We start from the raw sequence: 243,793 nt of genomic DNA, 5'->3' as shown, positions 1-243,793 counted from the left end.
TGTCTGTCTCAACCTCACCTGTCGAGCAGTGACCACATGTACTGTTTTCTTTTGGTTGCCATGATAGTTTGTGTCTTCCAGTTTGGATTGTCAGTTTGTGGTCACTGAGCCTGTACTTGGTTAGGATCTGTCTCTGCTTTCTATCTCTGACAGTAGAGAGATATTCTGCTAATTCATAATCTGTTAATATGTTTGTTTTCCTTCATATACATGTTCTAAACATATAATACTGTTCTGATTGAGAGTTTGGTGCTGTGGATGGGTTTTGCATCTGACTGTATTTACGTTTGCTACAGTCGTGTGTTAGATTGAAATGATGGGCCTGAGGCGCCCCCGTGCGGCCATTAGAGAGTATTATTTGACCTCAGTCATTATCTCACTGCATGCTCTGAGTATGTGTCTGTTAATTTTACAGTCATATTACTTTATTTTTATATCATACTAATATATTTATTGTTGTTTATTTGTACATTTCAGGGAAACCACAACACAACACATCCTGTACATTGTTCATGTGTGGAATCAATAAAGAAGAATAACCTTTAATATAAACTTATTTCACATGAAAAGGTAACTGCTTTCAAGCCTTTTCAGCCTGCTATAACTACCCACTCAAAGAGAATTTTTTAGTACTTGCCTTATAGCTTTATAAACCGATGGCAGGGATGTCACGAACCAGTAACTCATTAATGTTTTAGAGCAAAATTGATGTGACACAACGGATGAACACCAGCCACTGCCATCAGTGAATGTCATCTTATTTGCAGATGGATTAATAGCACCAACCAGGCAGATATCGGTCCTCTGTGCCCACCGGGACACACAACACTGTGAGGCTCGCCCTTACATCTGTGAGAAATGTGGCAAAGCCTTCAAGACCAGTTTCATCCTGAAGACCCACCAGCGCCAACACGGCGACGATCGGCCGTACGCGTGCGGCCTGTGCCAGAAGGCCTTCAGGTGGCCAGCTGGTCTCAGACATCACTACCTGTCGCACACCAAGCAGCAGCCTTTCTGCTGCCGTCACTGCTCCTACAGAGCCAAACAGAAGTTCCAGGTGGTGAAGCATTTACAGAGGCACCACCCAGAGGTGTCAGTGGAGGAAGGGGTGGTGAGGGACTCTGAGGCAGGAAGCCTGACCCTGAAGGAGGCCCTGGAGGGGACGCTGGATGAGAGGGCAACCGGAATGGAGGAGGAGGAGGAGGAGGAAGGGACTGTTAAAGAGGAAGATAGTGATACAAAACAATAAAGAGATGACACAGTAGATGCAGTGGTCAGTCAGTGCCAAAAGGAAGCTAACATAGATTTTATTGTGCTGTAAAAAGTCTGAAAAAGAGTGAAGAAATTAACTTCAACAATAAATGAGTTTTTGATGAATTTTACTTCATTCAGAAAATGTATTGCACCGTATTTACAGACTTTAACATGAACATTTACATTAACAACATAACCTCCTCAAATTTGTACATCAGTCATTAGAAATTACTCAGGTAGGCACATAATTGTAGAACAAAATGATATAAAGCTATGAGTACTGTATAACAGTCGGTTAATAATACTGATATTTGGCAATGTGACCCTAAAACTGTGGAGCATACACTTTCACTTTCACTTTTCTGACCTGCTGATGCTATTTTAAATTAGTGGGGAATGTTCAATATATCTTTTTCCACTACCCTACTTAAAAAAGATAAAAGTATTAGTGCATGCTGAGCTCATCCTTCATCACAGGACCACCTCTGGTTTATGTCCTCAGATTTCTTTATGTGCGCTCTGAGATGCTGATGTTGACAAAGAGGGAGGAGGGAGGGATCGCCGTTCCGTCTCTAGACAGCAGGTGTATGTGACGATATCCTGGAAAAGGAAAGGAGAGGAATTGGGATTAGATAAAGTGAACCCATAGTTATCCTGCATTTGATGTTTTCAGTGCAGTGCTTTCTCTCACCTGGTTGGATGCATGTGAACGGAAGAGTGAACTGTCCCATGAAGTCGTTCCTGGACGCCTTGTCGTAGTCCTCCACCACAAAGCGAACCAGGGCCAGCTCAGGAGCGTGGATGATGAAATTTAAAGTTTCGTTCCACACGGGGTTAAAACCTGCAGGTAGAGGGCAGCAGAGGAGTGAGGACGACCAACTGGGATGTGACTTTTACTTATTTTCCAAACTTCTTTTTTACTTATTTCCAAACTTCTTTTTTACTTATTTCCAAACTTCTGTTTTAGATTTTATTTGTGCAACGTTTTCTTGACATCCTGGCCCTTATATCGTCAAACTGTCTATGTAAATGAATGCATGTATTACTTTTCAAGACACTCTCACCATTGTTGTTAATGTGACTGGTCTCTTCTTTGGTCTGGTCCTGGGGCACTCCATAGATCTCCACTCTGACCAGCGGGTCGACAATAGAGCCTTCTTTCTGATTCACTTTTGGAAGCTGCTGCCCGCTGATCACCTGACACACACAAACATATTTACATATTAGATACAGAAACTCACTGTGATTGCACAGAAGAACACAATGCAATTTGTCTCATTAAGACACTGCAAGCTTTTTTCTGCAAACGCTGACAGTAGCAGCTACCCACTGCACCCACCAACCAGCTAGACTTTCATGCATTTCCGAACCTGTATGGATAAGCGCCGTGGTTTGTGGCCCTGCCGCTCCTCTGGTTTCTCTGGACTGAACCGAGTGTTTCCGTCTCTCATGAAGTCGGGTTTGAGGATGAAGCCACAGCGTCCATTCTGTCTAAACAGCCCGTCGTTCAGATCCATCTCTAGACCCGCTGTCTGGAAGTTCAAAGCCACTTTGGGAGGAGGAAAGGAAATAATGTAATTAGGTGTGATCCTTTTCTGTCTTTACTGAGGCAGGCTGTATCACATGATTTCCCAGACTAAGAGTCTCTATCTAGCTGTTATAGTTCATGTGAGAAGTCCAGCAGAGTTGTTTTTCATCCAAAATTCAATTAAATTTTTCAGTTGGAAGATTATATTTTATGTTTTAGTTATATGATAGAAGTGCTACTCATATATGGCCAGTTAAACTGAAACCTTAGAGTAAAGTTGTCTTTATGTAACACAGGGCATTCATTTAAAAAAAATAAAAGCGTAATTATCTAAATCTAATCTTAAAGGGGTTAAACATCTCAAACTCTGCAATTTAGACTGGAAACAGGAGACGTGAGTGATTTTAGAGGAAACCTTTGGTCTAACCAGCAGAAGGCGACCTCCTCTCACCTATCTGACAGCCCACGCTCCAAATCTCCTGAGGGTTGTAGTTAGAGGAGTCTGTCCTGAGACCACTGGGGTAGATCCTGCTCAGCTGCCTGCTGTTGTACTGCACAAAATCTGCCCCTGAAGAGAAGAAATGTTTCTATAGTCCACATGACTATGACTATGACTCAGACAGTTATAAATGATTGCATTTTATATAAAAAGGAAATATTAACATCCACCTATTCTTTTATATTTTTTCCTTTAAAATGACACCTCATGGTACCTGCTTCCTTAGAGAGCTTCTTAGCCTTGGATTCAGAGAATGAGGACATCTCGTAGCATTTGCCTTGTGATCGAGCGTGCTCAAAGCCGTGGAAGTGTACACTCTTACAGTAAACCACCAGGTCTGACAGCTCCCTGGACAGTTTAGACTTCTTCTGCTATAGAATAGAAAATGAAATGCAAAATTAGTCAACAAACAAATCATATTCCCATCAGCCTATAACATTAAGAATGTCTCTAAACAAATGTAGTCCTCCTCCATGGCCTCCCGGAACCTTTCCCAGACCCGAACCTTTGCTTCCGCGACCGCCCGCGCTGCAGCACGCTGGGCCTGCCGGTACCCGTCAGCTGCCTCAGATGTCCCCCAAGCCAACCAGGCTCGATAGGACTCCTTCTTCAGCTTGACAGCATCCCTTACTTTCGGTGTCCACCACCGAGTTTGGGGATTGCCGCCACGGCAGGCACCGGAGACCTTACGGCCACAGCTTCGAACGACCGTGTCAACAATGGAAGCGGAGAACAAAGTCCATTCGGACTCAATGTCCCCAGCCTCCCTCGGTATCTGGTCAAAGCTCTCCCGGAGGTGGGAGTTGAAGACCTCCCCGACAGAGGGTTCCACGAGACGTTCCCAGCAGACCCTCACAATACGTTTAGGTCTGCCAAGTCTGTCCAGCTTCCTCCCCTGCCAGCGGATCCAACTCACCACCAGGTGGTGATCAGTTGACAGCTCAGCCCCTCTCTTCACCCGAGTGTCCAAGACATACGGCCTGAGATCAGATGGCACGACCACAAAGTCGATCATTGACCTCCGGCCTAGGGTGTCCTGGTGCCACGTGCACTGATGGACACCCTTATGCTTGAACATGGTGTTCGTTATGGACAAACTGTGACTAGCACAGAAGTCCAACAACAGAACACCGCTTGGGTTCAGATCGGGGAGGCCGTTCCTCCCAATCACACCCCTCCAGGTAACACTGTCACCACCCACGTGAGCGTTGAAGTCCCCCAGTAGAACGATGGAGTCCCCAGTTGGAGTACTCTCCAGTACTCCTCCCAGGGACTCCAAGAAGGCCGGGTACTCTGCACTGCTGTTTGGCCTGTAGGCCGAAATGACAGTGAGAGACCTATCCCCGACCCAAAGGCGCAGGGAAACGACCCTCTCGTTCACCGGGGAAAACTCCAACACATGGCGGCTGAGCTGGGGAGCTATGAACAAGCCCACACCAGCTCGCCGCCTCTTACCGTGGGCAACTCCAGAGTAGAAGAGAGTCCAGCCCCTCTCAAGGAGTTGGGTTCCAGAGCCCAGACTGTGCGTGGAGGCGAGCCCAACTATCTCTAGTCGGTAGCGATCAACCTCCCGCACTAGCTCAGGCGCCCCCCCAGTGAGGTGACATTCCATGTCCCCATGGCTAGAGTCACCGTCCGGGGATTGGGTCGCCGGGGCACCCGCCGAGGACAGCAACCCAAATCACACCGCACCTGCCCCTTCTGGACCCTCCTGCGGGTGGTGGGCCTACTGGAGGGCGGGCCCACGTCGCTCTTTCGGGCTGTGCCCGGCTGGGTCCCGTGGGCAAAGACCCGGCCACCAGGTGCTCGCCTGCAAGCCCCAGCCCCGGGCCTGGCTCCAGGGTGGGGCCCCGGTGACGCCATTCCGGGCAACATGAACGTCCTTGATGTGGTCTCTATCATAAGGGGCTTTAGAACCGCTCTTAGTCTGACCTGTCACCTAGGACCTGTTTGCCTTGGGAGACCCTACCAGGGACATTAAGCCCCGGACAACATAGCTCCTAGGATCATTCAGGTGCTCAAACCCCTCCACCACGGTAAGGTGTCGCTTCAAGGAGGACTACCAGTCGGCCTCGAGGAAATTCTGGCAAACCACCCGGCGCCTCAGGACGGGGAAGCAGCCCTCCACCAACACTGTTTACGGTGGAGGTGGGGAGCTGTTGACCTCGACTGGGGATATTGTCGGGCGATGGAAGGAATACTTCGAGGATCTCCTCAATCCCACTGACATGCCTTCCATAGAGGAAGCAGAGGCTGGGGACTTGGAGGTTGATTCATGCATCACCCAAGCTGAAGTCACTGAGGTAGTTCGGAAGCTGCCCAGTGGCAAAGCACCGGGGGTGGATGAGATCCACCCTGAGTACCTCAAGTCTCCGGATGTTGTGGGGCTGTCTTGGCTGACACGTCTCTGCAACATCGCGTGGCAGTTGGGGACAGTGCCTCTGGACTGGCAGATTGGGGTGGTGGTCTCTCTATTCAAAAAGGGGGACCGGAGGGTGTGTTCCAACTATCGGGGGATCACACTCCTCAGCCTCCCTGGTTAAGTCTACTCCAGGGTACTGGAGAGGAGAATTCGGCCGATAGTCGAACCTCGGATTCAGGGCTAACAATGCGGTTTTTGTCCTGGCCGTGGAACACTGGACCAGCTCTATACCCTCTGCAGGGTGCTCGAGGGTTCAAGGGAGTTTGCCCAACCAGTCCACATGTGGTTTGTGGACTTGGAGAAGGCATTCGACCCTCGTGGCATTCTGTGGGAGGTGCTTCGGGAGTACGGGGTCGGGGCCCTCTGCTAAGGGCTGTACGGCCCCTGTACGACCGGAGCAGGAGTCTGGTTCGTATTGTCGGCAGTAAGTCGGACCTTTTTCCAGTGCATGTTGGACTCCGGCAGGGCTGCCCTTTGTCACCGGTTCTGTTCATTATTTTTATGGACAGAATTTCTAGGCGCAGTCATGGGCCGGAGGGGATCTGGTTCGGTAACCACAGGATTTCATCCCTGCTTTTTGCGGACGATGTTGTCTTGTTGGCTCCTTCGAGCCAGGACCTCCAGCATGTCCTGGGGCGGTTTGCAGCCGAGTGTGAAGCAGCTGGGATGAGAATCAGCACCTCCAAGTCCGAGGCCATGGTTCTCGACCGGAAAAAGGTGGCTTGCTCCCTCCTGGTTGGGGGAGAGTTCCTGCCTCAAGTGGAGGAGTTCAAGTATCTTGGGGTCTTGTTCACGAGTGAGGGAAGGATGGAGCGTGAGATTGACAGGCGGATCGGTGCAGCGGCCACAGTAATGCGGTCGTTGTATCGGTCTGTCGTGGTGAAGAGAGAGCTGAGCCGTAAGGCGAGGCTCTCGATTTACCGGTCAATCTACGTTCCTACCCTCACCTATGGTCACGAACTTTGGGTCGTGACCGAAAGAATAAGATCCCGGATACAAGCGGCCGAAATGAGTTTCCTTCGCAGGGCGGCGGGGCGCTCCCTTAGAGATAGGGTGAGGAGCTCCGCCACACGGGAGGAGCTCGGAGTAGAGCCGCTGCTCCTCCACAGCGAGAGGAGCCAGCTGAGGTGGCTCGGGCATCTGTATCGTATGCCCCCTGGACGCCTCCCTCGGGAGGTGTTCCAGGCATGCCCCACCGGGGGGAGGAGACCCCGAGGAAGACCCAGGACACACTGGAGTGACTATGTCACCCAGCTGGCCTGGGAACGCCTTGGGATCCTCCTGGAGGAGCTGGAGGAAGTGTCCGGGGAGAGGGAAGTCTGGGTGTCCCTGCCCCCGCGACCCGGCCCCGGATAAGCGGAAGAAAATGGATGGATGGATGGGATGGATCTAAACAAATGTTGCAACATAAAGCAACAGTCAGTTTGAACTCTTCTGTGGTTTTGCAGAAACGTATTTGGCTTAACATTTATTCTGGTGATTGAAGATTAGCTGTTTCCTTTTAAATTTAGGACAAATTACTGGTCGATTATTACTTTACTCTTTATGTTGTAATTTCATGTTAGCAGTGGTCAAATTACTGGAAGTATTATTTAATTACTGTCTCTTACTTAGATGATCAGGATTCCTTCTCATATTTCTCATCAACCCTAATTTAATCATCAAGCCGCAGATGCTTCCAGTTAATTGCCCCAGCAGGGCGATGCTGTAGCTGCACTGGCCGGTTAGTTTATTTAAGTCAGGGATGCTGGAAGTCTGACAGTTTGAGGTCAGACTATATGATGACGTCGTAGTAAATGTGTGACATTTAAAACATCATGTTTTTTGTATTAATTTCAATGGCCAGGATAACTTATATCTCATAGTTATTAACAAGGAACGGCAACATACTATAGTTCAAAGCAGCCACAACAACTGCAGTCGACAACAGCAAGGAGATGAAGAGTGAGGGAAATTCCCCAGACTCCATTATAAAATCTCTCAATTTTGTGAGTTGTTGAGTTGGGGGAAACTTTATAAACTTTGTATGACTCTTTCTGTGACACATTCTTAGTTATTTGGGCCTTCTTGTAAATTCAGCAAATGTTACACATTAAGTTATCGCTTTTCTTGTGTAAAAAGCGACGTTTTTGTAGAGGAGAGGAGCATATATAACACAGATCTGCCTGTCAGTGTTCACAGAGACTACAGTCTGCAGTGTAGTTCATTGAAAATGATACGTTCTTGGTAAACTTGCAGAGTTAAATGTCTTTATATCGTGGTTTGTTTTTCCATAAGTGGAGGAAAATCACACTGGAGGCTGATTTCTTTCTCACTTCACTATCTGTCTTTTACATATCCCTGTTTCCTGTTTCTTCCCATTATCTTTACTCCAGTCTCGCCTCGTTGTCTCTTAAGTCTCAACCCAGTTTCCTGTCTCCATCCACTCCTGTCTTCATTATCACTTCTGACGCCTCTGTCTTCTGTTTTCCTTCACTCCCCACTGTAAGGAAAACTTATAAGAGGGCTCTGTTGGATTAAAGTATCGAGTTCGTCTCACCTTTGCGTTGTGGTTCGAACACTCAGCGGGTGGGTTTCCTGCAGACACACTCTCAGCCTCATCGTTGGGCATTTCTTCATCATCACTGACTTCATCCGTCAGGGTTTCATCCGGACACACTTCTAGGCCGCCAATCTTCTTGGCCTTCAGCAATATTTTCCCCTTCAGTTCCTGTGATGAACACCAACACAGACACGCACTGGTTGGAGTGATATGTGTAATAACTGCCTCAAATTCCTCTGTAGTGCTTTTCTGTTATTTTGAAAGTTCAAAAGATATCCATTAATGTTATTTCAAAAGGTATTTGTTGTCCTCAGTACCCAGACTACTCACTCAGGTGCTCTATCATCCTGCACTTTGCCATCTTCAAACTAAATGCACCGATGCACCACTATTTAATTGGCAAAATCCTCAATGGAATTCCACATAGCATTTATCTGCCATTACTTCACGTTAGCATTGATTGTCCTAAGTGCTCTAATGGGAAAGAGTTTGGAAGTTACACTATTGCTTTTAGTAGAAGTGGAAGATGGATGACAAGAGATGCACGAACCTCGAAATGCCTCTGAATTGTTAATGACATCGAAGCTTCACCAACATCACAAAGGATATTGTCTTAAAACATTGAATCACTAACTAACAAAAGTCATCACACAAGAAGTTACTGAATTTATAGCATTTATGTTCCTTTGTAGAGGAAGTTGAGAGGAAAAATTAATCCTAGGGTGCCTCGCCGGAACAAATCCCAAACTCAGATTGTAACCTGTGGAGAAGGAAGCTGTTGAGGGATCGTCCCGTCCAGCGGGGTGGTCAGCAGTGTGTTCCCCAAGATTTGACTCAGGTGTCGGGCCATGACGGTCTGCTGCTCCACACCGCAGTGATTCTCAAGAGATAGGATGACGGGGAAGTCTGATGTCTGTCGAAAACAGGAAAGAGATGACACAATACTATTAAAATTATTTTAAGAAAAGGGGCTTTTACAGCGTAACAAAGATCCTTTTAGTCATTTCAATTGGGAAATGTTAAATATTATGCCTTTGAGCATACGTTTTCACAATCTTTCAAAACATTTTCGTCATGATATCTTTCTGGAGTTGAGTAGGAAAGTTTCAGTGGGATTATAAAGAGAAGTGGAGACACGTGAGAGTTTCCTGGTTGTCGTCCATGTAGGTCAGTCAGCAGGGGTATGTTTGATTCCAGGGGCAGGAAGGTTACCAGCTGCTCCATCTGGGCCCACTCTCTGCTGCTCTCAAGGGTTTTGGTTTGCTTAAAACCAAAATATACTTTATTTAGGCACCTTTAGTGGTGTGTAGCCATGAAGAGGAGACATGCATTTAAACAAGATCAGTCCTGATTTTGTAACACTGTTGAGAAAAGTCCTATATAAATAAAGTTCTGTATCTGTGTCTCTGTGAATGAATTGTTTAGTTTGTGGTATTCACAGCCATGAAAAATATCAACAGTAACATCTTTTTTTATAAACAGTGTCCACGTTATTACGTAGATTCCCTAATCAACAGTTTTTATAGGGATGCTTTCCTCAAGAAATGTAACTGTTGCTGGCGTTTGAATTTGATATTAAAACCAGGTCAGGCTGCATGGCTGGATACCAGTAGGAGATATTGATGAAATATGTGTTCAGTGTAATTTGAGAGAACCAAACCTTCAACAGCGAATACTTGTGCTCACCTTGAAGGCGTACTCTTTCAGCGTTGAGACGACGTCTCTGAAAAGAATCTTGGAAGTCAAAGTGTGACCGTGATACACGATGGGTTCACCGTCGCTGCCTTCCCAGCAGTCCACCTCCACACAGCGACAGCCTCTCTTCAGGGCCCTACACACACACACACACACACACACACAAATGTAAGTAATCACCATTGTTTTGTTCACATTTCAGTCTATGAATACTTCATTTATTTATTGGATTTTGTTGGTCTAAAAGAAGATTTCGACAAACTTTTATGAATGAACCCTCTGTGTCTCTCACCTCATGATACAATTATTCACAAGTTATTCTCAGCTTTTCATTCAATTTAAAAAGAAGAAAACTCCCTTTCACTTCTGAATGCTTTTATTGTACTGAGTACTGAGAATAAAGTGTGTTGTGTGTTGCACATGAAGGTGCCCTCACTGGATGTATGCCTCCAGGCTGCTGTGTCCTCGCAGCTGGTCCTCCAGCAGGTAGGTGTTGTGTGAGGAGGAGATGAAGTAGTGGCTGAGCGGTTGGCTCATGTCCTGGTGGAGCTCTCGATGCTCAGGTTTAAAGATGGAGCCCTCCTGTGAGCAGAGGTACATCTGGAAGCCATCGAAGGACATGGCGCCTTGCTTCTTGGCTGCACAGACGGTACGATACAGATGGTGTTGGAACAAATGTACAGTCCAGGTTTAATCGGCCGTAGATACTTTGATAATCATGCATACAATGAATTTCCAATAAATGTACCATGGCTCTAAATAAAAGGCTATTGGCTCAAGCATTCACATGTCTTTGCTGATTTGCTCTAATAAAAATAACTAGAGTGGAAAGATTAGATTAGATTATGTGTTGTATTTGGTGTGAGTGTTCAATCAGAAAGACCAACAGGTTTTAAGCCTACATGATGGCAGTTGGTTGGTTGGTTGGTTGGTTGGTTAGTTGGTCAGTCCACCATTTTTACCAGACTGAGATATCTCAACAACTTTTGCCATAAAACTTCCTACAGATATTCATGGTCCCAAGAGAAAGAATCCTCAAGACTTGGATTATCCCCCAAATCTTCCTCTAACATCACCAAGACATGAAAGAGTGAAATATCCTTGCAATATACACAATACAATACAAAAACTCCCTTCAGATTTTCAAATTTCCTTGAGGGTAAAACTGTAATAACTTAGTAAATACTTAAATTTATGACCAAATATCTGTAAAACAGATTCACATTAGCCTCAGCTGAACTGTGCTTAGCACAAATATTAAACGCCTTAAAGTAGAAAAAAAAAATTCAACTAATTTAGGGTGCTAGATTAAAATATAAAAATATATAATATATATACATAGTTGATGTATACTATAAAAACAATAAGATAGAAAACAATATCATGGCAAAGTGCTGTCTCTGAGAAACACTGAGATGTATATCTACGATCAATATTTAATATAGGAGCACCTTCTGCACATTTTTATTACTAGATAAAACATGTGCTGCTGTATTTCAGGGCAGTTATGTAACTGGGCAACTCGTCTTGAGGTCCAGCCTGTGTGACTGAGGCAGGTCACAGCCATGTTTACCTGATTCGGAGGGCTCGTAGCGGTCGATCAGCTCGGGAGCGTGCTGAACACTCTGCTCTCCCTCCCGCTGCTCTATCTTCAGGAAGTTCTCCAGCTCCTCCAACGTCAACTTCTCTCCATCTCCAGAGTAATCCTGGAACACCTTCCACACCTCATCCCTCTGTGTCAGCATTTTATAGAAGAGGACGAACTCCTCGATTTCCAAAGAGCCGCTGTCTGACTTGTCAGCCATCTGTGGAAATAATGGAGATTTAGCCTTTTACTACGTAGTTCACACTTTGTAAAAAAAAAAAAAAAAACAGTTGCCGTCCAATTTTTTTCCATCAGAAAACAGAATGAGCTCACCGTGAAGAGGTGCAGAGCGTGTTCCTCGTTCATGTCTACGTTCATCATCTTCAGCAGTTTCCTCACCTCTTTGAAAGTCATCTTCCCATCTTTGTTTTTGTCAGCTTTCTGAAACCAGTCCCAGACCCACCTGAGGAGAAGCTGAGGAAAAACTCCAGCTCAGAAGTGAAAATCATATCATAAAGAGCTTCAATTTCCCATCAGGAATTACAAAATTACTCTCAAAATCAGCTGTTTGCACTTTGGCACTTTGTTGAGAGAAGACAGGATGGAAAAAGGATACTGGTCTAGCCTCTCCTTCTCGTCCATGGTTTGAGTCTTGTGAATCAGCTTGCGGACTCCCTGGATCCAGGCCCGGGCTTCTTCTGGCGAGTCTGCCACGAGGTCCAGGTTGCCTTGGCGACCATGAAACACCAAGGTGAAGCAGAGGTCGGCGGGGAACTCCTCGGCGATGCTCAGCAGGACCTCCGACTGGTGGCCCTCACGCACGGCCTCCAGCTCGCTGATGGAGACTGAAACATGATCGGAGTGTGGTAAGATAAAAGTTCATTTTTGGGCTTGATCTTGAAACACTGTTGTGAATCTATAAGGCCATTTATGCTGGACTAAACCACAGCTGGATTAAAGTATTTTGAAACAATTTGATAAAACGCAACTTCATTTAGGAATATGTAGATTATAACATGAGCGAAAATAATTAACATCATTTTGCTTGATATTTTACCCCCCTGTAGTGGCAGGAGTTCATAAATTATTTCAGAATCCATTAAGTAATGTGTAACCAATTGATCTGGAGTGCACTTGTGGTTTTTGGGCACCATGGATGGCCCCATGTTTCAAGGAATGTGAGCCCTATATAGTGTGAGTTATTTGAGATTGACTGGGAAAATCATACAGATAAAACAACAGCTATTATGTCCGTACAATCATTCTGTACTCACATGTGGAGTGGCCTCTCCCTGCCCATCTGGACTTGTACCAGATGGTCTGGCCATCTTCCAGGAGGCGGAAATGCCGCTGCTTCTTCCATGAGCGGGACTTGACTTTCCTCAGAGTCGATCCTGCCATCATCACCTTGACATGGGGATCATCTTGGATACCTGCACAGAGACATGTTACAAGGTGAGAGGATTCAGCTACCTCCAATGATTCTGCTGTTACTGATTCACTGAACTTCTGTGAGATCATAAACCTTCAAACAACGTGCAAAATCATCACAGTCTGAGAAAATAACATTCACTCACGTGAGCCTTCAGGTTCCATTGTTATTCCTGTATCATTCCAAGGAAATATGCTGCTAAGAAGAAGCAGATGTGAGCAGATGTCTTCTTTTTCCCTGTTTCCAAAGAAAACACATTTTGTGAAAGCTCTATATATCCACTCAACCGATCCATAAATACAAATAGTGACAGCATTACATTTATCTTCAACTGTCTGCAGAGGCAACACCCTGATCCAGTTTGTTACAGTAACAGAAAGCTTCCGTTTTCTTTTTGTTTGGCATTAATGACAAGCCGGTTCACTGGAGCAACTGTACCTTACTGTAGTGAAACTACAAATGAGTTGTTAAGGAAGGAAATTATTAGTTCCCATTGTCTAGACATGACTTCCCCACTGATTCATTAAAACAAAGCAATTAATACGAGGTTTCTTCTTCCCTGTAATAAGTTTTTAAAAAATCTGCCAGTGGAATAAGTAAAATTTTCTAAAAACAACTTCCTATATCTGACTGAAATGGTCATTCCAGGTGAAAGTGTCTTAAATTTAGTGTAATGAGTGTGCAGCCATTTTGTTGTGCCTCACAACTGTGCTGCCTGATGGTGAAGCAAATCTTTGATGTTATCTGGGCTCAGATCCCCGTGTTGGCAAGCATCTGCTCTGCTGAACTATCCCTGAGCAGAATGTTGAATCCTACCAGCTCCAGTTCTGCTGAACCCGACTTCTGAAACATGAAACTCCGGCAAACAAAACACACAATTCCCTTTAAAGATCATTTAAGTTGTAAAAATAGATGCTGACACAATCTGCACGAATGTGGTGGACTACACACACTAACTGTGACGGTATTTTCAGAATGAGTCAGCGTTTAAATCTTTATGCACCCACACACCATCAATCTTTACTCATTCATTATCTGCGACAAAGCAGACTGAAAGGCTCGTGCACGGCAACTCCTGCAGTGCATGTGCTGACTCTGAAAAATCTGCACTGTCAGCAGTCTGTGCTCGCCCCTTTAATTTGATTTATTCTCATGTGATTGTTTTGCAATCACTCTCAGATTATAAAATTCTGGATTGTTGTGAAATGAAAACCGCGACAAAAACTTGGCATCAACAAAAGGGAGATTTCATGTGTATTTCTTTTAGCCACGCTGGCGTCAGTGTGTCTGTTAGTCAGTCAGTCAGTCAGTCAGTCCTCTGCTTTGGTATATACTGATACTGATACTGATGTTCATGGTTCCCAGAGGATGTATCATAATGACGTGACTTTTCATCTAGCTAAAGCGCCTCCTGAATACCCAGTCTCCTCTGATTGGTCAGCTCACACACGCCTGAGCCAGCTTTTGCCAGCCTTTATGAAACACTGAAGGAAAGGAAAAGAGTGGAAAAGCATAATAAGTCTCTTTTAATATATGGAAGTGGTCCACGTTATTTGACAATAAGTGCCAATATATTGTCATTTCTCTTCAACGATACATCAGTATGACAGTATGAGAGAACTGATGTGTTCTTTGAGCATTAAAGCATGTAAACCTATAACCTACCAAACTCTGCACGTGTCATTCTACACAGTGAAGCTCAAACCCTCAACAAAAGGATTAACATGTTTTTGACAGAACGTGGGCTTTAACATCTCCATAAAGTGTTGGAACTACTCTGTGTCTACTGAGTCATACGAGACCGTCGCTTTATAAAACATGTTGAGTCATTTTCTACAGCACAAAAACATGAATTTCAACATTATCCTGACGCCCTCGTCATTAACAACTGAGACCCAAGCAGAACAAGGCAAATGCACAGCAGGCTCTCTGCTTATCTGTGAAAACTGATAATCTCCGGCTATCTCTGGCGTCCACTGATAAATGTGGATCAAACGCTTCCTGAAAGAGAAGGCTTTCTAACGTCGGTGTATCTGTTATCCTGTCTGACAGCCATCCTTTCCTGTCCTGAAACAACAAGAACAAATCTTGGGTTCTTGGCGTTTTACAACCCTCCGTGCCAGCCTCCTCTGAAAGTCTATGAGAAAATTAGACAGAGCTCTCACCACAGTATGACTGACAGGATGCGAGGAATGCATTCACAGTTGCTTCACAGTTTAATATCACACTCCACCACTGAAAAAAACAGACTGACCATGAAAGTGAGGCTTATTTTCCACAGCTATTTGCTCCATAAACTAATGTGCCCTTTTATGTTTAGTGCTTTCCCGGTCGAGCCACGTCAAAGACATTTTCTTAGTTTCCATCCAGATTCTGCTGTTGAAAGTTTGACACACCCTCCTTCGTTCCTCAGACTTTTTAAGCTGCAATTAGGTCACGCTGTGTTTTATTTTTGGGGGCCATGCTGAACTGTTTTGGATAGGCACATGATGAGTCACGCAAGGCTATTTCTTTCTTCAGGGAGTTAACTGACCACACACACACAGACACACAAACACACAAAGACATGACTAATAGGGGTAAAGGGAATAAACGAGTCAGTTATGAAAACTAACAGCTTCTACTTTTTTATCTCATGTGCTTCTGGTCTGGTTTGAATCAGTTTGATTCCTCAAAACTGTACAGTGTGCCGTGGTATTTACTGATGAATCCCTGCACACAATTATTCAAAGAATCCAACAAACAAGTGAACAGACAGTGCCCGTCCAATAAAAATCCATATATAACTCTTAATCCTGGCAGGGAGGGGGGCTGTGCACAGTAAATTAGAACCAGAGGCAGTAATATGAGACAGACAGCATCACTTCAGCAAAGCCGTCAGCCAAAGAGAGACCAAAACACTCTCAAAACTACAATATGCATGTTTCTTTCATAGAGAAAAAGAGTTATACTTACCAAAAAGCAGGGGTATAATGAGTCAGCGCTCCAGAGGGGGGTACAGCTCTCCCAGGGAGGGCCTCAGACACTGAGGGGTAGGAGGACCGTGGATGGCCGATGAGAGAGAGGGCTCATGGAGGTGTTAACGTCACGCTGAGATCCAAATTCAAGGAGAGTCCAGGGACTGTTAGCTGAGCTCAGGGCTTTAAAAGACTGGGAGTATGCGAAGGGGAAATCTGGCTCAGCCTCGTCTTCCCTCCCCTCTCTCTCCACTCTGAGAAACCTGATTCCCTAGTCTCTGCTGCCGCACGCTGGTACGCTCAGCTCCCACCCTCCTCATCCTCCTCCTCCTCCTTCTTTACAACCCCCCCTCCTCTCCACCAGCGCCAGCCTTCCTTCCTTTCCTGCCACTCCCTCACTCTGCTGTCCGCAGACCTCTCGCTGCCTCTGGTGAAGGCCGGTCCCCCTCAGTCTGCCTTGCTCTGTCTTCATCCTCTGTGTGACTGTGGATGCTCCGCAGAGTGACTCTCTTGTTTCTGGTCGAGCACTGATAACGACTAACACAATGCTGGGAAAAGACCTGCTGTTTTGGGGAAAGAAGCCAAATCATAAAACAATGAGGAGTGCATGTCTTGCATGAAAAAAAAATCAAGCTCTGCAGAATTAATCACAGGTCATCCAAGGACTCCTACTTTTTGATAACTCTTCTCCTTTTACTTAATAGCTAAATCTGATATCTGATAACATTGCAACAGTATGAGAAAATGCTGATAAAGGACTGTGCTGTACTTTAGACCTTGGCAGCGTTCCACATGCTGCAGAGCAGAGCCTTGATTGGCAGACGATGCTTTAGATGCAGTTTTTATAACAATGTCCATCTTAATTTATACATCCACTGTCCAACAAGCATGTTAAAATGCAGTGATCATACTTTGAACCTCTTTCATTCAAAGAATCATTTAAAACATTGACTTTTTAGCATTTTAATTACATAAACCTTTGGTGTTTATTCAGTTATTACATATGAAGTTAAGGGGGACTCCAAAATATAATGTGTATTATACATAAAAGTAGTGCTTTTAGAGTGGTTATTCTGTCTCCTTGCATTAAATGTGGCCCTTTACATCTAATGGATTTATAAATAAATGAAATAAATATTTTTTTGAGTGTTTTTGAACATGCAAACAAACACTCTGTGATCATTATTAGCCTAAAGTGTGGAGGAAAAAACATCACATTCCCCATTTTCAACCCACTCACTCTAATGTACTCTTCCATTTAAAAGGTTCACTGGACCTGTAATGACTTTAGCTGCTGAGGCTCATTCCTCATAAAAGGTAAACAGAGAAAAACACACAATGCATTCTTAGGGAACGTCTACCTTGGGGATAAGATTTTCTCACAAATGGAAGGGCTCGAGCGAAGGTGTGTCCACCATACATGATGTCCATCTCGGTCGTGGAGGATAATGGAGCCTACGGGGGCAACAATCTGTTAATGTTCCGGTAAAAGGAAGCGATGGCTCATCAGTGAAGAGGTCGTTAGATGGAGCACTCAGCGAGCACAGGTGATCTCTGATCTGATCATCTGATAGACAGATGATAAACTTCAGAGCCTCGACTGAAATATCCCACAATTAAAAAATTAACTTGAAAAAGCTGGATGCTTTTGTTGAGCCCAGACTTACCTGTACATATTGAGCTAAAACAGCTCATTGATTGGTTAGTTGACAGAAATTAATTGGCAACTATTTAGATTAATCATGTCGATCAGTTAATCAACACTAAAAGGTAAATATTCCCAGCTTTAGTTTTAAGGGTTTGCTACTTTTCTATTTTTAAAAAAAAAATTTTATGCTGTAATGTAACTTAGTACAAACTCAAGTACAGTTTTGAGGTACTTGTACTTGAGCATTTCCATTTCCTGGAACTTTATACTTCCACTCCACAACATCTCAGAGGTAAACTGTTTGTTAATTTTACAGGGACAATACATATATTGTATGAGATAAAGATAAAAGCTCGTTTTCACCTACAGTCCTGCAACAGTTGCCACCACTGACTCAAAGTTTACAAATCAGTCAACATAATGCAGATTTGTTATGTTCTGCAAAATGAGTCATTTTACTTTTGGTACTTGAAGTAGTTTAAGGTACTGATGCTTTTGTTCTTTTAAATGCAGGAATTTGGATTGTGTACATGTGTGTGTCTCCTCTGACAGTGCAAAGACCTGAACTATGGGTCAACTGAAGGAGTGTGAATGGCCGTTTGTACATTCTGTTCTTACACCGTTTACATTTTCAATCACCTTACTTTTGCAATATCTGCACAATTAACCTTACAGTTGAATCTTTTTATCTAACAATATGTATGTTGGTTACTGTAAATGTTTTGAAACATACACATTTTTATATGCAGGAAACTCTGTAAAGCTCCAATGGATAACCTTTCCTGCTGCTGGCTCCACAAGACAATAAGCCAAATATGTCCTTCAAAACCAATGTCACACCTCTTTTCCAGTGAATAAGACCGCAGCCGTTCCTCCTACTACATGTCAAGGGGACTACTAAAATCCTAAGTTGGGTGGAAAAGTGTTTATTTATTAAATATCTTGAACAAGACATTTCACTCTGGCCAAAACAAAACCAAACAGAGATACACCCACTGTATTACTCAATTGCTGTTCACAGAAGCTTAACAAAAGAGACACACCCAGTCATGTAGAAGATTAAAAAGTCTTATTTGAAACACGAGAAAGCCAAAAAAAAAAACACAGCTCCTACTTTGAAGTGGAATGTTACAGACAGATACAGCGGTGACAGGAAAGACCAGAGCTGAACGATAGATTGGAAGAGCTGATATTGGCAAACAGATACCGGTTTATCATTGATACTGTATATCAGTACTGATATGTTGACAGAGAGAAATTGCAGTGCATTGAACGTTTACGGGCTGCATTTTTAATGTACAGTTAGACATTTTTTTCTGATTTCAAGTTGGTTGTATTTTCACGTCGGTATGAATTTCAGTGTACTGTTATTGTTTTGATAGTCAAGTTTAACTGTAAAACATCCTCCAGACATATCTTTATCACTCTAAAACAAAACTGAGGTTGAAATTTGGTTTTTTGGCCAAACATGTTCACGTCAAAAACAAATACCACCCAGTATCTCATTATTGGATTTAAATGATTCTCAAATATCGATATCAGTCATGGCTTTGATCAGTCTGGCCCTTAAAACGTAGATTTGAAGTTGTGATATTGACCTTGTGACATACTGCTGTAAATTAATCCATCTATCCAAAAGCAAAACAACATCCTCCTCTATCATGTCCTTCACTTTGCAGGCAGTCTTAGCACCACTTTTGGCAAAATACAAAATCTCGACAGTGATGATAGAGTCCCTCTTTGTCAGCTGTTTTGTCCCGATCACTGCGGAGCCAGCGGGATGCCTCTTGCGTCGGTGACTTGTCCCTCCTGCAGGTTCTTGACCAGCTGTGCGAGCCAGCGTTTGGTGGTGGTGTCGTCTTTCAGTACCTGGGCGAAGGTGCTGTCTTTCAGCTGGTCGGGCAGACACTGACGTAGGGCTTCTCTGGCCCTGAGGAAGGAATCACACGTGTTACAAACCAATGAGCTTTTCTGTCAACATTATATTACTATAAAACAGATACTCATGTTGGTGACTCTAAATGTTTGATATCTGTTCTTGTTCTTATTTATTTATACTGGGTTTTTTTTTTATCTTATTGCTTTTATTGTTTTTAAATCATACATGCTCTTATCCTTTACTTTCATTTTATCAGCCAACGCTTGTAACTTTGAGAAGAAAAGTGCTACATAAATAAAATTTCTTTTTTATATTATCATGAATGGCAGCGAGAGGTAAACCTCTTAGGAAAGCCTGTACTTCTCTGCCTGTATCAAGATGACAAACACGTGTGGAAAACTCATGCAGAGGAGAGGAGAGATACAGGTTATTTATGGATGTTCTGTCTGCTAATTATCAAAGGCTGATCCAATTTTTAAGCACCACCTCGCTTCCTGATATCCATAATTTATATCACTTAAAGGGATAATCGCTCTAATGAGCTATAAATTACCTATCAGGCTCAGTCTATATTTGTATGCTTGTATGCTACATATAGTTTTTACTGTTTTAACTGGACCCAAACTTGTATATGCAAATTTCTTTAATTCTAATACTATGAATTTTGCACACTATCTGGACACTGTACAACTCTTTTATTTAAAGAGCCACACTGTGAACACTGTTTTTATTGTTATCATTCTTGTTGTTGTACTTTTATACTTCATTTTCAATATTATTTTCCTATTAATGCTCCTTGAGTGAACTGAACTGCTTTTATCTTTCTTTTTCTAGTACTTTTATTTCTATGCAACAACAAACTAAAGCAGATTCTTTGTATGGGAAAGAATATGGCAATAACCACGATTCTAATCCTGGTTCAGTCAAACATATAGGGCTTTTCTCACAGGAGACCGTTGGTGGATTCATCCACAAGATGTGGAAACAGACAACTTTTCCAACCTCAAGCATTATTATTGTTGGCGCTACTGTCACAAATACCACCAGATCGCTTTCCATTTTTCCATAGCAACTACCAACAACACAGAATGAAAACTCAAAATGTGAGTTTCTTCATTTATTTAATCTATAATGGAGCCATAAAGAAAAGAGAAATGAAGCGAGGCTTTCAGCCAGACTGGATCTCCTGTCAGCCTTCATTTTCCCCAAGAGGCTTCATGCCCCATGGCAGACATAATGCATAATGAAAGCGAGGTTTAAAGATCCAATCTAAACACCTATGGTGTCATTATACTATAGCCTCTACATCGTGCAGTCAACAAAAAACGTGTCTACTGCTAGATTAACTTGATGCAGACTCTACTGGTCAACATTAATATCCAGCTGCTGATCATCTAACCTTATATTTAACTGCATACACTCTCTCACCTTCCTCATCTGAATATCCCTGATAGAGCCGTTACTCTCTACTTTTTTCAACCTGTAAAACCTCAGGTTTTCTTTATTCTGACCTCACAATGTGCTGCTGATTACCTAAAGGTGAATGTGTGAGGAGAGTGACTGCTGAGCTGAGCAGACGGATCCAGACACTTCTCATTGTATGAACAATGTAGTTACTATATTACGTTCTAATCCTTCCCTCATGTATTAAATATGTGACTTTTGCTGTATAAAGTGGAGTTCCTGCAATGTTCTCCCGGAGATTAATGCTAGATTTCATAAAAATCTAGTACTTTCATCTGACTTGAGCATGGATGGGTTTTATTTCAGGCAAAGTGGTGTTACCTCTACCAGGGGAAATGTTATAAAATGTTAATGAAAATGGCAACAGTCCAGCACAAGTCTCTAGAGCTCAGAGCTGTATTTTAAAATGGCTTTCTTGGACTCTACCAGCAGCCAAAAAGTGCAAAAGTGTTTTATAATGATATAAGAGGAGAAAAGAAGCAGCATCTATAAGGCTGTAACCACTCGATTGGAAAGTCATTATTAGAATGGCAATAAATTAATTTTCTGATCATTGACTAATTGCTGCAGTTAGTGTGCAAACACTTAGGTCTGACCACATACTGAGAAGCCACTTAAACTGACACCAGTCAACACACTGTATTTATGTCATGGCTCCTCCTGGTGGCAAGTGCTGATCATTAAATTCTTCTCTAACAAGTTAAAAGTTTCCAGGGTTACGAGGGAGCTCAACCAACAGCCAAAGTTAAAACAGGTGTAGTGTATCTGTGCAACAAAGCTCTACCTGAGATTATCTGAGAGGCGAAGGTAGCAGCGAACAACATGCTTCAAGAGGCGAGCTGATGGTTCTTTAGAGAGCTGGAGCACCATTTTGCCCTGCAAAGAAAAAGATGAAGATGATATTGTGACAGAGGATCTTAACTTCTATTCGATGTCACACTGCGCAGAGACACAAGTACGGTAACTTCAGATGTTTCTCTGGGGACACTTACAAGGATCATGGCCACGTGGGAGAAACGTTCATATGTCTGACATATATAAGCCAGGCCTGTGTCGTCCAACAGGATCTTCTGCAGTATGAATGTAGCGACCTGTTAAACAAAGTGAAGTCAGGAATGGTGAGTGTTACCTGGAGTTACAACCCTGAAAGGCACCCAAACAATTAGTTTATATATTTTACCTAGAAATAAAGAGTAGAAAACAAGTCCATTTAAACAGAACCACAGCAGTGATGCAGGCTCATAAATCTTAGTGAAAAGCAGGATTGGAGAAATGACTGTTATGACTAATTTGTAACAGATGGGAAGATTAGGCATTTAACAGTCAAGTTCGAGACGATGTCTGTCAGAGAACTCTTTTTTGAAAACAGCAGGAACAGTTAAGTACCGTCTTGGAGAGCTCACTCCCTGACTCCATGATGCGGAGACACAGCGGGATGATTTCAGTGGTGAGGAGGAAGTTAATCACTTCTTGCTCATCTGTTTTCACCAAGGCACCTGCAGCAAACAAAGAGAGACAGCTGCATGAGAAAGATAAAGACACATTTTTGTGGAAATTGCCCTCAATCAAAAAATAAAACACCTAAGGCTGGGGTAAAGGTTACCTATTACTCCGAGGCTGGTGAGTCGCAGGTACTCAAACGGACGGGTTTTGCTCACAGTGTGCAGAAAAGGGTAAAGGAAGAGAGGGATGTGCGCAGCAAGAAAAGCTGACCTGATAAGGAAAAAAGAAGTACAAACACTTTAATCAAAGTGACCGGACTTACTGTATATACACAGTAAATATCAGACATGAGCTCTGAGGTCACCTTTATGAATTTTACTGACGGTTCAGATAAAAACACATCCCTACATTAACATTACAAGCCATGAAAAACAGGGACTAAAGCCCTTTTTGTCGGATGAAAGACATATTCATAAAAACACACATTTAAAAAAGGAAATTAGTCACGTATCATGTCTGGTTTAGAAGTGAATTCTGGGGCATTGCCTTTAACATTTGTAAAAGACATATACTGTCACATGAAACACACAAATCCTCTCTTGCCAGTGACTTTTTGACAGTGATTTGTGTTATGGATTACTGAACCAATTAATGAGATTTCAACAAATTGAGAGTCTTTTGGTGCATTGGATAGCTGAAGCTTTCTCTTCATTATGCTGAACTCCACATTACCTTGTCTCTGGATGTGAGGCAACACACTGCAGAAGTGCCAGGGCATTACACACTCTGTTGGACTGGTGAGCTGTAAGCGTAGGTGGGTTTATAGACGGATAGATGTTCACTATTTCCTAGAAAGAGAAAGAAAACATATGTTTGGAAAAATACAGTTACACCTAACATCAAAGCCACACAACAGCAGAAAAAACGAACAGATACAGACCTGCAACAGCGCCGCAATGGTGCCACAGGAGTGCCAGAGCATTGGTGCCAGGTCTGGCACGGACTCGCGTTTCTTGCTTAGCTCCAGCAAAGCATTTTCTCTGGTCTCTGGACTGGACAACTCGTTGATCCATTGGTAAATCTTCTCCCGGTCCACCTGGGCCAGGGCTGTGACGTTAGTTACAGCCTGTGAGAGTAAGTGAAAATAATCAACAGATTATCACCATGCAATTAAACCTTAGAGGTGATTATTTGTTATTTTACTTATCATAACAATATAACACACATATTTTATGTATGTTACCATTAGACACAGCCACAATATAGCTTCACATGATTGACATGAAGGCGTTATGTAGAAGCAAACAGCTTTATCCTATACACTGATCAAAGCCAGAGCTTAAAACTGAATTCTGGGCTCTGGTGAATATCCCTGGATGCCACATGCCAGGCTGAATATGTGGAAATATGAATAAAATAATGGAGAATGCCTCTAGAATATATGATATATGAATATTTAATTAAATGTGTTCGGTTTAAATATTTTGTTGGAACATGATAAACATGTGTATTATACTGTCACATGATGCTGAATGAGCAGGTTTTAACAATCTTACAGCAATTTAAGGGGAAACAAAGGAGGAAATGTACGTGAACACGGTTGTTACCGTACAGTGCGCTATTAGATACTCACCGCTCCCGTCGCCAGCATCCTCTGAAGCTCTTTGTGGTCCCAATGCGTTTAAAAAAAATACTATATCAGTTGAAGTTTGAAAGTTAACGACAGTGGCAAACTAACGTGGCTGCAATGAAACAAAGTTGGGGTAACTAGCACACAGTAATACGGGCAGCTAGCCCAAGCTAGCTGCTAAATATCCCGACAAATGGAACCCAGTACGCGCGTAAATCAACATTACAAGCAACATAACTTCTTATAAACCTTGAGATAGCCGGATAATATTCACATTTTTGTGTATCGATAACTCGAGAACTCAAAACTAAACGCTACAAATAAAATAGTTAATCCAGTAGCGAATTTTTGTTAGCAGGGGATGCAGCCTACATACAAATAATCAAAGTATCGCGAGAGGAGGATCGCACGTACTCTCGGTTATCACTTCCGTTGTAAATTTTCACATTCCCGCCATCATCGCGCAGTGTTGCGAGGCGTCGTGTGCGGGTCCACTGTCAACAACATACGTACTGGGGAGCAGGTGAATGCCGGCAAAACAGTCTTTCTATCCTCGGAGGACCTACGAAAACGATATTGTGATTTGAAAGTTTCAAGGCGAGCACATATCATCGACAGGTGAGGAACTGCGACGCCGAAACCACACTGTGACACTGTTTTCATCACCATATTACAATCAGCCAAATTAGCCAGTTAGCTAGCTCCCGCTAGCCTGCTAGCCGACCTGCTAATGTCGGCCTCCTCCATCCATTCAGCGTCTGTAGATGAGAGGACGGCATCCCAGACATTCAGCTTGGCTGTAGTGTCAACCCGGATGGCTTTTCGTAACTTCGATGGCTTTGCGCATTTTGTGACTGTTGGTCTTGTCAGAATAACGTTAAGAAGTGAGGAGCGGTGGTCTTTAATGTGTCGTGCACCCGCGCCTGTCTTAGCCGCTGCGATACAGATTGGCTGTTGGGCTAGTTTGATGGCTAATGCAAACCAGGCTTCATTGGCTCCTAATGTACCCGCTAGCCAGCTAACAGTAGTGGCGTGAGTTTTTTTCCCCACTTTGCCAAGAATTGCTCCTGTTTTCTGCGAGCGTGTCGTCTGTCGTGGTGCAGTACAACGTTTAAAACGTGCCGGGGCTGTTCAGTTGTGATGCTGTGCTGCTTGGTGTTCATTCGGAGTTTGTTGTGACTTTCAACAAGCGCTCAGTAGTGAAGCGTTGGCCACAGCGGGCTAGCTTCACTGCGTTTCATGTTGAGTTACATAAACTAAGCAAAGTCAAAGAGTTTTCTGATTTTAAGTTGCAATATCGGCGGTGGATGAGTTATTTTAAGTCATTACAGCTGATCTCTCCACGGAGCAATAGCATTAATGATGGTTATTTGGTGGCACTGATACGATTAAAGCATGACATTTATAATCTTCACCATGTAGACTAGACATTGAGTGCGGGTTTTAAATGCCACACCGTGGTTGTACTAACAGCTGATTTAATTTCCCTCTTGTTTAGGATTTGTCTGATCACAGGTCCCAGCCTCCAAAGTGCACCAACTGGATAGTAAGCCATGGCAACCATAGTGCCCAAACTCTCCAGCGGTGGCGCTGTTAAGATCCGCCTGATCGGCATGGACCAGGGTACCACCAAGTGGAGAGAGGGAACTTTTGAGATTCTGGAAAAGGACAACAAAGTCAACCTCTGTCTCAGATTCAACTGTGGCGGAGCTGCCAAAACTTTCCAGGTACGGTTCACTTTGTTTCTATTTATTCACTAAGGGCTCAAATCCTAAAGTATGTTGGGTTTTATTTTTTGTTTTTTTTATTTGAGAACTGACACTCAAATTGTTGGAGACATTTGTCTGATCAGAGCAGTCTTTAGTGTTTCTCCCCTCTTTATTTTAATGTCAAAAACCCCAAGGAAAGCTGATAGATAACTCATTTTCTTGCGTGTGAGTGGGAAGCTTAAGAAACAACAAACAGAATCCAGCTCATGGGGTACCAGGCTACTGTGCATGCCAGCTCATTAATGTTATTAGTAACACATGTGCTTTTCCTATTATTGCTTCCTATTATAACTCAAATGTCTATACAGCTGTAATCAAAAGAATATTGCAACGCCTGCCAACCGCCTGCTGTTGCACGGTTCCTGCTCTGTCTCAGGTAATTTATTGGCTAACAGTCCTTTGAATCAAATGACTGGCTGGCTTGAGTCTAGTGTATTGTTTATAAAGCTAGTAAATGTTTGAGCATCTTGAACAGGAGCCAGTCACAAAATTACAGTACACAGTCAGACCTTCTGAATGAGCTGTAGGTGTCATATTTGCTAAAGAACAGGGCGGTGCGAGGGCACCCTAATGCAACCAGAAACCAACATGCTTGCTCACAAGCTCATGGGTTGTGTCTAAGGACTGTAACAAAATATTCATGTTTATTTTACCATATTTTAGTGTAAATATGAGCATCTGGATGATACTAAGCAAATAGTTTAACTGTGGAGAGGTGGATTCTGCTCCTGCAGGATTGACTTGAAATCTTTCTGTTGACATGCTGACAACCGCCATCCTCTGCAAGCGGCAAGCTGCAAAGTTTTTCATGCCACCTTTAAGTCTTTAGAGCATGCAGGAGTGAGACGGATGGTGAATAATTTCAAATGGCACATAAAATGTAATTGCGCTGATGTGGGTTCAAGTCTCGGATCAGGATCAGGTCCGGACATGAGTCGGATCCGTTTAACATGATGCTCTCGGGCGAATTTTCCTCTGCTTGTTCTGTCATAAACAAATAAAACTGTATTTGATTGAATGTTGAATTAATAACGTTACTTGCAGTATGCATTTATGGTTATTTATAGAGAGAAAAAAGCATATTGTATTGTCTTGCAGCTGAACCAGAACTTGAAGTCTATCAGCCAGAGTATAAACCGGATCCAACTGACTTTGAAGGACAGCAGTGCCATCACTCTGGATAAGATGCCCCCGACTCTGATCCAGAGGACTAAAGAATACCTGGAGAAGCTGAAGCAGGCAAAGACAAGTACGGGTAATTACAGCACTGCTTGTTCTGAGAGCTCCCAAAACTTTGTTGATTCACGGCACGTTTAAGTGAATGAGGATAACCAAAGCAACACAAGTCTTAATTGTAATGTTGACAGTTACATTTTAACTGTATTTTGGTTTATCCACTGATGTTTTTGCAGAATATAAAGTTATTATTTTTGGTTACAGCTATGCTTCAGCAACATTTCTCGAGGTAATGTTAAATTGGTAAAGTTTGGGGCAGAATTTCTCAGGCTTTACGTGCAGCAAACATTGATACATTTAAGACACCCATGTCTTAAATTCCAGCCGATATATTTCGATGTTGAGTGTTGTTGTGTTTTGGTTACGTTTATTAATGTGTTTGGTTCATTTCAAGTGAAAATGGCTAGTGAATTTCAAGTCAAACTGACTGAGCTAGACACCGTCCTGCTACAAGACACATGAGCTACAGACTTAGAAAAACAGCTCAGATTATCTTTCCTGCTATAGTCTCCTTCTTATCTAACTCACAAACAGGAACATACGCTTTGTCCTGAACCTCAGTTTGCTGAATGAGCGACAAAAATAAACATTCACAGAGGAAAAGTTCATTGCTCATGTCAGTTTGCTGGCTCGATGGCTAATTAGCTGTTGAGCTGTAAATGTCACTTGGGTCTGATTAGATGCTGCGTGGTCCTTACTCTTCAACACCACTAACATTATGCTGTCTGCCCATGACATGTAGGCTACAGTGCAAGTTTGTTGTCAGTCCCTCAAGTCGCCAAAGAGGAAAACTATTTTTCTGAGTAGACCTTTTTTCTTCCCTAATAATAAAAAACTATTAACAGTCTGTTTTCAAGCAACATGTTGACATTATTTTTCACTAGAAAAAGGGACGACTTAATGTGACTTCAGTTGGACTTTATCGTAGCCTCAGATAAAGAATGGCAGAATTAGAAAATATAAATCCTGTTGTACTTCATTCAGATTTATTTCTGCACTGTTTTCTGATGTTGCAAGTTTGTCCTGTTCCCTCTACACTTGGTACCACTGATGGAATATGTAACTAGGTACATTTACTCAAGCACTGTACTTAAGTACAATTTTGAGGTGCTTCGACTTTACTTGAGTATTTCCATTTTCTGATACTTTACACTTCCACTACATTTTGGAGTCAAATGTTGTACGTTTTTACTCCCTACTTTAATTTAATAGCTTTAGTCACTAGTTGCTTTTCACATTACGTGCTGCATCAGAGCCATAAATTTAGATTTAATTCAATCAGGTTTTGTTTTTAACAAAAACGCTGATTCCAGTAGTCAGAAAAATGCTGAATATGAAATCTGATAATTGGCCGTGCTGATAATCAATTGACCCATAATATACAGTATATACATGGATGTAAATATGTGTAGGATTTACTTTTGATACTGAAGTACATTTAATATCAGATACTTTGAGACTTTTAGGTACTATTCATATGAGTGACTTTAACTTTTACCAAAGTAATATTTTAACACGATATCTTTACTTTCACTCAAGTATGACTTTTGGGTACTTAATACACTGCTTGCACTGTACGGTTGCTTTTATTTTGATACAGAACACGACATGGTCTAAAGATCACTGTGCATTGAACCTCTCAGCAGATCGATCACAAATTTGTCAAAACAGGCCTTTGATTTCTGACTTTAAATTGAGTAAATAATGATACAACTGGACCTCATGCTTATCACAATTTCCCTGAATCCTAAGGCTTGGTTTTAACATCCTGCATAATTAAATAATACTCCCGTCCCACCCACACAGTACAATGAACAACCTGTCAGAATGAAATGAGCATATGGGGCTAATGTCACTTGTGGCGTTTTGTGAGAAGGGGATTCATAACATCTTTTCAGTCACATACTTTGTCTTGACTTCCTATTCTTCTTCTTTCTAATTTTGCAGTTTTAAAATCATCCCATGGAAGTGCAAACTTCAGTGTGCTTGGGAACCGCTCTGTGAAAAATGAGACCAGTCCATCAGGGGAGAGACAGGTGAGCAAGAACACACATTTTTTTTACATGAAAATATTTAGACGAAGCGTACACTTACATTTGACTCAATTATCCAGACTCCTAACATCTTCCAGACAACACCGAGGCGGCAGAGTGCAGAAGGTCGGGAGGACACGACACCGAGGAAGCCTCTGGGCAGCCCGAGTAGAGCTGCCTCCACTCCCACTCGCACCGGACTCTCTGAGAATAGGTAGGACGGAAATTCATGTTGCTGGTGCTATGTGAACTATATCATGTAACAGTTTGATCATTTTTAAACACAACCTGAGGTAATTAAACTTGGCAACTATTAATAAAGATATCAGCCTTCAAAATTCAAAAAGTCAATCTTGTGTTCTCTTTTTGAGTTATTATACAGATAAAAATGGCAAAAAAGAACAAAACAGAGACTGTTCAGCTTTCTCAAAGTGAAAGTCCATAGTGTGTGTAGGCAGTCTGGCAAGATAAGTTTAAAAATCCTTTATTCGTGAATGGATACGCCTTCTACAAGAATTCTTTGTTCTTTGTTTATACTGACAAAAATAGCAAGTCCTTGTAACTTTGTCACACCCGTCATTCTTAGGTGTTAGATTTTTGTCTTTCAGTTTAAGGCTTGTGACGTGAATTTTTCTGTCTTTTCTTCTGGAGCGGGAAGAGAAAAAGACTCCTTAACTCCGAAAGTGACCTAACTGAGGACTACCCCAAGGAAAATGACTCCTCAAGGTAAAAGCAACACGCCTCACTTCCCAGACTAGACTGTTGTGGTCTGGATACACATGGAAAGACCTGACTTCTGTTGCCTTTTGTTTGACTATAAGTATTGGGCAGTTACCAGAATGTTGATATATGCTGTTATGTAAGTTGTATCATTTATATGTGTGATGGCCCTAAGATCAATAATCGAAGTGCAATCAATGTTTTTAAATTCTCTTAATTCTGTTACAGTCAGATAACATGACAAAAAATATGTATTTACATTTTCTCAGCAACAACAAAGCCACTTCAGATCCATCCAGGAAGTTTCCATTGAGCTGTAAAGATAAGATGAAGCAGGGAGAGGAGAACAGGAGCTCGGGTAAACTTCTACATCCTAAACTCAACAATACCATCTGTAATACCTCTGGTTATATGTTCAGATGCTTAGCAGAGTTCATCCTGCATGTTAAATTTACAAATGTACGGTTTAAGAACATGTTTGAGGCGATAGATAGAAACATAAACCTGCATACTTTCCTCCCATTACCTTCAGCTCCACTGGCCTCAACTCCCCTTCAGCCAACGTCATTCTACGGCAGCCGATCTGTGACTAAAGACTACAGCCAGAGTCACTCTTTCCTGGACAGGTGAGTTTCTTTTAGTGGTGCAGAGTTAAATGCGAATGGGTCAGCACACATCTGTAGGGCTGCAACTAACAGATACTTTTTTTATTATAGATTTTTCTGTGAACTGTTTTCACGTTTAATCGATTAATAATTTAGTCTATAAAAAAAGGACAAATGCTCTTCACAATATCCCAGATTGCTTCTTTTGTCCAACCAACAGTCCATATCCAAACATTTTTCATTTACATACATACATACACATACATTTATCATAAACTTCAAATAATAGTTGTAAATTCTGACATTTATGAAGCTGGAACAAGCAAATATTTGACATTTTTACTTGACACAATCAATAAATTATCAAAATAGTGGGCAATTAATTCCTTTTCGGTCGACTGTTTGATTAATCATTGCAGCTCTACTCATCCGGTCTCCATATGAAGATACTTGAGCAATACAGTGAAACATACTTTTGGTGTCATTTTTACACGTCTACTTTATGATCTACGATTTTGGCTTTGAATTACAGAAGAGATTAGTAGTTTTCAAGATTGAATTTTAAATGCACTTAAATCTAGTTGTGAAGTTAAAGAATGTAATTACGGTGAGAGCAGTGATTTGACATTTGTATAATCTGTACTAGGCCATCCAGTACAGCACAGAGCACCTCAGTCAAGAGAAGCCTCATGCTGCCTAATCACTCCACTCCCTTCAAGAAGGTCCGTCCCACTCTGGACTACGGTGGCTGGAACAAGCAGCGGCCCTCCACTCTGGCCCAGCCTCAGCCGCCACTGCAAGGGTAAGAATAAGCCACTTAATCTGAAGAGAGACTGGATTGCATTTATATTGAATGTTGTGAACCCAAATGGAAATACAAAGGAAATCAGAAAGAGCTTTTTCAGCGAGAAAAACAAAGGTTTCCAAGAGGCAGTTTTGCTTTTCTGATTTCACACAAACATTTGTAACATTGTGAAAGTCACGTCTGTGTAACTCCTGGAAAAGGGACTTTCTGTTACCAAATTCAAGGTCTTATATGACTCTTCCTCCTTTTTTTTCCTTAAACCATTCATTTTGTATCTTTCAGATTTTCTAACCTTGGCAACACTTGCTACATGAATGCCATCCTGCAGTCCCTGTTCAGCCTCCCCTCCTTCTCCAATGACATGCTGAAGCAGGGCATCTCGTGGAAGAAAGTGCCCATCAATGCACTGCTCAGGTACCACATCAGGCTCTGTACACAGGGCTAGATTTAAAGACTTTCTTGTTCAACCCCTTTTTCAAATTCCGCTTAAAAGCTGCAAAGAGAAATGTTTTAAAGCATTTTAAATAACTCTGTGATATCTTGACTGCCTGCAGGCGTTTTGCTCACCTTATGGCAAAGAAGGATGTGGGCTGTCCAGAGACAAAAAAGGACCTCTTGAGGAAAGTGAAGAGTGCAATCTCCTCCACAGCCGAGCGTTTCTCTGGAAACATGCAGAACGTAAGTTCTCCCTATAGAATCAACAGTTCAGTTTCAGGTAATGGTACCTGAAAAGTACCTTATTCAGATTTTGTTCAGTCGTTACAGATGGATGTCATGCCATAAACTGTAAAGTATTTGTTTGTGAAGCCCTTACCTGCTTTAGCTCAGATATGTTTACATTGTCACCTATCTGCACATAACACTCCTCGTATTCAATAATTGTGCAAACAAACCATAAAAGTCCATGCGTGTCACAATGTTTACCAGGATGCTCACGAGTTCCTGAGTCAGTGCTTGGACCAGTTAAAGGATGACGTGGAGGAAATGAACAAGAGCCTGACGAATGAAGCTGCGGCATCCTCGTCATCCTCTGTGGTGGGTGAGAACGGCCAGGAAGCAACGTCGTCTGCAACCAAGACGGAGCCTGGTGAAGAGGTGGACACCTCCCGCATCTACACCTGCCCCGTGGCGGTCAACATGGAGTTTGAGGTGCAGCACACTATCATCTGCAAAGGGTGAGGCCTTTTTCCTGCTGGATCCTCTGAGTTTATCCTTGCAGTGTGTCTTTTGTAATGCCAAAACTGTTAGTTGCTCTGGGGGGAAATAAATTGTGTGCTAAACCTTTATTTTGCTCTGCAGCTGTGGCGAGGTGGTGACCAAGCGAGAGCAGTTCAATGACTTGTCCATCGACCTACCACGCAGAAAGAAAACGCTCCCACTTCGCTCTATTCAGGATTCTCTGGATCTCTTCTTCAGGGTGAGTCTTTTCATAGAATTGATTCTATGAATGATTAATCTTTAACCACTTTCCCAGCTGGTTATATTTATTTTAAAAGTAACTAAAGGTGTCCTACATGAAACAACCATGTGCTAGATATATTATTACATATTCCAAAAGTTAATAAGTAACTTTTTCCTTTTGCAGATGGAGGAAATTGAGTACTCGTGTGAAAAGTGCAACGGGAAAGCAGCAACTGTTATGCATAAATTCAGCAAACTGCCCAGGTATGTCTACATAGAAAACTTAGAGTTGGAGAGACAATGTTACAACTAATCGATTGAATTAAATTGACAGATTAATCCAAAATGAAAATAATTGTTAGTTGCAGCCCCTTAGAGAGGGAAATGCACAATGAGAAGATGTCATGCTCATCATCAAATACTTGAAATTGTAGATACTTTTCGAGTTGAGCAGAAGTTCACTGCATTTCAAAGATGTTAAGTAGCCGTTCGGCCACAATTAGAGTCCTAGCTGTTACTTTCTCTAATCGTCTGTTGGTCATAAGAATAAAATAATGTCTTGATAAACAGAGGGCAATTATTTATTGATTTCTTATGTATTTTTCTCCCTGCAGAGTCCTCATCCTTCACCTGAAACGGTACAGCTTTAACGCTCAGCTGTCTCTGAACAGCAAGCTGGGCCAGCAGGTGGTGATCCCCCGATACCTGACCCTGCTGTCCCACTGCACCGAATCCACACGGCCTCCTGTTAATCTCGGCTGGAGCTCCCAGGCCTCCATGTAAGACTTCCTAAACATTCTCAAATAAAACGTGTGAAAATTAACTTTGAACATTTCACAGTCTGGGTAATTACAACCTGAGCGATTGATTGAGTCAGTTGGGTTTAAGTAAAGCTTTGCAATTAATCTGGATACATTAGATCTGGTCCCGCTGGCTGAGAGAGGATGTTTAATGAACCGACAGCAACAATTAGGACTCTAAATGTTTTCTTTGTTGCTCTCAAAGGTCCAGAACACTTAAAACGTCACAGTTGGTCAACTCCTCCACAGCACCTCTCCGGTAAGTACTGCAAGACTTTTAAATTATGAACAGAAAAAAGAAGGAAATGGTTAATTTAAGCTGGACACAACAAGCTCTAAAGCACAATTCTGTTGTCAGCCTCGTTGATAAAAGTGTGTGTGTAATCTGTCACATACTGCTTGACTAAATAGGATTTAAAGTGTTTGCAGACTTGGCTTTTTAGCTTTTCATTGTAAATCTAATCCCTGAACTGTGTCTGTGTAGAAGGATTGGAGGGAAAGTGGCCAACTCCACCTGCACCTCAATCCTTGTGGACTCTGACTGTGAAGAAGAAACTAACAGAAAGGTGAGCGCGAGCCGCAAGCGACGCCTCAGCAGCTGTCTGCCTGATGACGACGACCGACCGGAAGAGGTGAGTTTTCTGACGGACCTGAACAATTAAAATGTAGCCTCCTTTTCTCGTCTCTGTTGCTGTTTTGACACTGTTTTCTATGTGTTTCAGCGGAGAGCAGCAATAGATTCAGCAGATTTCGGTGGCATAAATGATGACGAAATGTTGGAGGCCGTGCTGGAGATGAGTCGGCAAGAGGCCGGGCTGTCGGCTCCGCCCCCCATGGAGGATGAGCCAACCAGCAGCCCTGACACAGGCTTTGGAGACACAGATGCCCATGACCTGGCCTATCACACAGATTTACTGGAAACAGACACCAAGCAGCCTGCAGGTAGTCCAACATCATAATGTTTTATTGGAGTTCACCTCACTAGTATTTACATATTTGTTAATTGATGTGTTTATTTGTTGATCTTGTGTAGATGTTCTGGATTCCCTGGACTTAACCATGGATGAGAACAAAGAGAATCAGACTCCAGAGGGTGTGCAGCAGCAGGGAGAACTGGACTGGGTCCAGCAGTACAGTCTGGATCAGGAGAGGGAAGAACAGGAGCTACAGCAGGCTCTGGCCCAGAGCCTCCAGGAGCATGTAAGATTAAAGACCACGTGACTTCTCAGGGCTTTTCCTTAAGAATGGAACGATGGTGCTGTATCTACATCCTGTATTGTTGCACTGTAATGCTAAAGAACAGTTGCGTGTATCAAATATGTAGACAACTTCAAGACGTCTAACACCCAGCAGTGACAGCCTGAGTGAAAATGCAATGTTGAAAATTTGCAAACTAAATCTCAGTAATGTATTTACCTTTCCTCCACTTCACCCCATGTAGGAGGCCCAAGAGATGAGAGAGGATGATGATCTGAAGAGGGCCACGGAGCTCAGTTTGCAAGGTAAGAACCAAGTTTGTTGAGTAGCTGGATCACTGGCCCTGATAATCACATGTTGAGCATCTTTTGGCAATAGTCAGCTGATGGCTGTTTGAGCATGTTAAAGAAGTGGAGGAGGCACAGCACATCACTTGTCTCACAAGTTCACTGCAGGTTCTTCTAATTTTTCAAATTGTCGTCAAACAAAAGACCCCGCACTGACGACACAAAGTTCAGGGCAAAACCTTTGAGCGCCAGATGCAATTTCTATCAGACATTAAATCAATAAACTGTGGAATCACTGTGCTGCAGTAGTACCTGACCAGTATCAATGTCTGCTCGTCACCCAACAGAGTTCAACAACTCTCTGCCCGAGCTGCTGTGTTCAGATGATGATTCTGGAAACGAAGACGTGCTGGACATGGAGTACACTGAAGCAGAGGCTGAGAACCTGAAGAGGAACGCTGAGGTACTCAACATCCTGCAGTTACACAACTAGTGTAGTCTGATAATCTTAAAGAAGTCTGCCTCAACTTTTTTACTAAACATTTCTAGCTGTTCTAATGATAAGAAGTATACATTAAACAACACTGAACCCCTTTGATTCATAGTAACCTTGTAAACGTTGTAATCCACAGAGCGGAGACCTGGCCAACTCTTTTAGACTCATCAGTGTCGTCAGTCACATCGGGAGCAGCTCCTCCTCTGGTGAGCTCACACTTGTTTGTTAGGAGTTGATTTACATCTACTCTCTTTTGCATGAAAGAGTGGATGCCTGCACATAAAACCTGAGCACAGTGCTTGTATGCAAGGATGATGTTGGAGTGTAACACAGTAACTTGACATGTTGTGTCTGTATTGCCTGACCTGATATTTACACCAGGGTGCAACTTATCCTCAGTAGTCTGAGTTTTCCAAAATGTCTCTGTAGTCTTCGTCAACAATACATCAAACACCAGAGAAGAAATAGTCATTTCTTGACGAGCTATTATTTACTTTCCACTCAAGGCCATTACATCAGCGACGTGTACGACATGAAGAAGCAGTCGTGGCTGACCTACAATGACCTGGACGTGTCGCGCACACAGGAAGCCGCCGTCCAGCGAGATCGTGACCGCAGTGGTTACATCTTCTTCTACATGCACAAGTGAGTGAGGAGAATAACTGGATACTGTCTTCAATTAGTCTTTGTTATCATAATGAAACAGCTGGATCCTGACCAGCCTCTTCGATGAAGCATGTCTGGGTGTTCCTGTTAGATACAGAAACGGCCCTGAGGCTCTATTTGTTTCTCATGTTGTCAGAATGTTTGAGCACTTGCGTGAATGCTTCTGTAATGAAACATATTTCATGATTTCAGTGAGAAGTTCCTGTTGGAGGGCATTACACGATGGTCTGTAAGACTCCTGTCTATGTTGTGTGTCTTTAGGGATGTGTTCGAGCAGCTGTCTGAAATGGAGAGATCTGGAGCCAGCGCCACTTCAGAGGCAGGGAGGAACGTCCTGCAGCCGCTCTGAGTGCTACATCTTTGGACACATCCACAGCTGAACCCTGCTAGATGGAGTTCTCCTCAGAACAGCCTTGAGTACTACTGATTGCCGTCCTTTTTTTGGTCGTCTTCAGGCACTTCTTTTCCTCTACAACTGACTAAATGGCCTGCTAAACTAGCACCTGTGAATGCCAACGCAGGTGCTAAACTGTCTAGACTCTTGAAATACCAGAAATGCAGTTAAAATGTTCAGTGGATCAAAGTTTGCCTCCATGTTTTTGGGGCTGGAGTTTTTCTTTGCTATGATTTTATCAAACAACTGTTTTCGTTTTTGTTTTGTTTTTCCTTCTTTGTTTGTTTCTTGATACACTTCTTTAAACTTTAATGCCGTTCATTCAGACTTTCACTTAAGAGCAACTATCGCACCAGATGCTGCTGGTGCTTCATGGATTGTATGTTCTGCAGACCCTTTATTTCCCATATAAAACTAAATAAAGATATATTCTATGTTGGAGTATAAGCTATAATAGAGTTAGAGGGTTGTTGTATTTAGCGGGTACATTTGGTGCAATATTTATGTTCTGGCACAAACTGGCCAAATCAAATCAGCTTTCTATCACTGAGTGTGTGTGTGTGTGTGTGTGTGTGTGTGTGTGTGTGTGTGTGTGTGTGTGTGTGTGTGTGTGTGTGTGTGTGTGTGTGTGTGTGTGTGTGTGTGTGTGTGTGTGTGTGTGTGTGTGTGTGTGTGTGTGTGTGTGTGTGTGTGTGTGTGTGTGTGTGTGTGTGTGTGTGTGTGTGTGTGTGTGTGTGTGTGTGTGTGTTTGCCCACTTGCTTTCTGTGCTTGATTTATGGCCTAATTTGTGTGTGTGTGGGGTTGTCTCCATATTATAGATTTGAGAAAAATCCGTAAGCTTAATAACAACACAGCCTGTTTTTACTGAGCTTTTCTCAGTAAAGCCCACTTTATTATTTTGGAGTTTTTGACCTTGTGCCTCCCGAGAAAACTTTTTATAAATATGTAAAAAAGCTTTACTTTGACAGTTGCACAACCTTGTTGTTTTTGGATATGTTTGTCAACAATGTGTAAGTCAGATTTTCATTATAAAAAGCCAAGATTTTCTATTTATTGCAGCATAGGGGTTGATTTTATCTTAATTAACCCATTAAGATACGCCACGGCAAATAGAAGTCATTACAACTAGATCACCAGGGAAGCTAGCTATAGCGTAATGTCTCTTATTTCACCATCTGTAAGGCCAGTATACAGTACTTAACACTTTAGACCTCTGCTAATGCTGTTCCACTAGTTCCTATCAGGCGTGCTTGCTTATAGAACGGGAAAAGAGGAAGTATTTTGTTATTCTAGAAACTGGTTGTACAGGTCTTGTTTGTTACACTGTAAAAAATAAAAAGAAGTCACATTTCAGTACACCACATTTAACGAGTAACATTGAAACATGTTGTCTGCTGGACATAATCAGACCATGCAACACATGAAAATCTACATAACATAGCATTAAAGAAAGATCAGTATGGACTGAATATATTCTTGATACCCAGTCCTTTATAGTTGGGTTTTTAGGAGGAGACTCCAGGAGGTACAGTATTGTTACACCATAGTAAAACCTGACTATGACAACAGACAAACACAAATTTGTTCTTGTATTTTCTGTCTGCCTTGAATTTCTGAAACATTGCGCTTTCCTGAACATCCTGTCCCAGATGCAGTGTAAAGAGGGTGAAATGTATTTGTGAAGTAAAAATGAACAGCTTTTTCTACCCTTCATACACGACTGACTCTTCCTAAAGCAGATTTTAATAAAATATTACAGTGAAAGTGCACAGACTTTTTTATTTGTTGTTTAAAACTCTTTAACAAACACTCGCATCCAGTGTTTGAAAAAGGAAATCCGCAATCAAACAGCTGCACATTGTGATCGTGGAGAAGACACCGACAGCATCCAGTGTACATTTATTCATGAATGAGGGAATTAATAAAATAATGTTTTATTCAAATAGCAGTTCAACTGGTTACAGGCCTGTGAACAACAAAATCAAGCACCATAGTGCATGTAGTGCAAGTGTGAAGCTACAGGTGATGTTGCTGTCACCTGTCCTGAGTACACCTCTTCATCAGCGGCTCCAGATGTCTTCCTGTGAGTCTGTTGTACTCACTGAGGATGTATTTTTCCCTCTGCAGCATCTGGAAACAAGTTTAAAACAAACATTTTTAAACATCGTCCCCTGTGATGATTTACAGTAGAGCTGCGATGATGAACTGTTAACTATTACCGAAATTTCAAAGAAACACACTCTCTCAACTCCCACCAGTGTTATCTCCTCATGCTTTTTTGTTGAACAGTTCCCATTACTTTGGATCACCCACAGACCTGCTATGAACACTTTCTACCCTAGCTACTTATTTAAATACCAAGGAATAAGTGATTTCTTTGGATTATCAAGAGTAACGGGGAGAGTGTTCCACACACCTTAACTGAATTCGGGTTCATGTTTTACTTTGTTATTAGATTGAACTGACTCTTTGAATGTGTTGTGAAACATGAAATCTTCATACAAACCTCGGTCCACTCTTCCTCTGTCTCATGTCTGTAGCCCAACAGGTGACAGATCCCGTGTGCAGTGACGGCCTGAAACGTGAAGCAAAGGAGGAACAATTAACTGGAGCCCAACTAATATATCTGATGGCCTATTTTATAAACATCAGTATTCGTGTGTGTGTTGTCAGATATGTGCCGAAAAAGAAAACTGTTAGATTATCATGCAGAAGAAGATGCCCGAGTAGTTTATTAGTGAATTCCAAGTGAAGTTTCAGCGGACTGATGACATTTTAGGCAAGAAAGTATACTGCTAAACTATAGTTTAGTGTTTGATATCCACATTTAAGGCAGCACTGCAAAAATGTGTGTATATTGGCCGATATAGCCCGTTGATATCAAGCTTTTTACTCCCCAATATAGGAAAATATCTACAAATATAGTGAAAATGTCAGGAGGTGGAACTCAATGAACACTGTTGAGCGACCAGATAATTACCAGCCTGCATCTGTGAGAGGTGCCACAATATTTGGTTGATCTGAGATAATTATGAAACATGATGAACAGGGTGCAGTCTACTCACAGTGAGGGCCCCATGCAGGTCCAATGAGTCCTCCTGACACTGCTTCATCACAAACTCTACCCCCAAGAAAATGTCCCCCAGGTTCAGCTCATCTCTGTAGAGGGGGCATGGCAGCTTACCAGGTCTCAGGTCCTAAAAACACACAAGCATCATTTCAATTATGACCATTTAAAGAAGTCAAAACGATAAAAACGAATAGAGAGTTATCGGTGACCTTCTCCAGTGTTTATGGACGCAGGTGGCTGGCATGCAGTCATATTTACCTCATAGAAGGGAAACGAGAGGACATCCGTAGGCACATTTTTCTTCCTGTATATGCTGTTAATCTGCTGGATCCTGTGGTTGTCCACGCAGATGATGCCCAGGTCAAATTTCTGGACGCCCAGGATGTGTCTCAGCGTGTCAACATCCCTGCGCAGCCTGGCGCGGCGGAGAGGCACCACCTTTTGGAGGTTCCGCAGTACTACTCCCATTGTAAAAATCGGCGAAAAAAGAGAAAACGGCTATTAAAAAAATCTTGCGACATAGGTGAAAGTCAAAACTAACCCACTTCCGACGACGGGTCGTTACAGTTATCCTGTGGCGGTGAATGTTTACGACAACGGTTGGTCAGTTTTCCGTTGGTCGTGAGTGACGTTCAGCCATTCCGGGCAGGCGGCATACAAGGTGACGCGTCCCGGCAGTATCAGCAGATAGTTCCCCCGAAACCGACTGTTAAAGCTTCCTCATGGTTGTGTGGATATGACAATATAATTGAGAAAACTAAAACATATTATGTCGTTTATGGAAAGTGGTCGCTTGCCCGTTTAACAGCAATTCAAAAGGTAAAAAAAAAAAAAAAAAAGGTCGCGGCGTTAGCAACCGCGGAACGAACTTTAGCATCGAGGGCGGACCAAAAGAATGGTCGGACCGGAACCGGATGTGGGGAAATGTGTTTAGTTTGTGTTTGAACTAAACGAACACATTAATCAGCACAGTAGACACAAACTGTGAGAGGTGAGACCCTTCGTGTCAGAGTCGCGTATTTTTCCACCTTTCCTGAGGAGTTTCTTTCTCTTGCATCGATAAAACAACTTTAAAAGCGATAAAAACAAACTTTGCTAAGCTAATTTTTACAATGTTGTGCTGTTAGCTTATGCTAACGGACGAGCAGGACATTTTTGTTCGTCCCTGTCTTCGTAATGTTCAGTTGTCTTTCTACGTGATCGGATGTTACACCGAATAACTTCAGAGTTGTGTTCAGTGTTACGGACATCTGCTGTTTGATGCCTGGATGAAGAAATAATCAGTGAATCTAAACATCCGCTAATATTTGCGCCATGAATCCGTCCAATCCGTTTGGCAGTCCACAAGGTGGAGCTTTCCAAGCTCCAAGCAACACTATGAAGACTGGTTTGTTTCAGTCATTTGGACAGCAGAGTTCAAGCAACCAGCCCCAAAATATGGGGTTTTATCAACCATCAGCGTTTGGACAGCCCCCACCTCAGGGAGGTACCATCTTTGGACAGACCCCTGCCTTCGGACAGTCGTCTTCACAGCCCCCCTCGCTGCCTGCAGCAAACCAGGCGCCAGCATTTGGACAGCCATCATTAGCAATGAGTAGCTCAGGCTTTGGTGGTACCACTGCACCAGCTTTTGGACAGACTACTGCACCGAACCCGAGTTCAGTCTTTGGGCAGACACCTGCATTCGGGCAGCCTTCTGCATTTGGGCAGGCTCCAGGATTTAGCCAGCAGCCTCAGGGGTTTGGCAAACAGCCACCAGCGTATGGTCAACAGCCTTCCGGGTTTGGAAACTCTCAGATGTCTACTGCCTCCACCGCTGCCTTAGGGCAGCCTCAGCCACTGGGTTTTGGACAGTCTGTGTTTGGACAGCCGACATCTACCACTGCCACCACCAGTGTATTCGGCACAGGTCAGAGTGTGACCCAGCAGAGCAGAGGCTTCGGATCAACCAAGTTCAGTTTCAAGCCAGCCAATGAGGCACTGTTCAAACCCATCTTCAGTGCTAGCCCTGAGCCGGCTAACCCTCAAACTACTTCAATGTCCAGCTCACCTTTTGGGAGCAGTGGTGCCCAGACGAGTACCAGCACCATGAGTAGCGGCACCGCCACCACGACCGGATTCTCTTTATTGACTGGGGCTAAATCTGGACAGCTGGGCTTCAGCTTCTCCCAGCCGGCTGCAGCCCCCTCTATCTCTGCTCAAAACAACCCGCTTACAACCGGCAGTAGCAGCGGCCCCTCCAACACTCAGCTGCAGTTCACCTTTTCACAACCAGCCGCCCCTTCCAGCTCCAACGCTCAGGCAGCCACCACCCAGCCCACCACCCCATCATCTTTCAGCTTCTCAGACAAAGGCACCCAGCCACAGGCAACACCCCTGTTTGGAGGAGCAAATTTTGGTCAACATTCAGCTTTTGGAGATGTCAAACCTAAAACAGAAACAAGCACAGATGATAAAGGGAGCAACCTTGAGGGTCTGGGGGAGACAAATGTTTTTGCACGATTAGGCAAAGGCACTAAGCGCAAGGACGACCCAGCTGTCCCCACCACTGGTCCAGAGAAGCCTGCCACAGAGGAGGAGGCTCCAGCAGATGCAGAGTCACCAAGACATCCCCCAAAGAGGCCCCTAATGAGGTCCCGCGCCCCACTAGGAGGCTTATTCGGTCGGGCACTGAGTGATCTTCGTCGAGATGGTCCTAACCCAGCGAGGCGTGAGGCCGTGAAGGAGAATCAGCAGCAAGCAGCAACATGGGAGGAGACGGAGCGGGAGGACGTCAAAGCAAAGGGTGACAACCTACCTGCTACACCACCCACGGCGCAAACACTGACCAGGGACATGCCAGAAAAAGCTGAAGAATTAGGTGAGACATACCAAGGTTTATGTATGAATTTCTGAAACCTTTTTATTGCACTATGAAAAGCAACTGCATGTTAAAAATCACTCTTAAATGTGCCCGAATGAATTGTCAAATTAACCTTTTATTGGTGGTTTGAGTGAACATTTGTTAATGACATAATTGCGTTACTTGTAGAATTACTCCATACTGTTGGTGAAGCTAGTTTCAAGTCCTCCTCACCAGACATTACATTTATTACTTGTGATTATATTTATGAATCAAAGATGAATATAAAAACCAATTTGTTGGGGGGGCAGCACAAAATATGCAATGGATCCATTTCGTTCCCTTCTACTTTTTTAAGTAAAGCAGAATAGATTTTGGTTTTGATAAAGTACAGAAACCCACTGAATTTCAAGTACATCTCTTTGATTCGTAGATTGCATTATCGGAATAAAATCATCTGGGTGTCTTGTCTGTTTACCCGTCATTGCTCTCCAGATGCAGCAAAACCTCCAGACCAGAACCTTGAAACCCCACCCCCTGTGAAACGTGGCGTACGCAGGGAGAGCTCGGAGAGTCTGAGCGGCATGTCTCCGACCGACTGCACCGTCATCCAATGCAGGAATCTTCCTCCAGCCCTCAACAAGAAGGACATCATTGAGAAGCACTTTGGTCGTTTCGGCAGAGTCCGAAAGGTCTTCTGCCGGCCTGCCAAGAACATGGCCATAGTACACTTTGACGACCATGTGAGTTCACTGTATGTTACTTAGCCCCATTAAAGTAAGTTCACCACACTATTTTGAGTAGCTGTTAATGACCACCGATCTGGTCATCAACTAGCTTTGTTTTGTCGGCACACTTCTTTCTTCTTCTTGGGTTTCCTTTCTTAGACTTTGCAGGTTTAGTCTGTAGCATCACTTCCCATTTCAGCTGAGCTCAGTTTAAAGCCAGGGATAACTCTATATCTTAGCTAGCTAACCCACTAATCCTGGTTTGTGAGACAGGCCAAAGATGATGATGTGAAGTTTTCAGTAAAATAATAATAATTGTATTTTGATTCCTGCTATTGTTAACTGTTTTTCTCTTTCAGGCATCAGCGGCTCGGGCGAAGAAGAAAGGCAAAGTCCTGCAACGAAACGAACTCCTTCTGTTGTGGCAGAGAAAGAAGCAGAGTAAATCCAACATGTTTTTTTAAAAAGCTCAATTAATATAGAAATAATTTCTACTGTTTGCTAGTGAGTCTAGAGCAGTTATTTTCATATTACCTTTGATTCTTTGCAGCGTGTTACTATATTGATTCCAACTTATTGATGATTTCTGAAATTATGACATGTTTTTTTGTGCGTTAGGTCCAGGTGACAAAGCGAGCAGACCTGCAGCAGGAACAGAGGAGGCAGAGGCAGAAAATCAGGAGGACACTGAGTCTAAGGCCTCTTCCTCCCCACTCAGACGACCTGGTCTCAGAGCTCCAGCAGTCGGCAGCATGGCCACCTTCAGCCGCAGGTAACACCAGCACCTGAATCAGTCTTTGCCGTTATTCCAGTGTTTTAGATTTAACTTTAGATTTAGCCTTTATCTAAAAAAGAAAAGTTTCTTCAGTGCTATGACAGTCTTACATGTGTCTTTTTATGTGTCAGTTCTCCAGTGAAGAAGTCATCATTGGCCAAGTCTCTGCAGTTTGACACAGAACCTCAGAAAGAGAGCAGCTCAGAGGCCCAGAGCTCAGAGCGCCCAGTCCCCTCCTCCCTCCTCCACCTCATTGGCCAGGTGGCTGAGACCGCTGAGGACAAGTACCGCCTCCTGGAGCAGCGAGACAAGGTCCTGCGTCAAGGTTAGGCCACCCCACCCACCAATCTATCACATTAACATGACTAAAAACATTTGTCGTTAGATCATCATTAGGGATTTTAACGTTGTGCATGATACGTCTGCACAGGTCGGCCCAAGAGGACGGACCTGGACCTGTCTAAGGTGTTTGTGGGTACGTGTCCTGACATGTGTCCAGAGAAGGAGAGGTTCATGAGGGAAACACGGAAACAGCTGAGCATATTCGAGGTCATCCTGGATACTGAGATGGTAATGTCTTTAAATCTTATCTTCTACTTTCAGACTGAAGAATATAGGTGTTTGGGTTTTTTTCATCTTAAACGGCACCATGAGATGTTACATCATGTCTCTGGTTTCTTTCAGACACTTTTTTTATTTAATCTGAGTTTGAATTTTGCAACATAAGGAGGGCTAAGTGAAGAAAGACAGAAAGAAACTTTTTTTTTTTTCATTATTTATTTGGATTTATTGGTTATTTTGGTGCATCTGCACTCGAATATAACTGGAATAAGATCACATTTGATCACTTCCTGTCCCGGACTAGGTGGATCACACAGCAGCCATCAAAGAGTACAGTCGCTCATCAGCCGACCAAGAGGAGCCCCTGCCCCACGACTTGCGCCCCCTGCCTGTGCTCAGCATGACAATGGACTATCTGGTGACTCGGATCATGGACCAGGGTCATGACAACTACCGGGACTGGTATGACTTCGTCTGGAACAGAACCCGCGGAATCCGCAAGGTGAGCTTCCTATACCATTATCTGAAATGCCTTCAATCCTGCCTGAAAAGCTGCACTGTGTATTGGTGAGCATGTGTTGTAGACTGATTTAAAACCCCAGCCCTTCCTTTATCGTACCAACAGGACATCATCCAGCAGCACCTGTGCTGTCCAGACACGGTGACGCTGATTGAGAAGTGCACACGCTTCCACGTGCACTGTGCTCACCACCTTTGTGAGGAGCGTGTCTCATCGTTCGACGCCAAGATCAACAACGAGAACATGACAAAGTGCCTGCAGAGTCTCAAAGAAATGTACCAGGACCTGGCCATGGAGCAGATCTTCTGCCCCCGGGAGGCAGAGTTTCGCCAGTACAACGTGCTGCTGAAACTCAATGACGGAGACATCCTGCGGTCAGTCCACTCACACACAAATGATTAATTAAACATGTGTTGCTCAAATATGTTTTTGCACTTTGAAATGATTTTATACATCTTTAGTTGTGACTAAAGAAAAAACACGTCCTCACACATCATGTCCACACAGTGAGGTGCAGCAGTTCCGTGACGAGGTGCGCAATTCCCCTGAGGTGAAGTTCGCCGTGCAAGCGTTCGCTGCGGTCAACAGCAACAACTTTGTGCGCTTCTTCAAGCTGGTGAAAGGAGCTTCTTACCTCGCCAGCTGCCTCCTGCACAGATACTTCAATCAGGTTAGAAACCGTTTCCTTTATGAATGGATGAGACTGAGGAAACCTGGAATTTCCCCCTAATTTTGGATGTGTTCCTGGACTTCCTGGAGAAGAGAGATCATGAATGAGAAAATGTCCAGGAATCGATCCAGGAAATAGAGTTACCAACCATAGAGGAGGAGATTCAAATAAATAGCAATAGACAGAAGAGTTAGATAAGAGTTTTTGGTTTAAAGACAAATGAAACTTTGCTTGTGTAACATGGGTAATAAATCATTTTTGAAAATGTTGCATGATAGAGGAGGCCCAGACAGACATCTGTGTGTGTGTGTGCCTATGCAGGTCAGAGCCAAGGCCCTGAAGACCTTGAACCTGGCTCACACCGTGGGTCCTCGATCAACTGCGTTTCCACTGGAGGACATCGTTCGGATGTTAATGTTCCGCAACGCTGCAGAGGCATCTGACTTCACCCAGCAGTACGGCCTCAATGTCAACGATGAGTGAGTGTCTACTCTTAGTCTGATAGACGTAATAAAATATTTTCATAGAAGGTCAAATAATGGCAGTTTTGCCATGTTCCTGTGAGATGTAAGTTGTTTTTTTTAGCTAACGTGTAACAAAGAAATGACGGCCGACCAGGAGCAAAGACGTAACCTCCTTGGTGGGGTTAACAATCACTGAGTCACTGGTGTTGATCAAATTGTGTATAAATGTCCAACAAAACATTGTTGTTGTTCACAGTATGGTCGAGCTGAGTCGGATCACCTACCAGGAGCCAGACCCGCCTCTGTCCCAGAAGAAGTCGGAGGTCATCCTGGCAAAGAAAACGTTGCTGATTGGAGAGGTGGTGAACGGCGGACCCCTCCCCACCCCCCCACAGCACACCACTGTCTGCAGCTTCGACTTCCAGAACAAGTATCGAGGAGAAGGCCTTCTGGCTGAGCCCGCTCCGAGCCAGTTCAAAGGTATTCACTCCATTTCTACATTTAAACTAACCAGAACAGCATGTTTTTCGTTTGTTTTTTTCTTTTCATTGGCAGCCGGATGATTTACAAAAGACAATTACAGATACTTCAAGTCAGAAAACAAAGTATTTAAATAAACAAACATCCAGGTTCAAACCAGTTTCCAAGGGTAGATTCATAATCAAGAAAGGCATCTCTATTATCCAAGCGAGTCCATCTGACCAATTTTTTTAATACAAGGCATAAACAACTGTAGAAAAACTCTTATCATATCTATAAGAATGACTGAAATGTCTCTTTGTTGTCTCTAGCTATTGCTGCCAAGGTGGAGGTTATGCCACCACCCAGCGTGGTGACACAGGTCATGCCAACTGTGCCAGATGAGACCGGAGAGACCATTGAACCGTATCACAGCCCGGCCCGACCAGCAGACACTCAGCAGCTGTTTCAGCCGATACCTCAACCTCAGCCTGTCAAACCTCCGTCACCTCCACCCAAACCGGTGTACAGCAACGAGGTGAGCAAGATCTCTCAGAGCAAATTAGATGGCCCACTTGGAGCACTGAAGTGTTCGGTCTTTATTAATTACAGCTCATTAAACCCTGGACTGTGGGCCCTTTTGTTTTTCCCGTCTGCAGGACGTTATGGCCGTACTGGACTGTGTGATTGCAGAGGTGGTTGAAGCAGGAGTGATGGAGGTAGCCCACGCTGGCACCAGCTACGCCACAACAGCTCTTGCGTAAGTGTTTCTTGTGCACGATACGATGAAGTTGTGATTTATGTCACTTCCTTACAGTTATCATTAAGATATTTGATTACAGTGTGTAGAAGCAGTGGTGATCTGAACACCACCCCCCCCCCCCCCTCGATGTTTTAAACTACGATGACTAACTTTCTGTGTTTTTGCCTTTGTTTCTGCAGGGAGAGCAGTGTGCAGGCGGAGTCCCTGGTGACTGAGGTGGTGGGACAGATGCTGCAGGAGATGTCTTCCACTGAGATCAAGCTGGAACAGGAGCGTGTAGCCGAAGAGAAACGCAAGCTTGAAGAAGCCAGGTTAGTTCATTGACCGTTAAAGACCTGATAACCTGTTGATTACAGCCCACCGTATTTTATCATAACACTCAGCTTGGTTAAGAAAGAGGAAAATCATCCTCCACCTTGACCCAAAACACAGGATACAAAATAATCTGGTAGCTCTGCTTGTTGTCTACATTTTAATTATTGGTTACAAAAAACGGTCTTCCATTTACAAAAAGCACAAAAATGTGAAATCCATATTTGCCCCGACTCACCTACATTTCCTTCTCCATGTGTGTCGGTGTCAGGAGGAGGCAGGAGCACGAGGCCTTCCTGGTTCAGTTCAGCTTCTCTCTCTGCAGCGAGATCATCCAGGAAGTTTTGGACGAGAGCGTCAAGGAGACGGCCGCCTCTGAGATCCAGTAAGACTTCAGAACTGAACCAAATGCTAATGTGGTTTGATGTTAAGTTACATTGTTAACAACTCTCATTAGAATGATGATGAAGTGCTTGAGTTAAAGAGGAATGTCCTTTCTCAGGCTGGCAGTGAACGAGAAAGCAGACTGTGTGGCTAAATGCACAGAGCAGGTCTGTACCAGTCTAGTTGAGGAGACGTTGAACACAGACATCGCTCTGTTGGTTGAAGACATCCTTGACGATGAGCTGCAACGCATCCACAAGTACATCAACAGGTAAGAAACGGAGAACATGTGCAACATCAGAGACATATATTCAGACCATCATGTGACTCTAAACTCTGCGATGAAACCCATTAATTATACTGAGACACCAGTGTACCAGTTTAAATATCCTTTTCACAGCGGCTGCAGCTATCAGCTATCATTTAAATTTAATGCTTTTTAAGACATTTTCGAGATGATTTTAGCCAAATTGAGTATAATGGATATGTTGCCTTTGTATTAAACAAGCATTTTAGGTTTGTATAAAGGTAAGTGGAATATAGAGCTGCAACAATTAATTGATTAGTTAACTCCAGCTTCTTAAATGTGAATATTGTCTGGTTTCTATCCTCCTCTAGGACAGTAAACTGAATATCTTTGGGTTGTGGACAAAACGAGACATTTGTGGACGTTATCTTGTGCTTTGGGAAACACTCGTCAAAGTTTTTCACCATTTTATAAACTAAACAACTACTCGATTAATCTTTAGGAATGTGGTTATTAGCGTGAGTACAACAGGTACCTAAGAGTTTATAGTAAAAAGACAGTGTTATCAACTTTCACACAGCAGAGCTTGACTCATTTTGACAAAAAGAAATTAAAAGATGTAAAAATGAATTTAGATGAGACCTCATAAACAGTTTGATGACTTCAAGGACTAAAATTTATAAAACTGAATTAAGACTTTATCTGTCATTCCTCCTCTGGACCACCAGGTGGCGTAATGTGGTGGCGGTGCGCCGGCAGCTGAAGCGACAGATGAGAGGTTTCCCTGCAGCTCCTTGCTGTGTGGACCCTCGATTCAAACTGAAGGCTCTGGCTCCCAGCGCCCCAGCACAGCCCTCCATAGCAGATCTGGCCCGTGGTCTGGTCAACCTGGGGAACGCCGGCACCTTGGCCCTCTCCAGCACCCGGTGTGTTCCTCTCGTTTTTGCTCTCACCTCTCGCCTTTAAAACCTCCCCACAGCTTTCCAGGTTCTGAGGCTATTATTGGAAAACTATTGTTTATTGTTCATCACTATATTTGTCATTATTTCCTTTATTATATAGATTACAGATTGTTTGGTTAGACTTTTGCAGCATGTCATCTATGACTAAATCTCTTTTGTCCCTTTACTGCTCCAGTAACATGTTTTTATATTTTGTTCAGGTTGTTGAAAATGAGACGAGAAGTGATCCACCAGCTGAGAGTCCACTACTTCTACCAGCGGCTGCTCGAGTAAGTCATGAGTATGTTCCTGCAGTCGGTGATCAATGATACAAAGCAGCACCTTGACCTCTTTTTGTTCTTTCTCTCAGTGAGACGGTGTGGGCCCCACTCGACCTGCCGGCACTGGTGACGGAAAACCTCTCCAGCCCACCTGACAGAATCTTCTGGAAAGCAGTTCTCCTCTTACCGAGCGAAGACGACAGTGTTTCCAGCCTGGCAGACAGGTAAGCAAAACAAAAGGGCGAAGACAGGTGGATGTTTGAGTTCCTCTATGATTTAGTTGAATGTCTTCTCCTCGAAGGCTCCCAGTGTTCTCTGACTGTGTCCTCTCCTGTGTGTTGTCTTCAGGATCCTGTCTGACTGGCTGGAGGTGAAGCTGGGTGGTGGTAAGGGCTCAGAGGAGAGCGAAGGGCAGCCTGATGGGACACTGCAGACGCTCTGTGTCACCAACACACTCCAGGAAAAAGAACGACAGATTCACAAAGTCCACATCAGTGTCAAGGTGAGATCAGACGGCAGCAAATGCATAAAAAGAAGATACAACTCTGTATGTTTCTGAGACAAATGGGTAGAACTCGACCAGTTCTCAATTTTTGGGGTTGATCCAGGGATTTAATCATTTGGTTTATCTGCCGATATGCACACATTTGAATGGTTCAACAGCAAATCATATGTGGACAAAAGTAAATAAAGTTATGTTAAGTCACTGCTATTCATCTGCTTCACTATATATCTTTATCCGGTAGTTATTGTTATTTAGATAATGATTTTATAATGGGATCTTCTGTCCCTCAGGCGTCCCGTGGCCCTCTGACTGAAGATGGCCTGTCCAAAATGGAGGAGCTCTGTGAGCTCCACGGGACCGGAGCTCTGATCACGCTGCTCCCCGCTGCTCCCATCGTCGACCCCGAGCAGGACGAGCAGGACGTTCCTCTGCTGTCGGCTCTGCTGCAGCTCAAACAGCTGCAGCAGGCCAGCAGCTGGCACTGCCCGCTACCTCTGGTCATTCTGGTGCCAGGGCCCGACGGTGGTGCCGGTGTTACACAGAAACTTGAAGAAGGTAATTCATGACAGCTGTAATTACATTATTATTTTTCTTGTTAGTATAAATCATAGGATATTAAGCAAGTCAGCAAAGTTAATCTGGATGAAATGTGTAAACCCTGAACTGTTCCTCTCACGGTGTCCCTCAGCCCTGATGCTGCCCACTCTGGTGAAGGAAGGCCTGATATCAGAGTACACGTTCCTCTTCATACCAGAGACCACAAGTGACCTCCAGGGATCCAACCAGGTACTGATCATACACACAGAACCACGACTGAAAAACACAAGAGCAAGCAAACATATTCCAACAAAATATCCAGAAATATGGAAAATATAGTACATTTTAAGAGCATTTTTGTTGAACTTTGACGCTGTTCGAGCAACCTGCGATAAGGTTGCGATAAGTAGACTCTTCCGCATTTTGAGGGGTCGTACACCAAATCACCAATCACTGATACAAATTGTTTGATAGCTTTGACATTTTCTTCTCTTCTTCATGGCTGATAAACCTTATCTAATGTCTCTCCTCACTGTCTCCTTGTGTCTCTAGCTGAGTCAGGCTCTGCGTTGGCTGCTGGCTCGCGGTCCACCACCCTTCCCCCTCTCCTGTCAGACCCTAGTGCAGCTCATAGAGGCCGCTCTGAGTCGTGAGTTCAGTCCCAGAGTTTACGCCCACCGCCAGGAGCGGGCCGCTGCATGTCTTCCTCCTGAGGACCCTGCGCCTGTCATCCAGCTGTACAACGCTGTCCTTGCTCACATTGCTGACAAAGTGTCGTCTCAGGAGCTCAGCAGACTCTCGTGGCCACCAGGCGAGTTCTGCCTGCCTGATACCCGTGACTTTGTCCCTCATCAGGGCTGGAACTCGGTTCAACACCTTGCCTGGCTGCGCAAAGCAATCCTCAGCCTGCAGCTGCCACTGTGGGAGCAGCTTTCTTCCACAGGTCAGTGACTGAGATTCAGTTTTGTTTTGTTTTTTCAAAGGGAGTTTTCATTTATGGTCCCCTGACATACAGGTGTGAAAAGAGACCATGTATTATTCTTCCCTCTCCCTCCTCACCTCCTGTATTTTCACTCCCTTTATCTCCAGACTCATGGAAAGAACTCTGCTCCTCCATCTTTCGCTACGCCGCTCAGATCCCCGTCTCACGCCGCAGTCAGCCTCTCCTAATGTCACGGCTGGAAAACCTTCTGCAAAGGGTCCGGTTAAAGAGTCACCGTACTCGAGTCCCTGGATCGAAGGTAACCACGGGCACCTTGGACGACGAAGACGAGATCATGAGTCTGGCATTCAGTCGGATTCCCTGGGACGACGTGCTGGTGATTTGCATCGACCACAAGCTGAAGGACTGGCAGATCCCTGAACCACCTGTCTGTGAAGGTGAAGGTTGCTTACAATGATTTACAATAAGAACTAGTGCACATTTTCTATGTGAACCTGATGATGTATGTATTACAAAACGGAATAATTTGTTGGTTTTGTTGTTTAAGATGCTGTGACAGAGGACGGGGAGATCCTGGTTTACTTCCCCACAGAGTCGTTGAAGGGTTTTGAGCCACCTGAGGGGTGGACCCAGGCCATCAGGCAAACCCACAGAGAGAAGCAGCAGGAGAAGGAAGGGTAAGAAACTCCAAAGCTCTGAATGAAAGACATTAATAAAGGCGCTCACAGTTTTCAAAGAACAAGTCATCACATTGCCACTACCGTGCAGCTAAACAGTGACTCTCCCTCCTCCATCCTCAGGGCGAGTGCAGCAGCCTGTGCTGCGCCCACCAGTCTGTCCCTGAGGCAGAGGTTGTTCCACAGTCTCCTGGAGCCGCTCGAGGCCCCGACAGCCCCGCTGGACATCACACACACTCCCACAGCTCAAGAGCTGCTGGCCCACAGGGTCCTCCAGAGCTTAGAGGAGGAGAAGGCTGAGAGCAAAAGGTAAAGCTACAGCTCTGCTGTTAAAGCTCGTCGTTGCATCTAGAATTCATGTTCATAGAGAGAGGAGGTGTTTATGAATCTAAAATCAATAACATCAGTGAAAACCTGATAAAAAGATCAAGTCTTTGGTTGCACAGTTTCAAGCGATTTTAACTATTAACCATAACTTTTTTAATCATTTATTCAGTGTAGGGATGTCACGATATTTATTCTAAATTAAAAAAATCAACAAAAATATTCACGATATGTGTGTGTCTGCTGTTACAGGAGCATGGAGCAGCTTCAGCGCTGGCTGGACGGTGACCCTGTGGACCACTTGTCCACACCACTCTTCATTCCATCCTCCACTCTGTTGTCCATGCCCACAACAATAGCTCATGCACCCACAGCCAAGACGAGGGATGCAGCTCTCCCTCAGGTATGATGTGTCCCCTCACCTCCGTCACCGCTTCTAGGACGAGTTATGTTACTGTAATGAGTTGCAGATACCATGCATTTTCATTGTTTTGCTTTCCAGGAGCTGGAGCCCGATGATCTGTTGGACAGAGCAGACTGGCCTCGAGCCACGCCCGTATCTATGGCATGGAGGCTGAAGGAGCTGGAGCGACAGATTTTGGCGAGTCAAGAGGAAGAACTGGCCTGCAGGCTGAAGCTGAGTGGTCTGCTGAGCATTGTGGATGACTGATGAACTAATGGAAGAAAACTTTTTAACAACCGACTCTGAAAACTGAGGACAAACGGACTGTCTTTCAATCAAACCATGACTTTTTCATCTTTTAGTTTGTCGATCCACTGATGGCAAACGTGTGTGTGCGTGTGTGTGTGTGTGTGTGTGTGTGTTATAATAAATAGTGTCTAACATTTGTGTTTGTTTTTGAACAAACCTGATGAAATGTGTTAAAATCTGTAGAAGCTGCTTGTCTTGTCTGCCTTTAACACATTGAATAAATTGGATTGTATTTGTTTAATCAGATACCAACTATAGAATAATTCCTGTGTTTGAACCTGTTTTTGTACTGTTATGAAATTGTATATTAGCTACATTTTGAATAAAAGTATTATTTTCTATGTAAACCTCCCATTAAGTCCATTTGTTATTCAGTAGTTAAGTCACTGGTCATCATAATCAGGTCTTGAGCATGAGTAGTATTTATCATAAGAGCGCTCTGGACCCGCCTCTTTCTCTGGCCAACTGGACCAAGTGGACAGTAGAGGTGCAATACGACCTATACTCCCTTCAAATCACTAGAATTCCCATGAAAATGGCATGAATTAGCAAGTGTTGCATTAGAAACCTTAAGGAAAAATATATAAGTGATCAGGCAAACTGAATATGAATGAGTGTTATATATTAAATCATTAGATTATTACTCATGCATTAATGTAAAAGCAGGATTTTACTGTTGTTGAGGTGGAACTCATTTGATTTTGATTATTACAAATTAAGCTGCTGATAACACCCAAAGCGGCAACTTCACAATGCTTGTTTGGTCCACAGGATAGTCAAAAATCTAAATTATCAAAATAATTAAAAGAAAAGCAGCAAGACTTCATCTTTGTGAAGCTGGAACCATGAAATGTAGCTCCAACACCATCATCATGTTTGCAGATGACACAACTTTTTATACGTACATCTTATTTTTCTGCTTCTACCCAGTTGAAATGTTTTGTGTTTCATGAAGCTGATTGCAGAATTCGTTTTTGCACATTGCAGCTTAACAATAAACTCAACAGGTGACATAATAGTGAGACATAATAAATAATAATAATAATTTAAAAAATGAAAAAATACGTAAGGCTGTTCCCGTGTGTCTGCTGCAGGGTGTTTTTGTGCAAAGATCAGAAGAAGCTTTTTTCATGAGAATTTATTATGTATCACTATTGGACTGGTCAAGTATTCGCAGATGGAGCTTCTAAGGAGGTAGAGTGGGTCATCCGCTAATCGGCAGGTCGTTGGTTCAGCTCCTAGCTCCTCTGGACTGCTGTACCGCTCCTGATGAGCTCAGTTCACTGCGAGGACTCTCAGTCTTACTCAACCCGCAATTATGAAAAAGGGAAACAAGGAGCCAAATGTCAAAGTGACATTTCTGTCTGCTTTCATAATTCAAAGGGAGGCAACCTTTTCCTTTTGCAAGCTGGATGTGTAGCAATGTTTTGGTAATATCAATAGAAAAGGGCACAGATTCTGATAACACCATGTTTCCCTGGTACTGTAAAAAGAGGATGCTGTTTGTGTTGTGAAATGTGATGTTTGTTATTTAGACTGTGCAATCTCTGGACCTCTGCAGTGACGGAGGCGCTGATGCATTTCCAGAAGATCCGATTAGTACTTTTACTTAAGTAAGTCAGAGTACTTCCTCCACCACTGTCTCTCTGCACTGTGGCTTCCTATAAAAAGCAGATCCAACACTGCTGTCTGTCGATCTGCACTCCAGAGCTCAGTAAGTTCACTAGCAGCTTTCTGTGTGTGTGTGTGTGTCTGTGTGTGTGTGTGTGTGTGTTTGAGCGTGTGTGTGTGCAGGCTCACGCAGTTAAATCTGCATTTTCGTAAAAAATATGGTCTTTTTTATCTCATATTGAAATGGTGTTTGTTTGCATTTTTCATTTCAGGGTTTGGATCTGATCTGAAACGCCAAAATGTTCAGCTGTTACACAGGTTATGCGGACCCATGCTATACTTCAGGCTGGGACACATGCTATACTTCAGGCTGGGACCCATGCTACACTGCAGCCCCGGACCCATGCTATACTGCAGCCTGGGACCCATGCGGAGGGTTCGACTATGGGCCTAGTTGGAGCTTTTGCCTGCCGTGTTAGGATCCTGAGCAGTAAGGGTAAGATCCAGTTGATTTATTGATAAATATAAAGTGCAAATCTTTATCGCACCAAGGTAAATACTGTACAGAAGTCCACTGACAATCGCTAACAGTAACATTTTATTGGTACAGTTACAGACTATTAACAAATCACGTTCTGGGAGTTAATTTGAAAAAATCTTTCTAATCCTCCAGCAGCTCCTGCAGCCACGACTCAGACGAGATGACCACGTCTTGATAAGAAGAGAAACAAGACAAGTTGCCACCTGGAAACCTTCATCCTGCTTCGTTTCATAGAATAAATCAATTTGTTCTCCCAGATATTAAAGCATGTATTTCGTGTAACACACTGTAAGCTTTTCATCCATAAAGCAAGTCATCTCTACAATTCCCTGTCTCTTATTGTCTTTTTTTTTTTTTTTTTAATCATAAACAAAATCAGAAATACTTTATTGATCACTAAAGGGAAACTGGGTTATGTTTTGGTGCTCCATCTAGAATAGACATGTAACAGTATTGCGTAGATTATAAGAAAATATAAACTAGAGAGGATAGTAACCATAAATATATAAAGAATATAAATAAAATCTAAAATGTGTATGCATTATACCGACATATAACTATATGTATATATAATTTATCCAAAATTCAGTCTACACATTATTAATGGGATAAATTACTATTTTAGCTTTTTAAGTTGACTATTTTATTAATATCTACATATGTTGACAGAGGACCATACAGTAGGAACATACAGTCAGTTGCCAGTTTGTTTGATCCAAACTAACACAAGAGTTCTGCAATAAGTCCTCATTGCATGAAGGTTATAATGTTCAGTTTTAAAAAAAAAACCTTAATTAATAGACTTATTGACATGTCTTTGGAGACATGTCAGTAAGTCGTGGAGTATTACTGTCAGATACTTTTCCCCCTCTGTTCCATAGGAAAGGAGGCTCACATTTAATGATATCAGCCTGAAAATCACAGGACTTATCTGTTGTGGGGAAAGAAGTCAGGAGTATGAATTTGAAAGATGTGTGAGCCTCCTTTCCTACTGAACAGAGGGGGAACAGTATCTGACAGTAATATTACAAGCTGTCAGGATGCGTTCCCCCTGCTGTAATGGTCTTGCAACCTTCGGCCACTTTTCGATACTCGATTTCGATACTCTCTATTAATAGGCCACCATGCCAATCTTTAAATAATAATAATGGAAGATTTGTGTGATTTATTATAAGCTCTGAACTTTTAATTTTTTAAGTTAGACCTGTTGAGAAATTAATTGCTGACTGTATACTGTAAGTCCCACCTGTGGTGATGTGGACATTTGCCTGTGCTGTGCAGAGTATAGCCTAAAATAATTGTAAATTATTGTCATAATATTTATACCATGGATATTATTTGAAATTGAGGCTTGTAAGTCCCACAGCATGGTATGTGGTAAGTGGGCATTTGTTGTTTTCAGGGACCTGTGCCCGTCTCGTCATCCCTGCGCTGTCATATGTACTTTGCGTTCCAGCACCTTATGATTTACAAACTAAGCACTGCTCTCAACCCAACAACAGCTGTCGTTATGATTGATTAATTGAACCTATGTGGAAGACTTGACTTGAAATGTGAGCCTTGACTCCAAAAGACTTGAATAAACTCATCAAAGTCTTGACTTGAGATCCAAGGTTTGACCCCTGAAAGATAAACTTGACACTTGACTCAGAAGCTTGATTGAGACTCAAAGTTTGACATTTGAGATCATCTGAGATCAAAGGCTTAGCTGAACTCCTTTAAAGGTGCAATTTGTAAGAATTGTCATTCAAAACATTGAAAAATAAATACAATTATTGACAGAGTGTTAAGAAATAAGAGTTTAACCATATGTCAAAGACATCTAAGACATCGAACCTCAAGAGGTGATAGTCTGATACCAAACAACACCAACACTCCCCCGGTACACACCTAAAGCGGCAAACTTTGGGGCTCAGGGCCACTGACCAGGCTGCCCTTTTTGACGTGCTGAGAGTGAGAACCAGCTGGTTTCTGAACTTTGATAAATACAAAGAAGAAGAAGAAATAGAAGGTTCTGCATTTTATGAGTGTTACAACACAGGTATCGACACAATCGTACTCCCACACTGTGGTCTCTCCGGCAGAAATGTAGAGAAACAGTGAAAAGTCAAGGTGGCTTCCTATAAAAGCAGAGCCAGTTCACTGCTGTGTCAGTGGATCTGCACTCCGGCACTCAGTAAGTTGAGTAGGAGCTCTCTGGCATAAAATTTGTGTGTATCGCTATGTTGATCAGCTTGTATTTCCTTGATTAACCGTTCTGCATTATTCTGTCATCGTGTTTTTATCAGTAAGACATATCCAACTGATGTCTTAATGTGAGACCTGGCTTTATGATGCTATCTTTTCTACAGTGGACTGCAGTTGCTTTCTTTCTACACAATTTATCATTTTATGTTAAACAACTGCTTCAATCTGCATTTGTGTAAAAATATGTTTTTATTTTTCCTCATGTTAACGTGCTGTTTGTTCGTTTGCTTCTTTCATTTCAGGGTTCGGATCTGATCTGAAGTTCTACAATGTTCGGCTTTAACATCAGTACCTCAGGTTTGTTCTCATCACTTTGTCAAACCTGCTTCACTGAATTTTAAGGAACAAATTGATGTCAAATTTTTACAAAGAAAAAGACAATTGATGAGCCCCATCCCCTTTGTTTCCAGGAGGATACCCAGGAGGAAACCCATGTGAACCAGGATGTGAACCAGGACCTTGCCAACCCCAACCCGACCTTCCAGGGTCCTTTGGTCTTTCCATTTCTCTGCCCTTTTTGTCAGGCCTTACTCAGCCCTCAGCTCCATGCTTCCCTCAGCCCTCTCTTCCATGCCTTCCATTCGGAGGGATGGGAGCGCCTGTTTGGGGGGGTTGCCGACCGTGTTAGGATCCTGACCAGTAAGGGTAAGATCCAGTTGATTTATTGAAAATGTAAAATGCAAATCGTTGAGTCTTTTTTTTTCGGCACCAAAGTAAATACAGCCCAACAGTCCAGTTACATTTAAGCTTTATTAATTTCCCTTGTGCAATAAATCAAAGTAGTAAACTCAGTTGTCAGTTTAGATACACCTTAGGTAAACAGCTACAACTATTACACTGTAAAACATTATTAATGGACTAATCGACATGTCTTTAGTAAATTAAATGATGATATTTGTCTCTGCTGTCGTCCTCCAGCAACTCCTGCAGCGGCGCCTCTGATGAGATGAAGGAAAAGAAACAAGACCAGTTGCCACCTGGAAGCCTTCATCCTGCTTCCTTTAATAAAAATAATCATTTTGATGAAACGGACATAATTGTTCCCTTGTGATTAACAACATTAAACTGCTTTCTGTTCATCATAAAAAAGTCATTGCCCTGTCTCTTTATTGTCATCTAAATAAATATATATATATATATATATCCGTATCAGAAATATTTGATTAAGCCCCGAATGGAATCTGGGTTACAATAGAGTTGCTCCTTCCAGAAAAGAAATGTCACAGTATAATGAAATTATAAGAAAATATAACATTTGAGAACATAATAAATAAGAGTATGCACAAATAGAAATTTGGTCGAGGGGTTGAATCAGGCCTGTGGCCCCTTTGCTGCATGTCATCCTCTCTCTCTTCCGGCTTTCCTGTCAACTCTTCAAGCTGTCGTGGCAAATAAAGGCACTACAAAGCCTAACAAACTATTTAAAAAAGAAAAAAAAAGTGGCCTTCCTTTGGCTTGCTGAGTGTCTGGAGCGTAACTAATCAATCTATTCTTGTTCTGGGAGATAAAGGCTGTCCTATGCAAGAAATTGAAGGTTTAAAGATCTCGCACAATAGTGCGTAATGTTCTGGCTGTCCTGTGCCTTTTCCTGAGGTTTCTTCTATCCACTGAGGTGACAAAATAACATCAATACCCATAAAATGCACTTCACTGCATTATATGTTCAGCCATACTTTTTGCAACATGCAGTACACAAAATAGTGGCGTTAGAGATATGATTATTCCATAACAAACACAATGGGGCAAAATTATGGACAATATACAGTGCATAAAATAATGGGGCAGTTATCTGTATGGATAAATACATGTTTGTATGTGAGCTGTGGTTATGATGGATTGTTGGTATTAATAAAAATAATGAGAGGATGAATATTTCATGTGTACTGTGGTGAAGGGATGGGGCAGTGGAATAAGTAAATGCTATTCATTAACGACTTTGCAAAATAAAATATATATAAAATTTAATAAAACAGAAACAGCATCATTCAAGTTGTTCCCTGATTGAATTTACAGTCCTGTTAAGGAGCTAAGTTCATTGCGAGGATTACAGTGTTACTCAACCTGCAAATATGAAAAAGGGGAACTAATATAAATGTGACATTTCTGTCTCCTTTCAACATTCAGAGGGGGTAAACTTTCCCTTTTTCACTCTGGATATGTAGCAATGTTATGGTCATTTCAATAGAAAGAGGAGAGAGGCTTATAACACAGTTTTTCCCTGGTACTGTCAAAAGTCAATGTTTATTGTGAAATGTGATGTTTAATATTAAGACTGTGCAATTTCCATCTCTCTGTTTTAGACTGACACCCAACAACAGGTGACACTGTGATAGATTATAACTATGTGCAGGGTACCTCACAGGTCAGAGGCACTTCCAGAAGGCTCCTTAAAAATCTCTTGTGATAATCTGCTGCTATCCGAGACATCCAGTTAATGATTGCGTGGTTTATAAAGTGCGTGAAAACATCGATGTCCGTGTTGCCTTATACCCCAGGTCCTTCCTTACCATCTACATGTAGTGTTATCTTAACTGGATGTGTCTTCAGTGAATGTACTTTACTTTGGTTTGTGCTCAGCCAAATATAAAACATGGAAATTAAACAACTGAAAAAGAATTAAACTTTAAATAAACTTTAAATATGTTTGAGAATATTCCCAAAGACTTTATCACAAACGTTACTGCCAAAGGCCTGACTTCAGACTTGACTCCTTAAAGACTTGACTAAACCTGACTAATTGAAGACTTGACTTGAGACTCGAGGCTTGACTCTTTGAAGACTTGACTTGCCGTTCAAGACTTGACTCCTTGATGATTTGCCATGAGACTCTTCTTCCAAAGGCCTGAGTTCAGAAGTGAGTCCATAAAATCTTTGATTTGACAGTTGAGACTTTATTGTCAAAGGCTTTCACTGGAGACTTTACTCCCAAGGGCTTGAATTCAGAGTTAAATACATAAAATCTTGATTTGATGTTTGAGACTATTTCCAAAGGCTTCACCTAAATCTTTACTTCCAATGGCCTGATTTTAGACTTGACTCCTTAAAGACTTATTTATTATTTGAGACTTTCACTCCCAAAGACTTGACTTGAGACTTGACTCCCGAAAGACTTGACTAAACTTGAGACTTGACTCATCGAAGACATGATTTGAGACTCATGGCTTGAGTCTTTAAAGACTTGCCTTGACATTTGATACTTGATTCCCAAAGACTTCACATGAGACTGTACCCCCTCAGAGACTTGACCTCTTGACTTGAGACTTGAAGCTTGACCCCATGAAGACGTGAATTGACTCCCCTATGTTCCTGACTCCCAGAGAGCCTCACTGCCAATCAATATGTTATCCATTTTTTTGATTTGTGAAAACAGCAGAGCATCACAAAGCCAATTAGAAGATACACCTTCAAAAGAAAAGTTGTTTTTCAACTCTGTAAATGGGTTCGAAAGTTTGAAAATTACAAAGAAGAAGAAAAGAAGAAGAAGAAATTAAAGGTTCTGCATATTAACAACTGTGTTACAACACAGGTATGAACACATTTATACTCCTACACTGAGTTCTCAATAGTTCAAGTAACTGATATTAAAGTTTAAGTCAGTGACTCTGATGTTCATGTTGCCAATTGTTTAACATTGTTTAACTAAGTACTTTACATGCTGTTTTACACATTAATTATGTTTGATTTACATCATATTGACACATTGTAAAGAAAAGTCTTTAAGAGACCTTAAACCTTAACCTTAAAGACTTTGGATTAATCATGTAACAAGAATGCAAAGCCTTCACCTGTTCCCAGCTGCTGAAATCTGCAGGATTGTTTTGTTTGTATAAAACAAGCTTTATGAACGCATCATAATCAGGAGATATGATTAATCCATAACAAACACAAAAAAATTCCATAAAAGTCACCGAGTAGATTTCTTTGGTATCACAAAACTTTCATTATTATTTAATAATTATATTATATATAAAGAGCAACCAATTATAATTAAATGATGGACAATATACAGTGCATAAAATAATGGGGCAGTTATCTGTATGGATAAATACATGTTTGTATGTGAGCTGTGGTTATGATGGATTGTTGGTATTAATAAAAATAATGAGAGGATGAATATTTCATGTGTACTGTGGTGAAGGGATGGGGCAATGGAATAAGTAAATGCTATTCATTAATGACTTTGCAAAATAAAATATATATAAATTTTAATAAAACAGGAACAGCATCATTCAAGTTGTTCCCTGATTAAATTTACAGTCTTGTTAAGGAGCTAAGTTCGTTGCGAGGATTACAGTGTTACTCAATCTGCAAATATGAAAAAGGGGAACAAATATAAATGTGACATTTCTGTCTCCTTTCACCATTCGGAGGGGGTAAACTTTCCCTTTTTCACTCTGGATATGTAGCAATGTTATGATCATTTCAATAGAAAAGAGGAGAGAGGCTTATAACACAGTTTGTCCCCGGTACTGTGAAAAGAGGATGCAATGTTTATTGTGAAATGTGATGTTTAATATTAAGACTGTGTAATTTCCATCTCTCTGTTTTAGACTGACACCCAACAACAGGTGACACTGTGATAGATTATAACTATGTGCACGGTACCTCACAGGTCAGAGGCACTTCCAGAAGGCTCCTTAAAAATCTCTTGTGATAATCTGCTACTATCCGAGACATCCAGTTAATGATCGCATGGTTTATAAGTGCGTCAAAACATCCATGTGCGTGTTGCCTGGTCCTTCCTTACCATCTACATGTAGTGTTATCTTAACTGGATGTGTCTTCAGTGAATGTACTTTACTTTGGTTTGTGCTCAGCCAAATATAAAACATGGAAATTAAACAATTGAAAAATAATTAAACTTTAAATAAACTTCTGATCTGAGTACTTCCTCCTCCACTGCCTCTCTGTCCCGTGGCTTCCTATAAAAGCAGAGCCAGTTCACTGCTGTCTGTTCATCGGTACTCCAGCATTTCACAGTAAGAAACTTTCTGAGCTTGATTACCACAAAATATCTGCATGTGTCTATCACTTTGTGCGAAGTGATTGATCGATCGTCTTGTATTTCCTATGTTAACTGTATTCATTATTCATGTCTTTATCAGACAAAAATTGGTGACGTGGTTTCATTATACTTCATGATATATTTATCACAAATATTTTTTTTCTCATATTAAGATGGTGTTTGTTGTTTGCTTCTGTCATTTCAGCGTTTGGATCTCTTCTGAACTTCCAAAATGCACCCAGGTAAAGAACTCACGTGTTGTAACTGTACTATTATTATGTTAGGAGCCAACTGACATCATGTCTTTACAAAGAAACAAACAATGTTGATTCCCACTCCTTTTGTTTGACCAGGAATGCCCAGAGCAATGCCACAGGTATGCCCTCCAGGTCCATACTATCCTAAACCCAATGGTACATACCAGCCCCAAATTGCTATATGCCCACCTCACCCAGGTCCGTACCCTACTCCTCCTTCATCTGGTCCATGTCCAATGGGACCAATGTGGCAATAAGGGTAAGACTCAGTTGAGTCATTGATGAATATAAAGTGCAAACTCAGTCAGTTGTCAGCTAAAACTAATGCAGTCTACTACAAGAGTCCAGCATTAAATCCTCCCTTCATGAAGGTTATAATGTTAAGTTTTTGTTGAAACCTAATTAACCAACTAATTGACATGTTTTTAGTAAATGAAATGTCAATGTTTGTCTCTGCTGTCGTCCTCCAGCAGCTCTTGCAGCTCTGATGAGATGAACATGTCCGAATGAGAGGAGAAACAAGACCAGTTTCCACCTGGAAACCTTCATCCTGCTTCCCTTAATGATAGTAATCAGTTTATTTGACCACCTGTATTTTGAAGCATGTGTTTCATGTGACCCTCTGTATGCTTTTGAATTAGCCACTGATCAAAATGGTTCCTTTGTGAATAACAGCATTAAACTGTTTTCTGTTCATCATCAATGCAAGTCATCTCTTTATTTTTATTTTCTTGCCTTACTGGCTAAATGTGTCTAATAATTAAATATTAAATCATTCATAAAGCAAAACTGATTTGCTGGTTCTAGCTTCGCAAGAGTGACAGTCTGTCTGGTTTTGACAGTTTTTCTCTTTTATATCATTGTAAATTGAACATCTTGGGGTATTTGACTTCTTGTTCAACTCAACTAAAAAGCAAAACACAGCTTGAGCCAGGAAAGAAAGAGCAGACTACCAAGGCCTCTTATCTAGTTCATCTTTGACTACTGACTTGAATACTGAATATGGCGCCACCTGGTGTGAGATCATAGATAGCAGGGGGAAATAAGGTGATCGTTAACAAATGTGCATGACAAGTCACGCAGAACTTCTGCATGTAATGAAAGCAACAACATAATAATTTGATAAATAGTAGCAGTAGTAGTTGTCAAGATTCAGTTTTAGGTACAACTGTGTGTCATCAGCATAACGATGATAACATGATAACATACATTTTATTTGCAGAATATCGTACAAACCAAAGTGCAGTGGAACAACTAATGAGCCCTCAGGGAGCCCACATATAATGTCCACCTTCCTGGATGTATAATTCCCAAGAAAATAGTGTATTATGGCAACTCTATTGTCACGATTTACTTGTCAGTCCTGTTCAGTACCCGAAGAAGAAGAAGAAGAAGAAATAAACATGTCCCTTATATACAGTACGTCATCAGTTGAGGTTGATGGTGTTTACGTTACGGACATTTCCAACATGGCGTCTTCTGCTGTGCTGATTTCTCTTGTGTTACTGTGGCAGTTTCTCGCTATCAATCAAATCAAAGAACACTGCTTCGTAACAGGGTGCTAACGTTAGCAGTTTTTGATTTAATTACTTTATTGATAGTGAAGTTGTGAATGAAATTGTGAGCTTCATCTCACTGCCACCATCTTCTTTATGAGGATCTTAAAGGGTTGTTCCATTTCACAGGGGGAGATTTCAATCATAACCCCTTGTTACTCTTTTCTTTGGGGCAAGGGGTAAGAATTGGAACTGGGATCGAGCCTTGATTTCTCATTCGAGACTCGACTCCTGAAATACGTGACTAAACTTGAGACTTGACTCACTGAAGACAAGGGACTTAAGGCTTGAGTCCTAAAAGACTTTTGAGACTTTCCTCCCTGAAGAATTGTTTTCATACTTTGATCCCAAAGGTCTGACTTCCGACTTGACTCCTTAAGGAACCGGCTTGATATTTGAGACTTGACTCCCGAAAGATAAGACTGAACTTGAGACTTGACTCACCAAAGACTGGACTTGAGACTCGAGGCCTGAGTCCTCAAAGACTGGGCTTGTCATTTGAGACTTGACTTTCTAAAGTTTTGCCCCTATGAAGATGTGACTTGACTCACCTGCTTTCATTACTCCCAGATGTCCTCGCTGACTATTATTGTTGTATCAAGTCTGTGACCACTACAAAATGTTAAAGGATGGTTCAGTTTTCTTGATTTGTGAACACAGGACAGCATCAGACAGCCAATTAGAAGATACACCTTCAAAAGTTTTGGTTTCTTGGTTACTCTTGGTTTTAATAATTAGACTTTTGTATTTTAACTCTCTTAATGGTTTTTGAAGTTTGAGAAATATGAAGAAGAAGAAGAAGAAGAAGAAGAAGAAGATCTATAAGGTTCTGCATTTTGAGAGTGTTACAACACAGGTATCGACACACTCATACTCCCACACTGTACTCCCACCAGCAGCAAATACACTTGAGAAACAGTGAAAGATCATCAGAGTTCAAGTCAGAGTCAGGACTCACAACAGTTCAAGTAAATGATACAAGTTCAAGTCAGTGGCACGGACACTGATGTTCACATCCCCAATTGCTTTAATTTATTGATATTTAGGCGTATAAGTACTGTACCTGCTGTTTATACACACGTAATGAGTGTGTAGAAAAGGGTAAAAGAGTTGGGTGACCCGCAGGCAAAGATCGAAGGAGACTTATTACATTCTCCCAAATGGGAGGAGAAACAAGACCAGTTTCCACCTGGAAACCTTCATCCTGCTTCCTTTAACGAAAATAACCAGTTGATTTGATCACCTAAATTTGAAAGCATGTGTCTATTGTGACTGTACACTTATCAGCCATTTCCAGCTAACAGAGTTATGTGACATTTACCACATTATTAATGTCTATTTTATATTTCCGATTAATTTAATGTTATTTTAATAACAAGTTTTCTAAGTGACCCCAAACTCAGCAGTTCTATTCGCAAAATAGTTACCTCACAATATCACAGCTATCTCTACATTTACATACATTTTTGTATGTGAGTTGTGGCTACGATGGATTGTCGGTATTAATGACGATATGTCTAGTGCGATGAAGGGATGGGACAATAGAATGGGTAAACTTTTTTTTGACTATGCAAATAAGGAAATGTAATAAAACAAAAAACGAATTTCATATTTAGACTAGATTAGATTAGATTAGACTGGGCTTGACATTTGAGACTTGACTTTCTCAAGACTTGACTACCCTACTTTCATTACTCCCAGACATCTTAGTCGCCTATTATTATGTTATCAAGCCTGTGACCACTACAACATGTTAAAGGATGGTTCACTTTTCTTGATTTGAGAACACAGGACAGCATCACACAGCCTCTTGATTTTAATAGTTAGACTTTTGGATTTGAACTCTCTTAATTGTTTCTGAAGTTTGAGAAATACGAAGAAGAAGAAGAAGAAGAAGAAGAAGAAGAAATAAAAAAAGTTCTGCATTTTGAGAGTGTTACCACACAGGTATCGACACACTCATACTCCCACACTGTACTCCCACCAGCAGCAAATACACTTGAGAAACACTGAAAGATCATCAGAGTTCAAGTCAGTCAGGACTCACAACAGTTCAAGTCAATGATACAAGTTCAAGTCAATGACACTGACACTTATGTTCACATCCCCAATTGCTTTAATTTATTGATATTCAAGCATATAGTAGTGAATCTGCTTTTCTTACTAACAGCACCTTCAAGTTTTAGCGTGTTTTGGTTGTATGAAAAATGCAAATTTTGATACATCATCACAGGCTGAGAGAAATGAAGAGATGTTTGAAAAAGTATTTTGGATGTTTTTCAATAAACAAAAAGTAACAAAAGTATTGAAATGTCAATCAAAAGTTATGATAGTCATGATTACACTAATATAGACTTTAGCTTGCTTACAGAGGAATAAGGTTTTGAAATGTTTGGACACAACCGAGGCAAATAACACTTTTGGTTCATAGACTGTCAGAAAATGAATTGGCTATTTTAACTATTTTGATAATCATTTGTCATTCTTACATATACTTCATAAACAAAAACAAAATCTTACATGACAAATGATTATCAAAATAGTCCAGCTTAACACATGTAAAGAATAGCTGCTGTTCCTTAAAATATATACATTATATATATACATAAGGCTTGAGTCCTATTATATATATATATATAGTACTCCATGTGTTGTCCGACCAATTGTGCAAACCTGAAAAAAAAAATATATATATAAATACATACACATATATATATATATGTATGTATTTATATATATATATTTTTTTTCAGGTTTGCACAATTGGTTGGACAACACATGGAGTACTTTTGCTTTTAATACTTTAAGTACATTTTCCTGATAATACTTAAATACACGTTCAATGCAGGAGTTTGACTTGTAACAGAGTATTTTTACAGAGTGGTACCAGTACTTTTACATAAGTAAAGGATCTGAGTACTTCCTCCTCTACTGCCTGTCCGCCCTGTGGCTTCCTATAAAAGCAGAGCCAGTTCACTGCTGTGTCAGTGAATCTGCACTCCAGCACTCAGTAAGTTCACTAGTAGCTCTCTGGGCATAATTATATGATGTAATTGCAAAATGTAATACTTCTGACCTGCATTGCCTGTTTTCTAATATTTAACAAATACGCTGTCTTTTCCACAGTGGACTGAAGATGCTTTCTTTCTACACAATATAGCATTTTATGTTATACAATGGCTTTAATCTGCATTTGTGTAAAAAATATGTTCTTTTTTTTCTCATATTAAATGGGTGTTGTTTGCATCTTTTAATTTCAGCGTTTGGATCTGATCTGAAATTCAAAAATGTTCGGCTACGGCGCTAACTCAGGTAAAGAAGTCAAATGCAGTAACATCTTTTTGTTACTTTTCACTTTTACTAAAACTCCGTCCTCGTCCTTTTTCTCAAACGGTCTTCACTGAATTTTAAATTTACATCAAGTTTATACACAGAAAAAGAGAAAATGATGACCCTCCTCCCTTTTGTTTGACTAGGTAACCAAGGAATGCCCAGATACCCTGGAGCATACCCAGTAGCACCAATGCATGGGGCACCAATGCCAGGAGCACCAATGCCAGGAGCACCAATGCCAGGAGCACCAATGCAAGGGGCACCAATGCCAGGAGCACCAATGCCAGGAGCACCAATGCAAGGAGGAATGCCTGGAAGAATGCCTGCAGGAATGCCTGGAGGAATGGCTGGAGGAATGGCTGGAGGACCAGTGCCTCGGAGGTTTTGATATCACTCGGGTCCTGAGCAGTAAAGGTAAGATCCAGTTGATTTATTGATAAATGTACAATGTAAATCATTGAATGTTTATTGTACCAAAGTTAATACTGAGCGTCGGTCCACTACTAATGCAGTCTAGTACAAGAGCCCTGCTATAAATCCTCCCTTAATGAAGGTCATAATGTTCAGTTTTCGGTGAAATTTATTCAATAGACTAAGTGACATGTTTTTAGTGAATTAAAATTCAATATTTGTCTCTGCTGTCGTTCTCCAGCAGCTCCTGCAGCAGCGCCTCTGAACAGATGAAGATGTCTGAATGGGAGGAGAAACAATACCATCTTCCTCCGGACACCTTCATCCTGCTTCCTTTAATGAAAATAATCAGTTAATTTAACCTCCTACCTTTCAAATTATGTTTTTTGTGCAACATACTATGCTTTTGATGAATTAGACTCTGATTATAAATGTTCCCTTGTGATTAACAACAATAAACTGCTTTTTGCTCATCATTAAAGCAACAGTGCCTTGTCTCTTTATTCTCTTTTTTATTTGATCATATTGGCAATAAGTTTAATAATCAGTTAAACATTTAAATTATTCATTCAACAAAATTGATTTGCTGTTTCAGCTTCTTTAGATTGACAGTTTGGTGTTCCTCTGTTTTATATCAACGTCGATTGAACATATTTGTACTTTTTGTTGTAACAAACCAGAAATGTCCTGACATCATCTTGGACTCTAAACTTGCAATGGGCATTTTCTCTGACATTTCATAGCCTTGACAGCTACTCAGTTGATCAAAAAAGTGACTGATTAACTGTTGATAAAGTAATAATAATGTTTTTAAATTATATCATATTCTTAGAACATATAATCTACATTTGTTCTTGGGAACTTAACACATAGCAAAAAACTCAACTGAGCCAGGGAGGAAAAGTAGACTACCAAGACCTCTCGTCTGGCTGTTTCAAAATTCAGTCTATTTTTGACTTCTGACCTGAATGTACTGAATATAGCGCCCCCTGGTGAGGTGATCTGGTGAGGTCATAGATATCAGGAGAGGTCAGACGATGTTAACAAGTGGGCATAATAAGACATGTAGAACTCATTTATGTAATGCAAATAACTACATAACGTGTTGATTAATAACTGTAATGTGATTATTGAATTTAGAAGAAGCACTGCAACAGTAACAGTACATTAACAGTGCTGCGTTATGGATAAATGTAATATTATCACACCTATCTCCACAGGTTAGGTATAAATGTGTGTCATCAGCGTAACTAAATAAACAGCAGGCAACAGTGTTTACCCCTAAAACCGTCTGAAAAGAAACGTAAGAGGCTGATGCATCATTCAGCAAAATAGGACCTGCTGAGATGTGCATCCAGCTGTTTTTTCAGCATAGATGAGAGTTAGATTTACGAAATTCTCAATGTGGAGTCAAAACATCCCAGAATCTGAGCTGGTCACAGTGTTTCACATTAAAGAGCCTGAAAAGATATTTAAGAGGTGAGAACTGACACTGTCACTGGTTCCTGGAAGAACAACCCCCCAGCGACACAAAGACCATTAAAGAAACTTGTTGTAGAAATGGTTTTGCCCCAGATAGATAGTGATGAGGTTGAAAATGTGCAAAAAGTCTTGCTCAAAGATTTTGCTTATGACTTGCACACGTGTAACTTACTCCCACCTCTGTCCAGGTCACTAAAAGTAATTTTATTTTCGAATGGTGGTTTGACAAAAAAAAAAAAATAATTATCACAGAATTTCAATACAATCAAACTAATGAATGAATAAAATCAATGAAGCCACTTGATTACACAAAAAGTCCCACTTAACATAAAAAACATCTATTTTTCTCAAAATGCAGATTTAAGCAGTATTTAACCCCAAAATGCCATATTTTGTAGAGAGATGCCATGTGGCACCAGATAAACAACAATTTTGGACTGGACTAAGTTGTACCATATAGGTTGACATTGTGTGGTTTTGTTTTCTGTCAAAATTAATCATTGATACCATCCACTCTAAGAGATGTGTCTTTTACACTTAGATTTTTGAAAATGTCCCGGCACCATCTACTGGTGTTATTGACACTGCGACTGTGCCAGTATCACAGCCAGACCCCACCCCTTTCCTCACATCCAACTGGGATTTTCCCTGTTTTGTTTCAATCTACACAAAAGTTAAGAAAAGCCAACACAGCCACCCAAACATCTCTGTTTACACTTCATTTATTACACAAGTATTTCATTCAAGGCCGTGTGATTTTCTATGTTTTGGACCAAGAACCTTTTTTAGGTCATATGTGATTCTTGAGTTGAGGATGAAGATTTCCAGGTTGTTAACTTGTTAACTTGTCCTCGTTCTTCTTCGTCGAGGAGTCTTCATCTACTCAGAGTCACTGGTGCAGGGGCTGCTGGAGGACTACAGAGAATATGAACATGTAAGAAAAAACAGTCGGTCAGTTATGACTAGGGCTGGTCAAGCGATTACACATACCAATATTTGCTGTAAGAAGCATTTAAAAGTATTTTAATGCAAATGGTTTTTGGTAGATGAGGGAATCACTGAATAGATAGATGTTAAGTAGGTGATATTTCAGGCTTAAAATACTCGGATGCATGTAAATTCCTTGCTGCTCCTATTAACAGTTCCATCTGGTGGTTATTTTTGACATTTTAATGATATTTCCTAGTTTTCCGGGACATTTCCTGACAATGTTGATAAGCTACACTGTTCATCAAATATTTTATGACAGATTTTAAGTATTTTGCATAGAACTGAAACTAATGATTATTGTATGTGCTATTGATAGTTTGGTTTGAAATAAATCAGAAAATATCCACAGTAACACAATAACTTTGCTACTCTGTTTTCAGCCAAAAGTCCAAACATTGAAACTGTTAACATTTAATTAAATTATTCAAATAAATAAAAGGAAAGGCTGCAAATCTTCACATTTTTAAAATTGGAATTATGAGAACTTAATTAAAAGATGATTAAATGTCTGCTAAAATTTGTATCGTTTCTCTGAATTCTGAACAAAATCCACTTTCCGTTGTCAATGAATTCAACACTGTTGAATCTTACCCCGCTGCACTCCCTCCCCTTCTTGTGACAATCGACATGCTTGTGGCCAAGCTTGTGCCTGTGCTTGTGTTTCGGTTTATCTTCCTGTTTAAATTCACCAGCAGGTCCACTGCCACCATGCTGGTCATGGCCACTGAGCTGTCCACTGCCACCAGTCTCTTCACTGCCTCCAATCTGTCCACTGCCACCAGTCTGTTTGCTGCCACCAGCCTGTCCGCTGCCACCAGCCTGTCCGCTGCCACCAGTCTGTCCACTGCCACCAGCCTGTCCGCTGCCCCCAGTCTGTCCACGGCCATTAGTCTGTCCACTGCCACTAAAGTGTCCACAACCACCATAGTGTCCACAGCCACCATAGTGTCTACAGCCACCAAAGTGGCCAATGCCACCGAAGTATCTACTGCCAACAGTCGGTCCACTGCCACCAAACTGTCCACTACCACCAAACTGTCCACTACCACCAAAGTGTCCACCACCGCCAAAGTATCCACCGCCAACAGTCGGTCCACCCCCACCAAACTGTCCACTGCGACCAAACTGTCCACTACCACCAAACTGTCCACTGCCACCAAAGTATCCACTGCCAACAGTCGGTCCACTACCACCAAACTGTCCACTGCCACCAAACTGTCCGCTGCCACCAGTGTGTTCAATACCACCAAACTGTCCACTACCACCAAACTGTCCACTGCCACCAGTCTGTCCACTGCCACCAAAGTGACCACCTCCACCAAACTGTCCACTGCCACAAGTCTGTCCACCATCACCAATCTGTCCACTACCATCAATCTGTCCACTGCCACCAGTCTGTCCACCACCACCAATCTGTCCACTACCACCAAACTGTCCACTACCACCAAACTGTCCACTGCCACCAAACTGTCCACTACCACCAAACCAAGGACCGAAGTTCCATCCATTCCACCAACTAGGTCCTGGTCCATACCATCCAAAAGATGGGGCTACAGCAGGACAGCAAACAGGTGGACAACAGGACTGTGTAGAGGAGTTTTTGCATTGTTCCATCCATGGTGGACATTGAGGATATCTTCCTTGCACTGGCTGAGGATAACAGCCAAAGGGATACCGGTATCCTGGTTAAACAAAAGAGATGAGGCTCACATTTTTCTTTTTTAGTTGGTAGTAAACATGATATACATTGTTGCTAATTAAAATTCAATAAAGACAGTTTGCATAGTGTTTTAGTATAAGTGACAAAGATGTAAAATTAACAAAAGACAGGGTCAACAAGTACCTGTAGGTTCTTTACCTGTGTTAGTGATGCTATAGTCAAACTTTGGAGGATTTCCAATCATATCTGAACTCTGAAATGAAAGAAGCCCACTTAATTACACAAAAATCCTGTTTTTACACGAGAAAATAAATAACTTTTTAAATTTTTTTTATTGAGTTAAGCAGTTTTCAAAACCAAAATGCTAAATTATGGAGAAAGAAAGCATTTGCAGTCCAGACAGTGTATTTTGTTAAATGTAGAAAAACAGTTAGTGAACTTACTGAGTGCTGGAGTGCAGATCCACTGACACAGCAGTGAACTGGTTCTGCTTTTATAGGAAGCGACGGGGCGGACAGGCAGTGGAGGAGGAAGCACTCAGATTCGTTACTTGAGTAAAAGTATTAATACTGCTCTGTGAAAATACTCTGTTACAAGCTAAAGTCCTACATTGAAAACATGTCCATAACCAGTCAAATCTACTTAAATTATTAAAATTAAAAGTACACCGTGCAGACATAGTGCAAATCACTGTCATAATTACCCAGAGCCCAAAGTGACACCTTCACAATGCTTGTTTCATACAACCACCCGTCCAGACCTCAAAATGATTTAACACTTATAATGATAGTTAAAGTAACTGAAAAGAAAAACAGCAAATCTTTACATCTGTGAAGGTGGAATCATGAAAAATGACAAACAGCAATTAAAATGGTTTAATAGTCCTTTTTTGTCAATTAACTAATTGGTAAATGATCATAATATCAGGTGTGAAATGTACAGTATGTGTTTGTAAATAAAATAATCATTTTAAAAGATGCCAGTTGCACAGATACTTCCCACAGCCTGCGGTGATGTATTCAAAAAGCTTGTTTTATACTCCCAAAACACTCTAATGGTCGACGATATTCAGTTTCAAAACCTAGTTAAACATCAATGAAAGAAATTTCAACAATAGGAGACTGTTTCACACTCGCTCACTAGTCTGTGGTAGTAAAGTTCAAGTCTTTGGGAGTTAAGTCTCAGGTTTGGTCAGGTCTGTAGGAAGTCACATCTCGATGTCAAGTCAGTTCTTCAAGGAGTCAAGTCATTGAAGTCAGGTCCTTGGGATTGAAGTTTCATGTCAACTTTTTAGGGTAAAGTCTCAAAATTTGAGGCTAAAGTCTCAAATGTCAAGTCATCAAGGAGTCAAGTCAAACGTCAAGTCTTTAGGAAATCAATTTTCACGGATCTCAAGTCAAGTGAAGTTTTTGGCAATAAAGTCTCTAAAGCCAAATCAAGTTGTCAAGAATACAAGTCTGAAGTCAGGCCTTTGGGAGTCAAGTCTCAAATGTCAAGCCAAGTCTTAAAGGTCTCAGGCTTTGGGTCTTCAGTGAAGTCTTCAGTGGGTCGAGTCTAAGTGTCAAGTCAAGTTTTTAAGAGGTCAAGTCTGAAGTCAGGCCTTTGGAGGTGAAGATAGGCGACAGAAGTTACACAGTCTCAATATTAAACATCACATTTCACAACACACACTGCATCCCCTTTTTACAGTACCAGGGAAACATGAAGCTACTGGGTGGGTAAACTTTTTCTATTGAAATGACCATAACATTGCTACACATCCAGACGTACAGAAATGTCACGTTAATATTTGTTCCCCTTTTTCATATTTGCAGGTTGAGTCACACTGAGACTCCTCACAGGGAACTGAGCTCCAACTGGCATTATGATTTAATTATGAAATAATTTTTTGTTTTATTCAAAATACTGCTTTATTCAAAACAGTATGCAATGTTTCAAGATATGACTTTATTGATCCCTCTCCGTGGAATTTCATCGAGACTGATCATATCTGGCAGTGAAGTGCATTAAATGGGTATTGACAGTATGGTGTTGGCAACAGACCGATCAAGCACCAAAAAAGACAGACACATGGTGAAAGAGCTGAATCGCTGAAGACAACAGCAACAATCTTTCCATAACACATTTATACAAGAGGTCCAGGGAGTGATTCACAGAGCACCTTTAAGAGAAATTCTAATAAAAAACACTTCTTCATAATTGCATAATAACCCCCCGGACGCAGGGATACTCCTAATGTTTTATTTATTTAGTATGTTTTCATTATTGTTGAGCTCATTGCTAAGCTGCAATGTGCAAAATATTAGTGTGCCATCAGCATTACAGTCAAAAGTGCTGAATCTCAGTTCAAAAACTTTAGAAAAATTGTAATTACAAAAAGCATTTGTTGATGACGGTCATTTAATGCTTCCTGTTCTACTTCTCCAGTGTGAAGAAGAGCAGTGTGCTGTGACCTGTTTGTTACCGGTGTTGTAAAAAGTACCCAAAAGTTATAAAAAAAAGTATGATGTTAAAATCTTACTTTTGTGGGGAAAAAAAGTCACACATATGAATAGTACTTGAGTAAAAGTCCTAAAGTATATGATACAGTATTAAATGAGTATCAAGAGCAGCTTTTTGGGTATAAATACATTTATTAGATACTTATTTATCAAAAATACAAGTAAAATCAAAATTCAAGTCCGACTGCCGATAAAATGTATTCATTTGTAATGTGATAATCTGGCTTTGATTATCAAAGAAAGCAAATACCGTGTCAAATAAAGTACAAAAACCTCAGAATTGTACTTAAGTAAAGTACTTAAGTAAATTTACTTGGTTATATTTCATCACTGCATGTCACACGCTGCCACCGTGCTCCCCAAGGCAGGCAAGTAATTCCTGTGCTGCATTGGGCTGCTCCTCCACATATAAGGTGATCCTCAGAAAAGGAAGATTCAACCTCTGGATACTCCTACACAAAATGTACAAAAAGAAAGATTAGAGGAAAATACAACAAATGCTTCCATACAAGGAAAATGATGTGACTCAGATGATATGGCCTTTACAATCACCAGATCTCAGCCATGTTGAATGTCCTTAGGAGAGTTTGTACACTTGTGATAGTCATTGTTGCTTATTGACAATCATTCTTGTTCCTTATTGTCATCGCCAGCTAAAGCCACCATGGCTGAAGACATAAACACAAGAGCACCACCTGGAGAAAATGCAAGACATCACAGTACTTATAGGCAGGCGACTTGCAATATGTGGTACATGTGGTTCACTCTGAGTGACAACCCGTTACATTGATTGCAACAGTGTGTGTCTTATTTTTGGTGTGAATTAAGGTCTTGGTTTGTACAAAGATTTAGGTTTTTGCTCTTGGTTTGATGTTGCACCATTAATTTGCATGTATAAATTGAAAAATATAATAAACTCATTTGTGTATTTTTTTCCACAAACTTGATATAATGGTAATTTTCAAACTATGTTAAACAATCTTTAGAATAGATGCTTTTTGTCTTTAGCTCATATAGAACTACTTAGATTGTCTTTACCAGCTACATTTATTTCATTTTATTTACTTAAGACACATAAGATTATATAAAATCAGATCATTAGAAGATAAGAGATGTGTCAGGAGAGGTCAAGAAGCGACCTGGCTTATACAACAGACCTCCCCTCCCTTGCAGTAAATAAAAAATAAAAATTAATATAACAATTTATAACAACAAAAACACACACAATAAACAGACAGTCATTCCATAAACACGTAGAAATACATAAATAATTAATTAGAATGAAATCAAACTGCTTGATTTTGAATAAAAGTGTCATTTTTTACACAAATCTCCCATTTAACCCAGTTATTATTCAGCAGTTTACAGGCACTGGATCATCATAATCAATGAGCACATGTGTAGTGTTTGTCCTAATCGCGCTCTGATTGGAGGACCTCACGGCAGACCCGCCTCTTTCTCCGCCCAGCTGGTTTGTGATTGGACAGCCGGGTCTCTGCTCATGTCTCTCCATGTGGAGAACGACTCGGACGGCACCGCGAGGTCTGCTGGGAAATGCAGTGTGAGCCGCCGCCGAACGATGAACCTTCTCTCCTTAAAGAACTACAATTCCCATGATAAGGGCAAAAGAGGCGGAGACACTAGAGTGGCTGAAAAGAAAAATATCGATATGGTTCAGCGGAGGATTCAACGCTGTAGCTGTCAATTACAGATATGACTGAGGGGACGTGAGTATTTTGTTTTATTTAAAGGTCAATGTCGCCAAAACTACAACTTATTATGTAGTTTAAACGATGGTGGTCATTTCGTTTCCGTCTGAAGTTTGAGTCAACATGTATGCTAGCTATGACCGTTAGAGTCAGGTTCACTCTGTCAGGTGGGGGAAAGTTTCTGTCTGTCAGTAACGTTGATCAAATTCACTGCATATGTTAAATTCAGTAGTGAAATGTAACTAAGTATATTTATACATATATACTTTAATTACTTCGATCAAATATTGTCATTAAAAAACATATTATGCAGCTGCAGGTCCCAGTTACTTTGAAATAGATGCAAAATTTACATTAACACTCGTGCAACTGATAAAAAATTCAAAAAGTTACTCAGACCACATTTAGTGCAAAAAATGTTCCATGTCAAAATCTGCCATAAAAATACTTTATATTAATATTATTTTCAACTTTCACTGGGTTACATTTTTCATCAACATCAGTCCTGATTATAACAACCAGATATTAATTCATTTACAGGATCATAACTCTTTAAATAGTTTGTTTACATGATGCCACTGTTTTTTTATAGTGACTTCGAGGAAACAGTGACAGTGTGATAAACAACAGTTTTAGCTGTCTGTCTGTAATATACACAGTGTATAGACATATTATATGAGCTGAGGTTGAAATTTAAAAGAAAAACAAACAACGAACACCAAAATGTGTACAATATGCATTAAATCTACATATACTATACAATAATAGATAAGTTCAAGAATCCAGTAGTACAGACAGATGATCTGACATTAACATACTTGCTGTATCTGCCAGGCACCTGCGGAGGCGAGGGGGCCCTTACAAGAGCGATCCGGCCACAGACCTGAGCCGCTGGAGACTGACGAATGACGAGGGCAGGCAGACGTGGCGCTATGTGGAGGATCAGGACGCCCCAGACAGAGAGCAGACAATGCTGGAAGCTCATTCTCTAGGACTGGACACAGTACGCTTTAAATCTTTAACTTTAAGTGTTTTTTGTTCTTCATGAAAGTGAAATTAGGCTCTTCGGTCTCTCCATATCACATGTGATATACTTATTCTTTACATTTCATTGTGGGAGTTGACTGTGTGATTCTCTTTGGACAGTTTGACAAGCATAACTTATTCCTTTGTACAAAAAACTGTAGCAGATAGAATACAAACCATGAACTGTTTCGATTAATGGTAAACAAACTGGCTGGTAGACTCCTGAAGTGTGTAACATCTGTCCGGTGTTCATTTCTAATCATCATCCTTCTCCACAGAGTAAGTTTGTGTCTGGATCCCCGGCTGCTCACACGGCTGTAGATGCAGCTCTGAAAGGGATGCACTTCTACAGCCACCTGCAGGCCGAGGACGGTCACTTTGCTGGAGACTACGGCGGACCTCTCTTCCTGCTCCCAGGTGAAGCGAGTTCATCCATCTCCATGTAATCTGCAGCATCTATCTTTGTCCTTCCCTGTCAGAGATTAGCAGTCAAAACTGAGGATTTCGTGACACCAGCGTTCTTGTGCATGTGTTTCTATATTTTAATGTCACTGTGTTGCTGTCCATTTCTGTGCTTCAGGTCTCCTGATCACATGTCATGTGGCTAAGATTCCTCTGGCCGAGGCCTGGAAGAAGGAGATGGTGAGGTACCTGCGCTCCGTTCAGCTGCCAGATGGAGGCTGGGGTCTGTAAGTCAGCAGCACATGCTTTTTTTGTCTTTTGATATCCCCTCATGCTGTGATTTCATGTTTTTATACTCCTGAGTTGGGACACTGTAACAGGTAGGTAGTAGATGTACAGTTTGCCTGGAATCGTTTCAGCTAAGATTACCCCCAAAACTGGAAAAATGTCTGTACTGTTGACCGCTGTACAAGCATCATTTTTTCATGGTGTTTCAGAAAATTAGAGGGTCATAATATTTTTTGATGATTATATAAAAAATACAGAACAAAACATACAGCTTCAGACTGGCTGTAATACTGATTATGGCAGCATCATGGATGTGTTTTGTTTTTCACCAGACACATTGAAGACAAGTCGACCGTCTTTGGCACAGCGCTGAGTTACACCTCATTAAGGATTCTGGGAGTCGAGCCTGATGACCCAGATATGGTTCGAGCCAGAAACAACCTGCACAGCAAAGGTGAGAAGGTTGAAATGATCCATAAACATGTAACATCACTTAAAATCTGTAGTCGATCACAATTATTGATTATCTTCAAAAACAGATTATATTAAAGGGGAATATGTTGCTGCTTTGTGTTTACTAAAGGCACATTTCCTTTAATTAAATGTGAGGAATAGCCCATGTTTTTAGTAATAACCATGTTAATTAATAGTGGTAATAGCTTCAGACTAAAGCTGTCTGTGTTTTGTTTATGTTGTACAGGCGGAGCTGTGGGGATTCCCTCGTGGGGTAAATTCTGGTTGGCCATTTTAAATGTCTACAGTTGGGAGGGAATGAACACGCTGCTGCCAGAGATGTGGTAAGCTGGACCCTCTAACATCACAGTATCTTCTGGTCCACCCTCAGTCATGCTTTAACTGCATCATAAAAGCTTCAGGGTATCAACTGAGGTTAGAGAAAAAGCAGTTATGTTGACCCACTACAAAAGTAGGATTACTTTTAAAGTCTTATGTCTGGGTGACGATGAAATGGTACTCTGATATTTTGTAACTCCTCTAGGTGGTGCTATTGTCTTTGTTTCTTCAGCCATGGTGGATATTGCTGCCAATGCTGAACAGGAAAAGAAGAAGTTGTTCATTCACTGAATGTTGTAACCTCCTAAAAAAGTTGCAGACCTGCAGGGAAACAAAACATCCATGTGTGCAGATAGCAGGCTTTATATATAATATATTAGAGATGATATGACACAAAATAACAACCATTATCGCAAAACTATTTATTATGCACACAAAGTGTAGTCCTGAGGTGAAACTTTCACCCAACAACCTTTTCCTTTTGTGCACTGTATCCGTCCTGCACTTGCACTCAACTGGAGTTAGATGTGCACACAATCCACCTTCTTATCTCATTGATACTAATTATACTGTTCCTCTCTGTCTTCCTTGCAAACTGCTGCTGCCACGATTATAAATTATCCTTTTTTATTATCCTGAAATATTTTTATCAGTGTGAACATTTTTTCTTCTGTGTCAGTTCAGAGCTGATGTTTGTAATTGTCTCTGTTCCAGGCTTTTCCCCACCTGGATGCCAGCCCACCCCTCCACCCTGTGGTGTCACTGTCGTCAGGTCTACCTCCCCATGAGTTACTGTTATGCTGTCAGACTGGCTGCAGAGGAGGACTCCCTAATCCTCAGCCTCAGAGAGGTGCTGGAACCACATCGCCTCACCAGGGGGCGCCATACTCACTACATAAAGACAGATTTGTAGATTTATTGTGCAAGAGTTTCTTCCTTTAGTCATAATACTTCTTCAACTCTAAAGATTTTTGTATTGGAGCAACTTTCTGCTGCTGTGTATGAATGCAGCAAGTTTGGAAAATGTGGGGGTTTTGAAAGTCATCATCGGTAAAATAAGGAAAAGGAAAACTGGAATATATCATTATCAACATCACAGACTGACACTATACAGGTGCTTAACAAATTAAAGGAAAAACCAACATGCTGTGGCTTCGTAAGGAGCTTGGAACCATGAACAGCTTCAGTGCTTTGTATTTGCATAGATTGAAGTCTGAACTCTGGACAAGAGCTCTGGTTTCTCCAAAATCTCCCAAAGTTTTTAAACTTAGTTGAAATCTGTTGATTGTGAAGGCCATAGCATTTGATTCACATAATTTTCTTACTCAGCATGCCACTCTGTGATCCCCCCTTTCCTTGTATATCAGTGTAGGAGTGTACAGGGTGGAATTTTCCTTTTCTGTGATCCACCTTTAAACTATGCAGGGGGAGCGGCACAATGTAGCAGCTTGTCTTTTATTTTGACACTGAAAAAAGATGTGAACCATCTTTTCTTTCGATCTAAAATAAACAGGACCAATGAATTATGACGAATTGTGATTATACATATGCATCATAAGTGTTGCTCTTTGTTTTTTAGGAGCTTTATGTCCAGGACTATTCCACCATTAACTGGCCTGCTCAGAGGAACAATGTGGCAGCATGTGACATGTACACACCTCACAGCACGCTGCTCTCTGTCGCCTACAGTAAGTATGCACAGAGGTGGCAAAAGTACACACATTCTACACACATTCAAGTAAAAGTAATAAAGTACAGGCACTGAAATGTACTCAAAGTATAAAAGTAAAAAGTATCCCTCTGAAGGACATTTCTGTGCAAAGCTAACTGAAGCCCACGTCATATTGATATAATTCAAGATAGTTGATTGTTGAGTCTCATTCCCAGGATGTCAAATAGCCACAGTTTAGGTTGTTGGGAAGGCGGCGTGCAATGACCCAAAATTTATCGATAATTCCCCTCAAATGAATTCAAACTAAAGTTACGAGTGTGTTTGAAAATGTAAGGATGGGAAAGTTCAGATATTTGTGTTAAATATAGGGAGGAAAGTACATTAACAAAGTTTTTGTAGTTTATTACTTCCCACCTCTGAGTGTTTACAACACACTGTGCACTATGTTAATAAACCTACAGAGCCTACAGAAGCATGTAGCGGTAGAACAGGCAGCAGCTACAGACTGGTAACAATTAATGTAACAAACAGTTTGTAACGGTGATTCAACACTTTTGACCGTAAAGCTGATGACACACAAATGTTTTGCTGATTGAAGGTTAGCAATGAACTCAAAAGTTAAGTGTGAGGTAATAAATGAAAAAACAAACACTTTCCTTGACTACAAGATGTTGTTATGCAATGATAAGAAGAAGTGAAGTAGGGTTTTCCCCTAAAGCTGCTCTGTGAATCACTCCTGACCTTGTGACTCTGTTCCTGTTGCCCTGCAGTGGTGTTAAATGTGTACGAAGCCCACCACAGCACCACGCTGAGAGGAAAGGCTGTCAAAGAGCTGTATGAACACATCCAGGCTGACGACAGCTTCACTAAATGTATCAGCATTGGACCGGTAATATTTAAACAGATATCAAAAATAAAGAGTACAGATTGAATTAAGTATGAGATACATCCTATTCAAACCGACTCTGTAAAAGACATAGAGGATGTGAACATGAGGTGTTTGGCCTTTCTCCTCAGATCTCCAAGACTATCAACATGCTGGTTCGCTGGTATGTGGACGGTCCCTCCTCACCGATCTTTCAGAAGCATGTGTCCAGGATCCCGGACTACCTCTGGTCAGTCAGCTGGTCTCTCAGAAATAATCAACAAAACAAACTTCTGTTGCATCACTGGTCGTATTTAGGTTGGCTGGATATTCTGATATATGATGTGTCGTGCTTAAAAGTGTTTATTCAGCAGTTATAAATCCTTCAATGACATTTGCAAGTGTTACATAACTGATAACCTAACAGTAGGTTCTTTGTTTTCCAGGTTGGGATTAGATGGCATGAAAATGCAGGTGAGAATTTGTTGACTGCTCCCTTTGTACTCTGAGTGACAATGCACAGTGGTGTCTGACCCTAAATGCTCTTGTTTAAGAAGAAGCTCAGGGTAGAAACGTTGCTTTTTTTACAGTAAAAGGAGTCGGATAAGGTTAAAAAAAACAGATGGATGCACTGAAAACTACCTTAAAACTAAATAAACTTTTGCACTTGCTGATTCCAGACCTTTGAGTGTCAGTCTATGCATTGACCTCAGCTTTAATTCACAATCTGAGTGTCTGACCACTTTTTGTTGTGCACAGGGGACCAATGGATCTCAGCTCTGGGATACTTGCTTTGCTGTACAGGCTTTCCTTGAGGTAATGCAAAAATGTCCACTTATGTTTTCAGTGTTGATAATATAAATCAGCAACAATCATATATTATACAGATGTAGGACTCATAATCCTAATATGAAGGTATCATGTAGCTGATTATAACAAGTTGTTGGTTGGGGTCTTTCAGGCAGGAGCCCAGGATAACCCCAGACTAGCCCAGTGCCTCAAAGATGCCCATCAGTTTCTCACCATCACACAGGTACCACCAGCTGCATGTTATTTAGTATTTAGCTTCAGTACTACATCAAAACAGTGTAATATAGGCTGCTTTCGTGAAAGGGAATTCTTGTGTCTGACTAGTTTTTCCACTTTAACAGATACCTGAGAATCCTCCTGAGTACCAGAAGTACTACAGACAGATGAACAAGGTGCAACCTCTATTACACAAGAGCCACTTTTGAACACACAAAAGAAAATTTCTTAGCCGGTTGGCCTGCATGTGTTCGTGCATGCATTTTTTTTACGCCTGCGTTTTGTTTCTTGTCAGGGAGGCTTCCCCTTCAGTACCCGTGACTGTGGCTGGATCGTGGCTGACTGCACAGCTGAGGGCCTGAAGTCAGTGATGCTGCTGCAGGAGCTCTGTCCCTCCATCGACCAGTCCGTCACCTCAGAGCGCCTGTATGATGCTGTCAATGTGGTGAGATAAATGTGGCGAATGGAAGATTAATTGACCTTTTTTGAAGCTTCATACTTGCATGACTTAAAGTTTGTTTTGGTCATGAAGCTTCAGAGGTTATATTTTGATAACAAATAGAGGTCTAAAGGAATAGTTCGACACTTTGGGAATTTTCTTCTCAAGAATTAGACATGAAGATTGATATCACTGTTTTATCTGCTTATGAAGCGACAGCCATATACAAGTTAGCTTAGCTTAGTGCAAAGACTGAAAACAGGAGGAAACAGCTGTTGGAAAAATCATTGAAGTTTCGTAGTCCACAAAACATTTCTGGAGCAAAACAGCGTTGCAGCATCTCTTAAACAACTGAAGCAGATAGAGTTTTGTTTCAAACAGTAAAAAAACAGCCAAAAAAGAAACATAAAATAGCTTCATACAGCTCGTCTGATGTAATCGAAGTCTGTAAAAGCCCCAAGATCCCAAATTGAGTATTTACACCCTCTTTTAAAGGATAAGTACCGTTTTTTACAACCTGGACCTTATTTCTGGCAAAACATATGGTCATTTACTCACCCAGATAACTTTGGTGTCATTCGGCGTCGTTCGGACGAAATTAGATCCAGTGTAGCGGCGATATATCCATATAATGGGAGAGACGGGGCAGCGACACACAGCCTCTATATAACGCATTATCTGCCACGAAACTAGTTCATTTCATCAATATTTTGTTATGAAATGCTAGCGCTATTAGCCTCTGAGTCCGGGCTCGTCTATTGTCAACATCCGGGGTCTGTAGGCTGATCTACTACCTCTGACCTGGAAGATGTCGTCTCTGAGCTGCGCGCGCACCCGCGACAGCGCGGCTTGTTTACCTGTAGCTGCTACTGCTAGTTTGACCCCGGATGTTGATAACGGACGAGCCCGGACTCAGAGGGGAATAGCGCTAGCATTTCATAACAAAATATTGATGAAATTAACTAGTTTCGTGGCAGATAATGCGTTATATAGAGGCTGTGTGTCGCTGCCCCGTCTCTCCCATTATATGGATATATCGCCGCTACACTGGATCTAATTTCGTCCGAACGACGCCGAATGACACCAAAGTTATCTGGGTGAGTAAATGACCATATGTTTTGCCAGAAATAAGGTCCAGGTTGTAAAAAACGGTACTTATCCTTTAAGCCCAAAACTTCACTGTAGATTTTAAGATAAAAGCGTTAGCACACACCCCGTCTGTGGCTGGTGCACGAGATCGACTGTGTGAGGTGTAAATCATGTTTTTTCAAATCAATTTGGGATCTCAGGGCTTCTGGAGACTTGGAGTACGCCTAACAAATTTTTCTATCTCTTCCTTGTAGCTGCTGAGCATGAAAAACCCTGATGGTGGATTTGCCACATATGAAACTAAGAGAGGAGGGAAACTCTTGGAGCTGCTAAACCCGTCCGAAGTGTTCGGTAGGTCTTTTGCCAACACCAGTGTGTCATTGCCCAGTTTAAGTACGTCACTGCCAGATGTGTTCAGTCTTGATCGTGGAGTATCACGGAGCTGTCCATTTCGTAACTACAGCATCATGCAAGTTGTTGCTTGACTTAACCTTCAGGCGTGTGAAAGAGCCCAGTTCACTGTGGGGACCTCCAGTGTTACTCAACCGGCAGATATGAAAAAGGGAAACAAGGAGACAAATATAAATGTGACATTTCCATTCCCTTTTACAACATCTGGAAAATGTTGCAATATTAAGGTCTTTTTAATTGAAAAGGGCAAAGAGCCTAATAACACGAGTTGCCGTGTTAAAAAGAGGATGTAGTACATGTTGTGAAATGTGATGTTGATTAGTTACACTGTTTGCCCTCCGTCTCTCTCCTTCTGTCTCTGTTCAGGTGACATCATGATAGATTATACCTATGTGGAGTGCACCTCAGCAGTGATGCAGGCTCTGAGGCACTTCCAGAAGGTTTACCCTCAACACCGTGCTGAGGAGATAAGGTATACTACACACAGACATACACACTCACACTTTACGCGCCGTAAATTTACATAATTTGGTGTGTTAATGGATGGTTGGTTTTGGAAACGGTCCAGCAGACCGCCTCAGTTTGCAGCCACAACAAAACTGCAGTGTGATCCTTTGGGAAAAACTCCCTCCTGTAAGAATTTCCTGTGTTGCCACCCAGCTGTACAGGTTAAAGTCAGTAGACGGCACACATATCAGACTTCTACACAACACCAGATAAAAAAAAAATAGGTCCGATAAATGAAGAATAACTTACAAACTCCTCTCTCCAACTCTTTCTGTCTTCGTCTTCCTGCAACAACTCACCACGTGAGATTTCAGAGCGAGACTTCTCCTTGAGCAAGACTTGTGTTTTTGGTTAAAGAAAGGATCTTATATTTTTACAAAACGGTTTATCTCCATTGGAATATTTTCCATAATGCTGTCAGATACTTGGAACAACAACCTCAGCCTGTCAGTGAAAAAAACAAGACTTTTAATGGATGTAACTGATGGTCAGAGTTGCCCCAAAGGATTACGTTGCCATGTCATGTCAGGGCTGAGTCGATGTGCTGGACCGATTCCAAAACATTCGGTATGCTTGAATCATTTACACACAAAAACATGTAAATATACGACCCAGGTTTGAAAATATAAAAAATCCCCTTTATCACTGAAACATGCATAACTTATGACAAAGCTTTTTCAAACTAAAGTGGCTTTAACGCATTTATTTAGATCAATTGTTGCCATTCTGTTTGTGTTCAATGACTTTTATCTGACATTTTTTAGGGAAGACAGATTCACCAAAAAAAATTAAAAAATAAATAATCTCTCAGTTCTTGTTGAAGTTCAGGGGGAATATTTGAATAAGTCATAAGTGAAGGTTGTTGAATTATTTTTCAGCTGCACTCTAAAAGAAGGACTGGAGTACTGCAGGAAGGTGCAGAGGCCTGATGGATCCTGGGAAGGGTGAGACTACAGTTGCTATTGTACCACCTGATATCCTGCCTCATGGACGGGTCGTGCGTAATAAGAACTAATCACTTTGTGCTCGTGCTCAGGTCCTGGGGAGTGTGCTTCACATATGGAGTATGGTTTGGCCTTGAAGCCTTCGCTTGTATGGGTCACGTCTACAAGGATGAGTAAGAGTTTCAAACGCTGATCGCTGAAATTTCACACTAAAGCATGAACATCATTTTTGACCCATGACAAGCACACCAAGCCACACAGGACTTTCATGAACTCCCAGCCTACAGACTCAATTACGCTGCTATGCCTCTGTTACCAGGGATGTGTGTGTGGAGGTGCAGAAAGCTTGTCAGTTCCTGTTGGACCGGCAGATGTCAGACGGAGGCTGGGGGGAGGACTTTGAGTCGTGCGAGCAGCGGTGTTACGTCCAGAGCGACACATCTCAGATCCACAACACCTGCTGGGCTTTGTTAGGCCTCATGGCTGTCAGGTGAAGCAATGCTTAACATTTATCTATCATAGCTGTTTTATTTATTCATTATTTATTTTAATATGCCTTTATGGTTTAATTACCTGACTGTTCTGGTAGTTGACAGTCAGATTGAATCTAAACAAACAAGTTTTGCCAAATCCAAATAAAATCAGTTATTCAGATTGAATCAAAGCTCTTGTCGTTGTGTTCAGGCATCCAGATGAACGGGCCATTGAAAGAGGAGCACGTCTGCTGATTGACAAGCAGCTGCCCAACGGAGACTGGCCACAGGTGACTCTCTCCCTTGCTATCAGTCATATACTCGAACTAAAGCCTGGCTTACTGCACCATCAATACAGATAACAACATAACAGGTTAATCCAATGACAATATGACATATAGCGTGTGGGAATTAAACATTTTTCAGATTCAGAAGTTAATGTTTGGCTAAGAAAATGACAGGGTGATTCTCTTCGGGGTCGTGATTAACAACTGTCATCAGGTCTGCACATGCGCTGTAAATAAGTGAAGACAATCTGAAGGTCTACAGGGAACACTGTGGGTCTTCTCTTCATGCTGCATGTATTAATATATGCATTAGAGAGAAGCAGCAACTCTAAAACTAACAGGGATAACTTCCCTTACAAATGTGAGCTTTAATATGTGATTTTCCTCCCTCCCCAGGAGAATATTGCTGGTGTGTTCAACAAGAGCTGTGCCATCAGCTACACCTCCTACAGAAACGTCTTTCCAGTCTGGGCCCTCGGCCGCTTCTCAAGTCTTTACCCCAGCAGTCCGCTGGCTGGGAAGGTGAAGCTGTGACGACCTTATTAAGGTCACAGCTCTTCAGACTGCCGGAGTGAATGAATCAAAACGTCTACGCCTTAAGCAAACAAACAACAGCCGCAGATAATGTAACGCGTTTCATTTTTTGAATAACTTTCCATGTGGACATTCCAGGACCGCTCGTCCATCAGAGCTACTCCTTAAAGATCTGTTGTGATAATCTGCTGCTATCGAAGACGCCCAGTTAATGTGGGATGGTTCAGAAAGTGTATAAAAGCATTCATGTCCGTGTTGCCTTATATTCGTGCTCCTTCCTTACCATTTCCAGTTAGAATAAAGAATTTTTCTCTATGTGTCTTCAATGAATTTACTTTATATTGGCTTGTGTACATAAGGAAATTAAATCATTTTATTGAGAATAGAGTAGCTGAAGACGAAATGCTGATCAGTCAGGAGGTTTAGTTGTACTGATCAGACTAAAAGTTATTTCTTGTGCGACAATGTGAAATATTGGCCGTGTTAGCTACCTCTGAAACACCGGGTCCGTGAGCAGTGATGTCACATGTTGTTTCAACCTTTATCAGAGTGACAGTTGGCAGAGCAGACACGTTTTTCAGCACCACCTCTCCCTGCACGTACGATAGCAAGCAGCAACAAGTGTTTGTGTTAGTTTTTACAGTTGCTAGGGGGAAAGAAGCAGCGTGGAGAGGAGGTCTCTCATCCTGTGATGTTACTATGTCGGTCTATATCAAACATTTTCCCTTGGAGGGCCAAAACTCAAACACTATAGTGAGCCACAGGCCAGAAACATGCACATGTTGTATTGTTAAGATGCAAGATGCTGCAAGGATCCCACATTCCTTTCATTGACAAAGTGTCACTCTGTGTCATGCAGTGCTCAGATTATGAAAAATTCAGAATTATAAGTCATTCTACATATTTAAAGAGCTTTTTACCTCACAACAAACAGCATAAACAGCTATTTATATTATAATTTTGTATGTTTTTTTTTTTTTTTTTTTATGCCTCTGAGCTGGAGACAGTCGTGGCCGGAGGCTTTATGTTCTCAGGTTGTCTTGTGAACCACATTGACAGAATTTCTGTTCACTTGGACTCAAGGATGAACTGATCAGATTTTGGTGGCCATAAGTCAAAGTCATTGTGTCCTCATGGGACCCCATTCTTGTGAATGCGATATCTCAGAAACGCCGTGAGGGAACTCCACCTCTTTGGTCATAACTCGAGAATTCAAGCAATAACATTTGACACACAAAAGTCTGACAGGATAAAATGGTGACATTAAGACATTCTGCAAAAAATGTTCTGGCCATTATTTGGGCATGTGACTCCCTCAAGAATTGACACTACGGCTGCACATTACTGGAAAAAACTGACTTTGCAACATTTTGCAATATTTTTCGCTGGAATTACAAAAATATTAAGTACACACTTGTATTAAAAGTGACTGGACTGGAAGCAGGGAGGATTCAACCTTGCAACCTTTCGGTCATTAATCTACTTCTGTCACCTTTAGGAATGTTTCCAATGTGTTACCTCTGCAAAGGCAAAAATATGTGGATTGTCACAGTTTGTACTGAATGTGAGGCCGGGCTCTCTACCTGTGTTTTGGCCCTTTGACCAGGAATGAGAAGAGTAGTCAGTGTGTCAGTCAGTCAAGTGTTTTCGTGGGAATGTTTCACTGATGTAAAGATAAATGTGGTAGTTCGTGAATGTTAGCGATGTACGAAGAACATTCAACTGTCGTCAAACATCATGGGAGGGTCGAGTCAACACAAGAATGTTTATTTGTGTAGCTGAGGTGCAGGAACAGCTGACTGCAAACGCACATCGTGGGCTCACAAGATAGTATAGGACACAACTGTGAAACTGGTTTTGATTGTTCAGAGTCTTAAGCATGACCAGATGCTGATAAGTAAACCTGTTTTATACTGTCCTCCCTCGCCCTTTGGCACAGAAGGAGGGTGGGGGCTGGAAAGTGAACTCACCCACAACAAGAAGGAAACCCTGTAAGTTTCCATTTCACAAAAACAAACAAAGATTGTTTTTCACCTAAGTTGTTCTTCGTACATCGCTAACATTCACGAACTACCACATTTGAGACTTGAGCTCCTCAGAACTTGACTTGGGACTTAACTCCCACAAGCTTGATTTGAGAATTGAGACATGAATCCCTGAAGACTGGACTTCAGACCTGACACGACTTGATTTGACATCTGAGACTTGACTCCATCAAGACTTGTCTTAAGCCAAGACTTGACTCCCTAAAGACTTGACCTAACGCAGGACTTGAATCCTTTAAGACTTGATAATTGAGTCTTAACTCCCAAAATAGTTGACTAAACCCAATCCTTGAATCTCTAAAGACTTGACTTGAGACACGAGGCTTGATTCCTTCAAAACTTTACTTGATATCTGAGACTTGACTTCCTAAAGATTTGACCAAACCAAAGACTTGAATCCTGAAAGACCTAACTTAAGACTCTCGCTTGAGTCCCGAAAGCCTCGACAATTATGAGTTACCTCCCCAAAGACTTGACTTGAGACTTGACTTAAGAAACAAGAGCAGAGACAACACGCCTTAAGAGACACGTCTTTTAAAACCACATAGCTTTAATATTTATCTATAAGCTTTTGTTATTATGGAAATGAATCACTGTTAAAACATTCGAAGGGAATCCGTACAAGGCTTTTCTAATCGTCAACAATCAGATAGCTGAAAAACTCACAAATAAGCGACTTGTGCGTGTAGACTTGCTCGACAACAGACGGTTCACAATGAAGGTTTCAAACAAAGAGGCATGTCAGTCACGCTGTGCAGAGGTGAAAATAAACACTGAATCTAGAGTTACATGAAGCACAGCTCACATAGCGCAGATATTTCCCCCGATTAGCTGCTTTAGGTTCAGGTGTGGCTTAATATAAAAGGAGCAGCAGGTGAAAGCTGCATCAGTGGATTTTCTCTTCCAGGTAAGTTCACCTCTAATACTACATTGTTGTACATATCACACCTTGAATTGCCTTACACTTGTATTTTCCTAATCCTAAGTGTTTTGTAAAGATGTTTTTCAGGTGTATAATAATAATAATAATAATAATAATAATAATAATAATCATTTGAATGGACAATTATGAAGTTCAAACTGATGTTTATAAACCTTTACAATATATTGTTTACAAAGCCCGTTAACAGTAGAATAATTATTAAAAGTTTAATTGAGAATGTATTAAGTGATGGTTATTATAAAGTGTTACCATTTAGTCTTATTTGCTCAAGTGAGTTTGTTCTTTCTTCAATTTCAGGATTTTCGAAATGTCTGACGACGGTAAACAACACAAACTTGGTTTTGGTTCATCCTCACTTCGTTCTTTCAAATATATTGAACATCTATTACATACTTGACACTCGCAGTTGCTAATTATTGAATTATGACAAATTACAGAACGTCGTTGTCGTAAAGGCGAGGGCCATGGACATGGACATAAACATAAACATGGACATAAACATAAACATGGACATGGACATAAACATGGACATGGACATGGACATGGTGGCTGCCATGGACAAGGACATGGACCGAAACATGGACCTGGGTGCAAGAATAAACACAGGCACAGGGCTGGGCACAGGCATCGCAAGTGTCACAAGAAGGATAAGGACTGTCACGGGGTAAGAGCCGATAGTGTTCAGTTCATTCACAAGAGAAACAATAAGCATAAATGTTTGTGCAGTCCAAACAAATGAAAACTGGTCACAGAAATACTCTGCCATCGATGTTAAAGGTTAGTTATTCAGGGGGGAGAGCAGTGAATACAAATGCAGTTCAACACAGTCACAGACATGTAGGATTTCTTCATGCACGTCTAAAAGCAACTTTGTTACATACATTTTGTTGAGTTGTGCACTTACATCAAATATTTTCCACAATGTACAAGCCGAGAGAAATCTGGAGGAGTGAACCAGTGACGCTCTCTGTACTCTGATCAAAAACTAAAAGTTGATTAAGAAGGGTCACAATCACTCTGTCTCTTTTGTCAAGGATTGAATCATAGTCTGTCATCGCTGATTGACTTTTTCTGTTTGTTTTCATCCGGCTTGTAGTCCTCGAGCAGCTCCTGCTCATCCAGCAGCTCCAGCTCGTCATCTAGCAGTGACTCTGACTAGATGACGACTCCTTGCCAGGATGTTCATCCTCCTACACCAGAATCTCACATCACCTACAGCAGTTCTTTGTGACTCAATAAGCCTGTATATTCTTGGTCCTAAACATGTAAACTCCAGACTTTTCACTGATTGTATGTTCTTGAATTAAACACTAATCAAATAAATAAATGAAGTGAAAACATCGGCTGGCTGTATTTGCTTTTCATGACTTGTATTGAAGTCATTGAAGATTGAAACAACACAGTAACAAACAGTGTTGGTGTTGATTCTGCCACCAGATGGCACTGAAGTAAGACATTTTTCAGGCTCTGCTGAGGTGTGGCTTCCTATAAAAGCAGAGACAGTTCACTGTTGTGCCTGTCGATCTCTACTCCAGCACTCAGTAAGTTCACGAGTAGCTATCTGGGCTTATCAACCATAAAATATGTGTGTCTTCGTGTGTGTACTGATAGATCAATCATGTTGTGTTTCCTTTGTTGACTCTATTGCATTTCTGTCACCACCTCTGTATTTATCTCAAGATCTACTGCTTCTGACCTGTGCTACCTGTTTTCTGACATTCATAACACACACTTTTGTTACAGTAGTACAGTTTTCCTCAGTTGACTGCAGATGCTGTCGAAAAGTTGTTTTTTTTGCACGTTTAAAGAGGATTTGTGAGCAAATTCAGTGGCTTCTCTCATTTCAGGGTTTGGATCTGAAATTCTGAAATGTTCGGGAATAACGGAGGTAAATAAATCAGTTACTAGTTATTAAGTTATCACATTATAATATGAGAAGCTAATTGTTATTACAAGATCTTTGTCACATTCTAACGAGGTTTTTGCATTTTTGTGTCATGCAAACATTTTCACATCATAACAAGAAACCTTTCCTGCTTTACCGTGCTATGCTATAAACATTTCATGTTTTAACATGATAACTTATTTTTATAACATTAATGTCTCGAATCATAACGTGATAACCTGTTTTAACAATACACGTTTTGGTATAACAATGTAGTATTTATCTTGTTACAGCATGAAACATTTCACACATGTTAACTTATTGTTGATGTATAAAATGTCTCCATTATCACATGATACATTGTTTTAACAATAACAATTTACTATTTATCTTGTTATAACGTGATACATTTAAAGTGATAACGTGATAAATAATTGTTTGTACATACAATCTTTTAGGTTATAATGTCATAACTTATTGTAGAAACATGAAACTAAATAATAACATTACGATACAGAGTATATTGTTATAACAAGAACATTTTCTTGTTATAACAATATAAGTTATCACATAATAATGTGAAACAACATTGACAAGATTGATAGCATATTGTTAAAACAAGAAAAGTTTCTTGATTTGAGTTTTTATTTCATAATAAATCTTACTAACATCTTGTAACAACCAAAAAATATCTTGTTATGAGGTGTTACTGATCCATTTCTGTTTTTTCTGGCACGGCAGCAATACGCTTTTTCACTGTAACTAAAAGCCCATTCCCCGCTTTTATGTCCTGATTTAACTTAAAGGAGCAAGAGTTGACATCAAGTGTATAAACAATAAAAAAGGAAATGATGAGCCCCTTTTGTTTGACCAGGAAACCAGTATCCCTCTGGCTGTCATCCTCAACCAGGAGGATACCCTCAATATCCACCTGCCCCACCCCAACCCTGCCCTCCTCCACCCTGTGGTCCCGCCTATCCTCCACCCCCACCTTGTGGAGGGGGTGGAGGCCATGCTCATGGACCAGGGCCTGGTTATGGGCATGGACCTAGCTACGGTCCTGGGTACGGGCATGGACACGGACACGATCACGGACATGACCATGGGCACGGACATGGACATGGACATGATCATGGACATGGACATGATCATGGACATGGTCATGGGCACGGACATGATCATGGACATGGGCATGGCCATCACGGACATGGGCATGGTCATCATGGACATGGACATGGGCACGGACATGATCATGGACACGGGCATGGCCATCATGGACACGGGCATGGTCATCGTGGCCACAGGCACAGGCATGGTCACATGCATGGCCATTGTCATAAGAAAGGCAGGCAGTGTCACGGGGTAAGATCCAGTTGAATTATCAATAAATGTAAAGTCAAATCTTAGAGTCTCTATTGCACCAAAGTAAATAACGTAAAGCAGTCCACTGATATTTAGTAAAAGTTACATTTAAGCCATATTACATTATTAAATGCAGCAGCCACATCAGACAAAGATAAACACATCAGTATCACCTTATAACGTTAAAAGGTTATTGGTAATTCTTTTTACAATTTAACAAGAATTTTCACCTCATTTAAAGAAAAAACATCAGAATATACCAAGAAACTTCTCTCGTTAAACCTCTGTTTTTATACTGTTAAATCTTAATGTTATAACATGATAACTTTTTTTGTTGTTGTTTTGTTATTCTTCTGTAAAAAAAACACAGAGAAGGAAACATAATACTTGTTTATCATTTGTCAGCTGTACAGACATGACTCCTAATGAACATGATGTTGCTTTGTGTGTGCTGAATATGTGAATAGCCAGTTGTTCGCTGACATGATGCAATAACTACATTTTGTTTCTGCTGTAGTCCTCCAGCAGCTCCTGCAGCAGCAGCAGCGACTCTGACTAGATGAAGATGTCTGGATGGGAAGAGAAACAAGTCAAGACGCCACATGGAAACCAGCTGTTTTTTATATGAATTTGCAATTTAATTCAAAGTCTGTGTTTTAAAGCTTCTTTGCTGTTGTTTTGTTTTTTACATTTCTCTAACTTTGGGCCATTAAATGCAAAATAAAAGTCATGTGTGGCTGTCACACACTATATTACCTCGTATGAAATGTTAGGTCAATACATTTTTAACACACAGCCCGTCTGTCTGACTCTGCTGACATCATTCAATGCATGACATATTATTTGATTTATTAGACGCTAATCATAATCTTGTGATTATAAAAACAAATAATCTCTACAACGCCTTGCCTCTTTATTTTCCTCTTCATTCGACCTCAGTCATTTCTTACACAGTACACACAGTTATATTGTCTTTATTTACCCAGGGAGTGTTTCAGTAAGACCTTTGTTCAGCTCACACACCCCGACACTCCCCAGTAGTGTACATTTTTTTTTAATACAGATTTTATAAACTGTGAAACTTTCATCAATGCTATTTTTGGTCTTGTTCCTATTTTGCATTGATTACAAAAGCTTCTCTTTTTAGGGCCAAAGTACGACAGAGTGTTCTGCTGCATTTTCGTCCAAGTGTAAACTGGAATGAGAGCTGAGTAAACTGTAACCAGCTGGTTCTTCTGCACCGCCTTCTATGGACTGAAACTATTAAACATGTCGGTCCAACCCCAGTCAGTCGAGTTTTGTGTTCGACAGCTGATAAAAAATGAAGTGCAGTGTGCGGTACAATTCATTTAATTCTCTGTTCTTTGTTTGGATCCACAGAGTCGTCTCTAGTCTTCCTTAGTTCACACTAAAACAACAACAACAGTAAAAACACGTTAACAACAGTTTAAAGTCCAAAATTATCAATAAAACAAGAAAAGGGAAAATTAAACAAAATGTAATGTTTAGAAAGTAAATAGTGATGGAATCAAGTACTTAGGTACAGTTCTAGTACAATAAAATATTTCCATATGTTGCTTTATATTTCTGGAGGCAGATATTGTACTTTTACTCCATTATATGTATTTGATAACTTTAGTTACTTGTTACTTTGCAGATTGCATGAATAAAAATGAAAATTAAAGGCGCACTATGTAGTTTTGGAGAAGACATTTCAATCAGAAGAGAAAGATCTTCGTTGACTGATTTTTTTTCTGCCTGAACAAACTAAACAAACAAACAATTTGTTTTCATGACTGAATAAACTGAATAAACAAACTGACATTATAGGACAACACAACTTCAAATGTACTTTGTGTATATGTGGCGGACCCTGCCACCTTCCTAGCTTCAAACAGTGTAGATTTAGCAATTTGTTAAAAAAAATTTTTTTATTTTTTTGACCTCATGAATTTTAATCTGTCTCATTACACTGTAACATTAAATCATTTAGTTTACAGCCTGTTTAGGAGTGTTCTGTCTGATAAGGGCCGCCCACGTATTAATAATTTCATAAGTGCTGATTAGAGATCTGTGCAGAGAGTCAACTTATCAAGTAATAAAAGAATCAAAAATATATTCTTTTTATTTTCAACATTTCAGTAATAAGACTGCAAATAACCAAAACATCTACCAAAGGATAAGTTGTAAAGCAGATTTTTAAACAGAAAAGTTGTCAAACGTTTTTGTGTGGGTGTGTGTGTGTTGATATCATAGGCTGGTCCCTCATTCATGTTGACTGTATGTTAACGATTATACACACACACACCTATTTGTGTCACATAGCAACAATGTTCTGATGGGAGTTGAGGAGGTTCTGCCCCCCGATCATGTGAAGTGGACTGCACATAAAAAGGATCAGCAGGCGACAGCAGCTGCGTCTGCGGATCTGCTCTCCAGCACACGGTAAGTTCGCCTTTTACACCTTTCTGCTAAAGACTCGCTCTAAAATATGAAATCATATTAAATGTGTGTTCATTTGATTAAAGTGCCTTTTTTCCCTCTTTCAGGATCTGTAGTTTCATCTGAAGTTTTAAAGATGTACGGACACAACCAAGGTAAATAACACAACCGCTTTCAATCATTTTATTTCAGTTTTTTTCTACTTTAAGGTCCCATTGAGATACAAAACCTCCTTCATGGAGTTTAAGTGAGCAGATTGTTTTAAGAATAAGGGACATTTAAAAGACCTTTAAAGGTGTTTTCAAAGAGTGCTTCTAAGATTGTAAAATATGATTAATGTGCATTAAGTACTTGATTTTATTTCTCTTTTCTCCTCATGTTTAGGAAACCAGTACCCTCCTGGTTACCCTCAACATCCTCAGCAGATGCCAGGAGGATACCCTAACTGTCCTCCAGGCACCGTCCCACCACCCAACTACCCTCCTCAGCCCCACGGGTACGGACCTGGACCTGGTTGTGGCCCAGGATACGGACCTGGCCATGGACACGGACCTGGCCATGGACACGGACCTGGACACGGACAATGCCATGGACAGGGCCATGGACACGGGCACGGGCACGGACACGGACCTGGACACGGACAATGCCACGGACAGGGCCATGGACATGGGCACGAACATGGGCACAAGCACAAGCACAAGCATGGTCACAAGCATGGAAAGTGCCATAAGAAAGGGAAGAACAGTCACGGGGTGAGAGTCGCTCATTTTCTCCAAAGTTTTGTTTTATTGGCTCCAGAAATGTATATATATATATATTTGTTGAGTCTTTAATTCATCTGTTTTTTTATGTTGGTTTTGGCAGTGTTGGTCCTCCATATAGTTTTAGCATTTTGTTTGTTCTGTAGATGATTGAATTTAATATTTGACGTGTTCGTGTTGTGTTTATTCTTGGTTTAGTCCTCCAGCAGCTCCTGCAGCAGCGACTCTGACTAGATGAAGACTCCTCAAGACCTCAAGCTGGCACCTGGAAAACTCTATCCTCTATCCTAACATGTATTATAATCAATATAGTTCTGCCTAAATGTTTCTTCTTCACGTGTACTCTTAGAAACGTATTTGTTTAAAAATGTATAAATGTTTGAAAATGATCCTAAATCAGCCGTGTCATAATGTAGAATAAGCTTTTCTTAACATTTCATGACGTTGGTGTACAGTAAGAGACATTATTGCATCCATAATTGTGTTTGTGAGAAAACATTTAAAAAGCTTTCTGTGCATGTTAAATGCTAATAAATTAACAGTTCAACGTCTTGTGTCCAGGCTCCTGAAAACACTTGTTACTTTGGCTCTAATGTAACCAGGCGTGTTCTTTATTTGCCCAGGGAAGGTCGCCTGAGCACATTTGCTCCGCCACACCTCGGTCGCAGCGGTGCATCACACCCTAATCTTATTTTGATAGCCTGTGTAATCAAACATGTTCACATTCATATCCAACCTTTTCCATAACAAGTTCACTATAGTCTTTGAGGGTCACTGTTTCTTGTTTCAATAAGCAGACCTCCATCAGGTTGTTGGCTCCTGATTGCAGCTGAAGAGGACAGAGTGCAGGAGTTTTTTGTTCTGATTTTGTCTGTCCGTGAAATTAAAACAGAACTATCAAGGTCATTTTTTATGAATTTATTAATACTGACATTGATTTTTCACTATCATTTTTGGTGCATTTAAAATAATTTTGATTTATTTATTGCATCATTTTTTAAAATCTATTTTCTTATTTTTGATATTGGCAGTTTTGGTCCCCCATATCGTCTCCAAACGATGTAATAGAGCAAGTTAAAGTAGACACATCAATAAATATTGAAAAAAAATACCAAACTTAAAGGAGCTTGTTTGACCTTGTTGCATTTAGCAAACATGGAGGGTTGGGTAATCAGAAAATAAGAATAAATATTTTTGAAAATTCATTCTACTCTTTCATCTGGAATATTAAACATACATTTTACATGATTAATTTACCAGTTTTTATCAGATTAAAATGTCATTTTCTTGTTTTGGGACAAGTGATACTGTACTGGGTACTGGGCTGACATATCATACAGGAACCATATAAAATTATAAACAAACATATGTAAAAATGTTATGCAGATGAACAACCACGATGATTTTAGACAAGAAAATGTTTCATTTAACTTTGTTAGTGGGACATGTTTTTTGCAGAAGTCTTAAGAATCTTAATATTTGAAATAGATAGGCTTTAAACAGATACATAAAATTGTATCTTAGAAATAGCAATTTCACTTTGGTTAATAATATATACTATAAAGCAATGATATTTATTGTTAATTTTATTGTAAAAAAAATATATGCATATAAAATAATATAAAAATAATATATACTATATAAAATAACATTAAAAACATAATATTCTACAGAATATGATGCAATAAAACTGTATACCATATTAACAAAATATAGTATACTATAGTACAGTGTAATATGGAAAGTCAGTGGTGAACATAATTTAAAATATAGTTGCCTTCAGCAATATAACATTACACATTAGTGTGTAGCATGAATACATTATATCGTAACACAAAATAGATAATAATATTGTATGATTAATATCAAAATTATAAGTAAGTGGACAGAAATACAAATAAATGTTGTGTTATTGTAAGTACACCTGGGTGCAGTACCGCTTCTCTCCGTAGGCGGCAGTGTGGCACAAACACAGCGCGAACTGACTCTCCTTCATTGGTGCGTACGCCCACCGAGACGTCGCCGCTTTGACCAATCAGAGACAGCTCGGTGCTCCTTCCAGGAAGTAAACTACAGGGGAAAGAGCAGGAGAAGCAGCTCTACCTGAAAGTCAAATAAAATAATGTCTTTAACCGTTTTAACGTCTGCGTTCAGGTATGTGGAGGCCGACGGTGTTTCTGCCGAGCCTGTAAACTATAATTACGTGTTTGTCGTGCTGACGCTCCCGTGTTTGCTGCCATTATGTAGCTTGTTATAAAATGTCAGACATGCTAATATCAAGTTCAGATAAGCCACTAGGATGCTAGCTGCTGTATCTATGCATGTATGTATGCATTAAAGGGATTTTGGGGTCAAATGGTGTTGATTTAAACTTGACTTAACCTGAGGTAATTCATTCTGTGTCTGTCAAATACAATGTGTCCAGATGCTTTGAGTCCAGCTTGTGTAGTATAATTTAAAAAGTAATGTTTACCACTGTTTTTCTTTATTTTACCTCCAGACTGAGGTCCATCTGCAGACTGCAGCGAATCCAGGGCCACATGGTGAGCAAACCCTCCCGTGTCCTTCCTTACATAATGTACCGTACTGTAGTTTAGTGAGGATTGCCGAGACGAAATAATATAATTTCTTATAGCTGATAAAATTGTACAACAAAACTTTATGTTTTTGTTTACTGACATGCCTTTTTTTGTACGAGACTCTTGTGTTAATCCTGAATCAGTTGACAGGCACATTACAACAAATACTTGCAGGAGATTTAAAAGTGGAGCAGTATCCCTCTCCAAGGATGGACATACATGCAATAGAGATATTACAAATATTTTATGACAGAAAAAAGTCAAATAAACTGTTTTTCTCCAGTCTAGTTTATTGCAGTTTATTACAAAATTGTCCTGTTGTCTGTATTTTGGATCAGATGTCGAGTCAGGTGGAACCAGAGGTTCTTCTGGAGAAAGTGGGAAATGCAGGTGTGATAACTATCAACCGACCCAAAGTGCTGAATGCTCTCAACCTGACCATGATCAGGCAGATCTACCCTCAGCTCAAGGTATGTGGAAATCTTGCTTCATGTAAAACATCAACCTGGGCAAATGTCAAGGCCTCCACTGTGTCAAGTGTCATTTATTACAGCTGTGTGTTACGTAAATGGCTGCAAGTATCCTACTTAGTTTGACACCTTCAAGGACATTATGCTAATAAAAGTGGGACAGATTTGCTGATAAACTGACAAATAGTTGTTAACAGTCATACTTGTACACACTGTTGTATTACACTTGCAGTATGAAGCAGTTTAGGGAATATATCCCTGATATATCCTGAAAACAATCATTGATCATTACATTTGATGTATTTGGATATCAGAAGACACACACTTTTATATTATTGTTCTGCTGGAATGTGAAGGACACAACTGTTGTATCATGTGTGGTTTTAAATGCCCAAACATTCACTGTGTTCCTCTCGCTTGTTCAGTTTGCCTGCAAGACTTTAGTCCTCTGAAGGGTTGCAGTTAATGATTAATTTCATGATTAATTGTCAAGTCTGAAAAATGCTCATCACAATTTCCCCAGAGCTCAAAGTGACGTCTTCAAATTTCTTCCTTTGTCCAACCAACAGTCCAAAACCCCCAAACTCTTCATTTACTGTCCAACATGACAAAGAAAGCAGCAAATCCTCATATTTAAGCAGCTGGAACCAGCAAATGTTTGACATTTTTGCTTTAAAAATAACTGAAATTATTAATTATTAATTAATTATTATTATTATTATTAATAATTATTTTTCTTTTGTGAACAATTAATTGATTAATTGTGGCAACTCTAGTCCTCTGAAGGCCACATTTTCACAGACCTTTCGCTTCAAATGAGGAAGGTCGCCCAGTGTAACACAGGTTCGGACGAGGGTGTGTTCAAGGTCTCTTTATAAAGTTTTGATGTTTTGAATAGTTGTGTTTCTTGAATGACTAAACTTTACCAAAAAGTAGTCCAAAAATGTATCTCAGCTCAGTGAGACATTACATTAACATGAGATGTGTTTTTGATGATGGTTTTCTTTTCTTGTGATTCCAGAAATGGGAAAATGACAAAGAGACTGATGTTGTGATCATCAAAGGAGCAGGTGGCAAAGCCTTTTGTGCAGGTGGAGACATCAGAGGTGAGCAGCAGCCTTGCAGGTTCAATCACTGGAGTCTGTGTAGCCTCAGTTTGTGCCTCTCATGTGGAAGCATTCTGCTCACAGTCAGTTTCTCTGAAGGATAATTAACCGGTGATAAAAGTTATGTACAATAACGCAGATTTCCTTTCAAAACCGATACGAGGAAAACTTGGGCTGGTATCTCCAACACCAATACGAAACCAATACTTTGTACAAAATGTGTCCACCAATACCCCTACACTCTCTCTTTATATATATCTGCCAGTACCAAAGGCGATTGAAGTCTGTCGTGCTCTAGCAGCGTCTTTCCTCTCCTATTCCTCAGACTGCCGCTGCATAACCTCATCATGTTCTGTACTTTTATTAACTCTCAGCTGCTTAATGCGGTTTGTAGTGTTGCCACAGAACCTCTTAGTCCTCCCACACGTTATATACAGCATCGGTGCAGCTCTGAGAACCGAAACAGCCATTATCAATGTCCACTCTGTCTGCACATTTTACGTACAGACATTATTCGCATATGACTATGTCAAACGGTCATAGTAGTTCCTATTAGCTGAGTATTATTCGAACTAGTTCTTAGTGATATTGTAGTTACTTTGTACTGTGTCTGTGCTGATGATGAAATAGAGTTTACATCTCGATCTTTTAATGTGAGAATCGATCCTGGGATTAGGGAATTACATAATAAGGATCGAAAATCAGGAAACTGTATTCTCGTAAAGTTACAGAAAAAAAGAAGTAATTAGATTACAGATACATTCAGAATAAAAGCGAATTACTATGTACCTCACAGATTTTTTTCTAGTCTTTATTAACATGCTTGATACTGAGTTAATTGAAAAGTAACATTACTGACTACATTTTTAACAAGTAACAAGTTTAATTAGTAATGTAGTAGTAGTAGTAACGTGTGACTGAAACATGTTGCTTCTTTCCTGTTTTTTGCTCTCAGCGGTCACAGATGCAGGGAAAGTCGGAGACTCTCTTGCAGAGGATTTCTTCCGTGAGGAATACGTTCTCAACAACGCTATCGGTAAGTTTTATGAATACAGTTACTTTAAAAAGACAACCAGGCCGATGTTTAAGCAGTTTGGGTGTTTAACGTCAATTTTTTCTAATTTTTACACATTTCTTAAATCTTTTCAGGAGCGTGCAGGAAACCATATATCGCCCTTATTGATGGAATAACAATGGGAGGGGTGAGTACATTTAATTTTAATGTATTGAAGTCTCTTTCTGGATATATGCATATTATGAGGCATTGAAAAGGCTTCATTTTACTCCTGTTTTGTTTTCTTTGGGAGTTAAAAACCTCTTCTCTCTTTCTGTGAGGTGTGATATTCAGATATTCCTGTAGGTGTCAGTAGTGAGCTATCTGCCACTGTTACCTGCTGCCAGTGGCAAGGTGGCCTCTGATTGGATGAAATGTAAAGTGACAAAGCATTGTTGCTTCCACTGGCTTTTCCCTCCAGGTGTCATGGATGGTTAGAATTTGAATCGGTCCCACAATGAGCGTCATGATGAGGCTTAATTCAGACAGAGCTGCACAAATACTCATTTATCAGGACTGACTTTGAACACAGACGTCTGTAATTTATTCATATTTTTTAACTTAATCAGTCAGAGAAGATGTTCTGCGTTCGGATGAGTCAGTTCTTTTTTTCCATGTCGTGACCTTGACAGTGATTTTTTACCCGTGAGGTGTCAACCGAGGTCGCTCACAGCCACCGCCGGCATGTACTCCGTCGTTAGTCATCACATCTGTCTGTGTGTGTGTCAGTGTGTGTGTCCCTGTGGTGCAGAGATGTGTGAAGACCCAACAAGCCCTTTTGCACAACATTGAACATCACTGTTCAAATACCGACCATTAGGGAGCAGTATACTCTCTGGTGCTGCTGACATCTCTGCAGGAGTATTTTTACGGCAGAACGTGGCACAAATCAATATGTTGAAGACGTGTGTCTGTCTGTTGTCTGTTGTGAAGAGAGGGTGAGGATTACCCAGAGCTAAGTTCACATGTATGTTTTTGTACTCTTGGTTTGCTGCTGCTTTTTATACTTCATGCAAATGTGGAGTTATTTTGGACGGGGTGTCGAGTCTTTGAAGCCGGTGCACTGTCACCCAGATCAAAGCTACTATAATTGGATTTGAACAGGAAGAGAGTTGTTTCATTCATGATTTTCTTGCACTCCGACTGTTCAGTTCTTTAAGGTGGAGGGGATCAGGAATAATGTGACATGAGATGACCTGGAAAAAAATGAAATGAAAGCAGTTTGCTCCCATATTGTTTTGTGTCTTGCTGACATCGAGGACAAAGAAGAACAGGGAGAACAAAACATAGAGAAGTCAGGTTTTAGTGATGCACTATTAAAGCTGGAAACAAAATGGAAACCAACAATTCTACATTTTACTACCCCTCTCATACTGGCCAAAAAAACACACTTACACCTGCTAACATCTGGCTTTTGTGTGCAGTGTGAATGTAAATTATCAAGATTTACTCTCAGGTCCACTGACCCTGCAGTAGTCATGGCTATTTGTCGCCTGAACAGACACCTGGATGAACACACACATTTTTTGCTCTCTTTTTCAGCCCGATGCTATGACGTTTGTTGAAGTTGAGGCTGCTGGCTTGTTAATATCTTTCCATCCGTCTCTTGTCAGGCAGCATTTTACACAGTATTCAGTCGGCGCTGAGTTTGTTAAATCATCATGGTTAAATCATCTGCTGCTTTATACTGTTCCCTGTTGTTCTGGCACATCTTTTTCTGGTAAAAGTGCTATAAGAGGATGAATGTCAAGAAGACAGATCGAGGTATTTCTATATCCATGAGTATAACCCTGATCAGTGAGGCCATGGACGTATTAGTTGCGTCCATGGTGACAGTTCTGTTTTGCTGCCAACGTGTTTTTGTCCCGTAAGCAGCTCCACCTGATCACATTCCCATCACGACACTTTTACACCTTGTGTTAACATGCAATTTTCCTCAGAAATGCATTGACTGTAAAAAACAGGTGTCTAAAACAAAAATCAATCAAAATAAGTTTCAATTTTGATCATCAAGAACCTCAAGACACCAGAATAAAGTGACGTTTTTGAATTTGTAAACATAATTGATAGTTGTCAGAGCATAAAAACAATGATCTGTTGAACTTTACAAATCCAGATGTGACAGTCTAAACATGACAAAGCCGTTTAAATCAAATTCAATTGCGGATTTGGAGAATCGTGACACCTCTAATTTGATCCCATGTGATTATATGTAAATACTGATTAGTGCAGCTTTAAAGACATTTTATTTCGTCACCTTCAAAGCAGTCTGACGTGCGAGTGTTTAATGATCAATAGTCCACAACCACGACCGGGTTAAACTTTGGACTCGCTGGCAGTAGAGGCACTGCTGTGTTGGAAGTGTTCAGCAGTACAGAAAAATGAGAGCAAACACGAAAAACGCAGCCTTTTCTCGTTAGTATTTTCATTGTAGTAAACACTTCACACTGGGGAATTCAGAAAATCGTCTTGTTTGCTTGTTTTTTTCCACTGATGTTTAGACAGCCGCGACGATAACGACACCCCCACTCTTCCTTTCCAAGGGAGACGGATGCTGTAATTTATGTGTCAGAACAAAACTGCAGAAAAACAATGCAGGGTAATGGATGTGATGTGTGCACCATGTGCTGTGCCGCGAGTCACTTCCGCTCTTCGTCCCAGAGGACAACATTCAAAGCTGCGATGTTTGTCGGGTCATCTGCGCTGCTTATCACCGCTGATCTGATCTTTTTGTACTTGTAATTTTTTCGATAGATTTATGGCTGAAATACACTCTGTTATCTGTCACATCAGCACAGTGAGGACACTAATGTTGACACAAACCATCCTCAGGGTGTTTGCTGTTTGATGTGTGTGGCGGCTTGAAAACAGGCTCGTTCTATATATGGAAAAGTCCGAGAGCTACCAGAGCCCCTGTTCCTGGATCTGCTCCGAGCTCAGGGCAGAACTCCCACATCGGAGCAACTATTCTAGCGTTAGTGATAACAAACCACCAGGGAGGAAAGGCATGTCATTAGCAGGTCAAAGAACACACACAAACACACACACACACGCACACACACGCAGATACTGTCTGTTTGCCTCTCTTACATCAGTCGGATCTCATCTCACGCACATCATTCATTGCCGTCCAAGTTTAAAATCCCTAGAATTAAGGTCTGGGAATGCTGAAGAGTTTTTAATCCGTGTCTGTTGTGCTCCGCTCTTCGGCAGATTCTGCCTCTCTTTCTCTTCAGCGCTATCCTCAAACATTTACACAGTCACACACAGTAGCCTCCTCACATTCATAACATTATGTTTTTAAGTCTGTTTGCAGTGAGGGTGGAGCAGCGGCTGCCGCTCAGCTGATGGGTATTCGTCCAGAGCTGTATGACTGTAATCTCTGTCCCTCTGGAGAACAGAGCTCTTGTTTGCTAATGTTCACAACATCAATCTAATGAGAAGACGTGAGTGAGAGCCAAACTGAGCTCAGGGCAGATTTTGATCCCTGCATTAACGCTCTCATCTTTCAGAGTCTTTGCAGCGCTTGTTTTGAAAGTGAATACTTTGTGCAAGAGTGATGTGGAAAGTAGTGTCATTTTCTCTTTAAGTGTTTGTAACCATTATCCATCACTTGTGTCTCTTCACACCACTGGAAGGCTTCTGCGTCGTCCCAGTCGAGTCACCAGGATAAACTGTTGGCACGTTGCATTTCTGCAAATCAAGTATATGTTATCTTAACATTTCTACAATACGTGCCATATCAGGTTCACAGTACACCACACGCTGTAACGTTTTCTAGTCGAGTTTCTGGCAACAAAACCGAATAAATCCCGATATTTTTAACGAGATGTCTGGAGTTTGTGCCCCAGAAAAAGCATATTTGTGACAAGAATTAAGGACAATTTGCAGCTGGAAATCAGATATTTTTAATGAGACGCGGGGACATCTTTCAGTTGTGTTTTTGGCAACAAAGACAAATATTTTTGACAAAAAGTTGGGACAATTTGAAACCGGAAACCGGATATGTTTAACGAGACACCCTGACATTTTCCAGCTGAGTTCTTGGCAACAAAAAGGAATATTTGGTGACAGGAATTGGGACAATTTGCAGCCGTGTTTGTGGCGACAGAACCATGTAAACCAAGCATTTTTTGTGCCTTAACCTATAGACCATAAGCACAGCAGTGTCACAACATAAAAAATAAAGATTCAACATGTCTGTGGTTTGCAGGCTTGTAAATTACCAACATTAATTCTGGCTCATTGGGTTGATTGTACCCAGATGAGTTTAAACACCCATACACAGTGGTACTAATCATTTCTGATCTTGCAAAACTGGATTTTTCCTGCATATCTAAAAGCTCATCAGGGAGAGGTACTTGGAGAGCAGAGCTGGTGCAGTGGGAGAGTAATGCCATTACTCTACGTCAGTTTAATGGATTTCACCCCACCTGTTCTATCAATATTTGCTTTATATCCAGTAAACTAAATATCGTAATGAGGCCTCCGTGAAGCCCTCCGTCTTCTTCTCAGCCACTGTAAACTTTCCCAGCCAGGTTGTAAATTCTGCAGCCTTTTCTGTTTGTAAGCAGACGCTATAAACACGCTCGTCTGCACACTTTTGCACATTTCCATTGTTTACAGCAGCGTGTGGAGACTTGCTCTTATATGGTGCTCGATGGTGCCACGCCAGCACGTAACAATGTTCCAGTACTTTTATGGTGAAACTCGGGTAATGAGAGATTAAACGACCCCTCATTCCTCCGGGCGCATCCAATGATCGCTGAATGGTCCAGTTTATGCTGTTATGCTGTCGTTGTCTTTCTCTCGTTGTTTTTCAGGTTGTGTTATTTATACATATTGGAGGAAATGTCTGCTAAAATGTGCAAGGTTCATTTATCTTATCTTTCAAGTGCTCTCCATTTTACATGACTCATTCAGTTTCTAATAATAGATGAAGACAAGAGGAACTCATAGAAACTGTCCAGTATTAATTAACTAGATTATAAAACAAATAGTGGTGTCAAAAAATGCAGTTTATTGGAATTTATTTTAATTCTATCATCGATTATACGTCAGGATGTCTCTGGGAAAGATCTTAAAATCACAAAAAAGCAGGGGTACTTTTGAATAGGCCTATGCACAGCAGACATTAGCAGGTAAATTACAGGTATTACTAATGAAACTAATGATAGCTTTGTTGTATTCAAGTGTCTCAGTGTGACAGCGAGCCGTGCACAATACCAGGACCTTCAAACTGAAGCAGCTAAATGGAATTCAGCCATCATTAGCTTTTAGCTTTAGCTTCCCAAACAGTGCGAAATCTCATGTATTTCTTAAATATGTAATGTTTCAGAAAGGTTTTTAGATAAAGGAGAAATGTATACAGAACTTGATTTACAGTTTAAAGTCTTTGTGATTTTAGTCAAAGAGCGATTCATTTGTTTGCTTCCAAAACAAACTCGACAGCTTTTAAGGAAAATGTATCCAGAAGCTCGTCTATATCTGTCATCCCTCTCTTCTTTAAACATTTAGCTGTAATCTCTGCTTTCTAAAAATAAAAGCGTCCACACCGCCCCGCCCTCTCTGTTATTAAAGACATGTCTGATCCACGGACTCACCTCTTTAGTTGATCTGGTGACTTTAACTCACGAAGAAGCCGCTAAAAACAGAAATGTTTAATTAACTGTCTTTTTTATTAGCAGCATCTAAATACATTTAAACAAACTGGGTGAAGTTGATAATAAGTGCTTACAATAGAGGAATCTATAGTGTTTGTATATAGGGAATAGTTAAATAGCAACGAAAGAGTGACTTAAACATAGATTGTGAAATAGATATGCAGCTGGAAAAAATGCTAGAATAAGGTAAATCAATTCTTTTTATAGAGGGCTGCTTAAATACAAAAAGAAGGAAATTATACAAAAAGTACTTCAATAAAACTCTTTAAAATCAAGAAAAAGATCAATTTTGTTTTTGTGAGAAGCATGAAGAGACTACAACAACCATTTTGTTACACAATCCTGGTTGTTTAATGATAAATAAACTGAATCTTGTGTCTTGAAAATGATGACATTTCATTTGTTTTAGTGTTGCACAGATTTCTCCTAGTTCGACATTAAATCAGTGAAGAACAAACATCATTATTTTTCATTAGACAGCCCTGATTCCACAAAAGTTGGGATGCTTTGCAAATGTTAATAACATATTATACATACGGTAATAATAAATGATTCAAAATGATACCAAATTACATTTTTCTTATCAAAAAAATGTAACATTTCTTGGGGAGGACCCCTTCACCCTCTCACAAATACATGCACCTAAATCTCCCACAAACCCAAAGGAAACTGTGCTGTGGGGTTAATTTCAAAAATAGCAATTTACTAAAACTAAACTTATCTAATCTTGTTAAAACAAAACGCGATCATTTGCAATTTTACGAAGCTTTCCTGAGCCCATGTAGTAATCTCCTTGATACAGTCATGTGTTTTACAAAGATGTGAACCTCGCCTCATCCTTTCTTGTGAACGACTGAGCCAACTATCACCTGTTACCACTTCACCTGTTTCAAACAGGTGTTTTTGGCGCGTTCCACAACTTCCCCGTCCTTTGTTGGCCTTGTTTCAACTCGTTTGAACTGTGCTACCGCCATCAAATTCAGAAAAACAGAATCGTTGCTGGGTTGTTGTGATAAAAATGAATAACTCCCCTCTTTCCATCGTCTAACACGAGCCTGATTTGTGAGAAGCTGAACTCTGTCTTCACTCTCTGTCTCAGTTCTGACGTGTTGCCAAGGCACAGTCATCATATCCTTCATGTCCTGAGCTAACAGAAGTCCCAGTCTGTCTCTTTGTTTGCCTCTTAAGTTTCTCGTATTTGGGATCCGGCTCTTTCCAAAGAGCAGCTCTACTCTTGGCAGAAGTCTGTTTAGTCTCCAGTGATCAGATATTTTTAAATCCTGATCATTTGTCACACAGCCTGAAGGAAAACCACTGCTCTCTGGCTCTGAACTCCCTGAGAGGAACGTCACTACTACAGTAGTCTGTTGGCAGCGATGCATGCTTTACTGTAAATATGTGTACAACGTTTTTTCTGTTTTGAGAAAGGTCTGCATCATGTCTACATTACAACAATACCCACATTTGTTCTTCATATCTTTCATATCAGTTGAGCTGTTTTATCGTTTCTTGCGTCCTACTTTCATCCGTCCCGCTGATTAAGTCTGCTGCCGCCACAATAAAGTTTAGTCTCGGCTCATAAGGGGCAATAAGATATTTGTTTTACTGCTCCATACAAAATGACGTAAGTGTGTTATTCTGCATGTGTTCTGAGGTTGATAAGGACGTTAATCAGTACCAGTGGATCGGTGAGAACACCAACAGGTGCTTCGGTTTCAAGCTTGCAGTACTTACTTTCCAGCCTTTATCTTTCTAATAAAGTTTAACCCTGCATTCACACGCTCCACTGATGGTCCCATTTCCAGTGTTGGGAAGTCATTTATTCCAACTTTGGTGTGCTAATGAACTTTTAAGTCGTAATATGGAAACAACATGGAAGAAGATGTGTATTTTATTGCTCAGATAATAGTTGTTGGAAGCGGTAGAGTTTTATATAACAAAGTGGTTTTGTCCCAGACTTGTTGCTGCACCAGATGGTTTGTTTCACAGGACAATCTGAACAGGCGCCGCCATAAACTGTTTGGAAAAGGGCAGCACAAGGCTCGAGACTAACGTGTCACATCTGTTTGGGACAAACAGAGATCTTCATTGGATGCTTCTGGGATTAAAGGGGTTTTTGGATGTACTTTTGGATGTCTATTGATCACTTAGCCAATGCTAGAGCACGTCTTTTCATGCTGTTACTATATTTACTATCACTGGCTGGCGACACAGTAAACTCCGTATCGAAGCGGGATGCATCCTATTTGTTCCCTGATAAAACAACATTGTGAGCAACAAATCTGTGATGAAACATGAGGAGAGCATGTTGGCTGTCAGCGTCCTGCGGTGTGTGCACAAACAGCTTACAGAGTTAATAGCTTACAGCTAATAGAGCCAACGGAGCTAACAGTTAATTGAGTTAAACACACAGCAGGACTGAGAGCTTCTGTTCGGAGGAACATCAAGCATTAAGCACTGAACTACAGTTTAATGTTAATGTTAAATACTGCAGTACTGAAGTACTTCAGTTGAGTCGGCCTACAGTTTGGAGGTAAAAGTACTTACTTTTAATTTTAGACAACAACAAAGTGCAGAAATACATTCATTTAGCACAGTTAACAACAGTAGGAGACCTGTACCACCAAAGCCTTCACAAAGTGTTTGTTTTTATTGTAATACTTATTCTGAACTTCTTAAACCTTGCCCCTGACGAATGATAAAATAAAACAAGCTAATCTCACAGTTTCTTTTTGTCACAAATAAGAATTAATAGTGAATTAATTTATGTACATGACTGTCCTTCATCCAGACAACAAGAGACGAGAGGACGTGAAGGATCAGGGATGTTTCACTTCATGTTCGACTGTAACATCCTGCAGATGAGACGATGACAAAATGTAGGATTAATCAATAAGAGACACGTGTGTAATGTCGGTGTCATCAAAATAAAATAATTTCACAAGCAGGATTGATACTTTGCTCGGCTCCAGATTAAAAACGGAGGATAAATTCTGACCTGTGTGTAATCAGATTACTTCACTGACCTTCAGTATTGTGGAAGATGTGTCATTAATTAAGTCATCATTCACTCACAGGGGAATGTGTTGCAGCTAGGAGCAGGGTCATTTACTGGTCAGAGAAAAATCCAATATGTCAGACTGACTGGAGGTGATTAACGACTGGCGGAGGTCATCAGGTAAATCCCTGAGGGTTCCCATCCACCTCAACTGGAGGCTGGTGATTCATTCGTTGTAATCACTTCACGTGTCTGGTTTGTGTCAAGAAGCCTCGTAGATTTCTTCTTTCTTCATTCTCTGGGAAACTTTTACAAATAGTGAATCTTCTTGGTTTAAAACTCGTTCTTTACAGTGACCTTCTGCACCATTCGAGGTGTTTTTTGTCTCTTTATGATTGTGGTCTATGAGGAAAGTGCTTTTTTCGTTATCTTGCCATAATAAATATGAAGCTACAGACAGTAGATGATTAGCTTAGCATGAAGTTTGGAAACAGGGGAAACAGCTGGCAGCTACAGGTGTGGTTCAGGTGTGACGACAAGCGAGAGAAGCAACTGTTTCGAAAACAACAATGGCGGCTCTTGACCCTCATGCAACTGCGTTTTTTTTATTTTTTTTAATTTAATTTGAAAGACAGTGGCATCATGTAAACAAACTGGTATTTAAAGGGTTAAAATCCTGAAAATTTATGAATATTTGGTCGTTATTTTCAGGACTGATGTTGGTAAAAAATGTAACCCAGTGAAAGTTGAAAGTAATATTAATATGAAGTATTTTGATGGCGGCTTTTGACATTGAACATGTTTTGTACTAAATGTGGTCTGAGTACAAACAAAATGTTTTATTTTTTATCAGTTGCATGAGGGTTAATGAGGTTAGCATGACATAGTAAACTGGTGCATTCGTAGATCACATAACACTAAGTGTGTGATTACTGTATTAATGAACAAATGGTCACACATCAGTCCTCAGTCACCACATTCAGCCGGAGAGATGTGATTTAAGTGTCGCTCGCTAACGAGACGTTTTCACCCCAACAACCATCGTTAAAGTTTTAATAATCCTTTAAAGTTGTGTGTTTTATAAGTGAACTACATGTCAGGCAGTACAATACACCTGTCCGTGTGTCTACATTGTTTTATGCATATGAGTCGAGGATGTTGTTTCCATGGTAACCTTACACACACACACACACACACACACACACACGTAGAGTCCTAACTTTGCTCGAGATGTCCTCTGGCTAACACTGCTCATTAGCCTTCACCTCTCTGCCTGCTGGGAACCACCGGCGTAAATCACTCACACACACACACACACACACACACACACACACACACACACACACACACACACACACACACACACACACACACACACTCTTGCAGGACTGGCCTGGTTTACTTTTTTTTTTTGCAGTCAGCGTTTCTTTTTGAACTTCAGCTCAGCTCCTCTCTGTAGAGGTGACAGTTATTAATGGTTTCTCTGTGCCTGTTGTCCCCCCCTCTGTGTATTCTCTCTTCATCATAGCATTGATTTATTTATTTAGTTTGCTTTCTTCTCCTCCACCTGCAGGGCGTAGGTCTGTCAGTCCACGGACGCTTCAGAGTGGCCACGGAGAAGACGCTGTTCGCCATGCCGGAGACTGCCATCGGTAAGAGTGTCCAGCTGTACTGGTTTCCTCCATGGTGGAGGAGGAGGAGGGACACTGGCTGGCCCACATTAGTGTGAGCTGGTATCTTAGACCATTAATTATGTAGGAGCTTTGATTTCAGTTGCAGCTGGATCCGATTCATATGCATTCATAGACGCGAGGTCTGTCTGCACAGGAAGCTGGGAAAGAAATGAACAGAAGGACAGATGTGATGTGATGTGATGGGATAGAATGGGAACTGCTGACATGACCAGTGTGGTAACATGGAAAACAACGTCATGCCTGAGGAGGTAAAATATCTTGATTTTAAAATGGTGAAGATTTGAGGTCCAAAAATTAAGAATTGGTAAAAGAGCATGAGGGTAATGTCAGAATAATCATCAATCAAACAACACAAAATAAACAAGTTAGCAGTTGTAATTCATGTCCCCTCGCTGGACATCACATTTCCTGTTCAAATAAAAACTAACAAGAAGCTCGCAGTTTTAAGTCCACTAACAGATGTTCAGTTCAGATCTCAATCCCGCAAGAGAAAATCCTTTTTGCAGCAGGGTGTAAGCATGAAAGCAAGCAGAAAACACATTAAATACACTTTAAGACAATTAAAGTGTCGTATTATAAAGCAGAATAAAACAAACCATGTTTGACAAAAGCAGCTTCGCCGACACTAAAATAAAATGGCAAGTCGTGCAGAGACCCGAGAGACAAATTATAATTGAATTAAGAGCGCTTGTTACACATGCGACAAACTGAAGCTAGAAAACTGTTGCTGCTCATTTTTGTAAACCTGTTTCTCACTGGATGAGAAGATAGTTTGGATTTGATTTGGCAGACTTAGTTTTCCCTGTGATTTGTCCCTCTATTTTAACATACATAAAAAACAGTATAATTAAGACACTAACGCATATAATTCACATTTAAAATAGCTTGATAATTCAGTTAATTGGACTTCCATCCAGTTGATGTTCCCACAGCGGCCCATAACACAGGAGGGAATATCCTTTGTTGGTTTTCCAGTCCAGAAAAGTGACCCTTGATCATTATTGAACCGCAGCAGTACCTGCAGTCAGCTCAGTGGTTATTTAAATAGATTTAAACTGTGATTTGTCAGTTCGGCTGAAATAACACAAGACTGACCTTTACATCTATTTTGAAGCTTGAGGAATAGCTTTGTTAAAGCAACACGCCTGTTAATTCAAACTCGACACAGGCATTACTTTGCACTTTAAACAGGAAGCAAACCCAAACCCTGCCAACGAAATTACATCTGTTTGTAAAGAGGACTTTCTACAACAAGACAGAAAGCAAGAAGGAAAGGAAGAAAGGAAGAGAGGAAGAATAAGAGGAAGAAAGGAGGAGAGGAAGCAAGAACTTATCCTTTGATGGATTTGTAGAATAACACCATGACTGATGTCGTTTCATGGATGTGTTGTTTCACAGATTATCTAAATAACGCATCTCCTTTCACGTTAAAGGGGAGTGATAAGATGAAGTTGGTAGCAAGTTTTAAATGTTCAAAATGACGATCATTAATGTTGATGTTGTGTTAGCGTACTACTTTTCCTCACCAGCACCAAAACATGAAGTGCAGCTGAGGCTGATGTTGACATCTTTAGTTGTGTTTATATTTAGAAATAACAGTAAACAGTTTCTGATCTGATGATGCTGCAGATGAAATGTTACTGGAATTTACTCCTGTGGGAAACATGAATATCTCAACTTAATCTCACGGCAATCAATCCAAAAGCTGGCGAGACATTTCGCTGTTAAATCGAAAATTCGGAGTGTGTGTCCAAGTCATTTTTCATCAAAGTCCACAGTAAGTAGGACTCACTCTCTGGGGACCACAAATTTAACGGCAGCCCAATATCTGCATGGATGTCACAGTCCAGGCCAAAGGGCTGAATCGACCGAGTGACTTCGTCGTCCCCGGAGCTGCTACTGTGGCTAAAAATATCAAGCAGGCATGTGAACTTTATTCCTCAGTAGGAAACTTTGTGTCTTGTGGTTCAGAAGACATTTTTATTAACTTTCAGTGTCATCTTGATGTAATCATAATGAGGTTTTTGTCCAAATTAATAAAACCTGACAAAATAACAAACAAAACAACAAACAAAATGTATTATTTAAGGTGTATTGCACCAAAATAAGTTTTCTGATATGGATTAATATAATTATGATGATTTATTAGTGTTGTATTGCCTTAAACCTTGGCCCTGGCCTTCTGATGTACTGGTTATCCTCTGAGAAGCTGCATATTTCCCACAGGATCACTTATTTTAAAACGTATCATACAGAGGGGCGAGATGGGATTAGTGTTTCATGTGGGTTTTAATTACCATACAGTTGATTTACATAATGTGATGGCACCAGAATTGATGATGCTTCACGAGGAGCTCGTCTCAGTGTTTTCCCGTCTGAGCCAGCTCCTCCAGTGTGAATGGCTGCTGGCAGGGCGCTAAGCTATAGTTTGCTCTTTAGCTAATTGACTCTCGCAGACAGATGGCCTTCTCCTGAGGCGCTGAGCAGATTAGTAACAAATCTCCAACAACTAACGAATTACAGCTGACGTTATGGCATAAAAGAGCTTGTTGTCACTCAAATCCAGATGGTTTATCACAGTTACATAGTTGTATATTAAAGTTAAATGTGTTTTCTTCTTGTTCCTACAGTTGAGTGTTTGTGTACATTTTCTCTGAGCTCAGTGGAAATCTGACATGTCAGACAAAAATGTATTACCTGCTATCGAACTATCAAGTAGGACTGCAACTCATGATTAGTTTCATTATGGATTTAACTCATTTAACTCAAATGAAAAAAGAGAGTCCAAAGTGACGTCTTCAGATCGCTTCCTTTGTCCAAACTACAGTCCAAATCCTAAAGACTCTTTATTTTCTGTCATAAACGACAAAAAGAAGCAGCAAATCCTCACATTTAAGAAGCTGGAACAAGAAACTTTTTATTATTTTTCCATGTCATCCTCTCAGAGTGGCGTAAACATATAAATACACAAAAAATAAATACGCATAAGTACAAAGAAAAGAGAGAGACTCGAGGAGGCTTCCCCTCGTTTGCCCTCGTACTCACCCTCCAGCTGCTCTTCTGATTGCCTTGAATGTTTCTCCTTTAGCGTTGTTTACAGATGCAGTTGATGGTTCTGAGACATTATGAAAGGAAGATATCCATTTATAGATGTGGGACCTTCTTGGCTGCAGTTAAGCCACAAAAACAATCCTCCTCTGATGGTTTAGCAGATTAAACGAAGAATCGTCATTCTGCAATAATGTGTTTTGGAAGACACAAGATCCAAACCACAGTGATATCAGATAACATTTAAAAGAAAACGTGTACATACATATCAGGAGTCTTTTGGAAAGCAAATTGGGCGAACGAAGGAAGGGTCATCACGTCACTGTACGGTTTATATCTACGTCTAATGATTTCTGATGTAGAAATGCCTCCACTAAATGAAAGAACACACTTCAGAGAGTAGGTTCAGGGGCAGATCTGACCAAATATCACCGATGAGAGTGGAGGAACAGGAGCCTTTCCCAAACGAACAGGGACGGACAACGTGTCGATTAAAAGAAAAAAACAGTGGTGAACCTCTTATTTTCTGGAGGTATGTCTTCATCAGAGGTCATACGACGAAAATATGTTTGGTTTTAGCGTGCTTCTCCATGCATCTCCCATAGGCTTCAATACATCTGTCACCACATTCTGGCACCAAAGCTTCACTGACGTAGTGACCCTTCCTTATTTTAAGTTTTCTTGGCGTAAACTAGGAAACGTTTGCTTCCAAAAATATCTGAAACGATTAATTGATCATCAAAATAGTTGGCAATACATTTTCTTTTTTAATCGACTAATTGATGGTTGCAGCTCTGGTTCATGACCAGAAAGAGTCGGGCAGCCGACGTCTTTCCTCAGTCAGTGTATTTATTTTATAAAGATCGTTAATGGATACTGACCTGATCCATTATTATTATTGTTATCATTATATCTGGGCTGGAATCAAGCAGGTACTTTGTGCAGACAGTTGATCTGTTGTTTCTGCAGCTTCGATGTTTCCCTGTTCATCCTCTGGTAAATTGACTGTGCGCACTCACTCACCTCATACTCGCAAACTTCCAAGGACACTCACGTCATCCTCTATTCGATACACAAACATCAGGTTTATTCTGGAGGCTCCATCATAAATCTCCAGCTGATGTTTTACTGTGGGGTCAAACCTGACTCGTATGTCTGCAGCAGCACGACGATGAAGATTATGTTGTCAGCGTTGAGGGGAGTGAGTGAAGCAGAAGGAAAAGGGCTGAGCCTCTCGACTGTTGTGTGGGATTTTGTTTAAAGGCGAGGCCACGAGGAAGAGTGGGAGGAAATGGGACGGCAATTAGATTCCCCCGGCTGATGATTGGCTATAAGACGAGATTGATGTTCTGGACAGTGTGTGTGTCTATCAGGGTGTGTCTGCATGCTTTCTTTCCTCTATTCCACGGACGTACACCCTTGTGTTGTCCCGTAGTTGCTTTTAAAATCGGTTCTGTTTAGTCTCATTATTAACCCTCATAAATAAAAGAAGAACCTCTCAGCGTATTTAAAACTCTGCAGGCACTTTGGCACGAAGGCAGGAGATCTCGGTTAATCCTCTTCGGAGTTGCTGTGATCTCACTTTGTCACTATTGTTTCCTCTAAAGCCACTCTCTGCTCCATTATCAGCACGCCGTCCTCTACAATCAGAAACTTGGACTTCACACTGGCCCATTTCCATGAGGGCACAGCGTTTTCACAGAGTTTGCAGCTGCTCTGAGAGTCCCACATGCTTATTTTAGCCTCGATCCTGCGGTTCAATCATCTCGAGAGCCTCTCTCCTGCGCTGAGTTTACTGTAACTACAATCACATTGTGGAACTGGATTTTTTCCACTGAGCTATGCCAATATTACAGCTTCATGCGCTGAAAAGTCTGGAATACAGTGAAATTGATAGATATAGATAAAAAGATTGTGCATGTGAGCTCGGAGAAATCAAATTGGTACATCAAGTCAGGTGACCTCATGTAAATACAGGCCGCCCTGAGCAGGAGCCTCATTTATAAAAAATGACCTTAGGATGAAGCTCATTTCAGAGTGCTTATGTTCGATTCTTAAAAGATGGTGTGCATACAGTAAAAGACCTCGCTAAAGCAGGTTCTGATCTGTGTTTACACGACAACAATGGTTTTTATATAAAACAGGAAACTTTTCCTGTGTTTGGCTGTTCGTTCACACAACATTAGCGTTTCCAGAGTGTAATCTTTGGAAAACGCCACTTTTACCGTTGTTTAAACTGGTTATTGGCAGTTTATTGCATCATTAGTTTATTGCCATTGCACAGCAGCAACACAACACAATGGCAAACCGGACGACCAGTACTCACCGCTTTCACTACGTCTCTCCAGCTCCTGAACTATCCCGGACGAGCCCCCAAATATGTTACGTCCCCGCCAGGCTAGGGGATGAAGGGAGTAACACAGTAGAACAAGAGAAACAATAAAGCCGGGTGTAAAGGAGGGAAAGAAACAAATGTAACGTTAACTCAAAAATAGCTTTATTTAAGCCCGCAAAAGAGAACACTAGTTAAGCACGCTGTCTGCCGTAGGTCAAGCTCTCTCCACGTCACGGTCGCCGCCCCCAGCCCACTGGCATCCGCGGCCACTTATAGTGGTTCACCTAAGTGGCAAGCAGCCTCAGGTGTGGCGCTCCACACACCGGCGAGGAGGACGGGGGGGGAGGATGAGGGTGTCACCTGAATGGGCGAGAAGAAAAACACAAAACACACCCACAGCCCCGGGGCTGTAACAGCCATTTTCACAGGTACGACACAGAACAGGTACGTTGGAATTCCTTGTGTGTTATTCAGCTTCAAATTAAGATAAAAGACATTTAAAAGAGCAACAGTTTCAAGTACATTAAACTTTTTGGAGGATGAGATCACGACGATGGTTGAGGAGGTTGAAGCCAGGCGACACATATTATTCAGTGAACTGAAAGCCAAAAGCTGAAGTCTAAACTTTTCATAGAGATAAGATCATTTCCACGTCAGAGTAAAGTTGTATAAATAACTACTTATACATGCTTTTCTGCTTAAGTCTTTCTTGAGATTAAAACTGACAGTAAGTCTGTTTTATAAATAAGGCAGAAGTGAAAAAGCTTGTGTCGGTGTGCAGGACCTTAAAGGTACCATTTCATTTAGCATCTTAAATTAAGTCAGTTCTATCTGCATGTTATATAACATCAGTCGGTATGATTTAGTTTTGTAATGCAGCGTTGACGTCATTAATAAGAAACTAGCTTTATAAAGCGTGATGTAATAGGCCTGAAGTTTGAGGCTTGCAGGTGCGCCCTCATTACATCACAACAACATCCTCCACATGTTTCAGAAGTGTGAACAGATCCTCATATGGAAGCTGTTCTCACAGTGTGGCATCCTCCGATTTCAATGTTAACAGGGTGCAAATAATTTCCATAAATGTTCTCCTTTAGTTTGTGGGTTGGAAAGCCAGATGAGGATCGCTGCATCAGTTATTTCCACTGGTTGGGGCGGGTCGAGGCACAGGTGGGTGTAGGAGCGAAGCTAATCGATGACAAGTGGAAGGAAACAGCTGTGGACGCCATGTATCACAGATACATCCCCAGTAGTGAAAAAAGTTAATTAGGTATGGACCTTTTGTAATGGTTGGAAAATGGAAAAATCAGTATTCTTGTCTTAACAAAAAATGTGATTGGTCGGTGGTCCTGAGGGATGTCCAAAATTTTAAATCCCGATATTGCTGGTCAATAGTCGATATTGTGAAAAATATCGCATATGAGGGCAAATATCTCGATATTGGATATCCGATCGTGTGTATTCATTTGATGTCTGAATGATCGGGAAAATGAATTCCTGGCTGGCTCGGAGAATTCATGTGAACGCGATCAAGTCAGAACAACAACTTGGAGTTTTCTGTTTGTCGCTTTCGCCGACTCTGATATCATATAATCAGAAACACGGTAGACAAAAATAAATGTTTGGTTGATGTTTAGAAACTTTAGAAATCTAGGATAAAATACAATCAAAGCTAACTTGTTGTTGATATACAAACATAGTGGATCCTGGGCTACTTCACAGGGCATCCACTGTCATGTTACTCCTCATTATTATTATTGTTTTCCTGCATTTTACAAATCCTCTCATAATGGATGAATGGACTAATGGAAAAGGGCTCGTCCTTTGTCCCTCTCTTCATCATGTGATCAGGGCTTCCCTCGCCCTTTAGGGGACCCTGGCTATAATTTATTAACGGCCTCCCTTCCACCACTCCCCCACCATCACCACTTCCAACGGCACTATAATTCAGTAATCATGCTGCACAGACGAGGCTAAAGACGAGTGGGCGAGCTCATGAGGAAATGTGCACAATTATCAGACTCATCACTGAAGCAGTAAGACTTGATTAGATATGTAAAGATTGTTCCAGGGAAGATTTAGGGGAAAGATTTGAGTGTTCAGCCTTGAAGAAAAACGATGAATTGATCCTCTAAAAAGTTTTATTTGGGAATCTAAACTATTCAAAACATCAATGAGCCACACTTTTGCTGCTGCTGTAAATTCTCACTAGAGCACCAAATGTGTATTCATCCGCAGCTGAAAGTAGTCCCTAACAAGAGACCTGTCTGCACCACATCTTTACGGAGACCTGTCTGCACCACATCTTTATGGAGACCTGTCTCCACCACATCTTTATGGAGACCTGTCTCCCCCTCTATCTTTACATAGACCTGTCTGCATCACTTTTTAACAGAGACCTGTCTCCACCACATAATTACAGAGACCTGTCTCCACCACAACTTTACAGAGACCTGTCTGCACCACATCTTTACGGAGACCTGTCTGCACGACATCTTTACGGAGACCTGTCTCCCCTGCATCTTTATGGAGACCTGTCTGCACCACATCTTTACAGAAACCTGTCTCCCCCTCTATCTTTACATAGACCTGTCTACATCACATCTTTATGGAGACCTGTCTCCTCCACATCTTCAAGGAGACCTGTCTCCACCACAACTTTACAGAGACCTGTCTCCACCACATCTTCAAGGAGACCTGTCTCCACCACAACTTTACAGAGACCTGTCTCCGCCACATCTTTAAAGAGACCTATCTCCACCACAGCTTTACATAGACCTGTCTGCATCACATTTTTACAGAGACCCGTCTCCACCACATCTTTACAGAGACCTGTCTCCGACATTTTAATAAATGCATTACGTGTATATATGTATTTAAGTATCTTTATGTGTTCTATAACTGTGTAGCATGAAGGAGTTATACACTCCATGGTGTGTTTCTAAACTTCATGACTACACACACTTCTATCACTCTCCTCTCTCACTGACACACTAACACACTCACACACTCGTTACCCCCCGTACACTCGCGCGTTAACGTTAACCCCTTCTGTGGCGGGATTAACAGATTTAACCCGGCCCTCCTACCGTTCTGAACAACAGCCATAATCTGCCGCATTTATGATATTACATTTTCAGCCGTGATTCAGGTCAACTCATCTAATCCGTCTCTCTTCCCTCTCTCGCCTCATGTCACGATACAAAAGCTGTCACAAAACCAACTGTGACCGCTGGAATCTCATTTGCTGTCAGAAACATTGAAATCAGATGGAAACATTATTGAAAACAGAGAATTAATTCTGTACAGATTAAAGCTGTGGATTGTGATGAAAGCTTTTATGATCGTAAATGCTCCCTAAGCCGCATGTTTACCTTTTCATAGTGTTCCAGCAATCAATTGTTTCGTTAGTGGTTGTTAATGGTGCAATTCTGATTCACACTCAGGAAAACAATGCTACAATAAGCTGCTCGAAATAGGTATCGATCAGTATTGGTCGGTCTATAATCAATTTGATGTTTTATTTTGACAGGTTGAACGGTGACAGATGGTTCAGTTGCTTCATGAAGAGCATGTGTATTGAAACAGTACAAGAACATTTTGTGTTTTGTTTTGACAGGTCTTTTCCCTGACGTGGGTGGAGGTTATTTTCTGCCGAGGCTGCGGGGGAAGTTAGGACTGTTTCTGGCCTTGACAGGTTTCCGTCTGAGGGGTCGTGACGTTCAGAGAGCTGGAGTGGCCACTCACTTTGTAGAGTCAAAGAAGGTAATGGGAGAAGAAGCGCACAAAAAATGTACTCTGTTATATGTAATTGTTTTATTTTGATGGGTTACGAATGAAAAATGCTTTTATCTGAAACAGAAAACCTATTTCATACAGGACTGCAGACAATCAACCTGGAACTTTTCAATATATTGCTTTCAATTCATTATCTAAACCACTTTACAGCCCATGCACTGTGTGAGCGTGAGTGATGATGCAGGACGGGAGCATGGCGGGAGGGGGGATTGAGGTTGAAGCTCCACTGGAGAGCCGGATGCTGAGTCACCGGGCGTCTCACTCTTGTTTCAGAGTGCCAACCTACACCGGCTGGTCCAGAGGCAGGTTGTGTTTGTCTTGCTGTTGGCGTCAGGTCAGAACAGTGGGCGGCACAGTTTGTTTTAAGACTGTAACCTTGATTCTGAGGACAGACGAGCAGCGGGGCGGATAAAGTTTATTTGTACAAATTTTACAGCAGAGTTTGACCAAATAACAAGGCTGGAAAAATGTCTCACCTGATTGGAAATGAAGGAAAGGTCTTATTGAAAAGACAGGAAATGACAGGAAAAGATCACGTCTTGGCTGAAAATACCTTTTTTTTCCACCACAAACACAACTGGAATATGTCCCTATGTCTTGTTGTAACACCATCTTGAACACTAGTGTCTGGCTTGGCAGCCGCCAGCTGTCACGCCTCCACCATCCCACCTACATCCCGACATGAAAGTCAGCTCATACACATGTGATGTGAACATGATATGACACATACATTTGAACGTGTCAGTGGTTTGCAGAAACATAAAACGCCAACATTTTGTTCTGGGCATCATAAGCGCTGCCTGATTAGTCGAGCCTGCACACGAACGAGGAAGGAATCGGCCGATCCAGAGCAGCCAGTTCCTCAAAAATATATTGTTTCAGTGGTGAGTTTTAATGCCGAGCCTTCTGCTTCAATAGATCGCGGACCTGGAGAAGGAGCTGGTGGACTTGAAGTCTCCTTCTGCTGAAGACGTCTCCAAAGTGCTGGATTCCTTCCAGAACCAGGTTACAATCTTTACACATGCAAACAGCAAGACAGAGGCCTTCTCACACGTATTCGGATATTTTGCTAAATGGTCATTTTTCTCTGCTTTTGGCCTCTCAACACACACGAACAGCGTTTAAGGTCCTTAAGATGGAGGGTTTTTAATGTGCAGATTTTTCCAAACTCCAAACTTTCCAAAAGTGTTTGGGAGACGATGACATCAGTGCATTAATTCATGCATTCATTGTTGGGAAAGGTATACTGTGGTATGAAAACGGACAGTTAGCATACTGTGTATATTTGCTTATCTACAATATCGAATTCTGCTTTATAAGTGTTATTTAAGGGTCATTGCACCTGATAATAATTGTCTAATACCTTGGATATGCATTCTCATGTGTACACAAGATGTTTTGTGAAACGAAGGTTGTGTGGACAGAAAGAGGAAAGAAAATGTCCATTTACAGGAAGTATCTGTATACGTGTGGACAAGGCCTAAAGTTGAACCTACAGCATACAAAACAACTTCAGTAATCAGCGAGCTGCCCTTCAGACGTCTGTGTTGATGATTCTGGTTCTGTCCACAGAGCAGTCTGGACTCTGAGAAGCCTTTTGTCTTGGAAAAACACATATCTGATATTGACAGGTAGGCCTCGGACATTTTCCAATTCTTCCTCTTGTCTGTTATTCTGTAGTTCATTACTGTCAACAAATGCCGTGAAAAGACGGTGTGTTTGTCGTTGTGATGAACACCTTCAATAGCTGATGAGTACTTTTATCTAAAGCAGCTGAGCTCTGTGGTTTCAGCAGGCGTCAGACAGGAGTTCAGCAGATAGTTTGTTTGTTTTCATCTATTTTTAGCCGTGGATTTGGGGCTCATTGATGTTTTTTTAATAGTTTTTGGACAAACAGTGGAGCTCAGTGGTACAGAGTTATAATACATATCAGGCTTTTGAAGTAAAATTCATCGTTTGTTTTGTTGCCATAAGAGAAATATAGAATATCAGCAGCTAAGAAACAGAAGCAAATAAGAGGGAAGTGAGTCCATGTTGAACTTTCTCTCCCCTCAGGCTGTTCAGCTCCAGCAGTGTGGAGGGCATCGTGCAGAATCTGAAGGCCGACGGCTCAGACTTCGCCAACAAACAGGCTGAGGTTTGATAATTTAACAATAATTTGTTTATTCTCCAAGTAATCGGCCGATCTACCAGTTCCCCCTGTGCTCCACCATCAGATAAATCCCACTGACTGGAGTGGAGCCAGGGCATAATTTGGATTTAGCAGTATATGTCAGTAATTAGTAGTTACCCCAGTTTAAGCACTTAATGGGGTTAGTCTTAGTGTTGTATCTCGTTGGCCGGACCAGAATCCCTACTGTGAGATTTCAGAGCTGTTTGTAGTCTCACATGTTTTCTTTTATGTTTCCAAAATTGAATTTTCAGGTCGTTTCCACCCAAAACGAAGGCGTATAACCTCTAACCTACAGAGTTCAAAATGTCTTTCTGGTTCACCAACAAACACGTAAACACTTTCAGGATCCTGAATAATCAGAATTAAAGCCAGTGGGTGGTCGACTCAGGCATCAAATATTTATTACACATCCACTTCCTCAGTTACTAAACCACGGACTCTCTGTCCGCTCCTTCACATCAAACATTCATAGAGTCTTTGTCCTTTAGTTACACGATCACCTGGATTTTTCCATATTTTCCATCATTTTCTTTTTGTAAAAGTAAATTAAGGCGTCCGTCACCATCTTGTCAAAGTCTCTTGTGTGCAAAGGCTCAATCCAAATGTCTGGACTTCACCACTGTTGAAGACTCGCAGACTTTGTGGGCGCATTCACGCAATATCTGTAAGTGCTGAGAGCCGCTCAGACCCACAACCCATCCAGTCCAAGAGGGTCATCAAGCGGACTTTCTGCAGACTTCCAGAGAGTTCACTTTGGGTGCAGACTCCACCAGACTTCACCGGTTTAATTACCCACAATTCATTGCCATATGGATGTGACATACTTTTTCCATTAATCCATTAATTGAATCATGTGGACCAGAAATAATATCCAACCACGTTATGACACAGAAATTTAGGCTTTAGAGGTAATAAATTATATGTTATTATTGAAGTTGACTTTAAGCAGCTTATATCGCCTTCTGCAGTGTTGACATTTGGATTCAGCCTTAACCTCGCTGTGTCTCCTCTTCCAGACTCTGTCAAAGATGTCGCCCACATCCCTGAAGATCACCTACAAGCAGCTGAAGGAAGGCGCGACTCTGAGCCTGGCAGACGTGTTGGTGATGGAGTATCGACTGAGCCAGGCCTGCATGGTAAAATAACCAACAGACGTACCACCTGCAGAGAAATTATCAACATCTGGCAGCTTCATTTCAGTGCATTTATTCTTGTAGTCATTCATATTTGGATTCTCTTAATCCATCTGGCTGGTTTAGTTTAGTGTACTTTGATATGTTAGAAATGTTTTCTTACGGGATTGTTTCTGTTGTTTTGCAGAGAGGCTGCGACTTCTATGAGGGCGTAAGAGCCGGTAAGTCACCGCACAACATGGAGACAAAAGTGGAATATGGTGGATGAGAAATTAGAGGAGCAGCAAGTAAATCTTAAACTACTATAATTTCGTCTTTGCTTGACATCTTCTCACTCATATTTCTTTCTCTTTGTCCTGATTTTCTGTGGCTTTCCAGTGCTGGTCGACAAGGACCAGAGTCCGAAGTGGAGCCCGTCCACTCTGGAGGGGGTTTCTGATCAGATGGTGGAGCAGTGCTTCTCCTCACTGGGAGCCAAAGATCTGACTCTCTGAAGTCCGACAGCTCCTCGCCTTCAAACACACACACACCGAAAAGCCTTCACCGAGCTGCATGTCCTCACATCCCTTTATGGTATGTGAGAGGACTGCGGCACTGAGGATGAGAGAAAGTGTTATTTTATGGCAAACATAGGTCATTTCCTTCATAGTTCGATGACATTTTACAGGAGACATCCAGGCTGCTCCTCTGCAGCCGAGGAGGAGAATCTGATTCATGCTCACGGCCAGAAATCTAAAATAGTAACAGAAGAAGTAGCTAACAGACGCAGTGTGTCACACATGAGAAATGTTTAGCGTAAACTTGCTCTGCAGTGCAGCGGAGTCATTTTTGACTCTGCTGCTGTGAATTTCAGGAATCTGCAGCATTAACACGAGGACATGAGGAGGAGAATGAGCTCACCGCTGAGTGCTTTATTACATTTCCTGTTGGTGTTTGGTGATGTGACATTGATCGGGATCATTTGTATTTCTGCTGTGTGGTCACTTGTTCTAATTCAGATCATGTATCGTCTCAATTTCTTCATTTCTGTAGTTTGTGTTTCTCTGAAATCTGAAAGTGAAATCTGTAATTTTAGGTAGAAATGTTAATAATCTCCGACACTCCCAAGAAATGTGACAGATTTAACAATGTCTCCGTGTTTTGAGTGCATTTACATGACTGTTACTTTCTTTGCATTTTAGAAAACAAACGTGTTTTCAGCAGTTTGAAATGTGTGCGGTATCGTTGGACTCAAATCACCTCCCCAAAAATCAATATCTGCATTATTAATGAGACAAACAGTCGGATTAGACATCCATGCTGGAGCAGAGAGCAATAAAGAGAGCTGACACTAAATGTTGTGTGTGTTCTTGTGAAGAAGCTGCTCGTGTATAAAAAAGATCTTCGGTTATTGAGGGCAGGAACTTTTATGACTTGCTTATAAAGTGTCCTTGTAAAAACGGGAACAGGCCTTTTATGAAGGAGCCTTTGTTATCATGAAAGCACCAAACTGCCGCTGAGATATGAAGTCTGGAAAGTAAATATTTTAATTGCATGTTGGGTTGTGAGCAGGTCTGTTCTACCTGCAGTACTCGCAGGACATCTACACTAGTATGTTACAAATGATTGACCAAGCAAATGATCACAAACGCATGATTTATTTTGATTTTTGTAGCTATCTGAGACAGTGATTCTCAACCCGGGGTGTTTGGAAAGACTGACGAGAAGCAGAGAAGTCTGTAGATAACAAGTAAATGAAAAATGGTTGAAAAGGTTTGCGACTACAAGGAGTAATCTCAGTTTAATCCTGATGCCTCCATGTGACCTACATAAACAAACAAGACCATCAGTGAGAATTTTGGCTATTTTATATACTTATTATAATTATTCTTAATGACTGTCATTGGGTCAGATTTCCCAAAAAATCTAAACATTACTAGAGAATGACGATAACGTCAACCTTAGCTCAACAAAATTGCTATTACACAATTACTATACAGGTTTTCTATAAACTGATCAATGTAAAGTCAGAGTTAAGATAGTTTGTAACTAAAGTCGACCTGTAAAAACAATAAATTGTTGAAATAGTAAAGATAAATGCTTGACATTCATCGTTTTAAGGGATTAAGAAACATTTGAAATACTGTAGTTAGCTATTTACACTAAAATGAAAAGTTTAAAATCCATTCAAACATAAAACATGACAGCTGGTATCAATGAAGGGTAACTGTACGTCATTGAGCAGGACTGTTCATCAGGAACATCTGATCTACAGGATGAAACACCTTCACTTTGTCTCTTTTTAGTGTTTTCTCTTCCTGCCTCACATCCACAGCCTGACTCAATCTCGTTTCATCAGCAGCCTTGTATAAACTGTGCGTCCTATTCATCAAGCAGCTCCGGCGCTGCAGTCTGAGGCTCTCTCAGCCTTCAGACAGGATCAACTCCCACGTACTGTAGGCAGTAAACACTGAGAACACAGTCTGAGTGTTTCTCTCCACGTCACTGATAAAAACCTTTATGGCCTCCATTTATTCCTCAAACACACGCTGGCCAGCAGTCGACTCTAAAGGCCTTTTGTTTGTCGTTTATGATGCTGAACGTTTACCCTCTCGTACAGGACGCAGCACATCCTCCTGTCGTGTTTGACGGGTATTTAAAATAAATATTGTTGAGTCTGTATGAGCCGATAACGTGTCGACGAGCACCTGAGTGTACTTCAGTGAAACAAAGAGGCTGCTCTGAGAAAATAATGATCAACTGATGTAATGGCATCATCAGTTTTTACACATACTGTATGTACAGTTCACAAGTTAAATGGATATCGTACTAAAGGAATATGACACCATGTTAAGTTATTTCATGATGAAATATTCTCAGGCCAACATGTATTGTCTTTTAAAAGCTGCTTTTCAGAGGTTATTTTTCAGTAATTTAAAAACTATAAGTCGATCGGAGAAAATGAATCACCAACTATTTTAATAATAAGCGTTTAATCATTTTAGTCGTTTTTCAAACAAAGATATCAAACTTTTGTTGGTTCCAGCTTCTTAAATGTGAGGATTTGCTGATTTTCTCTGTCATTAATGACAGTAAATAAAGAGTTTGGATATTTTTCATAATTTTTACACGATTAATGGAGTAATCGTGAAAATAATCGTTAGTTGAAGTCCAACTTTACAATAAAGTCAACTGCACCAGAATAAAACACTGATACAAAACTCGTCTGCTGCCAATTACCTGTCGTAGGTAGATGATTACTGATCAGCTGCTTGATTCACTCAAAAAAAATATTTTCCTAAAACATTGACTTAATACGGAAGCGTATTGCATTAACTTGAGTAATTTTTTTTTGGTTTGTTTTTCTGAGTAATTTTTTTTTTGGTTTGTTTTTCTGAGTAATTTTTTTTTTTTTTTTTTTTCGGAGTAATTTTTTTGGGTTTGTTTTTCTGAGTAATTTTTTTTTTTGGTTTGTTTTTCTGAGTAATTTTTTTTTTTTTTTTTTTTCTGAGTAATTTTTTTTGGGTTTGTTTTTCTGAGTAATTTTTTTTTTGGTTTGTTTTTCTGAGTAATTTTTTTTTTTTTTTTTTTTCGGAGTAATTTTTTTTGGGTTTGTTTTTCTGAGTAATTTTTTTTTTGGTTTGTTTTTCGGAGTAATTTTTTTTTTTTAATTTTTTTTTTTTTTCTGTTTTTCTGAGTAATTTTTTCTCTGAATTATCGCGATACTTCGAACTCCCGCGAGAACCTCCAACCTGCCATATCTGTCCAACTGATTCTGGAGAAACATTGCTATGTCTAGCAGATCTGAATGGGCTTTCCTTCTGGACAACCGCAAAGTCCTCAGGTGCCTGCATAAAGTTGACAAACTAATGGTAATACCATCTATATGACTTAAAGACAGGACTATCTCCCAGTGTCTTAAACCCAGATCAAAGTAAAACTTGATTAAACTAAACAAGTCGGTCATGTTTGTTTCCATTATCGAGCTTTCAATAAAGGAATGAATGCGTCTATTGTTTCAAATGCTCTCTAAACTCAGAAAAAAAAATATTCAGAAAATCAGAAAAATATTACTCCGTAACTTGTATGTATTTCAATCTCACATAATTTTTTTTTTTATGTTAATTCAACATAAAGTTTATCATTTAATGCAAAGTATTTTTATCATGTTGAGTCAATGTGAATAAATTGGAAAATTGCCTAAATTAAGTTTTCAAGTATTATATGTTAAAGAAATGCATTACATGTGGATGAAAAATTATTGTAATAGATGGATGAAGTCTTTAAGTTTTAGGGATTTAAAAAAAAAAAAATTCAAATTTTGATGATTATTTTCAAGCAACAATTTAAAATTTTGATGATTTTTCCAAGGACTCGATGCTTTTCCTTGATGTACTTGACAATAAACTGAACATCTGTTGGTTGATTAAAACAAGCTATACCTGTCTGTGGTTGTTCAAGAGACGTTTTTTTACTTTTTTCTGAGATTTTATTGACAAAACTAGTAAATAAAACCCTGATTCCAAAAAGGTGGGACGCTGTGCAAAACTTACAGAAAACTGAGTGTGATAATTTGCCAATCTTTTTTGACATATACTCAATTTAAAACACTATAAAGACAATATATTTAATGTTTTTATCCCATCAACTTGTTTGGTTTCAAGGACAAGTTGGAGCAGGAGCCAGTTCAACACTGTTGTTACTTTCCAAATGATTTTCTTCCGTTTGCATTAGTTTTACACAGCGTCCTCAACTGTTTGTGGAATCAGGGTTGTAATAGACAGTTTGATTGATAATGAAAACGACTATTAGTTTTTTACCAAAGGGCAATATAACACCTCGGGGAATCTATCCTTTTATTTAATGATCACAGAGAAAGTTTTGGATGAGTCCGGCCAGTGCAGCAGCATCTCTCATCTCTGTCCAAACACCTGCTGGTTTCATATAATTTAAAATGGGTGACCTTTAAAAACTCCATAAGGAAGCATTGGCAGCCTTTCAGTGGAAGACACAGATGTTTGAATGAGGACGTCACGCTGGATCAGATTTTTAACTCTTAAGGTCGTCTGAAGAAGTCAAATCTTTCCTTTTAGACGACCACACGACCTGAAGTTTAAAAACTGAATGCGTTGTGAGTTGGTGAACACAGATGACACCACAGTTTGTAAAGAATGAAACCTTTCTCAGTGATTAGACATCAGCGTTATGGCAACATCTTTAATGTATGGCCCAAAAATAAGAAATATAGATTTCCATCACCCGGTTTTATATGTCATTGAAATCAACACGTAAAATAAAATCATCCTCCAGCAACTGCAAAGAAAATGTGCACCTTTAATTGCATGAACTGGTCAAACTATCACATTCTTGTCTCACTGCCGTCAGTTCTTTCTTGTGCTATTCAAACAGGCCCTTCAAGGTTTCTGAATCCCAACATTCACAGAAAAACAGTTTTTCAGTCCAACAGTGACATTTATCATTTCATCTGAAGCAAAAACAAACGGCGTCAGATTAAGAATTAGGAGTACGGCGTCAGCGCTCTAATCTTCAGGGGGTGTCGACAACATGTTTGGAGGGAAAGAGATTAGTGCAACTTGTGTTTTGATTTTTTTTTTTAGTGTGATGCTTTTAATAGCACACAGAGTATTTCAACCTCACCTAAACACTGCAGCTTGTAAACAGAGGCTTTGAAACACCATTAAAAAGGCGCAATATGTAAGAATTATCTGTCGTAATCATACTCCAAACAAACAGGGGGCAGCACAACACCAGAGTAACCGCTAACAGCTGCTAACTGTAGCTGCCGTTAGCTTGTAAGCTCAGTTAATGGTGCTGCTAGCGGTCGTATTAGCTGACTTTGCCCGAACTGGGAGCTCGGAGAACCGGGGGAGTTTTGATGTTGTTTACTGCCAGACCATATCTGGGGGCTAGCTGGTTAGCATGCTAACTTCAACATAACGTCAAAACTGTTAGTTCTTCACATTCTGTTGATAATTGAAGTTCATTTTTGAATGTTTTCAACTAAAAGTCTTACATATTGCACCTTTAAAAGAAATTTGTCCCTCACAATTCACTGCCATACATACTTTTTTTCTGAAATAAGGTCCCATGGTGGTTCACTCGAAGTAGCATGACTTCATCTGTCTACACCTTCCAGGTTAACATCAGATGATTCGTCAGAGAGTCAGGAAGGAAGTCGGCCAGCGTGACTAAATGTAACGTGACAATCACATTACCTCGTCCGTCAACACTTAAGATTTTCATTGGCAATGGTGGTTTTTAACAATGAAGACAACAACTCCCACGATCCCACACTACTTCACATGTCAAACATTTTATGGTGCGTTCCATTGCGCTCGCAACTCGGAAAAAAACGACCCCCGGCACGGAAAAGTTCAATCGAGTCCAAGTCGGAGGCTCGGGCAGGATCCATGGAGCAGTACGGCAACAGAACAATTACTTTTCTACATCTTCAGCAATTTTTACTTTATAAAGTGTTTGTTTTTGAAACATGCAGCAAATACAACTTTAGAGTGGCCATTTCATTCAGTTGATCTGCGCTCAGTACAAGTACTCCTGTCCTCAACTGTGAAATCAGCTGCTGTGAAGTTCGCAGACTCGCCATCCGAACATGTGTTTGCAGCGAGCGTCCATGAAAAATAACCGAAAATACTGACCTGAAAATTACGATTTCCTACTCGCAATGGAACGCACCATTACATCTTTTGCTTTTCTTGTTTTGTTTGAGGGACCACCTAGTGGCAGACATTACATATTGTGCGTTTAACAAGGACTTTTTCATTTACTACATCCGTACTGGTTTGACGACCCAATACAATGGACAGTTTTAAATCCATACTGAAACAGTACCACTGTTACAAGAGAAGACCTGGGGAGAAGGCAAGTGGAGGGAATACCCTGCCACTGTTTTATATGGCTTATCAGCATGTTTTAAGTATTCTTACTGTTACTGGTTCCTGCTGTTATGTTTTTAATTCATTAAATGCAACACTATTAAAAGCTATAGTCACTGCAAATAGTTGTGTGGCAGTTAAAGTGTCCTCATCATCAGTAGAGACAAAGCTAGCGATGTGAATTTGGGGTAAATCCCAGTGACATCAGTTAAGACGATACACTACACTCCTTCCACTGTCCAGTGAGCAAATACCAGATCTGTATAATGTCGCCCCTCATATGAATCATCACCAGTATAAAACAAGTCACCTAAACTGTGTTGGGCCCATAGTAACATTCATTAAGGACTTTGGCAGGTTGTGAACCTCTATTCCAAATATATCTACTCTGTCTCCTGGTATGTATCATTGGAGCAGCACCACACGAGTTCAAGAAGTCAAACATACACAGGATTAAAATGTCATGGGTTTACAGGTTTGCATATTTATGCTGTTGTCCTCTGTCGGGCAGATGGCAGTATTTCTCAGTCAGGCGTTGTACAATGACACAATTTTGACACAAAAAAAAAACTAGGCCTACGACATTTTTAACCAGAACCAAGTGTTTTTTTTTTAACAACAGTTCTGTTGACGGGATAAATCCTTTTTGAAAAGTGTGTCAATCCGTTCTCATGCCCTGCTCTCTGGGAGAGACCAGCAAGTCCCCTGTGATGTGGCCAAACAGTCGCCAGAATGAAATGTTGCCATTTTACATTTCTGTTAATCACGGATATGTTTCAAGTTTGTACGATTCATACAGGAATCGACATTTTCGACAACACGTGTCATATCACCTTCACATTAGATGTATATGAGCTGACTTTTATGTCAGGGGGTGGACAGGATGGTCGTGGCGTGACAGCTGGGTGTTGCCAAGTTAGTGACCACTCTTCCCGGAAAAATGTCAACATTTGTAAGCGTGAAACCACTGAATATTTTTAACGAGACGTCGAGACATATTCCTACTCTGTTTGTGGCAACAAAACAAGATATTTTGATAAGATGTCGAGACGTCTGCCAAGCCTGAGACCACTGGTCAAGATGGCGTTTTCACATTTTTAAGCGTGAAACCACTGGATATTTTTAAGGAGACGCCGGATCATTTTCCAGCCGTGTTAGTGGCAACAAGACTGGATATTTTTGATAAGATGTCCATACAGCTGCCAAGCCAGACACTACTGTTCGAGATGGCGTTCTCACATTTGTAAACGTGAAACCACTGGATATTTTTAAAGGAGACATCTGGACATTTTCCAGTCATGTTAGCGACAACAAAACCGAACAATTTTGACCAGACATCAAGACAGCTGCCAAGCGAGAGACCACTGTTCATCACAGCATTTGCACATTTAAAAGCGTGAAACCACTGGATATTTTTAAAGAAGACGTCAGGACATTTTCCAGCCTTGTTAGTGGCCACAGAACCGGGTTTTTTTTTACGATGTCAGGACATTTTCTTGCAGTGTCTGTGGCAACAAAGACTGTTTGACACTCCCTTTCAACATTTGTAAGCATGAAACCACTGGATATTTTTAATGAGACATCGAGACAAATTCCTACTGTGTTTCTGGCAACAAAACAGGACATTTTTGATGGGATGTTGGGGCGTTTTTTATTGGCATATTTTACCAAATATTTTTGACAAGATGTCGAGCCAGCTGCCAAGTGAGAAACCACTGTCCGACAAGTGTTTCCAGGACTGTAAGTGTGAAACCACTCGATCTTTTCCTGATCCTGAAGTGTTTTTTTGGACTTAACCTAATTAGACTATAAACCTAATGAGACTATAATTGAACCTGAAGAAACATAAAGTTGCAACATAAAGGAAATTTTTAACATATCCGTGGTTTGCAGAAAAACGTACACTGTCAACATTTATTCTGGCGACTGGTTTGGATCTGGGTTCTGATGAAGTTACCAAACTGCGACTTGTGTGTTTAAATATCCTGGAGCGCAGGAAAAAGATCATTTGTCATTTCCTGGACCCGTTTTAAGGACCCTGCCTGCTGGATGGAGGGCTGCGGTCGAGGCTGCCTAATGGCAGTGAGATAAGCAGAGCTGGGGAAGATGCTCGTCATTGCGGCTCAGCCACAGGATCTCCAGGGAGGCCATTAAGGGAGAACTTCAGCCCGAGGAGCCTTTTGTCAGACCAGAAGGAGCCGGACAGCTGGGTGTGTTTCTGACCTGATGACACTAGTGTGAGCCTTCACCAAAAGAAGGGATCTATTAATATCTTCCTCCGTACGAGGAAAGAATCTTGGCCCTGGGACAGCATCAATGGATCGGGTAGACTTTCACTGGCAGGACCGTTATGATTCCCGGCAATATCTGATAGGATTTCTTGCTTTGCGTAACAAGTCCAGCCACAGAGAGCCAACACCTACTGGAAGAGGGGACAAATAAGGTCTGAGAAAGATGATATCCAACTGAAGACTTTCTGCTTCAGCAAGGCTCCGGCTTTGATGCAGATAATCACAGAAACGTGGACGGGATCAGGGTGCTTTGGTTGCTTTGGAGGAGGGTTTTTAGGCTCAATCCAAGTATAATCCAATCCAAAAGTAGGTCAAAACTGAATTACTGACAGCTCATTCATATTCCCGCTCACAGCACGTAGATGCTTGAAGGATTCTGAATGAAGGTGTTTGAGACTTTCAGCCTTGTTTAATCACATGTAGAAGTGTCAAGGTCAAGGCAGTCTCAGCTCCCGGGCTTTCTGCTGCGACACCCCCTTCCCGTGTCATGGCACGTCACATTCGATGTAGGGGATGTCGCTGTAGCGGCGGTCTACCTCCACCCACTGCTGCACGGCCCGGACCACGATCTCCTCAGAGAGCTTCTGGGCGTACTCCAGCAGCACCGGGTTGACCTGCGGGGAGTTCTCCGGCGAGCCCATCTCTGACTGAACCAAGTAGGCTTTCTCGCCTCTCGCTCCCTTGACTTTACCTTCCATCTTCTCCGTAGAGTTCGCATTTTGGCCTGTAGGGTCGCTCTTCTTGGATTTAACACACCCCATGCTCTGGAGGATGAATGTGCAGTGACAGCGAGAGTCTTTGGTTAGATTTCTAACTTTTCATTCTGATTCCAGAGATGATCGGTCAGTCGACCCAGAAGCAGCTCTTTGCTTCCCCCTCGACTTCTTTCTGCGCTCCTGTCATCCACTCCCACTCTCATCCATGTCTGGGTGCCAACATGTGCGACGATCAGTATTACAGAGGCGAGGGTGGTGATTTAGAGGGCGCTCGGGGGCGACCAGCTAGGAGGCCCATCCCTGTGCGGGTCTTGCGGCGTTGAATCGGTCAGTCCGGCTTCCTCGCCGACCAGAACTCATCTTTTCCTCAACTGTGGAGAGAAAGATAGAGGGAGGATTTCAGTGATTTATTCATCATCAGAGGCTGCCTACAAATACCAGATGGCGGGAACGAGGAAAAGGATTTTTCACAGCGACCGTGCCGAGCGCTTGACCCGGGTCAAGGCCTCACCTCTGACTCTGCAGGGTCATCTTTAAACACGCTCTGCTCCTCTGCACATCAAATGTGTTACTCATCCACCCCTCCCGCCTCTCCCTCCGAGTGTTTTATGACTCAATCCCTCGGCCTATTTTGTATTGCATGACACAGGGACGTCTGTCTCTAGCTTGAGTGCGCTGATGCTGTTTTGTTGTAAGCCTGTGTCTCCCATCTGTTCCACTAACCGAGCCTTCGCAGCCTGATTCACAGTGACAGCTCCTCTTCTCGGACTACAGGCCTCGGCACACAGCAAACATGTGCTTCATTCAGAAAGCTGCACAACACCAGGCCATGAATGATTTATGCGGAGAAGGGGAGTCTCCCTGTGAGTAAAAACAACATTTGGAGGAGCATGCAGGAGTCTGAGCAGTCACCACATCTGATTTCTGTGTTAATGAGCTTAAATGATTGTGTTGATGTGCACCAAACTGTGAGAGCATCCATTAGCTGACAAACAAACACATGGGATTGAGATTAAATCTTGATAATTATTGTGAGAAGCTTTTGTGCAAACCTGCTCTGAGCAACATGAGATTAACATGTCAACAGAAGGATCAACATACTTTCATCAGAGTGTGGAAAAAGCGTCAGGTTTCTCTCCATGCCACCAAAAACCAGCCCGGCGTCAGGAGGAATAAACCCAAGGTCGTTCAAGTAAATAATAATCCGGACATCATGTGGTGTCGCGCCGGATCCTCTGCTCTCTCCAACAGCATCCGAGCGATGTGAACTTGACTCCTGATGCGTGTAAAGAAACAAAATTATCTCCCAAGTTGCTGCCGCCGCCGCTGCTGCTGGTTTCAGTGTCTGCAGGATGAAGGAGCTCCGCACCTGATGTTAAATCATCTCTGAGAGGAAACAAGAGTCTGCCCGAGCAGACTGCTGATTCAATGCTGCCGTCACGTCGGCCAACACCGAGTGAAGCTGCTCAGCAGGGAGCACATCAGAGGTCTGGACTGACTTCAGAGCGACGACGCTCCACGGCAATTACCGAGCTGCAGCGGTGCTCAGAGGAGAGAGAGTCCGGCCGCTGCGCACTGACGGCGGCGCTGCGGGCTGCTGCAACACCGCCATCTGGTGGCGACACTCAGACACTGCACCAGAAAATCATCAGACTGATCCATGAAGAAAATGAGATTGTTGATTGTTTTATCTTCATGTGTTTGTGTCTGTTTATTTTGTGGCTTTCATTATGTTTTAATTAAAGAGGAGCTGGAAATATTGATGCTTTTAAACATAAACTGGCTTTTATGCTGTGTCATAATTTTTATAGTTTTAATGTTTACTTATTTTAATTTATTTTATTATTCTTTTTACTATATTTTATATAGATTTTAGTTTGTTTATTTATTTATTTATTGTTCTTATTATTCATTTTCTTATATTTTATGAACCTCTAAAATAAAATTTTACATGCAATATTTTATTTTATCATTATTTTTATTGCTTGTTTTCATCTTTTATTATTTTAACTATTCATTTTGTTACAGTTGATGCGCATTTATACTCTAAACCTGTTTTATGTTTTATTTCTCAATCACTTTGTAAAGCACTTTAAATTGCATTTTGATTTGTATGAAAGGTGCTGTATAAATAAAGTTTGATTGATTTGTACATTTAAAAAAAGGGAGAAAATGATTTTTGACTTGAGACTCGTGACTTGAGATATAACGACTCCAATGACTTGTCATGTTTCCAGTTTACTTTTATTAAGTCTGTCTGTATTGAGAAGAAATTAAGAAAAGATCATGTTTTTTCTTGTTTTTTTTTCTTTTATATACATTTATTTAACTGAGTATCAATATTTTGCATACAGATTCAACTTTTCTGAGCTGGTTTGATAAATTGGCCAATAATATCTTAATTAGACAGATACTGATACCTCGTCTTTTCTCTTTATAGAGCAGATACTGCAGGTAGTCATATGACTCACAGTGTCAAAAATGAAATATTATGCAGCAGAACTGCCTCTGTGACTGTTTTATTAAACATGAGCATTTATCTCCTAATATGAGTTGGTTATTAGCAGAAAACAACATTTATCACACGATTGTGTGCGAGGTGCACGTAGGCAGTAAGCCAGTATAAGCAGCTAAGTAAAAGTTAAACCATCTTATGAAACAGTTTTCTGTGTTTTTGTTTCTGTAGGGGCAGAAGGGGGCTCGTCACAGAGCCGGCCCAAGGCTTTATGGGGCCCTGAGCAGAATTTGATTTGGGGCCCCCAGCTAAACACACCACCTACCTCAGCACCACCAATATTAACTATATATTGTCCACACTCCATCATTTGTCCATTTTACATCTCACACAACCATTATCATGACTTACTGGTGAGCTGGAAACAGAATAAACCAGCAGATGATGAATTTACTGTAAATGAGTATTTTAATATGAAATGTGCAAAAGTGTAGAAACTACAAATAAATTGTTTCTTACATGAAAATGATGTAAAATGGAAGTAAAATGCAAATGTAAAAAAATCATATCCAACAATATGAAATATATTGAATAGAAACTTAAATAAAGACATTAAAATTAACTGGGTGGAATGGAAATGATTAAACCAGTAGTATGAACAACATGTGTCGTTTCTCTTTTGTATAATTACCAACTGATGTAACATCACACACAAATATATATTTATCAACCTGTCATGTGACACTTCAAGAGCTCAGCCGCCCCTGGTTCCTCTATAAGCCTGATGACCTCTTGACCTCTGATATTTTGTTTTAATCATCTGATTTTATTTATGTGCAAATAAAATTAAAAAAACAAAACAAAGTAAGGCAGACCAAGTAGATTTACTCGAGTAAATTTACTTAATTTCTTAATTTGAGGTGACTGTTCTTTACTTGAGCATTTTCCATTTCCTGCTGCTTTAGTTTCTAGTTATTTGCAGATTGCGTCACAGATAAAGAAGCAAATATTTGAATTAATTTATTTTATTGGCAACTGGATCAGATCAGATACAGAAGTAATATTTTAACATGACATCTGTACTTTTACTCAAGTTTATGACTTTTATACAACTCTTCCATTAACAAATCACCACATTCATTCAGGTCCTGGTGTGAGTGACGTGAAGCCGCCACACGATGGCACCATCTTCTCATGAGCTACAACCAGGTTTCACCAACAGGAGATCTGAAGTCCTGGATTAAGGAATTTTCTTTACCTTTCCTATTTATTTATTTATTTATTTTTTATTCTTGTGCGCAAAACAATGTATTTCAAGTTTTTGGTTGATATGAGCCTTTAATCAGAAGGAAACACAGACTTGACTTGTACAGGATAAAACCTTTATTTCTTATTTTTCCTCACAGATGAAATTCATTACAATCAGGCAGACAGAGTTACATCACTTTACAGTACCTGCCATCAAAGAACAGTAATGTTTGATTGTCTTATCGAGCGCGCAGTTAAAAGAAATTATATAAAAACAGTTTTTTTTAAAGCGCATTCTTTTAAAAACTAATGTATTCACACACATCTCCAACCGTACAAGACCTCGCCTGTATTGATCTCTTTCCTAATGTTCAGTAAACAGGCTGCTTTCTTTTGATTTGGCTCATATAACTTGAGGATCATCAGCATGTTACGTGTAACAGACGGTCCGCTGTGCGCCACTGCGCTCGTTGCGCAATGACTGTAAGAAAAGTGAATTTGTCCATCTGTGGACGCGCTCAGCACACGCTCACAGCCTCCATCCCTGTATGGTTTGACAACGAAAAAAAGTTTTCATGTCAGTCGGTTAAAATTCATTGTTGCCTGTCCAGCCAATCATAGTTTTTGACGACACAAAAGAGGCTAAAGTTGGAGTATAAAAAGGTGCGCGCTAATAAAGTATGATGCCTGTCAGTGTGGGACTTTAATCCAAACCCAGTCCAGCCGCGCGTCACGTCCAGCACAAACCAACGGATCTCTTTTTTTAAAAACCAAACTTTCACACCTTAGAGACAATGCATCCGTCTCAGATTGTGCTCTATCTTAGCTTGCTGATTGTTTTGGGTCCAGTAGTTTTGAGCGACCAAGAGACGCAACCGCAGCAGCAGCAGCAACAGCAGCAGCAACCCTCCGCCACCAGCCCAGAGGACACGGAGCAGTGCGCAACCTGCGAAGTCCGGCAGCAGATTAAAACCATGCGATTAAACGCCATAAAGTCTCAGATTCTGAGCAAACTGCGAATGAAGGAGGCTCCGAATATCAGCCGGGACATCGTGAAGCAGCTCCTGCCCAAAGCGCCGCCGCTGCAGCAGCTTCTCGACCAGTACGACGTGCTGGGAGACGACAACAGGGATGTGGTTATGGAGGAGGACGATGAGCACGCCATCACGGAGACGATTATGATGATGGCCACTGAACGTGAGTTTTTATTTCGCTTTGTTTGACTGGTAAAGTGGAGGCGCGCAGACGTCTCCAAAATGGGTTTTTACGCACGGAGCAGAGCGCACGGAGGGACGCTATAAACAGGCTTTATTCTGACAACATGTAGCCTCACCAGGTTTTAATGTTATCAGTAGTCGATGTAGGAACATTATAGAGATTTAAAACAGTATATCAGTGGTGTATTTTGTCAGACTGTGGTGATTACGCACACGGATTGTGAGGTCTCGTGTCAGGGATTTTTATTTCACGCTGTAAATTTCAATCGCACATGTTCAGTAGTTTTCTCTCTCTCCTCTCTCTCTCTCTCTCTCTCTCTCTCTCTCTCTCCAGCCGAGTCAGTCGTCCAGGTGGATGGGGAGCCGAGGTGCTGCTTTTTCTCCTTCACTCAAAAGATTCAAGCCAATCGAATCGTGCGGGCGCAGCTCTGGGTGCATTTGCGCGCGACGGACGAGGCGACCACGGTGTTCCTGCAGATCTCCCGCCTGATGCCGGTCACAGACGGGAACGGGCACATACACATCCGCTCCCTGAAGATCGACGTGAACGCCGGGGTCGGCTCTTGGCAAAGTATAGACGTCAAACAAGTGTTGAGCGTGTGGCTGCGGCAGCCGGAGACCAACTGGGGCATCCAGATTAACGCCTTCGATTCGAGGGGGAATGACTTGGCCGTGACCTCCGCAGAGCCCGGAGAGGACGGACTGGTGAGCTGAGACTTTATTTACATTAAAGTGAACATACGAGAAGTGATAAGAAGCAGTTTATCTCATCAGTAAACGTACAGGAGTGCACTGTGATGAGTATAGTTGGAGCATCCTGCAAGAACATGATTCCTTAAAGTCCAGGTCTTATAAGAAAAACATGTTTGAGTCTGTTTCTGAGGCTTTAACTTCAGCTTGTAGTACAGAGAGGCTTTGCAGAGTCAGCAGGCGGTTAAACATTCCTGCATTTCACTGCTGGAGAAGCGAATCAAGACTTAAGACTTTCTGAAAGCAGTTAATCAACACAGACTCCATGTAGGCGCACACCTGCATTTGGACAAACGCCCAGTCCACAATAACCTCAAATCTTATTGCTGGATTACATAAAAGTTCACCTGCCCCACATTCCTTAAAGTATTCTGTGTGACTGTGCAAATCAGAGTAATTGCCTGCACACACACACACACACACACACACACACCCACACACACACACACACACACTCGCTGCTATCAATGACAAACACTTATCGCACGGCTCAGATGCTGGCACCGGGCTCTGGGGCAATTAGAATACCGAGACGGCGGTGGTTAACCAACCGTCACATGATTCAATTTCTTCAAAACTCAAAAGTTTCATAATATTATCGAGCCGTGTTTGAAAACCGGCTGCCAGAGGTCGAAAAGATGTAGGCTTGGTTGTGTCGTCCAAACCAAAGAATTCACGCACGTTCTGTCATTGCAGCAACCGTTCATGGAGGTGAAGATCTCAGAGGGGCCCAAGCGTGTCCGGAGAGACTCGGGCCTGGACTGTGACGAGAACTCTCCAGAGTCCCGGTGCTGCCGCTACCCGCTCACGGTGGACTTCGAAGACTTTGGTTGGGACTGGATTATTGCCCCAAAGCGCTACAAGGCCAACTATTGCTCCGGGGAGTGCGAGTACATGCACTTGCAGAAGTACCCGCACACCCACCTGGTGAACAAAGCCAACCCCAGAGGGTCCGCGGGCCCCTGCTGTACCCCCACCAAGATGTCGCCCATCAACATGCTCTACTTTAACCGAAAGGAGCAGATCATCTACGGCAAGATCCCCTCCATGGTGGTAGACCGTTGTGGATGCTCTTGAGTCGGGAGTGAGATCTCGGCGAGGTCGGGCGGCTCGGTCCGGCCTCCAGTTTTCAGACTTTTTGACACAACCGATCCACCAGTTCCAGTGCTTCTCCTGCAGCAACACAGTGCAATAGAACCAGAGTAGAGACCACAATCAGCCCGACCTTCCCGCAGGGCAGCGCTGCTTTCACATCCGGCACAGCTCTCACCTTTTCTTTCTTCCTGTGAAATCTTAGTCAGATCTCAAAGTCAGATGGATGCAGGAACACACACACACACAAACACACACACACAAACACACACGCCGGACCTTGGGAGTGAATGTAGATAGAAATTATTATCCAAAAACTTTTCTCGTCCTTCGTCGTCTCGGTGTTCTGCGCTCTGTCCATTTATACAAAACATGCCGACAGATTATACTCGTACGCCATCTCCGATCGTAGCCGACATGCAAGCTATTACACTTTTTCGCTAAGCTATATGTTTGTGATAATCATTTTTTCGAGTTATGTTTTTAAGAGTGAAACCAGGAATCCTCATGGACTTTTTGAAAGGGCTTGGAAAAACACAGCTGGGGACTCTTGAGAGTGGTACTTCACACTGGTAGAACATGTTTTAGGACACGTAGGAGTCGATGAAACGATGAAAACCGGCTGCACGGCAAACCCTAAATCCTAGCCAGAAATTACTACATCAACCAATTTGGAAAATCCTTCCTGTATCAGATGAAACCTTAACATCTTATTTAGTTTTTCGATCAACGATATCGAGAACTTGGGTTCAGGTTTTCGACGTGCCGGTCGATCGTGTTCCACCAGGGTGAAGTAGCACCACTTTAGGTCTTGACAGGTCTTCATATACTCTCGCCATACATCCATACAACATACCCGACGGAGGAGCGTCCTCGCTCAGTCACAATCATCACTATCCAACAAAAAAAAAAACAGCCTGACCTGCCCGATACACTTGAATTATTCTGATTGTAAATTCACATTACTGGACAGAAGGACTTGAACTGAAGGCACAATGAATGCAGCCTACAAATGAAAAAAAAAAGTGTGTTTAAGACAGAGGAAACGGATTGTCGAGATGTATGAATGTTGAGATCATGCTTAAGACTCTGTCTTACAAACAACACAGTTTGCACTATGGCACACCAATAGAAAGAATTGGTTGCTACAAAAAGTTGTAAAAACTGATTTTGATATGTTTGCTAATTTGTATTGTATACATATGCCATTGTTTCCATTAGGAGTTGCCTTTCTAAACCACTGTTGGTAAATGTATAAAAAACCACAATCTAGCAAGATAAAAAGATGTAATACAGCAACTCTATATACTTGTTTTAACAAATAAAGTTTCTAGCTTGTTTGTTGAGTTCTGTTTCTTTGAGTAGTTTGTTCCTGCGTTACATTCAGACTGTATTTCTGATCAAGGATGCACTTTTTTTTAGGTTTGAGGCATTGAAAGCAAACTTGGGTTCATAAGAAAAATTGGTATAAAACTAGAATACTGGGTTCTGAATCCTTAATGTAGTGAATAATCCAAAAAGAAAAACAAAGAACAGCACTCCCATCAAACTATTCAAAGGTCCACCTTGTAAGAAAGTTGGTTTTTGAGCCTCATTCCTAACACATCAAATACTGATGCTTCGGGTGGCGACCTACGATCCCAAAGCATCAAAAGTTGGGAAAGAGAGTTAGAAAAAATCAACTCTCACATGGACGTTTTGGGCAAGACGCCCTTCTTCAGCATGTATTCTGGCAATTTCATGATCAATCTCCACAGGTGAGGTAATTACAGATAACCACAATCAGCATAACTGGTCCCGAGACGTCCGTGTGGCAAAATATTGAAGAGGTTAATGGTTTTAATTGTCAGAGTCAGACTCGGACTTAATTCCAGGAATATCTCAGGACATCTTCTTGCATTGAATTTGTGTCTCATCACAATATGAAATCAACACCTGCAACACCTTTTCAAAGAGGCCACTGCAACTATAAAACACCTTACTGAAAAGACCAAGGCTTCATTTCTTGAGTGGCTTCAGAGTAGTGTTGTCAGAAACATCAAATATCTATACAAAGATTCTGAGTCGACACACTTTGCAAGAAAAATCTACAAAAGTGTGATATTAAATATCTACTAGTCTTTCTGCTGTTTCTCTGCTACGAGCCAAGAAAAGAAAAGTTATATTTTTCCCAATGGCTTTGAAAATGGTCAGGAATATTGACATTTTTCAAGGCATCCAGAGATTCATTCTGCAGACTGGAACAAATCCAGAGCTGATGTTTAAGCATCACAACCTGAAGCTGACCATCGCAGCCCCATTTCAGTCTCTCAATCTGTGAGTGTGTGGAGGAAGGCAATGACAACACACACTCTCTCCGTCTACCTGAGTACACCTGCACAATCACATCACCATAAGCCCGTTTTTATCGTGATCGTACTTCGACTTCCCTGACTCTGCTTCTTTCCCAGCGAAGGGATGTTGAAAGTATTGCAGTCTAATGAGAGGATGTGAACTCTGGTGCGCTCTGACAGCATGACCTATCCGACTGACGGCCTCATTGAGGCTTGACTTCCGCCCAGTAGAGGGCGAATTGAGCACTGCCCCCGAGAGCCACTTCCTTTCCTGCTGAGAGCTGGAAAGCTGCCACGACGATCGGCCGCAGCAGAGAGCAGACCTCGGGTAGAGTGGATCCACAGAAGTGCCTTTCCCTCGGGGGGGAAGCTTTTTTGGATTCTACCCTGCTCTGTTCTCTGGTGACGGGTGATTAAGTGTCTGGAAATATCTGTTAACAAGGAAAAGTAAAGGTTAAGTACCAAATTCAATATGAGGTCAGAATCAATTTATATTCTTCAATCTCCATCCTCATATGTGCTCCTACAACGGTGCTGTTTCCATCTGCAGTTTGACATGGGCACGAACTTTTTATGAGTCTAATACTCTCCAACAGTTTCCAGACGTTTACTTTCACATTATTACTCATGACGCACGTCTTAAAAATTAGCAATTGAAGAGCACGAAAAATATCACTGCTCCCAGGTATCGTGTATAAATGTCAGTAAAATGTGTTTTCTTAACTTTCCAGCACCAAAGTTTCCATTTTACACAACTTTATATTACATGTTACGAATGTATATAAATCCCCAGTAATAGTTTGAGGGAATTTCTGCTTCTTTAGGTAGGAGTCATGACAGATACGCGGAGAAAGCACCAAAATGAAACATGAACTTGATGAGCATTGTTCCATCAGCCTTGCACCAGTATGAGCTGTTCTGACCCGGAGAGGTTTATCGTGCCCAGGTGCATCATTTCATTTGGTCCTGTCCTGCGCTAATTGCTGCTGTTTGCGAACAGGAGCTGGAAACGTTTTCGACTGAGCATCGCTGCATCTGTCAAAGAGTCGGACCCTGGAGGACTGTATCCGCCAGCGACATTCCACCTCTGACAGGTGAGGAAGTGAGAGTGAGAACGGGAAGAAGGATGTGAGGGGGTAAAGGAGTAGTCCAAGGCAGCTGGAGACCCCGTTATTGGACAGGTTTCCTGTTGTGTAAAGTTAATAGAATCTGAATGGATAGAATCTGCATTTCTCTTCAGGTCCTCATTAATGAATGGTCACTAAATCATCCGTGATAAAGCTGATTAATAACATGAAAATTGATTCTGGCTATTTGATACTAAGGGGAAGTAAATCACATTTTTTGACTTGTATATCACATCATCTTACAATAGTTCTGGTTTTATTTTATTATAGAGTTATGTTGCTTAAAGTATAAAAAAATAAACATTTATAAAACTCTGCTACAACATCTCTTTCTAGAAAGTATACACAAACCGTACTTTTAACATTCATCATTGAGATTTATTCTCTCCAAGAATAAATGAGCGGTTATCCAGAGTAACCAGGACATTATTTGTTGTAAGGTTTTGAAATATCTTTTGAAGGATTGTGTCCAAACTGAACTGCAGATATCTTTTTTTAAGACCAAGTCTTTAAAAAGATGCAATATGTAAGATTGGACACCACGCGTCAATGATGTAAAAGCAGAGACCCCCTCTTACGAATGTTAAAACGCTGTGTCTGACAGCGGCGTCTCGCTTGGAAGTTGTCTCGATGTCTCATCAAAATTGTTCAGTTTTGTTGCCACAAACATGGAAGGAGTCTCTCCCGATGTCCCGTCATAAAACTTGGCTGGAAATTGTGCTGATATCTAATTAAAAACATCCAGTGGTTTCACGCTTACAAATGTTGAAAGGCGGTCTTGAACGGTGGCCTCTCGCTTTGCAGCCGTCTCGCTTAGCTGTCTCATATACATATAATCTGAATGTGATGAGACACATATTGTAGAAATGTTGATATGATAAATATGAAAACGTATAAATTTAGCAAGTGGTTCTTGAAAAAGCCAAACAATCGGCCTGTTAAGAACATGCACATTTCGGGCGCTGCACTACTACCGTAACCTGACGCGGCATATGGTTTGTTACAAGGAACCATCTGGACAGTTGGCCTTAGATACTGTTTGGAAAAGAGCAGGCCTTTTCAAAAGATACTTGTCAGGTGATCATACAAACCATCTGTCTATTAGCATTACTATCACGAGCTGACTTTAACCAATCAGATCAATGAACCATGTGACAAAGGAGATCACAACCAGAGCACTCTTGTCGAAGCCAGTTGAGAGAAGAGCTAAAAACATCTTTTACACCCAAAAAAATCAATCATTAATGTTCTGTCTCTTTCCAGTTCCACTCATCCACAAGTCACCGTTGTTGTTTTTAAACCAACAGTTGCAAACATTCAGACGTCAACAAGTCGAACCACAGAGGTTTCTCCATAAGCGTGTATCTAGCAAATCCTTGCAAGGCAAGCAGATCAGTTGTCAACATGTTAAAGGCTTATAGGCTGATACTCTTATCTTGGTGGATAACCAAAGTCATCACAATTTATCCTCTGGGAACCAGAAACTTCTGTACCAAACTTCATGGCAATCCAGCCAATAGTTCACTCGACATTTGACCCAAACCTTAAAATGTCAATCTCATGGAGATCCTAGACGAAAGGTAAGGAGACCGACTGACCGAACTTCCTCGCTATCTAATGCATATAAATCTACATATTTCTGTAAGTAAGCAGAATACAAGAAACACCAGACCCATGTTTATTTTAAGATGGTGTAATGGGTCTCTAGGGAAGGTTAACGTCTGCAGGTCAAGGCACCTGACAAATGATAGCAGCTTTTCAAGAGAGCCATCACCTCTAGAGGCCTTTCGAGGAATGTGGGATTTATAGATGGAGAGGAGTTGAACTTGAAAACTTACCACAGTAAAATCATGTGTAAACTGTCCAGAGACTAAAGCAATAATTGTCTTCCACTCTACTTTTCCAATATCCTATAGCAGTCACTGTATATATGTAATTTGTCTTTAAAGTGACTCGCAGATCTCCCCCACATCTGGAGGAAGGAGGGGGATGCCCTGTCCTGGATGTGGTGAAGGGACAACGGGTGGGGAGTGAAAAGGGGTTTGCCACGTGCATCCAAAAAACATCTGGACCCTTAAACAGATGTGCGAACCATACCATCTGGAGAAGTGTTTCTGCTGACAGATCGCTCAGTGGCAAAAGGTCTTCCTCGACGAGAACACGGTTCAAGAGTGATGACAGATCAAGTTGTCAAACCACGACAGGCCTGAAACAAATGTGCGCACAGGTTTGGATGATAACATGAAATAAATCTCAGCAATGCTTACGGCAATGATGTACTGGAATTATTTTACTGGTGTGGACACAAAGGAAAACTGCCACCTGTTTCCTTGGGTTGTGACGACCATTTCAATCAGATCAGGCCTCAAAACTTTAGCTTCAACTCCTAGAAATCATGGATGATCTCACACTCCAGACCTCTGTATCACTGCCCACCACTCAGATATGTTCAGGTATTTAAAAAAGGTCAGGGGTTTTGACTGTAGCGACCCTTTCGGTTTCCCTCATGGGACCTTATTTCAGAAAGACTTTGTATGGTTGTGAATGAAGAGAGACAAATATTTTTTTTATCTATCCTGTTTGAATTGTGTCATGATTCACACATATGATGTTTGTCAAGTTAAAAGAGCATTTTCCAAGTCAATAAAGTCTCTGAAATGAAATATCAGACTGTGAAAATACGTCATTATAAAGACGACGCAGCCAACAGTCTCGTTAGTGACGTCGTCTCGTTGAACGCTCACCAAAACCAGTAACTTAAACATTGTAGAGCTGCTCCTGTATATTAGCAGCTCACAGAACTGACCAACTCTCCTTTCACACAACTGCAGTCGTCAATATGAGCAGATTTATTGTGATTTTCATCTTTTTTAGCACCTTTTCTGAGCTGAGTTGGTGTTGATGCCGTATGTTGAGAGAGATGATGTAGTTCACTGAGCGGTTTAGCTTTATTTATGACAAACTGAGACTTTCCTGACTTGGAAAATGATCCTTTAAATTGACAAACATCATATGTGTGATTTAAACAGGATCAAAAAGATGATTCATCTCTCTTCATTCACTATCAAACAACGTTATTTTCAGAAATAAGGTCCCATGGGCTCCACCGGAAGGGCCGAGACAACTACCTACCCCATCAGAGCTTCGTAGGTGGGATTGAGAATGAGGATGTCACCTTACAACACCACAGATATCACACGTTTGCAACTTCACATCGAAAAGATGTAGTATGGGGATTGTTTGTTAATTGGGAAGACGTTGCAGAAACATCGACCAAATCATTGGTTATTATTGGTTCCTTATGGGCTGCTCATGTTTCTGAAGCGTGGGGTATCGTGAGGTTTTGAAGATAGTATAATATTGATTGAAACAAGAGTCCTTTTTCATTTAAACTGATAATTTTTCCTCAAAGTGCATTACATTATCATTACATTATAGACTGTTGGGAGATCATTAGATCCAGAATTATAGTTTAGAAGGCAACCATGTTGACGGACACCAGCTTTAAAGTAAATTTGTTGAGTCATTTGTTAAAAACGCAACAGAAAAACACAATTTTGAGGGCATGATGTTCAAGATGCACATTGTAATCACTTAAACAACCAGCAGAGGATGATCACCTCTGGCCAGATTGACAGGTTGTTTGCGAAAGTCCCTGTTGGGTCTACGGAAAGCAATGAAAAGCAATAAAATCAGCCAGTCTGGGACACGATAAGGGCCAGATGGCCAGCTGCTGAATGCTACCTGTCTTCACTTCTCGAGTGATTTATCCTTTCCGTCTGCACTCCGCTTGCTTTTTCACTTAGGGATGAGGAATCACTATTCCTACCCCAAAACTGACAGTCACCTCTGGGAAGCTATCGTATGATTAATGACTTTGTAAAGCTACTGGAAGTCTGGAGACGGGACAAATTTGGTGTTCACTCCAGATATGTTTACAAAATTCCTCACTGTCAGTGTTTGTTTGCGAGGAGGGGTTTGGTGACGAGCGAAAAATGTGGCCCGAAGCCATCCAAGGTCCAAGACAGCGAAGCATTGTCTCTCCGGGGACGGAGGGTTGACAGTGATGAAGAATAGATGTTCCTCCGAGGAGACCGAGGGAGGGCAGATTATGGAAACCTCCTGTCTCCCGATGATACGCCTATGCTCTTAACACAGACGGATGCAGAGTAGTATCAGGTATGTGTCAAGAGGCCTGGATAGATTTTGACATCTCAGAAATAACATTTATGGTACATTTTTACAGATTACTGTGCACAATTAATTTTACAAGAAGCTCAGTTGAGTGACATTCATGCAGCAAGCAGGACTTTCTGGAGACTGTCTGAGCGCAGCCTTGAAATTTATCGATATGGAAGGAAATCCAACTTTTAAGAAATGTTCAAAAATGTTTGTAGCATGTTTATGTTGAAAAATTGAGTTTTTATTTCTAGGTTTTATTTTCTTGAAGCCTGAAAGCATCGCATGACCTAAAAAGGGGCTTTTACGCAGATATTCCTTGAAAGCAGATATTCCTCGAGTGGTTTCTCCGACGCTAACTGAAAGTTCCTCTTTTCTTTAATTACCTAAAATTTACCCCTCAGAGAAGCACGTCTCGGATTATAATTTCAAACCTTGCTGTGGGAATTGTTGACAAGTGATTAAAAATTAAAAAGAGCAGACTTGATGGCCCCGTTGTGGATGCCCTTGACCCATGAAATTGAATGTAGTGTGGCTGTAAATTCTCCAACAGTTGAGAACCTGTGGCTTTTTAACACCCATCACATTAGTGTGAGCCTGAAGCCCATAAAAAGTACTAAGTGGCTCTTCTGTGGTTGGCAGAAAAGTGCACAGTCACAGCAAGGCACCACCACCAATTACCAGCTGAAAAACAAAAACTTAGATGCAGCAAAGATTTTATAGTTGGTCCCATATGGACCACGGTGTGGTTAACGGCTTTAAGACGCTTGATTAAGTCCTTCTGTGAAGTTGAGTGTTGATGGTGAGCGTTGGGGTCTGGTGACAGATTTGTTTGCAATCCGATTCAAATATCCTTTAACAGCTGTTTTATTTAAGAGGAATTTACATATTTTAATTTTATATTAAGATAATTTAAATATCTTTAGTTGACGTGACGAACTCTGAATAATCACCCAAGTCTATGCTGCTTCTTAGCCGCTATAACGATATATATCGTATATATTGCACCGTCCTCTGAAACATGTAGCCTTTCTGAAAACATCAGCAAACACAACGACACAACTTGTGATCTCAAAAGATTTGCACTTACTGTACAAGACTGGACCTTTCATATGGACTCATCTGGTGAACTCTGTGAACACGACCCCATACAAGTGCAGCGTGTCTTTGCAGCTGATGAAAACCAAATCAGGTAATAAGGAAAGTGAACAGTGGACTTGATTCATCAGATGTCCAGAGATGTGTCTCCAAATGAATGCTAACGTTGCTCCATGTCTACTGAATGTGTAGATCGCTTGCTGACGCATGAGCTGATAAACTTAAAGAAATTGATAATACAGCATTCCAGTCTCAGTTTGTGAGTCTGGGGTTTGTTTATTTCTGCCAACATGTAGTCAAAAAGAAACTAATAATGATGTTTTAAGGTTTATGTTTAGATATCAAACAGCTAACTCGTAATGTTACGCTAAATACCTGTCAGAAAGTTAGCTACCTCTAGCTAAAGAAGAGCCTGTACCTTACATTAGGATCCATCAACGTTTCTGTCAGTTGCTGATGGGATTGTTACACCGTACCGAAAATAACAATACTTGCCTACAATATAGAGATATTGTACTTTAGGTCCAAGACAGCACAAATACATCTTCCAGACATAAGCCCAACGAATACAAGTTACATTGGAGAGACGTAGAATGGCCAGAGTCTTTCCGATTCGCAAACGCTCCCCATATTACGTTTTTCCTACGTAACTAGCGCCTCTCTGCAAGACCTGTATGTGTTATTGGGGGTATTGTATTTCCATTTTACGCAACTTTATACTTTAGTTACCAGTCACATTTCAGACTACAGTTTTCCAGATCATGCAGCAGAAAAAAATTATTTTGTTTGTTTTTTTGCATTCTGCACCACACTGGTGGGTCGAGGCCAGGATGTGCTTCAGACTACGTAGAGAGGCCTGTGTTGCAAACTGGCATCCTTCTCGGCTGAGCAGAAACGTTAGCGACATTAGCTAGGTAGCCTCTTATCCGTGACTATACATACGCTTCCATCTGCACGGTGACACAGTTAGCGGGTCTAGTTTGGTGGAAAAAAAATGGCATGCTCACAAAACGGACTGTGGATCATCTGAAGTAACGGCACCATGTATTTTTTGGCGCTTTGAGCTCCGACACTTCCTTTATATTTGAGCAAAAGCAGACGTCTCCTCAGCCCACATCTCCAAAACTCAGTGACTCAAACCAGAAAAGTCTAACTCAAGGAAATGAATGAATTTTTGATTTTGAGCCGAACTGTCCCTTTACAGGAGATCTTGCTTAGCAATTATTAGTTATTTTGAACCATGACCTGAAGATGTTTTTAAACTGGTGATATGATATATTGAGTTGATCATGCATTCTCAGAGGAGCATAAAAATCCTTCTGTTAATGTATTTTCACATTTCTAAAGATTAACAGGTGTTGCTTGTACCCAGCACTGGGCAAGGGACTCTATGTGACTATTTCTCATTTTCCAGTTTCCAAAATTAGAGCGGGAAAGGGGTTAAATATAGTTCATGTCATTTTATTTTGGATTTGATGACTCTGTTAAAGAGCACTTTTACTTCTGGGTTGTTAAAGTGGTGTACAGTTGCCCTGGCTGCTGAATACAACCTGAGAAGCAGTAGCTCTGCACATTAGAGCAGTAATAGGAGAACGGATAACTATCTAGATGACGCTATATGTGACATGAGTATTCTTGTATCGAGCTTGGGATGTTCAACATTTTGCATCCGTTCCAAAACTTCTCTCCCCCCCCGCCCCCTGTTCGCCTTGGGTTAATCATCTGTAAATACCTCAATTCGGTTGCAGAAAATGTCAAAAAGAGTGAAACAGGTGGTTTAAAAGACAGCTGGCAGAACGAACCGTCGCTGACCTTTTAAACAGTGTGGTCACATGGTCAAAAGATGATCATCAGTTAATCCTCCCCAATTACTCTGATATGCCCCTTGGGTGCCGAAGGCAGCACGTACAGAGTAGATTCTGCTGCCGCACGCATTTCTGGACACAAGCAACCGCGGAGCACATATCCAACAGTGAGAAGTTTCAAACAAGAGTCCCTGCAGGAGCGAGGGGCAGAAAGCTGAGGGGAGAAGGGTGAAAGGAGGGACGGGGGTCCTCACTGGCATTTATCCCCTTCCCAGAGGCACTTTGCAGAGCGTTGGCCCTGCAGCAATGCCGAAGCCATCTGTGGGTTCTCTCAGCAGAGGCCACGTAAAACAAGACATGTGCTGTGGTTTGACCTTTCACAGTCCTAACTATAATATTATCATAAGATGAACGATCAGATTGCACTTTTCCCTGCGGTGGGATTCAGTGTCCATATGAAAAGGCGATGAGTGAAAACCTCGGGTGGCTATATGTATTCCTGTTGCAGTGTGGTGAAATCACAGTCAGTGTTTCTGCAACGACAAAACTGTATTTTCGCCAATTAAATCCCTGTTTGAGGCACCGTTACATAAATCCTGTTGAAGATGATTAATAAATTATATGAATGATTTTAAAAAAAATCATACTTTTAGATTTTAACGTCTGCCAGTCCTCTCTTCTGTTTTTTTTTTTTAAATTATAGAGCAAAGTCTAATTCAGTTTATTTCCCTGCAGGAAACCACAAGCAGCCCCGAACACGAGAACGATGGCGTAACAGACTAATGTCTTTAGGAAGTGGCAGCGCTACAAGTTAGCGCAGTGTCAAGGATTTGCTAAACTTTGTGGTTGAAATTACAGTGCAAATCTCTGAAGCATTTAATGCAGCCAGGGATAATATACAACTATCTGTCAATACTAAAGGCCGAGCAGCTGGCACTAATTGAGGGAAAAGAATTATGGGTAGCTGCTGGCACCGTGTACATCTCTGGCTCGGAGCAATATCCATTCCAATGGTGCCACAATGAGGCCTTCGGGTAGTAAGATACCTTTGGACGGAAATCAAGTCGGGGAGTCGGATGTCACTCTGCAGGTTGAACGCTGCTGTTGTTAATCCAGTTGCTTTAAATATATTATTCTAACAGTAAATGTGTGTGTTGTAAACTAGACAGAAGAGGATACAGTTTAACTTTGCATGCAAATGGAAATTGTAATTACGTGTCGTTGATTTTGTGTTGCAAACGTTCCTGGTACGACACAAAGATTTTTCATTTTCCTGGCTCATTTTATTGAGTTTATTGAGGTGGTTATATTTCCACCCGTGTCTGTTTGTTGGTTGGTTTGTAGGCAGGATTACACAAAAACGACTTAACAGATTTCCACGAAACTTGGATAGAGGACGGGTCTCGGCCCAGAATAGACCCGGCTATCTTCTGTTACGGATCCGGATAAAGGGACAGATCCAGGATTTTTTTTCTCACTTTCTTTAACATTGGCATTTTTCGACATTTGTGTTGTAAAGCATGGATGTTGATGAAAAAAAATAGGTGTATTTAGGTGGCTGGTTTCTATGAGTACGAAAGGGGACTGTTGGGCCTTGGCGGAGGTATGCTCTCTACTGTGTGGCATTATCGTTGACACTGGATTTACCATGTTTGTACCGTGTGACTGACTCATTATCTTTTCTCGAGACCTACGACATCTGCATTTGTCAAAATGTAATAGTTTATTTTGAAGAAGTAGGAGAATTTTCTCAAAACAAAGAAAATCAACACATTTAGAAACACAAGGTTTTCACTGAACTGAAAGGGTATGAAAAATTGTAATCTGAAAATTAATTAAACTGAAAGACCAAAGTAATGGAGTAAAACGGAAATGTTTTGCCTCTGAGATGCAGTGGAGTAGAGTATAAAGTTGCATAAAATGGAAATACTCAAGTAAAATACCTCAAATATGTACTTAAGCTATGTCCCACTTCTGAATCTTTTGCTGAAAATACTGTCCATATTTGTATGAACAGTGATTTATTATTAAAGATTCATAAAACGAGAACAAAATGTGGAAAAATATCTTTATTTTTATGTTTTTGTTTGTAACGAAGTTGAAAATCATTAGATCAAAAAAGAAGCATGTCAGGTAGCTTCCATTGAGAGCAACCAGTTGCTTTTCAACAAGACAGATATTGCACTGCCTATATTTTTCTATAAAGTATCTACTTCTTTAAGCTCTAAAGGCCTCAGCTTCAGCAGAGCTTCTGCCTCCTCGTCCGTAGAAGGGACGTCAGATAAGTGTTGGAGAAACGGTCGTCCGTGGATGCAGGTCCGGCCGTTCTCACCGAGCTGCTGTTCCATCCTGAGCAGGGTTTCCTCCACGTCTTCCCGAGATAAATTTGTGGGCAACTGACGGGCGAGTCGTACGGCTTCCCCCTGCAACAGAAATTCAGATATTTAATATTACAAACAAACAAAGATAAAGATAGAGTAATGTCATTTTTAAACATGGAATTTGTAAGAAATGGACAGAATTCAAATGCTGTAGGGGGCAGCATAACCGCTAACTGCTGCTCAATATACTCTTTGATGTAGCGATCTTTGGCTGGAGTGACTATCGCTGCTTTTAGCAAGTAGCTCAGTTAGCCATGGAGCTAAATGGCCCTTATTAGCAGACAGGAAACCGCCCACACTGCAACCTCAGATCCCGGGGGGCAGCGTCCGAGATCGACGAGGGTCAGCTTGACGACAGGGGATGCAGTAAGGAGGCGATTTACAGCTGCTCTAACCAGAGCATAGGGTCAGAATATTTCCACATCTGACTCTGTGAATTGAGGATTTATTTCACCAAACCAAAAGTGACTGTGAGAAAACAATTTTAGTTTATGTCAGTTTGAATTAAGTGTGTTTTATGATGAGTTAATGATGCAATTAAGCTTGAGAAACTTGATTTCAGACGGTGTGTGGTTGTATTTTCTGTTTAGAAGAGAAACTGGTGTAAAAACATTTCCTTTCTTATGATTTTGTGAGTTAATTTTGTTGATTTATTAAACTCTTAATTAATCTTCCAGCTGAAACTATAAGGGGTATCACACTATCACCTCTTGTGGTACAAAGTGGTATCACGAGACAGGACGGGTTAGCTTTTAGCTGGTCAGCGTGCTAACTTCAGTAGATATCTCTGCAACAGAGTACAAAGCGCTGCTGAATCTTCACATTCTGTTCAGCTCATGTTTTGAATTCTTTACACTGAAATTCTGGACACATTTTACAAATTAACCCCTTTAATCTCTTCGTAGCATCTCTCACTTGTAGGTAGTTTGTCACTTTAAGTGGCCGGCACTCTTTCACGGTCGTGGCCTTCCTGTGCAGAACTGCAGCGAGGATCTCCCTGAGGTCCTCCACGCCGAGGAAAGGCACGTAGTCTGCCATTGCCGTCACTTCCAGATGTCTCTCGGCTGACGTGAGGCCTGGCCAAAACAAGCAGAAAACAAGGATTAATATACTCCAGACGCTACTACTATCTCCAGGAAAGAATAATAAATAAATATTGTGGTTTACGGCCGGACTCATGACCAAGTCAAACAAGCGAAGGGCCAAATGGAGTGTTAAATGACTAATAGAAGCCCCAGCAGACTGGAAGGAAGTTGTCTTGTAGGGTGGAAGAATGATAGCTTCTCATTTCGTGAGGAAATACTGCAAATCATGCACAATTTATATTTCTGATACACGACTTTGGATGCAAAATGAAAACAAAAAAACAAAACAAAAAAAAACCTGGAGAAGTAGAGACAGTTATAAAATTTCATACATATTTCTGTGCTGGTTGTGTTGTCTGTGTAAGACTGCATAAAATATAAATGATGTAGAGAGCAACAACTGACAGGAAAAAATGTCCTTATTGTAATAGCAGAATATTTAACTCCTTACACATATTTGTTTGTGTTTTTTCCAATGTTGAAATCTATGACTCTGTAGTATCACGCTATAAAACAAACAGTGTATCACATGTTAAACAATCCTAACAAAAACAGAAGATCTGCAGCACAGATTGTGCAATGAAACCATCTCGTATGTGCCGCTAACTTCAGTCCCATGCACACCCACCGAGGCTGGCAGTGCCAAATGAAAATTCCTCGAATTTCTTAAAGGGCAACCATTCTCATCACCTGCACACTGGGGTACGAACCCACTGTGAGACCACTCTGTCGGGCAGAGAGCCAATGTCAACTGAGGTGAACCGTTCCAGCAACAAAAACAACCGACACTCACAGCACACGTTATACCCTTTGCAAACCAACGGGGAAAATAATGTCACGATAACGACGAAGAAGCTGGAAAAAGCACAAGTTCAATAGTAGGTTTATCTTTGGATTGTGTTTATGATTTGTATTCACTTCATTTATTATATGTTAAACTACACTGATATATACTGTGATCAGAAAAATCAGTCAATCTATGAGCGATCAATATCAGAACCACAAGTGTGATCTCCCTAAAAAAAACCTGCTTTGTCCATTTATTTGCATTTACATCTTATACGAGCTGCACTTTACTCACCAACTTAGTAAAATTTCATGTCACAATTATCCCGGCCAAAATAATTACGATTCACAAAATTATCCAGATAATCATCAAATACGTTTTAAATGCTTCAAATGGCCCTAAAACAAACTGGGCGACAAAATTAATATCACATTTATTTTTGACCAAATAGGCCTGACTTCAGTATTGATATCTTGGTGCTTTGGCAAAATATTAACACAATATTAACAAGATTTCTGATCAATAATCATCAGTAATGTGGATATAATGACTAAACAGGTAAAGGAGAGGAATAGAAGAAGTAGAAGAGTTTAGAAAATTACATCGCTTTACTGTAATACAGCCTGAAATATGTGCTTAGGTTCAAAGATAACTCGTCACAGACTCCATGTGTGAATAAAGGTCCTGTGGCTGTGTACCTATACTGAGTGATTAAAGGATAATTCCACCAATTTTGCACATTAAAGTGTGTTTACAGGTCTTAGTACTACTGCATATGTGAAAAAAGTAGTACAAAGCTTTTTGTGGCTCCAGAGGAAGCTGCATGTAATCTGATAAATTACCTCCATTGATGTCACTCTGTTGCCAAGTTGCATTGTGGGTAATGTAGGCACCAAGTTATATAAAGCAGACCACTGGCATTGCACTCCTTTAACACTGTTGGACTCATGGACAGTTGAAAAACAAATCAAAATCGATACAGCAGAACCAGAGATATCACCGTTTTATTCCAATGCACTTCCTTTTCAAAACCTGTTGCCTACATTACCCACAATGCAACTTTTCACACATGCAGTAGTATTCCCCAAGACCTGTAAACAAACACAGTCATGTTATAACTTGTCATAACATGTTAAAGGTATAATTAAAGTTGTCATGATCCATTTATAAGAAGGAAACATTTTTAAATAAATAATAAAAAAAAATAAAAAATACTAGATTGTTTGAACCTTTATCTCTTATCTCTTAAGATATACAATTTTTCTATTTCCTCATGCAGTCAACAAATTTCTTGAGGAACGGGAATATTTTGTTTTATCCACAACTAATCCGATACAAAGAAATAATTGCCTGTAATCCAGTTAGTCGTGACTGTATGTTTGACATTTCTAAGTGACTGGTGAACTATGACATTAATGATTGCAAACAGCTCGAACATTTTGTTAACTAAAACTAGACAATCCATGAGACCTTTAAACAGCGTGACTCTAAAAATAAGAAAGGCTTGTTCTCTGATAGTTGTAGACCTGCTACGTCGTACTATGGCGCCTATGTTTACGTCCCTGTTAGCACTATTTTGCTACAGTACGACTGCGTTACAGCCTGAAATTTTATTCCCAATGTACCTGGAGTGAGATGGATTTTAAAGCCATTAGCAACAAGCCTGGGATCGGAGAAGAAGGCCCCTCCGTCCAGCTCAGGACTTTGTTTCTCCATGTTGCACAAAGCCTCAGTATATTCAGCCCCCCCTAGACTTCTAGAAAAGAGAGACAATGAGATGTTTAAAATACAACATTAGTATATTTATATTTTCGGACATTAGATAAGCTTCTCAAACATATATGTGCTGTGTGTAAAGAAATTGGATGAGTGTGCAGTTTTTCCACAAAGAAAACAAATGTCATTTTTCTGGTGAGAGGTGAGTGATACGTTACCCATCTGTTAACTGTATAGGGTTCTGCAGACTCACTGCTGGAAGTATATTATTCTCTAGGAGTCTCTTAAACAGCAAGGCTTCCTCCACTCGAAATGGGTTTAACAACATGAGCCTCTGACCACATAAAATGACCCAGGCGCTCTGAGAGGCCAGCCGGTTTACAAGACGGAGGCCCCGTGGCACTGCGCTGCTCTGGGATGAAAGGCGCTGGAGCTGCAGCCGAAGGGAAGGCACGCTGCAGGGGAGGGGCAGCGAGGGCTTCGGTGCCGTCGCGGTGCTCCTGCTCTTCTTCTGGGGCTGTGCGGAGAAGAGCTGGTCCAGCAGCTTCTGGTTGGACAGCGGGGCTTTGCGTTTCTGGCCCTGTGCGTGGACCCTCGGTGAGATCATGCTCGTCTCTGCGGGGCCTTCAGCAGAGGCCAGCTTGGTCCTTTGGTCGTGGTGTTCCAGGTGTTTTTTTGCCTTCTCCTCATACCTGCAGAGCACAACCAAGACTTTTAGAGTCACAGTGCCAGTAGTGACAGGTAAAATATCGCTGTGGGCTAGTAAATGTAGAAATTCACTTGCCCGACCAGGCAAGTGGTAAAAAATTCAACACTGGAGCCCGACCGATATATCAGTTGGCTAATCACAGATGTATCGGTATCGTTGCCACATCTAATACAGAAAAAGATGCACGGGATAATTTCTAGTTATTAAATTCCCATTGATGTTGACCATTTTAGTGCACAGATGTCATTTTAAACGATAAAAATATCCTGCCTCCATTACATAAGTGTTTGCTAAACACATTTGAGGGATCATTGCCAAAAATCTTTGCATATCGGCCGATATGTCAATATAAGAATTTGTTTTACTCTCTTAATATCGGCATCAGCTCCAAAAATAAAAAATCGGTCAGGCTCTATTAAACACATGTTGCTGAGGAGTGAACCATCTCGCCTCTTATTGGATACAGAAAATAGCACAAGTTCGTTCTAAAAAAATTTGACTTGCAAGAATTTTATTGCTTTGCATCTTTAATACACAGTCTCCTAGTTCTGATTCATTTACTTATATAAAGATTAAAATGACATTTAACTTTTAATCCACTTCAGGCAAGTCCTGAAGGATGTGCCAGTTTTTTGGCCGCCTGATTATTATTATTATTTCACCATCAATGTACACAATTAAAGAAGAAAGAAGTTTAGGTGAAAAAATAACCCTGATGATGTCACCAGGGTTATTTTGGGTTCGGTTTGAACATTGAACAACGGCACTGAAATAACTATATTTTAAAACATATTTAAGATTTGCCTCACACTCAAATTAGCCATTAAACTGCTGTTGAAACGACATTTGTAACCTGTTGATAACCTCCTTTAATGTTTGTGTAGCTCAGCTGCTAAGCTGCCATCTGCTGTTGTCTACTTAAACATATTACAGTTTGTTCTAAAATAAGAGTTTAGACTCTGAGTACAACCTTGGTCCCACTGTACATGCAGAGGACATGTTGGGAGTTGGAGATATATATAGAAATATACAGGGTGCCTTCCTCAGCAAAACAGTTATTTGCCAACTCATGTTTCCATAGATCTTCATATGTTAAGCATTAGGGCTTACACTTCAGCACCCCATTATTCAAATAACCTGCTCTGTGAACTTGTGTAAGTGAAATTCCTAGAAGTTGGTGTGCCACTTAACAGTGGCGCTGAAAGGAGCCAAGTCCTCGCCACGTCTTATTTCATGTTTCATGACGGCAGGGCCAGATGTCTTTTTCCATACACTCGTCCATACCTTATATAAGGCCCCAACTACTGCTGATACACAGTTTCCAACTTTGCAATTACTTTAAATTGGTATGCAGTAATCTAACATAATTGGGTTGAAGTGCCTTCAGTGCAGTATAACGGAGTTATTCCATGATGCTACTGGCTGAGCTCTGACGTGTCCGTGTGCATCTGGACCACTTTAGGTACTAATGACTACGTGACATGATTTACCTCACTTCTTATTTCACAATTGGTTCTGACGCAATGAAAATGACTTAAAAGTTACTCATGGCCTGTGTGTGTTGTGCTCTCTGACCTGTTAATATCACTGTTTTATAAATGATTGTCATGTGTTTCGATCTCAGAATTGAATCAGAATCAAACATCTTGAGTCTTTAGGATGACGCACCATTTTTTCCCTTGTTTGTTTGTTTTTTTTTTTAAATAACTCCATCCCCGTCTTACCTTCATTAATGTAAATCCTTTGACTGTAGGGGGGGGAGCAGGGGTCAAACACAAACACTCATTACCTCCATCTGTACCTGCGCCAAATCTGGTCCTGACTAGCCAACTATGTGTCACTCCTCATGCCACTTGTTGAAGTAAGTGTGTAGGTGAGACTTTAAATGGTCAAAGGGACTCGTGTGAACCTGGAAACATTTAGAGATTACATTTTTGTTGGGATTTCTAATCAGAGATCCGGAAATATAGACTGTATATAAAGATTAAGTCATGTCAGTTAGTGTCTCTTAAACTTTGTCATAGTTTCATTATGAACATGATTCCCACAACTTCTTAAACATCTAATTCAAGGACTTTCCATGCCTAATTCCCTCAAATTCAAGGACCCAAATAATGAAAACCTATGAAAAACCTATTAACTAATGTTAAATAAAAGAAATATCAAAAAAACTATAAACTGTCTATAAATTTAAAATCTTTCAATGACCCACGTACTGTTTATTTATGTCTTCTTTCAAAAAGACTTAATTTTTCACAAACTTTCAAGCAGGGTAGTATTTTGTATTTAATTGTCTTGACAGATATTGTGATTGTGATATGATTCACCACAGTTGGGAAAGATATTTAAATAACGATTAAAATCATGATGATGTGACATTTGTTGGGGTCTGAACCAAACAAACATGTTTTCTTACATCTGGAGAACAAGATTTGTGGACCAGGCCATCTCTGCAGCGCTGCAGTACTTCATCATAAAGCTGTCTGTCACACGTTTTACTTTACAAACAAGGACCCACTGGGACCTTGTATGATTGGACTACTGAATGTATGGGAAATAAATAAAAATGTCAGTGGGTTTAATATTAAATACATGTTGAATAAAATCTTCCACATGTGTGAGACATGTGCGTTCTCTGGATAGATGGCATTCTCTGGAAATGAGAGGACATTTCGACATCAGTGATACCTGTTGCACTGCGGGAAAACTCATCTACCTAAACCCCTATTAGACACAGTTGTCTGGAAATTAGAAACACAGCTCATATCAACAAAATTTCCAGACGAGGCCTTTCACATGCGACTGACAGGTCAGACTTTCCCCCCTCTCTCTGCCCTGCAAAAAACAAGACGTGGAAACAACTGCTTGGAAAGGTGAAGGTCTGGAAACTCACTTCTTACGGTCTTCCTCCCTCAGATTTTTCCACCTCTCGTGGACGGCGTCGCTGATATCCTGCAGGCTGGCTGTGGGTTTCTCCCTCAGGACCTCGGCTCTGGCCTCCTTCTCGAACAGGGCGGCGGGAGACAGCGGTGCCCTCATGGCTCGGTTGCTGATCAGGTCGTAGGCCGTCAGAGCAGCACGCTTCTCCGTGATGGCGTTGAGCATCTTTTTGTTTGAGCTGCTCGGACTCTTGACTTCATCTGAGTCAGGTTGATTGTTCTTTGAAGGTTGGTGGATTCTGACGGGCTGAAGGGGTTCTCCTGATACGGGGTCGGTCAAAGCCGTCCCCCGGCTCCAGTCCTCAGCTGATAACTGGTCTTTGGTTGTCTCTGCACCTGAAGCAGTATCGTCCTCGAGTCTCTCGGGAGACTTGTTTGCTGAACCCGTTTCTGCTGTCTGGTCATCATAGAGAGAAAAGTTAGACTCGAGTCCTGCTGGGATCTGGTTGACAATCCAGTCCTCTGCTATAGAAGAAGAGCTGCTGTTTGGGGTCTCAGGGTCCAGTGCAGCATCAGTTCTTACGGCTGTGTCACCATGTTTAGGTGCATCTTTGAGGAGGTTACCATTGTGGTTGCTGAGATCAACATCCGTCTCTAAAATGTCTTCACTGTCCAGTCGGGAAGCGTCAGTCTGTAAAGAACTAGACGGCGAGGGAGACTTCTCATGGACGAGCTGCTTCTCAGCTGGAGGGTCATCACGAGGCCGATAGCCATAGAGAGAAACTAGAAATGCCTCTACTGCGGTCAGGACGGCCTCCTAAATGTCAAAAAAACTTGACGTTAAACAGAATTTAATTTCGAGTCACATCTGTCCAGGCTCGGGTTGTATAGCTACCTTGTCCTGAAGAAGAACCTGGGTCTTGTCTGGCGTCAGGTTGACGTCGACTGAAGAGGGTGGCACTGTAACTTTGAGCATGAGGATGGGATAACGGTTTTGGGCTGAGTCATCCGGATACTGAGCGGTGTAGTGTTGACGCAACAACTGACATAAAATGAAATTTAAAAAATGTCATTAGATACAAAACAAGTACTTCTTGTATAATCTTTGCTGTTTGGAGTTATTTAAAGTGACTCTACCTTCATTATATCTTTATGGTGGACGGGTCTGTTGTTGATGAATATAAATGTTTTGTCAGGATTTGATGAGCTTGTCGAGGAGTGATCTGCTCCAGGTTTTGGAAAAAAGCCCTCTAAAACAATCTGAAATAAAACAAAACAAAATAAATTATACATTAAGGTAAAATCACACTACATAACAAGCAACAGTCGTAATTAGGGATGAATGATATGGATCCTTTTCAGCCAATGACGATGAGATAACTGTTCATAACTGGAGCCTGACCGATATTTGGATTGGCAGATATCAGCAAATCACAGATATACTGTATCAGTATCGGTGGATATGATGTCAATTTCAGCTCATATGAAAACTTTTTAAAAAACACAAAGCAGGAAAAGATGCTTGTGGTGATTTATATTTATTCCATTTCCAGTGTTGTTGCCACTGATGTCATTTTAAACAATAAATCTTTGTGTTTCTCCGTTTGACCTATATGGGATCTAAACAAAAAAACTAAATCAGCCTCTCTTCCCGACCGGTCAGCTTTCAAATCAGTAATGTCGTTCCGTACCCGTGTACACTTGTGTGTATGCACACTAGTTGGTTTGGGGTCCGCCAATATAGACATAGAAGAGGAAGCAAACACTTGCATCATCAACACATATTATAGCGGTCAACTTCAATATTTTGGTAAAGTTGCTGTCACACCTGATGCGAACCGCACCCGAGTATACATGAACCGTACTCGAGACCCCCTTTTCAAGGACTCGGGCACTAATCAAACAAACTGGAATTTGGGGTCACTCATATCCGGGTCCAGGTTCCCTGATGTGAAAGCATCCTACAGTTCCCATTAACGGGTCAATAAATCCAGCCTGATATGTGCCATGCATCCTGAGTCGTCATAATGGACTGAATTTGGCAGTGAGGTTCCTGAAATGAGACCTTCATGCTTGTGCAAACATTTTTTCAAACTGACATGCTCAGCAGCTGGCTGATATTACATAAACTTTACGATCATTACATTTTCAATTAGGATGGCACGGTTGATCCACTCCACTGACAGCTGCACAGCTGGGAACAGAGCCATTCGTTCTGGTTGTGCACAAACAGGCACCGGTCACAGCAAACTAACTGTACATACACAGTGTAATGAGGAGGATCAGTGAACAACTCCTTTACACGTTTGATGTCTTAATATTAAACTTATTTTCATTGTAAATTGTGAAACAATCAAGAAAGACAGTGAGACGTTTGAGTTTGTGTTTCGATATGCAGCCTCCACCGTGAGCACGCCCAACCGGCTGGTTAAAATGTGCATCATACATGATGACCTTTCACCCAGAATCCCGCCAGAGGCAGTTCTCATGAGCTGAAATTGATGACTCGACATAAAACTGAACAATTGCACTTAAAACTGTAAGCTTGTAAGAAATTATGGAAAGCTATTAATGTCCTACAGATTGCAAGCGGAATAGCTCCGCTTTTCTTTTCTTTTTTTCCCACATGGCCTCGGGCTCGTTATTAGCAGCAACGCACGCCAATGAAGTTAATAAATGAACTGCGGTTTCAGGTCGGGGCACATATGCTTCTCTCTATTTCTGCTCATTAGGGTCACTTTATGAGAGCACGAATGGCACCTCTGGCCCCAAAGGGCCGCAGCTATTTGTAGTCACGCTGCCAAAAACGAGTGTCACATTTTGTTCTGCAGAGGAATAGCTCTCACAACTCTCCCCGAGCGAGGCCCCGGTGAAATTGTCAACCTGGTTCCCTTGATCACTAAGCTTTGGTCTTGGGGACAAAGAGGAGAAAAGTTCCCTTTCATTGCTACAGGGAGTCAGAGGAAAAGGTGAAAGGTTGTTCTCATAAGTGGGCACCAAAGTGCTGCAGCAAAATAACAACAACAAAGAGGAAAATGAGAGAGAAACGGGGTGAAAAGGGCTGCTCCATATCTGTCAGACTAAATTAGTTGGGAGCCTGGCAGCAGGTACGAGCCACATGACACCTACCGTGACCAAGCAGAAAGTTACCGCTCGACAGTAATTCAATTACGATCAGCACCGCAAAGCTTAGCTAACAAAAAGCACTCACTCTTCATCAGGAAAGAACTCAAGAGAAAAGGGCAAGAGAAATAGTTGGCCAGCCACCAACTGACCACATTCGCTGGCTTCAGACCAGGCGTTCATGATGAGGTGATTAGCTCACGGTCAAGTATAACGTGCATGCTCTCATTTGCTCTGCAGAAAGGATCCATCTTAACTTGGCATTTAATGCAACACTGACAGCTCAAATTAGACCTAAAGAAAACACATCAAACTGCGTCACTGAGTCGTCGTCATGTAGTTCTGAGTGCAAGTCAACGTTTTCAAGCATGTTGTCTGAGTCCTTATTTTTCATGAGGCGTCACAAAATGACGAAGAGAAAAGAGATTGTTCAGAAACATTCCTGAGACGAAAGATAAATCATTATTTCAAACCACATGTCACATTAGGGCTGAAAGATATGCAAAAAATATCATTTTGGCAGACTTTGCGACAGCGATATGACTAACGTCTTTAGTGGAAATGGTAATTTTAGCATTTCATTTTCACTGAAAAAAAGAAGAGTTAAATTGTTGAATCTGTACCAAACAAGAGGAGTCTGTTCCCTGACATCTGGAGAATGAGACCTGAGGTCAGGGAACATCTGTATTAGAGCCAAACTGGTACGATCAGCTGATATTGGCAGAGATACATCAGTATCGGCATACATGCTCTCCAATATGTGGCGATATGAAAAACTTTGTTTTTTGAGATTATAACACAGAAAAAGATGCTTGGATTATTATCAATATTATATCATTTCAGTCAACAAAGTTTAAAATATCTCTGTTACATATTTCTGTCGCAAGTGTCTGATGAACACATTTGAGGGATCATTGCAAAAAATGTAAAAATTAGTACACTGGCTGGTAAATATTAGTATCTGAATTTTTTTTACTTCCTAATGTTGGTATCAGCCCCAAAACTGCAGTATAGGTCGAGCTCTACTCTTTCTATTTCTAATATATGTTGTGACATACCATGAGACGGCTAGGAGGCGGTTCCTCCACTAATCAGAAGGTCGGTGGCTCAATCTGGGGCCAGATTGTACGTCAAAGTGTCCTTGGGCAAGATACTGAACACCAAATTTCATGTGATGGCTGCTCCTTTGGTGCAAGTGTGTTTGTGAATGGGCGAGTATAAAAATATTGTGGGGCGCTTTGAATAGGAAGTGCTGTATCGTGCCTGATCAGAAGAACAAAAGAAGAAAAACGCGATGTAAATCCAGCCCAATTCAGTGATTTACATGCTGCATTTGGCCACACAGCGATTTCGACAATAATTTAATATAATTGTAATTTTTAAAGATATTTTCGGGGCACATTTGTGCCTTTATTGGACCGTGAAAGTTAAGGATGCAGACAGGAAATGGGAAGCGAGAGAGAACGGGGTATGACATGCGAGAAAGGTTGACAGCTGGAGTTGAATCAATGAGGTTACATTGCATGTGCTTGTTAGCATTGGGCTAACAAGGGGCTCTGTGATTTCGCTAATATTTTGATTAACTGTTCAGCACTATTTGATTTGAATCTGTTCCGATAATGAGACTAAATTAAATGCTGCTTCAGGATGGACTGTGTGACAACGAGCTTTATTAAGGCTGCACGTGTGTGATCAACTGCCAGAATGGCTCCATAATGAAGGGCAGAGGGACATGAGAGCCACAGTTTGAGAGCACAGAGTGCAAGGTGTGTGCACGAGGCGGGAGGTGTAGCTGTGCCAGCTCAGCCGTGATATGTGGCCGCGATGTTCATCCGTCAGAGTGCACTGCGCTCCACGCGGTCTCTGCATCATTTAAGATGTTCAAAGGTGACTTTGTCCAGCTGATTAACGGTCCATGTGGAACAATAAAAATAACAGCTGATCATGAAACCAGAAGCCTGATACATACAGTATGTGAAATTATGTATCTACTCATGCACACACATGCTTTCTGCCCTCAGTGCATGAAAACCCAAAGAAATCCGTAACAAACAAACTCTAAAAGTCATGATTTTGCAGAATTGCTCCATTTCTCTCTCACTCTGCATTTTTCCCCTTAACTAACCTCTGGTTGCTCCTGGTGATGGTGGCAGGGGAGCAGGTTGGCAACGGCGCTGGGCCCCAGCGTAGCAATGAGGGCACTTCTGTGATCGGCCACCTTGGCCTTCTGCCAAACCACCACCTGCAACAATATGACACCAGTCAACTTCCATGAGTCCACATCAGGCGAATCGCACTGCATAAACACCTGTCAAGATAGAAACTGGGCCACGGAGCCGCCAGAGTAACTGGAGGTCTTACATTTTGTTTCTGCGAAGAGATTCAAACTGCAGATGTAAAATGTGCACTACGTAGTTGTGGGCAAGAAATTTTAAATCAGAAGAGAAAGATCTGCAATGAATGATTTTTTGTGCCTAAACAAACTAAACACTCTCTTATCGTTTTACTTCAAACTTACATTCCTCTGAGAACAGCTTGTTTATTCAGACATGGAAAATATTAATATTTCTGAGTTTGAATTTCTTCTCCAAAAACTGCATAGTGCCCCTTTAATGTTTACAACTTATGCTTTAGATATAAAAACATGGAAGAGTGGTTGGTGCCAAAGTTAAATGAATGGTTATACACTCTTTACCATTATTTTAGATCTGCTCTGCAACAACTTGTCGTGAAAAAAGAAATAAAAATAATATCAAATTTTAGGGACTTTGCAATGACAACACTGATCCAAAAACATTTAGTTTCTACTTTCATGTTTTATGTTTTTATGCTGCATTCAGTAACTTAACTCATGATTATGTTCCTAATAATTAATCTACATCATTTTGGGATCACGTCAGATCAGAAAACATTTTAGGAACAAAATATGTTGACACCCGTGTGTGGGCTTGTAGTTTGTGTCCACCGGTGAATATATCTCCCGGGTGTTGATTTCTAAAAGCATGCACTCCGTTGCAGGGCATGTCTCTGCTATTAAATACGCAATTTGGCACATGTAAACGGATCACTCCTGTAAACAGTTCCTGAAGAAGCTGTGAAACACGACACAGGCCAAATAGCAGAGTTGGAGATAAAGGATAGGGGCAACTGAGTGCTGATTGTACAAAATAGGGTTCACTACCCTCCCCTGACAACCTCCATTTCTATGAAAGTTATATGGCGTTCGAGTGGCCCCTCCGTGACCCACAGCACCTATACACTTCTGTGTACAAACTGGCTGCAGCCTGTAACTGAATCTGGGGTTAAGTCCGCAGCTGTGTTCAGCAACTTACTCAGGCGTCATAATCAGCCAAATCACAGTTCACAGTCAGCCATATTTGTGTTTGGGGCACCTGACAGTTAGCTGTGGTGGGAACGAGCATTGAGGGATGGAAATGTCTAATTGCTGAATAAGTCCCACGGCTGATTAATCTAATGTTATGTAATGGAACAATCTGAAATAACTGCCGTTTTTATTGTGCAGCCGAGGAGACGGCTGATAAAAAGTAAGCAAACATAACGGGCCTAAAAAAACTGCTAAAAAACACAATTAGTGGGTTTTTTGTTATTTAAACCAAAAACATGCAACTTCAGTGTGACTCAGACGAAAACTGATGACTGATGATAAATCCTTTCAAAATAAAGTCAGTGAATCTGGACCTTGTTGAATATGATGCATTGCTTTGCTATGTGTGTTAATTATATTTAATTAAGATGACAACATCAACAATCAAGTCGCTATTTGACTGTTTCCATTTGCTAATGGACATTTACAGCTATTCAGACACTGTAACTGCAAAATAGTCCCATTATTTAAAGATGGAAGTAAAACATAACTATTATTACTGATAATTATCACTAATAATTTATATGTAGAGTGACTGTGAGTAGTTGTAATGATAATGCACACATGTTAAAGGCTCTTATTTGGCCACGAGTCAAACATTTAATTTGTTTAAGACAACATATTGTGGATTTAGGGTCACCTATCAGCTGTGTAGTTTCAAAGTACAGACTGATTTTTCTGATGGATGTGTGCGATTAGTCGACAAGTCAATTAAATGTTGCTACCCTTGCTAGTCTGCAGAAAAAAAACTAGTCTGCAAACTTTTTCAGGTTTTGTTTTCACCTGTTTTTATTTGTTTGTTTGTTTGTCAGCAGGATGACACAAAAACTACAGAACAGATTTCCATGAAACTTGGATGGAGGATGTGTCTCGGCCCAGAATAGACCCCATTAACTTTTGGTGCAGATCCGAATTAAGGGACGGATCCAGGATTTTTTTCTCATTGTCTTTAAAATTGTGAAAGGGAGCATTTTTCAACATTTTCGTGGATCTTGATGCAAAAAAATCAAGCGTATTTAGGTGTCTGGTGTCTGTAAGAGAGTAACATTTGATGTGAATCTAAATAAAATCTGGATCTGGTGGATTTAAACATTTTTCATTTGATATTGGATTACTGTTGGGACTTGGCGGAGGTATGCACTCTACTGAGTGTCGTTGTAGTTATTTTATAAATGAACACATTTAAGTTACATATTGACATAATTTGCGCTGAAATGTCGCTTTGCAAGAAAAAAAGCTTCCTTTACAACAATAACACCTCATAATCTGATGATGATTATTTTTTGCATTTACTCTGAGAATGTTGTCGTTATAATCACGGATGTTTCTTGAAGATTTTCTGTTACGCTGAATATTGTTGTCAATAAATGTTATTTGCAAAATTTTGTTGTCATCACGTTCCACAGTTCATATTGCACAATAAATGCAAAGTGCCACGTTTCAGCAGGATTCAGAATAAGATTTAGTTCTTGGAGAATGTGATTAATAGTGATTTATAGTAAACACATCTGTTCCTTTAATATTTATTGACACAAACATTTCTGATGACAGCAAATTTCACTTCATCTGAACCTTCCCGAGGAGCAGGAGACCTTTACGTCACACCTGAATCCTCTTTCATTCATGACATTATCTCAAAGATTAACATATTTTAGTATAAAGTGTGCCTAATAACTAGTGGAAAAATTATAAGTTGATTTATTTATTAAATGATTTTGATGATGAATGAATCATTTAAGTCGATTAGCACGTCAGAGTGTCAAATGTTCTCTAATTCCAACTGTGTGGATTTGCTGCTTTCCTCCGTTTTATGTCATCATTAATTCAATATGTTTGAGTTTTGGAACAGGAGTCGGACAAAACAAGCTGCTTTTCAAAGTGTCATGTTCAGCTTTTCACAAGTTTCTGATGCTGTGTAGACCGAACGATGAACAGAAAAATAATAAAATGATTGAATGAATCCGAAACTAAAGTGATTGTTAGCTGCCACCACGATAAATACATGTGAGGTGGTATGTTTTGAGTGTGTTAATATTATCCTCACTCATGTTTTTGTAATTGGTTAAAAACTCTGATGAATTCCTGCTGCAACAACTAGATATTTAGAAAGTGCTCTCCAGCAGCTGAATGTCTTCTGTGCATCAAATGGAGTATTTCTTTCTTAACCACATGCATATTAATTAAAAGTCCTCCAACTTATGATTTGTCCTTTATAGTTACAGATAGATTCAGATTTTTTTTAATAAAAAGTCACTAACCTGCACAGAAGCCCTCTTCTATCAGGTGGGACAGTCTGTCCTTGCTCAGTCTCTGTGTTTCTAATTAATATTTTCCATCACACGCAACGATTTCATAACTCACCGACCTGCGTTAGCGCTGACAACAAAACAACAGGAGGCTGGAGACAATTACTGTCTTCACGAAGGTGTTTGATGAATTATTTACCTGACGAGCTCCTGACAGAAAATCTTAAGAGAGGCACAAACACAAACTCGACTGTCAAAGGAAGCTGTCCACAATAAACATTTCACATTTATACATTTTACACTTTTGGTGTATTTCACATTATCAAATGAGTGAAATTTAGAAAGCGTGTCGACTGTAGGGGATGTCCAGGCTTTTTGTAGGTTTTCCTTCCTTTCATTTGTCCTGTTGTTAACACTGTTTGCATGTAGTTGTTTTTTTTTATTTATTTATTGTTAATGAATGTTTAATGTTAATGTTCTTTGGTACAATATATAATAATCATGTGTTACTGTTGAATAAAAATATATTTGAAAACAAAAATCAGTGCACTAACTATCCAGTCTTGTTTTCCTGTGCCGACCATTTTCATTTTGTCTCCAGTAAATTTTTCTCCTCGCACTTTAATACTGTTACAATGATCAGCTAGAGGAAATAATAATTGAGAAAGTGCTTTAAAAATATCATGATTTATTATAATATAAGCAGTAGTAAATCCAGATGTAGCAGCAGTATAAAAATGTAGTGGACAGATGAACTTCATGCAATCAGTTCTCCCTTTTTTCCCTCTAAGATCGAAATGAAGCTCCAGTATTTTTGCACTAATCTCACAGCATGTAGTCTCACACATGTGCTTTAACACGTGTCAATTAAGGCTGCCACAAGTATATCACTATACTGCAAATACATGGCATATTAACACAAACTGAAGGAGATTTGAGTCAGTGATGTTGGTTCAGTCATTCTAAGACGAATGAGGACACCTTGTGGTTGATGTGAGAGGAGGAGCACAAACAGGATGAGCAGAGATTTACCATTAAAACCTCACATGTGGTCTGTTCTAGTGAAATTTAAAACTAAAAATCGTAGTATCAGAAACTTCACTATGGACTTGACAGAAGAGAATGTTTTTTTTTCAGCTTGAATAATGTCTGAGAAACTTCTCACACCCCTCACGAAGCTTAATCCACTTCTCTGCTATCTGTCTCTGTTCAGTGAATCCAAAACTAATCAAAGTAGGACTAGTAGCTAAAACGTGATTTATATTGCACGAAGGACATTTTTGATGTTTTTTACACAGTAAAAACTCCAATATAACTGACATTTTACTGCAAGGAAATGATGAAGACAAGAATTTTTACTGCCGAATGACAAAAAAACTTGAAAAATCAAACAGCCTTTATAGTCATTTTAACTTTTAACCACATTTAACATTTCATCAGTCATCATTGTTTATAGTACATAACATATATTATATATAGGTTACATCTGGCATTAACTTCAGATTTGTTTTGGTTAAATCTAAACAAGGAGGAGAAGTTTACTGACCTTGTTGTGGACGAGTGTGAGCCTCAGGTCAGGTTTTATGATGGCGTAGGCCGTCAGCAGGTCCTGCACCTTCTTCACTTCCTCCTTACACTTCTTGGTGGAGGAGTAGTACTGCCGTCTGACTGGGAGATTCTTGAAGAGCTTCAGTACGCTCACTGTCGTACCTGAAAAACACAGAGAAGAAAGATGTGCAACCGCTTTTGATGTAAGATTTAGTTTTGCTACTAGATCTACTTGGACACCATGGGGCCGAAACTTAATGGTCAAGGTGTGTGTTATTTTTAAAACTCTTCACAATGAACACCAATACTACCTGTATCATCAAGAGTTTTATGTGATCCCTTTAAGACTTGTTCATCAGCAAATTAATTGAGAAATGAAACATACGACTGATAGAAAAACACTTAATTCCTGTTAAGGCACACACCATGAGTAATCCCTCCATAAAAACAGACACTTCCATGATTGTTGCCTCACCTTGACCTAAGTGAGACGGCTTCTGAGAAACAATCCCTCCTGTGAAGTTGAGTGTGTACTGTGTGCTGATGTCATCCTCCGCTGTCTTTGTGATGACAGACACCTGAAGGGAAACAGATCAATAAGACATCTGGTGACCAACCATCACACTTTATATACTGTACAGCGATAAACCAGGAAGTAGATTTCATTCCTGATCATTCCTGATAAATGAGTCAGGCTATCTGTAAAATTGTATGAATGTATGCATGAGTGAGATGAATTTGTTTTCTATTCATGAGTTCAGTGCATGTATACAACTTATACATCAATTTAATAGACACTCACCTCGGCCACGGCGCAGACGGAGCCCAGCGCCTCTCCTCTGAAGCCGTACGTCTCCAGTCGCTCCAGGTCGTCGTGGCTGCAGATCTTTGAAGTGAAATGTCTCACGGCCATCACAGGAGTGTCTGCAGCTTTGATTCCATGGCCGTTATCACGCACTTCTATCCGGTCCAAACCGTAGTTCTCCTACAATGAGAAATACAATATATAATAAAGACTAAAGAAAATAGTGTGCAAATAGAAGGAGTCACCACCTTTACAATCAAAAGTCTGTCATTTAGTCACTGTACCAGTTTAATGTCAATGCTCGAAGCTCCGGCGTCCAGAGAATTTTCCATCAATTCTTTCACAACGTTCACCACAGAGGTGATGACCTGGGAGCTGGACAGCAGCCGCACCGTGTCTGGAGGCAGCTGCTTCATGATTTAAGTTATCTGTTGAAGAAAGGTCAGGTTTTAGTTTGGTACTTCAGTCACAATGACAGCATGACATGGAGGGGTGAAGCAAACCTTGAAAAATGTTTAAGATTTTAGTGAGATAAAATGCCTCCATGAGCCAGAATTTCGACACAGAAATTACACAGTAAAACCACATTTAAATCCATTTGTGTCTCCTGCTAAGCGGTCCACAAATACATTTTGTTTTGAGATGGATCCAGACATCCAGAAGTCCAAATGGCACCTTCCCAAACTGACTCAAACACCAAAAGAAATCACACTGGCATTAAAGGTGCAATATGTAAGAATTCTGCTTGGAAAAAATTCAAGACTTCACTAAAATTATCAACAGGATGGGTTCAAAGTTCTGGTGCTGGGCGGTGTAAAGGAAACCAACACTTCCCCATGTTCTGAGCACCCAGTCTGGACCACCAGCTGCACGGCTAACTGAGCTACTCACTAGCTAAAAGCAGATACAGGTAGCAGCAGTTAGCGGTTACTCTGGTGATATGCTGGCTTCTATTGGACAATTCTTACATGTTGCACCTTTAATTAATCTTGATGAAATAAAAGTGCTCTCATTTATCGCTGCTGATCTATGGCTGCTGATCATAGCAATAATATTAAATCTAACAAATAAGAGCTTCCAAGTTAAGTCTCACACAAAGAAAACCAGCGTTTATGAGGTTAGAAAAGTATAAATCACCACATAACTAAAATATGACACCTGAATGCCAGAATACCTCACCTGGTAAGATTATATCAGATCTGTAGCTAGATAGCAACAAATGCCAATTCACTGCGAGACCAAACAGTCAAGATATCGTTTTCAGTCAAGAAGACATTTAGTCAGAATCAACTAAATATTAAATATAACCCTCAGGTAACAGCGAACACACAAATAAAGCGGTTTACAGTAGGCTCACTACACGTTAGCTAGCTGCTCTGCAACTTATCTTAGCTAACGACTCATCGTAGCTTACAATTAAAAGCCCAACTTAACGGCGACATTACAAACTCATATTAACCTGAATATCAACGTTAATAAATTACTTTATAAGAAAGTTAAACGCTCACTTTCGCGGGTCCTTCTGACAGCAGCTCCACATTAATCCTTCATAAACAACACACACGAGCCACACTCCGGAAACAGCCTGATTCCCGCCCCCTTTGCTGCACGCTGATTGGTTAGAAGTGACACAAGGGCGGGCTCAGAAAAAGCACTTCCGATATTTACACCCTGATTTTAGACTAGCAGGTACTCAGAAACCGATTTTTCACAAGGATTGCCGCACCAAAAACCAACACGGTTAAGCTTTAACTCCCTAACTTTGAACACGTGTAATCTAAACCTTGACATGCGCATTTATTTCGTGGGATTTAACGGGGGCGGGACGCAGCCTGAGAAGACAACTCGAGGGCAGTAAATACCAGTCGAAGCTGCTGTGAAACCACGTCTACTTCCGCTCGGGTCAGTCTACGACGTGCTGTCTGCGCTGACTGCACACATCAACAAGGAGATAAACCATTTCTCTCCGTAGCTGTTTGTTTCTATAAATACCTCCACTGCTCGCTACTACCTGTAAGTTTACACTGCTGGGTGTGTGACTGTTAAAGGGTTCATTTTAACCACGGAGCGCTGCGTGCTGTTTCTTACTGACGTGATGACGCTGAAGAACTTGGTGTAGAATAGTGGTGCGTTGGTCTGGGTTATGTGCTGGAAACGAAAACATGTCCTCGGGATGTTGACGTTGCACACCTACTTAACAACGCGAGATGGACATTAGATAATAAATAACATGCGTTCGCATTAAGTCACTAATGAGTATTATCAGTTCATAGCATGTAATTGCTTATCTAAAGGTGTTTGAGCAGCTGTGTAGCTACGAAAAGTAATCAGCAAATAGCCTAAGCCAGTGACAGTTGTTTGAGCACCAAAGCCCATATGATTTTTGTTTAACTTTAACTTCAGATATTGTTTGCGGTTTTCTCAGTCATTCCTGTGGTTGCTGATACTCACTTTCTTCACGTAATCGGTGTTGTTATCAGTTCCGTTATCTTGCATCAACTTTAAACCTCTTATCTGTCGACTGAGATGAGCAACAGCATCCCAGATGCAACAGATTTCTTCATGTCACACTGGAGTCATTGTGGACAGTTATTCGGCTGAATGAAAAGGCTCGTGTAATGTCAGACTGAGACGTGAAATGAGGTCAAACTCATGGGGAAGGCGTGCATGTTTTTGACTGTTGACAGGTGTCAAAATGTTGGTCTTCTTGTGAATGTGTCTTGAATGACTGCAACTTAAACTCTGGTCTTTAATCCAGCATGGCAGCTCCAAGTGTGCCGGAGGCCGAAGTTCAATAAGATTGCACAAGATGTTTTTTGTTATCTTATTTAGACTTGCAGGGAGGGCAAAGTGCTTCAATTGAACTTGTGTTGTGTGATTTACTTTTTCAAATAAAGGTATCTCGCATAGAAAAACTGTGCATGATGAACTTCTGCACTCCTCTGCAGGAAGCACGTGGATGTATGCTGCTGATGATGTGTATTTGATGTTTTTTGGGCTCTTTACAGCCAAAAATGAACCATTTTATAGATGTTTTATAGTACAGTTATGAGCATGACATGGGGGGGGAACAAACCTTGAAAAATGTTTAAGATTTTAGTGAGATCTGTGTCAACACACACTATAAAACACTTTTAAATTACACCAAAAAAATCTAAGGAAATACCATTCAAATACATTGGTGTCTCCTGCGAGGTCGTCCACACATACATTGTTATGGATATAGCAATTTAACACCACACGATTGTTGTTGTTTTTTTTAAACAAAAAAAATCTACAAAAAAAAAGTCTTAATGTATATTTTAACTTTGCCCAAATGTTAAACTTCATGTCATCATTGTTGATTTTAAACATGTACATACATACATGTGTACGCTGCTGAGCGGCAACTGCCAATTACATCTGGCCATTTTGTAGATGTTTTATGAACAGTTATGAAATTCTAGGTTGTTCACACCAGACACAATAAAGCATTTCATCATCATCTCTAAAAACAGTGGAAACTAGAGATGTTATGACACCATTATTTCCTTCCCTTAACTGAAATGTGTGTATCGGTCGATGCAGAGTACTGATCAGATATCTGTGTATAAATATATATATATATATATATATATATATATATATATATATATATATATATATATATATATATATATATAGGACTCAAAGGAAAAGTTCACCCAAAAATGAAAATTCAGCCGTTACCTACCATTTTATAGATGTTTTATTGTACAATTATGAAATTCTAGGTCGTTCCCACTGATTATCAGACATAAAGCATTTCATCATCATCTCTAAAGACAGTGACCGTGTCAACCACATGGAGACGAGAGATGTTCAGACACAATTTTCACAACAACAACTAAGTTGATTTACATCTGGAGGAGGTGGGACTATGTGGACACAGCGGAGCATGTGTCAACTTGCTGTTGGAGGAGACTTCTTATTTATTATTTTAAAACATTTTGAGGGAGAGTTGATATATTGTTAAGTAAATACTTGTGTCTTCTGTTCACAGACCAGAATGAATGTGGGTGTGGCACACAGTGAGGTGAACCCAAACACTCGGGTCATGAACAGTCGAGGGATCTGGCTGACCTACGCACTCGGTGTTGGAATACTTCACATTGTGCTCTTGAGCATACCCTTCTTTAGCGTGCCGGTGGTGTGGACGCTCACTAATGTCATACACAACTTTGTAAGTTATATCTCACACTGTCTCTGCTGCTGCTGCTGCTCACCACCACCAGACCAAACCTACAAACTAGGCCATCAGATTATCGTCAGATCAACCTCCAGATGCACTTTTATCAGTTTGACTAACCGAACAGCTTCATGTCTTCACCTCCTGACTTGCCTGTGCTTGTTGAGATTTGCTCTATTTTTGGGGAGCCTGTCATTCTGGCAGCCTGACACGTGGCCCATTATGATAATTTCCACAAAACTGACCTTTCATTGTTACATGGCTGGCCTCAAATAAAGGAACATGTGTGTGACGACATGGTGTAGTTAACAAGGATTGTTTATCACAGCCAATACGGAAGGCTATTAACAGTAACGACTGAGGTCAACTATAGCCTATTGTTTTCCACACAATACAACAGCAGTGTGCTGATTATGACTTAGCCACATGTCAGCGTTCTAGCTTTTATTACTTTTCGGTCTGTAATGCAGGTTTTCCATTTAAAGCTGAATTCATGGGTTTGTGTAATTGGACATTCCCAAGTTAGCTTTCTTTGCAATAAATCTGCATCATCCTGTCCTTTCTTTTGGCTCTTGAATATGTATTTATCAACCAGAACCAGGCGGGAGATGTTGTTTCTGTTGAGATTCTTCTGCCTCTACTCTTTAACTTAAACACTCTTTTACTCATTGGCTCTCAGCCTGCGGATCAGGACTCCCAAGTTGGTCTCGAGTTACTTTCCAGGGGTCGCCAGGTGGTTGTGGGGATAAAAATAAAATCTAAAAATAAACTTTTGTTGGTCTTGGGAAAGGTTTTTACGCTACATTGCCCGTACCAGTGATAATTAGCTCTAAAATTATTGGGTTGGGTCTGTTTTAGAGAGCCAAAGTGTCATTTTTCATTCACTTTTTTGAACATTATAAGAACTGTGGACAAAAAAGGGGACAAAAAACAATCAAAAACAGTAAACACGAGGTCGTGGGACAATCAGTAAATCAAGGCAAATTTCCCTTTTTTTAGAATAAAAAGTAGTAGCAGTGTTTACCAGGGATCTGTCTGTTTTGTCACTCCTGGGCTGCTATGAGTTAAAAGTCCCAGTGAAGGTGAGGCAGGCCTGAACACGAACCAAATTTTTTCAAGGGGTCACGATTTCAAAAAGGATGAAAACCACTCCTTTTAACAAAGACACAAAAACTCCCGCAGCAACAAGAGGTTATAGAGTTTAATTCTCACTAATTTGTGAGAAAAAAAGAGTAAAAGTAAACAGACTTTTGTACTTCAGCCAGAGGCTTTATGAACTGTATTTGCAAAGAAAACAAGAAATGGTTTAACTCCTTATATACCTTCTGTGCACTGTGAACATTATTAGAAAGCTAGAGTTTTTATGAAGGATACAAATTGGAAGTTAAATACTTTATTTAATCTGTCTGTTATGCCTTTGTTCTCTACAGACTGTATTAACTGAACTACTGACTGTTTGTGTCTCCACAGGGGATGTATGTCTTTATGCACGCAGTGAAGGGAACACCATTCGAGACCCCCGACCAAGGAAAAGCCAGACTTCTTACACATTGGGAGCAGCTCGACTACGGCGTGCAGTTCACTTCATCTAGAAAGTTTTTCACCATCTCACCAATCATTCTGTAAGTACCAAATATCGTTTGATTCTGTCTTTTTTTAGATATTTTATAGTGAAGGTATAAAATCCCTAGTACAGTCACACTGATTATCAGACATAAAAAGCCTTTCATCATCCTCTCTAATGTTGAACAGCATAGAAACTATATCGGATATCTACTTCAGTTGTTTAGGAGAATGCTGCAACGCTGTTTTGCTGTGTACAAGGCGTACAAAAACGCTGCTGGGAAGTAGCATGGTCCCTTTTCTTAAAAAATAAATGACATGGTCTTGGATCGGTGTAGAAACAACCCCAGTGTGCAGGATTACTATACAGACACTTGTTCTGCACACGTTGTTTTATCTTGATGCATATCTCTTGTATGAAGCGATTATATTTCTTTATTTTTTGAGTGAACCCGTATTGTTCTGCTCCACAGATACTTCCTTGCAAGTTTCTACACAAAGTACGACACGACACACTTCGTCATAAACACGGCCTCACTGCTGAGCGTCCTGATCCCCAAACTGCCGCAGCTACACGGAGTCAGACTCTTCGGCATCAACAAGTATTAAGTTATTGTAAAATGCTGCTGTGCCTCATAGCAACACAAGTTAATTCCTGTGTAGTGTGTACCGCCGATGTGTGTACTAAGTCGTACAGTTTGTGTAAACGTCACTGTTTAGATTTATCAGGTTTAAGATGAAATGTAAAAAAATAAACAGGTTTGTAGATGACAGGATGCCATATGCATTACTAACGTATGTGAATATTTAATAATGTAATTTTGGCCTGCGCTGACCTGGGCTGGCCCGGGCAGCAGCGAGGCTCTTTTGGTTGAGTTTATTTTTGTCTGTCTTTGCCCTCAATTTCACATGGCAACACTAACTGTGAGTGTGAGTCCGTTTCTAACCACAAAGATGTTCCCAGATGTATTTTTCAAAGATGTTTACTTCCTGAGGGTCGGAGCCTGTTGTTTATCGGTGCACTCTCATTTTGTAATGGGTGTCGAACTTATTCATGCTGAGTGAAGAGTGGAGTCCTCCTTATTTGCATGATTTCCTTGGTATGTGAATCATTTCATTTGTAACTCAATCAGAAAAGGGCAGGCGTTTTTCTTTGTACAGTTTTTTTTTTGTGAATGTTTTGTCCTGTATGTAGAAAAGAGACAAGTTCTTGTTGTCAGGTTCAGTGTTTACTGAGGGAGGTCGATAAAACTTACTTTCATGTAGCTGCTCTCTTCAGATTTTGACTTTTTGCTATCATCAAGGCAGCGAGTCCTGCTTTGTTTGGCCATAGCTCAAAGTATTCCTGAGAAGTCTTGTACTTAATCTTATTAAAATGTTTGTGCCCTCACTTCGTTTCATCACTCATTAATTGCTGCATTGCATGGTTGCTAATGATTATGGGATTTGTGTACTTCCCACAAAGGAGAGGTCAGTTACGTCGAGGATTTTCTCAGATTATGAGGGAATTTAACACTTGCTTTAGTTGGCGTATTGATATTAAACATATTTTACAACCCCCCCTTTGATACGAGCTGCTCTCATGAACTGTGTGGACAGGAGAAAGTTCAGCTGTGGCGAACAACAAACCTTTGACCTGTGAAGTAACACAAACCGGGGCTTATCAGGAAAGGCGTTAACACCTGTCTAAACCTGGTGCTGAATTCACACACAGGATAACAGCTGTTATAAGGGAGCATTACAACAAATTGCACAAGGATAAAATGAACGTTCATCAATATGGTGAACATTTATCAAGGAAATAAAAGCTTCTCCAACACTAAAAAAATGTACTTGAAAAATATTCCATTTTTATTTTCAGACCACTTCAGAAATGATAAACACAAGTTCTTATAACTTGAAGTCTTGTGATTTTAAATTCTTTAAAATAAGTTTCTAAAGAAACATGAGCAACATGTTAGCCGACATCCAGCTTGAACTTTAGTGTTCAAACTCTCCTGAGAAACTTATGATGGAAACTTGGTGCGTCTTTATAACATTGTCTGTAGACGGTGATGGTGCTTTCCTTTCCTGCAGGAGACACACGTTGTCATCTGTTAAACTTGTCTGACTATGACCAGATTCAAATCTGCCGCAAAATGAAGTGCACCTCTTCCTTCTGACTCCAACAAATTATTAACATTTTTATTGTGCTAATTCTGTACCTGAAGTCAGGCGTCAGTGTCACCGACTTTCTCTTTAATCCTTCAAACAAGTCTACTTTAAGTTTGTTTTTGGTTTTCATCTACCACTCGTGCTCTCAATACAACAAGCACATGATTAAAAACCTTATTTAAAAAAAAAATGCTTGTATAAAACATCCCTTCCAGTTGTTACACCTGTGTTAACTAAAACTCAGAACTTTCCACTATAGTCCACGATCATCTACTTTCCTGTGAAATGTTCTTTTTAACGTGTTGGTCCACACAGTTCAGATCCTCACACTGCTTCCCCAACACTCCTTTATAAACCTCAAAGCGATGGTTCAAATCTTTCTGCGAGTGGATTTTATATTTGGTGCCGAAGGCGCCGTCAGCAGACGCAGTCCCGTAGAAGACGCGACCTATCCGGGAGTGAACCAGCGCCATGGCACACATGACACAAGGCTCCCGGGTCACATAGAGGTCATACCCGGTGCATATGTACGGCTGAGGACTCGCTTCTGCATCAGGATGTTTCTGAAAGCTGCAGCCAGGATATCTGTCAAAAGAGTAACATCCACCTCCCTGACTCCGAGCCACCAGGTCAATGCAGACCATGACGGCGTGATGAAGAGGATGGTCACCTCTGCAGTCATGACCCACTGCGATGATCCTCTCCATCACTGGGTCGACCATCACCGCCCCCACCGCCTCCATTCCCAGCTCGCTTCCTGCTCTGGCGGCAGTCAGAGCAGACCTCATGTACGTGTGCATCCTGGCTTTCTGAGGCGAGCTGAAGAGCTCTCCTCTCAGGGCGACCGTCACCTGTTTGTCCTCATGAAACGAGGTGGGCCAGTGTTTGCTCACCAGCTCAAACTGGGGTCGGGTCAAAGGAGGACGGGCAGGGACCCTCACAACAAAAGGCTGACCCAGTCCTTCATGTTTAACTCCACCTGAGGGGAGCAGACAGTCGATGGAGACCTCCTTCAGGTCTGGTGCCTCACTGACGAGGCAGACGAGGACCTCCAGAGGATGAAGGCTGCCCTTCTCCTTCACCGCCCGCACCCTCTTGATGTGCTGGAGGTCGTTCAGAGGGTAGAGGCCGTTCAGCTCCCGGACCAGTCGAGATGTCTCCTTCTTGTCTACAATGGGCGCAGCGAAAGCTTCGATCAGCTCAACGTCTTGTGACTGCTCATCTGACAGGACGGGATACGCCACCCAGGAGTCGGTGTCACACTCCGAGCCTTTCCAGCGTTTCGTCTGAGGCTCCATTGTTCCTGTGTTCTCCTGTGAAATATGATTTCACAGCAAAGTGAAGCAAAGTCAGGAGAGAGAACATGATGACAGAGTGTTTCTGTTGTGAAACTAAGACCAACAAAGACCTTTGCTTCATTTATATTTCAGTGAAAGAGATCAGCTGGCAGCTTGTGTCCTAAAAGTTTAAGCAGATTTTTAAGTCAAAACATGAACAAGCCAGTTGTAACTCACACTGGACAAGTTATTTCACGCATTTTCAGTTTGTGATGGTTGAAGATTTAATTATTAAATATAGTGCAGGAGTTCTTTTAATTATGTTATTCTTAATTTCTACAATAAAATGCAACAAAATGTTGTTTCTGTCAACAGGATAGAGGTGTCACGATGCTCCGAATTCACAATTAGACTTTGATTTAAACATTTTTTCAGCGCTGACGGGTAAATCTGGATCAACAGATCATTGGTTTTATACCCTGACAAATGTTGTTTACATTTCCAATTTCTCTTTAGAAAAGTACATTCATTTTATCACCACAGATTGACTTCATTCTTGTGGCTTTTTGCAGGTAAGGCAAGTTTGAATAATATTAACCAAAAATAATGATGCCAGAGTTCAATAAAAAAGTGCAACCCTTGGGGGATTCAACAATAAAAACAAAAGATAGAAAGTGACAGTGAAAATAACAGTTAGTTACAGTAAAGTGGATTTAGTGGGTAAGTAGCCCTTAACTTTGGTTATTAAACGTGCACTCAGCAGGACAGTTTACAGTTATAAACAACATCAATGCCCTCTGATGGACAAACTATGTAATTAAAAGTTTTTTTAATTACTTGAAACATTTTTTAGCATTTCAAAACTGCAATTTCATGTATACACCTGTGAAAAGTAGTGATGATCCAATACCCTTTTTCCTTCCTGACACCAATTCTAAATACCTGGACTTGCAAAATTGCAAATTCCAGGTACTGATCTGAGTCCTGTGTGTTAAAAAAATATTTTTCATCTAGTTTAAGAGTCAGGCAGAACTGAAAAAGAGCACAGATATCAACACATGTAAGTTTTCTGACATGTCTCTTGCTGTTTATGGATATTGGCTACTTGTGCCGTTAAAAAAATGGTTAACATACAGGTGTACATGACACTTTAATAAATAAATAACATTGTGTCAAATCAGTGCATGGACTCACATAATAACGCTATCGGAGGCATTTCTGATACCGGTCTCGATCTCTCCACTTTTCTTGGACATGCTTGTATATCAGTCAGACTCTTAGTTATAGCCCTTGAATAAACAAAGCCATAAACAACAGAGTCTGACCAAGACAAGATTTTAGGGCCGATATTGATAATAGAGAGTGAATTTTTTTTTTTATATACACAGAATGTATACACATAAGCTAACATATTTGCAATGATCCCTCAAATGTGGAACACGAGACAAAGTTATGTAACGGAGGCAGCATATTTTCATTTAACAATGCACTTTATTGTCTCAAAGGAAATCACTGCATTTAATCAGTAAACTTGGAATTTAACGAGGTTCTAGTAAACAATGCATTCAAAAACACAGCCAGTAATGATTTTATGTCTGTAGTGTTGAAACAAGAAGCTGATAAATGAACGAAACTTGATTCCAGTTTTAAAAAATTAATAATAATTACAGTCATCAACTGAAAATGCCAAACATCTGGTTGTTGGAGCTTCAGAGTTGCACACACAGAACATGCTTTCCAGGATAAACTGAATCCTTGAACATTCATGCTGAAGTTTTTTAAGAAATGTGTTAGACACCATCCTTCTGTCCTTATTTGATCCAGATATTACTGTTTACATTCTAGAGATTAATCTATAGTTTAATCAATTTATAGTTGAAAGTCACCTTTCATAATGTCCAGACAATCCACTACAGCTCCAGAGGTGCAGCACAGATTTTTAATTAAGCTAGAAGTGATCCCTTAAAGACACATGTGAAAATAAGTCATAAAGCAGCCTGCAGGAGATTCCCGTTGATATTATGCTTCAGGAGCAAAAGCAGCATGTAGTTCCATAGAAAACTCTCAGGCCAACATGCAGTCCTTTCTTCACTTCCTCCCCAGTATAAGCCTCGTCTTCATAACTTTAGGCACATGTCTAATGGTCAGCGACACTCTGGTTCCTCGGGTCAGAGTCTCTCCTGGCTGGGCCCCGGCAGCAGACAGGTTCACCACCTTGTCCGTCAGTGTGTCCTGATCACAGGGCCGGATGCCGTGAAGCAGCCTTTGGTACATTTCATCCTGCAGGATCAGGAGACTGCGAGGCTTCACCAGCAGCGAGAAGAGGAAGCGGTTCTCCTCCGTCTGCGGTGTGTCACCCTCCTCCAGGCTGCTGATAGGAGAGTAGAAGTCAAGGAGGGTGTGAGAGCCCAGGCTGATGGTGGTGACGGTGGGGTGGTACAGAGGGCCGTCTTCATGAGGCATAATCCCTTCTCCTTGTTTATACTCATTCACCAACACATGGTTGGCCGTTTTCCCACTGAAGGCACCCAGAGAGGAGATTTTCTCACAGTACGTCTGGAGCCAGTCAGGCATCTTCTCCGCCAGCATGCCTTTTGGATGTGGTAACCCTCCCCAGTTCTGAAGCCTTCTCCCTGACAGCTGAGTCCATTTAGTTTTTGGAGATTTATACACCTGCTGCTGAAGGTAGGACTCCTCATCCTCTGTTATGAAATCTGGGATGTAATACACTGTTGGTGGGGCATCTTTTACGACAAACTGCTTCAAGTCCTCCAAAATACATGCTGGCTGTTCCATGCCTCCTTTAGAAAAGTCAACATGAAATGCTCGTTAAAACCCAACTTTAAAAGAAATGCTAATGCTGGCTAACCTCTCTTATAGTGGCTAACAGGGAGTAGAGTGGACCACAGCCACGTTTGGAAAGATCAACTCTGACTGAATAGATTACTAAAACGTCTACTATATGTATTAAAACATACAGTTATATAATTAACGAATAATAGTGGAATTGTATCTTGATGCTAACAGCAGGACTTGCCTTGTCGACAGCAGCAGTCACATCACCACCAAGCCATTTCCGGGTAGCTACGCTGCTAGCATTAGCATCCTTTGGATTCCTAAAGCCCTTTACACATTAACCCTTTATCTACAACACAAGAAATAAATACAAACATGTTGTATAATCCATTAGAAGTTCGCCGAAACCTATGAAATATGAACTGGTTTCTCCTTTTTGCCTTGAAAAAGCCGAAATGCGAAAGAAAAAGCCTTAATGGTAAAATCACGTACAAGTGGACGTAATGGTGCTTTTAGTGGTGTGGGATTTATGAGGTTTCTAGTTGTAAAAACGATTTTTACACGCATCCAAAATAAAATTGCTTTTTGTCACGATCATTTCCTTAAGGACGTTTTAAGAACCAGTTTTTTAATGACAATTCTTTATATTGATCACTCAAATAATCTTTGTTTGGTCATGCCCTTACATACAATATTAATGCCAGTAACTTACGTGCAATTTACGTTATCGTTTCATCAAATGTTATATTATTTTGTTGCCTTTGTATGAAAATGACTGTTTTAGCAAATTTCACTTCAACTCTGCCAGCTTTCCCATCAATATACTAGTTAATTACTGAAGTTATTGTGTTGCTTTGTAAGAAATACCATATTTCTGCTGTCCCTGAAGGTAACACGGGCCCACTAGATGGAAAAAGCTAAAATTCAAATTCTGAAGCGGCGCCATGTTTGTTACACACACAGCACAGGGCCGTTACGTACACAAAATTAAAAACACACAGATTTCAACTACGAACTGACACAAAATCATCTTTACCTCTTTTAGGTGAAAACTACTGCTTGGTTAAAAATTCCAGCTAGCCGCTCGACTCCATGCTTTCATCCCTGTGCATCAGACTAAAATGTCCCCTAACTGAAAGCGTCAAACTTTTGGACCCGGGCTTTATTTTCTAAACGGGTTTACAAATTATTCGCGTTTAAAAAGTATACGTTTAACAGGTTTAATGTTAAGATGGTGGCCCAATTTTTTTTGCAAGTGTCTTTAAGGTACTTAAACGGAGTTCACAAATTTGCCGGTACACGGAATTATTTACATGTGACACAGCTACACGGAAGCGAAATACCAGTGAGGACAGATCACTCAGTACACTTGTGTTTTCTGCTGTTAACTTCTTAAACTTCGTGTTTTGTCTTTTTTTTGGGTCGTTGCTCTGAACTTTAACATAATGATGTGCCATGTTTGTCTCCATTTTCTTTTGTTTTGTGAGCTTAAAGTCCAATGGGAACTAATGTGAGGTCACCTTTATTTCTTTGACTATTTGAACTCACAGTTGGGTAATATAAGATTCATGGCTATGCTCCCGACAAAAGCAAAGATTCTGCACAGGCTGCTCCAGTTTAGACACACATGTTTTGGCTCTCCTTCATGTGGAAAAGCAGCGTCCTCCAGGCTAGTTCTGGGCATTGAGACAAGCTGTGATGACACTGGAGCTGCTGTTCTGGACGAGACCGGTAAAATACTTGGAGAGTCTCTACATTCACAGAAAGATGTGCATCTCAGGTGAGTGTCAGAGTTGTATCATATCAGGATCCTTGCTTTAAGGCTTTTTGTGACGCATTATTTCCTTCTTGAATGCTGCAGGACTGGTGGCATCATCCCCACGGTGGCCCAGCAGCTCCACAGAGAAAACATAGAGCGTGTGGTCCAGGAGGCTTTGGAGAGGAGCAACGTGGACCCCAGCCAGCTCTCAGCTGTGGCCACCACTGTGAAGCCAGGCCTGGCCTTGAGCTTGGGCATCGGCCTTGAGTTCAGTCAGAGGTTTGTGAGGCAGCACAACAAGCCCTTCATCCCCATCCACCACATGGAGGCCCACGCCCTCACCGTCAGGATGCTTCAACCTGTCGCCTTCCCCTTCCTGGTGCTGCTCGTCTCTGGTGGTCACTCGCTCCTCGCTGTGGCCAGAGGAGTCGACGACTTTCTGCTTCTGGGTCACAGTCTGGATGAAGCTCCGGGGGACACACTGGATAAAGTGAGATCTTGAAACTGAAACTTAATTCAATATATGATTATAAACAAATTACATATTGTCTTTTGTGGATTCACAGGTGGCCAGACGTTTGTCCCTCACCAAACACCCGCAGTGCTCCACACTGAGTGGAGGACAGGGTATAGAGCTTCTGGCAAAGGATGGTGACAGGACGAGGTTCCATTTCACGACACCTATGGGACAAACGTACGACTGCTGCTTTTCTTTTGCTGGACTGAGAAATCAAGTTACAATGGCGATAATGAAAAAAGAGGCAGAGGAAGGTAAGAGGGGACACAAGGTCTCAGACAACCATATCCCATCACCAGGGATCAGATCTGTAGACATTTTGACTTATCCAACACAGATGTAAATAAAAACATACATTTCTGCATTGCAATGCCTGGAAATACTAATGTTTTTTTTCCACCTGAGCAAAAAAAAAAAAAATAAATTAAAAATCATTTTGGGAAATGTTGAAAAGAATAAATACATAGATGCAAAAAAAAACTTGGCATGCTGTTGATGAATCTGTAAATGTTTTTTTGATTAATCAGTAGATGTTTGGTCTAAAAAATGTCAAAGATACAAAATACAAGATGGATGGAGGTTTCGAAAAGAAAAAAGTAAAATTGTACTTGGCCTCTTTGTCTACTAGCTTCCCCGTCTGGTTACAGGTTGACAGAAACTAGATTTGTCTCCCTCTGTAGGTAAAGAACAAGGGACTCTGTTATCGTGTGTGGATGATATTGCAGCTGCCACACAGCACACAGTCGCCTCTCATCTTGCAAAGCGAACACATCGAGCCATCTTGTTCTGTAAAGCTAACGGCCTGCTGCCATCAAGCAGTCCCACCTTGGTGAGTGAAAAATAATGTCTTAATGTGAGAAATCAACTCAATTAATCAAGTAATCAGTTAATCCCCATCTGAAAATAGTCCCCAACAAATGCCCTGTTTAGTCCTATTTTAAGACAAATATAAACTAATACCTGGCAGCCTCATCCTTTAAATCAGAGAAAATTGCAAATATAGATTTGAAGTGTTCATCATTGAACTCTTTTTTGACAGGTGCTGTCTGGAGGAGTTGCAAGCAATCAGTACATCCGTAAAGCTTTGAGCATCATCGCTGAGGCGACGGGACTACAGCTGCTCTGTCCTCCAGCCAAATTCTGCACTGACAACGGAGTGATGATCGCATGGTGTGTATACTGACCCTCAGTGAATCTGATTGGATGATTTGTCCCACTGAACGTGCATTTTTCTTTTTCTACTCAGGAACGGTGTTGAACGCCTGAGAGAAGGGAAAGGGATACTGCCTCCAAATGTGGACGTCTGCTACGAGCCAAAGTGAGTCAACGCTGATTACAGGGTCTTATTTTAACTTTCACTGGAGTGTAAATTGAATTCTAGGTTAATTTCTATGGACTGCTAATTAAAATCTGTATTGGCCCACATCATTGTTGTATTGCAGGGCACCGCTGGGGGTTGACATGACAGCAGAGGTGAAGGCAGCGGCCATCAGGCTTCGGTCAGTCAGGGTGAAGATCCCCAACTGACTGTTTTGTTCTGTTCAGTGCAAAAAAAAACTTCTGTCACTCCTGGATTGTCTGAGTTCAAGGTATATACTGTGTATATAATATATATGTATAAACACATTAAGCAGCTGTTTATAAATAAATGTGTTATTATACATCTGAGTTGACTTTTTTATTTTTAAATATCCCTTAAAAACTGCCTGAAAATTAAAGATCCACCAAAGTAAAATCTTCTTGGTTTGCTGCAACTGGACTTTTAAACAATAAAGCCATATTTTTTGTATTTTTTAAAGAATGAGCTCATCTTAATTAAATTAGACTATCATAAATTACAAGGCTCTGACAATTTTACAAATGTGTTCCTTGTTCTTGTCGCAAGAAAGAAGTTTTACACAGTAGATGCGGCGTTAATGTGAAATAACACACAATATTTGAACATCTTGATGTTTGAAGAAACAACCTGAAGGTTATAAACACCACGGAAGAGTTAACATCTTAAAATTTAAGATTTGTCTGAAGTTTTGATGTATGCACTCCTATTTGATTTTGTTGTTTGTTGTTACAGGATTATGTTATTAATATGCAATAAAAAAGTTAACTGTATTCTGATGAGTTGCAGGTGCTTCCCACCCTTAGTGGGGGAAAATGGCCACTGTGTGATTGTGGTCTATTGGGTAACCATAATTACCACCTTTAACTTAATAAAGAGTCAAAATCAGTATAAGTGTGACCTACGCTCTGAATCAATCATCCCCAAAATAGGAGTAGATAATAGAATGTAATGGAACCCACTACAGTTAAAAATAGTCAAAAAAAAGTACATAGTAAATATAGTTAAAACACTGACAATGCCACCTAGTTCAAAGGAGCCCTAGGACTCCATAAAAACACCCAACAGGTTCTTTAAAAATGAGCGGTGAGCAGAGTTAAAACCAAAACTATGAGTGTAATTTAAAAAAAGGGTTTATTAGCGTAACAATAACCAATAAAGACAGCTGTACGATGAATAGTCGGGTTAGGGTTAGTACAGTTACCCTCTCTGAGCAGGTGAAACCGTCGTCCTGCTACAGTTCCAGCGGCTGTGTCGTCCTCGGCAGCCTGTTCCTCTTCCCTCACATTCAGCTCCTGGCTCCTCTCGTGTTGACCCAGAGCCCGTCTCACCGCTCTACTGCTCGTTCTGGAGAAACAAACAACGACCATCAGTCACTGCACATATAACACCCAGGTTCGACACCCCTCCTAGTATCCGACGCAAAGTACAGGCGACAGATACTCACAGGCTTCCTGCTGCTTCAGGCTCCTGTGGTGGCTCGTCTCCAGGGTTTGGCTCGTCCTGTTGCTCTTGGTTGCTCGTCTCAGTGATTCATCCGTTCAACTCGTCCATCTCCTGCAGGAGGAGAAAGAAGAGCAGTGGTAGTTTATGTTTCTTTGAGGCGGTTTTTATGTCTCGGTTTTGTGTGTCTTTGTAGAGGTTTTGTGTCTGTTTGTGGAGGTTTTGTGTCTGTGTCTGTAAAGGTTTTGTGTGTCTGTTTGTGGATGATTTGTGTGTCTGTTTGTGGAGGTTTTGTGTCTATTTGTGGAGGTTTTGTGTCTATTTGGGGAGGTTTTGTGTGTCTTTGTGGAGGTTTTGTGTCTGTTTGTAGAGGTTTTGTGTTTGTTTGTTTGTCTGTTTGTGGAGGTATTATGCCTGTTTGTATGTGGAGGTTTTGTGTTTGTTTGTGGAGGTTTTGTGTTTGTTTGTGGAGGTTTTGTGCGTCTTTGTAGAGGTTTTGTGTTTGTTTGTGGAGGTTTTGTGTGTTTTTGTGGAGGTTTTGTGTTTGTTTGTGGAGGTTTTGCGTCTGTTTGTGTCTTTTTGTGGAGGTTTTCTGGAGGTTTTGTGTCTTAAAGGAGGTTTTGTGTCTGTTTGTTTGTCTGTCTTTGTGGAGGTTTTGTGTGTCTGTTTGTGGAGGTTTTGTGTTTGTTTGTGGAGGTTTTGCGTCTGTTTTTAGAGGTTTTGTGTCTTTTTGTGGAGGTTTTCTGGAGGTTTCGTGTCTTGAAGGAGGTTTTGTGTCTGTTTGTTTGTCTGTCTTTGTGGAGGCTTTGTGTGTCTGTTTGTGGAGGTTTTGTGTCTGTTTGTTTGTTTGTGGAGGTTTTGTGTGTCTTTGTCTGTTTGTGGAGGTTTTGTGTTTGTTTGTGGACTTTTTGCGTCTGTTTTTAGAGGTTTTGTGTCTTTTTGTGGAGGTTTTCTGGAGGTTTCGTGTCTTGAAGGAGGTTTTGTGTCTGTTTGTTTGTCTGTCTTTGTGGAGGTTTTGTGTGTCTGTTTGTGGAGGTTTTGTGTCTGTTTGTTTGTTTGTTTGTTTGTTTGTTTGTGGAGGTTTTGTGTGTCTTTGTTTGTCTGTTTGTGGAGGTTTTGTGTTTGTTTGCGGGGGTTTTGTGTCTTTGTGGAGGTTTTGTGCCCGTTTGTATGTGGAGGTTTTGTGTTTTGTTTGTTTGTTTGTTTGTCTGTTTGTGGAGGTATTGTGCCTGTTTGTATGTGGAGGTTTTGTGTGTCTTTGTAGAGGTTTTGTGTTTGTTTGTGGAGGTTTTGTGCATCTTTGTAGAGGTTTTGTGTTTGTTTGTGGAGGTTTTGTGTGTCTTTGTGGAGGTTTTGTGTTTGTTTGTGGAGGTTTTGTGTCTTTTTGTGTCTTTTTGTGGAGGTTTTCTGGAGGTTTTGTGTCTGTTTGTTTGTCTGTTTGTGGCGGTTTTGTGCGTCTTTGTGGAGGTTTTGTGTGTCTGTTTGTGGAGGTTTTGTCTGTTTGTTTGTTTGTTTGTTTGTTTGTTTGTGGAGGTTTTGTGTCTGTTTGTTTGTTTGTGGAGGTTTTGTGTGTCTTTGTCTGTTTGTGGAGGTTTTGTGTCTTTGTGGAGGTTTTGTGTTTGTTTGTATGTGGAGGTTTTGTGTCTGTTTGTGGAGGTTTTGTGTGTCTGTGGAGGTTTTGTGTCTGTTTGTTTGTTTGTCTGTTTGTGGCGGTTTTGCGCGTCTTTGTGGAGGTTTTGTGTGTCTGTTTGTGGAGGTTTTGTGTCTGTCTGTTTGTTTGTTTGTTTGTCTGTTTATTTGTTTGTGGAGGTTTTGTGTCTGTTTGTTTGTTTGTTTGTGGAGGTTTTGTGTGTCTTTGTCTGTTTGTGGAGGTTTTGTGTGTCTTTGTCTGTTTGTGGAGGTTTTGTGTCTTTGTGGAGGTTTTGTGTTTGTTTGTTTGTTTGTTTGTTTGTGGAGGTTTTGTGTGTCTTTGTCTGTTTGTGGAGGTTTTGTGTGTCTTTGTCTGTTTGTGGAGGTTTTGTGTCTTTGTGGAGGTTTTGTGTTTGTTTGTATGTGGAGGTTTTGTGTCTGTTTGTGGAGGTTTTGTGTGTCTGTTTGTGGAATTTTTGTGTTTGTTTGTTTGTCTGTTTGTGGAGGTTTTGTGTGTCTGTGGAGGTTTTGTGTCTGTTTGTTTATTTGTTTGTGGAGGTTTTGTGTCTGTTTGTTTGTTTGTGGAGGTTTTGTGTCTCTTTGTTTGTCTGTTTGTGGAGGTTTTGTGTTTGTTTGTGGAGGTTTTGTGTCTTTGTGGAGGTTTTGTGTTTGTTTGTTTGTGGAGGTTTTGTGTCTTTTTGTGTCTTTTTGTGGAGGTTTTCTGGAGGTTTTGTGTCTGTTTGTTTGTCTGTTTGTGGCGGTTTTGTGCGTCTTTGTGGAGGTTTTGTGTGTCCGTTTGTGGAGGTTTTGTCTGTTTGTTTGTTTGTTTGTTTGTTTGTGGAGGTTTTGTGTCTGTTTGTTTGTTTGTGGAGGTTTTGTGTGTCTTTGTCTGTTTGTGGAGGTTTTGTGTCTTTGTGGAGGTTTTGTGTTTGTTTGTATGTGGAGGTTTTGTGTCTGTTTGTGGAGGTTTTGTGTGTCTGTGGAGGTTTTGTGTCTGTTTGTTTGTTTGTTTGTCTGTTTGTGGCGGTTTTGCGCGTCTTTGTGGAGGTTTTGTGTGTCTGTTTGTGGAGGTTTTGTGTCTGTCTGTTTGTTTGTTTGTTTGTCTGTTTATTTGTTTGTGGAGGTTTTGTGTCTGTTTGTTTGTTTGTTTGTGGAGGTTTTGTGTGTCTTTGTCTGTTTGTGGAGGTTTTGTGTCTTTGTGGAGGTTTTGTGTTTGTTTGTATGTGGAGGTTTTGTGTCTGTTTGTGGAGGTTTTGTGTGTCTGTTTGTGGAATTTTTGTGTTTGTTTGTTTGTCTGTTTGTGGAGGTTTTGTGTGTCTGTGGAGGTTTTGTGTCTGTTTGTTTGTTTGTTTGTCTGTTTGTTTATTTGTTTGTGGAGGTTTTGTGTCTGTTTGTTTGTTTGTGGAGGTTTTGTGTGTCTTTGTTTGTCTGTTTGTGGAGGTTTTGTGTTTGTTTGTGGAGGTTTTGTGTCTTTGTGGAAGTTTTGTGTTTGTTTGTATGTGGAGGTTTTGTGTCTGTTTGTGGAGGGTTTGTGTGTCTGTTTGTGGAATGTTTGTGTTTGTTTGTCTTTTTGTGGAGGTATTGTGTGTCTTTGTAGAGGTTTTGTATGTCTTTGTAGAGGTTTTGTGTTTGTTTGTGGAGGTTTTGTGTTTTGTTTGTTTGTTTGTTTGTTTGTCTGTTTGTGGAGGTATTGTGCCTGTTTGTATTGTGGAGGTTTTGTGTGTCTTTGTAGAGGTTTTGTGTCAATGTTGAGGTACTTGTACTGTCCTTGAATATTTATTTTTCCTTACTTTAAACTGATTTATAATTTATACTTTTTTACTGCACTTTATTTAATTGCTTTAATTACTAATTACTTTGCTGATTAATATAATTAATACAAAATATTAACTGATCAAACATGACATATTATAATAGATTAAGCTTCTCAGCAGAAAGAAAGCAGAAACCTTAAAGAGCGACACTGTTTAATGTCGGCTTACTCTTAAAGCATCTGTAGAAACATAGCTGATTTTTGAGTCTCATCCGCAGGTCATCAAATAACGCACTGTCTGGGCCAATAGCAGGACTTCAAGAGGGTTGACTTGTTTTCGGTAAGAAAACGGTTTGTTTTTCTATTTTTTAAAAGGTTAATTTTAATATACATTTTACTTTTAAGATATATATTTGTATATGTCTATCCAGTAGCTAAAACAGACTGAAGGTGGAACCAGCAGCGACAGGGCCAGACAGAACGTGGCTAAATCCCTGAGACACAAGGACAAAACTCTAACAACCACTCAATCTCTCTCCCTTTCTCTCTCACTCTCTATTAAAAATCTAATTTAAAATGCAGCCAAATTGGCAAACAAGCGATTGATAAGTAACTTCAATGGGAAATAAAAGAAGGAATCATTAGTATTTTAGATGAGTCTGCGTTACTAGGAAGAAATATAAACAATAAGGCTGTTAACAACGCCTAAATGCATTTATTTGATCTCATTTATAAAATATTTAACGTGTATATACACCGATCAGCCACAACATTAAAACCACTGACAGGTGAAGTAAAAACATTGGTCATCTTGTTCCAATGCCATGTTCTGTTGGGAAACCTCGAGTCCTTTCATTCATGTGGACGCCTCTTTGACGACCACCACTCACCCAAACACTGCTACAGACCCAAGTACACCCCCTCACGGCAACGACACCCCCCGATGAAAGAGGCCTCCCAGCAGGACAATGTGGCTGCAACACTGCAGAAACTGCTCAGGAACGACCCGAGGAACTTGACAAAGAGCTCAAGGTGTCAACCTGGCCTCCAAATTCCTCAGATCTCAATCCGACTGAGCATCCAATGGATGTACCGAGCCAAGAGCGATCCACGGGGGCCCCAACATGGATGGGACTTGGCTCTGGTAAATCCCACGGATGCTCAATTGGATTGGGATCAGGGGAATGTAGAGGCCAGTTCGCCATCTTGAGTTCTTCATCAGGTTCCTCAGACCATTCCTGAGCAGCTTCTGCAGTGATGCAGCCACATTGTCCTGCTGGGGGGCCACTGCCATCAACAAGTGCTGTTGCAATGAGGGGTTTACTTGGTCTGTAGCAGTGTTTGGGTGGGTGGTGCTTGTCAAAGAGACGTCCACATGAATGCCAGGACTCAAGGTTTCCCAGCAGAACATTTGATTGTTACGACATGATCAATACTCACTCCACTGGTCAGTGGTTTCAATGTTGTGGTTGATCAGTTCATATACACGTTAAATATTTTATAAAAGAGATCTAATAAATGCATTTAGGCGTTGTTAACAGCCTTATTGCTTGTATTTCCTCTCAGTAAAACAAAACACATTTGAAATACTACTCCTACTTCTTTTATTTCCCATTGAAGTTACTTGTAAATCCCTTGTTTCCCAATTAGGATGAACTTTAAATTAATGTCAGAAAAAATGGTCAGGAATATTATTTCTGCACAAATTGATTCTTAAGATTATAAGGCCTATTGTGATGTGGGTTGCAGTGGACTGTCATTTTTTTTTTTAATTAGGAAAAACAGCTGGAAAGCACACTGATTTGACTATGTAGTGGTGTCTGCCAACCCAAACCGCCAGTATTCAACGACCTGTGAATGAGACTCAACTATCCTCCAGAATCATTTACTGATCCTGGTATATTATTAAACAGTAAATTACGTACTCTGCCTTTATTTTTGGCACCTACACTACAGGCACTGACCTTTGTTTGATCTCTGTGTGACCAGGTTTTTCTCCTCTCCAGGTCCGATCACCATACAGGTCAGAGTTCGTTCCGCTTGAAGCTGCTTCTTTGTCGGCTTTCTGCACAGCTCTGAACATTAAGCTCATCACCGCAGGGCTCACTGTTCACTGAGGAAGAGGAGGAAGCACTTTAATACTCAGGACACTTACTGCAGTCTTTCATATGAGTTTCTCCCATTTGACATGAACCTGCACATTCATACACTTTTAAGTAATGTTATTAATATTTATTTTCTCTAGTCTTTATTTGCATATGTTTGGTATCGAGTTAATCCAAAAGTAATGTAAAGTAATCAAGTTACATGACTTTAATATTGTGATACCTCTATTACGTTACTGACTGCATTTTTTAACAAGTAATAAGTGACTGTTAAAAGTTTAAAGAAACCTTCCCAACCCTGACAACATTTAGTGCTTTATAGACGAGTAATAAGTCTTAAAGGTCGATCTCTTGACACACAGGGAGTCAGGGCAGTGATTTAAAAACACATTAAAACAGAACTGAGACAAACACACAGAAACCATTCTGTGCAGACAACAATAAGGCTGCAGATTGTGTGAATAAACTACTCTTCTGCTCAAAATGACCTTATATGTGTCTGCTTCATGGTGTTACAGGCAGCACTTCAGGTATATTTCATATCAGCTGCTGTTATAACGTAATAAACCTCTCACAGAGCTGCCGTTAGTGTTCATTAATGTGATAAGAGATGACAGAGAGGCGACAATAACCTACACACACATCATTAAACACAACACATGGGCCCTGTTAGCTGACTGTGCTGTATTCAGAGCTTTTTCACATATTCAGGGCTAACGATGGTTGTATGAACATGCTAACTGACACAGCAGGATCACGGCTACACACGTTAGCTAACATGCAAACCTGTCTGTAAAAACACGACTTTAAAAAAAAAAAGACGAATTTAAAAAAGGTTCATATGTCGTTACCAGTTGATAAAGGCAGCTGAGCCGCTGGTTACATGTTTGCCAAACCCTTCAGTGCATCTGCAACAACTTTAAAGTCAGCTAGCTAACAGCGATGTTAACGACTCTGTCACTTAGCAGTAACTGTTAGCTAACCAGGTTTCATGCAGTCTTAAAAAATTAATTAATTTTAAAAAGTTTAATGCCGAATTTACCGAAACTAGCGACTTGTTTAGGGATAGTGTCCGAAACTGAATTTACTGCGGCACTATTCTGGTAATGAACATGGCAGAGCAAAAACCTTCATAATCACAATGGAGGTTTGGACAAAACATAACGTTAATCATGGATTTTATTGGTGAAGTGATATAAGACTGATATAAGAAGGAACATATATATAAAACTGTACTGAGCAGGTGAATGTACAAATAAAGCAGATTCACACAGAATGGTTCAGTTACCTGGTTCGTGTCCTCAGAGAGGAGCTGCTCCGATCAGAGTGAATCTCATCAGCGACATTTTAAGAGCCATTTAAAAGTTTTGGCGCGGATCGCGGTCTGAGTCGTGGGCGGGTCTTAATTTGCGCGCGAAATTAGCAAGACAGCATCTTTTTGGCGCGCGGCACCTGCATTCGTCACCCAGTCTGTGGGCGGGACTTATACAGACAGCACCTGAGTGACAGTTACCTGGATCAGACCAGAGATTAATAGAGCCTGGGTGGGACCCAGAATACACAGCTGTTATTAAGAATGAATAAAGTCATGTTATTGATATTTAATTCCTCTCGTCTTTATTTGTAATGTTTGGTATAGTAATCCAAAAGTAACAGAAAGTAATCAAGTTACATTACTTTAATATTGTGATACTATTGTGAAACCAAACACTGGCTCCAGAGAGGGCCTTTCGTATTTTTAGTGGACACCGTAGAGGAGGGTGAGACCATTTCCATTAAAAATATTAATAAAACATATGCCATATGCTCATGAAACATATTTTCCAAACAATTAAAAAGACACTTAAATCCAATAAGAAGAGTTGTGTCTCAATCAACCAGTACAGGAAGACATTTTGGCATTGATTTTGAGTCAATAGGTCATATGACCTGGAAGATATTGACAAAAAAGGTGATTTTCATGAGAATTATTTGTAAAAAATATGGCGAATTTTCCTAAAAAATATATTTATATTTAATATATACATATACAAAATATATATATATACTCCTACTACTATTGCCATAACTACTTTGTACATCAGGCACACTAAATTAAGTTTGTGCAATCTCTTTGCCTCTTTAACACACACACACAGAACGGTCTGTGCTCACATCAGGTACATCTAAACCACCTGAGCAAGAAGGTCCAGTAAATGCAAATTTAAATCTTAACAAGAAGATAAAAGACACGAGACATGCTGTACTTTTCCACAAACACTGTCACTTATTTATTTTTGTTACTTAATACAACGACTGTTCAGCTGGATACACTGATAATAATCGTGATTTTATCCACATACAGTCACATACATACCAGGACTACACATTCATGTGCTTTTTCATCATCAATTATAATCAAACGTCTCCGTCACAGCCACATTTATTCCCTTTCAGACCTGTTAATATTGTGCACTCTTCAGTGGGGAATAAAAAAGATCTTTGCAGTCACTTTTTCATCTGACAGTTTCCAGCCAGTTTTCAGAACGTTGTGCAATCGTGTGGTTTCTTCTTTGTGCTGAAAATTGACTCAGTATTCATAAAATACAAAAACATTTCAAATGCTAAACTTTAGTGGTATTTGTACAAAAGTCAAAGACTCCTCAGGTGTTGGGAGATTGTTCTTACTTGCATAGCTGAGTAGAGAGGTGAGCCTGCTGGCTTGGAAAGATGTTGATGGCTCCAAATACTTAACACAGCTATTTCCTGTCTGCCTTTTACAGGAGAAATCCACCCAGAAACTGTTTAACACTTTCTTAACAACATCTTGAGCCGAATCCTCAACAATTTTTCCTCATATTTTTTGGTGTTTTCATATCTTTCTCATGGACAATCAGTCAAACACACTCAAGGTGGCTTCTCATTGTGATATTGACTGCTGCTATTCTTTTCACAGGGTGTCTACAGGTATCAGACACTTTGAACAAATCATCCTTTCTCTTATCCAAGCACTGCAGATATGTATGAAGGTAAATATGGAACAATTCACTGTTATAGTTGACTAATTAAAAGTGTTGCATGCCTCTTTTTCTAATTGTTTACTGTGTAACAGCAGTCATTGCTTTCCATTTTCTTGGCAAGAAATACACTTTACTGTTGTACTGGTGGAGCAGAGGGCGAGACGTTCCTCGTCATATTTTCTCGTATTTATTTTGGCAGTTGTCACAAACTTGTCCACGCTGTGCTAACAGTGCAGAACCATGCCTCATTCATTTAGCCTGGCCATGCCCCTCCTGGTTAAAAGACTTGTAATCAGAAATGTGGCCTTTCACACTGAAGAGCTTGGTTTGGACTAAAAGAAATCAAAATAAATGATTTAGATGAAATAATAGTGACTGTTAAGAACTCACAAATTCAAATTTAAGACAACTTACTGACTTTTAAGGAACAATATTCATACAAAATGAGACATTTTAAGATTTGTTCAGGACCTGTGTTTCACAGCAAATTAATTTCCAATAGATTTGCAAAAATGTCAGTCACACAAAGAAGCAAGACCTCTCTCTTTGTTCACGCCATCGAACTGAAGCTGAAAATTCAAAAGTTTAACTAAAATCACCCGTAGAAGAAGAAGAGCCGGGCGATAATGCAAACGGGGCTTTTTTCGAAAGGCACTCTGGGAAAAGTAGGAAACTATGAACTGAAATGAAGGTGATGAGGCGTGTTGAAGTCAATAAATCAAAAAATAACACTTAAAGTACTCAAAAAAGTTGGTATCTCCCAGTGTCGGAACATCTAACGGTGGATTTTCCCTTTATTTCCTCGTTTTCTCTCTAAATGATCAAAGCACACAAACTACAAAAAATGATCCACTCTTTCCAACACTAGAGCTCATCGTGCTCATATATATTATACTCCCTCGCGCTGATCGACCCGTCTCTGTCGTTGTCACTCTTGCGGAATATATCATCAATAATCTTCTGATAGAACGGGTCGTCGCGAGGCTTCCCACCTTTTTCATACTCCAGCTTCAGGTACTCTTTCACCTGGAAAACAAGGAGCACCTCAGAGTCAATGACAGACGTTTATTGTACTTTTACAACACTCCTCTTACATAACGACCTCCTGTTGTTGTGATGTAGGAGCTACATAACACACCGGAGACAAATAAAACTGTAAACGTTATTGATAGCAGGTCATTAATCAAGATAACGTCATGACTATAAGCCGGTTGGCAGAGTGCAAACAATCTTTACATTTGGTTGTAACATAACTTGTGTGGAGGAATTCTCTGGTCAGTTTCGAGCCATAACAATAAGCTTCCCTTGTGGTTATTAGTCATGATATTGTCCTTTATTTTGTTTTGACACTGCTGTAAAGAATTGCTGTACAGATATGCAGTTAATAAATTAATGGTAAAGTGATTTACAGCCTTCTCAACTTTCCTTTTTTTACGATCAATGTATATTTATGATGTGAGATAAAGAGGACGCAAACAATTGTGGCCTTCAAGGAAAGATCTTTAGATGTTGTTCATAAAGCCTGCGATAAGAGAAGAGCTAAACAACTGACATCAAGTTTAGATGAAGGGAATCATGAAGACCCCTGAACTCCAAGTACGAGCTGGTTTTTGCTCATTTAATTGATTATTTCTTTAGAAAGTATCCAGCTTGTAAATTATATTTACCTCATCCTTTGTAAGACTTTTGTCTTTATCAAGGTCCATCTTTCCGAAAGCCTCCATGGTGCGTGGTCCCTTGGACACCGTGTAAAGCTCCACCTCGAAGACCACCGTGGCGTTGGGCGGCACTGGATCTATTTAATCAGACAACAGGATTTTAAAAGACCACAAGGCATTATAATCAGGACTCTGCCTTAATGGGTGGAGCTATGAAGTTCTGAAGAAGGGATGGGAGTTGCATTTCAAGGGAAATAATTGAGTTTATCTGGTTTGGTTGGTGGTTCAGTTACATTTTCAGACTTCATCAAGACAAAATAAACAAATGAAATCAGATAAGAACATGCTGATTTGTCTCCAAGAGCATGTTTCTACAAAATCTAAAGGCCAGTTAGAGGTATGATTAACGCAGCAAGAAAAGAAACATGCAACATGCAATCAAAGTTAATTAACTTCTGAGCAGGAAAGACAGAAAATAACAAGAACATGAAAGCTCTATTGCAGTTTTCACTCAGCAAAATAGCAAAACTATTTCCTCTACAGCCAAAGAGTGAAATCAAGTGACCAATCAGAAATGCAGACTCCCAGGCTACAGGCACCATTAGATCATACCAAAGTGCATTTATGAGCACCAACGTGAAGAGGTTTGAAGGAAACAGTCATTAAAGGTTAAAGACCAATCAGTTGTTAGTTTTCTGCTCCAGTGCATACAATAAGGAGCAAAACAAAGCAGAGACCTTTAAACCTTTGTACATGCTTACAGTACATGCCATGTGGAGGGATGAGTAGCAAACACTGCGAGGGATGTGATGCCCTTTCAACTAAACAGCTGTAAGAGAAGACAAGACAGCATCAAAGCAGCTCCACTACCACAGAAACAATACTACACAGTGGGAAACAGTTTAAATATCACATATCATACTCATTGTTACTTCTTACTTTTGTTTAGAGGGTCCTCTAGAAAACATGCTTTCATGTCCATTGCTGCACCACCTTTATTCACCCTCTGTCTGAACGCTTCGTTTCAGTGTCTGTCTCTTTAAGGCCCCCCCCCCTCCCCAAAAGCCCAGCCTGCTCTGATTGGTCAGCTCACACAGGCCTGAGCAGCCAGTGCCCACCATGTTTCTGCATCAGCTCTGCCTGCTCAAGTGGAATTTGTTGTTTTTAACTTTCAAACATTGACACGAATCAATTTCACTGAGGCTTGATACAGGTTATCCATCCCAGACAACACCGTGACAAGGACATTTCTTTAATTGATTAATTTATTAATTTATTTATTGCCTGGTATTGCTACCAAAAGTCAGGTCTAAGAAAATAACCTAGGTGATGTCACAGTGATGTCAACAGAGTTATCTTGGCTACGAATGTATAACAGAAAGCATGCATTTATTAGCACCATATAAGTGACTAAAACATGAGTAAACCTTGTGCTGACGTACCTTTGCCTTTTTCTCCGAAGGCCAGGGCGGGAGGAACAGTTATCTTTCGTTTCTCTCCGGGACACATATCTTTCATCCCAATGTCAAGGCCCTTGATGATTTGTCCAACGCCATGCACGAACCACTGAGGGTGGCCATCTTTGTCTGATCGACTAAAACAGAAACAAACAACAGCCTGTCAATCAATCAGACTTCATATCAATAGGATACACTTAGCACATACGCATTTTGTAAGGGACTGTATGATTGTTATGATAAGACGGAGGGAGGTGGGGTTTTGTTATTTCTATTCTCACTTTTTGTTTCGCCTCTTGAGATAACTGTGCCCTATTTACAATTTCCTCTAACAGGCCTACTTCTTAAATTACCTCTGCCAAGGAGGTCATGCGTTCAATTGTGTCCTTTAGTTTGTTAGTTTGTTGGTTTGTCAGCAGGATCACACAAAGACTGCTGAACATATTCCACCAAACTTGGATGGAGGAAGAGTCTCGGCTTTAAATTTTAGTACGGATCCAGGCTTTTTTCCTCTCTTCCTTTAAAATGACAAGATAGACCGTTTTTCACATTTTCAATAATTTCTCAGGGAATAATTCACGTATCGTGATGAAAAAAATCATGCGTATTTAGGTGGCTGATATCTATGAAGTGGAGTTACAGTGTTGTCTTTGGATCAGCTGTCTGGTGGAAACAACATGCCTGCTCACACAACAGTCAGACATCTGCTCTTGTACAAATCAGGCTGATAGGATTCATATTTATTTGACGTTTCTTTATGAATGGCTCACAAATTTGGTGTCTGTAATGACATTTTGTTTACAGTGACCTGTGGCGTAGGGTAGTTATGACGGGCCTAGAGCAAGCTAGTTTATAGTTACGAAGCATACACATACACATGTTGCTAGGACTAGCCTACCTAGCATATACAATATATTACAGTAGCGCTTTGCTTTTGTAACACCTTACCCCCAACACTGTTGATATCTAATTACCGGTATGGGTTCTCAAAAAGCCACATCAGTCGACCCCTAATTTATAGGCTGACTATCCACCTGGTCTCAACCATAATTAACCCAACCTGTAGTCTAAGATTACCATAATAATAATGATAACTGTCTAGCTTGTGAGTACTTTTTTTTTTTTAACACAGGTGTATTTCCAAGGTGGCAATCTGAATCACTCCCAAGGGCCCGTTCTTCATCATACACATTGTTGGAGGGTCCCCCACCTCATGGGCCCCACATTAGCTGCACTATGTATATATACGCCCCTGAGAGTGGCGGTTTTCACCTATTCAATGTTTGTCATTAATGTTCATTTGTTTTGAGAATATTTTTTGATATATGTATACAATGAAATATAAGATTCACCCACCCCTCCCCACCCCTCCCCACCCCAGTAACTTCCTCACAGTCCCTTCACACTCCATGGATCCAGGTGAGCACAGCTGAAGTAGGCCTTAAAGCAGGATTACCTACAATTCCCAATATTTAGTGTCCCTACCAGTAATGATAAACTTCATTGATGTCACACTGATGAAATAAGAGGTTGCACAATGTTACAACACACATACAGAAGACTTTAGCTCATGGCATGTAATGTGAAACCTCCTCTGATCATCACATTTCACTAGTAATACAGTAATAACGTGTCTGCAGACGCGCATGGAGACTCTTAAGGCATCAACGTGTCGTATAAAGAACATTTCTATAAGTTTTTCTCATACAACCGACCTGCAGTAGAACTGAGTCCCATCTTTGGCGAGGTATCCATCGTAGTGGGCGTTCAGCAGATCTCCTCTTTTGCTCTTTGGACTGCACTCCAAGGGTTTGAACAGGACTTCAATCTTCACCTCGCCCTCCAGCTCATCTGCTGCTGCCGCCCAAACAGACCATAAACTGATCTGTGAGGACATAAAGAGGTACAGTGTGCAGCTTACTAGCCTCCACATCATGCCGCTGTGCAGTCGTGGCAACTTTTGGACGCACAGGAGGACGTGGAGAGGAGCTGCTGCTGACTTTCAGGGAGTGTCCTGCCCTGGGCTGTGACTGTCAGGTATTTCTACTTCCTGGTGCGTAAAAAGACCCACTTCCTTCACTTTAACTGGGCCGAGCCATGGCTCCAGTCCTCACTCTCAACTATCGCTCATTGGACTGGAGAGGCTTGCTGGAGGCGGTACGCAGCCTGGGCGCAAACTCCGCCTGTCAGACTAAACTGAGGGCTAAAAATAAAATCTAATGTAGAATATTATTCCCAGCCAGTGTTGTTGTTGTTTGTTTTCTGATGGATTACCGGATTAAAAACAGGTAATAACATGTACTTTATCCTACTAAAAACTGTTGTACTTTATGTAATTTTGCTACATACCTCAACAACTTTTTGTTTTTTTCCTCCAACACTGGGCCATGTGAAGTTTATAAACAGGCTTTAAAAGTGAAGTGGCCATTTGTCCAAAATCTCAATCAAACCTTAAATCAAACTTCAAAATGTAAATCAAAGAGCCACTGCTGCACCAGGGGCTTGTACGATCAATGTCTATTCAAAGTTTAATTTGGTTTTCATGGTTTAATTTTCCTAAAAGCAAACAAGCAAACAAATAAACAAAGGAGTCCTGCACGCCTCTCCTGCTCTGGTAAAAAACAAGGTGCATCATGGTCCTAACTCTGTCTTTCTACCATATTCTTTTAAATCACTTCTTAAAACCCACTTTTATAAACTGACTTTTTATCTTTCTGTCTTTTTTTCCCTTTTACTGCTCCTTTTAATTCCTCCCCTGTGATGTCTTTTTTCTCACCGTCCTTGACTGCTTTCATTTATTATCTTTAATCTATTCATTGTCCTTAATTCTTGTTCTTCATCATCCTTCGTTGATTTTATTATTTCATTTATTTCAATTTTTTTTTGTTCTTTTCCTCTCTTTCTTTTTCTGTGATTGTGCCTGTTTTATAACTTGTATTCATTTTGCTTGTAGTTTAATCATATTATCTTTTTGTTTTCTTACATTTTCTGTTCTGCCTTCTTGTTCTAACTCACCTTAGACTCGGCTTTCTTGTGTTTGGCTCAACTGTTGACTCAACAGTTGAGCCAACATTTCAACAGTGTTGAGTGTTTATTCTGTAATATTGTCTCCCTGAGTTTTCTGCCTTTGCTTGTTTGTCAAAGCACTCTGTAAACTCTGTATTCAAAGGTACTATATAGAAAAAGTTGATTATTGTCATTATCATTATTATTACAATTATTATTATTATATAACCTTGAGTGCCCACAGCATTACCCAAATTCCCAAACAATACAAAAACAAAACAGAATACTAACTAGACAAAACTAAACATGCTAAACAACACAGGGTGTTGGATGGTCCAGAGTCTCCTTTCAAAGAAAACAGCATGGGTAGTAACTTTCCAGTCTTTCCCAGTTCCACTGAATGAAATGTGACCAAACTTGTAGTTTGTGTTACTGACTCTTGTTTGGCCACTGTTTGAGGCCAAGTTCCTGGAACTAACTTTTAACACGTCAAAGGAAGCGTTACCAAATGCAAATTCAAGGTACTGGACAAACCAAGAAGTCCAGGCCATCGTTAGTTTTGTGGGAGCTGAGCCCATTCAAAGTAAGCAAGCAAAGAAGTCATATTCATATCACCACTGTAAAATTTTAACAAAATCTGATTTTTTAAACTGGGAAAACATGATCAAATTTGCAGATATTTTACTTGTGTATAAAACTTTTCATGGTATGCCCCCCCTCCCATAGTGCTTGGTACTTTTGCCTGTTTTCAAATGCTTATATGTTTTAATGTGCTTAAGTGCTGATGTGCTTTGTTTGTGCATATACTGTATGTTATGTGATAAATTGTCCTCATATGTGTTATCTTTTCATATGCCATCAACCTGCCAGGGACAGTTGTCACGGCCTGGAGTAGTGGTTGTCTTATTTTACTTGTTTGTGCATGTGTGTTGTGTTTTATGTTTTTATGTGTTTTCAATACCGTCAACCTGCCAAGGACTGCAGTTGAAAATTAGCCTGTGTAATGTAAAAATACATATTAACACAAATGGCTCTTACAGCCTGTATGGCTAAATCTGGCACATTTACATGATAGACTGTGGCGCTCGTGTTAATTAATGTGCACTGTCCCTTTTTTAAATTAAACAAACTACAGAGCCTCACTCTCCTGTCCAAAGAAAAAAAAACACAACAGGAAATGAGAGGCACAACGACTGTCCAATAGAACGTCACGAATGCTCTTTGGAGGCGGGTTGAATATCTCGTCCACCAATAGGAGCGGCGGGGGCGTGAACGCGCCTCTATTTATATCTGGACGCTAGCGGGACTGAGTCATCGCCTCTCAGACAGCCAACGTGTTCAGAGACAGACAGTGACAACCCTGCTGCTTCTACCGGATCTATTTGGAAACAAGAATTTCTCTCTAATTGCCCGACAGGATTGAGATGTTACATTTTAGGTTCTCCACAGTGCTTAAGGAGTTGTTTGCAGCCAGCCTCAAGCGTCCCTTGTCCGGCTCTAGACAGAAGACCTGGTTACCGACCCGCCACTGCTGCTTCGGCACCTCCTCCGTTGACTCCCGAGCTGCTCCGCTGAAGGTCTTCCATGCCGCTTCACACCGCCCGGCGCTGCGCACCGCGCCCTGCGCCGCCCCGTACCGCTCCTACTGCGCGAAAACCGAAGGAGCCGTGGAGCTGGACGAGCAGCTGAAGAAAGACGGCGTCAGCAGCGAAGAAGCCAGCGACAAGTAGGTTTAAAGTCCTTACATTTGACGGGATGAACGGGCCGGGCGGTGTGATGCACGGCGGGCTGGCTGTGACGCATACAGGCGCGAGCGGATGTTCGCCAACCGTCACAAACTGCTAGCATAACTAGCTAGCTCTTACATCTTTAACACCCATGATACACATTATTATCTTATATAATCTCACCCAAAACACTAAGCTCACCACTTATTATATATAAAACAAGAATGTAGCCAGCTAACGTCTACTGTACCGGCCTGTTACCAGCAGCAGCCATCATACCATGTGTGGCTCCTTCATACATACCGGCAGCCAGCAGCCTCCGGTGGCTTTGTGCCAAGAGGCTTTATAAATACGCCTCCTTCAAATACCAACGCGACAACGTAACCCCGAGTTAATCGGGATTTCAAGTTGGCCGCTACCGGTTTGTATTAAACGTTAATGTTGGCTACCTCTTCCTGTGGAGATGACACGCAGCGTGGTGCGGCAGTCTGTGAAAGTGAAACAGCAGTGGCCCCGTTAAGAGGATTAAAACATCCACAATCAAGTTTGTAATCAGTTAATAACACACAATACATGAGAGACATGGATCTAAGATGGAAGTCGATCTATGGCCTCTATAATGTCAAATATATGAAGGATCTTAATGTATTTCTTACACGTACTTTTTGGTGTTAATAATGATTAGAGGCTGGCTGGAGATGAGCCTGTGTCAACTGGTTTGTGTGGTTTCCAGTAGTTTCCACTGTGCCCTCCCACTCCAGTCAAGGGCCTGCCTATGCTACAGAGCTGCTTCAGACTACTGACAGTATCAGTTAGTAGTAGCCAGTTTACATGTAGTTTTCCTATTAAATTGCATGCAAAACATCTGTGCATATACTTTTTATAATCTTTAAAAGCACTTCCACCTTTGTGTGGTGCTGTAGACATGAAACCTAAGTCATTTTAGGCTATTTGTACTATTTGTGCTTCACTATTTATCTGTAATTTTAGTCACATATGCACTTAGAATGACAAGAAAACACATAAGTACAAAGTTGGAGATGGACAAATTAAGCTCAAAGCAGCTTATAAGTAAAATACAATGTTAAATGTTGTTAGTAACACCTTTTTGAGAACGTATGTTTTACAAAACACAATAACAGATTGAAAATGATAGTCAGCCTCAATGAGAATAAGTCAAGAAGATTTCCCTCTGATTTGTGTTGGTATGAGACATTATTTTAAAGTACGTTTGTAGCACAAAGCAGAGGTCTGATTTTTAAAGTCAGGTGTACAAATAAGAAAGTAAAATCTACGTCATAATGATATTTTTTCCATTGTACATTACATTGACAAAGCTCTTTATTCAGATGTATAGCAGAGCTTTTGATCCAGTTTTTGTTCAAATTGCCCTTTTGTTCGGTGAAATGGAGAAATTAGAGAATAATTATCTCATTTTCCATCGTTGGGTATAAATGATCCAGATCCCTGTTTTCAGTTTTCAGTTATCCCTTACAGCTGCAGCTGGCTGTCAACACAGTAACAGCCCGCGTGTTTTTCTTTTGAAGCTCGACAGCTTGTATGAGTGTTGCCAAAATGACTGACATGTGAGGGGAAAGAGATGATGGCTCGCTCTATGTAATACAGTGATGATAAAAATCGTAAAACTGGAAAGAGTATGCTATAAACCAGACGCAGTCAAAGTACTCTAAATATAAGAAACTGTGTCAAACAAGGAAGGAAATATTAATAAAACCAATATGTTTCAAACACTAGGTCTTCATCAGGCCTCCAGAAAATCGCTGGGTCGAGAAACTAGGATGTTTCCTGACCTAGAAATGAGGATACATAAGGACCGGGCGTTGTAATCAGATAGATATGTCTGGGCGGGGGGTGTTTGATGGTCCAGAGTCTCCTTTCATATAAGCAGCGTGGGTAGTAACTTTCCAGTCTTTCCCAGTTCCACTGAATGAAATGTGACCAGACTTGTAGTTTTTGTTACTGATTCTAGTTTGGCCACTGTTTGAGGCCAAGTTCCTGGAACTAACTTTTAACACGTCAAAGGAAGCGTTACCAAATGCAAATTCAAGATACAGGACAAACCAAGGAATCCAGGCCATTGTTAGTTTTGTGGGAGCTGAGCCCATTCAAAGTAAGCACTGAAATACAGAGGAAACATGCACACCAAAACACCGAAAAAGTTCAGTCACAGTCACCCCCAGTGTCAGGTAGTTACACTTTTGCAGTGAAAAATGGCCTTGAGGGGGAATGCTGTTTTTGTGTGGCCATGACACTGATGGCATGTCATAGAGCCCCTGAATAATTACAGCAAACCTCTTTATGGGGAGCTTGTGGTATGTTGAAAACAGCAAAAGTTATTTGGCCTGAGGGATAAACTAGGCTGAAGTGGAGCACTGCATGTGTGTGTGCATGTGTTCAGATGCTCAGGACAACACTGTCCTTGGAAACTTCATGTTCTCAGTAGCTGGAATCAGTCGTGTGATTCATATTTTATGGGTCAGCAGCACAAAAAGAGGCGTTGATGCACATGATGTGGATGTCATTCTGACCTCATTTATGGTGATGACTCACAAGATAAACCACAGCTGTAGTTTATGACTCCCATCATACCATTCTGTGGACTGAGAAACAATCAGTCCCATCTCTACTCTGACTCCTTTACTAATCAAGCAGAACTATTTATTAATTTTTTTTTACACAGAGTAGCACAGTGGAGCTGTTACCTGGTATAGCTGACAGGAAGATACAGATCGCTATTATCATATGAAGGCCTCACAAACATGTTGTAAAGTAAGACCGTTCCTGGCTCACAGCCATCCACCCCGAACACTTTATGGAATCAGTTACAGCATTAGTGGGTGGATGTGGATAGGATTAAGATATTAAGAACTGATAAATGGCTGTAGTGATACACATGCCAAAAACGGAAAGACACTGTAGTGAGTCTGGTGTTAAGTCACTATTGTGACCTTGCTAAGGATACTTCCACACTCTCAGCCAGACCAGATCATTTCATATCACAGCCAGCTTTGTGCAGCCTCCAGTCTGCAACTTGAGTCCACGCTGTCTCCCTTTTACATCTTGTAATCTTTCTATTTTCTTGGGCGTCCAAAACACCCACGGTATATACTATATTTGTGCTCCTGTGCTTTCTGTTGAAGAGCCAGCTAAGAGAATGTTGCAAGTTTTTATGTGTCTTTCTGTTTAATTTTTCAGTTTTTATCCTCTAACAATGCTGTGCTGATGGTCGGGTTAGGTTTAGGCACAAAAAACACTTGTTTAGAAAAACATGTTTCAGGTCATCAAGTCAGGTTATCAGGTTTTGGTCACCACAGACACGGCTGGAGATGTTCTGACTTATCCTAAAAAATATCAGTTTTTTGTTGCTACAAACACAGCTGGACATGTCCCGACTTTACGTAAAAATATCAATTTTTTTGCCTGTAAATTCACCTCCCGACATGAAAGTCAGCTATTAAGATGTAATATGAATGTTGTAGAAATGTTTATCTGGTACTTAGCCTATGACATGTACGACTTTGATGTTTGAGTGGTTTGCAGGAATGTTAACTGCCAACATTTTATGACAACTAGGCTGTGTAATCCCACAGAGCTGTAACTCCTCCAGAGCAAAAAGAGATATATAGACCACCGCTCTGTCTTAACCTCGTATCCAGGAAACTCTCGAAGTGTTGTGCTTACACCGATGAGCAGTCATCCAGCGACAAATTGACCGAGCCATCTGCCCGTGAAGACGAAGAGGATTTTTAAATGAGCGAATGTTGAGAAACAAGGTGTTTTCGGGCTGCATTCACACCAGATCTGTTTGTACAGTTTAAACAGACATATGGCACATGTTAATTCATCCATCTGCCCCATCATGTTGCAGTTAAATGACTTTCAGTATTTATGACAGATGAAGTTTGGTTGCAGTTGCAGAGAAAAGGGACTAGAGCTAAAAGGCAACCGTGAGTCAGTGTCTTTGTTTGGTGCTACTTCCCTGTGCTTTGTTGTGATGTACTAGAGGTAAAAGTTGTCGCACGCTACAGTTCTTTAGTACAAAGCCTCATTTTGTCCCGCTCACACTTCCTGTATGCACCTAAGATTAAAAGCCATTTAGTGTTTCACTGGACAAAAACCCTTCATTTCTTAACGTGGTTATTACAAAACATTTGTAGGAATGTGTTGTGGAAAACTCACTGACTTGCAAGGTTCCCATACGCACTTGAAATGTAGCTACTGCCATCTTTTCTCATCTTGCATTAGACTGAAGTCTTGTTATTATCATTTTAATTATATTAAACCAAGTAAGTCAAGTTGTCACAGTTGTGACAGACAAAACTATTATATTTGCCTATCCGTTCAAATATAACCTGAGATATAATCACGATATTTATCAAAATTTGAGAGAAAAATGCTAGCAATGAAATCTATCGTTAACTTAATAGAGGTGGAGAGAGAGTCTGTAACCATAACTGTAAAAATATGTGCAAAAAGAACAATTACTATCAACTACTCAATTACTAGTGCTAAGGCAAAGAGACAAAGAAAATGTCACCATTGATGCAGTCAAGGCTGAGATATCCTGACTTTTAGCCCGAAATATGAGTCTAAAAAAATACTTGATTCTACATTTCCCATAATGCAACTAACAGTACATTTTTATTCAGACCTTCCAAGGCCTGCTACTGTAAATACAATGTAAATGGACTGTAAATTACGAGCCTTAGCAACCAATCAAAGCACCTTATAACACAAGTCTGCTTCAGCACATTCATACAGTGGTGGCAGAGGCTACCATGCAAGGTGCCACCTGAGATAACACTGTGAGATCATCACCCAGGCTTCTCCAGCGCCACAGATGTGATTAAACAAATGTTTCCACAGGCTGAGAATGACGTCTCATGAGGTTTCACAGGTAGATTCAAAAGGTTTTGTCTGAATTAAGATGGATGCTTTTCTAAAAATACCAACCAATTCATCTTTTCTTAATTCCCCTTACTCATGTCACAGCTCAATACACAGGGCTATCCACAAGGATATAGAGTAGATACTTATGGACAGCTCTGCATACACACACCTGCGCACTAGTTTGCCGTTTGTCTTGTGACTGGAAGGTGCACCTGCTGTTGTATAGAAGGACAGATGTCTGGTCAATAGCACTCCCTCTGAATTAGGCACGCCTGACAGACAGCATTTTAGTCGTTCGTGTTTTGTTTGCACATGTTCAGGCGCAGTTACCGTGGCTGTGTGTGGAGTGTTTGCTCTGGAGAGCAGACGATGTGCCAAAAAGAGAAGAGATGAAGGCCGGGAGGAGGTGCAGAGGGAATCCTGGAATTTGAACTGTTGATGTGGCTGGGGCTGTCTCAGTGTTGCATCAGCAGCATCTAATCTGTGCAGTAGAAGGCGTCAGTTTAAAGGGGAAGAGTTTGGTTTTTCATGCAGAACTCAAGGTGAATCTGAAGCAAGTTCCTGCTAGTTGCTGGCTTTTATTTGCTGGACGTCTTGACAGAATGACACAATGACAATGTGAAAATCTGGCTTTTCTTGAATACCGGATTTTGAATACTGATTCTGTACTGAGTTGACTCCACTGCTGCATCGCTGCTGTGTCATAACCAGCGTGTGAACAGGCAGCACTGTTGGCTTTATTAATCCAAGAGCCATAGAGGGCTGGGCAGGGCTAAGGACGAGAGAATTTCTGGAATTTAGGCCTGGGTCTGACACTGCTCCAGACTCTGCCGCCAAAACCTACGTGCAAGATGACATGTAATGCAGCATAGTCTGGTACTGAATCATTAATACCATGATTATGCAAACAAACTTCATTCACTGATGGTGGTATTTCAGCTGTTATCTAGATTAAAAAGGGTTTTATGAATGGATCGGTGTTGTCTATATATCTAGCCTTTTATTTAACAGCTGTGCTAACACTGCTTTCATGTGAACGGACAATGAATAGAAGCCAACAGGTTCCCTTAGTTCAGTCCTCATAACTTCTGCCCATAGTCAAAGTATTGTCATATCAACTAAAACTCTGATGTCATAGATTCCTCAGGGCAGCTTAGTTTAGAGACTGGGTGTTGGGCCAACACCAGTTACTGGGCCAGCTTGTTTAATGCTTCAGTGATGTTAAAATGGGAGCTATCATCAACCTCTCGAAAATTATTTATACAGATCGGCATGTCAGTCCCTCAGGTGTTTTGCTAGATTTGTTGTGTTAGCACTGCTCCGTAGTAGGCTTAGACCGATTATCGGGGCCAATATTCAGAATTTTCAGAGTATCTGTAATTTTTTTCTGTCAGATTGCTGATAAAATAATCTAATTTAAAAATGTGCTACTTTGGCTCTGATGCAACATCCCCTCACACAATGTCCCACCCAGAACAATACCTTATTAGTAACATGTCACCATTAATAGCCTATAAACACTGAATGAGCTGAATCTGCAAAGTAACTAGTAATCTAGTATCAAATAAATAAAGTGGAGAGGAAGTATGAAGCAGAAAATGGAAATACTCAAGTAAAGTAACTTGAAATTGTACTTAAGAACAGAACTTTAGTAAACTGTACTTAGGTTTATTCCATCAATGATTGTACAAACTTTTGACACAAAGATTTTCATTTTTACAGCAAATGAATATCAGTTTTCAGCCTCCTTGATTTCTAATAATAGGTATTGGTACTGGCCCTGAGAAAGCCATATCGGTCAACCCCTACTCTGTAGCATCACTTGCATTTGGCATACTTTTGTCCTTTGCATTTGCTTGTTCATTTGCCACTAATGTGAAGTATTTCCGAACAGGATTCTGGCTGCTTTTGTCAAATTATTTTTTTGTCGCAGAGGCTCTGCACTTGCCTTCTTCAATGGGCTTACACCATAACAAAAGCAGAGTGCATTAGACAAGTGACGACGAGACAGGACTTTGAGTGAGTGAGATGAGACGGAGATATGTGAGGACTGTAGCAGTGTGCGTTGTCAACTCGCTGTAGGAGATAAGGGAGAATAAAAAACCACAGCTGGTACTTGTGTGTTTTGATACTGCAGAAGTACTGCAGGGTAATAAAACCATTTAAAATATTCATAATTTATGTGTCCAGAGCTATACCGTATCTATACTGTGTACAGTAAACGGGTGTTTTGAGTGAAGGAGAGGTTTTTCACCTCAATTTCTCAGACAGGTCACAGGCTGACACGCCTTTTAAAGTGTAGCTGCATTCAAAGTGTTTTGTTCAGGCATTATGCAAAATACTGAAGAAAGAAACTAGTAAAAAAGAAAGCCTTCATTACAGATTAGTGTTAACGTGGGCCAGTTTCGATTCCACACTGTATCACAGAGGCAGATATAGATTAGTTTGGGTCTTTCTATTTGTGGCTAATTAACCCCATTTGTGCTAGTTCAGCTTCTTCTCCATCATTTTCTCCTGATTTCTGTCTATAGAGTATAACCCATCAGGGATCACTGCCGACAGAAAACATTCAGTATTATTGTCCTTTCTGCGTGATGAAAGCGTGTGTGTATGCTCTACAAAGATACACACCTCTGTGGCTTAATGCTTCCACTTGGATTGAATATTTCCAGTATGTGCCATTCTAATCCCTCACTAATGTGTTAAGACTGCATCAACAGCTATATATAAGCTCTGTTTACAGTGGCACAACAGGGGCGAAAGGTGTCATTGTGGCTCGTGTTAAAGTGCAATCCAGTTGCTTTCACTTCGATGGAACTGTATTTACCTACATTTACATAACGTGTGTGTGGTTTTTTTCTTCTTTTTCTTGCTTCTCTGCATTTAGTTGACCCTCACACTCAAGATAAGAAAAAACATGGGAATTTCCTTCTTTGCATACTTTGACATCACTTTTTTCTTACACACGTGTGTTTTGTGTCTAACGTAGGAGAAGAAATGCAGGAATTCTCCCCAGTCTGGAGGACTTGCTCTTCTACACCGTCGCAGAAGGTCAAGAGAAGATTCCTGCTCATAAATTTCTCACAGTAAGTCCTTCAAATTCAGCTCTTTGCTTGTGACTTGTTTCCTTTTTATGTTGTTTCTATTCAGAGGTGTTTATAAGTATTCTTCCATTTTAGGCACTTAAAGCCACTGGGCTTCGCTCAGGAGATCCCAGACTGAAGGAATGCATGGAAACCCTCAAAGAAACTCTAAAGACCACAGCAGATGGTGTCACGCTTGACAGGCACCTCTTCAAGAAGTAAGGCTTGTCGTGTCGTGTCTTGTTGGGTTGTTTTGACCGCCATCATACACAGTATACAGTACCAACCATAGTGGCACTTGTGTTATCATCTTTCCTAAGGACCTTTTTACTGTCTTCAGCCTCAAAAAGCATTTTTATGACAATATAGTTTCATTGAGCGATTCCAAAAATGCTTTGTTGTTTAAACTGGTTCAAGTTTTTTGCTTATTAAGGAGAAAATGTTGATTGCGCAATGTAAAGCCTATAGAATAATGGCACCCTCAGCGTTCAGATTGGTTCCCTATTAAATCTCACTTTCACTTTGCTATTTTTCTCATTGGGCACAAAATGAAGGTTAATTACCAGTTACTTGGGGATTACATGCTTCATCAGAAAATAATATTGATTAAGATTAAAAATAAAATCCCACTTGAATCCAATAACCAGAAAAATGCTGAATATTGTATCTAAAAATCAGCCAGGTGGGTAATTGGCAGACGCATAGTATTGTACTTAAATACTTTTAGTACATTTATGGCCATAAAAAAGTATAAAAGTATTATTCATATGGGCGACTTTCCCTTTTACCAAAGTAATATTTTAACAGGATGACTCAGGTTTGACTTTTCGGTAATTTCAACAGTACAGACCATAATGGCATTGTAGTGTTTGTCTCACTCATAGAACTACATTAGAAACATGAAGTCCTTTCTGTAACACGGCAAAGAATTGTGGTTACTCTAGTTCACTGACGTGTGTTTTCTAAAATTAAACGTACATTGAAAACACTGGGTCATGTAATATTGGAGTCATGCAACAAACAACATGACTGGATGTCAATATAACTGCAAAATGCCCGAGATGTAGTTTTTCCTCTAGACTTCACTCAGTGGAAAACCCCAACTTCCTTCCTATTTCCAAATTACAAGTAGAACATAGTTGGTTTTTGTCTAGAGGAGGATACACTCTCAGTATTGACTTTCACTTCTCCTCGTGTGTTGTGGTAAAGTTATTATTCAACGAGAATCGCATTAAAGCTTAAGGAGACGCTTGTTTGGGGGATTTTCTGGCTTGTTCATGGGACTGACTCCACGGTGGTTGTCACTCATTTTGATACTTTTCTCAAACTTTTTTTGTCTCTAGTAAACATGTGGGCATCGACACGTCCTTGAAACGCTCTGACAGCGTCACTGTGTCCATGCTTTTGCTGCAGTCTGTGGTTTAAAAATCATTCATCACTATGTGGATGAAAAGCAGCTGATCAATATGTCATGATGAAGCCTCTTCATCAGACACTTCATAGAAGTTTGTCAGACTTCAGGGTTGAAAACTTGGTTGACAAACTTTTCCTTCAACTGCATGCAGTCACGATACTTTAGCATGCTTGTATTTGTGGTTTGTTCATCAGGTGTGTCCAGAGCAACATTGTCCTGCTCACTCAGGCCTTCCGCAAGAAGTTCGTCATCCCAGACTTCCAGTCCTTCACCTCCCATATTGATGAGCTGTATGAGAGTGCCAAAAATCTCTCTGGAGGACAGGTGTGTCCTGAGAGCCATGACTCTTTTTTTTCTTTTCTTTTTCTTTCAGTGCTCCATCATAATTACTCCATACCATCAGTCCTTTCTAACAGGCCGCTTCTGTATTATTGGTACACTAGAAAGGAAAAGTCCACCCAAGAACATGTCAAAAGGATCATAGTGGTGTCCCCGGCTCATATTAGAACAGAAGTCTGTGTTTTGTGTCATGTTATTTTGGTGCCAGCTGCATACATTATCAGACATTTATAAAGAAAGGGCAGCACAATCATAAAAAAGAGAAAAATCATAGTTGTTATTTAAAGGTTATGTGAACGTCCCACAGTGAAACCTCTCACCTAAAAAACCTCTGGTGACTCCATCTGTAATTGGGGTGATACATCTGTGATTTACACCTCTCGCTGGCCAACATAAGGGTTTGTGGTCACAGAGGGGTAATCCCTTTTCACAGCAGACTTTTTGACTTAACTTTGGTTAAAGCACAGGTGGAAATGGTAACATTGATGATGGTTTCCATTTTAGATGAGTCATTTCCAGGACCCTGGTATTTTGCATGGCTGACTGATACACTTCCTGGAATGGAGCCATTGTTTCTGTTATTATTCACACCAGCTCTAACAAGTCAAAAAACACAAATGTGTGCTCTGAAAAGGACCTATCAGCAAAAAACTATTGAACTGAAGACAGTCAAGCTAATCCAGTTGCCTTTGTACCTCAGACTAATTGGTCTAAATTTGGTGGTGACAGTGTGGTTAGCTAAGGTGATGACTGAAGGAGAGAAGAGCTAATGTGTGCACTTCAGTATTTATTTATACACACATCGTAGATTTTCCTGGCATGGTGCAGACCTGGATGAAATTTTATGAGCACAAAGTTTACAGAATCAACATAAATATAGGTTCATTACTGCACCTGTGTTGTGAGAACAGAGAGGGTTTTTTGCTGAGTCTTTACTGCTACACAGCCCCAAACTTAGGCATCATCATTGTCCAAAAGCTTTGTTTTTCTCACATACATCAGACACTGAGGATTTATCCTCTCTGCAGAGCATTTTTACAATTTAAAATCTCTGTTTTCAAGTGTCAAAAACAACAATTTTCAGTATGGAGGGACATCCAAAATGTAGAGAAAAAGATGCGTTTGTAAATTGATATACTTTGGGGTTTATCCAAAGGTATCCTGGAAAATGTGACTTCCTGTAATAGTGATAGTGTAAAGAGATAAAGGCGCAAAACACTTTGTCCTGAAGTATCCTTCTGATATGATTATCTTGGGGTGGGTTTCTCCTCTCTGGCCTTCAGATAAGGATTTGACCCTTTTTGTCAGTTGTCTTATTGTATATTGTCAGTGGTGTAACTTTCCTTCAGAAGCCTGAGTGTCAGCAGACGTCAGCGGTGTAAGGTGAACCTCTTTCAGCTGCCTTGCTTCTCTTTCAGGTTGCAGACTACATTCCTCAGCTTGCCAAATTCAGCCCGGACCTGTGGGCCGTCTCTCTGTGCACGGTTGACGGACAGAGGTGAGACAGTCAGTCATGAGCACACTATTGTACACCTTAAACTGCCCCACAGGGACAAATGAAGTTTTCTGAATTAAATTGAATTGAATTGTTAATGTTTGAATCGAGCTTCCTGCGGGTTAAACAATTACAGAAAGGCATCCTGTGGTTTCAGTGAGGAATGATAACAAGCCAGTTTTATTTAATTTAGCTGCACTGTCATAAAATATTCATCATGTTGATTGGTTTTAATAAAACATTTAATTTCTAACTGTTGAACAATCCCCCTTGAGTTCGTGAAATGTGTTTAATCTGAAGCTCCGCATGATGTTTAATGATCCTCATGTGGAGCTGTTACTAACTCCTCCGAGTCCTCATGTTTTTATCAAATAAATGTTGTGTAATAAACTCTTTGTGAAGCTCACAATGTTCAGTATGTTTCCAAGAAGTGTTGCTTCAACTTTATGGCATAATTTATTGCAGTATTATGTACAGATGTGGAGCTTCCTGCTCACACCTTGTATTCCCTGGTAAAAACAAAACTAGTCCAAGAAAACAATCCAAAGTGTAGTGTAATGATGTCAACAGGTGTTATCATCGGCTTGTGCTCTGATAGGCTGCTGTAAAATTCCATAGGTGTGTGTGTTTGTTATGTTTTTGTAAGAGAGGAAGTCATAAAGATAACACATGGTGCAGAACAGATTGTGTGGTTCTGTTATCATGCTGGAACATTATGGCTTTCCCTGAACACTCGCATTATTCTTTGAAATGTTAATCTTCTGAATGAGCACTTATTTTTCACATCGCTTTCATTTTGATGCAGTTTCTCCTTTGAATGTTTCTAATCTGTCCCTAGGCAGCTGCTTTGTCAGCATCGATAACTGTTATCTTTCGTCTTTTGTAGACACACAGTTGGAGACACGAAGGTCCCCTTCTGTCTGCAGTCCTGTGTCAAGCCTCTGAAGTACGCCGTTGCTGTTAATGACTACGGCACAGAGTACGTGCACAGTTTCATTGGGAAGGAGCCCAGTGGTTTGCGCTTTAATAAGCTCTTCCTGAATGAAGAAGGTGAGCCTTTTTCTCTTTCTCCTTCTCCTTCCTTATCAGTTATTCTTCAGTCAAAAGCTCAGCAGTCAACACACGCCATTTTCCCTACTCAAAATGCTTCAGTGGAGACGTGATGTAACTAATAATAATAATGGAGAGAGTCCTGTTTGGAAGTTGGTGTTTCCTATTTTTGCAGAATAACACTGCAACTATTGAAAGAGCGGAAAGAAGTAGGATTGAATCATATTGCGCTTACATTCGCTGTGTGCAAACTACTAGTGACAACCTACAATATCAGCTACTATTTAGTGCTTCAGTGCTACTTTTGTCTCATAAACAAGGAAGAATGTAGGTTAAAGGTAAAGGTAAATCTAAATCATAAAAAATGCAAAAAATTAATGGGTCAGCCTGCAAACATTTCTTTTTTATAAGCACAAGAGTGGTCTAGGTATTATTTGCTGCTTTCTCCTATGACAGACTCACTGTCATGGGAGACAGATAGACAGTTAGTTCCCCAACAATGCTCATCACGTGTGGCTTTTCAGTCCATGAGAGACAGAGTAAGCATTGTGACTGAGCTGCCTACTGAATGAGTCAGATGTTGGCATCAGAGGATCTCTGTGGAAATGTTTTTTTTAAACAGTATTGTGAAAGTTACTGTCGTTGGGTTCAGCCAAACATGTGAGTGGTTACCAAACACCAGTGTTTGAAGAAGTTTTTAGATCATTCGCTTAATTAAGAGTACTAATTCCAAAATACTCTGCTGCCAGTAAAAGTACTGCATTTAAAACTTTACTTAAAAGCATTATCAGCAAAATGTGTGAAAAGTAAAACTACTATTTAAAGATATAAAGTTACTATTATATTTATATATAAGTGACATGTTAAGTGTCATTCACTCAGCGTATTTCATCTCTCCTGGTGCATATATTCCTGTATTTGTTTTGACTACATATGTAATCAAGCTGCACAAAAACTTTGCTTCACTTTCCATATCTAGATACACCTTAAAAAGTTAACTTTTCCTTTTGTTAGAAAAACAGCCTGTCTTAGCTTTAAGACGATGCATTTTCCAGCTCATCCAAGAGGGTTTTTAGAGAGTTTATTCATCTGAAGGATGTGTTGGTAAGAATTTTCTCAATACATAAAGGAACATTTCATCCTTCATCCTCAAAATTGTGATTACAGGGTTTTCATAAGCCAAGAAGGGGAGGAACATTTTAAATTTTAAAAGTAACTAGTTCCCAAAATATAATCTATGTGAAATTTCAACATGAAGATAAATGTTTGTCTGTGGTCGGTTTGTCAGAGGAAATACCTCAATCCCCACTCTGGTACTTGAACTGCAGCCATGTTGTCGTCACATCCTGTGTTGTAATTTTACCAGGAAAGCCTCGTGGTTGTTGTGTTATGTAAGGGGATCAAACACCAGTGAGGAAATGTAGGTGATGTAGCTGTAAATGTTCTTGAACTGTTGAGGGAGGAAGGCTTCCTCTGATCTGGTTACTCACATGCTGTGCAAATAGAATGTGAACACCAGCTCTTGGTTTAATTCTGACTCGGTGCTGTGTAGAAGACACATACAACCATCCACCCACACGCCTACTCACACATTTGAAACTTGATACTTCTCAACAGCTATAAACTGAAATGGGTTCTTATCTTGAAACCTTGGTGAAGAATGTGGTCTGTTTGATCTTGACTTGATTTTAGACCTCTTGTAGGAAAGAAGATTAGCTCTGTTACTGGTATCAGGCACTGGTGTTGTTTCAGTGTCCACATAAAATCCCATTCCTCTTGTCTTTTTGTAACAGTGATCCATGGCAAGCTTCCACACAGACATTGTCAGCCTGCCAAGCTATGTATGCTTACTCACTGTGCAACTTTCAAAACATAACCATCCACTACAGCGTTATCCCTTGGTTCGTTGAAGGCTAAAGCTCGATTTATGCTTCTGCACTGAAACTACGCCTTACCTCTGCGTAGATGCAAGCCCTATGCAGTAGCCTGACTTGCATCTCCCCGTATACCGTTTCAGATCGCAACCGTGATTGGTCACCTTGATAATATTGTATTTTCCGGCTTCTCCTTCAGTGTTTAACGGAGGTGGTAATACAGGAGATTGTGACCTGTAGTTTCCCCAGTATACACCAATCTCTTCGGATGTTGCAGTCCCTCCCTCCTGGCTGGCTGCTGCTCTTCTCAGATTAGAGTTTCAGGGCTAGAGAGACTGGACAGGCTGGATGTGCAAATGGGCGGGCTAACCCTCCACGAGCAGCCTGGTGGCAAACACCGGTTTGCAGAAAGGCAGTCATTCAAGCACGGCTTGTCCACTCTACCAAGTCCAGAGACACAGCTGTGAACCGAAGTGGTCGGTGTGTTTAAAGGGGAAAGTACAGCTTGCAGTCCGCTCACCATCAACCAGCAACACAGACACACCAGCACACTACTTTATTTTACATTCCTCTTCTTCTGCTGCTGTTTTAAATATACTTTATTAAAGTTCCCTCATACTCGCAGCTATATTCACCTCTATATCTTGAGTCAATATGCGCTCCACATGTATTTGATTCCAAGTGTTTGATCTGTCTATATACAGAGCAGAGGCGTGACTGTTTACAATTTGATCCGCTGCATCATGCCAACCGTTTTCTTGTCTTTTTTTTAATTTTTATTACAGATAAGCCTCACAACCCCATGGTGAATGCTGGCGCTATCGTTTGTACTTCACTGATAAAGGTAAAGGCTGTAACACTTTTTCTCCTTCGTGTGTGTTTTTTATGTCCAGCTTGTGTCTCATTTCCACTGAAACCTTTGCTAGAGAATTTCTTGTAAAGTGGAAAATTCCCTGTATGGTGGGTATCACTGAGCTGCTTTATCAGGCAGATAACACGAAGGTTAACATAAATATTGGCAGATAAGATTTGTTTAACAATGGCCTGATTGACCTACATTTGTTTGGACACAATGAAACACACTCTAGAAGACAATTTAACACACTGTTTTCATAAACTCTTCTTACTTATTGTGGTATTTTTACTGACTCAGTAGACTTCCAAGTGTGTTGAGATTATCATGACTCTTGACTCAGCTGGAATCGTTTCTAGGCCACTACCTTAGTCCACTGCCTTGTGTCTTGTTGTGGTGATTTAAGACTTGTGCTAATCCTCCTTCCTGAAGGCACTTAGCCGCCCCAGCACACGCTCTTATCGTCCCTACTGAAAATAACCTGCACGCAGGGCGGGTCAAATGCAGGTGCATGCAGAGCAGCCAGTCGGCAAAGAGTGACAGGAAGTCAGATAAAAATCTGCCACAGTCCTTCGAGTTTGGATGCCACACTATTTTAATTTCAAATCGGTGTGATGACAGATTGACAGTGAGTTGGCAGAAATTAATCGCCTGTCATCCGTCAAATCAAAACAAGCAAGTTCACTCACAACAGAGGAAGGATTTTCACATTGGCATTGTTTTCTAGCTCTTTACAGCTGTTAATGATCATTCTCAGGTTTAATGTTTAATTATTTAACCCTACAAGACTCTACACACATAATCAGTGCTGGCAGTGAATTATTAGCACGCTGTCCATAAAAACTTTACTGTGCTGCAGCTCTGTTGCTTCTTATAGCTGCAAGACTGTCCTGCAAATGTTTGCTTTTTCCTTTGACACATTTTCAACTTCAAGGACTCGTATTTGTCTGAAGCTTTTCTTAGAGCTGACATACGTTTGTCCAAGACTTTAAACTGAATTGTTTGAATAATGATCCACTTCATCCTTGTTGCATTCTTACTGATGTTGAAAGAAATAGTGTCTGACCAAAGATGGTAGTGTTTGTGATTAGGGTTAGGTTTTTATTTTTTATTTGAAAGGAAGGAATCTGTACCAAAAAACTTTCAAAGGAGCCAAAATCCTCTATGTATGACAATGCATGATGAAGAATGTGGCCTGTTTGATCTTGTAGGAAACAAAAGTTTAGCTCTGTTACAATTCTCAGGCACTGGAACCTGTGTGTTTTCAGTGTCCACATAAAATCCCATTCCTCTGCTCTTTTTGTTTATTGTGCATTATCACATTGCAAATCTAGCGCCATTGAAATCAACTACACTTAACCTCATATTCTTGATCAGATGGTTTCACCCAAAGTGGCTCCATAATCGGAGCAAGTGGTTGCACTCGTTAAAACCCAACAAGATGTATTAATTGTGCCTTTTTTTAGTGTGCATTTTAAACAAAGATGACAACACAGTCGTCACAGTAATCCGTTTTACTTGGGCATGTTTTTGAAGTTTGTTCCATAAAGTTAATCTTTTCAGCAAAGCACTGCTGAGTCCCTTTCCATAGTGCTGCTCAGCAACATTTACGCTTGGCGGACAAGAAATAAATTAATAATTCATGGAAGGACCATTAAAACAGTATTTTCTTTTCTTTCTCATAACTTTTCATCACAATCCACTCAGCGCCTGAACAGAAACAGAAGGAACAAAAAAAACAGGAGTGTAAAATAGGGCTGGGTATTGAATTTAGATACTTTTTATAGAGTATCAAAAAATGTTTCCTGTTCCCTCTTGCTTGCAGTTTTTATTTCCAAATTTAGCGAAACATGTCCAGACTCAAACTCGGCAAGACACGCATGAGATTAATATTCTCATCTCGCTCACGGAAGGAAATGAAAAAGCCTTTTTCCTAGAATGCTGAATTAATTCTTAAACATTTCTCATAGCATAGAAGCAGATGAACGTCATTTCTAAACGTCTGTTTCAGGAAATCTACTCGTTCTTCTCTGTTAAATACCACATAGTCCAGTGAGGATCTCCTCACACACAAGGAGCCTTGTAACAGCTACACTCCTGTGTTTGCAGTGTTCAAGTTAAAACCAGTTTCCAACCAGTTTTCTTATTGATTTATGATGCACACTTGACAGATTGTAGTGAGCGCAGAGCTGTATGTGCAGGTTACTCTTGCATCACACAGTAGACCTGTTAAACTACACAAGTCACGACCCAGAAACGAATCCGACATCACCTCACATCACCTCCGACAATAATGTGTATTCGCATCCGCCGCTCACCTTTGTCATCAGTGTCTCAATGTTTTTGTTTTATACTGAAGCACAAATGTCAAGCTGTTGGTCAGGTTGCCCAGTTTGCTTTAACCTCGGTGGGAAAACTATGGGATGGTTGCCGTGTTGTTACATGGTGCTTGAAGGCTACATGTTGTTGCTGTTTGTGTATTTGTTGCATATTTTCCAGACTTAGGAACTGTGGGAAATAATGACTGCTGCTGCAGGTCAAATGACGTTGGTAATTTTTTCTTCCTTTTCCATATCTATCTCCTCGCACTCTCCCGACCCCCCTGATCCTCCCCCTCTGTCTCCCTCCTCTCCTCCTCCTCCTCTACTTCTTCTTCTTCTTCTTCTTCTTTCTCCTCCAATCAGCTCTGTAGAACCCCATTTAGTGACTCTTTAACACCTCCATCAGTGTCACTTACTTTTGCTTCTGCACAGTAAAGTGTAGAGTTTTAAAATGAAGCATTTTTTTTACATGTAAAGTTAAAACACATCTTTTCACACCATCCCAAACATTAATAATTAATAAAATCATATAATGCTGTAGCACTTTAAATGTGCATGCGTGTCCATTTTTTTCTTTAGCTGCGTGATCTTTGTGGGGATAAGCAGCATCAATGACCTGATAAATGTACACTGAGCTGTGAAGGGACCATTCCTCCCTTATTTCCCTCTTTACCCTCTGTTTTGGCTGACAGGCTCTTTGCACAGATGACACATGTTGATCGACACATTCTCAAACACACACCTGCATTTTTATAACCCATAATACAAACCTGCCTGCATACACCCACATCTCTGTGCAGTTATATTTCATGTAGACACACACATGCAGTCACGGCTGCTTCAGTCTATAAAAAAATTGTGTTTTTTACTCTTGAAATAATATTGATTCTTTATTGGAATCAGTGAGATGTAAATGATGAGACATGTTTCTCTTTAACTGGCTAAGCTCTGGTAATGCACATGTCTACTAAATCTCCCTTTTTCACTCCAAAAGACTTCCCTCTTTGTAACCTATTCGCAAGCCAATCTTATTAATAATTTGTATCTACTTGTTATAATTCTTGGCAAAGCTCATGTGATTTTACGATGTACTATCTGTAATAAAAATTAAAAAAAATCTATCCACACCTGCTAATTCTGTAGTTTTAATTTGTCAGCAGTAGTGTTTTCATTTTAGTATCTTTTTTATGATGCTGTGCTTGTCCTCTGCAACATCCCTCAGTGACTGAACTGTACTAACTGCTTACTCTTTTGTGCTCTCCTCAGCAAGGTGAAGGCAACGCAGAAAAATTTGACTATGTAAGTATTACCTGGGCCAGACACTGAAGTCAAAGTAAACTTTCATGGACTTTTGTAGAGACTCTCTTTATTATTGTCTCTTAAAAGACTTAAAGTTAATTAGCTGTGACCAGTTCCTTACTATATAGTCATTCTTAGTAGTTTTTAGTATAAAGTCATTACACTAGATACTGTAAGTGACTCAAATTTGCTTTCCCTGTTTTAAAATGTTAAACTCATTGATCAGCTGTCTAGTCCTCAATTTTGCAGTTTTTCTTCGCTCTGATAGTGATATTAGAGCTATTTTCAGCGAGAAAAGCTCAAAATCCACTGTACATTACCTGCTCACCTCCAAACAGCAGACAGAAGCAGTTGGAGACTAGATGGTTAACAGAGTGGAAGATTTAGCAGCTAAAGAAGCAGATATTCCCCTCAGGGGTTGGAGGAGACCAGAAACGGAGCTAAAAGGAGAGTCAATATTAGACTTGATCTCATCATGTGGACACAAACATGACGAATTGAATGATAATGTTGCTCCATAACTGCAGGATGTGTGAATAAGCTGTTTGCTCACAAGCTGTATTCGGGGCCGTCCTCAAGTGGCCAAAATATCAATTAATGCAGCTTTAAAGATTGTAGTGAGACAGCTCAACGTAGAAAAACAAAACCTAAAAAATGATACCATGAACGCCTGTTGAACATTTTGTGACCCTCAGTGCTCTCTCTTGTTTCCCTCCAGGTCATGAACTTTCTGAAAAACATGGCTGGAAACGAGTATGTGGGTTTCAGCAACGCTACGTGAGTAATCCAGAGTAATTTTTTCAAGTTTAAAGGGGCACTATGTAGTTTTTGGAGGAGACGTCCATGTGAGGAAGTTTTTAGTGATGTTGTGTAAATGGAGATCATTTACAATGATCCTTTCCACAGATGATCATCTGATATATATGATACTTCCCCTGTAGTGTCGACGTGTCTCTTCCGTGTTTTGGTGTCATCTGTCTCCATAGATTTATGTTATTGTGTGCTTCCCTCCTTTGACACTCACGGTGCCTTCGGGTGCACGTCGTAAACTCTTAAATCTACATTGCTTTCTACCTAATCTTTAAATAAAAATCCGACACGGAGCCTGTGAGTAATATGTTTTGAGATCACCTGATTAATGGGTTCACCTTCAAGTGCCCCTACAGCCTGTACTACACTAACTACTGGGCCATATGGATTACACATCTTTGTATGCACACACATTAATACAACACACGCAGAACAGACCAGCAGACTAAAGATTATCTGTTCTCTCTTTTAAAATGTTTCCCAGGCATTACCTCTTAAATAAAACCAGACAGTTTCTCTGGAAAAGTTTGGTGATGTGAGAGTAAAAAGCGTAATTACCAATATTTCCATTCACTTACATCTGAAGTTATGTGTTTCATTGATTTGAATAGACTTCCTTGTAGAGGAGGACAGGACTTGGCCTCTAAAGGTCACCTGCATTTGCATGATTCATGATGACAGCACATGCTAACAATGTTTCTGGAAAAAGACCCTGTGCTGGGGGCTCATGTTGCAGCATCATCACATGATTGCATGACAGCTCTGGTTGTACTGTACACATGAAGGGGTGTGGGACGATGGCATTCCAACACTTAAGTGCAAACACACGCACACACACACACACACACACACACGCACAGGGACGATAACAGGGACGCATGGAAGTGCAAATATTTCCTTCCTCTGTGTAATGGGAGTGCTCTGCTCTTTGTGTGACAGATTCCAGTCTGAGCGTGAGTCAGGCGACAGGAACTTCGCCATCGGCTACTACCTGAAAGAAAAAAAGGTCTGACCTTGGATGAGTCATGAAGCGTCGCTGACTTTGTTTTTATGTCTCTGTTAATGTTTCGCTGCCCTACAAAGCTGAAAGGAAACAACTGTGAGCAGGATAAAGTTTGTGTTGTAAGAGGAGGAGCTAGTTACAGCTATATCAGCGTTTTTGTAGTCCTCAATAAATTGATTATAATCCTTTTAACCCTTTAGTTTACACATGGATATTTGGAATAAGCTGGGTTTAAATAAACCTTTTATTTGACCTACTTATCTGTCTCCAAATAAGAGGATCGTTATCTGTAAACATACAGTAGATTTTTGATTTGATCCATATATCTTTGTGCTCCACTTGTTTTAAACTGTGTGTGTTTCTCTGCAGTGTTTCCCAGAGGGGACAGACATGACATCTGTACTGGACTTCTACTTTCAAGTAAGTGTAGCAGTGATTTGTTTTTCTTTTATTTTTCTCAGTATCAGTTTTTACCTCTTATTTATTATTAATGACAGACTATTGTTTTACTGCTTTTTCTACACTATTGATCCTGACCAGATCCAGTTTCTGCTTCTCGACCATTTTTAGCCACATATCTATTTCTTTCTGCCAAACTCCCTCTGTTTTTCAGCATGTTTATGTCCCTGTTTGCTGCAAATAGATTCTGCACTATAGATTCTTCTTCTTCTTCTTCTTCTGAGCTGTCCCCCCAGCGTCATGCCTCTATCAGCTGTAACACGAGAAGCTGAGTGGAAGAAAATCCTGATAGAGAAATGATACAAATTGTCCTTTGTGTGACTCCCCAGCTCTGCTCCATCGAGGTGACCTGTGAGAGCGCCAGTGTCATGGCAGCCACCCTGGCTAATGGCGGCATCTGCCCTATCACGGGGGAGCGCGTGCTGACCCCCGAGGCGGTGAGGAACACGTTGAGTCTGATGCACTCCTGCGGCATGTACGACTTCTCAGGACAGTTTGCTTTCCATGTGAGTAAAAGCAGCAGTGGAAGAAGTTATCAGATCCTACGCCACTACATTGATCTTTATGTTTACAGTATTGATTTGTTTATGATCGAAACACTGCTACAGATGTTTCTTAGTAAAGCCTTTAGTGTAAATCATTAACTTAGAACAAAGAATTTGAATTTGGTAAATCATTAATGTGAAATTTGCAGCAGTAGTGCAGATAAACATTAGAGGAAATTCACCCGTACATTTAGCAAATAGCTGGCTCTGGCTTCAGACCGATACTGAATTTATGTTATAAAACCTTTCAAGTCTTGATGGAGGCATATATGTGTCATCATCTGCCTGAGCTGAGGTGTTTGTTGTGAGAGGACAGAGCATTTCAACAGCATTTCTGCAACGTGTGAAAATATCTTCAGCATTTCAGTTCGTCATGATAAAAGCACATTTGAAGCAGTTAGTTGAGTGAAAGTTTACCCTCCACTGATCACTCCTTGTATTATGTTCTCTAAGTTACTATGAGATGGGATTTAGAAAAAGTCCCTAAAATGTTGATTTCTCATCCAAAACACCTCTTTTTGCTCGATCTTACCTGAAAAACAAACAAACGAAGGCTCAATGAAAGGATTTTTCTGTAAACATTAATGGATAATTTGCTAAGAGTGATAAATAATTGACTTGTTCTTTGCCGTTCCATTTTTAGCATTGTGTTGTTTCCAGGCTACTACGTTAGATAAACGCAGCAGGTGTCCTGTTTTGTAACTGGTCTGTTGTCTCTGTTGCAGGTCGGTCTGCCTGCCAAGTCTGGAGTAGCAGGGGGGATCCTGCTGGTTGTACCCAATGTGATGGGTATCATGTGCTGGTCACCTCCACTGGACAAGCTGGGCAACTCAGTCAGAGGAATTCAGTTCTGCACGGTACGTAATGTCCAGAGCCATGAGCAGATCGCTACATGCCTGTAGTGTGTACTTGTACTAAGAATACACACACAGCAAGAGTAAGACATAACACACATAACTGTGCCAGTTTGTGCTTTTTGTTTTTATGGACATAGCAAGGCTAAAAGTAGCAGACCAGCAGAGTGAGAGTGTTGTAAGAGCTGAGAGTGTTAATTGTATCAGGAGCAGAGGTGGCAAAAGAACAGTCTTTCCTCCAGTAGAAGTACAGATACCTGTTTTAAAAAGACGCTGGTCAAAGAAGAAGTACTGTTTCAACTTCTTTACTAAAGTAAAAGTAATAAAGTACAGGCTCTGAAATGTACTCAGAGTATCAAAGTAAAAAGTCTCCCTCTAAAGGACAATTTTGCCATTAGCCATTTCTGGTCAAAGCTAACTGAAGCTCACATCATATGAGACACTAACCTGCCTTTTCCCTCTGAATTAATTTGTTTCTGCACAAACAATCGCAAAAACAAAAATAACTCATGAAAAATACGTCAATAATTGGAGTTTGTAAACCACTGACTTTATAATTGACTGAACCTGTTTGACATGTTTGATCAGTGATGACCTGGAGCCTGGATACTGATCACAGTAAACACTGCATGTCAGGGTGCAAGAATATGCCTCTTTTTAAATGTAATCAGATTTCTTTGTGTGTAATTTCCTTCTGAAATGTTCGCTTTACAACTTCCAGTCACTAGAAAGAAATGTCAAATTGAGCAGAGAAAATTAATGTATTTATCCTTCTGATGTATCTGTCGCTCGTTTCGTTCCAGGACCTCGTTGAGCTTTTCAACTTCCACAACTACGACAACCTGAGGCACTTTGCCAAGAAGCACGACCCCCGCAGAGAAGGAGGAGACCAGCGGGTAAGGACACACAGCATCACGTTGTGAAGAACCGGCACCCACGATTCCTCATCACACCAACTGACACCAAACAGCCTCTCTGCAATAGTACAGCTGTAAACATTCTGCAGCGGCTGTTTAGTAGCTGCTGGCTCACATGTTGATCTCCATCTAGTTCACCTGAAGTGAAGAAACACAAGTAATGTCAGATAACGTGTAGAACAGGACAGTCCTTGTCCCTTCTCCGCCCTAACTTTGGGTGCACTGTTTGAATTCTTGTGGAGATCGCTGCAGGTGATTTCAGACATTCTGAACATGTCCTTCTAGTTTGGTCACTTTTGAAAGTGAGTGGATACCGTTTGCATCGTTAATAAGAATAATAAGCACATAATTGCTTACATTCCAGGACTAAAGCTGGACATTTATATCTCACACTGTGTAGGACGTCTTTGGTACGTCGACCAACCCCAGAAGTATGTCAAGAATACATGGATGCACACACTGATGGAGGAACTAGAGCCAAAGTCAGTTTGCTTGATTATTTAATACATTTATCAGAACCTGCCTTAAACCAGAATGCTGAAATGTGCTCGAGACTAAAGGTCCCATATTTCTGTTGGCAAATAACAGACTAAACTGAGTCAGCTCTGTTGACTACAACCGAGCACTTCTTCTCATGCTGTTACTATCATTTCAATGATTGGCTGGTTACTCAGCCAGAGACCTATGAAAAATAGGATGGGTTAAAATCTGAAAAATATAGTTAATGCTTTATTGTTAACAACAACTCTGTTGAAATCAGCAGCGGGAGAGCTAGTAAGATGTTATTAGTGTTATCGGTGTTATCAGCAGAGTTCGGCGGTGTGTTTGGCTTAGTGAGCTTACAGCCAACGGCGCTAATAAAGCTAATAAACACACAGCAGGACTGAGTTTATTTTCAGAGCAACACTGAACTGCAATTCAGTGTGACGGCTAGGGCCGATACTGGCTTATATGAAATTCTGCTTTTTTATGACATAATGCATAAATAGATGCTAATAAAAGAATAATTAAATTCCAAGCAAAGTTACTTCTCCAGTGCTCAGATGTCATTTTACAAAAAAAAAGTGTCAGTTAGGCTCCAACATTTACAGCTGGGAATACATTTACTGAAGTACTTCAGCTGAGTACAGCTTGGAGGTAAAAATGCTTTAAATGATAATACTTTAATATAATAATAAAGTAAAGAAGCAACATTTTGTCTTTCGGGGCTGTTTTACATTTACTTCAGGAGGGTAAAAATAGTTTTTCTGGACTGTGGTGAAAAAGCTAGTCTGCAGCTCTGGCTGAAACGTTTCCAGTTTTGCCAGTGAATAATTAACTGAACTGGGTTTGGCTCTGGTTTTTCTGGTTTTGTACTTCAGCAAAACACATACCACTCACACACACAAACACGCTCACAGGCACTCAAGACTAATGTGTTATTCGTGTCGCTTAAACAGCTGCACACCTTCGGACCGATGGATTACGAGAGTCTCCAACAGGAGCTCGCTCTGAAAGCCCCTCTTTGGAAAAAGGTGTCCCCCACTGAGTCGCACGAGGACAGCTCCACCACTGTAGTCTATAGGATGGACACTGTCGCCAAGTGAAATTTAAACAAAGAAAGAAAAAAGGAGACCCTCACACCCCCACCTCGGTTGATCTCTCTCCCCACCTCTTGCAACAACATCATCACGTTTCCTCACCCTTGAATATTTATATATAAATTATGTAGAGGATTATTTATTGCTTGTGAAGCGGTTACTGTGTGGACGAAACTTCTCTTTGTTTTTATTTGTGACGGAGGGTTACTGCTTGTTTATTTCTGCTCTTTTTTGCTCTGAACTCCAAATGAACTCGTAGCCACCGCCTGCTTGTTGCCTTAGTGTGTGTGTGTGTGCGTGTGTGTGCGTGCGTGTGTGCGTGTGTGTGTGTGGTATCTAATGTACAGTGTACAGGATGTTTAAATCTCATCTGGTTGTGTTTGACAATCCTCTTCAAGGATGTAGGCTAAGGGTTGATTTGGAAATTCAGTTTTATTTCAAGCAAAAACAAATTAACACGTATGAATGTGTTTGCACGTGTGGAGCTTCAGTAAACCAGCTTTTAGACCAACAATCTTCAGATCTAAATTCAGACTACTTCATAGGAATGACTGCTTCATGTAGCTCACACTGATTTTAGCACATGAATGCAGATGCTGGATGAACTGTAGCAGATAATGAAAAATTTATAGGATTGTTGACGGGAAGTTTTGAGTCAACGGAGAACATTCTTAACATATCTTAATGCAGCAGTTTGGTGACATCATTTCTCATTTTAAAAATATAATGAGAGCTTGGAAGGGATTTTGATAAGGCAGATGTTCAGCTTTTCCAATGTTACACTCTGGACTTTGAAAGGAGAAATCAACCCCCAAAACTTAAAGGTGCAATGTGTGAGAATTTTAGTGGAAATTTGCAGAGACATCTACTTAAGTTAGCATGCTAACCAGCTAGCAGTGGCCCAATTCAGTCCAAAGCTCCTGTGCTAGCGGTGTCAACATCACCAGTCCCCTGGTCCCCGACACCACTAGCTGCACGGCTAACTGAGCTAACTGGCTAACAGCAGCTGCAGTTGGCAGCAGTAAGCTCTCATTCCTGTGAGTTTGAATTTGACAGGTGGCCAAATCTGATATATTGCACCTTTTTTTAAAATAATTATTTTAGTCACTATCACTGCACCCTTCTTGTCGGAACTAGAGCTGCAACAATCAATCGATTAATTTGTTAGTTGTCAACCATCGATTAATCGGTGATTGAGTGAGTAAAATGTAAAAGTTCTCTGATTCCTGCTTCTTAAATGTGAATATTTTCTGGTTTCTTTACTTCTCCTGACATTAAACTGAAAACCTTTGGGTTTGTGGACGGTAACTTGGGTTTTAGGAACCAGACATTTTATAGACCAAACATCTAATCCATTAATCGTGAAACCAAAGTAAACGTTAGTTGCAGCCCTGGTCTAAGAACTGAGGACATTTTTAGGACTAATAATGCACTTTTTCATGTGCTGCAATTACTTTTAATGGTCAACATTATTAAGAATAACTTTGAAATAGAGCATCATTTGTGCCTCCTTCCACATCTTTAAAAAGATGGAGCTCGTGAGAACTTCAGAACTTAAAAGCAGAGTCAAGGTTGAGAAACCCGACTAAAAAAAACGTATGTAAAAGAGAAACTGCTATTTAAAAAAAAAAAAAGGGCTTCAATTTGACTTTAACCCGCCAGTATTTGTGCCTGGACCACAGTTGGGGTTGATTTTTGCTCATGCAAAAGACTTAGGAGCCGTGCAATGACTAAAACACAAGCTGCTTACAAGACTCTGCATCATTCTGAGCTGCTGTTGAGCTTAGACGAACAGAGAGGGTGTGTGTCTGTGTGTGCGGCTGGTTGCTCCATGTTTGTCGAGGTTAGTGAGTTAACCCAGTGTGACGCCAGCGGAGGGGGTGGTGTGTGTTCATTGACGTAACCTCCACTTAAGGCACCTCGTAGTTAACACAGATCTGACCAGTCGTCGCACAACCGTTAACTTCTCCACTGTGAGCAGGTGACTGCAGGGTTTATCTGCAGGTTCGACTGGGCCTCATTCCAAAACCATCGCTGAATGTTTACGCTGCGCACACAAATACACTCTTGTTCAAACAGGATGCCTTCGTCGAGAAATCGCGCTGCTTTCTACAGAGACAGAGAAATGTAAATGTAAAATATTCACCGTATTGAAAAATGCTGGATTTTTAAAGCTTTAAGGGAAAAAAGTTAAAGTGTCGGATCTGAAAATTCAACCTGTACTTGAAATAACAGACACAGAGCAGCAGGTAGAGCTGGGTGTTGGACCTGAATACTAGAATCAGAAAACTGTTGTTGGCATAGAACTGAAAATAAAAAACAGATAGTAAGTGACGCTGGATTAACGCTGCAATATGTAAGATAAGGCCAGAGTTTTAAGAGTTTTAAAACATTCAGAAATGAACTGAAATCATCAACAGAGCGTGAAGAAATTACGTTTCCGTGACATAATGTTGAAGGCGTTTTTGTACTGTATTGCAGAGATGTCCAGAAAACAATCTTAATTTCATCGTTAACTCGTTGTAAAACGCAACGAAATTTGTCAGAAAATGTTGTGTTAATATAGGACTCGAGCATTGAAAAAAGGGTTTTCTCAGCCGTTAAAGCCACATTTTTGCCCAAACTTTGTACAAGTTCTTGGGCAGCTGCTTTTGTTCGGGCAACATTTAACATTAGACGATTTATTTCTTCCATGAAATGAAAAGAAAGTTCATATTTTCTCTAAGCAAAGAAACTAATCATGATGGAAACCACCCAGCTCTACCAGCAGACAAAAGTGAATTTATATTTTCATCATTCAGAGGGAAGAGAAACTTGGAACTGCAATATCAAACAGAGTCAGATACCTCCAGGTCGCTGATCCAGAAACGTTTATCTGGATCCTCAAAAAGTGTGTTAGTATGCAAACACACACACACACAACACATGATCAGTATTGTTTGTAAATCTCTCAAAGTGTTACTCTTCATACTTTACTGTACTTCTGGATGTACATAGTGGCGGGTGTATATAGCTTGTAGGCGTCTGTACATGAGTGATAATCCTCAGCAGCAGACCAGAATGTGTGTTTATTAATAATACACTTCAGACGTTCCGAATTTATAATATTGTCTCCTCCAGGAAATAGAAATACTTGCACATGACTGTCATGTCAGCAGATGCCTTAGTTGTCGCTCTACTGTGACTTTAGTGTGTGTGTTTGTGTGTGGGGGGGGGGAGTTTAATCTGTTTTATCCAATCGTTGTTTAAACTGTAAAGCTGGTGTGTGGAGTGTTTGGCACCGGGTTTGACTCCAGCTCAAAGTGACACTGCTGGAGCCAATAATACCCTGTTATTATGTGTCATGTGTGAAGTTTTTTTCTTTTGTGTTATTTTGTATGTCAAAGACTTCTGTTAGAGGTTTGTTTTCCCTGTTTTTAAGTTTCTGCTCATTTTTTTTCGTGGAGGTACAAAGTATTCAAAAGCCTCTGGCGTCATCAATTCTTTTCAGAAATGTTAGAGAAAAACTCTTTTCTTGCTGCTCCTGTGGTGATTTTTTCACACATATCCAATATATCAATATAATACCGTTATCATGATATCATATGAGACTGTGTGAGACCAGGCTCTTTAGCTGGTTGGGACCAGGCTTTTTAGCTGGTTGGGTCCAAGCTCTTTAGCTTGTTCGGACCAGGCTTTTTAGCTGGTTGGGTCCAGGCTCTTTAGCTGGTTGGGTCCAGGCTTTTTAGCTGGTTGGGTCCAGGCTCTTTAGCTGGTTGGGACCAGGCTCTTTGGCTGGTTGGGACCAGGCTTTTTAGCTGGTTGGGACCAGGCTCTTTAGCTGTTTGGGTCCAGGCTCTTTAGCTGTTTGGGTCCAGGCTCTTTAGCTGGTTGGGACCAGGCTCTTTAGCTGGTTGGGCCCAGGCTCTTTAGTTGGTTGGGACCAGGCTGTTTAGCTGGTTGGGACCAGGCTCTTTAGCTGGTTGGGACCAGGTTATTTCTGGGAACAAAAGCATTCATTCCAAAAGTTAAATCACTGATTCTTAAAATAAAATGGGAAACTTACAAGACTTTGCTACGTTCGAACCTCTCCGGTCTCTATTTCTTCTTCTGTTCTTAAATGTTCTGTAGCAAACTGTGGGTTCCCTGTCAATACACTACAGTGTGTACTTCTGGTGGGAGCAATGCAGTATGAAGAAATCTATCTGGTCGATCTCATTAGCTGGAACCCGGCGGTGCACTTCGAGCAATACATCCTCCAAGTGTGAAGTCGAACAGATGAGCACTTTTCAAGACAGACAAAGAACTTCCTTGACAGTTAGATGCAAGAAGAGTTTGGTCGTTTGTCTGCTTTAAAAGATTGCATCCGTGAATCTTGATGTTAAGTTTGAAACTACATTAATAAGTGACTCAAAGTCCTGACTGTTAAAGTGACGGCAACAAAGATTGAAAACAACGGCAGAAAAACTCTCCTGTGGTCTTTTGTTACAACACTGGGGAGGCTGAACGTACCACTCTAGGAGGAGGAATAGTCCAAGTGGTCTCGATTAATTAAAATGATGTGCACATGCAAAAGAGATTGTCAGGAGAATTAGCAGGCGTGTGCTGGGATAAAGTAAGAAGACAAGGGCACGACAAGTTGTGTGCATGTGATTATGATGAGCCAAATGCTACACAAGTAGAGGATTTTCAGCGATGATGTACTTCATTTTCTTTACAGTCATAAAAGTCTGCTTCATTAAATGAGTCCTGGAGGGAAACACTGGAGACAGTTCATGAGAAAAAACCTCAGATGTGTTCGGTTTGATTTATCGCACCGACTGATTTAATTTTAAAAGCTTCTTCCCTCAAATTTACAGTTTCTCTCTACAATCACAATCATGACAGAGGGGCTTTTGAATGCACATACCAGTATTTGAATGGAAATCATCAGATTTTTATTGTTCATGTCATGTTACTCCTCCTTATTTTTATTTTTTTTGTCTGAGTTCTCATTTTCCCTCTTGCATGCATATTTTTGTATGATTTAATAAATGTGTTTTTAATCCCATGTAATCAGACAGTTCATTTGATTACCTTCCACGTGTCTTTATATATGTTGATCTGTGTCTCTCGCATCAATTGTGACGTGGAAAATTGCATATGAATTTAGCGTGAGCTTGGAATTGTGAGCTTCGGTCAGATATACAGTATCACCAGCAGATACTGTAAAGACTGAATATTTAAAAATATATTCAGAAAATGCAAATTTGAGTTGAAATATCTCAAAAGATAAAAGCCAAAAAAACTTCCTCCAATCATCGGCGGATGAAGCCGTGCAGTTTCAAGCTCACGCCTGTCAAACTTTTACATGTTTTGGTTTCTTTTCTCTGTCCACATGGTTGTAATTCTGTATGTAAAGTCTCCATAAACCCCATAAACTGTCATGATGGCACTTCAGTTTCTTGTGGCTGTGATGGACTCGCAGTCAGGACAGTGAACGTGGTGTTTTTTTTAGACTTGGTGTCTCTTGTACAAACTCTAATAAAACACTGTTATCTATCACCGATTCTCTCTCTGCGCTCATACCTGCTTTTTATTTAGAGACGTTTTCAGACTGACTGCTGCAAAAACACCCTTCAAAAGGAAACCGTACACTTTTTATCATTCATTACAGCCAGGTGTTGAACTTTTGTCTCCCCCTTTTGTGATTTTCGAAGCGTAAATTAAATCTCTAGCAGTAAAAAGCTAACGTTAGGCTACAAACGGACTACACTGTGGTCGCATGACTTAAACGTCACCACCACTAAGCGTCTCCTACACAATTACTATACAGGTTTTCTAATAACTGATCAATGTACAAGTTGTAAAGTCAGAGTTGGAATAGTTTGTAACTAAAGTCGGCCTGTGAAGACGGACTAGTGAGTAGATGAGGCTTCATGTTCGCTGTGATGACGTTTAATGTCCTCTGTAGTCTCAGTTAGCCACTTGTTAGCAACTAACGTTTTTCACCCTTCTAAGCGCTTTATAATTAAACTGCGGGACATTTTATTGATGTATTTTATGTCGTAGAACAAAACAAAAAGATCTTGACAGATCTTATTTCAGAAAACTCAAGACCTCGTTTGACGATAGCTTGAATATAAATGACGTTCATTCATATGTAAAAGTTCTGTACTGCAGCTTTAAACATATGATATGAAGTAATTCTGCGTATCTTAAATATACTGAACAACAAATAAAACCTCAAATAAAAGTCGGCGTGTTTTAAGTCGAGGGTGTAATGTTACACATCAGGTTCTGCAGCATTTGCAGGCTGTTTACTGAACACACCGACCCAGTTTGGATACAAATACAGGCTGTTGTTTATGAGTGTCTGCAGACAGAGAGCAGGACGTCTGCTGAGCTTTACATTTTGTGAATATCAGGCCCTAAAGTTTACAACACACTTTAACAAGTGTAAATCCATGAATCCAGAGTAAAGTTTTCTGATATGTTTCTATTGTATATGATCAAATTTATTACCTGCACATTTGATTAGACATCTTCATTATTATAAGTGATCGCTCTCTTTAAGTCTGACACATTTGGGGCGGCAGTAGCTCTGCAGGGAGTTGACTCGAGGACCAGAGGTTTGTCTGGTCAAGACCCACTCGGCCCAGTTTGTGGCGCCTCCTACAGGGCGGCCCTGTGTGTGTGTGTGTGTGTGTGTGTGTGTGAGTCCTGTTTGTACTGTGTGTGTGTGTGTCTGTGTGTGTGTGTGAGTCCTGTTTGTGTGTGTGTGTATTTTGGGTCCGTGTATGTAAAAGAAACAACAACAGACCAAAAAAAACCTCTGAAATTCTCTGTAATAGGGTTTATTTTTAAAGTCTTCCTTAAATCTTGGCTCCAAAGAAATAATAATATCTCATTGCATATTAAACGACAGTAAATTAAAACACTGTAATAGTTTAATATATTCTTTCAGATATGAGGATAGATGCTGGTCTGGTCGGTGTTTCAGTTCAGGCCAGCGTCTGTTTTCATTTGTTCACATTTCCAATGTTTCTTTGAATGTTTCCACCTCCTGAAGTTTTGTTTATAGGAAGTGATTGTTCCCTGTCTGACGGTAAGTCTGAACTGATGGGATGTCTGTGTTTATAACATTCAGCCATGTTACTGTGTGTGGAAATGTCATTGTGACCGAGTGGATGTCGCTTCAACTGAGGGGAATTCTCTTTCATAATTAAAAAGAGCTGCAATGATAAATCGATCATTTTGATAATCAGTTTAATTGTTTCAGTCATATTTCAGGCAAAGATTTCGAAACATTTGCTGGTCGCAGCTTCAAATATGTGAAGATTATGACCGTAAATGAAGCTTCTACGACTGTTAGTTGGACAGAAGAAGCATTTTTAACCACTTTTTTTTACATTTTATTGACGAAATGATTCACAGATAAGTCGTGAAAATATAGTTATTGGAAGCCCATTTTCTTCAAAGCTTAAGTTTTGATTTACGTTTTTTGCGCTACGGCCTTAAACGCCCAACTTGAAGTTTAATTCTGGTGATATTCTGTATTTTTCTTCTTCCTCTGAGTGCATTCTTGTCCAGAAACTATTAAAAACACATCAATGAGCTGCACTGTTGAACCTTCATGACCATGAACAAACCCTCTGGAGTTTATTTTGACCTAATTTAACATCGTTTTGGCCTCAGTAGAGCACAAAACATGTATTCATCCACCGCTGAAAATAATCCCAGGCAGATTCACTGTTCTCTCCAGTTTGAGTAGCGTTCACTAAAAGCCACAGCGCTGTTTTAGGAAATAAACGAGCCTCTTCTGAAAAAGATATGATTTATTTAGGAATGTACTTCTTCATTAGGCGTCTCTCGGCTCTTAGACAGACGTCTGACAGCGATGAAGGATTGTTCTGACAGTAAGAAAACTGAAGAATAACACCAGTTTGATCCTTTAAGATTAAAATGAGAATGAATGACGCTGAAACTGAATTCTCCTGAACTGAAATTTAACATCTGTCACTGAATCCCAACTAGTGCCTGGTGAGAGTCGTGATTGAATCTGTGTGTGTTTGACGTGTGCAGCGGTGGTGAGAACAGGATGACTGTGTGGTCCGTCTGTTTCTGTCTGCAGGTGAAGTCCGTCATCAACCTGCTGTTTGCCGCCTTCACCGGCGACGTCTCGGCCCTGAGGAGGTGCTCGCACTCACTCACCTTTACTCACTTGTCATATATTCACATCACTTTTCATAAACTGTGTGTAATTATTATTTTGATGGTGAAAATCCTCCCAAGAGAAATGATGTGGCCTCCCCTCTGTTTACACTTTGGTGACATCAAGTGGCAACAAAAGGAAAGATTTAAAATGTGAATGAAGGTATTTTGTGTTGCAGGTTTGCGCTGTCGTCCATCGACATGGAGCAGCGGGACTACGACTCCAGGACGGCCCTCCATGTGGCAGCAGCTGAAGGTGACCTGCAGCCTCCAGTTAATCTTTACTGACCAAACAGGTTTTATTAAATGTTTGTTGGACGCAGCAGTCAGATCTTTGACTTGTAGCAGGATGTATGATTTGTATTTCTACCATCTGTTCTGCTTCAGGACACACAGAGGTGGTGCGCTTCCTGCTGGAGATCTGCAAGGTGAACCCAGTACCCAGAGACAGGTGAGTCCAGACCCTCCGTCATCAGTGTGGCCTTCTCCACCCTTTAACCCTTCAGTGTTTTTATGAGGCAGAACTGTTTCATGTCTCTTTTACTGTGATCAGTCCGAATCTTTAGAAGCAAGTCCTGCTTTTCTGCCGAGGCACTGAACACTGAAGTGACAGTTTATGATACTATTATAATGTAAATAATTGCAAATCATATTTCTATAAACACATTTCTACCGACTGCTTTCCAAAGCAGCTTTGAAGATTTCTCTTTTTCAGATTAATTTACAGAAACTCTCTCATTCTGTCACTTTCATTTAACGTCTGTCGTTTAAAAGTATTTAGTTGGTTTGGTCATTTTTCGCATTTAAAGGTTGTAAAATAGATTTGAAAGCAACTTGTCTATTTGAATCAAGTTTCAAGTAAGACAAGTTGTATCATCTGTGTGTATATAACTTACAAACAGCTTCAGATAAGTTGTTGATAAAAATCCTGCACTGAATATGTTACTTAAAGGAACAGTTCACCCAAAAATGAAAAAATCAGTCGTTATCTCCTCTCCCTCATGCTGATGGAAAGTCGGGTGATGTTTTGTCATCCACTAAACATTACAGGAGCTTTATAGCAGAACAATGTTGTCTCTTAACAGAAGTAAACAGGGTTTTAAAAAGCCCCCCAAAATAAAAATTTCTTCGTACAGCTCGTCTCCAAAAGCCCAGAGAGCCAAAATTCACACTTTTAGCGTAGCAGCTAGTGAAGATTTCAGTTTGAGAAAGGGTGTAGACAACATCTTTTCAAATTGATTTGGGGTCTCTGGACTTCTGCAGACTTGGATCACACTGTACGAGCTGTTTTTTGCTGTGAAGCTCCAGAAATGTTTTGTGGATTATGAAACTTCACCCGACTTTCCATCAGCATAAAGACTGAATTTAAATTGTTGGGTGAACTGTTCCTTTAAGCAGGATTTTTTTACAGTGTGGTATTAGTACTTTTACTCAAGTATCTGATGTGTTCGTACAGGTGGGGCAACACGCCGATGGATGAAGCGGTGCAGTTCGGCCACCACGACGTCGTCACCATCCTGCAGGAGCACCACGACAGGTTCAGCCCGTCGCCCACCGACGACAAGGAGAGCGCCGAGAAGAGTCTGGACAGCCTGCTGTGAGCCGAGCGCCTCACTGCGACGCAGCGTCCTCTGGAACAAGTCTTCACACCAGTATTTTTACCTGCTTTACTTTTTGTGTCGCGTCAGCTGGCTGCACATCGCTGCTCCTCTTCACATCTCCTCCTCCTCCTCCTCTCATGACGTAAAATGTGTTGCGTGTTTAGAAAAATGACACAATATCTATAATAATATCTGTGATGAGACGTTTACAGCACATTACTCATGTAATCCGTCGGTACTGTAACTCACGTGTGGTATCACAGGATGTAGATTGTATCAGTGTGTTAGTTTAGTTACACTTTCTGTTGTTCTCTGTTCGGATCGTGTTAGTTCAGTGAGGTGTGTGTGGAAACTAAGATATAGACTTTATAACGCGTCTCTGATTGTATCCATGTGTACGGGCACGCTGCCTGTCTGAGGCGAATGTATTTTTCAGAAGCAACAGAAGAAGTATTTATTTCACAGAGACTTTTTAAACTATATAAATCATCTAAGGACTCGTAAAAGATCATTTGGGATGAAGGAAAGCTCTTTATTTTTTTGTCGTCGTAGTTACATTTTTCCGTGTGTGAGGATTTTAAACTTGACAGATTGTTGAAGATGTTTCCGTACGAAGAATTTGTATTTTTGCTAATTGGTTTCACACGTCTTGAGTTTCTGCACAGATTTATTAATGAAACAATAATTAATCTGAATTTTCTTGCAGCGATTCTTAACAGACGTGATGTTTCCTCTGCTCTGGAGAAGATCCAATCCAAATCAATGTTTATGAATGTACTTTAAAGGAACAGTTCGCCCAAAAATGAAAATTCAGTCATCTTCTACTGCTCAACCTCAACATTTCTGGAGCTTCACAGCTAAACAGTGTTGCAGCATTCTCCTAAACAACTGAAGGAGATGGAGACTTGATTTAAAATGTTAAAAAACGACCAAAACATTTTTTTAAAAATGGCTCCATTTTGAGTTGATCAAGGTAATAGATTGCTGCAGGGATGAGTCCTAAAACCTGGAAATAAGTTCCCTCATTTTGAGGTCACTTGTTTTTTTTTAAAGAAAAACACAAGATACATCAGTAAACACTCCACTTGTGAAATCTAAAGCATTTACGTGTCCTAGAAAAGGAAATAAAACCAACAAAAAGACCCTTAAATGGGCCCCGTACAGCTCCTTAGGTGTAATCCAAGCCTCCCGAAGCCCCGAGATCCCAAATTGATTTGTAAAGACATAATTTGCACCTGTAGTCACTGAGCTAAAAGCATTAACTCACACCTCGTCTGAAGTGGCTGCTCCAGCTTGATCGCACTTTTAAATAACATCGTTTCAAATCGGTTTTGGATCTCAGGGCTTCCAGAAACTTGGAGAGAGAACAGCAGGGATGACGTACTTTTGTAGACTAACATGGAAGTTCTGGTTCCCTCGACAAAAGACCTAAAAGATTTTTGAAGTTCAAGATGCTTTCACGTTTTGTTCTGCAAGATAATCTTCACAGATGAACACCACTTCTGTGATTTTTGAAGCGTAAATTTTAGTCTATTACACTGAATGACTCTATGGAGCCATTTTGTGTTCTGTGGTGGTTTAAAACACGTCTCCATCTCCTTCAGTTGTTCAGGAGAATGCTGCGACACTGTTTTGCTGCAACGCTCCAGAAATGTTACCTGTAAACTTTCCATCAGTGTCAGGCTGACGAGGGGATGACTGGATTTTCATTTTTGGGTGGGCTGCTCCTTTAAGAATGTACCAAACTGTCCTCAATGACATGTCGTTTTAAAAATCATATAAATATAAACGATGCATATTGTACAATAACTGTAACCTGAACTGAACATAACGTGTAAACACTCAGGCTTCAAGTCGTGCTGTAACAATCCACAGTGGCAGTTTTTCGTGGTCTCACTGTAGCGCTGTATTTCCTGTAAACCAATTTAAAATATGTACAGTATATATTTGTTTTACATAGATAATCTCACTGGAAAGTAGCTCCGATAGTGATTGTTGGTGTTTGATCTTTGTTGCTCACAAAGCAGCAGACACAAAGTCGATGGTAGGATTAAATATGACGCACAACACGGAGCCACAGAAGTCACAAATGTCGATAACGGACTACCTGATGAGTCAGAAGTTTAGTTTAGTACAAAGTGTAAATGACAGAATAATTTACAGATATAAGATGTAACATTTCTGCATTAAAACGTCCAAAAAACGACTTCACCTTTTCATGTATTTTGTTGAGTTGTGTACTTTCATTATCCAGAATGTTTCCAATAATGTTCAAACGAGAGATTATTGAAGCTAACGGTGCGTTTTATATCCGGCTCAGCAAAGTTTGTGAATGAGACAAAACTTAAAGGTAATTTTTAAATAACAGAATGCATCTACAAAAACATAAAATGCATTAGTGATGTTAACATTAACTAGCAGTAGTTACACTAACTATCGTTGTGACGTTAATGTTAAATCACATTTCCCCTCCAGCTCCAGTCAACAGTCAACATCACAGCTCATAAACACCAGACAGCGACGTCACCGCCGCGGGTCGCTGCTGCAGTCAGGTTGATTAACAGGAGTGAAGATAAATCCACTTTTTAATCCCCAAAATTAAAAAGTAATCTCTGACCTCCAGATTAAAACAGAATCTGATGTGGTTTTGGGTGTTTATTCCTTCGACTCTCCTCTATGGTATTTATGTTTATGTAGATTCAAATAATTCAACTTTCTCTTCTGACACACAAGACGTCAGTTATTTATTAGACACCTGTTGCTAAATGCTCTGAACTTATTTAAGTCGTGACAGTTCGGGTCACTACCACAATACAAAACAAGCAGTGAGAACTCGTGTTAGTGTTACACGTTCAGTGCTGTTTAATGCAGATGTAACTGGTCTTGACACTGAAATGCATTCAGATGTTTATTTTCCATAAACAAAAGTAAAGCAAAATCTACAGTACAGGATTGTGTTTATGCCCCAAACATCAGGATTTTCATTTTCAAGTCAGCCTGTGCAAATATTCAACTGGAAAATGTTTATCTACTATAAAAATTAAGCAGTGATGACCCACAAACGAACAGCTCTCAGATAACTTTGAAACAGAACAGTAGAAAAACATTCTTACATCCTCACAATATATACATTTGGTAAGTAGCTATACATGCTTTTTGCATGTCATGATCAATATCACACTCATACGTAGCAAACATTCATTCACCGTACTGTCAGTGCACTTGTTGCTTTTTTCTGTATTTTGTGCAGTAATACTGACACAATGAGCCGGCACATCTTCAGTAGCAGCTACTGGTGTTGACAAAGTG

At 40.8% G+C, this 243,793-nt stretch overlaps 20 protein-coding genes and 5 long non-coding RNA genes across 31 annotated transcripts in view; 14 read left to right on the top strand and 11 right to left on the bottom strand.

Moving 5' to 3' along the window:
• Positions 1-1,362: 1,362 nt before the first annotated feature.
• On the bottom strand, positions 1,363-16,144 carry LOC311262959 (1-phosphatidylinositol 4,5-bisphosphate phosphodiesterase delta-4-like). Its single transcript, XM_084362731.1, has 16 exons — positions 15,913-16,144; positions 13,103-13,194; positions 12,800-12,958; positions 12,142-12,370; positions 11,859-11,988; positions 11,514-11,745; positions 10,377-10,578; positions 9,932-10,076; positions 9,006-9,158; positions 8,243-8,413; positions 3,496-3,652; positions 3,234-3,350; positions 2,625-2,803; positions 2,319-2,451; positions 1,946-2,095; positions 1,363-1,854 (listed from the first exon to the last, which is right to left on the bottom strand). Exons 2-16 carry the CDS (start codon positions 13,119-13,121, stop codon positions 1,763-1,765), a joined length of 2,268 nt encoding a protein of 755 aa, XP_084218857.1. The 5' UTR covers positions 13,122-13,194; positions 15,913-16,144; the 3' UTR covers positions 1,363-1,762.
• A 2,470-nt stretch (positions 16,145-18,614) lies between these two features.
• LOC311262783 (CCR4-NOT transcription complex subunit 9-like) lies at positions 18,615-24,339 on the bottom strand. The gene is made up of 8 exons (XM_084362495.1): positions 23,982-24,339; positions 23,289-23,474; positions 23,081-23,196; positions 22,509-22,618; positions 22,292-22,401; positions 21,898-21,996; positions 21,690-21,781; positions 18,615-19,492 (listed from the first exon to the last, which is right to left on the bottom strand). Exons 1-8 carry the CDS (start codon positions 23,997-23,999, stop codon positions 19,324-19,326), a joined length of 900 nt encoding a protein of 299 aa, XP_084218621.1. The 5' UTR covers positions 24,000-24,339; the 3' UTR covers positions 18,615-19,323.
• Positions 24,340-24,445: 106 nt separating this feature from the next.
• On the top strand, positions 24,446-36,845 carry usp37 (ubiquitin specific peptidase 37). 4 transcript variants are annotated; one of them, XM_084362494.1, is made up of 24 exons: positions 24,446-24,596; positions 25,477-25,705; positions 26,846-26,996; positions 28,931-29,019; positions 29,115-29,230; positions 29,668-29,742; positions 30,006-30,094; positions 30,269-30,362; positions 30,988-31,143; positions 31,429-31,560; positions 31,701-31,824; positions 32,074-32,321; positions 32,446-32,563; positions 32,732-32,811; positions 33,162-33,326; positions 33,553-33,606; positions 33,832-33,979; positions 34,070-34,289; positions 34,381-34,547; positions 34,789-34,849; positions 35,179-35,294; positions 35,464-35,533; positions 35,834-35,972; positions 36,255-36,845. In XM_084362494.1, exons 2-24 carry the CDS (start codon positions 25,532-25,534, stop codon positions 36,340-36,342), a joined length of 2,874 nt encoding a protein of 957 aa, XP_084218620.1. In that variant the 5' UTR covers positions 24,446-24,596; positions 25,477-25,531; the 3' UTR covers positions 36,343-36,845. The 4 variants fall into 4 exon arrangements, with proteins under 4 accessions (XP_084218620.1, XP_084218618.1, XP_084218619.1 ...); XM_084362492.1 differs by having other exon boundaries at positions 29,097-29,230; XM_084362493.1 differs by having other exon boundaries at positions 26,846-27,002.
• Positions 36,846-38,109: 1,264 nt separating this feature from the next.
• On the bottom strand, positions 38,110-40,270 carry ybey (ybeY metalloendoribonuclease). Its single transcript, XM_084362496.1, has 4 exons — positions 39,717-40,270; positions 39,454-39,585; positions 38,895-38,963; positions 38,110-38,518 (listed from the first exon to the last, which is right to left on the bottom strand). The coding sequence occupies exons 1-4, from the start codon at positions 39,924-39,926 to the stop codon at positions 38,423-38,425; spliced, it is 507 nt and encodes a 168-aa protein (XP_084218622.1). The 5' UTR covers positions 39,927-40,270; the 3' UTR covers positions 38,110-38,422.
• Positions 40,271-40,407: 137 nt separating this feature from the next.
• Positions 40,408-53,444, top strand: mcm3ap (minichromosome maintenance complex component 3 associated protein). The gene is made up of 28 exons (XM_084362490.1): positions 40,408-42,318; positions 42,796-43,043; positions 43,388-43,469; positions 43,647-43,800; positions 43,935-44,128; positions 44,234-44,373; positions 44,669-44,866; positions 44,990-45,258; positions 45,392-45,554; positions 45,876-46,033; positions 46,275-46,498; positions 46,810-47,015; positions 47,137-47,237; positions 47,420-47,551; positions 47,824-47,937; positions 48,055-48,207; positions 48,912-49,109; positions 49,346-49,414; positions 49,495-49,629; positions 49,754-49,907; positions 50,201-50,465; positions 50,599-50,696; positions 51,000-51,390; positions 51,537-51,827; positions 51,938-52,067; positions 52,191-52,376; positions 52,644-52,794; positions 52,894-53,444. The coding sequence occupies exons 1-28, from the start codon at positions 40,773-40,775 to the stop codon at positions 53,059-53,061; spliced, it is 6,318 nt and encodes a 2,105-aa protein (XP_084218616.1). The 5' UTR covers positions 40,408-40,772; the 3' UTR covers positions 53,062-53,444.
• A 1,235-nt stretch (positions 53,445-54,679) lies between these two features.
• LOC311262287 lies at positions 54,680-55,580 on the top strand. The gene is made up of 3 exons (XR_014623230.1): positions 54,680-54,817; positions 54,987-55,210; positions 55,388-55,580. It is a non-coding gene; the product is annotated as an uncharacterized lncRNA (long non-coding RNA).
• A 1,811-nt stretch (positions 55,581-57,391) lies between these two features.
• LOC311262185 lies at positions 57,392-58,581 on the top strand. The gene is made up of 4 exons (XR_014623221.1): positions 57,392-57,431; positions 57,745-57,799; positions 57,913-58,147; positions 58,421-58,581. It is a non-coding gene; the product is annotated as an uncharacterized lncRNA (long non-coding RNA).
• Positions 58,582-62,407: 3,826 nt separating this feature from the next.
• Positions 62,408-63,455, top strand: LOC311262271. Its single transcript, XR_014623226.1, has 4 exons — positions 62,408-62,481; positions 62,713-62,749; positions 62,861-63,023; positions 63,235-63,455. It is a non-coding gene; the product is annotated as an uncharacterized lncRNA (long non-coding RNA).
• Positions 63,456-67,312: 3,857 nt separating this feature from the next.
• LOC311262146 lies at positions 67,313-68,549 on the top strand. The gene is made up of 4 exons (XR_014623219.1): positions 67,313-67,330; positions 67,581-67,632; positions 67,797-68,067; positions 68,306-68,549. It is a non-coding gene; the product is annotated as an uncharacterized lncRNA (long non-coding RNA).
• Positions 68,550-70,252: 1,703 nt separating this feature from the next.
• On the bottom strand, positions 70,253-72,674 carry LOC311262089 (uncharacterized protein). Its single transcript, XM_084361255.1, has 4 exons — positions 72,640-72,674; positions 72,395-72,449; positions 71,128-72,218; positions 70,253-70,461 (listed from the first exon to the last, which is right to left on the bottom strand). The coding sequence occupies exons 3-4, from the start codon at positions 72,066-72,068 to the stop codon at positions 70,422-70,424; spliced, it is 981 nt and encodes a 326-aa protein (XP_084217381.1). The 5' UTR covers positions 72,069-72,218; positions 72,395-72,449; positions 72,640-72,674; the 3' UTR covers positions 70,253-70,421.
• A 3,647-nt stretch (positions 72,675-76,321) lies between these two features.
• On the top strand, positions 76,322-87,476 carry lss (lanosterol synthase (2,3-oxidosqualene-lanosterol cyclase)). Its single transcript, XM_084361554.1, has 22 exons — positions 76,322-76,424; positions 77,241-77,409; positions 77,711-77,849; positions 78,013-78,121; positions 78,455-78,576; positions 78,823-78,919; positions 79,629-79,764; positions 80,494-80,602; positions 81,357-81,475; positions 81,604-81,701; positions 81,898-81,925; positions 82,211-82,267; positions 82,413-82,484; positions 82,603-82,653; positions 82,773-82,922; positions 84,260-84,356; positions 84,783-84,888; positions 85,802-85,867; positions 85,960-86,040; positions 86,187-86,357; positions 86,552-86,630; positions 87,024-87,476. The coding sequence occupies exons 1-22, from the start codon at positions 76,411-76,413 to the stop codon at positions 87,159-87,161; spliced, it is 2,208 nt and encodes a 735-aa protein (XP_084217680.1). The 5' UTR covers positions 76,322-76,410; the 3' UTR covers positions 87,162-87,476.
• Positions 87,477-92,018: 4,542 nt separating this feature from the next.
• LOC311262865 (uncharacterized protein) lies at positions 92,019-94,297 on the top strand (the record flags this gene model as incomplete). The annotated part of the gene is made up of 3 exons (XM_084362616.1): positions 92,019-92,037; positions 92,841-93,396; positions 93,914-94,297. The coding sequence occupies 3 exons, from the start codon at positions 92,019-92,021 to the stop codon at positions 93,957-93,959; spliced, it is 621 nt and encodes a 206-aa protein (XP_084218742.1). The 3' UTR covers positions 93,960-94,297.
• A 1,508-nt stretch (positions 94,298-95,805) lies between these two features.
• LOC311262478 (uncharacterized protein) lies at positions 95,806-97,146 on the top strand. Its single transcript, XM_084361863.1, has 4 exons — positions 95,806-95,841; positions 95,946-95,993; positions 96,223-96,590; positions 96,798-97,146. Exons 2-4 carry the CDS (start codon positions 95,975-95,977, stop codon positions 96,831-96,833), a joined length of 423 nt encoding a protein of 140 aa, XP_084217989.1. The 5' UTR covers positions 95,806-95,841; positions 95,946-95,974; the 3' UTR covers positions 96,834-97,146.
• A 1,510-nt stretch (positions 97,147-98,656) lies between these two features.
• hibch (3-hydroxyisobutyryl-CoA hydrolase) lies at positions 98,657-125,766 on the top strand. Its single transcript, XM_084361555.1, has 14 exons — positions 98,657-98,753; positions 99,100-99,142; positions 99,517-99,648; positions 100,670-100,754; positions 101,710-101,790; positions 101,904-101,956; positions 112,043-112,121; positions 121,166-121,311; positions 122,263-122,349; positions 122,917-122,975; positions 123,400-123,481; positions 124,534-124,653; positions 124,838-124,871; positions 125,029-125,766. The coding sequence occupies exons 1-14, from the start codon at positions 98,722-98,724 to the stop codon at positions 125,142-125,144; spliced, it is 1,149 nt and encodes a 382-aa protein (XP_084217681.1). The 5' UTR covers positions 98,657-98,721; the 3' UTR covers positions 125,145-125,766.
• Positions 125,767-129,832: 4,066 nt separating this feature from the next.
• On the bottom strand, positions 129,833-136,054 carry akap19 (A-kinase anchoring protein 19). Its single transcript, XM_084362776.1, has 2 exons — positions 135,652-136,054; positions 129,833-134,921 (listed from the first exon to the last, which is right to left on the bottom strand). Exon 2 carries the CDS (start codon positions 134,593-134,595, stop codon positions 134,320-134,322), a length of 276 nt encoding a protein of 91 aa, XP_084218902.1. The 5' UTR covers positions 134,596-134,921; positions 135,652-136,054; the 3' UTR covers positions 129,833-134,319.
• A 2,870-nt stretch (positions 136,055-138,924) lies between these two features.
• On the top strand, positions 138,925-142,658 carry mstnb (myostatin b). Its single transcript, XM_084362715.1, has 3 exons — positions 138,925-139,450; positions 139,805-140,175; positions 140,917-142,658. The coding sequence occupies exons 1-3, from the start codon at positions 139,048-139,050 to the stop codon at positions 141,295-141,297; spliced, it is 1,155 nt and encodes a 384-aa protein (XP_084218841.1). The 5' UTR covers positions 138,925-139,047; the 3' UTR covers positions 141,298-142,658.
• An 11,250-nt stretch (positions 142,659-153,908) lies between these two features.
• Positions 153,909-189,420, bottom strand: pms1 (PMS1 homolog 1, mismatch repair system component). 2 transcript variants are annotated; one of them, XM_084362078.1, is made up of 13 exons: positions 189,332-189,420; positions 172,803-172,946; positions 172,516-172,698; positions 172,189-172,291; positions 171,712-171,875; positions 166,660-166,776; positions 162,549-162,671; positions 162,307-162,453; positions 161,426-162,228; positions 158,042-158,515; positions 157,733-157,863; positions 155,151-155,311; positions 153,909-154,277 (listed from the first exon to the last, which is right to left on the bottom strand). In XM_084362078.1, exons 2-13 carry the CDS (start codon positions 172,932-172,934, stop codon positions 154,053-154,055), a joined length of 2,763 nt encoding a protein of 920 aa, XP_084218204.1. In that variant the 5' UTR covers positions 172,935-172,946; positions 189,332-189,420; the 3' UTR covers positions 153,909-154,052. The 2 variants fall into 2 exon arrangements, with proteins under 2 accessions (XP_084218204.1, XP_084218203.1); XM_084362077.1 differs by lacking the exon at positions 189,332-189,420 and adding an exon at positions 174,027-174,104.
• On the top strand, positions 174,440-179,678 carry ormdl1 (ORMDL sphingolipid biosynthesis regulator 1). The gene is made up of 4 exons (XM_084362083.1): positions 174,440-174,531; positions 176,540-176,719; positions 178,196-178,347; positions 178,762-179,678. Exons 2-4 carry the CDS (start codon positions 176,546-176,548, stop codon positions 178,895-178,897), a joined length of 462 nt encoding a protein of 153 aa, XP_084218209.1. The 5' UTR covers positions 174,440-174,531; positions 176,540-176,545; the 3' UTR covers positions 178,898-179,678.
• On the bottom strand, positions 179,974-189,421 carry adat3 (adenosine deaminase tRNA specific 3). Of its 2 annotated transcripts, none has more exons than XM_084362080.1 (2): positions 189,332-189,421; positions 179,974-181,755 (listed from the first exon to the last, which is right to left on the bottom strand). In XM_084362080.1, exon 2 carries the CDS (start codon positions 181,738-181,740, stop codon positions 180,709-180,711), a length of 1,032 nt encoding a protein of 343 aa, XP_084218206.1. In that variant the 5' UTR covers positions 181,741-181,755; positions 189,332-189,421; the 3' UTR covers positions 179,974-180,708. The 2 variants fall into 2 exon arrangements, with proteins under 2 accessions (XP_084218206.1, XP_084218207.1); XM_084362081.1 differs by lacking the exon at positions 189,332-189,421 and adding an exon at positions 185,552-185,678.
• On the bottom strand, positions 183,645-185,524 carry alkbh6 (alkB homolog 6). The gene is made up of 2 exons (XM_084362082.1): positions 184,757-185,524; positions 183,645-184,520 (listed from the first exon to the last, which is right to left on the bottom strand). Exon 2 carries the CDS (start codon positions 184,513-184,515, stop codon positions 183,808-183,810), a length of 708 nt encoding a protein of 235 aa, XP_084218208.1. The 5' UTR covers positions 184,516-184,520; positions 184,757-185,524; the 3' UTR covers positions 183,645-183,807.
• osgepl1 (O-sialoglycoprotein endopeptidase-like 1) lies at positions 185,830-188,468 on the top strand. The gene is made up of 7 exons (XM_084362079.1): positions 185,830-186,295; positions 186,377-186,764; positions 186,841-187,045; positions 187,472-187,620; positions 187,831-187,961; positions 188,038-188,109; positions 188,234-188,468. Exons 1-7 carry the CDS (start codon positions 186,084-186,086, stop codon positions 188,316-188,318), a joined length of 1,242 nt encoding a protein of 413 aa, XP_084218205.1. The 5' UTR covers positions 185,830-186,083; the 3' UTR covers positions 188,319-188,468.
• A 159-nt stretch (positions 189,422-189,580) lies between the features above and the next one.
• On the bottom strand, positions 189,581-196,429 carry LOC311262480. Its single transcript, XR_014623261.1, has 3 exons — positions 196,346-196,429; positions 194,917-195,065; positions 189,581-189,684 (listed from the first exon to the last, which is right to left on the bottom strand). It is a non-coding gene; the product is annotated as an uncharacterized lncRNA (long non-coding RNA).
• An 871-nt stretch (positions 196,430-197,300) lies between these two features.
• Positions 197,301-203,154, bottom strand: fkbp7 (FKBP prolyl isomerase 7). Its single transcript, XM_084362431.1, has 4 exons — positions 202,887-203,154; positions 201,157-201,308; positions 199,724-199,851; positions 197,301-199,082 (listed from the first exon to the last, which is right to left on the bottom strand). Exons 1-4 carry the CDS (start codon positions 203,105-203,107, stop codon positions 198,921-198,923), a joined length of 663 nt encoding a protein of 220 aa, XP_084218557.1. The 5' UTR covers positions 203,108-203,154; the 3' UTR covers positions 197,301-198,920.
• A 2,331-nt stretch (positions 203,155-205,485) lies between these two features.
• On the top strand, positions 205,486-242,690 carry glsb (glutaminase b). Of its 2 annotated transcripts, XM_084362429.1 has the most exons (18): positions 205,486-205,903; positions 213,805-213,901; positions 213,995-214,116; positions 215,507-215,636; positions 217,070-217,149; positions 218,033-218,196; positions 220,856-220,914; positions 224,511-224,543; positions 225,262-225,320; positions 226,293-226,359; positions 226,726-226,776; positions 227,145-227,321; positions 228,086-228,217; positions 229,018-229,110; positions 238,804-238,865; positions 239,063-239,139; positions 239,271-239,334; positions 240,340-242,690. In XM_084362429.1, exons 1-18 carry the CDS (start codon positions 205,602-205,604, stop codon positions 240,482-240,484), a joined length of 1,914 nt encoding a protein of 637 aa, XP_084218555.1. In that variant the 5' UTR covers positions 205,486-205,601; the 3' UTR covers positions 240,485-242,690. The 2 variants fall into 2 exon arrangements, with proteins under 2 accessions (XP_084218555.1, XP_084218556.1); XM_084362430.1 differs by lacking the exons at positions 238,804-238,865; positions 239,063-239,139; positions 239,271-239,334; positions 240,340-242,690 and adding an exon at positions 230,571-236,234.
• A 632-nt stretch (positions 242,691-243,322) lies between these two features.
• LOC311262280 (signal transducer and activator of transcription 1-alpha/beta-like) overlaps positions 243,323-243,793 on the bottom strand; it is a 7,830-nt gene continuing 7,359 nt past the window's right edge. The window contains exon 24 of the mRNA XM_084361556.1: positions 243,323-243,793. This exon is cut by the window's right edge and continues 78 nt beyond it. Within this exon, the coding sequence (XP_084217682.1) occupies positions 243,764-243,793 (30 nt within the window). The 3' untranslated portion in view covers positions 243,323-243,763.

The sequence above is a fragment of the Pagrus pagrus genome (assembly GCF_965226575.1).
Source record: "Pagrus pagrus genome assembly, chromosome: 9".
Taxonomy (NCBI): Eukaryota; Metazoa; Chordata; class Actinopteri; order Spariformes; family Sparidae; genus Pagrus; species Pagrus pagrus.
Note: the sequence above shows the minus strand (reverse complement) of the source record. Positions and strands in the feature narration are given on the sequence as shown.

What these genes read in the sequence shown, in the direction of transcription:
- LOC311262959 (XM_084362731.1), bottom strand. An exon ending in CTACGAGCCCTCCGAATCAG is followed by an intron (nt 10,579 to 11,513) that starts GTAAACATGGCT and finishes CCGTCTGTGCAG; the next exon opens with CCAAGAAGCAAGGCGCCATG. An exon ending in CACGGCGCTTATCCATACAG is followed by an intron (nt 2,452 to 2,624) that starts GTTCGGAAATGC and finishes TGTGTGTGTCAG; the next exon opens with GTGATCAGCGGGCAGCAGCT.
- mcm3ap (XM_084362490.1), top strand. Translation starts at nt 40,773, where the DNA reads ATGAATCCGTCCAATCCGTTTGGCAGTCCACAAGGTGGAGCTTTCCAA. An exon ending in AGACAAGGTCCTGCGTCAAG is followed by an intron (nt 44,129 to 44,233) that starts GTTAGGCCACCC and finishes ACGTCTGCACAG; the next exon opens with GTCGGCCCAAGAGGACGGAC. An exon ending in GTTTCCAGCCTGGCAGACAG is followed by an intron (nt 49,630 to 49,753) that starts GTAAGCAAAACA and finishes TGTTGTCTTCAG; the next exon opens with GATCCTGTCTGACTGGCTGG.
- lss (XM_084361554.1), top strand. An exon ending in AGGATCCCGGACTACCTCTG is followed by an intron (nt 81,702 to 81,897) that starts GTCAGTCAGCTG and finishes TTTGTTTTCCAG; the next exon opens with GTTGGGATTAGATGGCATGA. An exon ending in AGTTTCTCACCATCACACAG is followed by an intron (nt 82,485 to 82,602) that starts GTACCACCAGCT and finishes CCACTTTAACAG; the next exon opens with ATACCTGAGAATCCTCCTGA.
- akap19 (XM_084362776.1), bottom strand. Translation starts at nt 134,595, where the DNA reads ATGGGGTGTGTTAAATCCAAGAAGAGCGACCCTACAGGCCAAAATGCG.
- glsb (XM_084362429.1), top strand. Translation starts at nt 205,602, where the DNA reads ATGTTACATTTTAGGTTCTCCACAGTGCTTAAGGAGTTGTTTGCAGCC. An exon ending in GTGGGTTTCAGCAACGCTAC is followed by an intron (nt 225,321 to 226,292) that starts GTGAGTAATCCA and finishes TTTGTGTGACAG; the next exon opens with ATTCCAGTCTGAGCGTGAGT. An exon ending in AACCCAGTACCCAGAGACAG is followed by an intron (nt 239,335 to 240,339) that starts GTGAGTCCAGAC and finishes GTGTTCGTACAG; the next exon opens with GTGGGGCAACACGCCGATGG.
- ormdl1 (XM_084362083.1), top strand. Translation starts at nt 176,546, where the DNA reads ATGAATGTGGGTGTGGCACACAGTGAGGTGAACCCAAACACTCGGGTC. An exon ending in CTAATGTCATACACAACTTT is followed by an intron (nt 176,720 to 178,195) that starts GTAAGTTATATC and finishes GTGTCTCCACAG; the next exon opens with GGGATGTATGTCTTTATGCA. An exon ending in ACCATCTCACCAATCATTCT is followed by an intron (nt 178,348 to 178,761) that starts GTAAGTACCAAA and finishes TCTGCTCCACAG; the next exon opens with ATACTTCCTTGCAAGTTTCT.
- LOC311262089 (XM_084361255.1), bottom strand. Translation starts at nt 72,068, where the DNA reads ATGGACCAGGACCTAGTTGGTGGAATGGATGGAACTTCGGTCCTTGGT. An exon ending in AGGGGAGGGAGTGCAGCGGG is followed by an intron (nt 70,462 to 71,127) that starts GTAAGATTCAAC and finishes TATTCTCTGTAG; the next exon opens with TCCTCCAGCAGCCCCTGCAC.
- ybey (XM_084362496.1), bottom strand. Translation starts at nt 39,926, where the DNA reads ATGGGAGTAGTACTGCGGAACCTCCAAAAGGTGGTGCCTCTCCGCCGC. An exon ending in TCTCGTTTCCCTTCTATGAG is followed by an intron (nt 39,586 to 39,716) that starts GTAAATATGACT and finishes GTGTGTTTTTAG; the next exon opens with GACCTGAGACCTGGTAAGCT. An exon ending in ACCTGCATGGGGCCCTCACT is followed by an intron (nt 38,964 to 39,453) that starts GTGAGTAGACTG and finishes TTCACGTTTCAG; the next exon opens with GCCGTCACTGCACACGGGAT.
- pms1 (XM_084362078.1), bottom strand. Translation starts at nt 172,934, where the DNA reads ATGAAGCAGCTGCCTCCAGACACGGTGCGGCTGCTGTCCAGCTCCCAG. An exon ending in CGAGCATTGACATTAAACTG is followed by an intron (nt 172,699 to 172,802) that starts GTACAGTGACTA and finishes TTCTCATTGTAG; the next exon opens with GAGAACTACGGTTTGGACCG. An exon ending in CCTATACAGTTAACAGATGG is followed by an intron (nt 157,864 to 158,041) that starts GTAACGTATCAC and finishes TCTCTTTTCTAG; the next exon opens with AAGTCTAGGGGGGGCTGAAT.
- alkbh6 (XM_084362082.1), bottom strand. Translation starts at nt 184,515, where the DNA reads ATGGAACAGCCAGCATGTATTTTGGAGGACTTGAAGCAGTTTGTCGTA.
- usp37 (XM_084362491.1), top strand. Translation starts at nt 25,532, where the DNA reads ATGGCAACCATAGTGCCCAAACTCTCCAGCGGTGGCGCTGTTAAGATC. An exon ending in GTCCATCAGGGGAGAGACAG is followed by an intron (nt 29,020 to 29,096) that starts GTGAGCAAGAAC and finishes TCAATTATCCAG; the next exon opens with ACTCCTAACATCTTCCAGAC. An exon ending in TCTCTGGAAACATGCAGAAC is followed by an intron (nt 31,825 to 32,073) that starts GTAAGTTCTCCC and finishes AATGTTTACCAG; the next exon opens with GATGCTCACGAGTTCCTGAG.
- hibch (XM_084361555.1), top strand. Translation starts at nt 98,722, where the DNA reads ATGTCTTTAACCGTTTTAACGTCTGCGTTCAG. An exon ending in AGATCTACCCTCAGCTCAAG is followed by an intron (nt 99,649 to 100,669) that starts GTATGTGGAAAT and finishes TTGTGATTCCAG; the next exon opens with AAATGGGAAAATGACAAAGA. An exon ending in CATGCCGGAGACTGCCATCG is followed by an intron (nt 112,122 to 121,165) that starts GTAAGAGTGTCC and finishes TTGTTTTGACAG; the next exon opens with GTCTTTTCCCTGACGTGGGT.
- LOC311262478 (XM_084361863.1), top strand. An exon ending in AAGGGAAGAACAGTCACGGG is followed by an intron (nt 96,591 to 96,797) that starts GTGAGAGTCGCT and finishes TTCTTGGTTTAG; the next exon opens with TCCTCCAGCAGCTCCTGCAG.
- LOC311262783 (XM_084362495.1), bottom strand. An exon ending in GCCTCACATCCAGAGACAAG is followed by an intron (nt 22,619 to 23,080) that starts GTAATGTGGAGT and finishes TTTCCTTATCAG; the next exon opens with GTCAGCTTTTCTTGCTGCGC. An exon ending in GGAGTGAGCTCTCCAAGACG is followed by an intron (nt 21,997 to 22,291) that starts GTACTTAACTGT and finishes TTTGTTTAACAG; the next exon opens with GTCGCTACATTCATACTGCA.
- fkbp7 (XM_084362431.1), bottom strand. Translation starts at nt 203,107, where the DNA reads ATGATGTGGAGGCTAGTAAGCTGCACACTGTACCTCTTTATGTCCTCA. An exon ending in CTTCGGAGAAAAAGGCAAAG is followed by an intron (nt 199,852 to 201,156) that starts GTACGTCAGCAC and finishes CTGATTAAATAG; the next exon opens with ATCCAGTGCCGCCCAACGCC. An exon ending in AAAGTCTTACAAAGGATGAG is followed by an intron (nt 199,083 to 199,723) that starts GTAAATATAATT and finishes CTTGTTTTCCAG; the next exon opens with GTGAAAGAGTACCTGAAGCT.
- osgepl1 (XM_084362079.1), top strand. Translation starts at nt 186,084, where the DNA reads ATGGCTATGCTCCCGACAAAAGCAAAGATTCTGCACAGGCTGCTCCAG. An exon ending in CGGGGGACACACTGGATAAA is followed by an intron (nt 186,765 to 186,840) that starts GTGAGATCTTGA and finishes GTGGATTCACAG; the next exon opens with GTGGCCAGACGTTTGTCCCT. An exon ending in CATCAAGCAGTCCCACCTTG is followed by an intron (nt 187,621 to 187,830) that starts GTGAGTGAAAAA and finishes CTTTTTTGACAG; the next exon opens with GTGCTGTCTGGAGGAGTTGC.
- mstnb (XM_084362715.1), top strand. Translation starts at nt 139,048, where the DNA reads ATGCATCCGTCTCAGATTGTGCTCTATCTTAGCTTGCTGATTGTTTTG. An exon ending in TATGATGATGGCCACTGAAC is followed by an intron (nt 139,451 to 139,804) that starts GTGAGTTTTTAT and finishes CTCTCTCTCCAG; the next exon opens with CCGAGTCAGTCGTCCAGGTG. An exon ending in AGCCCGGAGAGGACGGACTG is followed by an intron (nt 140,176 to 140,916) that starts GTGAGCTGAGAC and finishes CTGTCATTGCAG; the next exon opens with CAACCGTTCATGGAGGTGAA.
- adat3 (XM_084362080.1), bottom strand. Translation starts at nt 181,740, where the DNA reads ATGGAGCCTCAGACGAAACGCTGGAAAGGCTCGGAGTGTGACACCGAC.